The sequence below is a fragment of the Mastacembelus armatus genome, chromosome 8, assembly GCF_900324485.2.
Source record: "Mastacembelus armatus chromosome 8, fMasArm1.2, whole genome shotgun sequence".
NCBI lineage: Eukaryota > Metazoa > Chordata > Actinopteri > Synbranchiformes > Mastacembelidae > Mastacembelus > Mastacembelus armatus.
The window spans coordinates 19,736,069-20,008,216 of record NC_046640.1 but is presented as its reverse complement, the minus strand read 5'-3'; the positions used below and the strand labels follow the sequence as shown (position 1 = coordinate 20,008,216).

Here is a 272,148-nt window from a genome sequence, read left to right as displayed (position 1 = left end):
TGTGGAGATAAGCAGAGGTGTTATCTATCGGACAGTTAATTCAGAACAGTTGACACAGCACAGCCGATACACATCTCGTGTGTCTGTACGTGTGTGCAGGTTCAGGAAGGACAGCGTTTTCTCATCAGTGTTGTGCAGGTGACGCTGCTGTGTGGTGAGGTTTCTGATAAAGATTAGATAGTGTTAATATGATGAAGACCACCAGGTGTTATCTGTGTGTGTAGGGGGGCTGCTATTACTCCTGTTCTGGGGATATAAAACAGACATTCACAGGACTTGACTTCTTTTAGGAGACAAAAAGGAAGCCCCGTAACATAAATCAATAGATGTTACTGTGAAGATTTCTATTAAGGTTATTAAGGTTATTAAGGTTAAGATGAGTCTTTAGAAATAAATGTAAGTCAGTGTAAAAAGACTGTGTATGTGTGAAAGAGCAGGATGTCAGAACAGATCACACAGCTACACATCAACCATTCACACACACACACACACACACACACACACACACTCGAACACAAACTGAACTCACCAAAAGCGCTTTCAAAATGTGACTCTTTATTTTCTAATTATTATGCTGTATATAATTCTTTATTCCTTCTCTCTAGATATAGGTAATCATATTTATATTATGTAAGTAAAAGTGTGCTTTTATTCACAGCATGTGTCTGTGTCAGACTGCTGTTAGTTGGAGGTTTACATTAGAAAGAATACAGTGAAAGTGGCTGGCAGCTGTGTGTTTGTGTGTGTGTGTGTGTGTGTGTGTGTGTGTGTGTGTGTGTGTGTGTGTGTGTGTGTGGACAGTGAGAGTCTTACAGTCAGTGTGCCTGTGTATAGAAAGACAAGTGTGAGTGGCAACATGTTTCTGCATGCATGTGTGTGGGTGTCCGTGTGTTTGTAGAAGACTAAGTATGTCATGACAGGGCTCAGAGGTATGGAGCAGGATAAAAAACTGCCCACTGACACAGAGTTTCAAACCAGCTGATCGTCTTCAGCCTTTAAACATCACTCACCACCTCACGTTCAGGGTTTCCAAATTCACAAAGCTCATTTTGGGGGATTTTCATTAATGCTGATTCATTTTCCAGCTGCACATTTGACTTTAGGCTTTTGTTTTTCACTTTCATCACTGCTGCAAAGTAACACTGATGATCCCCAGGTTCACCCTTTGAGACACATATTAACGGCTGGTTTCTATTTATTCTCCTCATTTCCATCTGAACAGTTTCACCCCAAAGCAAACTGCTACGACGACTGTAAGCTACACCTTACATTTGCTGTTTGCCAGCCCCATCGCTACATGTGTAATAAATAAATACATCATCATATCTCTGGATATTTGACTTTATGTAACCATACTGTGAAGTAAATACTCACTAAATACCATTAACAAATACCTAAAAAATATGTGTATGTGTGTCTTCTCCTGAGTTTGTGCTCTGGCATTTGTTTTGTAACAGTCCTCAGGTCAGGTTGATATAGATAAAGTCAGGTTACAGTCATTTACCACTTGAACTGTCTGTTTAGTATTCCACTTTAAATCAAGAGACTCAGAGTCTACAGTCATGCAAGTGGCTCTGTGAGGCTGTACTTTGGCAAAGTGCTACTTTGAGCTAAATGCTAACAACAACAACAACAACACACACCTGCCGATGTTTAGCAAGTGTTTATCATGTTCACCGGCTTACTTTAGCGTGTTAGCATGTTATCATTTGCTAATTGGCTCTACACAAGAAGTACAGCTGAGGCTGATGGGAATGTATTTCAGGAATTTGGTCATTAACCAAAGTAACGGATAAATTAAAATTTGGACCTGATGATGGTGCTATACAAAAGGTTAATTCTTCTACAGGGAGAAATGAATTTCTGCACCAAATTTCATGGCAGGTTATTAAGCTACTTCAGGCTGGATCTGCCTGGCACTGCCATCCATAGGCCCGTGCTGCTGGCACAGTTAAAAACCCTACAGACTGCTGTGTGTTGGTTCCACTAATCTCTTTGCCTGGTAGCTGACTATTGATTACATTATGGCTCAGTAGAAAGTGATGGGCAGTTTAGTTTCTTTGTGGTTTGACTCACTCTGAATAGCAATCCAATACAAGTTTATCACATGTGCATTGTAGTAATTGCTTTGAAAAACGCTAATGCGTCTCTGTTGAGGATGCTAGTTGAAATGCATCTTAGTATCTTTGTGCAAAAGACCAACTTAAGATTTCACTTGTCTCAAAAGAAGCCTTTAACACTTCCTGTTGTTCCTAAACAACTGATGCAGGAAGGAGCCTGAATTCATCTGATTATCTGAGCAAAACTGTCCAAGCCAATTAAAACATCCTGCAGTTCTGGCCCTTTCATCTTTTGTCAGTCCATTTGTTTGGCATCTAAACAACACTGTCTTGATGTGGGGCAAAATCACTCTGAATTTCATGTCAGATTAATGAAATGCAAAACCCAAGACAGGTATGAAATCGCTCCTCAGCAACACAACAGTTTTCCGAGCATGTCTTGCAGATAGGGCAAATAGGTTTTCAATATTTTGGCTGATTTTGTGAGTCTGCGAACACGAGGAATATCAGGTGGTTCTGATTCATGACCAGCTGTCATTAGAGACCCGATAGAGTTTAGTCTGTCTTGCCAAGCCCCCTCTGCTGATCTTAAATCAGACTCACAGACAAGAAGAAACAAGGTCAGAAAACAAGGTACTAACAGCAGGTGTGTCAAAAATAAAAGCCCAACAGTCCAATCAGGCCTTCAAAATCAAAAAAGGACTCCACCAGAACCCGCTGAATCGAAAACAGTCCTTGTAGCTTGTATGGCTGCGTCTGCTGAGGAATGATCGGGGCAGTTAGCTCTAAAACTGATCCCAGTGCAACCACTGAAGGTTGTGGGAATGCAGAGGAGGTTATACTGGAAGCCCCATGGCTGATTTTGGAGCTGTCTGAAGGCAGGACAGGCAGGCACTGGGTGCATGGGTGAGGAGAGGCTAACTGCACGCACACACAAACACACAAACGTAAATATCAACACACAAACATGCAGGCACATAATACCTCCCTTAAGCCCTCCTCACACAGTAACCTTGTATATGTAAGTGTGTGTGTGTGTGTGTGTGTGTGTGTGTAGAAAGTGTAGAGTGCTCATAGCATGTGTTTGTCTCAGAGCTTTTCCATTAAACTGATTTTTCTCAAACAGTTCTTCTGTGTTTGATTAGCAGGCTTAGTGTTTTTGAAGATCCCACGAGGAGCAACACATCAGCAACAGCAACAGTTTGTGTTTTTTCTCTCACAAAGAAAAACTCAGAATAATTTTTCCAAACATGACACAACATTATTTTTTTTAAAATAACATATGCCTCTTCACACCTCACTGGGCGTTTCTGTTCATGTTTGTTCATGCATGAATGTGTGTGTGTGTGTGTGTGTGTGTGTGTGTGCATGTTTGTGTGAAGTGTTCTTGTGTTTCTATACAAATGAGGACTGACACCATATGATGCATGATGACATTTGGTTTTGCTGAAGTTTTTTTTTTCAGATTTTGGATCATAAAGGTTTGACTGGCCTTTATTTAGAACATTTTATTAATGATTATCATAATTAGGTACATTTTGAGTCAAATATTTGATTAGGAAGGCTTTAACAGTCCTGGATTAGGGATCAGGGGTGGACTGGGGCTTAAAGGCTGCCCAGGAGTACAACCCAGCAGGGACTGATAAATTATAATAAAGAGAAACCAATGATACAACATTGGAGGCTGTCAGACTACAGCTGATTCTCCAAATTCTACAGACAGCTAGTCTGCCCCTGTATCTGTTTGGCAGTGGAAAGGGAAAAAGTGACGCAGTGACATGCCATAACTATTACTGTCATTTGATTTAAAAAAAGTGTTTTTCCTGCCTATTTTTTTTTATTTTTGGTGAAACTGTTGAAAAGGCAGTGGTTCACATTTGAGGCAGTGATTGAATGTAACTGACTTACATAATAACTTTCTTCTAAGAAAATGGATATTTTAAGCTTCGCAACTGTATTGCATCATTTTCTGCACAGGGGCTCTGTACCAGGTCAGTAAGTCCTCAGTAAGTATAGTAACATTAGTATGAATGCATGTATGTGTGTGCATTGCCTTTGCAGTGGAAGTGTCTTCTTGCTGATAAACAACTCCTGACACCAGTGAGGTGAGGTTTAGCGTCCATAGAGATCGTCCGAGCGCTCCACTGTCTCCTCCTGTCAGAGGCTCCAGATATGATCAATACAACACAATCTCACAAACCACATCAAAATAGAAAATGAAACTAGAACAATATAATATTACAAAGACTACGCCCCCTGCTTCCCAACTCTGCTCCCTTCAGTCAAACCCCCAATTTATACATTAATAACTATAATATGTGACAGAGTTTATCATCCTCTGCACAGTGGCACCCTCAGAATAGAATAATTTTCTTACTAATAATACAATTATTTGTTGCTGATATCAGAGTATCAAAGCTGTATGGCGCTAAGAAGTGATAGACAGAGGTCTAGTCTCAAAAAGCACCCTCTGCTCTACTGGAGTAAACATTGTGAACACAGCACAGGCACACGGCCCCACACACGCTTGTTAGGGCGTCTTAAATGTAGCAGTCGAGTATCCCTACAGAGTATAGAGGTTAGGGTGCAATTTGAGACTTGATTAGAGATACAGCAAATGTAAGCACTGGAAGCAGATGGATATGGTATGCATGGTCTGAAAGGTCGATGCTGACATGGCTCATGGATGGCAGTTCTTAACTTTGACCCCTGACAGATGCCAGGAACTGAGGGGCCCTCAATGTGCTGAGCTACATAGCTACTACGGCTGAATCAGTATACTTCTGGAAAATCCTATGCCGAAAAGAGTATTTGTAGCAGCGAACCTATGATCTAAAGCTAACCTGATGATATTCGGGAAATATTTTGACTAATATTTGGCACCAAGTATGATTACAACATTTTGCTAATATATGCTTAATATTTACGCTAACTCAAATACTTAAAATTGTTATCCTACCTCTGCTTAAGGCAATATTCTTCATCTCTAATATTCACTAAGTTATCAGTCTAACCTAAAGTTAGCCAAAGGCAGCAGCTAAAGACTAACTTGTAGCTAACATGGGCTAATGAGTAGGAGAGTACGGTTCATGCTTGTTATCTACCTCTGCTTCACTTTTGCACGAACCACAGTATTAGTATTGAGCTGGTTTAAAAACAGCTGTTCCTGTGCAAATGTACTTTGCCATTCCCTCCTGTTCTCCCACATAACACCCTTAAAACCACGTCTCCACAGCGCTGAGCATAAAAAGCCCTTGTATGCTCCTGTCCTTTAAAAATTAAAAGCCCTTGCTTGGAGAAAAGTGTTTTCCCTTTCATAGCCCATGACAACTGCTGATGTTGTAGTTAACTTGCAAAATTAATATTTACATGCGAAGGACAGCAACAGCAGGTCCGCGGTGATGCATGTTTGTCCCTTTCAGCTCCATCTATGGCATAAAAGACAGGAGATAAAACAGCAGCTTCATAAATTAAAGAATGTGACTGAGGTTTAAAACATCTTTTATTGTCAGGGTAGTAACTGTCAAATCGTGGTGTGACAGTATCAGCTTGATGTTGTTTCATGTTTAGTGCAGTGGTGACTTAGGAAGGTGTAGAGGGAAATAAAAATGCTTTTTTTTTCTTCCTCTTTTCTCTTTCACACTCACAGTCCCAGAATCGGTTTGAGAAAAATGCTGTGAACATTTAGATTCCTACAGTCTCTGTTTCTGCTGTATTTCTGTTTCATGGCCACTTTGCCTCCTTCTCACTCAGTCACAAACCCTCTAACTGTGTGTGCATTGCATGTTGATGTGTGCATGGCTAGTCATTTGGTGATTAATCCAATCTCCTGAACTCAAATAACACTACATATGGTTCCTGTGTTAATTCCTTTGCCAAAAGCTATATTGAACAGAGGTAGCAGTAGTGTACTGACTGCAGAGTGTACTGTGTGCAAATAATAGCTACATATCCAACATATACTAGACCGTACAGGTATCAGGTTAGTGATACTGCAAAATATTCAGATAATGTGCAGAAAGATTACTGAAATCATGATATAGTATATGTCACTAGGGACACGATTAGCTCCCAGTAAAAACAGCACACATTATTTATCATGTCTATTAATTTAGATTTTGTCCTCTGAAAGAGAGTCATCACACAGTAACACGTTACCTACACCTACAATACACTTCAGATCACTTCAGTTCCACCAGTCAACGATTTGGGCCTGGAGGTCTGCTGCAGTTTGAGCGTGAGATTGAGCACTTTGTGTTTCTCCTTGTACGTCTCGCTTCCATCTTAAATAGCTCTCACTGCATGGATGGAAGCCCTGTATTGGTCTTCCCAGTCATAAACCAGCCCCCTTTTCACTCAACACTTCTCCTGCCAGAGTAAAGACTAGTATTGAGGCAGTAATAAATCATGTGCATCACATATTTATGTATGTCAGTCTGATTCAGCTGAACTTAAATCACTTAGCACACCAGCTAGATTTACTCTCAACTAAATCTAAAGTCACAGCTGCCCAGTGTCAGTAGTTGGATGTTTATTGTTTCCTTAGCGATCCACGCAGTATCTTACGTCTGAGAGAGAGAGCAACAGAGAAAGATAAATGGAAAAGTATAGTTGGGTGTGACAGTAAAAACTGTTACAGGTATTAGAAATATGACTGTCTGTGCATGTCACAGCAGGGAGATGTGCAAGATGTGTTTAGGTTTGTGGGTGTGTGTCTGTGCAGAACGCATATGGGGGCATGTAAGGAAAAGAGATAAAGGGAGAGGCCGTGAGGGACAGTTGGATGAATGGAGCACAAATCCTCTGAATAATGTAATTCCATCTATCCATCTATGTGCCTGTGAATTGTGCATCAAATACAAATTAGTTTCTGCACTGGAGAAGACAGGTGTGTACTTTAGAATGAAGTGAGCAGTTTCTCAGCGTTTATATATCTACAGCTGAAATGTTGGCAATTGTTCTGGCAAGTAAAGATAACTTTATATTAAAAAAAGATCCAAAAGATATTCACCAAGAGGTAGTGGGCATTCAGAAAGTCCATCTCATGTTTGTTTAATGTCTTTTTGACTCTGCCTTAAAGTATATTCACAGCTCGGCGGTCTCCTCCTCCTCCACAGAACCCTGAACCAACAACCTCCTGAAAACCTAACTAGTCTACGAGCGACACCAGCGGAAGACAGGGCCTAAATCTAGTCGAGTGTCCCTCAGAGGAGAGGAAAGAGACAGTGAGAGGAGGTGTGCAGAAAGTGGCAGTGAGGTGAATTATGGGGCTACACAGGAAAACATGGGAGTGAAGACAGACAGACAAATATTTGATCATCTCTTTAGGTGGAAAAATAAATAAAGCGAAGACTTGTATGGCTGACAGGAATAAAGGGAAGCACCAACCATCTAATTGAGATTCATTAGTTTTGGTGAGTCACACCTTTCCCCCAATAACAGCTGATCAAATGTCAATGTATTAATTTCATTTCATCACAAACCACCTCAGGCTTAACAACTGACCTGGGATTAATGTTAGTAGGAGCGAAATTAATCCAGTTTCAGTTCAGTCAGTTATGAAGTCAGATTTTTCATCATGAAAGAAGATCAATCCCTATGAAAGGTGTATATATACAATATGTATAAAAAATAATAATTAGTGCCACAAATGTGCTGCCATAAATGGACAAACTGCATCTTCAATTAATGTTTTGATTTTAGCCGAACTGAAAATGAATCAATCCCTATCCTGAGCTGTTAACGTCCTCACTCTTAAACAGCATCGGAATCAGAGAGACGGTTTGAAGCTCTAAGGCTGGTCCCACCTTGCTGTGATCCACAAGGTCCAGAGGACAGAGGTCAAAAGGTCACACCTCTCACCTCTTTTCCTTTGGTTCACATTATTTTCATTTTAATGAGGAGAAGTTGTCCCAAACAGCAAAGCACTTAGAATCTGCTTTTGAACTTTTTAAGGTTAATGCTATTACCACAAAGCCAGATAGTCAATTTAAGAACATGAAAGATCACAAATTGAATGTGCTTTTCTATGTAAGGGTTATGGGTATAACTACAATGATGTGTAGTAAAGTGGAGTTGGGAACAACTTCTCCATCAAAACCTGCTACACACAGAGAATCTCTCACAGGGCTCAGGATTCACAGTTCGAAGGCTAAAAGTTCACAGTTCACAGTCGAAGTTTATCAAACCCCTGTCCCACCCCATAACCCTGTGTGTCCCCTGATTTAACTCTCATTCCCCCTGTATTTCTCATCATCATCCTCTTTGATACTCTGACTGGGCAGCCAGCGCCTCTCAGACAGGCGTGGTCCTGCGGTTGGGGTCCTTGCTGTAGTCTTTAGTGAGCGTGCTGCTCTGGAGGAACTCTCTCTCTGAGTTGAGCAGCCCACCTATGCCGCCGCCAGATTTGGTGCCGGTGTTACCTGCCTCCCGTGGGTTCAGGGTGTACATGGGCATCTCGGAGGCGGCAGGCCCCGTGTAGCCTCCTTTCCCCAGGGGTGAGGCATCACGGCTGGGGGCCTCGGATGAACGCACACTGGAGCGGCGCCGAAAGCGATAGCGATAGGAAGGGATGCGGCTGAAGGCGGATTTCTTGATGAGCTCGGTGCGAGACTTGGCTCGTAGCTTGCGGTGCTTCTCGATGAACATGTGCACAGCCAGCACACCCACCATCTCTGCCATGATGAAGGAGAGGGCACCAAAGTAGAAGGACCAGCCGTAGGAGTAAGACTTCTTGCTGTCACTCTGGCCTGGGTCACCCGAATTAGCTGAGATATAGACAATAATTCCAATGATGTTACTGAGGCCTGGAAGGAGAAAAGAAAGACAAATATATCAGTAGGCAAATGCTAACACGTTGATGTTCAGCAAATATAATGTTAACCACTTTCACCACCATAGTGTGTACTATTAACACGTCAACATTTGCAAATCAGCACTTCAGTCAGGGCCAAACTGGTGGATTAATGAGCATCTGCAATCATGTACAGAACAATCACAAATTAGAAATGACAAAGGGAGAGAAGCTGAGGCAGATAAATGGGAGCAAAAATGAATAAAAGCCTGAGCTTAAAAAAGAAAAAAGAAATTGAAAAGAGGGGGTTGGAGAAGAGCATTTAAGGGGAGGCAGCCAAACAAAATATTAACGTTAAAGAGAGGGAGTGGAGATTGATAGAAACAGTGGAGAGAGTCACAGCACACAGCTGGGCTCTCTTATTCTATATCATTAGTCCAGAATACAGTGTTGTGGAACGCACAGAATGGGGACAATTAGCCATCTGTAATTAACCAGAATCAGCCCCACACTCTGTGGTAAATAATTACCAATTTGGCTTTATAAATTTACTACAAATCAAATTGGACCGTACATATCAGCAATTACAGCCCTCTGTGTCAGGGGTTAGAGCACAAGTGTGTGTGTGTGTGGTAATTGTCAGCATCAGTGTGGTAGATTATGTGTGTTTACATTCTCACACCCTCACAGCATCACGGTGGCATCATGATATTCTTGCTGATTGATTAATCTGCTGCTGTGTTCATGCAGCTACCCTCTGTGTGCTGTAGATGCCTAACGGGCTCCTTCAACAAATATTTGAGTGCTGCACACCCTCTGTTTAAAGTGGCTTCACAGTAACAGAACTGTAGTCCACACACTCACACACATACAACACACACACATGCTGCAGCCCCCTGTTGCTCTCTCTCTCATACCACTGCCATCTTTGTATTTCTATGTACTCAGGGAGATTAGATTTTATTACTGTAATTACAAAACAAACTAAATTATAAAAATACCTTTATTCAGAATAACATTGATTTTGTTTTTATAACTTTGAAGGACTCTGATGTGCAGCGTCACCATGTCATCAAGGAAAGTATATTGTGAGCACAAAAACCGGCTGCAAGAAACACCATAACCTTTAAATACATTGGAGCATAAAATCATTTCAGTGAAGAGCTGTGACGAAAAATAACCAACAACAAAACCACCATGTTAAGTTTCCTCCTTCCTGTGGGGAAACCAAAAAACCTACTGCTGTCTTGACAAATCCTTGATTCAAGCTGAACAGATTTACAGCACTGTCAGTGTGGTATAATCTGTAAAATGTATATGCAAAACCGACATTGTGTACATGAAACAGTGCACAGATAACTGCTGACCTCTGTGCATTTGCTCTAGAGCAGGTGGAAGACACTAACTCACGCACAGACGCACACACTGACCTGCGGAGACGAAGAAGATTCCTGCACTGAGGATGACGTTGTGTCGGCTCCGGTAAAACTCACTGGCGGCCACACAGAGCCCCCCCAGGAACAGAAGACCCACACTCATGATGGGGAAGATACTGGAGGCACGTACTGCACCTGGAAGAGGAAACACAAAGATACAAACATTTTTTGGTGTGTAAAGGCTTCACAGTGCTGTGGAATAAAACAGAGGAACAGAGATGATTTGATTCCTCAGTACCTTTGAGCCATAATTTATGTTTATTTTGGGCCTGATCTGAAATAGCAAATATGTTAAAATGTGCAGGTTCAGCACAGGCAATGATGTCTTCTCATGTGATTAGAGACAAATCACATTTTCAGTATTTGTTGAAAAAAAAGAAGAGAGACAACAACTGGTTAGTGATCACAGTAAAGCCGATTGGACAGCCGCACGTTATTGAGAGAACAGTGTAGTTATTGTGGCCCACTGGTCCCATATTCTAGAGGACAAATGCATATAAACTGTGGGTGAGACTGTGTTCCTACACACTCCCTGAAGCAAATGTAAAAACCCTCAAATGCAATTTAAATCTGAAAGTCAGTGCTTTCATTCATTTTAAATTCAGTGCGCTGAAGGACTGAGCTAAAACAATGGAAAATGTGTCAATCACAAACACCTGGGCCATGCAGCGCGTGCTGCTACACGCTTGACTGAGTGTGAATCCACAAGATGTTAAAGCATTCAGAGGCCTTGTGAGAGAGTGAGACACGTGGAGAGAGGAGCTGGACGAACACCAAGGCAGATGAAGAGTCACACAGTCGCAGTAAGAGTGAAATATCTGTCAGAACACCGTATGCGTGCACGGTTTGATAACGAGTTTTACAAACAGCTTCTCGCACATAAACAGGGCTGTGAGTTATTTTAGCTGTGTTTAAAAACTGATATATAGATTCTGTCTACAGCTGGAAAATGTTTGGAAATGCACATCTGTTTTCTTTATACCTTCGTCTTATTAGGTTCCACAACACATCAGCATGACTGACAGCTGCAGTGACCAGTGGCGTTGCATGGTTGAGCGTACAGGCCTCGCCCCTGTGGCCCACACCCCTGGGCTATATGAAATGCCGGTCACTAGGTCCCCTCTCCCCATTGGCTGGCCAACTCTGAGGCCTGTGATCTAATTGGCTGCCTCTGGGGATGTTACTCCGTGTTCAGCAGAGCAATAAAAAGCAGCAGAGGCTGAATCCATTTTTTTTTTTTGCCTTTGCTGTTTTTTCGCTCCATCCACTTTCTGTTTACTGTGAGAGAAAACACAGAAACAGCCCCCTCCTGTTTTCCACTGAACTGTCCTTCCTTTGCCTTTGTGGCTGCATCCTTTTTACTTCTGTCCCATTACTCTTTTGATGTATGTTCGAAAAACAAGATGCTTCCTTGTTTTTGTTTTTTTTCCTCATGTATCGGCACAGAAATGTCATGTTAAAATGTGAAAATTAGGTAAAAGACCAGCAGGAATCATGCAACATATATACGCAGCAAACCCATGCTAAATGATGCCGCGGACTGCAGAAATGTTTAGGTTGTATCATATCATGTGTTATTTTAAACTTCAAATATCTGCATCCTTTCCCCTCCTATGTTTCCTCTCCTCATTGTCTCTGTTACTGATTGCAGAAAAACTTTTAAAGCTGGGGCTAGCTGTGAATACTACCTTGTGTCAGTTTGCATGTGTTGGTGTGTTCATGTGAAACTTACGGAGGAGGTATTCAGCAGCATCTGCTTCATAATCAGCGTCCTCTGGAAAGTGATCAATCTTCTTACAAACTCCTCTGAATGTTCCTGCAGAGGAGAAACAGGCCAGATGAGACGGATTCAGGTCTTAGTATGCAAACTACTATTTGATTTACTCATACACGCATTGGATTCACACTGATTATGCTAATTTGAATATGAGAAACCACATGAACGTACACATTCTGTACACAGGCAGGGACATACAGGAAAGCAGGAAAAAACAACACAGAGAGGAAGAGATGACAGATGATACTGGACAGAGCTGTAGCCTTTGGGCTATGAGAGGGAAACACTAATGACAAGCTTCATCACACCCTCTGCGCACACACGCACACACACACACACACACACACACACACAGTGATCACTGTACACACACACACAAACTAAACTCACTAACTTGACTTATGAACTCTATCAATCATGTATGTAAGTAAAAAGCTTCTGTATCTAGACTGTCTATGTCTGTGTATGTCAGTTAGTGTGTGTTTGTGTTGTATTGACTGGGATGCAGTCTCCTACAAGTGTGCTGTGTGTCAGGCACAGTGACTCATCCTCCTTTCTACAAGTCCTCCTTAAACACACACACATACACACACACCTTAGCATCCTATATGCACGTACATGTCGACGTGCGTTTCTACGTGTGAGGATGAACCTGCTGTATGTGTGGGGTTGTGCATGTTTGTGTAGCTTCATTCCCACCCACCATTCAGTTGCATTCACACATGGTCAACACCACAGGAGGGATGAGGGAGTGCGTTGGGTGGAGGGATGAGGAGGGATAAAGGGGAAGAGGAAAGAAAACGAGATGAAGGAGGAAGGAGGATGAAAAGAGGAAACGCTGGCTGAAAGAGGTAAAACGGCACTGGAGAATTAGAGTCAAACGAGACTGTAGAGGCTGGCGATGAACAAATGAACGACTCAACCTAATTGCTTATTTGCATATGAAGAGTTCCTTCTAGTACCCACACTCAGAAAATCACTCATCAATTGATTCATCCAGCTCAAGTACTCAAGGACAGTAACTAACCTCTGACTGAGCCGGATAACTAAAAAGTCATTTGCATAGTCTTTGATATCTCAGGTTAATAAAGTAATACTCTGTAAAATTTTCATACAAATCAGTCTCTTCCACTGAAAGATGTACAGTACTACTCATTCAGCAAATACACACAAGAGAGTAGATCATCCTTGCACGTCCAATTAAGAGACTGAGTGTGAATTTTCTACATTGGAAAGTCTATAAAAACAACAAAAAAATCCAAAACGCCAATGAATTTCAACAAAAACCGTAAAACTGAATGATAAAGTTCAACCAATTTTCAGATGAGGATCAATATGCATTGGTTTCCTGGTGTGGGTGTTCCCAGCAGCAGAATGACATATGAGAAATTCAATTAAATAAACTACAGTCCCCATGTTCGCCGTAAGGAAGGAACATGTCACTCTACCCAGTGGAGCTGAACCACAGTGGAGGAGTAAACTAATTTAGGCTCTAGCTACACAGACGATGCTTAGTGGGGTCAGTTTGTTTTGGCTGTTTTATGGGATTTGTTGACAATAAGAAGAGTATTGAATCAGCTTGTCCTTACCCTGTAATGTGACCCGGTTTAATTGGATGATAAAAGAAGGTAATCGTAGCTTTGGCTGTTCCTGTTGGACGCATCAAGCTGGAAAGCATCATCAATCACAGCTGTACCTCGTGTCTGTCTGCAGGTAAATTCATTACACCTCCTGCCTTTTAAATGGATGGATTTTATTGAACTGTTCTGATGTATAGTCCACTAAACAACCTGATGCAACCAAATAGAGGTGATGTGCACACAGACACCGCGAACATAGACGACGGGGAGGAGGGAACACAGAGATCTGTGGCTGCTTTTATTCCTCTCCCTGAGACCAACAATCTAAATCGCAACGGAATAAACACAGCACACACACACACACACACACAAACCCCTAAGTACACGCACGGGGGTACGCCCACATTAACGCACATTGATATCACAATATTATTCTCTAAGAAATAAAGATGGCGTACTGAAAATACACACACACACACACACACACACACACACACACAGACATAAGACTGGAAGACTCATTTAGACTGGTGTGTTAACACTCCAGGTCAGAATATTGATCATGATGATTGATATGTGAATAACAAACAGTGCACAGGGATTCTTTAAAACTATTAGGCACCAAAACACATGAGAACACACACACTTTATGTATTTTCAACTATGGAAGGGAAGTTAATTCCCCCTCTGCAAACTGCAGACCAGCTGAATCTCAGTTCGCCAGCCATCATCACCTGTTCCTTTATCTGACCTAATCTGATCCCAGTCGTGAAGCGTTAGAAACATAGATTTTTGGAAGCAGCAACCAGCAGCTATTAGAGGAACTGCTTCTTCAGGGGTGGTGGTTGCTGCTTGGGTCAAACTTTCCTTGAAGCTCTGATGTCTGCTGATATCGACCTGTTTTTAAAGATTTTCCTCTTCAAGAGGAACAAATGGACATTGAGCTGAATCTGTCAGAAAATAGAGTCGACTCAAAATGACAAAATATGTCTTTATCATAAAGTTTTATTAGTGTCCCTTTAAGAGTAGGTTATGTCTCTGGGCCTATTTGTTAGTCTGTCCATTTGACAAACCCTATCATTATTTCAGTTTGGTAGGAAGTTTGGTTTTAGTGCTAACTTAGTGATTTTTAAAAAAAATAATTCTTTACATGAATAGACCAACTAAGGTTTGTATCAAATGCCCTGTCTTTGATTGTCCCGTGCTGCTGTTGTTGTTTGGGTGAGTTATGTATTTGCAGTCACTTTTAACATTAAACTTTGTATTACACATGTTGATTTTATACTTGGTTTTACTGTTCACAGGTGAACTGAAATGTATCCTGCGCTGGTTAAGTTATAAGAAGACAAACGTGAATGAATAAAAATAAATTTGATGGTACAGGTACAGTCAGGACCAGCTCTGGATCAGCAGAACAGACAAAAGTACGACTATCAGATTTCAACTGAACTGTCACGACACTGTTTCTTACACGCTGTTTCAGTGTGTGTGTGTGTGTGTGTGTGTGTGTCTGCACATAGGTGAATGTATGTGTGTCACATGTTTCTCAGCCCTCACTGAGGTTATCAGTGGGTGAGTCAGTAGCTGTCACACATGCTTATATCAAATGCAACAACCAGCCTATGATCTCATCATGGAGAAACCAGTGCATCAAACCCTACACACCCAGACTCCAGGTACTTCACACTGTCTCTGTCCCTGTTTGTCCTCTCATGTTGTCCATTTTACACAGAAGCTCCTACCACAAAACTGCACATTACAGGCTACAACAATAATTAAATGGCAACGAAGCATCCCTGTTCAATAAAAAGCAAAAACACGTATCAAATGTACATCACAACACACTGAAGAGAAAACTGGTGTACATGCATTGGGAGCATATGGCACTGACAATGCAAGCCACTTAAGTGGTGAGTAAAAATAACGAGCCTTCAACATATAAAGGCTAATCACAGTTTAAGATATTACATAATTAAAATCATTGCCCACATTTCCTCTGAAAGGAAATCTGTAGTCCCATTTGAGAAATAAACATATCACTAACAAGACTATTAAAGCAAACACCCATAGGTTTGTCTCTTTAAGGACAGAAAAGCACAGGATTGTTCTCATTTCATCGCTTTAAGACTTTTTTCAGTTCTTAGCCTAAACCCGTACTGTCAGAAAATCTCCATGATTGCTCACTGATAAGAGTCCTCTAATTAAATTCATTATCAAGGTAAGACAAGCTGTCTGCTGTAGCAGAGGTTACTGCAGTAATTAAGGCTCTCTCACTAAAACTTCATGAAGCAGGCATCTCACTCATACTGAGGAACAAAGATCAATTACAGTGCACTTCCTAATGGCCACTTTCATTATTAAATGTGCACAGATGGATATAGTCCCAGAATTATCTTAACTGATCTGATAAAGTTTATAACATATAGGACTACTTGTTCAGTTTGATTGAAAGACTCATATTTTGACCCATGAACATACAGTACTTTACAGTTTGACAAGGTCAAAGGTCAAATTAGATGAGGCTGCTTGTTCTTATGATTATTATTCGCCTTTGTGTCTGAGCCCCTAGAAGAAATACTGAGCTGTGGTACAGAAACAACATATAAAACAACATTTGTTTGACGATATTCCTCATTGTATTTAAGAATCTACATTATTAATGTTACATATCTTTTTCTAATTACTGCTGGGTTCCTATAAGAAAAGATATTAGACAGAACTATTCAATCATCTCCCTAACATACAAATAACTGTATGAATAAGTATGAATAACTGTGCTCTAAGTATTTCAATATTACAAATCTCCATCCACATTACACTAATTGTTTGTTGTGTATACACACACACACACACACACACACACACACACACACACACACACACACACACACACTGGGAGCATCTATCAGGGGACATTTGCCTCACAAAGGTCAACGTGGCCCAAGGGCAGCTGCAACCACAGCCACAGAAAAACATTATGGGACACAGCAAATGGGAATGGGAGACTTGTGTGTCCATGACTGTCTGCCTCTGTATATTTGATCTCATATGTCATGTGGTCAAGTTTCTTCCACTGGGGGTTCGATGCACATTCATATACACACAAGTGCATAATGTACCGTGTCCAATAAAAACCATTTAAACTGCTGATCTCATGGTTAAAAACAATCATAAAAGCACATTATAATAACATATAACACATTATACATAAAATGTTATTACTACAACACGTGACACCAGCGATGTACCATGTCTGAAGAGGCTCTGAAGACAGAAGCAAGGATGCACACACACAAACACACAATTATCATTAATTATTATAACATTATGTAAAAAAACAGCAGTACAGCAGCTCCAGTGGCTAAAAGACGAGACATAGAGGGCAAACACTTTCCATTTCACTGAGGCCTGAGTAACTCTTGGCTGTAGAGCTACAAACACACTTTTATTATTTAGCTTCCTCCAACATGTCACTTCCTTTTTTTGCCCTGGTGCTTTTCCTCCATATCTGCCTTTAATTATTTCATTGAGCTTAACTGAGCTACATTTATTTCCACCCCTTACTCTTATTTATGAGTAGTCTTTCCTCATCTGCTGAAACTGTGTTTAACAAACTCCAAGACAGCTACAGTATTACAATACAATGAATACTTACATGTGCTGCCTGTCATCAAATTGTCACATTAGAAAAACCATTCAGGATGAACCCTTTCTATATAGGACTACTGTTTGTACAGTTACGTGATAAAGCGTCACCATCACATTAAAACTGGACAGTTCTGACCAGTTTTTAAATAAAACCTAAATCTGAATCAGTCTGCTCATAAAAGAAGACACGCAGGACGTGCATGCTAAACAGCGAAACCAAAAAAGACTAAAAAACAGTGGCCTGAAACAAGGTTAAAAAGGAGACAAACACAAACAACTCTGTGTGTCCTGGTGCCCCCATGACTGTGACAAGCTGGTCATGAGATGCCAGCAGTTTGTCCTTGACCCAACTCTCCCCTTTACTGCACACATGGTGTCTGTAGAGCAGAAAAACGTAACTGAAGTACAGTAACAAAAATCAAACTAGACTGCTGCAAGAAAAGGCTCAGGTTAGCAGAATTCATTCAGAGATCAAAGTATAGTAAAAGAGACTGTTAGTGGAATTACTGGGGGAAAATGCCAAATAAATGAAACTGAATAGGTTCGTTTTGTTACTAATTTCAATATTGTTCACCAGCTGCCACATTTCTTTTCAGCTTCCAAAGGGGGCACATGAGGAAACAGTTGAAAATGACTACATTAACATTTTCTCAACTGTACCAGAAACAAAACAAACCATAACAACTATGTCAAGCTCAAGTTAATCCCACGAAAGTGACGAAAGGATTTTATTTTTGTGAGAATGCACCTGCAGTTGAAGCACAGCAGGGCCACCAAATGTGTTCCCTGTAATAGGACATCCATACTAAATGGTAAACAGGCTGTGTTCAACATGTTCAGTAGCTTATTTCAACATGTTAGCATGCTAATGTTTTTATACAAGTACCAAAATAGGAAGTGCATTAGTTTGCAAGGACTTTGGCCATAAAACAAAGTCCTGGACAAATTAAAGGTTTTGCAGTGCATCATGTTACATCAGTCATTTCTTTTGAGCTACTAATCACAACTGGCACAGCCACAAGGCCATATTATGGTCACACATGTCGATTCTGTGGTGAAGCCATATGAGTTTCCATGCAAGCTGTCCTCCTCTGGCCTGCCTCAAACATAGAACATGCACACACAAAAACATGGCTCAGAATATAAAGGATTTTGTCAACTAGGAAGTGAAGGGAGTGAACAAGGGAGAGGAAAGGAAGTTGAAAAGCAGAGCAAATTGGACTGGTTGTTTCCTCAGAGTGGCTCTGACAGCTCAGTGTGGGTGATTGTGCCTCTTCCTCTCTCTCTCTCCCACTGACGCTACCTCTCTCGCTCTCTGATTACCTCTTTCCGGGCCGAAAGAGAGAGAAAATGGGAGAGAGGTAAGTATGAGAGAGAGGAAGAGGCTAGTTTCCACGGTGATGGCTGATGAAAGAGAACAAGACAGGTTCTGCTTGGTTGCACACCTCTCCTCTTTCTCTCTCTTTTCCCAGTCTCTTCTTCCTCAAATCCGACCCATGTCCACTTTTACTAATTCTCCAAAACATCTCTGTTCCTGTTTCAAATCGTCACGTCAACCCTCCTCTGCTCTACCTAATTTCCACTACTCTCATTTCCAAAACTTCCATGCATCCTGTTCCAGTCTCTCCTCAATCTGCTCTCAACTCTTCTCACTTTTTGGTCGCTTGTTTCCAGCATCCTTCTACAATAAAATGCTAAAAGCATGAATGAATGAGGAACATTTCATCCCAACCATGGACACTAACATGCTGCCGCATCAGCATTCGCTCTCCTGCAAAGGTTTTACACATGAAACTGGCCGGTTGGCAGGGATTCTGCCATCAGGTCAAGGATGTGATGGTGGATGATGAGACCTGGCTGAAAGGTGCTTGATGAGACTAGTCCCATACGAAAACCCCATAGATTGTTGGTGCAAGGAGCTTATTATGACCCGCATTTATTTTACTGGTAAGTGACATCTAGTGGTTACATGACACAATATTGGTCTTTCCAGCAAATGCCCCAAACAACATGAATGGCAGCAGTAATTATGACAGGAGGATGGAGACAGGTCCCGTTATTGTACAACAACTGTATATATGGACACATCCAATGTGCATGAGGGGCATTTTGACTGAAATACTAAAAGACAGCCCTCTAAAGGATGGATGAATAAGAGACAAAAGACAAGATTAAAGACAATAAACATTAAATAAATGTTACAATATGTTCTATGTTACACAGCAACTGCTTAGTTGTGCCTATACACAGTCACCACACGTACTTCCATTCTCCCCTATCCTGTCACCTCTCCCTTCTTTCTTCTCTTTCTCCTAATCCATCTCACTCCATTCTTCCTCTTTTCTTTTTTATTCTTAGATGATAATTTAGGCAAGCTGTCTTTTCTCTATGTATTACCTATCCTCTCTCTAATCTATCCTTTTACCCCCTCCTATCTTTATCTCAGTCCCTCTGTCAGCAGATCGTTTTTATCCCAGACACGGTCAACCACCTCACATCTTTAATTAATGCCTATCTCCCTATGCAGTGACCTCCTTTTTCACTCTGTCCTTCATTTCATCTGCCCACCTTCCTCCCACAACCACCTGGATGATAATTTTGTCCCCATCTCTGTTAAAAACTCTCTTCTTTCTCTCTATTACCAGGTGATACTTTGATCCCTGGTGGGGTCAAACACTCCCCAGAGGTTCACTTGAAACCGGGGCCATGCACAGCTCATCCATCACATTCCACCCACCCTCCGTCTCCACCTCTGTCCCCTGCTTCATTCATACACATTCTGGTCTCTCTTCATTCATGCTCTGTCTCCATCCAGTAGCTCCCTGCTCCACGTTTCTCTCTTCATTTTCTGGATTTCTCATGTTCATTTATCACAGGGAAGGTGTAACACCTCAGTACACCTGCAGACACCCTCACTGCTCTCACTCAACCCTAACTTAACCTGACCACACGCAAATCAGATCACAATGATAAAGAATTAAGGATGATGCAGATTTTTTAACAGATCTTTATTTAAGATTAACAGTTTTATTAAAAACACAACATAAAGATTTTTGATAAGGAGCCCTTACATTTAGTTGTTGAATACAAGATTTATTAAAGCAAGCAGCAATTAGTTTGAAATTGTCAATAAAACCGGTCTACTGATGTTTCACCTGAGCTCAAACACAAACGTCAGTGGGTGGAGGAACCACACGAAACACACCAGTCAATAAAGCCCACTACACCTGACAGACCCTGGTATTAACATTTAATCTGGATTTTTTATTTTGATAGTTATTACATCTGACCACATACCTGTAAATATTCTTGTGCCCATAGTGGAGCCTTTTATTTTGAAGGGAACACTGTTTTTTAATGTTGCTAGATTCACTTCCCCTTTTCATCCTGGTCTTTTCCCTGGGAAGGCATTGAGACCAATTAAGCAGTGAGATTTATCTCTCTGTAATTTCAGGGACGTTGTGCTGGGGAATTGCAATAAATAACTTAAAGACTGTCTTCCACCTTCACACACAAATTAGGAAAAAAACGCGATTCATCCCAGATAAAGATAAACGATGGGGGTGTATGAGCAGCAGCCGACTCATTTTTCCTACAGTGAGAAAATGCCCATCAGTAGATTGGGGAGTGTGGGTGAGGTGAAGGAGGGTGACCCTTCAATAGGGTCAATTGTGCTCTAACTGCATTCACACCTGGCTGACAGCTGTTCAGAGACAAAGTCCAATAACATGAAATTACACTAAACTGAGAACAAACTAAACTTCAGTAACCTTTAGCTCAGCTGAAACAAAAAAAAAAAACAACTTTATGTTTTCATTGATGAAACTGGACAATCATAATCCTGTTATCCGCTCTCCCCCGTATTGTTTTCTAAATAATGTCTAACTGCCACCGTAAAATGACCTGTGTGATATATGCAGCACGGTATGCATCTTCACATTTACTGTAAGAACTCTGTATACATGATGTTTCTCTACCTCTCTCTCTTGCTTCATCTCTCATCAGGCAAAGTACTAACCACATGTAAGCAAGTAACATAGTGAAAAAAGATACTGTAAGGGAACTCATTTGTGTTAGTTGTGTGTGTATGTACTGCTCCCCATAGATAAGCTTACTCAGGGGTTTAGGAGTATACTAGATTTTGTCTATTTATTCATTTAATAACACGCTTGTGTGTTAGCGTGTATGTAAATGAGAGTGTGTGTTCAATAAAGCTTTATACCTGCACCATCTGGCCCTGTAATAGCCTCCTGCGTCCCCCAGAATGAAATGGTTACGTCTGACTGCATCAGGCGCACACACACACATCAACGCACATGCCCTTCCTAGAGGCCTCCTTCCATCTTTTTTTAATGATAACGGAAAGTTTAGTTGTATCTATATGGAAACTTTTCAGAGGATCAAGTCAGATCATTATACTAGAAATTATGTCACAACGAAGCAGCGGCAGGTGACTCATCATCAGTCAATTGGAACTTATCGCTATTTTTGAAACAATGCTGGTTTTCTGTCTTAACAGAAGCTCGATGAGAGGGCAAACGACCAGTTTGATTGTAGTCTCTTCAGTCTGGCTTAGAGAAAAAGAGAAGCAGCAGAGGAAAAACTGCTAGCCAGAGGTACAGTACATCTTCAAATGGCTCCAAAATGGTCTCATTAAAGGTTTTATCTTGTTGGTTTGCATGTAAGCCAGAAATGCACACAGGAATTGCCTTTGTATTGTTCTCAGCTTTGACTCCCTGCAAAGCAACAGGTGTTGCATGTGTTCACTAGGTCGAGCTGCTGTTTTTAACATCGAAGCTGTGAGGGTTTAGTGATGGTTGGTCAGTCCAGCACCAACAGCTGCTTGATGACTTGCCATGAAACGCTCTCAGACTACGTATTTTAATGACTCTGGTGATGCCTTGATTTTAGCATGCTAACACTGTGACACAGTAAACAGGAAATCTCATAGCAGATAAACATCAGCATTTCAGTGATTCTCTGGAGAATCAGTTTCCCCATTATTTTCAAAACAAATCCAATCATGGTTTGAATTTTTTGCGTTGCAGTGTCAGCAGCTGCTAATACTGAACGCTTCATCAAATCTGTCCTTTTATTTTGCAGACACACAAGCAGGTGCAGTGAAGAGGTTTATGAAATGGCGCAGACTTAAAGGCAGGCAGGAGCAAAAACAGTGCAGGGAACAAACATGGAGGCAAGAAGGTGAATCTAAAGCACAACAAGCAGGTCATGTGACTGGAAATGGAGAGAAAGTTCAAGGGCGTCTGCCGGCTGGATGGATTATGGCAAGGAACAGAGGCCAAATGACCAAAATTAAATGGGCCTCGGCAATAATCGTGACAATTACACAACTGACTTCAACAGAGAAATGATATAAATTCTTCTGTCTGGAGGCAGTAAGTACAAAGTTGGCACTAGTGACACAGTCTTACATCAGTGCTGCATTTCTGACAAGTGGAGCTGACTGGTTTTGAGGTTTAAGTAAAGTACAAATGCACTGATGCAGCAGCAACAAGCAACAACCAGCACACCTGTGTGAAAACTATGGAAGCACCTGGTGATACAGCACAGTATCCTCATTACTCTCACTGGCTACTGTGCAAATTAGTGGCACAAATTCAGTTGGCTATGATGAGCATAATGAGCTTAATCCGGGTGTGAATTGGGAGTGTTTGCATAAATCGACAGGTCCCTCTCAGGCTCCCAAAACACTGATCCCTGCACCACCCAACATCTTTTGGCTCCGCAACAAAAACACAACTACATCACTGTAAAAGAACAAATTCCTAACAACACGCTGTGCAAGAGTCCCAGCAACAGTGTGCAGATCCAGGTACTTGTTAGTGCTGCAGCTGACTGGCTCATAACACTGCCAGCTGTCACTGTTTGTGCCTGTTAGTGCTTTATTTGTACCTTCAGCTATGCAGCGTGATAACAACCAAACAAGAGCAGAACACTGTTCAGGCTGTGGCAGAGGAAGGGAAGGGAGAGCAGGGGCTTCTTAAGGACTGATTTACTGGGATTATGGGATGCTGTCACACTCACACAGGCAAATACACAAACACACACACGCTCACACACACGCTCAGCACATCAGTGCTCCTGTGGTGTTAGACAGACACAGGCAGGCAGCTCAGGAGAGGCAGTGTGTCGTGTGCGGAGAGAAGCGCAGAGAAAGACGAGCACACACATGGAGACACGCATGTTGACGCACACGGACACAGGCAGAGACACAGGCGCTCAGACTGATCACGTACCTTCCAGACAGCAGGTTCGCCAGAGGCCGGAGTGCGTCATCACCTCCTCGTTCTTGCGGCTCGTGTCGTTGTCGCCGCTGCTCTTCACGCGGCAGACCCCGCGCGAGTACAGCCAGTAGTCGGTACCGACGGCAATGGTCATGAGGCTGAAGGCGGCGAACGCGCCCACCGTTGTCACGAGCATCTGGACGCCTCGGTCACACATCAGCATCTTCATAAAGGCGGCCCCTGTGCGTCTTAGTCTTTTCTCCCCGCTCTTTGTTTCTATCCGGCGTCACTTGGGTTCATCCAAATGAATAGACAGATAATGGAAAACAAAGGGGTGGCGGGTTTCTAAGTATCGAGCTGTACTCGTTGAGTTGACAAGGAGCTCGTGGGAGGGCGGCACGGCACTTTCTCGCGCATCAAAAACCGGTTTTCACCACCAAGCTCACACACACACACACACACACACACCGCCGGTTGAACGACCACCGGTTGTCCCCGAGTACCCGACACTACCCTCACTCAGAGCGCAGCGTAACGGCGATACCACATTCCGCCTCCCCGGGATTAGAGAGAGGGGGCTGCGTTAGAGCCGCGTTATCCAGCTGTTACCGGAGAGCTTTTCTTCTTCGCTCCGTTTTCCCTCTATTTCTCCTTTCTCTTCACCTTCCCTCCTTCCTCCTTCCCCTCTTCTCAACTTCTGCTGCTGCTTTTCCAAACACCTCCCTTATTAGTGTGTTAACCATTAATAGCCAGGGTCTGCGTGGGGGGACTCCATCTTTAAAACAGCAACAAGAAGGAGGGTTAGTTTGTTTTCTTGACCGGTGTAAACATTCAGCAATGTCAAGACAGACGAATTTAAATGTGTCTCTACTGAAGCATTATTGTTGAGGCGGCTCGCCCCTAACTCACCGCTGGATTCCTGGACCGGTGAAGGGTCTCCGCCTTCGATAAATCCCCTCACAGCAGCGCCAAAATATGAGGGTGTTTAGTGGATTTATGTTGGTTTTGTCCGCTTTCCTGCGGAACTGCTGAATGAATGGATGAATGAATAAAGCCCATGCGTCAGCTATGAAGAAAGAGTGGACGGTGACCGAGATCCGTCGTGTGTTTTCCTCTCCAGCTGTTGACTCACTGACATGTTTTTTTCTTACCCCCCGGGGTCCAGAGTACAGGCTCCAGAAACTCGCCCAAACACGCAGTCGCTAATAAAAAGCAGTTGTATCAAGCATTTTCTGCAGTGTGGAGACACGCAACATGGGCATTTAGGTTAAACGGGCTCTAAAGAGGCACAGGGAATTAGAGTCACACGGGATTCATCAATTCTCTCCGTCAAAATAACAGCGAAAAGACATAAAACGGCGATCAGACGCCTGCTGATGGAGCCTGTGGGACAGTTACACCCGTTTCCTCCGAGAAACGTGCCCGTTGGACCAAATGAAAAAAAAAATGACAGTCTTCGTCTCCTCCTCCTCCTTCTCGTCCTCCTCCTCTTCGTCTTCCTCCTCCTCCTCCTCTCGGTCCAACCAACACAAACTAAAACTAACCGCGCGTCTCCTCAAACTCCGCCCGAGGCAACGGCGCCTCGCACGGATTGGGCTCTCGGGTGACAGCGCCCTTCAGGAGCTAATCCTGTACCGTGACTGCTGCGTGTCCCGCCTCCCGCCGCAGCTCCGTGACTATAAGCTATGAAGGCTCCTGCTTGGAGGAAGAGGAATGAGAATTATTCTTATACTTCTTATAGGAATATTATCAGACACACGATTTTCTTTAAGGAGGTTGGAAAGTATCAACACAGTTGTTTTTGCACTGAGCAGCAGGAGGAGACAACAAGTGGTCAAAGCCGTTGTAATTAGATATCAGGCTGCAGCTGCAGAAAGGTGTTAAAACAGCGACGTCGTTCACAAATCACACGCTTAATGTCTTAAAAACAGCTTTCAGGCAGTGCGGTGCTGCGCCGCGCCGCTTGCCGCTGTTGCGCCCAGAGGCTTTGTCGCGTCTGGAGAGCTGTCCATGGTGCTGACTGCACGACGGACGCACCGGGGCGCTGGCCTTGGTGCTGATGCGGTATTCTCCGTTCTTCCCTCCTCCTGCGCGGCGCCGAGGGGTCTCTGCAACGCACTGATTAGTTGAGAGAGAAAGAGAGAAAGAAAGAGAGAGAGAGAGAGAGAGAGACAGGGGGAGAGAGAGAGAGAAGATCGCAAGCGATGCATGAAGAATCGCGCCCGGGAGAGAAGCAGATACGCTGCTTAAAGAGCCACGGACCGTTTTTAGTGATTCCACTCCACACAAGGCGGTCTGAGCTTCACAGTTCACTTAACACACTGAAGGAGGTGCGTGTGCACGAGTGTGTGTTTATGCACTGACGTACTGTAGCGACTCCAATACGTGCAAGTGAACACGTAATTCATATGTACATACAGGTGCGTTTAAGTACATCTCTTTGGGAGGTGAGTGTGTGTGCGCGACTAACCAGATCTGACTGTTTTAAAGCTCATTGCATTGCCGCTTTAACCAGCAGTGGAAGTCTGACTTACTCACTGGAGACCAATACACATGACAGGATGACAGGCCTACAGGGATGAATAAATGCAGTTACACCCCCCCCCCCCCCCCAATAATTGCTGTTTGTTAATCTCGTTCTTTTTACTTTCTTCTTCTGTGAGCATGCAGACACATTTTCCTTCACCAGTGATCTATTAGTGGGTTTTGCTACATGGGTGTTTGTGTAGATGAATGAACACGTAAACATCTTTACTCACATCTGGGAAACAAGATGTGTCTCCTTTTTTTTTTTTTGCTTATGACCATCCCTGTTAAGGTGACAAAAAACAAACAAATGGACAATGATGCTTAGTTAAGTGGTTAAGTATGAATAGAGTGTTCAAGTGTCACATTCACAACACAAAATAACATGAAGTGAAAGAGGGACTGGCTGGTTTGGTTTTTGTTCTAACACAGAGAGAAGCAAAAGAATTAAAGAGTGAAAGGACAAATGCACGAACAGATCAACAAAAAGACAGTGAGAGGTTGCATCATCCTTCTTACTTGCTGTGCCTGTACGTGTGTGTGTGTGTGTGTGTCCGAGACCCTTGCTACCTGCATTATCTCACAAGAAGACTCATTAACATAGAAATGACTTCAGGAAGAGAAGTTCAGCGTTTCACCTCTGAGAGACAGGAGGGAGTAGGAGTGACAGCACAGGAAAACTGGAGGAACGGAAAAGAGGGGAAGAAAGAGGAGAGAAAGACTGAGGCAGGAAGACGAGAAGACGGGTGCAGAGATAAGGGATAAAAGGATGAGTTTGTATGAGCAACATTTGAAAAAAGGACAGATAGAAAAAGACAGAGTGAAGATGACAGGAGGAGCTGCTGGAGAGTTAGAAGAGAGAAGAGAAGAAAAGTTGGAGTAGAGGAAAAGGAAGAGAAGGAGTGGGAGACAGTAAAAGCAGATCGGTGACAAATACGTGTCCAAAAAAAAAAACAAAAAACACATGTACATATTATAATCACTACCTGGATTATGTTCTGTGGCAGCGTCTTTCCTGTAAAGGAAGTACAACGTCTTGTGCATTAGTGTTTATCTTTTTAATAACTTACCATCAGCAGTTATGTACAGTGATGCATTGAGTTAAATGTGTAATTTTCTGTCCACCGTGACTTTAAAAAAGAAAACACTGCTGCTGTAGCACTCATTGCCTGCAGGTGGCAGAATTAAAAATGCTGCAGCTATTACTTTTCTTGCCTGTAGATGTGTCTATAGACAAAAAACTGCTGCTGCTGTTAGATTTCTTACCAGTATGTAGTGTGAGTTTGGCTGAGTGTGCAGGCCCACTGGTCTCTTTATTGCTTTCTGACAAGAGGTACACTGTATAATATTGACAGCAGCCTTTCAGAAAGCTGCAGTATTTATGTCTGTCAAAACTCTGATTACCACTTGGCGTACATACCTGGTGTCACTGAAGGGTAGAGAGGTGTCAAAGACAGACACAGAAGAAAAGCATCATGAGAAATAAAGTTTAAATTAGTACAGTGCCTGTGTTTGCCCATTCTCTGTTTTCTCCCCGTTATTGACAGTACAACAAGAGCAGGAGGAGGAGAGCTGCAGGGCCTCTACTCAGTGAGCTGGAACCTCCTCATGCCTATGGCCAGTGCTCAGAGGCTGAGAGGAGGAGGGGATGCAAGACAAGTGGAAGAAGTTAAAAGAAACCACCGAGAAATTATAGAATGAGAGAGAAGCTGTTCAGAGGAAGAGAGGTGAGGAGAAATTGCAAGATGACAGGACAAACATACTGCAAAGACAGTAGGCTGGAGACTGACACGTCTTTCCACATAACAGAGGGGTGTGTTATGTTATGTGATGCTACACAGTTCTAGCATGATGCTAATATGTCTAACATAAACATAGACACAACCAAATATGAAGTTATCTCTGTTCATAGATACTCAGCTTTTTACTCTGTTCATTTCAAACCAACTGTTCTGCTTAGAAAAGCAGACGGATGGAGAACTGGCCTGATCTGTGCAGGTCAAGCGAAAGAGTAGTAGTGAAGTAATGTGCATTTGCAGGGAGGAAATGGTTAATAGAGGACACTGTGAGAGAAGTAGCAGCTTTACTGATATGTTTGTAAAATGAAAAGGTGTGTGACAGTGTTTGTGTGTATCAGAAATTGAGAGGGAATGAAGAGGAGACAAAGAGAGAGAGAGTGGTATGTTAACTGTGAAGGCACATGCCTGATAGTGTGAAAGTGTGTCTAATATGGCTGCTAATGAAAATGTGCGTAGAGCTGCATGAAAGAGTGAGTAAAAGCAAGAGGAAGTGAACGGGACAGAGAATGTGAGTGTGAAATAAATCCAATAAGCTCCTCCGTCATGCTCCCCTCTTCAGTGTTTGAATTAAATAAATAAGAGATTCTTTTGCTTTTGTCACTTTTCCTTCTGCATCTCTATCTGCAGCACCCTGCTGTCGTTCACGTCATCCACCCTCTTCCCATCATGCTTTCCTCCCATCTGCAACAGCAGCTAGCTCCTTATTAGCTAGTTAACCACAGAGTCAATCCAGAGCCCCTACTGATAACACATCTACTGTAACTAACAGTTTGCTAAACCCAGGCCCTGAACAATGATTACCCACTTACAGCTTAGTAAGTGTAACTTGGCAGAGTCAGGCCTGTAAAACTTTGAAAGTCTCAACATGAAGCGATTTTCATGGGGCCACAAAGTGAACCCCAGAACAAAAACAAAAAATTAAATTGTGTTTCTCTCTTCCAACTTTAAATGTTAAAGCAGGTGATTTTCTGTGTCTTTTGTGTGAGCAGTGTTGTGTAGGAACAGCTGAGATCAATTGATGCTTCCTAACATCAGAGTGCGCAGCACAGCTTTGCATCAGAGCAAACGTTCAACACAAGGACGAACAACATCCGTGTTTGAAAAGAATTTCTGACCGGAGACAAGGCAACACGTGATCTTTCAATGTGATTTATTATTCTACAAACAAAAACATCACAAGACACATTCTCTTATCAGTACACTACCTCACAAAACACATTTTTACTCTTCATTTGCAGTATCTTCACTATCTCCATGTAGACCAGAAATTATCTTCAGTCTATTGTTTAACTATTTAAGCCAGCTAAAATCAAAGCAGAAATAAATTCTAGAGGCAGCCATTGAAAGTTTAATTGTACTACAATAACAGCTCATCAGATTTCAAGTTTAATGTCAAGTAGGTTTTTAAAACAAAAGGAAGCAAGTGAAGTAAAAATAAGTTGGGGGCAAACTGATCTTTTAATAAAAAGCAACAAAACAATGAGAAAAGTAAACAAGATGGAGAGAGTTGAAGGGTGAAGAAATGGGTGAACCAAAACATGCCTACAGAGAGGGGAAAAGGTCAACAGGAAAGAAGAAAAAGACAAAGAGGAAGCTGAGAGGTAGACAACGAGAGGACGAAGGAGAGGGAAAGGTCAGAAGAAAAAATAAAATGACAGGCGTGATCAGAGAAAAGGTCAGAAAGGAAGACGGGAGGGAAGGATGGAGGACGCTGTTTAAGACAAACACTTTTAGGCCAATATGTTCCACTCTGCACAACCTACAAACCTGAATGAGGGGTGAAAGGTTAATCAGCTATTGTTTTGATGCACAATGTGATTTTGTCTTAAATCATCACAAATATCTTCTGCTCCATTTGAATATTTTCTATTGCAACTCCTAAGTTTACACGCATCAGATTTTCTGTGTAAATACAACTAACGGAAACGGAAGACTCTTACCCCTATAGATGTCAAAAATATTTATATATGTACAAAGAAAGCAGAACATGGCCCTTATATAATATTTCATAAATGAGACGAGATATACTGCTATCATAAACCCTAGAAATCTCTATTAAAGTTTGAAATTATCACACACCAGTCCACCAATCAACACTTATAGGATAAAGCCATATTCTATGGAACGAGATATGAAAGAGAAATAGCAAGATCATCACATGCATGCATAGTATAATTCCTTATAGACCAGATGTGGACACCAAACATAAGCATAAACTGGCTGATGATTATGACACTGGTTAAAAACACTGACAATGTAGTTTCTCATTGAAAAAACAAAAACAACCTTTTGTGTGTCAGTTTTCATTTCATGTCAGCTTTGTCAAACCAGTACAGCTAAGAATAGGTGCGATTATCATTAGGAGAAATTTACACCCCTGAACCTGAGCAACATACAGCTCTACACAACCCTGCCCAACAAAGGACAGCACAAATTACACTTTATAACATACAACAGCCAAACAAACAATATGGATAACAGGACTGTTTGTGCTGATAAAAGAATGATAAAAGCTGGGCCTGTGTAATGGACCTACAGTGTCTATGTCTTGTGTGCCTCCAGGAGCGAACGTTTCACAGTCATTGTCTGCCTTGTTACGCTTCACCTAATAATTCCAACCCTCAGTAATGGATTGGACTGTATGGTAGTGTGCATGTGCGTGTGTGTGTATGTGTGTGTGCAGAATGCAGTTGGCATTATAACAAACTGTGATGGGGTTTGAAGCCAGATGGCAGATTTGCTGAATTTGAAATAATTGGCTTTATACAATGGAGACTTATAAACCAACCACACACAAACACATATAGACATTTGTCAATACATGCACACAGGCACTCACACACACAAACTCCAATGGATTAATAAACTAAATGTAAAATAATAGAGAAAAGCAACATTGCGGTTATTATTGCTCACTTGGGGGTTGTCAGAGCAGCTCTTTATTCACCGTGCACACATCTGCATTTGTGTCTGTACATACTCCACTGGTGACTGCTGCATTGCCAATGCTGTGACACCACATCATACTGGGCTCCCAGTGAGGCCTTGTCACAACTACGTATTAGAGCCACTAACAAAGAAAAGGGAGAGGAAGAGACAAAGGAGCAGGCAAGAGCCAGAGGAAGAAAAGGACGGAAAAGGTTTGACAGGCTGTGAAGTTTGCTCATTAGGCGTTTTCCTCTGTGATGTCCCAGTGTGAGACGTTCAGTCAGCACTTCCACAGTGCAACTCATGACAGTGTACAGGCTGGTTGAAACAGGCAACAATGGTTAAGACACACAAATTTAACTTGTAGGCAGAGCTCATGTTAAGATGGCTACCAGTGAAAGAAACGCCTGCACAGTCAGGCCTGTTTCCAGCACAGAGATCTCAGCATTATAGTTTACTACAGATGTGGAAGCAGCTTGTCAGCGTCAGCTCATTATATGTAATGTGACATGCTGACAAAATATAGACTAGCATACCTTGCATGGTATGCAGATTACTTAAAAATCCAATGTGCTTTTCTCTACTTTTTGTATGTTTTGGTCCCATCATCACACGTCCATCTGCTAAAGTATAATACAATTATGAAAACACATGTATGGACAGCAGACAAGACTCAAAATTAAAAAGATCATTAAGAAAAAGGCTCCACATATTCAAGACAATAACCTTTTCAAGATAACTCCTCAATGGCATTTTTAACTGAACAGACTATTCATCCGGGTTTGTTCAACATTGCTTTCATTAACACAGTCCACTGTTTCTATACTTTTCATAGGTGGGAACTTACATGGTTTGATTTGAACTGTCACAAAGATGCAGAGCAACAATAGAAAACATATCACAAAACTTCATTTAGGATACGGAAAATGGTGAAATGCTTGTTGTAGGATTTAAGCAGGCCAGTGCCATAGCATAGCATTAGCCAGAGCAGCTAACAGAATAAATGGCAAGAGAACAGAGCTTAAGGAGTTACCGTGAATCTATCTTACACACAAGCATATGCCCTGAATAAAAAAATCGAGTTCACTGTCAATCGAGGACGTTTTCGATACAATACTTCAAAATCTTTGGTATCTGGTGTTTTGTGCAAGTTCAGTGAAGTGATACCTTTCTTGTGCTGAAGTATTGGACAAACCCTGGTGTGGCCTAAAACGAATGCAGACATTTACTGAACACACACACACATACACACACACAATAACCGTAAGTCTTGTGCTAGTTTGCTTTGCTCTCTGCTCTGAAAGCTCCCTGTCTACCAGTCCATCAGTGCGATCCAGAGTGTTAATTTGCAGGAGCCAAATATTCAGGGTTAGTGTAGGAGAAGCCAAGGAACTCGTCCTGGTCCAGGTTCATGATGACCAGTTTGTCTGTCGGTGTCAAGTCCACCGGCATCTTGGTGAACTCCTTGTCAAAGTTGCAGGTGTCCCGACGGTTCCTCTGCAAGTGGAGTGTAGACATCATGAAGGAGAGATGTGGTGTGAAGGGAGGGAGAATTAAAGAGGGGAAGGAAAGATAAAAATGATTCAGGAAGAATGAGATGGTTTGGAAAGGAAGGAAGAGAAAACATTACTGTTAGATACATCACACTATCCTGTGAAATGCATAAGAATCCAAGTGTTTGTAATTTGGACTGTCCCTTTGTCCATGTTAGTTACACAGTCTGGTTGCATTTGCACACAAAGACTTTTGGTCTGATGATGTTACCACCATTAGAGGATGAGTTTAATATTTTGAGGAGATAGACATTATTGCCAAAGGTAAATTGAGACCATAGAGATCAATACAAAGCTAGTTCCTTTAGTTTCTGGTATTTGTGGTAAGTGAAGCTAATCACATTTATTGTACAGAGGTAACTTCTCATCTAACTCTCTAACAACAAAGTCAAAGAACTGCTTTATGAAGAGTTGACATTAATTTGGGGTTTACTTGGATTATCCTCTGCTGGTTAAAGTTTTTTTTTTGGTTTACTTCAGTTTGTATTTTTCACCTAAACATCCAGTGTCCAGCCTTGTCAGCCAAAGTCGTTTTTAACATTATCTTCATAACGCCAGAACTGTGAGTTTCAGGAATCTGGACTATTATAGTACAGAAATGAGCCTCTATACTTGTCCATAGTGACAGCGACAGAAGACAAACTATGCCCTGACAAAAGAAGATGTTGGCGTAGTCGCCTGGGCCTGCTGTGTCTAAAAAATGCTGCTTTTGTGTTCTCTCAAAATTGAAAAATAGGACAGTGCCGTATTCTGTCTGCCTGCTTTGCTGTTGCTGGTATGTGGGTTTACACAGAAAATAATGCGAACAAACATGGCACTGTTTTTGTCCTGCCTTCCCTGCAAAAGCCTCTTCAGTTTATACTTCTATAGGTTTCAAACTTCATGTTAAAGATTTGTTAACATGCAACAAGGGACACCTGCAAAAATAATAGCAAATTACAAGAAGAGAAATGTGGCTATAAAAAAGATACATGGGTGTACACAGAAACAGAAAGAGAGACAGTCCAAAATCTTTTGTTCCCAGAGTAGGAATAAAGTACCCAGCAGCCTCAGGCAAGTCATGCACGAAGATCTTAAATCAGTGGGCAAAAAAGAAATATTAGATATATTCAAGGATACAGAGGGAGAGAACTAGGAGAAGCACAGAAGAGAGTCAATGCTGAGACAGAGGGATGAGAGAAAGAAGTAACAATCAATCAAGAGAAGAAAGAGACAGACTTGAGAGACTCGAGTACGAGCAGCAGTTGAGACTGTGTGGGAGGTGAGGGGAATCTGAGTGTGTGTGTGGTAGTTGAGACAGACACACAGTCATATCACTGCATGCCATGTCTGGCCTGGAGGACGTTTCCAAAGAATGAGAGTGAGTAGAGGCAACGACTGTGTCATGTGACTTTGCTAAACTTGTAGCATGCACGTGCACACGCACACTTACACATATTTTTACCACTCATAGACATAATGCATCCCCTAGACCCTTACGCTAACCATCACCTCTAAATGCCTTAACCCAACCCTACCCCTCACCTCAACCTAATACTAACCCTAATCCTGAAGCCAAGTCCTAATACTCAAACAAGAGTCTGCAAAAGTTCGGATCAGCTAAATGTCCTAACTTTGCCAATATGTCCTCATTCATATGCAGTTTTGCTCAAAATGGTCCTGACACACACACACACACACGCACGCACGCACGCACACACACACACACACACACACACACACACACATACACTTTCCAGAGTGCAGTGACCTGTAGGACTAGCATGGACCACTATTTCTAGTCATTTGGAAACAAACAAATGAACTTTTATTTAAATTCACAATATAAGCACTAAGTCACTTTTTAAATTTTCTTTCAAAGTTAAAAGAGGATTATACCCCTGGCAACATGTTCCTGTCAAAGAGAGGACATTCATGGCCTGCACTGGGAATGAACGCATATGAAAATGTCTGGATGTCCTTCATTTAAAGCTTTGACAAATATTCTGAAACTATTCAGGTTTTTAGTAGGATTGATTTTGGTGCTTCAGGACCCAGACACTGCAGCTCATGTTCACACACAACTTTTCAGATATGAACTCAAAATGCAAATGGATAAACAGAAGGAAATTGAGAAATTAGGAACTGGCCACACAAATATCACACACACATCAATAACAGTCACAGAGAAAATCCCACAGGGGGAAATCTCTGAAAATCCACACCCATAAATAATGTATGTAAATAGACAGCAAGGTGAGCTCAAGCTTTATCAAACACATCGAAAAATTTAAGGGTGTAAAACACAAATAGATGAAGCCACAGCACAAGGAAGAGGAAGGAAAAGGTCACGAGAGGATGCAGAACAATTAAGAAGAGAAGAATCTAACTAAGTTGGAATCAATTACAATATTGTCCAATACTTCTGAAGATAGAAATTCACTACAAGCAATTCCTGTTTTTGCCATCTAACAAGAGCAGAGGGACAGCAAGAGAAAGTTCACAGAAATGACAAAGCAATGTCACATCTCCTACCTTCTGCCAACTCCCCCATGGCCTGAGAGGAGCTCCCTCCGTCCACAGGGAGACACCTGCCACAGCTGGCCCACATCCACCTCACGTTCCTGGGCATGATATCCACCAGAGTGCTCCCTCTCAAGAGAGATCTGCACTACTGGCTTGGTACAACATGTGATTCCCGTTTTTCATAACATTTAGTATCATGATGTTGTCTGATCAACTTTTAACCTCTTCCACCCACAGTCAGTACAAACTCCTGCTTTGAAGCCAAGCGTGATTAAACTCTGGAGAACCTGATTTCAGCTGGAGGGTGGTGTCTTTGTCTTTCCTTTTATTAAAATATAAATGTAACATATCTATCTAATATAAACTGCTCGTTTGCATATCGGGCCAGTTTCAGGCTAATGTTAGTGGTCCTGCCCTGCTCCTTTGGATTTGGGCAAGTTTACACTCCAGCAGCCTCAGCCAAAAGTGTAAATGTTCTCATCCTAAAACCCTTCTCCTGTGTAACGTTAACAGTGAAGTGTACTGATGGCTACTGAGCCAAAATGGCTGTATAAGAATTAAACAGTGGTCTGATATTAATATTCTTTATTTACCTGAGGGGGGGGAGGGGCTTAGCAAATCATTAAGCTCACCTGTGAAGGTTTGTCATAAGTGCATAGACCCTTTAAACATATTTTATTCTAGGTAGTATCAATGTGGGAGCTGATTGTGTCCCAGCATACACTTTCATAATATTCTAAAGGAGGGTTCAAATATTTTTGCTGTTGAACAAAATGTTATTGAATTTATCAGAAAGTAAAGAGTCTTACAGTTAAGACGTTTGATCAGACTTTGGAAATCAACCATGCACACTGCCCAAGGCTGTGCATCATGCAATTATTTACCAAACATGCACATATGAACTCTGAGTCTCTCTCACACTCACACACACACACACACACACACACACACACACACACACACACACACACACACACACACACACACACACACACACACACACACACACAGCTGCCAGCCATGTAGGCCAGCTCATAATGTGTCCCATCTCAGCACGCTTCAATAGCAGTTAATGCTGTGAGGCAGAGAGACAAAGATATGGAGAAAAAAAATTCAGAAAGAGATGCAGAAGAAGACAAGGAGTAAGATCTATATCAGTGGCCTTTGGTACAGATGTATAGATAGAAAAGAGCAGTAGCATCGGGGCAAACATACAATTAATCCTGAGTTCTAGAGGCAGTGGTTTTAATAGAGAAACATGGCTGAGTCTTTAATGTAGTCTTTGCTCTTTACTCCTCCCTTCCTGCCACTCTCTCCCTCGCTCTTCCTCTCTCACCCCATCTCTTTTCAGTAAGGAGAGGATTAGCGGGAGACGAGCCCATGTCAGCTGAGGATGTGGGGAGAGTGGGAGGCACAGAGGAGAGGGGAGGTGAAGAGGAGAGGAGGGTGAATAAAAGGCGGTATCGAACGCTGACCTGTTTTGGGCTGATAAGCTCAGGCTGCTTTGTGTTGAAGCCACTGGCTTTAATTTGGAGGCCGCAACATTTGGAATTAATTATCACACACACTCCAGCACTGCTGCAGCTTACTGTGTACACTGGCTATTACAACCCCTCTAATACAAACTTTATACAGCTTATGTGCTGGAACTTACTGTTACAGGAGTCTGAATTGCTGTTAAACTACATTTGCATAAAATACAGCTGCACCACAATGTCAGTATACAGTTAGCATAGAGGGAAGTGCTGCCATTTATTCCAACACTAAAATAGCATGTACTATTTAATCGCTACAAGCTGAAGTTAAAAGTACCACGCAGTACATCTCGAGTACGAACGCAGTACATTTCCAGTTACCATGGAAACCAAACATCTGTCATCTGACTGTCCTGTCTATCTACCCTGGATGTTCTTTTAATTTGTCTGCTAATCACCTGGCTATTTAGGCTAATGCTTTCCGTAAATTGCAAAAATGCATCAACCCTGTCAGTTAACAGGAACAATTAATTATCTCCATAATAAAATGAAAATGAGATTAAAAGCAACAGTGTGAAACTACTGTTTTCCCATTTACATTTACATAAAAAAGTTCAGCATCTTCATTAAAGCACATTATTGTAGTTAATGTGTAGATGCCACTGAACATAATAAAACATACATGCGGTTATAATGATGAATATACAGTGTGATGTAACTACAGTACATATCAGAAGATGGGTTTGCTCTGTAGTTTTACAGCTGCATGTTGTAAATGATTTGCTGCTTAATTTAACACAGGATTTCAATGCAAAGTAACAGCAGCAACACAGCAACACAGCAACCTGCACATCAACAACCAACCCCTCAACTGTTTCAGGAGGCTGTTTCTAAAGTGCACGTTCATTTTTTTCCATTCTGGCTCATTGTATAATTACAGTCTAATCAGGCCTGGCTTAAAAATCAACAGGGTTGATTGGGTGGGAGTTTCTGTCATTGTAAACTGATAAGAGAGCATCAGTGTTAACTGTGGATAATCACTGCACAGCATCCTAACAACACTGAAGCCACCAGTCAGACATTTTGTTACAACAAACACTGGAATCTGATCAGAAACCATCTGAGTCAGGTGTTACAGTGGCATCTTACTCTTAGGATATTTGGCAGCTCACATATGTGTTAAGATTTCACCCAAACTTAAAAAAACCAAAAAGGTCACCAGTGTCATTAAAGTTTAACCTTAATGCCATATTTTTAATCTTCATATTCATGGATTTGAAACCTTAACCAGTTCCATGATCAGAGAATTCACATTCCCTGTGGGTAATCGTCGTACGCGTCGTGCTTCAGGTCGACTGCACCCAGTTTGTGTCCATACTTGTAAACCTTGTATTGCACTAGGAGTAGTAACCTCTGTTAGAAGTAAATACGCAGCGAGTCAGAGCAGCAGTGCCTCGACCTCAGTCGACTGCGAGCAGCTTTCGAGGCGGCGTGAAGTGGCTGAGTGGCTCAGTAGGGCTGTGCGTATGTAGGCCGTGTTCTGCATGTTATTTCCTTTAAGTCATCAGACCTGCGCTCCCCCATCAGGGAAAGGCTCTTATGATAAGTGGCAGCCATGAAATATGCACAGCCTGTCGTAGCTGCCTGCCTCGCTTCACAGAGACTCGTATTTCCCCTCCTCTCCCTTCGTCTTCATCACCACCCCTTCTCACTACCTCTTTCTCCTCCTCGACTGCATCCATTGTTGTATCCCTTCATCTCTCACATTTGCTCAGGATCCTCCTGTCTGCTCTCTGGCCTCACCTCCTCTATCCCTTCCTTATTATTCTCTTTTAGCATCACAATCTGTTTGTAGTTCATGGACAGCAACAGTGTGTGTGTGAATGGAATGAATTAAGAGAGTAAAGGAGGGGCTACAATAAAGAAATACAGATGAATAGGAGAAAACACATTTCCTAAGCACATCAAAACATGAACTGTACAGTGGACATCACTGAAAACAAACTCCAAACATCCTCTAATACATCTTTTAACTCCTTTATTTTGGGTATGCCTCTTTTTTTCTGGAAAACCAAAAAGTTTGGCACATGGAGAGCATTGTGAAAAGCATCTGTTTCTATTTTCTCTTCATATGTACTTGATTATTTTCACACAACAGTAGCTCAGATTACACGTTTGAAGCACTGGTGACACAGAAAACATGAATCACCCCAAGATGTTAAATGTATAGAAATCCTAACTAATAAAAAGATAAAACAAAAGCATTTTTCATGCAGAGTTAATTTTGCTTCTCCTTCAACAGGAAGGAATCATTCAAACAAAAACACAAATTCTGGATCAAGTTCTCTCCCTCTTGTCCTTTATAATACTGACCACATGTATTACATATTAAAATCTGACATGGATATATGTTTATGTATAAGTATATATAGAGATATTATTTATTGTGATAATACAAACAGGGAGAGACACTGGTTTTAACAAAGGTACGAGACTGATAATGGACATTGTCAAGTCATAAAAACACAACAGTTGCATGAACTTTTACACTCATTGTGGACTGGACTGCGAAAGCACTAAAGTTGCTCTTCGCTGCTGAGCTTATCTGTAAGTTCAGGGCAGGAACAAGCATATCCAGATGTTAGGTGAGATGTTGGAGTGCATTGCAAGGCCTGTGTCTGTGTGTGGTTCTGTAATAAAACTGTAAAAAATCTAAAAAAAAAAAAAAACTCTTCAAAACTCAAAAAACTGTTTCACATTAATCATTATTTACCCATCATTCACCACTGATACAAATACTTCCGAAGAACATTTTAAGATATCAGTTATTACCTTGATTATTATGTTCTATTAATAGTGATTCCAGTACAGACCACAGAGACTCCCACGTCTGTCACCAGAACAAATTATTGTGTTTCATGGGTTCAAAATGACAGACTTCATCTTCAACACATCCACTGCAAATCCACCTAAACTTCAGAAATGTATTTTAAAAAAGCGTGATGTAAACCAAAGGGGGACTCGATCAATGTAAGACGCTCTCAAAGGTCCACAGGATGATTAGACCTGATCCAAAACCAGACCTGAACAGAGAGAGAACACCAACACAGGCAGCAGCATAATGTGATCTCAATTATCAAGACGCTGCAGTTGAAAAGAGCAGCAAAATAACAGTGTCCTAAGAAAGAAGTTCATAGAAATTTAAAAAAATTCCCATACTCATTTACAGAAATAGCTGCCATGTGTTGCAACAAAACATTTTCCTAACCAATCTAACATCGGTTCAAAGAAGAAATGGTCATTCGTTAGTATCAATCTTTCAGAAAGGCTACACAATCTGACATAATTTCTCCATCTCCATTCTGTCCAGCTAATTGCACACTGGGATCCGTACTGACACAGAGGCCTGTGGAAGCCAAACAAACCCTATTCCTTCTGACTGAACTGAGCACGACGACAGAAGCCAGGTCAGGTTTGATCCTAAGAAACAAATGGAGCCCGATGACCTCCAATTCCAGAATAATGAACACCACTGACTCTGCTGCAGATACACAGCACATGTAGAAAACCTTTACTGAAAAATGCCACTGAACTGTAATGTTGTCATGTTAATGTGTGTGCTTTGCAGAAAACAACACCCTGAATGTCCGCCTGTGACGAAGAGCAGTGATATGTGAGGAAGCTCTTCAGTGTTAGCTGCACTCGAATAAAGTACAGCCAGTTTCCTCTCTGGCTGAGATGTATACGCCTACCAGTAAGCTTCATAACCTCATGGCTTTTTGCATGTATGAGTTTAGATTTAGTACCAATTCTGCCATCCTGTCAGGAAGATTATTGCTAACAAGGGAAAACAAAAGACAGAACGCACACAGATTTTCGTGCTGCAGAACGCTGACCTTTAACCCATGTCCACACTTACTGCTGCTGTAGTTAGGATGAAAATTCCCATTGTGCGGGCAGAACACCATTTAAAAAAAAACACCAGTCATAGTGACATGAGTTTAAAAAAACCACACCAAAAACTAGATCAGAAAAGTAGGACTGCATGATATATTTGTCAACCTATTTGTTCCAGCTAGTGGCTTCTTCTCTACCACAGAAACTTCCTCCACGCTAAGAAAATTTTTTCAGCATTTTGCCCAAGATTTTGTACTGACTGTTGATAGGAAAATACTTTAGACGTTTACATTTACCGAAAGGAACATTTCCTAATTGTTTAAACTCCAGGAAACTACAGGAGAACACCTTCTTTCCTCTTTTCCGAGATTTGTGGAGCAGCTGGTTGGAAGTAAAGGGTAATGCTGACATTCTCCACACAAACAAATGCAAACACAAGGCCAGGCACACATACAGAAATGCAAATGTGTGTTTCCATACACAGGGTTCATTCACACATATATAAAACATACATGTGCCCACATACTGTAAACAAGTGCCCAGGCACTGGACTCATGCTTCTGTAATACACAAAGAAACTTGCTGCTAGTTTCTTTCACTGCTTAAATATGAGCTGAAATAAGAATATAAGAAGTAGTCATTTCTATCTGTTAAACTGCCTCAAAGCCTTAAGGATGACTACATTTCCCAACAGCATTTTGATATCATGATCCCAGTTGGGGAACAGCAAATAAACTGACAGAAAAAAAATCACACTGTTGTGGCACCAGTCTTATGATTAATCCATTTGGTTAAATAATACTGCAAATGTTTTAACACCTTTCAGACTGTGACTATAAAGTTGAGATAAGATGCAAAATGCAGTTGGGAGACAACATCTCTGGCTATTATTGATATAGAAACTCATGCAAAAGCTTGTCAGGCATTCCAGTTTTAGCTAAGATAAGGATGCACACACAGACACCATCATCATTATTATTATTATACACTGAATAGTAAGCACACCAGAATTGCAGGCCTAACTCAAAATGCTGTGGAACAACTGGGGAATGAAAAAAAAAAAAAAGAAAGGTTCAGTCACAATTTCCACCCAAGTAAAAGTCATTACATGGAATGTAGCTATTGTTACATGTGAAATTATGCAGTTGTCTATTTGTGTGAGCTGGGGAGGAGTGAGGGGCAGTGATCAAGTGTTAATGTTCTGCAATTAGCCTGTAAATTTGTGTCAGTTTAATTACTATTCAAAGATTGAAAAAAACAAAACATTGCTCTAATATTCCAAACATTTTGTGTTCCTTACTGTAGATTTGACAACTAATGAACATTGAAGGGCCACTATTAATTTCTATTAATTGTCTGGGGAAATACACAGAAAAACACACTGTTCACACTGTGCACAACATGACTTGCACAAGCTTGTGGTGGATCTACAGTGGATCTACAGTAATCATGCTTTTTGTTTCCCTACAAATCTTATTTAGCCTCATGCACAACATTATACTACACTGACTTTTAGCTGCAACCTTCTCAGAAATGATGCTGGGAGAAAGTAAAAAGGCATATTTTTCTTATTTATAGGGTGAAACCTGGAAAAATACACAATTCGTCCAGGTTTCTAAAAAGAACAGCTCAGTGTTGTTTGCTTTGCTTTAGACATGATACCACTCATGTTGGTTCTAAGGTAATACAATCTGGCCACCAGCAATGAACAGGTGCATCATGGTTATTAATGGGCTGCACATGGGCCCTTATGGAGACCAATGCATCATCCAGGTTGCATCAGTGTGAACAACGTGTGTGTTTAAAGCCAAACTCATATGTTTGTGTCTCTGTTTAAGTTATGGTGTCTTAAGGGCTGTGACAGCACAACAATTTCCAGGATAGTTAAACGAAACTGATTTGCTTGTGTGTGTGTGTGTGTGTGTATTCCAAGGTGCAGAAATGATTATATGTTTGTGTATTCATGTGGCCATGCAGGAGCTGAAATCAAGCCTGCTCGGTGGCAGTGGTGGTAGCAGCAGTTCCTGGGAACTCCGCGTTGATAAAGGAAAACCCCTGGAACTCGTCCTGGTCCAGGTTCTGAATCACTTCCTCATCAGGAGGGGTCAGCACCGGCGGGTGGCGTGTGAAAAAACGATCAAAGTTCTCGGCTTCCCGTCCGCACTGTTGAGGAGGGCAGGGAGGGATGGCGTACGCAGGGGAGGGGTGGATTGGGACGGGTAGAGTGGGGATGGAGAGGAATGAACAGATTGGGGTGGGGTGGGGGAGGAGGAGAGGAAAACAAAAAAGGGGAGTGGTGGGTTGAACCAGGGTGTGAGATGATATTACTTGAACATAGTTTCAAATATCAGAACAAGTGCCAGTAATTGAGGTGTGCTTGATTCAACTCTCCATTTGTCATGATTAAAAGATTGTTATTACCTTCAAAGTGATAAAAAAAAATACCACACTCAGGAGACGAGAAATTAAGCACGCCTCAGGTTTATGCTCTTCTTTTTCAAATATTTGAAACATATTCCAATTTCACACAGAAAAAGGTCACTGAAGTCTCAAACCTCCTGTGGCAGTGCACTACAGTGGACTGGTGGCCGTGCGAACTGTGATGGTATTACCGTTTGATAATGGCCATTTCACTTAAAAGCCTCCTACATGCTTATAAGTAAACAGCCGAAAACAATTTTCCTCGGCATTTCATCTTGATTTTGTGGTTGTAAAGCTCGGATTTAATTGGAATTTCTAGAAAATGTCTCAAAGCCACGAGCTGATTATGGTGTAATTGTGGGATGATTATATGCTGCAGCTGCAGCAGCCTGCTGAGATATGATAAACCAAATCAAACAACCAGCTCGTATGCAAGAGAGCAAACCCAAAAAGCCCTTCAGTTCTTCAGTCTGACAAAACATTTCATGGACTGTGAAGATGTTCTGTATAGGAGGATTCAATTAGAAAACATCAACTGATTAAAAACACACATCTATCCTTGTTATAAGTGTCAAAAGAAATGACAGATGACACTGAAATTTCACATCACTGCAGGTACAATTAGTTTACAATTAGAAGTAATTGGGAAAAAGGGGCAATTCTTCTTTTCGGCCCACTTCATTTCCTCTTTCTGAGCATTAGAAACACAAAAAGAGAGTACATACCCAAGAGACGTGTGTCCCTCTAACTGCATAAAACAAGTTATTAACTTGAAAACTATATTTTCCAGACAGTATGCCTCATGGGGACTGTAGGCCAAGATACTCCTTTTTCTCCATCTCCATCACTGTTCTTAGCTTTAATTAACACAACAAGGATTCAGTGTCCTCTGAAAACATCACCCAGAGGAAAACTACAAACTCATTAAATCCTTGTAACTCGGAAAACCAAATGAAATTAAGCCAGACTGTTTATAGACTTTGGGGAAATATGTAAAATGAGAAATACACCAGGGTCAAATAGCATTTCCAGTTAATTACTTGCATTTGTTTTAACCTGTTTGGGGAACCAGATGGGAAGAATTTACCACATCAGGAAATGTGAACAGAATTTTAGCCAAAAGTGTGTCAGCTGGTATGGTGAGCATCTCCCATCTCGTCATCAAAACTGAGATTAAATGCATTTTTCATATCAGCCATGTAGTTTTGCTTTGGTGCATTGCTCTTCTAGTAGAAATGAATCACTTTTGGAGCCAAACGTGTGATCTGTGAGCGACGATGATCGCAGGACAAAAAAAAAAGGTGATATCTTTTCGGTAAATTTGGTTTTAATTAAAATGCCACCTTTCTATGAGGTTTGTGCCAAATGTAGGGCACTTCAGGACAGGATGCAGTTGAGACTGAGCTCTAGAGCATGCAAATAAACAGAAACAAACATGAGAAAACTGTGAACATAGAGAGGACAAATAAAAATGTGTGAATGGGAGGACAGATGGGTTGATGCATGGCAACAGTGAACAGATGGATGGATCGGTGGAAGGATGGACGGATGGAGTCTGTCTAGGAGGACAGATGGATGAAAACAGTTGCACAGTAATGCATTTAAATGAAAGTCTAAGGTGATGATATGAGCACTTTTTAAACTGTCAGACGAAGGAAGAACCCTGTCAGTCAGTCACACACACATTCAACAGCTCATCTTCATCACCATCATCACCGTCAGACCATTCAAATGAATTCACAGCATAGAAAACCACAAACAGACATATTTATAAACAGGCGACTACCCTCTGACCAAAGTATGGCTGCCACTTCAACCAGCATCACACACTGCAAGCGTTTTGCACCAAAAAAAGATCAAAGAACCACCTTCAGATGCCAAACTGAACCCTAAACCTCCATGCAGCATAAACACAATGGTTCTTCAAAGAGATATGAATCTTGATTAGTCCTTCTCAGCTGCAGCAAAGACAGGAAGAGGGAAATAGCAAGTGACAGTGCAGAGGTGAAAGAGAAAAGATGTCAGAACGACGAGATCAAACACAAAGACTAGACAGATACAGAAGAAAAGAGGTAGGAGGAAAGATCAGACAACGTATGTTAGTAGTCACATCAGAGGACTCCGCGGAAACACACCTCGCTGTTAAAAAGAGCCAGGTCCTGATAGTGACCTCTAACACACACATGCAAAAACATAGATCAGGTAGAAAAAAACTAAAATGTTGAAGCAGCGCACACACACACACACACGCGCGCACACACACACACACACACACACACACACACACACACACGCACACACGCACACACGCACACACAGGCAGCTGCATAAAACATCCCAGCTCAGAAAAAGTCTTTAGCAGCAGTGTGGCCTAAGGCTGTGCGAGTGTGTGCATATTACACACATTATAATGTGTGTGTGTGTGTGTGAATTGTGGGGGGTGCTTAGTTTGAGATGACGACATCCTGACTGTAGTTATGATCAAACTAATTTTGCCACAGGAAAAAAAAACAAAACACACACACACACACACACACACAAACACACAAACACACAAACACAGTTGTTTTGGGTCACGTTTGCTGTTTGGATGTACAATTATTCCCTGGGGGTTTACGCTAAACTCAGTCGAACTCCAGTGAAACGTCAACGTTCGCTCAAAATGAGACTCCACAGCTTGTGTTTTAGCTTTACAGCCAGACCCAGCCTCATCATTTTCATCAGTATTGTTCTCATTAAAACCCACATTCATCACCGAGCCTTCCTCCTCATCATCCTCATCGCTGCCATCATTATCATCACCACACATTCATCGCCCTCCTCATCATTTTCTGACTTACCTGAGGGCATTGTCCAACACAGAGGAGGGGACAGAGACAGAAACATCCCACTGAAATTCAATAATCAGGTGAAGAAAATAAAGACAGAGGAGAGAGAGGTGTGGAAGGACACATGTTCTTTACCAGGACTTTAACCACCAACAGGGTCCCGGTCTCTGTTGCAGTAGGAGAACAGTTTACCTGGACAGTACATCCCTTTTTTTGGGTCAGATTCTCTGTGGTCAGACTTACAGCTCTGGGTTTGAATGGTGGCTGCACCTCCTTGCTCTCCAGTTTCTCCCAGTCCATGTAGCGGAAGAAGCTGTGCTCCCTGATGTCCCTCTCCCCCTCTGGACCACAACCCAGTCGCTTCGCTGGATGCTTCGTCATCAGCTGGACAAGCAGAGAGGAGAGAGTCAATCACTTCCTTTCTTCATTTCATCCCTAAACCCAAACACCTGCTGCAAACAGCTAGTTTTTCATTTCATAATGTTTGCCATGTTCACCCTTAGTTTAGCACATTCACTTGAAAAATTCTTCTAATTAGCAATAAACATGAAGTACGGTGAAGCCCAGAATTTTTTCAGATGAGGAGTTTTGCAGGTATTTGGTCATAAACCACAGCACTGGGCAAAACAAAACTTCACCAATATGATTAAGGTTCAATCTCAGAGGATCATTAGTGTCTGTACCAAACTGAACGTCAATCCAGCCAAATAGTTGGTGAGCTGGACCAGCTGACACAGTAAAACAAAAAGAAGTAAAATGAGATTAGTTTAATTCTCTCTTCTTCACTGAAGGATCATGGGAGAATTCTCTCAGTGGATATTTGTCTGACCACAGACAAACTTAAACTCAGCAACAAAAACAAAGCTGAGTGATTTATTTGCAGGAATCTTTCAGGACAATAATTTCTTGCTCACTGGCTAAATGCCTTTAAGTATAACATTTTAATGATGTGTGGTGTCTTGACTTGTAACATTAACACAAGCTGTAGGCATAACCCTAAACTACAAGACAGGTCTGTATCTAATCAGCACTGAATAATGTGTCACTGTAATGCCCCAACATTTCCCCTCTGGAATCATTGACGTTTCATCTCATTTATTCCTGTCGCTCTGTTTGTAAAAACATATATATCGTTACTATTATTGTTATTTCTTCACCTCTGTTTTAACCACCCATCCTTTCTACTATCTGTCATCTTCAACTGACTAGAGAGCAAATATAAGCCACCAAGCCACTGGCCTGCAGACAGATGAATAACTGTTATTTTTCCTCTTTTACCACAGCGGTTCGTCCGCGGGCATAATTAAGGACAGTTTATGATGTCTGTTCACACAAAACCTTAAGAACAGCATCAAGGCTGGTGACGTCAGTGTGTGTGTAGGTGGGGTGTTCCTCCCTCAGGAGCAGCAGTCATAACTCATTACATTAGAACTAAAACAACATTTTTCACGGGTCAGTCAACCTAACACTGTGCACACACACACACACACAAAGATGAGTGCGTAGACACACACTTGCTCACTTTTGCACACACATGCACACACACACACACACACACACACACACCTACATTAACAGAAATAAAAGAAGCCAATGGTTAGGAATCATTTCTCTTCAGATGCAGTGGAAATGTCGCTCCCTCTCCTCACTTCACATTTCTCTCGGCCACTTGGTCAAACCCGTCTTCTCTCTATATTAAAGTCTATTGCTCTTTTCGCTTGGCCTGTGGAGAGTGAATGTTTGACTGATTATGGTAAAATATGCATGTAGTCTTTCTAGATGTGGCAGCTTTTAAGACTCCTTTAGCAACACTATTTGACAAATCCATGTAGCAACAACCAGGCAGACATTACGGCAGCTACTCTCCTTTGAATTTACAGCCCTGCTGACTGTGCCTTGAGAGCGAGCCGCACATTCAGTCGCCCACAAAGCAGCCGGACTGAAATGGCTCACTGATTGTAGGGCATTCATGGGACAGGTGAAGATGGCATGACTTACTTGTTGTGGTCACTCTGGCTGCACTCACCATGCAACAAAACAAGACTTACACCCTGTCCCAAGAACCTCAAGGTATTTCTCATGCTTGATTTCCACAAAGGATCAATACTGGTGTTAGATCAAACACAATATTATCACCATTTCAATGATGGATAATTTCATCATTTTCAAAATGACCAAACGGGACATAAAGGACACAAAATGGACTTGTGCCTATTCAGTAATCTCAAGGATCTCTCTTCACCACAGTGAAGCTGAGTCTTTGTATTTATGCAGATCAATTCTCGATCAATTTGGTTTCACATTTTTTTGCAATTATGTTTCTAACCTTTGGCGCAAAGGGCATTTTGCAAGGCAGAGTCTTTAAAAATGAGCCCACATCATTTTTCCCACAGCATCACCTTCACGAAGGAGGATTTATTTATAGCAGTAATCAGCTCAAGCACACAGACATAAACACACATCACAGCAGGGAAGTACCAGGACATCATTTGACACAGGCTGTTCTATTCTAAAGAGGAGTTTCCACAGCCAACCGAGCACACTGCACAGGCTTAGACTCTCAGAGAAGTGCAGTGTGTGTGTGTGTGTGTGTGTGTGTGTGAGCAGTAGAGAGGATGTGCAATGAAAAAAGAGAAACAGCAGCTTAACAATGAATGGTGCAGAGAGAGAAGGATGAGAGAGAAGAGTGTAATGACAGAGAGAGGGAAGAGACAGGGAGATGGAAGCAGGACAGATAGCAAGAGCGAACAGTCTTGTTTCACTCCAAATAAATGTTCTCTCACAATGGGTTTAATTATGCAGATAATTTTGATGTCCTGCTCTGCCTCCTTGTCTTGCTCCTTCCTCTGCTCTCCTCCGCCTCCTTTTTCTTGTTCCTGCTTCCTTCCTCAGGTTTAACACTCTCCCAATTCTCTCTCATGTGTGTGAAAGACAGGAAGCTTTTAGAGAAGACAGCGAGCAAGACAGAAAGATTTTGTGAGGAGGGATCAAGGTTGAGCTTGCGAGACAGACTTGTGGCGCATGTGTGTGTCCCCGTGGGTCTGTGTGTGCATGTGTGTGTATGCTCACCCCTTTACAGATAGCGACAGCCTCCTTGGACAGTGATTTGGGATACGAGACATGATGTTCCATGATGGACTGAAATAACTCATCCTCATCTTCACCATCAAACGGAGGCTGGAGAGAAGCGGCGAGGGCAGCACAAGACAAGCAGGATATTTACACTGAATCATTAGAAGTTTTAAAAGTTTCTGAATCAAAGCAGCACAGGCCTGTAAAAGCTCACAAACTCACAGGATCCACCCCCTAATGAGATATCCAGGATTTCAAAATGTCGCATCTACTCTTAACAATGATTAATGGCATGAGAGAAAAACTCATTAAGGGATATAATTTAATAGTTAACCTTTCATTACACAAAGTCAATTTTAAATGCTACAATCAGGAGTGTTTGTGTTCTCCATGGTCAGTTATGAATACAAATGCTGCTGAGAGAAGAGCCTGACTGTTTAATTTATGTTTTTAAAATCAGGTTATATACGGTAGCAGAGTGAGCCCACATCCACTCACACAGTGAAACAGACACACACAGACCAACCTGTCCAGCAAGCATCTCGTACAGCAACACTCCAAAGGCCCACCAGTCCACAGATTTCCCATAAGGCTGGTAGGCTATGATCTGAAACATAAGACAGAAAGGTTGTGTTAAAATCACAGAGGCATGGCAGTGTATAATAACGTCCAACCAATAGCCCCAACCTCAACATTATTTCACATAAATTACAATTAGAATCACATTTTCAAAGCAAAAACCACAAACTTTCAGGCATTTTGAAATGAACAGTGACTCAAAGATGATAAAAAAAGTTTTAGTTTTAGTTGTAACTGTATAATTCAGTTGACCCAACCAACAACTTTACCTCAGGGGCGATGTAGTCTGGTGTTCCACAGAAGGTCTTGGTGGTAATTCCATCATTCATATTTTCTTTGCACATGCCAAAGTCTGCTATCTTAATGTGGCCCTCACAGTCCAGCATCACATTGTCCAGCTTCAGGTCTCTACAGGTCAGATAACAACAGACAGTGGTTTAGTTACTTATGAAACTATGTCACAAAACAGCAACTGCTTATATTAGATCATTTAATAAAATGAGGATCCTCCACAATAAATCAATAAATCCCTTATTATAGATGTGTGTCACACTGATGGGCTCAACCTCGGCCATGTGCTGTATGCACTGAAGTAAGTCCAGTCTTAGCTGTGCATGTTGTGGTATGGGGGATTACCTGTAGATGATGCCCTTTTGATGTAGGAAGAACAGACCAATGGCAATCTCTGCAGCATAAAACCTACACACGCACAAACAACAGTAATTAGAAAGCGGCTGAGGGAAAGGACAGGAGGAAACCAGAGGGGTAATTTGTGTGTGTACGTGTGCGTCTGTGTGCGTCAGTATAAAGGTCAGTGCTGTCTCTTCAAGGCCAGATAGCAGCTGATAAGATCAACAGGAGTCTGGACACACTGACCACGCAGTCAACTATGTTTACGAGGGCGTGCACAATCAGTGCTTGTTTGTAAAGTGCACGTAGAGGATGTCAAGCAGCATTCTGAGGTCGTGGAGAGACGTGGAGACTGTTTAGTGCTTGTTGGATATTTTATCTGTGATCTCAATGTTGACTGGTGGTGGTGGTGGGGGGGGGGGGGGGGGGGGGCATCGCTGCAGCAGGAAGGTGATGCAGCATTAGATGCAAGACATAAATACAGAAGTACAAAATACAAAAGTTCAAGGCATCACCATCGCACTCCTCCAGTCTATTGTCTGATAAATAAATTACAAGTGTAGAACTCAGTGGCCTTAGATATTGAGAGTTCCTCATCCTGTTTGACTTGCCCTTCAGCACTTTATTCCTTCTGCCAAAGGGAAGAAACTAATTCCATACAAGGCAGAGAAAGGGTAAATTCCTCCACGGCTCTCGCTCTCCCGACAGCACGCTTGTCAAATATGTCAGCCCACTGTTTTGGCCTGACACCAGTGATCTCACCAGCCACTTTAATTATATTCTTCAGGTTTTTGGAGGTATTCCACACACTGAAAAGTCTCAGGAGCTGCTGGATTACTTTCATTTCTTTGAAGTTCTTCAGAGCAGCAATGTGCATCAGGGCGTACAACATATTTCACCCCCAGGCTGTGCCAGGATTGTTCATCCATCACCTGAGCCAGTCAAACTGCTGAAAGCTTATTCACTATGATTAAAAAAATGTGTTGCTAAACTGTGAGTCGCCTATAAGCAGGAGATTAAGATTTTGTGTTATGACGGAATAAAAAAAAAACAGCCTCAGCTTTGTGTCTACAGATGTTGCTTCGGGTGTGTGTGTGTGTGTGTGTCTACTCACACTGCATGGGGCTCTTTGAACTTGCCAACCTGCTGAATCTGATACATGAGATCTCCACCATTTATGTACTCCATGACAAAATACAAACGGTCCTATGGAGAGACAAAAGGTCAGAGAGAGAGAGAGATGAAGAGGTCAAAAAGTGCATGTTCATAAAAGCAGGCGAGAGGCCACAGATAAATGTGATGACAGTGATGGTAAATAAAAGAAAGCAATATACTGCAGAGACAGAGGGATTACTCAAAGGTACATACAGTCACGGGTCAAAAGAGAGAAGATTTAGGAGAGATACAGAGAAAATGACACAAGAAGTAAAAATGGAGGGATAACAGATGGAGAAAGAGGACCGTGAGAAAGAAGTTCTCATCTGTGCTTTCAATCAGTCTTCAGCTGAGGGAACACAGCAACATCCGTTTAAGAGCCAATTCTTGTCCATTATGTACAGAAATTGCCAATAAGGCACAGTATGTGTGTGTGTGTGTGTGTCAGTATATGTGAGGAGCTTGTCTGCAGCGCGTCATAAATTTTGTGAGCATTTGTTTGTGTGCAATATGTGCTCTGTATGTGTCTACAGTGTATGTGAATAAAAACATCTACAGAACGCATGTGTCTATACTTGCCTACAGTAATTGACTGTGTATAACTGGCTGCTAAGTTCCAAAAACAAACTCACTTCTGGTTTATTTGTGTGTGTGTTGTTGTGTGTGATGCCTTTAACCACAACCTCACAAGGATTCACAACACATTACTTTCAATAATCGAGGAAAACATGTACAAATGAGTGCGTTTACATAATGTGAACATAAATGACATGCAGTCAGTGTTAAGTGTGAAGCCAGCGAGCTATATTTACTTGTCTGTTGACTCATCTTTAGTGCAATATGGATTATACGTCAGAAGATGAGCATGAATCAAATACGAATCCAGCCTGTGTATTCCAGCTGTGAGCTGGTGTCAGCAGGAAGGGAGGCTGCTGTTACGTACACTGTGCTCACCAGCAGCGACACTGTGTCCTTCAGCAGGACACTGCACTGTGACTTACTTCTGATCAAAAATAATACGAATGTGTGGGCGCCTATGCAGGGAGTCAGTTCAGACTGCAGGAAGACAAGATATAGTTTGCTAAAATTAAACCTCACGGTTTATGTGTATGTCTGCAACCATTCCAGCAAACAGAACTGACGTCTGTAGCTGCTGCATGCAGGGTTTAAAGTCTATATTAGTAGTAAAATATACGATGTATGACCTTTGTGCATGTTCGGTTCGAGGTTGCTGTTGCAGCCAGAGGAAGCAGAAAAGCTTGTACACACTAAGTAAATAAGATACTCAAGAGTTCCTACCCTAAATAACTCACAGTGCTTTGTACACTATGTATGTGCATGTGTTGTACTAGTGCTTGTGTGCTTGAAAAGACACCATCCTCCCTTTGGAGGCATTTTGAGCAGGAAACAAAGAACTTGTATCCATGAGACATTTGATGTCTACATTAGTGCTTAGAAAAATGACATACTCCCTCAGAATGATTCACTTTTTCCTTGTTTTATAGTAAATCAAAATATGATAACAAGCCAATAAGATATTCTGCTATGTCAAACAAAGCTTTATATTTAAATAACTAATAATCAATATAACTAATAAAGAAATACCTACACCCTAACAAAGATACCAAGGTACTGCATAGGTACAGTGGAAATAATAAAGCTATTTAAAAAAAACATACATAAACATAAACATAATATTTAACATGTCACATGACTGCTGTGAGAATACCCAGGCCACCCACCATAGTCTGGAAGGTGGAGTGCAGCTGTGTTAGGAATGGGGGCTTTCCAGACAAAGCCAACACTCTCTTCTCCACCATGGTGCACTCTACGTCATCATCCTGGATCACAACGTCCTTCTTCAGGATCTTTATAGCGTACAGCTCCTCTGTCCCTTTACGCTCCGCCAGCATCACCTACACACACAAAAGAGGGAGAGGACAGATGGGAAATACAAAGAAGATAAATTCATCAATATTCAAACTATGGTGCACAGCTCCTCTAATGCCTTTATGCCAAGTGGGTGCAGGGAAGAAGAGAAAGAAGGAGGGAGAGAGGGTGCGGAGAGAGAAGTGTAAGGCAGGGAAAGCAGGGGAGACAGGGAACGTGCTGTAAAGGTCAGGACTGGAGCGATAAAGAAAAGCTTCCCTGACTTTAGGACAAGAGAGAAGATCAGAAAAAAAACTGAATCATCAGTTTACAAGATGCCATCTGAGGAGAGGGAAGCTAGCCAATAAAAGAAACCAGGGCAGGGGGAAAATGAGGTGATTAAAGGCTCTTTCACATAGTGTGATAAAAGCTATCACACAATTCTATTGCAGAGTAAACTCAATTTAGGTGCATGACTTATAATGTGTTAAAGCCCTAATACTTCATTATTCAAAGAGATGCAAATGCAGGATGGTAAGAGCCTAAAGGGCAGAAACCTGGGAGACAGAGAAAAGAACATGCAGAGGGAGGCTGGAACGCTACAGCTGGGATGGCACATTACAGTTAGGTAACTGGGACATTGGGCTGGGGTTAAATTAGTGCAAAGGCTAGTAGAGGCTGACTGAATGACTGTGACACTAACAATGACCTGACCTCTGTTGTATCTGGGGCTCTAGTAACTAGGTTTTTTCCCCGACTTTGGAAAAGCACCTCCACAAACAAAGAAAATGTTATAGAGTTGGCAGGCTTAGCTGTGCTCCTGGGAATGATGGGTAAACTAAACTCCATGTGCAAAACAGGTGGATAAAAACCTTATTCTAGAAGGCAGCTTACAATGCTGCCTTAGCCAGTCTGTAGAGTCATATCATACATTGGTATGTGTGGGTTGTACCAGCAGCCACAGTGTGACAATTCATCTTTGGTGACAAAAGCTAAAACAAAAGATTTTAGCCCCACACAGGAAAAGATTGTACAGCAGATATGGGTCTTAATTAATCTTTCTCTTTGCATTTTTCCTTCACTAGAGAGGAAGAAGAAAGGAGAAAGAGAGGACTGCAGGGGATCATATAAAGGCAGTCGGTGCAGAGAAACAGAGTAAAAAATTTTTAGTGCTCCAGTAAGATTTTTATAATGTTCAGCCTCTAGAAAGATGGAGCAAAAAGGGTTTATATCATGTTTCTACTCCAGGATGCTTATGGCACACAGTTTGAAGGAGAAAGTTAAAGGATACAGCTCGTCTGGCTTTGTCTAAAGGCAACAAAATCTGCCTGTAATTCACTAATTAAGATGTTAAAGAAAGACAAAGGAAGTCACAGTTCCTGGCCAAAAACTGCTAAACATACAGCAGCTCCCTTGAGCCTCAGCGCCTCAGAAAGAACAAACAAACTAATGGAATAACTTATGTGAACGAAGCAGATGTACAGAATTTTTTTCCCCACTACTCTTCTGAAAGCCTCTGTCTTCCCATCACTCTAAAAATGATAGAGGTACCTAATATTTTATCTTAAAACAAGCAAGAAGAATGTGGAAGAAAATTGACTGAGCCTTTCATTACACATGGTGTGTTTGTAGTTCCCACAAGGCTAATTGAGTTTTGGGACCTCGACTGAAGGATATTTCATCCTACTATATTTCATATTATATATATTTTTGTATTATGCTAAGTCGTAGATGAAACTCGTGATTGGGAAAATGTGAAGCTACTTAAAGTGCTGAAGTTAGACAACTGTGTAACTACAACACCACAGGCCTACCCTCCACAGTCACATAGCAGATTGTATGTCAGCACGCAGTAACATGTGCAGTCAAGTGTCCATGAACAGTGAGCAGATGAGTTGCTCTATATAATTGAAAGCTTAATAACAGAAAAGGAAAACATGCAACAGCCATTATTCTTTCCCAACCCATCAAAAAAAAGAGCAAAAAGACTGACCCTGGGTCCACCTTATACTTTTTTCCCCTATGAGCTCAGGAACAGCTTTGCTGATTATGTCTTATGCATATGCAGGTATGTTAATATAGAGGGGGTATTAGGTTTGGGATTCTACAGGGAGGACGGGAAAAAGACACATGGCATCTATGTGTTTGTGTGATGGTGTAAATATGTTTTCACAGAGAGCAGCCATAGGTCAAGATTTTTAATTGTAATATTCAGCATTAAAGTTTTTATATCTATTGAATTTGGATGTGTGATTCATTAGACAAAAGTAAGTTAAAGTTCATCAGAGAGCATGTATGTATGTGTGCGTGAATGCATGGGCTCATCCCATATGGTGGCAGTGTGACTGTATGTAAATACAAACTCTTTAAAGTTAAAGCGCAGAGGAAGGACACCATCTGGCCTGAAGCTCATTTTATGCAACCATGAGAAACAAGGACAGCACAGCATCAACACAGGAGACAGAAAACATAAAACCACCGGGTTTCATTAAAAATCAAAAGGCCTCTGCAGATTGCATATGCACAGGACACAAAGCAACAACAGCAGCTTTTTGGAAACCTCACACACACATGGTGGCAAATTTAAGAAGTCAAACATATGTTGTTCTTGTTTTATGTAATTTTAGGCAGTGAGCTACAGACTCATATTTTATAATCTCACTGACGTTCAGCGTGTTACTCAAAGTCAATTGTTCACGGTGTCATTCATAAACTGGCTACTCCAGTACATTATGAATTGTGGTGTGTGTTACTGTGGGCTACAGCCTTTTATCCAAGAAAGTTGTTCAGGGTCATTTGACAGAAAAGACATCCTGAGGATATTAACTGTCATGTGTCGTAAATGATGCCTGTGTTTTCTATGCCGACCTTGCAGACTGAATTAACTCAGGGAAAATAAATGAAACCACAGTCCGCTGCCCTGTGTTGTCTTGCACTGGGATGTGTGATATTATTCTAAACTATCATATATCATACAGTCTATGTCGCCCGTATGGTCCCACAAAGACTATCATTGTAGAGTAGGTTCACATGTTACCACCATAAGACGATCACCCTCTAGTGGCTGGCTGCAATATACAGTGGGTATGGAAAGTATTCAGACCCCTTTAAATTTTTCACTCTTTGTGTCATTGCAGCCATTTGCCAAAATCAAAAAAGTTCATTTTATTTCTCATTAATGTACACTCAGAACCCCATCTTGACAGAAAAAAACAGAAATGTAGAAATTTTTGCAAATTTATTAAAAAAGAAAAACTGAAATATCACATGGTCATAAGTATTCAGACCCGTTGCAGTGACACTCATATTTAACTCACATGCTGTCCCTTTCTTCTGATCCTCCTTGAGATGGTTCTGCTCCTTCATTGGAGTCCAGCTGTGTTTAATTAAACTGATTGGACTTGATTAGGAAAGGCACACACCTGTCTATATAAGACCTTACAGCTCACAGTGCATGTCAGAGCAAATGAGAATCATGAGGTCGAAGGAACTGCCCAAGGAGCTCAGAGACAGAATTGTGGCAAGGCACAGATCTGGCCAAGGTTACAAAAGAATTTCTGCAGCACTCAAGGTTCCTAAGAGCACAGTGGCCTCCATAATCCTCAAATGGAAAAAGTCTGGGACGACCAGAACTCTTCCTAGACCTGGCCGTCCAGCCAAACTGAGCAATCGTGGGAGAAGAGCCTTGGTGAGAGAGGTGAAGAAGAACCCAAAGATCACTGTGGCTGAGCTCCAGAGATGCAGTAGGGAGATGGGAGAAAGTTCCACAAAGTCAACTATCACTGCAGCCCTCCACCAGTCGGGGCTTTATGGCAGAGGGGCCCGACAGAAGCCTCTCCTCAGTGCAAGACACATGAAAGCCTGCACAGAGTTTGCCAAAAAACACATGAAGGACTCCCAGACTATGAGAAATAAGATTCTCTGGTCTGATGAGACCAAGATTGAACTTTTTGGCGTTAATTCTAAGCGGTATGTGGGGAGAAAACCAGGCACTGCTCATCACCTGCCCAATACAATCCCTACAGTGAAACATGGTTGTGGGAGCATCATGTTGTGGGGGGGTTTTTCAGCTGCAGGGACAGGACGACTGGTTGCAATTGAAGGAAAGATGAATGCGGCCAAATACAGAGATATCCTGGAAGAAAACCTCTTCCAGAGTGCTCAGGACCTCAGACTGGGCCGAAGGTTCACCTTTCAACAGGACAATGACCCTAAGCACACAGCTAAAATAACAAAGGAGTGGCTTCGGAACAACTCTGTGACCGTTCTTGACTGGCCCAGCCAGAGCCCTGACCTAAACCCAATTGAGCATCTCTGGAGAGACCTGAAAATGGCTGTCCACCAACGTTCACCATCCAACCTGACAGAACTGGAGAGGATCTGCAAGGAAGAATGGCAGAGGATCCCCAAATCCAGGTGTGAAAAACTTGTTGCATCATTCCCAAGAAGACTCATGGCTGTACTAGCTCAAAAGGGTGCTTCTACTCAATACTGAGCACAGGGTCTGAATACTTATGACCATGTGATATTTCAGTTTTTCTTTTTTAATAAATTTGCAAAAATTTCTACATTTCTGTTTTTTTCTGTCAAGATGGGGTGCTGAGTGTACATTAATGAGAAATAAAATGAACTTTTTTGATTTTGGCAAATGGCTGCAATGACACAAAGAGTGAAAAGTTTAAAGGGGTCTGAATACTTTCCGTACCCACTGTAGGTCATTAACCCAACCCAGTCCATGTTAGTGGATGGGACAAACTAAAAATTCGGTACAAATCGAATATGTTTTGATGATTTCTGTTGTTTTAGGGTGATATTATGATGCTGACTTTTCTACAAATAGCCATTTGGCCTTACTTTTGCACAGTGGCAGGAAGTGGTGACGCATCGTCCACCTTTATACACAGTCCACTCTGGCTTTTTACACACAAAGCAAAATCTGTGAAGATGAAGCCATGTGAACTGACAGGATGGACAGTTTTCCTGATGTCATACTGCATCATCAGCACCACATGGGCCCACATCACCTTCTGGTGACTGACTGCATGTCACGCAGCACATTACTGCACCTTTACTGTGCTAGTTTATTTTCTCTGGGATATGAGCACTATTGGACCATCAGTATTTCTGCATCTCAGCCTTTGTCAGTAATAACAACCAACAAAATGATGATGGAGATTCATAGAGGGGAAGATAGTTTGTGTGGTTTTTGTATGTACGTTCTTCTACTATCAAAGTACATGGGGCAGGAACACAAGGGGAAAAAAATGTCACCATGGTTATCAAGTAATTTGCCTAAATATCCTGTGTTTAGACAGATCGCTGAAATATGACTGTTTCCTTGACAGTTCATTTAATAGCAGTTGAGTTTCTTGAAATCTTTCCCAAGCCTCAGTAACATATGGTCAAATCTGGAGCTGAGGATTTCACTGGTGCTGGCCATGGTGCTAAGACCAAACTACCCAAACTCTGCTACACATGAACATATGACACATCTTAACAGCAGAAACACTGCCCATCTTTTCTCCACCAATATGTATTTATTCACATGACACATTTGAAAAAGTGTGATGGGTGTGCAGACACATGAGGAATAAAGTGTGTGCGCCCAGATACCAGTGTGTGTGTGTGTGTGTGTGTGTGTGTGTCTGTGAATGTCCACAGACAGACAGCAGCATTATGATGCAGGTGTCCTCAGACACTGAAGCTTTGAAGGTACCAGCCTCCTACACAATCTCAAGAACCATTAAAATGACACTCACATCACATGAACACAAACCTCTTCATGTGCATCTCTGAATCAAACATACTCAGACACCTACAACATATAAATAATGTAACTAATGCATGTATATACTGCTTGCGTGTTATATCTCAAACTGGTGTGTATTGACAGACAACAGATAGGTGTGTGTGCACAACGTACACAAAGTGTGAACATGTACAGTATGTGTTTGTTCACTGTGGGTTTGCTGCAGGTGTGTCTACCTTTTTTTAGCTTCTTCAGATGGTGTGACGTGTATCTGTGCATGTCTCAGGAACCTGTGTGATTGTGTGTGTCAGGTATACCAATAATGATCCAGACTTGACTCATTCGCTCCACATTGATGCCTCAGTGTATCTTTAAATGCACGTTACCATGGAAACAAGCATCCGGCACACAGGTCTGGTACACAGACAATGGTCTCTTCTCTCTCCTTCTCTGTCGTTCTCTAGCGTGTTCTCTCTCTCTCTCTCTCTCCACCATGCTGCTCTATCCAGCGTTTACCCAATTTTCTCCCTTGCTGCCCCTCTTTTCTCTCTCCCCACATCCTTTTTGTTTCTTGATTTTCATTCATTAATATCAGTTTCCGTTCACAGAGGTTCCCCCCTTCTTTTCTCACCCTCGGCTTTTCATTCAGTCCGACATTTTTACCTCTGTCTCAGTTCATTCATGCCAACCTTGCCGCCATCCTCTCACATCTCTGTCTCTCCTTTCATCATTCTCTCCACTTGTCACATCATCCTCCGCGCCCCTTTCCCTTCATCCATCTCTGTCTACCTGCGCTTCATCACCTCTAATTCTCTCTATCTTGATCTGGGACTTTCTGCCCATCTTTTCTTCCCTCTAAGTCTTGTGTACGAATCCCTTTGCGTTAAATGAGGGAGCTCACAAAAACAAATTCTCAGAGGTATTTATCACCGCACACAGTTGGAGTATAAATACACTTGCTTAAACTGTGTGTTTGCATATATGCATGCACATATCCTGCATTCTTTCTATTCAGAATTAATGAAGCCGATAAAGGATGTGGTGGGTGGAGGGGAGGATGGCGTTGCATGTTTCCCCTGGATGCTATGGTTTAAATGGGAGTCCACAGAAATGCAGGTTAGGTTAATTGGTAAATCTGAGCATGAATGATTGGTTGTCTGTCTCTGTGACTGATGACCTGTCCCGGGTGTACCCTGCATCTCTCCCAGTGTCAGCTGGGATACAAGAGAGATCGGGGGGGGGGGGGGGGGGGGGTTGCTGCTACATGACCCTTTAACCTTGAAAAAATAAACAACACACTGCTTCATTAAGGCACTGGTTCATTATCTGTTACAAAACAACATGACAGACGCACACATCAACACAATGCTCTCACCTTGCCAAAGCTGCCCTTTCCCAACACCATCAAGAAGTTAAAGTCAGACAGCTTCATGCGATCTTGGTTGCCATTGGAGTCGAACCGGGATGCAGCGTTGGCCGACTTGCCGTCCGTGTTCTTGCCTGGACCAATCTTAGCCCTCTAGATGAAGGAAGAACAGGAACAACAACTATGTTACACAACGCTTAAACACTCAAAGACACTACAGCCTCTAAGTAAACTAATAGTGGTTTGAGTCAACATATAGATCTAAGCCTACTAGCTGGTAACAAATATCGTGATGGTGAAGGTGGTGATGCAGAACAATAGTATTTACTGAAGAAAGACCTTTCCTCACTCACTTTCCTCATTAACATCTTTTATGGATCTGGGATTTGGAGGTTCTGTTTCTACCATTTTAATATCAATAAACACATTTGCATATCGGCAGGTGTGAGGTACAGACCTTGAAGGTGTTAAAGAGGTAGAAGTGACATGATAAATATGTTTACAGGGGAAAATTAACAATTTTTTTTTTTGTTGTTTTTCATTTCATTTTTGCTGTGCAGACATTTTACACCCCAGTTCACACTTTGCATAACATGTTTTCCCTGCGAGTCTGCCGATCTATTCTATCCTGACTATCACCTCTTCTCATTTGTGTCCTTCGCTCGCTCACTCTGTGCACTACATCTAAACAAATTTGGCCTGTTTTATACATTCATTCATGTCTATCACCACTTCCCTGTCTCTTTCTCCTCTTCACCCTGTATTTTAATTCTAACTCACTGAGTCCATTTGTCGCCCTTTAGCCGAGGTAAGAAACTTCTATTATAATCTTACTCTCTGCTGTGTTAAGTTGTGCTTCAATTTAAAAAACAATCTGAACATTAACATGCCTGCACACAGACGTGCAGGACAATTACAGCTTGTCTTATCTCATCTAAACCGCTGCTCCACACACTGCACTTCTCTCCTGTGCAGCTGCAGCCATTTCTTCACTGTCTTCTCTGGAAAACAGGCAGAGTGAAGCATCCAACTACTCTGCTGCTGTGTGTATGAGTGTGCAATACAACCCATATGGTTCTCGACTCATCAATGGATAAAAGGCTCCATCTAACTCCATCTGTTACGACACACACACACACATGCACACGCAGAAGTCGAGGTATTTGTGAGCAGCAGAGCATATTGAGGGCAAAGCTGTCAAAGCCGTCAGAGATTAATGCTGCTCTTTCTATCTGCCTCTGCCTACAGTCACGCCTCCAACTACTTTTGTGCACATTACAAAGTCTTACCATATAAAAGAATGACTGGTTAGTGTTAAAACCTTTGGGGTCTTAACACTGGCTTGATGAGGCTTTGGCATTTGTGGCTAAATCAGGTGACCAGTAAAGTGCTGTCCAATAAATTATAACATGAGCAAACCTAACAGCCACTGCTGCACACCTGATTCTGATATGGCTACAGAGTCACACATACTGCATCATATTTTCTTTGCTCCAACCTACAGAAAGTTAACTAACATTTTCCTTTAAAAAAAAAACAAACTTCTCTCTGTGTCTGTGCATCTGTCTTGATCTCTCATCTCTCTATGGAGGAGTGACAGGGACAAAAGACTGAGAGACACAGATACATTCATTTTATCTATTAATAAATATACTCTTCTCTACTGAACTGAACTCAACTGAACTCAAGAAAGAGAAGAAGAAGAGCTTCTTAGTCCAGCGGTGGATAAAATGTGCAGATTCTTTACTTAAGTCAAAGTAGCAGCACAGAACAAATAGTCTAAAAGTTAGGCTACTTAGGTAAAGGTGTGTGTTACTTTTCAAATGTACTTTAAGCGTCACAGATGGAAGTACTTAATACAAAAATACATGTCTGTGAGTGCAGCAAGTAGTGGCAATGTTTTTTAACTTGAGAAAGTAATGACTGTAATTCAAATGTCTTTTATTAGTTTTTTAAAGTGTCATTTGGCTAAATACAATTGTAAAGTACACTGATCGGTGGGTCCTCTGCTCAACCTGCTCCGAGCAGGAGCAGGAAGAGAAAATGACCACAAATAAAGGCATAAACAGGAGTAAATAAGGAAGTCAGAGCGAACCTCCACAGCCTGTGTGGGAACACCGAAACAAAATATTAAAATTGTTTTTATCATGGCATTAATTCGTTCTTCAACGCGTATGTAGCATTTAACTGTGTCTTTGTCTCTGTCTATTTTACATACAGCTGGGTTGTTAGATCAGTGCATCAGATTTTAATTTGCAAAGTAACTAGAACATATAGCTGTCAGCTAGATGTAGTGGAAAATCAGAAGAACCAGTTAAATGACATTAGCTTTCTGCTATTTAACATCCCCTGAGCAGCATTTTGAGTGTGACTGTCACAGTGTGTGTGTGTGTGTGTGTGTGTGCATACCCATAACATGCATTATTTATTATTGTGAGTATGTGTGTGTGTGTGTGTGTGTGTGTGTGTATCCACGTGTATGTGAGATTCAGGATATGGTGAAACGAGTATGCAGGTCACATTACCAAAGTGAAATCTCTTTGTTTTTCTTCTCTGCCATCTCTCTGAAAGCTTCAACCTAGAGGATGTCTACAAACTTGAGTGTGAGTGTGTGTGTGTGTCCATATATGTGATAGGCAGCCCCCCGAGAATGTTTCTCAGTGGGCGTCTGAGGATCATGACCTTGAGGAAATGGTGGGGGAAGAAAAACAGATAAAAAAGTGAAACACACAGGGGGGCATTGAAGGTGACAGAGGTCAGAAGAGAAAATTGAAGGAGAAGTCGGGGAAGTAAGATGAAGAGAGTGAAGAGGAACAGAGGAGTCGCTGCAGACAGAAAGCTACAGAACCTCTGCATGAGGCCAACTAAACTAAACACACTATTAGCAATGAAAATCATGTTGTTAATAATCTTATTTCTCACCATCCAAAACCTCATTTGTTCACAATGAGAAGAATTAGAAATCATCACATGAAAGTCACATCTTGCAGTAGGGAAGTTTTAGAGAAGTGAAAAATGGACCTGCAGCAGATGAAACAGAACCATCCTCTTTAACTGAGACATGACAGCCAACCAAATGTCATGCTACAGTAGCAGAGGGAAGGTACTTGATCAAAACAGACGACACATGTTAAAGGTACAGCTCTGCATTTTGGCCACATGCTTCCTTTCTGAGAGTTTAATACAAACTCTAACACTCCTGTACCTGCATGGTAAATGGGAGGGTAGGAAACCAGGAGAAATATCAAGCCTGGCTCTGCAAAGAAAACAGATCCTTCAACCAGCACCTCAAAAACCTTGTTCAGTCCTCAAAAGAAAAGAACTGTCATATTGCACCAAATGGCATAATAATAACAGTTATGCCCAGAGCCTCTCAAACATATATTTTTAACATGTATTTCTTAAGCTGGTTTTCTGCTTGGTGAGTTTTTGAGGTGCTGGAAGGCAGCTCAAGACCAGACCAGCTCAGACCAAGCTAAGCTGAATGTGTCTGTGTTTCCAGTCTTTATGCTAAGTTAAGGTTGTAGCTTCAGATTTACTGTACAGACCTGAGTAATATTCATCTTCTCATCTATCTTTGATCATTTGTCTGATAAGTAGCAGAACCTGTTTAGGTTTCATTGTTTTAAAACGGAACATTTCAGAATGAGTCTGATGTTTTGTGGCTCAGTATCAGCAAGACAGAAGCTGAAGAAGGAAAGGGAAAAAAAAGGAAAGGCACAGAGTGGGGTCATCCTCTTTTCTGCCAAATGTGTTAATGAGTGGGCCTACTGGTCAACCACACACACACACGCGCACACACACACACACACACACACACACACACACACACACACACACGTCTGGACCTGCAGTGTGCCAGACCGGATGGTACTATAAGTGTGCCTGCCAACTGCTAACAGCTCTCCCAGAGAGGTCCTCACTCAGACACACAGAGATGAATAGTGTACACACACACACACACACACACACACACACACACACACACACACACACACACACACACACACACACACACACACACACACACATCAACAAAAAGTGCAAATGCACACACCTCAAATTTCTGCCGTAGCTCCTCGTTGCCCTCCTCTCCCTCGGGAGGAACAGGAACGTTAAAGTACTCGCCTTCTTCCTGGGAGAGCAGCTTAAACCTAAAGACAGAGAATATTTCCAGTCAAATCAATTCCCAATTACTTTATACAATTTAAGCCTGTAACTGCTGCCATTAGCTGACGCTGCTGACAGTTACTGCCCCGATTTAAAGTCTGCAAGAATCATCAGCTGATTCTTTAGGAATTCACTCCCGTTCACGGCCAAAGCCTGATAGAGACAGACCCAAATCACAGATGACTTTCTTATCATTTCACACAGTCAATGGAATATAATTTAACATATTACAAATGATGCCACAACCATAACCTGCATGCATATAGGCTCTTAATGCTGTTGATGCCTCTCAGCTTATTACTTTACACAGATGACCTGGTGTGATTTTCCTTTTTTCAGATCTTATCTTCTCAGATGGATGTAGTAGTAGTATCTGAAGTATTTTCATCTGTAAGATCGCTGATTACATTTTCGCTGCTGTCAACAAACAAACAGCGTGAAATACACAGCATACACCACACTCCTGGAGTAAGACTTTGTGCTGTGTTTTAGTCTGTCACTACTTTCTGGTGACAGAGTGAAAGGCCAACCACAATTTTTTAAGCCTTTTGTAAGTTTTAATACAAATCAGCAAAGTGAGACAACGCTACAGGCTCAGGTATTTTCAACCTCATTTTAGATGCAATAATAATAAACATGAGGTTTTCTGCTTACTGTGTCCCTCCCCTTGGCTGGTGGAGCCTGCAGGTGTGATGTTTTGGAGATGCACATAGAGAGTGCAGCAGAAAACACACACTTGCACAGGTGCTCTTTGCTTTGAGTATCAAAATTTTAATGGCATCCCTCCACCTTCACCATTCCACCTCAAACGCTGGCATCTCATTAAAATCCCTGACAGGGCAGCATCAGCAAAAACAGGAAGATGCAGAGATACAGAGACTGAGCTAGAGAGCAACAGAGAGGGAGGCTGGTGGAGAGATAAGGAAGCAGAGATAAAGGGTAGAGATGCTTTGGCAGTGAGCATCACCAGGATTAAAAGAAGTGAACTCAAGTATTTCTCCCCAAGTGCAGTAATGAACAAGGTCACCTTAACTTCACTTCACTCCCCCCCTTATCAGTGCTGTTTGTCTGCCTCACATCTCTCCTTGCATCTCACCATCCATCCACTCCTTGTTTCTGAAGCTCCGAGATGCCAAAGGACAGTGATCCCATGAAATCATTGCGGCTGGTCAGGTCCCAGTCCCACACCTCCACAGACAGGCGGCGATCCTTATCGTACTCCTTCAGGTGGCTGGGAGAGAAACATGGACAATCAACAATTCTATAATAATGGCCAAAGGTACTTTAGTATAATATTTCATCCTTCTCCTGTTAAAAGCAGATTGTGAGAGCAAGATTTATTCATTTCCATTATGTTTTTCCAACTAATATTATTCATCTGGTGATCAGATTCTTTTAATTTCCCAAAATACAGGAAGTATATACCAGCTGTACGTGTGTATCTACCATGTGCTTTACATTCATTTAGAGCAGTTTATTATCAAAATAATAAACTCTGTAGGTACTTTCTAAACTGAAAATCTGCACCAAGAAACTGTGATGTGGCTTATGAAGAATGTAATTGGAGCCAACTGCAGTAAGAAACCCCGAGAAGCAAGGTCTTATGAACATAAGGAGCCAGATGTTTTTATCTGTGTGCCAGCGGTTACACATGCCTGGAAAGACGAGCATAATGTGATCTCCTGAGTGAGCGAGAGAGATGAAAGAGAAGAGATAAAACGTAGACTGAAGGAAGGAGAAGGGAGGAAAAGGGAAAGACAGATGAAAGATAAACATGAAACCACCAAACATGGTGTAATAATTCCTTACAATTTAAAGGTCTCATTCCAGACGGGGTTGAGGCAGCACTTTATGGTCTTGGTCTTCTGTTTACTCTCACTGCGGGGATCTGGGATCAGCTTAAGCTTCACATAGGGGTCTGACAGACCATTGGGGTCCATGGGAACCAAGTTCCGGCCCTCTTGGACTTGAGGGGAAGAAAAAAATAATGGGGAAGGAGGTTGGAAACAAAGGAAGAATGAGTGATGGAGCAAAGTGAGTAATTATGAAAGATTTTAATTCAGAACCTGCAAATCGCATTAGTTGACATTACTATAATTTTAATCAATATTTAGCAGCTTGACAATTTTTCAAGTTTTGTGTGTATGTGTGTGACTTGAATTTGAAGATTAGTCCTGGTCAGTAATCAATTTAACAGCACAGTTCTCCCCTGAATCCACCTTATTTAATTAGGCAAACAACAAAACACGTATCAGAACCCCAAGAGATATACTGGGGGTTACAGTCTCAGGTTTCCAGATCTGTCTGTAATGACCATGTAGACAGATGAAGGTTGCCAGTTCCAACACTAATCCTCCTTTTGTGGCAGTGTGTTATTGGGCTGTAATTGTATTCCAGTAGTGTAAAATCCCCTATGATTGAGTTTGGAGTGTATGTGAATGCATGTGTGTGTGCAGTTATTGTCCCTGGTTAAGTTGTGAGGTCACATCTAATTAGCAGAAGCAGGACTGGAGCTGTGGTGTTTTCATGCAACTCACTAGGGCCACACTCAAGGACACACACAAACACACATGCACCATTCCCACCGTGAACACTATTTATGTAGCTAGGCACTAAGCTAATGTACAGGTATTTAGTGTAAATACAATATTTACTATGTCATCTACAAGTCTAGAAGCATGGCAGCTGATTAGGTAAAGGCAAAGATGTGAACTGATGCTCTGACGTCTCTGTTTGGTCAAAAGCCAATTGAATGAATCTTATCTATATATATATTGTCCTGTTCATTTTGGTCCTCAGCCCCGGTTGGATTTCTTATTTTGTTGAAAATTACCTAGTTAAAGTTGAGTTCAGGTAGTTTCCATGGGTTCATTTTGGATCAGCTATCACCCTGCATCATCACAGACACAGGGGGAAGGTGATGGAATTAAAGTAATTATGGTTGTTGACAGCTGAGCATAGTGTTCTTACATGTTTCTTCTCTGGTAAAGACTAAATGAAGAAACAATGGGATTTAGTTTCATGAGGCTGCAACTAGATTTTATTTCACAGATAATAAAGGCTGCTAGAAATAGAGGAGAAGGGAGGAGACAATGTTCTGACATGTTCTGTACAACAAAATTACAGGTTTCATGAGCAGGAGACAAATGATGTAGACTAAAATGTGTAACATAATACTAAAGCTGGTCCTTCTTGTATTGTCACCACTGTGCACCTGAGTTCACCTGAAGCAGGACAGAAAAATTCAGCTTGTCTCTACTAAACACAACAACACTGAGCAACTCCTAAAAGAAACTGATGCCCACTTCTTTTACCATAAGACAAACTATTTTCTTGAATTTAAGAGCTGAGATACAAAGCTCTCAGTGCTGTGTGGAACACGCACGATCCTTTGAAACCAGGACTGAAAGGGGAGCTTCCCAGTGTGCAGTGCAGTGTGGGAAAACCTTACGATGTCAGAGAAATGAGGTTTTCACACTGTTAAAGAGCTATGGCACTCTAAACTCCGAGAGGTTAACCACAGCACAGACTCCACGGCCAGCATTAAATCCTCAGCAGAGCAAGTCAATAAATATTAGATGATGTCTGTTAAAGTGACCATCAAATGCTGGTTGAGCAGAGCTATGAAGAGGGTAGCATGCCAAATAGTCTCTGAGGACACTTACAGTAAACAGAGGAGGGTGTGTGTGTGTGTGTGTGTGTGTGTGTGTGTGTGTGTAGGTGAGGGCATGGATCCACTTGTACATAAGAGAGTGGATACATTGTGTGTTTGTGTATAGATGTCTGTGTGTGTATCAGAGAGAGATAATGTGTATTTGAGTCTATGGAGAGGGTGAGTTGAGAGGTGAGTGCAGTAACAGCAGAATAGTGTATATGCACAGCAGCATGGGTGCTGCCAGGGCACGTTCTCCCATGTGAAACCTCATCACTCTAAGTAGGATTCTTACGTTCTTCTAGGTGCCAAAAAGAAAATGCTGCAAACCTAGTGGAGTCTTTCTGACATTATTTCCCTTTGGGCAGTGAAACGTGAACAGTTCTAAGTTTAGTCAGGCTTATCAGGGCAGGTACGAACGACGCAAAGTCTAGTTGTGTTAAAAAAAAAGCACCAAGACACTTAATGGAAACACTCCAGCCCTCCCCTGTAATATCACCATCTGATCTGAATCCTGAAATTCTTTACTTTAGGGCCTGGAGTGGGACTTGTATTTGTTTTAACTTTGTTTGCATTTGAACAGTCAAAAAAATCAAAGAAAAATGAAAATCCCAAACATGATCAAAGGCTTTCTCACCACTACTTGGTTAAACACGTTTCTTGAGCCTGGAATTAGATAGAAATAAAAAATGTATGAATCCACAGCTCTAACATACCCTGCTCACTTTGCATCAAAGTCGTCTTTCCTGAGCTCTAGTGTGAGTACAGTGTCCTTCAAACTCAGAAGTGTCTGTGTGTAGATGATATTAGAAACTTAGTATAGGAAAGAGTCTGCAGAGCTGATAAGAATGCCAGTAAGTGCTCAAATTCCCAGTGGAGCCATATGGAATAAATCAAGACTCAAACCAAGGACTCCAGGATTCTGTGCTCTTGTGTGCAGTAATTGGCTGAACATGACAAATTTTCTATATGTAGCGTTTTGGCTGTACATAAAATTAATGCAACTGTTACCACACCAGAGTCATCATTAGTGACTGAGCACAGCAGCAAAAGGAATGGGGCACTTTTTAAAACCCCAGTCCCATGTCCCACTGCATTCTGCCTGCTGGACTGTCCTTGAGCTGTGGATGCTGCTCCTCCATATCCATATCCATGGGTGCTGTTCTGGCCCTGACCCTGAGCTCTGATCTCCTCAAGAAGGGGAACAGGGGTTACATGAAAGCCCATGAGAAGTCTTTTGATTAAATCCACAACTGAAGTCCATCGTCATAAACACATTTCTCAGTGCAGCAGCCACTTCCACCAGCTTCTACGAGGTTAAGCAGTAGAATATTTCCTAGTGGTTCAACAACTCATTCTCTGATCTGCGTTTTTTCTCTTTCTCTGCAATAAAGGAGCAAGCTACTGATGGCTGCACACTGACCCCTGTGGACATAAATGAGTATTGCACCTCTAGTGCTTCTCACTGATGCAAACTATAAGGAGACTGCAATCTCGACACAGTATATCGAGTATTTTCATTTCTTTGCAGATTTCTTCCTTGTGCAAATGTTGAAAATACAATTCTTGCTGCTTGTGACAATAAGACTAACTAACAATCAAGATTAATGTGTATAAAATAAAATTACTGTTTGCCAATTTTCCTTAACAGCTCCTATACAATTTAGCTCTTTTGTGTTATATTTTATTTGGTTCCAGTGTGCAGGATTAACCGCTGTTCTAGCAGTCTGGCTCTAATAAGTCTTCCCTTTAATCATTTCCCCACAGTAAATCCCTGCTAATGATCAGTCTACAAGTGTGGGAACCAGGAAGAGAAAGAGCGAGTAAAGGGTGAAACTCAATGACAGACTACCTTACTATATACAGAACTGCAAAGCTTTGTTTCAAAAAGCAAGAAACGTTTTGTATCTTTCCAGATCCCGACAAAGTTGTAGCATAGAAGATATTAAATTTTACTTGACATCATTATTATTATTTTTAAAGTGCTGGTGGTACAAAAGGTGTATAATGATACACTCAAATGATTTCCATCAAACAGCATAGTTAGGCTATACCATGTCTCCCAGGTCTGTTTGCACCCATAGCATGTGAATGGAAGGAAATAAGGGTGGGGAGAGGATCAGCATTTATCTTAAAAATAAAGTGTGGCACAGCCAAAGCTGGAGCAGCTTTATGTAGGCTGAAACTGACTAACGCCACCAGCAACAGTGAAATGTGTTCAGACTTTGGATATAAGCTTAACTCTCTATGCACATCAGGTGTCAAATGTCAAAGTCAATGTAATTGTGTCAGTGCAACAAGAGGACAAATACATTTTCCTCCACTTGATGTAGGATTACAATGAAGTCTGTCTTTGCCAAAAGTGTTGAATTTATAATATAAAAATGATTTTTTCAGTTTGATGCATTTAAAACCAACGGCAGTAAATTTATTGTAAATGTAATCATCTGCTGCCACCTGGAGGTAACACAGTGCACTGCAGCAGTACAACAATCCTTCAAAATACACTAATGACGATGATAATGCAAAACATGCCTCTTCACCTATTGACCCCTAACGACGTGATGAAAAGCTCAAAGAGTTAAAGTTCACCAGATAATGTGAAGATGACATTGCTGAAGCTACTTCCTCTTAATATAAAATTAAAACGTAATGTTTTTGCTAGTACAAAGTTTATGTTTTGCTAGAAAATACCACAATCTTTCTAACATGAGCTGTGGACCTATGTGCTTCTAGTGAGCTTTGGTCTGCCAGACTCTCTGAGCAGCACCCAGATTTATAAAGTCACATCACTGAACTTCAGGAGCTCGTAGAAGTTGCCAGATACAACCACAGCAATCCTGAAAGTTAGGGAGCAGGTAGAAAGCTGTGAAAAACCATAAAAGGTTTTAACAGACACATATTTTAACATATGAACAGTCAATGTTAGGCCACATAAAAAAAATTTAAAAAAAATCCTACTGTAGAAGAAACAGACATTACTAATGCACACCCACAGTATTCTCAGTAAACCAGATAAGAAAGTACAAGACTTTCCTGTTCTAACTACATCATCAGAATCCATTTTGCTGTCAATTTGAATATACAACCCACAGACCAACAGATGTCCACGGCCTCAGGCTGAAATAAACAGGTGCAATCGCAACTTGGTTGGAGGCGACTGAAAGTCATTCTGAGAAATGGGGAAGTTAATCTGGTATGGCCCGAAAGCAAAATGCTGGAAATCACTACCTGAAGTAGAAAAACATGAAGCTAAAGTAGATCTAAGAAACACTTTGTGCATGTGGGGAAAACCTAAAAACACACAGAGAGTAAAAGACAAACTAAATAGAAGAAACCCCTGTACTGTGAACCAAAGCTGTCCCCTACTTATACTGAAAGTGTTAGTCATACTGTAATTAGTGCGTTAGTGACAATGATCCTAATGGCTGTTTGTTTTTCTCAGATGCCTCTCCTCAGTCATCAGCCCAACAGCCAAATATAAACACTTCAGTGTGTGTGACACAGTGTGGAAATGAACCTGACTCCTCTTTTTCTCTTGCTGGTTGGACACAGTCATGTAACAGTCAGTCAGAGGAACCATGGAAATGATCAGATAAAAAAATATACCCTACACTGCTTGTTTGTATCTTTTCTAAGTCCAGATAAGTCAATAAGAGAACAGTCAGTGAGACAACACAATAAGGAACCATCAGCTGGTATGTAACATATTACTGTGACAGGTTTTTGCAGGCTGGGGCCTGTTTTGTGTGGAGCATCACTCAGGCATGTGCTATACTTGACCCTACATGTGGGAACATGTAAATATACCTGGGGAAAACATAATTTTCATGAAAATGCTTTTTAAAACAACAATGAAAAACAATTTAGCCCTATCATATAACTTTTGATTTGATAAAGTACAATCTGGTGATTCTTGAATTTCTTCATTGTGCTCAGCCTGAGGTTTCTGATGCAGCATACTCCACTGGAGAGTTTACAGATTCATGCACCTCTGTACCTTTACTGTAGCAGGTAGGCCAGCAGTACAAGAGAACAATGATGTATTAACAAACTTAATGATTTCTTCATCTCATGTCATATTTAAGCTCTAGTGTGTCACCTTTGCAGGTCTGCCAGCAGAGGGAGACAGACGCTGCTGTTCCACAGTAATATCTGGGCAGCAGTGTGATGATTGTATAAAGGTGTGTGTGTGTGTGTGTGTGTGTGTGTGTTGGAGGTACACTTACTGGTAACAGTGAGTACATTAGTCTTGACCTCAGCAGTGATCTGGATGCGACCTCTCCTCTCAGTGTGGTCTGTCCCACACAGGCTCGGCACGTTTGCCACACAGCGTTTATGGATGTTCATCATACAGTCTGGAACACACACACACACACACACACACACACACACACACACACACACACACACACACACACACACCATATCTAAACATGGAGAACTTCTTTATAATGGGTGTTTCCAAGGGTGTTATGTGTGTGTTAAGGAGAACATGATCACTGCAAAAGACTGAGTGTGCAGAGTACATACGGTCACATCTCATGCCCTGGTGTATGAGGCCGTAAAGCAGGGAGCCACAGTGGTCACAGAAAGTCGGGCTGGAGTAGGTGTGGATCTTAAACTTATGCTTGGCCCTCGGGTCCTGACGAGAGAACGAAAGAAATAAAGAAAACAGGTTATTGTAGATCAGATGTGCATCATTCATTCAAGATATTTAAACAACAGGTTCATTTCATGTTTATTAAAGTCATGTCAGTTTCCCCTCCTGGCTTTTCTCGTTCACATTCATCCTTCATCACCCAACATCCATTTCAGTCCCTCTCTAACTTTCCACCTGCTGTGACGGAGCATCTGCAGATCAGCCCGACTGCACGCCTTAAATCACACGTACGCTACTCATGGAAGGTTTAGAACAGCAAACGTCATGTATGACTCTTGTGCATGTGTGTGCACAACAGTGAGAGCGAGCTCTGTTTGGAGTCAGAAGCTAGTCAAAGCCCTCTGAATTTGGACATGAATATGAGCAAATGTTTTCTAGATGTTGGCTCATTTACAGTAGCTACTTTATTTTCACATGTACACACACCACAATTGGGTGATGTGGCCTAGTTGACTGTTCCCTAAACTCAGGGTCACAAGTTCATTTTTTTTTTCCATCTCTGAGTCATTTATAAAGAAATTATAGTTTCATAACTGTATTAAGTGTCATAATTTTTGAGGAAAGTACATTATTTAAGAAACACAGAAGGAAACTCACTTCCTCTTTCACTAACATCTGTACCTATTTCTGTCTGGTACGCGTGTGTGTGTTCGTGGCACCTGCAGCTGTGGTTTCAGTCGCTGACATACCAACACACACGATTTACCTCTTGACATATAACCGATGGCCACTGAGCGACTGCTTATGCACACACAAACACATACTGCAACACAAACGCACGGGGGGTTCGATACACTACTTGAGAGGGATCCAGGTTGTGTGGGGAAGCAGGGATACTTCACTGTAGGAGTTAATATGTTTCTGCCAAGGGGCTCCATCACAGTTATCAAACATGCAGCTATTTACTGCAAAATCAATTTCTGAAGGATCTCCTCATGACTGAAGAGCATCGATGGCATCAGATACATGTGTGCAGTGCCAGAGAAAACATTTCTGGAAAACAAACCTCAAGTACAAGTATGTGTACACAGTATACTTAATGTGAGTGTTCATGTCACTCCACCACATGAGCCAGAAAAATGAGCTGATTGATATCTTCCAATCTGCTCCACCTGTCCTGGAAAATAATGTTTAATTTAGGCTGCCACTGCCTGAATTATACCCAGCTTCCCCAAGGTGTCTTCAGTGTGTGTCAGTGTGTGTGCTTGTTAAGTCTGAATGATTATGCGGGTGCCTGTGAATGCCTCTACGTAGGTGTGTGGTCTTCTTTGCATAACTGTGTATGTGTTTGCATTTGTGCAAGTGCGCGTCTGTGCACGTGTGTTTGTTTCTCTGCTGGTTCTCGTCTTTCTCAAGGACAAGACCACCTCCTGCTTGTTTTTGTTCCTCTGAAAAACAAAGGAACATTGTGCCGCTGCAGCTCCAGCGATATGAGGGGCCGATGAAAGAGGGTGCCAGCTTCTTTTTAAACTGTTATGATTAAATGCATCCGACCCGAACACTCAACGATCAATCAGAAACAAAAAAAAAGCGGCAAAAAGGAGAGAAATTAGTGAATAAAAGCAAAAACTTTTCCTGCTTCCTCTTGTTTTAAAGAAAACCTGATTTGTTGATGAGTAATCTGTCAAATCAGAAGACTCAGAATCTGTCAACCAATTTTACCATAATGCACAAAAGTGGAAAGTCCTGCATCAGGCCTTATTTTGGAAAGGAGAGAATGGTCACTGCGCCAGAGCAAGATGACTTTTGGTGTATTTGTTTTACTGTCTGACCAGACAGATGAACACATACTGGGGACTCTTGGGGGGATGTCATGAGCTCCAGAGCAGCATTAGTGATACATTTTCTTTTCTATTTCACCCAAGCAAACTTTTTTTTTTAATATTTTGAGGGTTTGTGCTTTTGGTTTTTTATTTTCCTCTCAGGAAACAAGTGGATGCACTTAGGAGCTTAAAGCCATGCAAATACCAATGCTAATACAAAAACAATGCTAATATGCCACAACCAAAGCAACCAAAGGTGCAAAGTCCAGCTGAGGCTGATGGGAATTTTTTTATTATTGAACATTAAACTGTAACTCAGTGGGTGGTTTAGCAGATGCAGGGTAAATAATAACTTGAGGGGATGCCTGCTCCTGAAAGGTGCTACATAAATAGACTTTTCTTCTTTACAGTGTTGTTTTTATTATTTCACACTGATCTGTGTACACTTAACATTGTTTAATGGTGGTGAGTTGCCAACTTTCACAACAGATCGGCCTTACTTCATTCACTGAGACCCCACTTAGTAAAATCAGATGGTACGGTGTGGTGCTCCTGGACAAATGAGAATCTTGCATGGCATATGTTGTGTTAGGGTGCATCTAAACAACATCAGCACACGATGCCAGAACAATGACTGTTAGTCACTGCTAAGACACACACTGTTTTGACTGTTCTCTTGTCATTGTGCTTTCTCGCCCTCGCTGATTTTCTGGCTTAACTTCCTACTGTCTATTATTCCCACTGCCAACATCTGTCAAGCCCCCACCGATGCACACACACATATCATGTCATGTCATCCATGATGCTGTGTGACAGGCAGACAGACAGGCAGGATCCTGACTCACAGTCGCGGACATAATGTACAGATTCTGTCTTCAGTCGACTCACTGTTCTTGTGCTCAGTGACTTTCTGACATTTCTGCAGCAAACAGACAGTATCCCACTCCGTTCAGGCACAGATCACCTGGAAGGCCGTTTACGTCCTGCGATGACAAAATCTACAGTATCTATACTAAAAAGCACATCAACAAACAGACAATGATGGAGGCTCAAAGGTTAAAACGAGCCACGTGCCTCACATTAAAGTCAAATTTATCCAGAAGTCAGTGTATTTCCTCCAAAGAGAGTAGACGCCAAAGTGAACCAGAGCACAACTTTACTTTTTCACATTGAAGTCTTTCCAGCTCATTCAATAACAGACACACACACTTTTCTACAAAAACCAAGTTAAAAAGAAATAGCTGCTCCTTCTGTCCTGATCAATAAAACAAACAGCACTATAGTGTTTATCCCCCCGCAGGCTTATAATCCATCCTCTGGGAATGTTTGTGTGTGAGAGACTATTTAAAGGATTCATTGTTGACTGGGAGGAATCTGCAATGCGAGCTTTCCTAGAAAAGGGGGACTCATGGCGTCACAAGAGCAGCGAAGAATCAATGTGACAGTGCAGCTTTTAACCATCTGGTCAGACGTACTGTTAAACGTACAGTAGGATCTTTTCTGGATGTATAACTTTTAATTATATTGATGCTTAATGTGAGATCTTATTTTTCAGGATGCTTTGGTCGTGTTCCCAATAGGTTTTAAGCCTCGATCCATATGAAATCAGAAAAATTAATGACAGTTCTGACTTAGGTAAAACTTAAGTAAAATGAAATACGTGTTGTTTCTGTCGTGTTTCTGTGATCTGCCGTCATATTTGACAAGATTTCTCACTGACTCTCCTCGGCTGACACAGAGATCTCTTCACCTTTCTGTCTACAAAACATACATTCCATGTCATTCCAGGAATGTGAGGGCTGCTGATATATAAATAAATTCTTAATTATATCAGTCTATCAAGTTCAGAGCAGTGCTGTCACACATAATGTACGCACAAATAGAAACAGCCAGTACACACAAACTGAGTTCTATACCATTAGCAGGTTGTGGGCCTCAAATGTAGGTTTCATTAGAGGATCTCATCCCTCGACCTCTTCCACAGGGAGCCCATTCTATTAACCCAGATCTATAATTGACTTCTTCTTTTAAACATGGAGAGAGATGAGAGAGAAGGAAGGACTGGTAGCAAAGTGATGGCTGCTGCAGACACTGAAACAATACTACTGATTATATAAAGCAAATCTTATTTTTACCTTATTAGCTGCACACAAATATAAACAAAGAAACATTTCCATAATCTTGAGAGAAAAAAAAAGAGATCACAGTAAGAAGAAACACATCTTTTCTTGTTAAACAAGTCCGCATCACCATGACACCTGAAAATGCTGCATGATCCAGTTGGAAATATCTGAACTAATTGCTGATAACTGTTGAAAATGCACTGCTCCCAGGGTTTTAAGTTCAGAAATCCATTTGTGTGCAGGTGTGCGTGGGTGAAAAGCTGCACCGAGCTGCACAAATCTGATAGTGCTATTAGAAAATCTTCATACAGTACAGCTGTTCCATAAAGTGAGCAAATAAGGACATTTCTTCTCATCCTCTTTGGTGACTTTTCAAAGAGGCAAATACAGCTGTGCTCAAAAACGTACATACCTCTGGAGACAATTTGAGTAATACTGGGCATTTCCAAAAAAAAATCCACACAGAAAACCTTTCTTTACGAGCAAAGTGTTCAGATAGTATCTTTGACTGCCATTATGATTTTAAAAAAGCAGACATGTGACCAGGGGTTAAAAATCTTCTCCTATATTTAAATCAGCTGCTGGTTTGGAGCAGAGCTACCCTGCACGTGCAGGCGCCGAGGTTATAAGGCCAAGACCTCATTAAGGAAATGACACAGTGAGGTGGTGAGGCCCCGTAATTAAGAGCAGGGACCCCCTGGGTGGAGTGGCATTTTAATAGAGGGTGTACAGAACAGAGGTATGGAGGGAGGGGTGATGTAGAGACAATGTGAGAGACAGAGAGAAGTGGGAAGGAGATAGTTAAGATTAAAAGAGATCTATAGTGACTGACAATTTCATCTGAGTAATGAAGAAACAGGTTTCAAAAAGTCAAAAAAAAAAAAAAAAAAAATCCTTTTGAAGCAGCTTCAAAGAATGGAAAGGAATGATGTAAGCCCCCAAAGTAAGTGCAAACTTGGTTTTGGAAAAACTCTACCAAGAATCTGGGTACCAAGCTTTGGCCATTTATGGCTCGAACTAAAAGAAAAACCTGTGAAGAAGAAGCTATTTGTGAGAAAGTCGGGTGAATGAAGAAAACTGCTGAGACCTCGCAGTTATACAGAACACACCACAGGAAGCCGAGCAGCGAACACCAGCGTTCACTCTGGAGGCGGATCTCTAAGTGTTCTTGTCAGACTGAAAGGGCACTTCAGAGGGAGGTAAGTACATGGCAAAGGAACTTGAAGACCCCTGGGTTTTTCAGGGAATGAATATCCCGGGAGAACAGAGAACGCATCTAAAGTTGTCCTCTTGAAAGGGCAGATTTGAGAATAGTTTAGTATTTTAAGAATAGCAAACAGAAAAGACACTACACTCCTGAGCTCCTTGAGAAGGTGGAGAAATTATACTGAAAGTGCCACTTAAAGGCAAGTCCTGTTTTACAGCAAACAAGAAGGTCAAGAGAACATTTATAGAAAATTAATGAAATAGGGTGAAACAGGATTTTCAGCCTCCAACAAGATGTTTAACTGATATTGTGACACAGAGCCTACATGTCTGTAATGTTCCTGTACAGTGCAGATCTTTTTATACCTTCAAACAGACTTTTCTATGGGGGACATTAAAAGATCAGGTCCTTTAGGGGATCAAATCTCATAGAGAACAAATAAGAACAATAAGGGTAAATTTAGACTATTAGCTGTTAAGTTAATATAATGAATTTGTAAGCAAAAATCTTATATCGACTCTCTCACACAGAAACAGGTGTGCGGTAGAGCAGGAAGACTGAAGACAGGAAAAGGAAAACGAGAAGAGAGAAAATTCAGAGGCTGCTCAGCCGTAACTACTGTGTCCAAGAGACAATGGCTCAGCAGCTGAAAGAGAAGCCTCTGTTGTTCTATTTGTGTTTCACTATTCACACTCACTCTCGTACGCAGGTTACAGTACAGGACTTAAAATGGTACTCACATCTGACGCAGGTCCTTTATCAGCTCCTGGACAGGAGAAAGTGACGAACTCATGGCAGCGTTTGTGAACCACGAAACAACACACTGCAGAGAGAAAGAGAAAGAATTTACCACCATTTTCCTGATTAAAGTCTTGACATGTGCATATGAAACGCTCTTCAGTAAACTCTCCAGTACTTTCCTTCAATTTGCCCACATGTATTCTGTATGTAGTTTGGACATTTCTGCCTTATTTTTTAAATGATCACAGGCCTGAATCCCTGATCACACCACGGTCATGATGATGATGACACGCTTGTATCTGACCACTGGTCTGAAAGTGACACTGGGCCCAGGTCAGACCGAGTGCTGCACACCCACATCTGGCAGCGGCGTTCGGTCCACAGTCATCACATTTGGCCCTCCAGTACCAAAACACAGCCAAGTGCCCTGATGTTCATGGGCAGTCGGCCCAGCTCAGCCGCTAACACACACACGTGTGTACTGTCTATGTCGTGTCACGTTGAGTCGCACAGAGTATGAGGAGAAAGCAGATTGTGTAACAGCTGGACCGTGTGGAAGTGTACTAACCATACATACAGCCGGTATGGCACTGGACTCTCAGCTGCCTTACACACTTAGCTTTAAAAGGTCAACTTCAAATTGACAATGTATAAAATTAAGTTCAAGCAAAATTACAGACCTTGCTGTCGCCAAGCTGTTTAATTGAAGTGGAACTTATTTAACCTATGAAAAGCTTTAGCGCTGGCACATGTGCAGAGGAATGCTTTGCTTCTGTCTTAACACCCACACTCCTATTGTCAGTCCCGCACCACTGACTCATTATCAGCCGCTCTGGATACCAGGCACCTTCTAAATGTCTTCAACGTAATGTAAAATCTAACCTGATATTTATGATACAGTACGTAACCAAAATGCCTTCTTATCGACAGAATTTCCTGTTTCCAAAGTTTGCTGTCAACGGAATCAATTATATCTGCATTTACGACATATTCAAAGTTGAGAGCTTCTCTCCCTAGGCAGAGATTTGTTGAAAATAACAAGTAAACACATCAACACGCATGAAAGATCAAAGGAAGTCTGTATAATGAGAATCTAAATGAGATAAAAAGCGTAACATGGCTCCACATCTCAGGTTGTTAACAAGCAGCAGTGCAGAAACATGTGAAAGCTCAGATACACAGTGAAGCCTGTCATCTCCACCCTGATCAGTGTCAGCTCCACTGACAGGCAAGACGAACAGAGGAGGCTAAAAATATCACACACACACGCACGCACGCACACACACACACACACACGCACGCACGCACGCACACACACACACACACACACACGCAGTTCTTATGTGTGCACCATGAGTACAGTTACATAGTGTATATATGAGAGTTAGAGATGTAGAGATATTGATGATAGTAGCAGCCAAAACTGGTTATAGAGCAGCTGCTAAAATAGAAAATCATGTTTGAAACATAAATCTCTACTGTAAAGTAAAAAAAAACAAAAAGCTTATGAAACCCTGTTTGTCTATAGTGTCCCCCTATTAAAGAAGAGTAAAGCTAAAATGATCAATTAGTAAATCAATTTGATGGTTGACAGTTTTTTTTAGTGATTATTCAATAAAAGTCGTCAAATTAAAACTGTTATGAGCAAACAGTTAACTGATCAATCCTGAAAATGATCAATATAATAATCAATAATGAAAATAACCTGGACTAACAAGGAGCGATACCGTTCTTTATTCTTAACATTGAAAAAACATTTCAGCTCAGGTGGAAAATAAACACGTTCACTGCACTGCTGTCATTTTACAGCCTTTCATTGATGCTACTTTACTGAGAACTTCTTGCAGCAGTAGCTCAGTTCTTTACACGGATCCTTGGCGTTTGTATCTAACTCGGTAATGGACGGTAACTAATTAACAAAGCTTTCTGTGCTGTACGTGTTTGTCACACTTGAAAGAGCATTTGTACAAAAGACTATGGCTGTTTATTTTTGCTGAGCGTCCACACCTTTACCAGGAGACAGCAACTGCTGCCATAAACATATTTGCCAACTATTCTTTGCACCGTGTCCTTATATTCTTGAGTTTAACTCACAATTAGTCACAAATGAGTGTTAGCTTCAGTGCTGGTCGAACGGAAGACAGAAAAAAAATCTATTCATCAGGTCCAAAAACTGTTAACATGGTATTTTAGTAGTCTTCTTCATGGGCTTATTTACATATTCAGAGCTCAGCTATTCTGTTGTCAAACCTGCAGTGATCAGAGGGGTTACACACACACACACACACACACACCCTCACACACACACACACACACACACACACACATCCATCCATCATGTGCACCTCAATGTTACTGCACTCCCACACAATATCTTCTCTTTGGTCACACCACCCACTCACTGATGATACACACCACACACACACACACACACACACACACTCCAAGACCACCCACTCTTTCCAATGATATCGCTGATTGAATACACAGCATGAGGGTGGAGGGACAGGGGTAGAGACAGAATTGGTGAGAGCTCTGTGCACATAGTGCTTGAAGGAAACTGCTCTTTTGGATTATTGCTACTGCCAAATCCACACACGCAACCACAGACACACACACATGAAATAGAACTGTACACTCTGCAACAATATGACCTTGTCTAACCAAATAATATGTCTTTGCAAAAACCTACTGTGCCAGAAATTACCTGTTCCCTGTACCCAGAATTTAAACTCATCACTCACTCTGGACCCATCCATCCCAAAAGTTACTACACACAGTGTTTACACATCCAAACACACAAGCGACACAATCTAAACTCGGCTAGATCAACTCGTCAATTTAGCCCTGGAGTTGTGGAGCAGGAGCACAAGTCAAAAAAGCCGTCCAGCCATGCAGGACTGTCTTGTTTTCTTTGTTCCCCACCCTCCTTATCTATTTAACCCCTGTGGAAAAAGTGGCAGGAGGCTGCAGTGCTTTCCGGCAGCCTTTCTCCACACCACAGCCCTCACATCCTGTTTATCTGCTCCCCTCTGAGTCACTAACATATGTTATTGGATATCTGTAACTCCATACACATCTGAGTTCCCGGAGAAATCTAGATAAAAGCACCAGTTCTTCATGAATCACCACCGAACCAGTGGCCTTCCAGTTAGGAGTGTTTCCCTGCCTGCATCCCTCTGCACCCTCTGCCCTGGCACTGCCCTCTGAACACTGACTCTGGTGCAGCTTACACTCTATTCATGCACCTTCATTATTTATTGTTGACATTAAATATCCATGGAAAACACAGAGTTAAATGTACAGTACTTGCAACACAAAAACAGCTCCAGTGTTTCTACATTTCCCTCCTGATTTCTTTCTCTCTCCACCTGCCTTGTTTCTTTTTTTCTTGCCTCTATGCTCCTTCTCTCATCACTCTGTTCCATCACTGCATGTGACCTTGGATTAGGTTACGTTAGAGGTAACCAGCCAGGTAGTGCACCTGTAGAGTGCACCTGTGACACTGTCCGAGCATTAAGTTACATTATAGGCAGCAGTTAGCACCTTGTGAATCTTGAGACCTGTGTTACTGTGAAGATTCAGCATGGTTTCATATCTCCAAAGCAAAATAAATAAATAAATCAAATCACAATTTAATCAACAAGAACTAATAACTTTTCATTTCGTAAGTAAAAAAAAATGTGTTTCAATAATAAACTAAATATTTTTATTTTAATGAGCATTTGTTTCTGACATTCACTTTGCAAAAAAAACTCTTTAAGGAAATAATCAGCAAATTGATATAGAACTAAAAATCAATTGCAGCACTACATTACCCAATCATTAGTGACACACACACTCACACAACAGGGGTACTGTGTCCTCTGTTGCCCCAGTCCCTCCCCAACAGTCACATGACATCATTATGTAATGACTGGTTGTCAATCAATATCATTGATCTCTCTCAGTATATGGTTATACTCTAATATGTAGAGGGGGAGCACCTACCTCTTACACTACAGTCACAGTGCATGTCCTACACTAAAGTCATGTTAAATTTCATCAGTTCAAAGTTATTGCTTTGTTTTTCACCCTGGTAAAGCCAAAGAAAGAAAACAGATCACTAAATTAACAAACATTACCTCCTGCACAAACAGAAACCATAGCATTTTAGATTAGAAAACATATTTTAGAAGGCATTTTATAAAATCCTTAGGTTGTTTTCACACCCATTTTCTCCCTCCCCACTCCGCTTTCTTCCAGTATGTTCTGTTTATGACATGTTGGCAGAACACTGATGTTGTGCTCAGTCTTTTCCTCTAATGAGTTGCCAATGTGTGTGTGCTTGTGTGTGTGTGTGTGTGAGATGCGGTGACACGCTGTACAATGATGTCCCAGATTTAGACACTGTGAGATTCAGGTTCAACGCTGCAGCATGCAGACTGATGGAGCTTCTAGTTAGTCATAGTTATGAACCTACAGCTCTGTAGTACTACATCACCTGTAGTTTATCTCACACACACACACACATACACACATCCACACAGTGCTTCCTGGCTGAATACCTGCTACAACCGACTGCGAGTGATCGCCTGCAATAATAATAATTAAAAAAAACAAAACAGACTGACGTTCTGACTGATTTGAATTATGAGTCAGTGGTCTGGACTAAAAAATATTTTGCAAAACAAATAAATTAAAAATAAAACCAGGTAAAGCCAGTTACACTTTACTCTTATCAGCAACTTTTGACCAGATGTATCAGATCTGAATGCACTTGAGTAAACTGTCCCCTGCTTTCTCCAATTGTCACAAACAATTATAATAATAATCATTTCAGACACGCAACAAACATTTGCAGCAATAAACACAGGCTGCCAAAACTTGGAGAGAATTTCTAGGAAACTGGCAAAATAAAACACAGATACATGGATCTCTATTCACTGGTGCTGGCATTAGGAGCTGGGCACACCAAGATAAATAGCTAGTGGTGCTAATCCTGCAGTAGCCTACCACTGCACTAATGAATAGGAAGAAGGCAGAATGACACGATGTAATTAAAGTCAAATGGTAGAAAACATGATGGAAATATGTGGATAAATATAATATTACATTTTGATTATTATATAAATAGAAATATGTCATGCATTAATTAGATCTGATTAGATCTGATGCTCCAGTTTGCCATTTTAAAAAAAATTAAAGTCATATGCTTCCTACACTGATTTTTACACCGACTTAACTAGCAAACATCACCATCAGACATTCCCCTGCCTCGGCCTGGCACAGTGAGGAAACAGAGTGGAGAGAGGTCTGGGTGAGCCAGACGACTGCTCATGTTGCTGTTTCTTGCTCGTCCTACTGTCTCAGTGAAGAGGAAACATCCTGATGAGTGGGGTGGAAGCCAAGAAGAAGAAGAAGAGCAGGATTATAAAGACAAAGCAAGAAGAAGAAAGTCAATAATCTGAACAAAACATACCATTCACCTTGGGCACCTCCCCTCGTGTGTGTGTGTGTGCGTGCGTGTAAGAGCTTATATAAGGGGGCTGACCAACCTACGCCAATGTATAAATACCCATGATGCTACTGGTGAAGCAGGGAGTAGGGTCAGAGTGAGTCAGCACACCCATATCACTCCTCCTCTTTCTCTCTTCCTTCCATCAATCCATCCTCTCTTCTTCTCTGTTCTCCTCCTCCAGCTCTACATCTATCATGGTTCTTGTTGTTACTGTGCATCTTTTTATGGGGAAAACACAGAGGATTTCACTTGGCAAGCTAACGGTGACCTCCAGTTGGTGAAGATCATAAGAAAGCAAAAAACAGTGTAAACAAAACCAAACAATCACTTACACTTTAACAAAAGCGTCCTGTTAAGATGTGCTTCTTTGATGCCAAGGTCTTCCAAAGATCTCTCATGCTGACTTATTATGAACTCTATTAACAGTTCTTTTTTTTATTTTTGTGGCTAAGAAGAGAGTCCATCTGTTCTTCATGTACCCTTGCTGTGTTTTTAATTTGAGAATCGCCCAGGGCGCAGCGCAGAGTCTTTTCTTTCACTGTGAAAATGTTTGTTGCACTGACGCTGACGACTCACGTGCAACATGTTCACTGCTGATTTGTAGCTGTGTGAACAGACTGGACGGTAACTGTCTTCTCTTCTTTATTTTAATTCATTACAGCTTGTTATATTCCTAGTTTCACTTAAGAAATGTGGTCTTTGACAGTTTGCAATCAAATATGTATTTACCATTTACCATCATAAACCTTCCCATATTTTCTGTTCCAATAGAAACTCACAGGAAGCTTTTAACAATAATCCCAATTTCACTTTTTATTTTTTTATTTACACAGTTTCACAGGTATATTGCAGTACAGCTAGCTAGCTAATGGCTAACCACGATTAATTACTTATCCATGTGTCCTTTAGAAAAACTGCAGTGAGTAATGGGGTTGGACTTGGGGCGTGGAAATGACCCAGACTTTCACTAAAGCAACAGGTGACTGCAAATTAGATTTATGTGTAAAATGCAGGACACCAACGTGCAATGATCACAGCCAGAATGAAATACCTTCTTACTCTATCAAAATATTCAAACCTGGTGTGTAATTGAAATAAGTGGGAGTGTAGGTGAACGAGGATCAGAAGCGATCTATGAAAAACACAGATTGGTGATTTAGCTGAGCAGACATTTAAAATAGCAGCCACGTGGTAAGAAGATGCTTTAATGGTGTTAGATCATGTCCATCCCCTTCAAATCTCAGCTCTGCAGTAGTTTTCCCTTTCAGCAGTGTAACATCTTCTAATCAATTAGGAAAAACAGAGTGACAAAAACAATAAAATCTGGCCTTTTCAGGAGACACTACAGTCTGGCTGGCTTCATGCTCCGTTCGATTTCAGTTTCAGCTCCGTGCCAGCGCTATGAAAATATTCTGGCACAAGATGATTTTACGTGGTCCAGCTAACACCTCCACCCTTCTCCACTCGCTCATTCACTCCATCTCTCTTTCTCATTCACTGCATCCCGCTCACTGTTGTTCATTCACTTGTCTCCTTCTCTCGATGTCAGTCAGATCCCTTCTGTCTACCTTCCACCCCACTCTCTGTCGGATTCATTCATCTGTCGCTTTTCTGTCACTTTCAATTCTACCTTGTGTTTCTCTTAAACGCTTGCTGTCTGCATCATACTCTCTCTTTCTGCCTCTCATGAATGTTTCCGTGGCATACACACTTATTCTCAGCAACACTTTAATTCACACTCTTACAGCTACAAACTTTCAGACCTCAGAGCTGTCAATTACACGCCTGCGTCTGAGCTTTTCTACTATATTGGGTGTTAGACACCTTGTTTTTTTTTTTGCATAGCTGTGTGTGTTTCTTCCTGCAAACATGACACGCAGGGTTTGATCATCGTCATATTAATCCATATATGAATTACCTAAATTTCAGTGTCACACTTTAATAAGTGTGATAAAAACCATATCTTAGTTACCGATACTGTTTCATGATATTTAACAGTAAAAGCCAAGACTAACAGCAGCACCTGCAGAGTAAATAGTCTAAATTATGACCCTGTGAATGTGATGAGATAGCTGACGATGCTATTATTGTTCTTTTCATTATTCATTTAATGGGAATTAGCTTGTGAATTAAATGGACACAGAATTTAAAGCCATTTAGTAGCTCTGAGCTGTATTTAAGCACAGGCTGATACATTGAGACAGACAAACATTCACACCTACAGGTAATTTAGTCACCAATTAACCAAACCTGCATGACTTTGGACTGTGGGCAGAAGCTGGAGTACCAGGAGAAAACCTACACTGGCTTCGGGAGAATATGCAAACAACCCCTGGGTCGAGCAAGATTCAATCCCAGATCCTTCTAGCTGTGAAACAAACGTCAACCCCTGTCCCACTGTGCCGATTAATGTATATAGTATTATGGCAAACCACTCAACAGCTTGTGAAATATTTTATTTTGGACCAAAGTGGTGGACAGTCTGGAGTCGCCATCCACAGAGCTGTGATTCAAATATGGCCAGAAAAAACTCAAAATCTACTAAAGTGCAAAGACTCTGGATGTCAATCAGGCCAATCAACCAATTATTATTCTCATTATCATTTTCACATTAATCAATCAAATCTCAGAAAGACATGAACCTGTGATAGATGCTATTCTCAGTACCACATAGCTCAAGCTGGAAACTCAAAAATGTATTGTTTTGTACAACTAAGTAAAGCAGCTACACACACTGACAGCCTCTTCTGTGTGTGTGTGTGTGTGTGTGTGTGTGTGTGTGTAAATGGAGGGCTCTTAGTTTCCTCTCCTGGCAGAAGTACATCTACCCCCACAAGATGACCTGAACAGGGAGCAGCTGAACATGTCCAGCAAACCAACACACATCCATAACCCTGTAATCTCCTGCACAGCCTGCTCCTCTCTCTTGCCCTCCTCCCTTCACTGCCACTTTCTCTCTGTCTCTCTCTTAACTCCCCCGCAAACAATACCTGCTGTTTTGGGCCAGACAGCAAGAAAATAACCGAGTAGAAAAGTATAAATTCAAGAAATACCGAGCTACATAATGTGCATGGGAATGTCCGCTGTATTTCTTTTGCTGAAGAATATGAGCATCATCCTCAACATGCAGTTTTACCTAATCCACTGATTTACTCATTATGTTGGAGAGAGAGAGAAAGGTGGTATGAAGAGGATGAGGGAGAGAGAGTGGGAGAGAGAGGACAGGGGGTGAGAGTGAAGAGCTGCAGATATTAACAGGAGAGCTGTTGAGACTAACAGGTTTGAATACCAAATAATGAACTAAATACAAGTTGTAAAAATGCAAGCACCCATTAAGTGATGAAAAATCATGTCTGACTTGATAATGTGGCTTAAAAAAAAAACCTTAGAATAGACACAAATTTAAAAAAAAAAAAAAAAGTACAATCAAATGCAACCCAGTACAAAAACCCTGCAATAAATATTGTAATTAGACTTCAGCTGTGTGACAAAGGTGCAAGGTGCGTTAAGACTGGGGTCATTTCTGAGGCCTAAACCAGCTCTGACTGGATGCTTTTAATAAAAAAATATGAAGGGCTTACTGCCAACTCAAACATCAGTCTTCATTAGTCTGCATTTCTGCTTAAATTAGGATCAGTATTATTTTAATGAACAAAGATATAGAGTTAAAGTCTGTGTGTGTACAATATGTGTGTGTGCGCTCTGTGGTTCTGAAACTGAGATTGTGTTATGCAAAGACGACAATTAAAATGTGTTTGCATGCGTATATGTGTGTAGGTGTGTGTGTGTGTTAGAGGGCATGGCAGGGCAAAAATCTACAATTCGCTCAATGCTCGGCTCAAACTGTTCCTGCCTGCTGCCTGTTATCCTCTTTACATGTGCAGAAACACAAACTACCAGTCAAACATATGGACACACTTTCTCATTTGATGAGAAAGAAACAAAACAGCAGTAACGTTAAACATTGTTAACATTCACCTGCAAAGAAGAAATAATGACGTCAAAGTAAAAATACTGCACAGGTGACTGATACTGCTCACTTTAGTGATGGGGAACATATTCACTCACTAATTAAGATAGGCAGGAAGCAATAAAAATGAAACTAATGGGGGAGTGAGCGTGGGAGAGAGGCTGCCAGAGATACAGTGGACAGATGAACAGATAACAGAAGAAAAACTAAAGAAAGACCCAGAAAAGGAGAAAGATGGAAGGAGAGAAGAAAAAAGAAGTCTGGGACCACTGCATGTCTGTCGGCTCGTGTCCGTGTTGCTAGGTTACCACCCATAGACGAATGGGTTAAAGGATCTCAGGAGCAACGCTGACACAGTTAGCTGGTCCCCAGCAGAGAGAGAGAGAGAGACACACACACACACACACACACACACACACACACACACACACACCCACACACACACACACACACACACACACACACACACACACACACACACACACAATCCTGGAGAAACACACAGAAATGGAGCAACTCTGAAAACTGTTTTACCACCATTTAGATTAAGCCATTGATAGAAGTGTATGTGCATGCAAACAAACCCACACAACACAAACACATCATTATCAGGAGGTCTGCCAAACATACATGTTCAGAAATGAAAGGATTGAAAGTTAAAGAGATCTTTAAGTCACTGAAGAACCTGATAAGTCTTCATAAATCTGCTAACGTTAAATACCTACAGCTCCAGGTTTAGACTGTCCAACATTTGGACACATACTGTGAGCAATAGAACAAACCCTGTCCTGACACACAGACACAGGCAAACATGTACATTCAACTCCACAACCTTCTTGCTGCTAACCACTGCAAATACAAATCATTAACTACATTAATGTTTTATGTAGCTTGTTGTAAAATAAGCAGATTCCCTAAATGTCTGTTTAAAAGAGGAACATCATCACACTTCTGTGTGAGAAGTTGACCACACGCTGTGACTTTACATCCATTTAGAGAAAAGGTGGTTTCCAATTACATCGCTATCACAAAAAAAAAATCCAGTCTCTGAAACATTTTCTATCCAGAAACTTAATTACCTTCTGTCCTTAAAATTACATCACAGATTTGTACCCATTTTGGAACGAAAGCATCATACAATTGATGTCTTTCAAACCCACAACAGCAGCACTGCAGCATCTCTGCCCCAGCACTTAGTAATCCAGGTGGGCCCTCCCACCTACACACCATGATTCACATTTTAGACATTTAGCTCATCTCATCATCGACACCAATTCACCCCGAGTGCAACGGATTGATTTAAATTCATAAGTCACCTTCACTACAAACCAAAACAGAGCAGTGCAAAAGTGCAGTGATCATATAGACGAGGAGGACTGCACCATCTCCATATTCAGACGCCCATGGGACCTTATTTCACAACTCTTCTGCACTTACATCGCTAAACCACAATCATCAGTAACAGGAACGTGACACATCATGTGACGAGCTGTACACAGGAACAGAAGACTGGCAGAAAAACAAATTGAACACGGTTGATGCGGTGAAGGAAAGGCTCTGTTAGCTCTAATACAATGAGCCAGGCTGGAGAAGAGCCTTCCAAGTGAAGGTGGGGAAGATGGAACAAATGTTTCCAACCCCATTATGAACAAGAACAATGTTGAACAGATCATGCAATTACATCTGATATAATGCAAAAAAAAAAAAAAAATGCAGTGCAAAAAATATAAAGACCATTTCATTGGTCAAAAGAAGAATCATTATTCATATTTTACCCAGAATTGTGAAGCCCTAGAGTCCAATGCAGGGAAAGTGAATAATTAAAGAGTTACCAAAGCTGGGCTGGTTTACTGCAGGATGTTTTCTCTTTATTTGCAGTTACACTGAAAGCGCATCACAAAACTAAAGCCAAGATACAAGGTGATGGTGCAGCTTCAGTCCCACATAACCACAAGCTGTTACTTAAATGACTTAGAGCAAACTCATCTATACGATGCAGCAATGTCCTCACAGCCTTCACTGACCACAAGAAATAATTTACTTAGCTTAACCCTGCTGTCACTAAAGATAAACATCTGCAAACTATAATAATTATTACATTGAATACACTGAGCTCAGGAAACAACACTTTTCTAGTTAAGACAGTTTTGACCTAATTTTGCACATTAGCGGGTTCACTAATAACTTTCCAAACGTTCAGCACCTACTGTACTGATATATTACATACTGTACACAGGCACAGACACACGCTGTACACAGTCAAATCAATCTTAAGGCAAAGCTGTGCTATTTCCCGTGCAGTATGTGCATGTCAGTGGTTTGACTTGAGCTCCGGACATGTCTAACAGGTCCCCCCCCCCTCTGTTTCCTGTCTGCCTCTCCTCTCCTCTGATACTGAGAAATCAAGGGAAAAAGCCCCAAAATGCCCAAAGGACTGTGCTAATTGTCAGTAAAGTTATTTTGTCACAATATGAATGTGAATATTTCCCAGTGACGAACAAATGTGTTAATGTGTGTTTATAAAAACTAGAACTGGAGCTACGATGCTACCACCACCACCAACAAGGTCACCAGCACCTTTAGCATCTGTGCTCATAGGAGCCAACAGTGCTGCCTGCGATACCTGCCACAGGGGCTGCTAATAGCCACCAACCTACCAGCCACACACTCAACTGATGCCCATCTGTGCTGCAGGGAAGCAGCTATTGACAGCGTTAAGTATAGCTGATGGTGCTCTCTGGGACTGACACAGATTTACAATGAGCTAGCACCTATTTTACAAGTATGCAACAAGATACTGGCCTAATGAGCTTTGCAGTACAAGAGTTTGTACTTTCTGACAAACAAAGGTACATTTTAAAGCAGAAGAGAATCGCTTCCAGTCAGTCAGCTGTAGGGTGCCTACCTAAATGACTAAATGGGTCTCATGTAAGTTATTTTTGGAATGACCTATATGACTGATTCCAAAAATGACAGCATTTCTTATCTACAGCCCCTCTGATTAGATTGTACTTACGGTAAGTAGTTTTGGACACTAAACCTACTTGCTTAAAGTCAGACAGGACCCAGAAGGTTAAAAGAGACATCTGTTAGTTGTATAAGCCATAGACAGTCTCCTGTGCTGGAGTCACACACTACCTCCACCCTAACAACCCTGGACTGCTAGAGGCTGAGTCTGTGAGGGAACAGAGAAAGAACTGAGTATGTTCTTATTCCTGTTTTCCTCCTAATCATCCTGCAGCAGCTTCAAGGAATATGCAACACTTGGTCGTGCCACAGAATTAGGGCTTCGCTTTCTAGATCCTCAGTACCAGACTGGCTGTTGTTCCACTGCAATTCATGACTGAATTAAAAATCAGCCCATAGTTTGTCAAACAGCTCCAAAACTGCATCACTGGACAGGCGATATAACTATAGTATTTTATTAATATTATATTTTACACCAAATATATTTACACAAATTGTAAACACATCTTCTCAACGCCTTTTTCATTGCTCATATGTCCCTTCCTCGTCTGAATAACAGCAGCCGTCTGTGTGTACGCAATACAATAAACACTCAAAGTCAAAAGTGCAAAATCCAGTGTGTGGCACTTTGCACTTAGTAGATCCGTTTATTTTTTTTTTTTGTGTGGGTGATATCAAGATATCAAGCTTGCAGGTTTTTGCACATGCAAACCTTGAGTAAATCAGAACCTGTATTACTAGATGCTAGTGTCCAGTCTTTGTTTGTGTGTGTGCAGGCAGTGATGTCAAACAAGTCTGACCCACATTGGCTGTCTGATCCATCCTGATATGTCTCTAAGGTGGCACCACGGCAATGGGTGTACTATTGCCACAAATGTCAGCAGCAAGGACAACCAAGCCCTGAAGGAGACTGTCTGTCTTTCCATAACAGAAGAGGAGTACAAGAGAGCACACACACACACACAAGCAAGCAAACAAACACACTCTTAGCAATTTCTATTTAGTTGTGTGAAAGGCGATCAGAGCAAAATGAGCTGGCCTTCACTGAGAAGTAAAATTAGACTATGCCACACACACACACACACACACACACCTGCAGAACAACAAATACACACGAGATGCATCAGATATCTACTGCTGACTTCTGAGCAGAAACACTGAACTCATGTTTTAAGGTCGACTCCATTACTTTCTCACTCGTTTCCCTGTGTGTATGTACAAAGTCTCACATTAGACACACACACACACACAAATATGTTCACACACTGACAGATACACACACATGACAGCTCTTTAGCACCCTCCACATTAAACTGAGAAAAGGAAACAGTTATGGGAGGAAACACACTGGGTGTTACTTAAGAATGAAAAAAAAAAAAACTATAAGTATAAACAAAGTCGTAACAGTTTACATGCAGGTCTACTGCAAACTGAATGTCTGATAAAAACCTGTTTGGTCCTGAGTTCATATTCGTTGGTAATTGTGTATCACCTCCCTCCCTATTGAAATTAGGAATTAGTATTTTGTCTTGCATTTTCAACTGCAATTATTTTGGCTGTACAGCTCAACTTACCTCTGTAGGAATGAATTAAACTTGGGCTGTGCCACAAATGTTGCATCTCATTTACATTTCTGCTGCAGAATGAGCTGGTGCTCAAATCTGTATTTCTAAATGAAGAAATGAACAAAACTCGAAACCCATTTATATAAAACCTACAAAGCAGTGTTACCTCCCACTATGTATAATCTGAGCCAGCCTTCCCACCTAAAACATATGATTAATATTACGCTGTCGAGTACAAGTTGTTTAGGATGCAAGTTTGTTGTGTCTGAAAAGCACCAGGGGAATGAGGGAAAAATCGATACACTATAATGCTGTGATATTTTAGGCCCCATCAATAAGCCAGACTCACTGTCAGAGTTAGCTTTATGCTCTACAGTAGCATGGTGTTATATAACATCAACTCTTGACAATACTGAAAATAAAATCCTTGACAAACTGTATAGATGAGGTCACTCACTTCACTGGTGCTAATGAGGAGACTGACTTAAAGACCCCAGACAGACAAACCTTGGTGATAAACTGGCATTTTATCTTGTGACACTGTGGGGTTGACATTTTGATAAAACCTTAATAAACTGCCACGAAATCTGTGAGGATGAAGTGTAATCACACAGTCCATCCAGAGACCTTCACACTTGGGTCAAATACCTGGAACATCAATGACATTTCCATTTGCCTCAGCCTCAGTTTGGTGCTAATTAACACGTAACATACTGCAGTAAGACAGTGAAACAATACACCTGCTAAGCATCAGCATCACTGAGCAGCTGACATGGCTGCAGACCCGTTCAACGCCACTGACACTGAAAACACAACACGCATTTGCTGTTTCTGGCCAGAACTGTTCTAATGTTGAAGAGGCCTCAGAAACAGTGACATAAAAAAGTTCTGCTAATGAAGTCACAGCACAGAAAACAATGCTTGCCTTAGTCCAACATGATGCGTGAACATGAACCACTTGATGAAAAAGATATGTGACGCACAGCTCGCTCGTTCACTCGCAGGAAATGCAAATATTTCTGTAAACACGTATCAAATAACCCTCATAACAGAATTAGACGATCTAAGGACAAGTTTTCACTACAGCTGCAGAAATACATCATTGTTTTCACATCGTTAAGCTTATGGTTTGGACCCTGAGCAGCCAGATGTCTGATACAAATCACAGAATATGAGACTATGAACATTTTTACCATCACTGTGGTCATCACTGCAGACACTGACGTGCAGGTGACAGCTACCTAAATCCACAGTAACTGCTTAAAGATGACTTAGTTCTCTCCTTACACTCTGGTCTGAGGCAGCATTTATTTGACATCAGACAGGGAAGCGAAGTACTTTTAAAGTATTTAAACAACGTATTTCAACCTTCTGCTTCTTGAACAGACAAATGTTTCAGAAAGCTGCAGGACTGAAAAGCCCAGTTTCACATTTTTATTGTCCAAACGGCTCTTTCTGTTATCTCAGTAATCACCTCTGTCTGTCTCAACCACTTTGTAATCCTTGCTTTTTTTCTAGCACTTTCCAGAGTTCTCCCTTCACACCTACACACTCAGCCCTCTTACATCCCCCTCTCCACTCCCCCATCCATCTATCCATCCATCCCATTTGGTGGTACTCTCAGTGGAACACTTAGGCTATTTATAAAAGCATCAAAGCCCACAGCTTCCAACACACAGCCACTAGAGAGAAAGAGGGGGAGACAGACAGATACATGTAGGGAGAAGTGGGAAGCTATAGCAATGACTGAAAGAGGAGAGATGGAGGACTAACAAGGAGGGAGGAATGGGGGGGAAGAGAACAGGAAGATAGATAACAGAACAAAGTAGTGGACTGATATTGGGAAAAGGAAGCTGGGGAGGAAGGGGAAAGGAACAGAACATGTAGGGGAGAAGGTGAGGAAAAGAGGAAGATACAAAAAGGGTGTGATAGAAAGGAGAGAAGGTCAAAAGAAATCAGGAAGAGAGCACAGAGGAGATGGAAAAAAAAATATTGGGTGATGTTTTTAACCATTTCCCTTTGTTTCGGAACTTGATGATACACCTCAGCTCTTTGAGAGCGTGTAATATGTGTGTGCGCATGCATGTGTATGGTACGTGCGTGTGTGTGTTTGTGTGTGTGTAGGAGGCAGGTTTTGGATCTGGAGACCTACCACCCACGCAGGTTGGAGTTGCAGAAGCACCTGAGCAGCGCTCGGCACTGGCAACAGACACCAGTGTTTGCAAATGCTCACTAACTCATTTGAACCTGAATACACTCATGAAAAGGCAGAAAATGTATCATGTGAAATCAGAGGAGCCGCGGGCACCGTGCCCAACGGCAGCTTGATCGTTGCTGGTAAAAACAAGAAACACCCGATTAAGCCCGGACACAAAAGACGGCATCAGTCAAGCTTGAATATGGCTCTTTTTTTTATAAATACATACATTTTCCTTTTGAAGAGTGTGAAAACCTACAGCAAATAACACCTTTATGGACTTGTTTTAGGTGCAATCTACACTCTGTGCCCACACAGTTTTATCTCTCTTTTCCTCTATCGCTTCTGCTGCCTCTTTTCTACCTCTTCTTCCCTGTCCATTATCTCCTCTGCCTGGCAGAAACATCTCACCCACCAGCTCTCTGCTGAAGTGACATTGCAGCATACCTTTCTCGCTCCTTTTCAACCATCTGCCTCGTCTGATTTATTCTTTTTAAGAATAGAAGACGTAATTGAGCTGACGGCTCTTTTTGTGCTATCCTCTTGATCCAGAACAAATTCTTTTATATCATACAGAATGCAAAGAAACACATTTTCTTCTCAATGACAGCAACAGAACAGCATGTTAGAGTATGAGACGACCACAGATTCAACCATAATACCGAATATTTCTTCTTTCTCAAACTTAATCGCTGTTTACAAGCATGGTCTCCTTCACGTCCCTGTATTCTCTAACTACTTTATGTACGGTATGTTATCCATATGTTCCATATTACATTACAACACAGTAGATAGACGGTATGCCTTTGTTACTGCTCCCCGAGGATGCGTATGATATCGTAGCTTTCTGATTTCTCTGCACTTGCTGTGAGCGACTTTCATTGGAGAAATCTGGAGGAAATCACATGTAATCCCTCTCTTCCTTCCCACTCACTTTCTCCCCCTGGTCTCTTTCCCTCTATGAATTCAGCCTCTATCCGTCCATCCCTCTTCTCATCATCCTGCTTTTCGATCGTATCTACATCTCATTCTCCCTCCGTTATTTCCCTCTGTGCAATAATTCTCACACTTCCTGCCACTCTGTCCCTCCAGCATCCCTCTCAAACTCTCTAAAGGAACAATTTGTCCATTAGGTCTGTGAGGAGACAATGGAGGACTCTCTACAGCCTGTTACACACTGAAACCCAAATCATTATTATCACACTCATTTAGAGGCGCATGCATAAACACACACACACACACACACACACACACACAAAACCAATCCAGTGGAAGCATTAGAGCACACACTGTTCTGCATCAGCAGCCATTAAGGAAATAAGTACACACCAGCTCATTAAATGGAACAGGATCGCAAGCACACACACACACACACACACACACTTCTAAGAAACACATTACATAACAGAAGCTGCTACTGCCCTTTGAGTCCTACACTGCTCCTGCTGTATGGAAAACTAAACAGCAGAATCCCATTGAGGCAGTTGTTTACAGAACAACAACACTGAGGCAGTGAGCTGCTCTGACCAGCACATACAGTACACAGAGCTGCACCTTATGCAAAACCCAGCTCACCTCAAGGCATTTGCACAAACCACTGTTCAAACAGCTGTGTTCACCTTCCTTTCTTACTCTTTACATTATCATCTCCCCATCAACAAGGAAACACTGATGAAAATCAGGGTGAGGACTGGATGAGCAGCTAAGTGGCTGCAAGTTATTTTCATTGTCTTTTACTAATTAATAGTTTCTATTTTTAGTATCTAAAAGTGTCAGGGGTGGCTGTTTAAAGTCTCGTCTTTAATAAAGAATTACGGCTGTGATCAGTTTGACTTGATGTATAGAGTTTACAGATGGACAGTATTGAGGGATACTGCATGAGTATGAAGGGAACAGCATGTTCTCTTCACAGCCGATACTGTTTGGTGTGTTATGGAACATAAAAAGGGTAATCCAATGTTTATGATGAGGCAGGAAATGTACAGTAAGTTACATGCATCACTTCGGCCGATTGTCAATAAATATTAACATGATCTGTTTGAAACACTGGCAACCCAACAGTCCACACCACATCCTTCTCTGCAGAAACACTACAACAAGCTGCTGCTTCTGAAACCCACTGCAGGCTGCTGGTCAAGGTGTTAGGTTCTCCCTCCAAATCCTTCCTTCTGCTCCAAGCAGCAAAATTAAAATATTTTTAAAATTTCTCTTCACTCTTGTTTGCAAAAACCAAAGACAAATGCAGCATATTTTATTTTTAGCAGAGCCAAATCTCACTTCCCTTCTTTCACTGACTACAGGGCAGAGTGAAGACCAAGAAGAGCCATTGTCAAGATGTCAAATGCAACAACCCGACTAATGAAGTGTGATTTCACTGGACATATCTACAGCCATTCAGGCCAACAGCAGCAATAAACAAGAAGATATTATTCATGTTTGCATTTGCAAATGCCAGTGCAAGGAATAAAGTCACTGGTGTGTGATCAGTAAAGCCAGATCTGAGTGTAGCATCAATCTATAAACAGCATGTTAAGACAGACACTGCAGAAGAGATGTATCACACACAACCTTTGACCTGTATGCTGGAAAAAGGTAGGTCATGCTTCTCTCACCTCCTGTCTTTCTTCATTAAACTCTCTCTACCACACATGAAATCAAACAGCAGAGAGGATCATGATACAGATACGCAAACACCACCCATTTAATTCTATGTGACTGACAAACACAACCATATAAAGCTAAGTTGCAAAGCACGAGCAAACACGCACTCCAACTATGCGTGTGACCTTGCAGAGGAATTCCCTTTCTCTCTGAGCTCTAGGGAAGTGAAACCCTGCACCAGACAGACAAACGAGCCAAAGAGCTGCTCAGGCCACACAAACGCACACACACGCACGCACACCTGATGGAAGAAGACAAGCGCAAACTGTTGCAAAGTGCCAAGTCATTTACTCACATGCACACAAGCACACAAGTTATTTTGGTTAATTTGGAGTGAGATCTGAAATTTTAGTTGTGAAATACTTTTTTTTTGTCCCTTTCCTCTTTTCTTTATCTGCCAGTGCCATCTTCCACACATGGTATCCACGATTGCAGGTGTCTCCCAGCACCTATAACACACCCGTTCCTCTACGATGCAGCTGATGCTTCCTCTAAATGACACCTCTGACACGTATCGTACACACACACACACACACGCTGATTACCAGCTAAACTGTGCTGAAGCTGCACTGAACAACCCCTCCTTCATCCTTCAGCCTATAGACAGTTGTTTCCCTGTTGCTAGGCGACGTTCAAGTCCTTGAAGACATGCCGTTGGCTGCTAATACAAGTGGAAAAACATAGACTTGAAGCAAATTGAAAAATAAATAAATAAATAACACAAAAGCCCAAAGAGCTTCCATATGTTCATCAGCTTTATATGTTTGTCTAATAGTTTACGTCATTTCCTGTGGAGACGTGGATGCTGAGTCTGTCTCTACTGAGCAGTACAGAGATGATGGAGAAAAAATACAGTAGAGTGAGGGAGAAAAGAGCAAAGAAAAACAAAGTGGTTATACTTTGTATAATTGTGTTATGTGGTGGGTTACAAACATCTTACATTGTTTCTGAGAGAGGAAATTCGATTAGTAAGTACAGCATGTCTAAATGCCGCAGTGCTTGTGAGCTTCATCAGTTTTTCTGTGATAAGACCGAGAGCCACAGAAATCAGATGCCTCACCACACTTGATCACTGCAGGAAGTGAACACTGTATTGCTGCTGATGTGATGATCAAAAAATGAACAACTAACTATCTTCCACTGTGGGTTCAGGCAGCTGACATTTAAGCTTGGGGAAAGAATGTTTCTTGTACCCTTATTATTTAAACATAGTTATGTATGCAACTGGCATTTTTCACAGAATACAGTTTGACATGTCACAGCAGGAGAAAACATAGATGTTAACATTTACATCAATGGCTGATTTCCATTGAGCTGTATCAGTTTAACAATTAATTTAACAGTCACGTTCCTGTTCCTTCACGATTCTGACGAGTCAAAATGGCTGCTGGGAAAAAAGCATCCTATTGTTGGCTTTGTGTTAAAAATAAATACGGTTTGATGACAAAGCTGGGAAGACATAGTGTAGGCATGATGAATTGCAGATATTGTATTTCCTGAGCCTCAGTCATCTTCCTACTATTCCAAAGGAAATCTACACCTACGTTATGCTTCACTCTATGAATCAAGTACAAAAGTCCTGGCTCCACTTTGACACGTCGTGCTATAACGCTTCTCACCGATCTTTAAATAAAGATGAAAAACACTAAATCGTTAAATCCGCTGTGGCATTTACCCGACAGCTTCGACACACTATTATCCTCAACACAGATGCAGAGTATTTTTATAGCATTACACAGTCAGCAATCATTGTCCATACTTCAGAAGTGTTGGTCAAAGAGCTTCATGATGTTATTCTTTATTCCCAACAAACCCCAAAGAGTTTCAAGACTCTTCTAAACTGCTGTGCAGTGAACAAGTCTCACACTGGGGAGGTCCACTGGCCTGTCCAGCTACTGATGTTGTGAGTCTCTTGAAATTGAAAACTCACTAAAATAGTAACAGACTGAACAATGATGTGACCTCATTTTAAAAACAGTAGCAGTTACTTTCATAACAAATGAAATTTACTGCACATGAGATTGTTCTGTCTCGCAATGTGACTCTCAAAAAATGGAAAGTGAGGAAATGAGAGCACAAAAGTAGAAAAAGAAGTAATCAGAGTGGAAATAATCAATTTAGCACTGGAGCACCATCTAACAGTGTACACACGTGTGTGTGTGTGTGTGTGTGTTTCATCCACCTACCTTGACACTGGAATCCCTGTTTGCCAAACCCCCTGTGGAGAGAACATAGACAGAAAACAGGGTGAACATTATACAGGCACAGACAAGTGTATGCACATAGAGAACACACACACACACACACACACACATACAAACATACGCATACGCACACACACACAGACTGAAAAAGGAATTCTGAAACCTTCTCTCTTCCCCTCAAGACATTTATGTAAAGAAAAATGTCAAATGCTGTCTGCAGGCTGGAGCTTTCCATCTAAATTAGCAACACACACACACACACACACACACACACACACACACACACACACACTGAAGTATAGAAGCAGCCAGGACATTCGATTATTGTATGAACGGTACAGTACAGCATGTACAGAGGTCCACCAACATACTGTACTCACTCACACACCCACACGTTGCCCAGGGTACTCAGGTCAATCATGCCTAAAAATGGTATGGAGATTGCTGAGATGTCTGCAGGTACACACACACACACACACACACACACACACACACACACACACACACACACACACCACACACACACACACACACACACCTAGTCCTGCTCATTTTCATATTGTGCTACAAATAGATCATCTCTCAGAGTGAAATAACTTGATGCTCTCATTGTTCCATTTCATTATGCTTATTGACCCAGATAGATAGATTGATAGATAGATAGATTCAATAATCTAAACAGGTCACGTAATTACACAGGGTGCATGTTCCTCCATCTGAGGGTATTAACAAACAATGAGACCATCTCATTACAATCGCATTCACACACACACACACACACACACAGTCTTCTAGGTCAAATTATTTATCCATTCACAAATTAAAAAGCCGGTCACAGGATTTAAATAATGGTGGTGTTGGGGATAGTGCACAGCACAGATAATAATAAAATGGACAAATTAGGCCAACCTACAGCCGGAAACTCATTTAATAACCCGAGTGCTGGGCTGTATCACCGTCTAGTAAACCCCAGTGGGCTGCATGGTGACATGTCTCATGGAGGCTGAAGCTGTGCCAGCAGCTGTGTCAGAGTGTGACCCAGGCACAAGACTTTTTGTTTCCACTCAGGTTACTCCTTTCCTCTGCCTACCCAACACCATCAAACAATGGTCTGCAGCTCTTCCTTTTTTACCACTTCAGCCCACATCTCTCCACGTCTTCCCTTCTGCCCTACCTAGCACGCAGAGCAAGTACAAGAATAAATCGATGTTTATTCTGAGACAACTGTGCAACCAGTGCAACCCTCCCACTTTCTTTATTTCTGCTGTAACTTAATGATGCAATACTATCAAACACTGGAGTCTGAAGCCATGTCATCCCTTTCACACCAACAGGCCTCATCTCTCTCACTCTCCTCCTTCCACTTAGGCAGCTCAGTCACTTTTAAATTGGACAACATTGTTAAACTGAAACTCGTCCTGGTCCACCCACTAATGTCTAACCCATAATTCTTTAAACTCTATGTCCCAGGTATGTGTCTTTGTTCAGCCTCAGAGCAGCAGTAAACGCAGTGCATGTTAGAGAGCGCCCCCTCACCAGATGAAGTCGGTGCAGTGGCTGCAGAAGGTGGGCTGCTTGAAGAAGCGCGCTATGAATTTGTGGTCCTTCACCTCGTGGACGTTCTTCTGGCGCAGGGCCCCCTGGCGCGCAAAGCCCCGCATGGGCTGGCGGGGTCCGTCCTCCCCGTCGCTGTTGGCCGCCGCCGAGTCTGCCATTCTCCGGGTATCTGACTGGCTTTAATCGGACTTTAACCAACACAAGTTGCCGGTGGCCAAAACGCGTTTGTGGGGCGGAAAAAGTCGTTTCCAGTGCGCTGGTCCGAGCAGAGGAGTTTTAAAGAGCTGCTGCTCAGTTCGGGGGGACTTGGTTTGGGTTTTGGTTTGTTGTCTGGTCCTTCAGCTGAGGAGAAAAGCTGCGCTGAGCTGCGCTTCCTCTTTTTCTTCTCTGCGCGCTGAGAGAGAGAGAGAGAGAGAGAGAGAGAGAGAGAAGAAAGGGGGAGATAGGGGCGAGAGAGAGCGGAAAGAGCGAGAGGAAGGGGAGAAGAGAGTAAAGAAAGAGAGGAGCTGTAATTCACTCTTCCTTGATATTAAACCCAGTTAGCTCTGACTCTTCAACTCGTTTCTCTAATGTGTCTGAATAGGAGTTTGAACCCGTAACCAGGATCCGCATCTTCACAGGTGTCACCGTACTAAAGGCAATGAAGTCACTCTATGTTGCCTTCAAACACCAGACGGAATTCACAGCCATGTTTGTTGATTCAAAGCTTAGTAAATAAAACAAACTTTATTGGATAAAAAAAAAAAAAAATACAGATTTGAGATCATCCTAAAAATGAATTAACTGCAGCTTAGACACAAGGAATCACAGCAACCAAAATCAATTTCAGTCTATGGAAATGTCTTTACCACATCCTTCACAACTCAATTCTAGGAGCCAGGGCAGCACATTGATAATGAATGATATAAAAATCCATAGTGCCATAAAGACGTCCTTCCTGTTGATTTCTATCATCCACAATGATCTAATGCACTCAGAGCTATAAAAGCACAGACAGGCCTACATTAGGGCAGTTTCACTGACAGCTGGGTCATTTCTATTCTCATGATATTTACCATCTTGTGAGTCCATGTTTTCTGCACTGGAATTAGACAAACAGTTGCATGGTAAATAAAGCCTCACTGAATAAACTGTCTCAGAGCTGCACCACAGAACTCCATCTGCTGACTCTGTCAGAAACTTCAGCCTGAAAACTTCATATGTGTCTGCGACAGCCCTTATATTCTCTGCATCTATGCAGCATATATATGTACCATGTTCCACTCAGCTACTGTATGTGGAAACAGCAGAATAAACGTCATTTTCTACATCATCAATATTATATACAGCCAACAGTAAACAAAACACGAGTCTCAATATTTGAAATTGAAGTGTTGATTTCCAGAAAGAAATATCAACATTTGCAGATAAAAAAACAAAAACCCACAGACTCTTCATTTACAGTCTGACGCTGAAAGCAAGCACAGTTGCTGCGTTCTGACTCATCTTAAGACTTTTGCTTTCAAAGGGATTTTGGAGGGTAATCATCTGCGATTGCTGGATGAATTTCATGTCACAGAGTTCTCCAAGATGCATTTAAGGTATTTTTGGAATGAAACCCATCAATTATATAACTTCTGAGTCATTTCATCAGTGAATGTCATGCTCCAAGAGCCAAAAAAACCATTTAACCACCTGCATCTCTCCGTTTAGCGAATGTAGAGTCGGAACAGGACATCAGTGCTGACAACATACAAACAATCTCAGGGTAACAGCAACTTGTACAAATCTTTAACAAAAGGTGCACTTGTATGTTCTGGATGCAGCCCTACATGCTGTTCAAGTGCAGGAAGGAAAATCTCAAATGAGCAGACTCATCTTAAGGTACATTACTTGTGGCACAAAATGAGGCAGCTGCTCACGTTACCTCTATTTTAATAGGTGAATGTGTGTGCACATCCTGCGGCTGCCAGGGGTCCCCCTTGGATCACCAGTCCACTGTTGGTGAGACAACACACACACACACACACACACACACACACACATCGGGGCAGCAGAGAATGACCTAGATGAGATTGATTTAACTACAGGGCAGCAGCAGCAGTATATGCAGTTCATCCTGGTCTCATCAATACAAGTTTTAATGTAGACTGAACTCTAATCCATGCTTTTTTTTCCTTCTACTTTTTGTTCTGCATAAGCATTTATTCATATAACCTCTAACATTAAAGCCACTATACCTGCATGGTTATGTAATCTGTCTCAAAAGCCTGCAGGACCGTAAAATGAAGCGAACACCTTAATTTGCAATGGTACCAGGCGTCAAGAGACACTGGCAGTGATGTAAAAATCCCTTGTGTGTTACCTGAATGGGCCTGTGTGTGTGTGTGTGTGTGCATGTATAGACTGTGAAACAGTGACTCATCTCTTTACACATAAGCTGCTTGCTTTCATCAATACACAGGCTCTAAAGTTAGCAGGACTGTTGATCCCCAGCATTACTGAAGATGTGGAAGAGAGCACTGGTTTATAATCAGTCATATCTAATAGCTCCTAGAACAAAGTCTTCATCTATTGAAGTCACTCACAAACTGACACAACCTGCTACTAGTGATAGAATATGAATGATATAATCAGCACCAAAGTCAAATCCAATCACTCTTAGAAATTCTTCTTTTTAACAAGACTGACTGAAGACTAGGAAGCTGTATGAGCCCACACCTTATCTTTGAGCTAAACCCTAATTCAACACATGTATCTGTTTTTCATCCTTCTTCAGTGCTCCAGTCCAATTCTCCAAAACATCACCTCTGTCCTGTTTTTCCCATCTCCTCATCTTCTGTCCCAGTGCTCCATCTTCCTCCGCTCGGTGCGCCTCTTCCCTCTCCGATCCCATCCTCCTTTTTCTCATCCTTTCCTTGCACAAGGGAGGGAGTTGTTACATAAACCTGTTGTTGCCTTTGTTCTCCATTCACTACAGCACAGCACACACTCTGACACTAAGACAGTAACACAAACGCATTCATTCATATGCTAACTGCACAGGTTTAGACGTGTTGCTGTGTTGAATTTTGATTTTCATCCCTGCATTATGTGGTTAAACACATAGCACAGGCTACACAGACACACACGTGAGCACAGGATTTTGAAGCTATAATCCTTACAGTTGGCCTGTGGAGGGATCAATTCTGCTGGACTGGGTCTTAATGTGACCTCTACGATTGTGAAAGTTGGCACCAGCTTGACTTTTTACTTTGAGGTTGCTCTACTGTCAGAATAGATTGTGCTTCTCCTTTTTCACAGAAATCAAGTGATGCAGACGAGAGCAGACAGACTACAAACCTTAGACGAGGTAAAGAAATTCAAGACTACTAATGTGGATATTCTTCCTCTCCTTTAAAATGTGAGCTATTAAATATTTATTCAGTTGAATTAAAGTTACTGTACCATCACAATTAGAGTTCCCTGCAGGTGGCAGCCTGCACGCAGACTCTTTCTGGATGAATACGAGTCTCTAGTTTATGATAATTCAGAGTTCAGAACAGCGAGTTCTGACAAGCCCATCTGCAGTCTAGACATTTCCTGGGTTTGACACTTCATTTGTGGCTGCATATATGCACACAAACACACACACACAAGTACATTGTGTGAAAAATATGCATGCAAATGCACATTAACAGGTATAATTACATCACATATGTAACTTCAGTTTGACTCTAATGACTTAATAGGTTCTGGTATTCCTTTGTCTCACTGTCTCCTTCGCTTTGCCTCCCTCTCCTTGCACCCCTCACCCTCTCTTTCCTGTTTTAAGAGCTGTTAAAATATGGTTCAACCATCATTGATGTGAAACCACAGACAGGCCATTCTTCTGCTTTCGCATTTCATTTGCATATTTGCACGTATCTCTCTCACTCTCTTTGGCCGAGTGCACAAGTTTGTGTCTGTGTTGTTGCATGAATGTGATTACTGCATATAACTGTGCCCATGTTTGAAGACGTATGATTGTTTGTGCATTGCATTTGTAGGAGTAGATGATCTCTTTTCCTGTAAAAATAGGAGTTTTTGGCCAAATTACATGAATGTTACATCCTTACAAAATACTGTATTTTCATTATACACTACAGCTTCAATTTCTCAAATTCTTGGTTTCAAACTCACTGTATTAGTGTCATAAATTATGGTTAGCAAAACTGGCTGCTGTGGTTTCTTAGATTACTTAGTAAAGCATCACAGCTTCACTAACGAGGTCAAACAAACTGTTTGTTTACTTTGTCTGAGCATCACTAACATGAACTGTACACGCAACTGAAATCTCTGTTTCCTGCAAATCCATGTGCAACATGAGGGCTAGTCTCACACACATCTCACACCTGCTACAACACACAAACAATGACATTAGTGATCCACAAAGGTGCATTTCAGTTAATCACTGAAAGAGTTAAAGCACATCACTTCAGTTCATGTGCCCATTTACCACAAACATCAAGAAACACGACACAGAGATTTAATGTTAACAGTACGTCTATAAACAAGTGTCTCAATACCCAGGCTCAGAGGACAATCTACTAATAAGGGCTCTATAATACTGGAGTCTGGGCCTGTGTTTATTCAGCCAAATAAAAACCACTTGCAGTAACAGTTTTGTTCCTGTGCTCCATACCACACAATATAAGTTAGCAAAAAGGGGTAGAATCCATCTGTTTTCAATCTAGGTGTACTATTTAGTGTTGAAAATGAAAGCTTCAAAAGTTACTGCTAAAGAACATGTACACAGGACAGAGGAAATAGAGAGTATAATATTACAAACCAGCTCACCAAACATTACCACATTTCCAGCAACAATTATTCACTGTCAAACTGGCAACAGCTAAAGGCAGAAGCACACAAAGCTGTTTTGATAGAGGACATCTCACATTTATTATTGTATTTTTCTGCACCTTTTCCTGTTTTCTCCCACACACAACTGACACTTTCCCCTCACACTGCAGTTCTTCTTGCTGCTTTCTCCCAATGTTGGGCTGGGAAGGATGTGAATAACATTTGACGTCTGATGCACATGGTATATAACTTCAACCAACCTGTAGCAGAAGAACATCTTCCCTCACTACCTCCACTCATGCTAAGATCTCTGAACAGCTACTACTGTTGTTTTTAGCAACTCAGAGGACGTGTTTCACTGCACAGGTAAGCTACATGTGAGCTGCTTGTTATTTAGGAGTATACAGTATTTGAAAGAACACTTTTATTCAGAAATATACACTAAGAATAATCACAGGATTGACCTCTGAACATCAAATGAAAGGAGAAACCAGGATGAACAGATTCACTACACTGTATACAGTACTGCTATTTATATAAGGACCTCATGGGAGGCAGAAAAGAGGAGAGAGAGAGGTAGATGGAAGGAAATAAAGTGAGAGAGAGGGGGAGAAAAAAGTGAAGAGACTTTATCTCCAGGCTGGTGGTGATCTCTGTCTCTCTTCTAGGAAAACACACCCCCACAGTGCCTTATTTTGACCGCTCTCTTGCCGTCTTCCTTTCAGACTTCGTCTCTGTCTCATCTACAGTTCATCTCTGCACAGAAATTGATCTGAAATGATACAGTGGTGCCCTCTTGTGGCTACAACTGGTACCTGCGTTCCCCTGTCAACGTCTCATATAATGTTGCTCTTGTACTTTTTAACTTCTTCTCTACTGTGTATTTGTACTGTTCCGGTACCTAACATCTCACATCTCAGATGATGAAGGCCCTGGAGAGGATGATTCTCCGTCAAACACACAACAGATCCCCTGCACTTTGCTTACAGAGAACACACTGGTGTGGATGATGCTGTCCTCTACATGATTCACCATGTTCTGTCCCATCTGGAACAACCTGTCAAGTTATCTCAGGATTATGTTCTTTGTGTTTTCAAGTGCATTCAATACCATCCAACCCTTCATTCTCAGAGACAAGCTCAAAGGGTTTGGGTGGACCCCTCTTTTGTTTCCTGGATCACTCACCTCACTGAGCTGCAGGACTGAACGATACAGGAGATCCTTCATGCCCACTGCCATCAGGCTCTACAACATCTTAGACAATGACTGATTTACTAATTAACAAGACTCCCTGAATGTCCCCTCAGTGATAAATAAAGTTTCTCTCATTTATCTTATCTGTTTTTATCTTTTTGCATTTGCTCCAAAATATCTTGTCAGGAAAAGAGAATAAACAGTTTGATTAAAGTACAGATGAAATCTACCAACCACATCAGAAATTATGCAGTTTTCATGCAGTGATGTATTTGTCAATTGAGCTGTTCAAAAACCTCCCCCTCCCATAGCTGAGGACCAATATTTTCATTGATTTGCTCTAAAAAAGTCAGTGTACAAAAGATTTGAGTTCCAGTGTTTATGCATATCAACCACTAGAGGGAGATAGAGTTACATATTTCTTAAGATGCCTTCTGCTGTTCATGAGCACACGTCCACATCCCAGGCTCTGCTACACAGAGATGCATTTGTCAGCCTTGAGGCTTGAACTGCACATGGAGTTACTTCATGGGCAGGCAGGATCACAGGGTGTCTGTTATACTCACACATTTACTGTAATATGGTCCTGATACTCCATAGTAAAAGTCACAGGCACAGAGAAACCTTAATATATAACACACCAAATAAATTACTGCTACTACTGAAACGCTCCAATTTAATTCCAATCACAATCATTAGTTCTTGTGCAAGTATGCAAGAAAGATATTTCATCACTTCCAGTATTTTCTAGTTAAAACATGATTATGGTATCATACTTAAAAACATTCAGAACTGTTTAATGTTTGAATGGCGGTGGGCCTGTCGACACACTATGTCTGGCAGCAAAGCTGGTTGCTCAGCAGCACCAGCAAAACCAGTCTGCTTCTTATTACAGCTCCACCCATGCTGGTGGGGATTGGGAGCCTATTTGATATGAACGTGCCCAGGATAATGCAGTTATTAGTAAGGCTTACTTCTTTCTTCCACCCAGTCTCCACTCCCACTGGACACGTTTGCTTTAAGGAGACACCCAGACTCTAATATGTGTTAAATAGCCTGTAATTATTAGTTACATTAGGACGTATTTATCATCATCTTCTCAAATGGTTTGTCTCTATTTGACTTTGTCACTACCCATATTCTCCGCCAGTGTCATAGCTCAATGTACACCTCAGTATTTTTTGGAAATCTTATTCCCATTTGACAAACAGTTGACAGACACGTGCTATGGAGGCCTCTATAAACACTGTTAAATAATCCCTTACAAAATGCATCAAACCAAAGGTAGAGCTTTCACCACATGTGGGCCACATTGGAGAAGCGGTAATTGTAAGCTGTGGTGTCCTTCCAGTCAGGGGGCGGAGCAACTTTGTTCCTGCTCACAAACAAAAATGTTAAAAATGCTCAAACCATTTTAATGCCAGATAGCAGGTTGTCAAATAAGTGGAAACAGCATGTTTCACTGATTAAATCATGAATATGACATAATGCTTCATAAAATGTAAACAGACACTCATGTCACAGTGACAAGCCTAGTCCTGTGCTGCCAAACACTTGCAATTATTCCCCGTCTTGCTGACAGATGACAAATTAATACCATTCTCACACATAAACAGCAAATACAGAGCAACAGCCAGTTAGCTTAGCTTAGCACAATAACGGAAACTGAGGGGAAGCTACTAAATTACACATTGTGCCTTATGTTAAATTAAACATATGGGCTATAACACAGATGGTATTTGACAAACCATATATACCAGTTACACAAAACATGTCCCCAATAGACACGACATACAATTGTGCTCATAAGTTTAGATACCTCTGGGACAATTTCAGAAAGATTGTCCATTTTTTTTAGAAATAACTAAACAGAAGTTTCAAATCACAACAAAAACTGCAATTACCAAAGATACTGACCACTTTCCTTACAAAGAGAAGTTTTCTGTGTGATCATTTTTTATCTTTGAAAAATGGTGAGTATTTCTGAAACGGTGCCAGGACTATGTACATTTATGAGCACATCACTATTTATTGTCTAAATCACCTATGTACCATGTGAGAAGATACTCTCAGCAGGTCTGAGCATGAGCAGCTATACTCACGAGTCAGTTTACACAGTTCATTCAATTTACAACCTGTAACAAGGTGAAGGGATCTAACCCAGCACACAGTTCACAGCTGTCCAGAGCACCAAAACATGGACATGTGACAGGCCCAGTCCTGTCCTGTATAACACTTCCTGTCCTGTTTTTGGAAATGTGAAAAAGCAGCACTCTTTATTGTTAGCATTTTTGTTATTCTAGTCCTTCCACATCATCGTTCCTCTGTGTTGAGTAATATGCCACTGTAGTGTATTAGTCAATCCAGACTCTAATCACATGCAGACATGACTTTCCTGTCATCACTTTGTCTCTGCTCTTAAACGAACTGACAAAACACAAAGAGAAACCTCAGAAGATGATTTGAAACAGTTTGATATTAAAGCAAAGTTTGGGATGTTTGTATCTGTGTGCTCTTACTGTAAATGGTTTACATAGATCCTCTTCTTCTGCAATACTAAAAATGTTAAAGAGAAGTGCCATTTCCTTCTTTTTCGGGCTTTACACAGGCAAAGTCAAACATACACTATGGACAAAGGCAGCGAATATTTGACCATGAATAAGAGTCACTGTTTTAGTCACAGAAACAACTTATTCCCTTTTTTGTTAAACGATCAGCAAAGTGATGGTGACGTTGCTTTCATTTCATCAGTTGGTTTCTTTGAAAGTGAGAGGTGTAATTCCAGGAGCACCAAACAGAGGTTTCTGTGCAGTCACTTAGCACATGAGGTCAACTAGGTAACATGATCATCTCTTATGTGGGTGTCAGGTTATTATTAAAATGGATCCACCCCACACGAACACAAAGGATAAGTGCAAAAGCTAAAGAATTCAAGTGTGTATATGCGTACGCACACACACACACTTACATGTACTTTACCACTGGGAGGGAACTCAGTGACATGCATTTCATAGATCACGGGGCAAACTCTGCTCCTTGAGGGCCACTGTCCTGCTTGTTTTCCAACTGTCCCAGCCCTACCCACCTCTGACTGCCTGAACAAGGTGTGTTCAACTAATCCACAGCTGGAAAGGCAGGAGTAGTTGGAAAACAAGCAGGACTGAATGCTTAACCTGAATCCTAACACGAACCCTGAAACCCTGAAAGTCATATAGACATGTACACACGCACACGCACGCGCGCGCGCGCGCGCGCACACACACACACACACACACACACGCGCGCGCACACGCACGCACGCACACACACACACAAAGGGTAAAAAGCACCAAGCAGCAAATACAGGACACAGGAGATACATGACCTCATAAAACCCAGTCAATGCGAAAGAGATACAACCACAGGCCTGTGTGCGTTGGCATATGTGCATGTATGTGAGTGTGTGCGTAGGTGTATTTGTGTTTGTATTCCTGTCACTGGTTTCAAGAGACACAAGCAGAGCTATGAGATATACTGCAACATACATCTGTGACTTACAAAAATAACCAACATTATTACATACAAACACACAGAGAAACTGAAGTGGAGGATTAGTATTGGTGCTGTGATTATACCAGCAGTTTGCTAGTATGACAGTAATGAGCACCAATGATAGTAACAAGAAGAATAATATCAAAGCAGTGTCTGATGTAGTACAATATTTGTAATAATGGGTCAAAGCAGAAACGACAAGCTCTCGTCATCCTGTGCAGTTAGTTACAATGGAAACACTGATCACTAGGTGTGATTGACAGTTACCGTGGAAACGTATAAAGGTGGACGGTGCTTCATGAACACGCGGGACCAACACTGTCCACCTGCATACAAATCAACTCAATAATGTTGATAATGGAAGAAAACATTTGAATTTATTTATCTGAAAAAGGCAAATTCAGGATTTTGATTTGTACTTTGCCAACAGCCACTAAGGGACGACTGACTTATAACAACAAATTCAAAACCCTTGACCAGGCAGCCTAACAAGAACAACTATCAAAATGTTTTGACTCTTATCTTCTGAAGTTTCTGTTTGTGTCTTGGCAGCTGAGTTAATAATCACTGCCAGCAGTGAACGGCAAGTACAACAGGGTGACACGAAAGTCATGTATCATTAAACATTACTGCTGCTGCTTGCCAGTCCTAACCTGCTAAGGCTTCACAGTCTTACTCAAGGCAAATAAGCGTCTATGTAATACCACTCTGCCCCTGCAAATACAGTCTGTGTCCTATTTGCATCCACAGCTTTTTCTTTTTTTTTTTTTTTTTGAATATGAGAATGTAATATGAGTCAGGGAAATATCCCAAAAGAAAAGCTGTACTCAGACTGATGTTAGTACCTGATATCCAGCAGAAATGTTGGACACCATATGTGCCACAATGCCCTGAAAATATAAAAAGTAAAGTATTTCATAGGAACTGCAGTAAACTTTAGTTTGACAGTAAATTAGTTCCACATGCAAAATCTATTTAGTTTTTGTTTACATGAGGGAACCTGAATGAACTAACAAAAAAAGTATTTAACTAAGGTTTGGAGTAGAAAGGACAAACTGAGCGTGACCACTCCCTTAGACAAAAGAAGTACATCTCTTACATGCACAGTTTGTACATGGCCTCATTGCACTGAACAGTCAGTGGAGGAGCTCCAGATGTAATCCTCAGGGTGGGGGAGTCCCTGAAAACAGGGCAGCCTCTGTGCTTTTGTGTGAGTGTGTAAACTATCCAGTAACTCTATCATTCTATCCCTCAGACAATGCAATGTAGAACAGGAAAGGGTGAAAATAATCAAAATAGACATAAATCTGCGTGCAGAAAAATGTTTTATTTTTAAAAAGGGTGAGCAAACTCAGGCACAGATCATACAGCCAAGATGTTGTCGAACTGATTGCGATCTGTATGTTTGAGTTATCTGTCCCTAATTTTGCTTTCTCTTTCTTAGCAGGTATTGCTTAATAGTGATATATTAAAAGTTTCAAAACAAGTTGTGTGCGTGTTATGGAGCTTGAGTTGAAATTGCAGCTGACTGGCATTAGACAGACTGCTGACCTAAAAATGTGTTCCAGTCTCATTTTACATATAACAGAAAAACAACTCTGTCAAAGTCTGAAACAGTGGGTCTTATTACAGACACTGAGTGACAATATTTGTGCTCAGAAACAAAATGGAATAGTGAACATTTTCACACAGTGGAGAAAGTGCAGAGCTAATAATGATGACGTACATGTAAATAACCTGCCTTTTGTTTTTTTGAGTTGCGATTATAACAAACTCTTATCAATTAATCAGATAACCATCTTCACAGATCTGCCTTCTTGTAAGTGTTTCTGCTGAATTATGGTTTCAAGAAAATGTTTCCTACGCTGGCCTTTGACCTTTCACTTTGCATAGATACGACACATAAGACAAATACCTCCAAGTATCTGCTCACTGCTCTAGAGAAGACAGACAAACAGTCACTCTGCCAAAGAAAGCAGCCCCAAAATATCTCTTCGAGTAATGTCTTCATTTTCCAGTGTAAGTAAGTGATTCCAAAGAGATTTCAAGGATTAAATAAACAATGCTGTAGTGCAATTGACTAGGCTGACATCAGTGTTTCGTTAGAAATGTATTAGTAGGGAGGTCGTTTCTGAGTGTATTCAAGAGAAAGACTATAATAGATCAATATACAAAATAATCTAACTTTGATTCCATGCAAAAACAACCTGACAACTAAAACTTTAGACCAAAAAACAGACAAAAAAAAAAAAAGTATTTCATGAGCCAATCAGAAATTTTTGAAGACATGTTGCATCATGTGTTGCTATGTAGGTTGGGGATAAAAATGAAGCTGAGAGCAGGCGCAGAAGTGCAATAGTTTCACTTTCATATTCCGAGAAAATGGAGCGTTTCTTGCACATTACAGCTGCTATTCTGGACACAGACCACAACTTAAATACACCAACATACTATAAATATTATGTCTGCACACACACACTTTCATCCAGAAACACAAACCCCAACTACACACATAAAGAACAGAAGTCATACATTCTTTTAAGAAAAGAACAAAGATCATCTGTGTGTTTGCAGTTTGCAGATACTGTTTTTATCACCATGATTCAATTTGCCATTTAACAGTCAAATATGCATTAGGGTGTTCACACTGACTGAAAGTAAGATTGCATTAGACCAGATGTTCCCTATACTCCTCTGATCATTGTTTCAGTTCTTCCTGCGCTGGACTGTATTTCTTTCCCAGAAAAGTGGACAGATGTCAGGAAAATGCAACTCACTAGATTTCAGTTGCATTCTTACAACTTACTCTTCTTTTACATAACACCCTGGATACAACCACTGCATCTAAATGATCATGTGGTGTCTTTCTGCAAATGGAAGTATTAAGATATATTCAAAAAGTTAAACCAAAGAAACAAGAGGCATGTAAAGTCTTCAGATCTGAATAGATATCATCTCAGCAGACAACGTGACGCTACATGGAGTAACAACAAAAAGTAGCGTGTGGTACAGCAGGATGCTCATGTATGTTTGTAGACCTTGGTATTTTAAATTTGCACATTTTCATTGTCTCATTTATAGGAACAAGTCAGAGTCTAAACAAACACTGCAGTGTTGGCAGCTGTCCTGCCTGAAAAACCAGCACAGAGCTGTGGTATCTGCACAGTAATCATCACGCCTATTCCGGTTGTTTCTGTAATGCCAGTGTCATTTGCAGTATGACTAGAATAGTTAAGATTATAGGTCTAAATCAGACATTAGTTGATGAATCACTTCTGCATTGTTTGCCCAAAGCAGCTGAATGAGGATTAACTTGTTCAGCTGCTCAATGTGGATGGACTTTACCACAAACACTGGCTGAGATATGATTAAGACTGGATTTGTTTCTTCTTCTCCTTCTCCCTTCAGGGGTCGCCACAGTGAATCCTCTGCCTCCATTTAACCCTATCCTCTGTATCCTCCTCACCCACACCAACTATCCTCATGTCCTCCTTCACTACATCCAAGAACCTCCTCTTTGGTCTTCCTCTAGGCCTCCTTCCTGGCAGCTCTAACCTCAGCATCCTTTTACCAATGTATTCACTGTCTCTCCTCTGAACATGTCCAAACCATCTCAATCTGGCTTCCCTGGCTTTTTCTCCAAAACATCTAACATGAGCTGTCCCTCTGATGTCCTCATTCCTGATCCTATCCATCCTCGTCCCTCCCAGAGAGAACCTCAACATCTTCAGCCCCTCTACCTCCAGCTCTGCCTCCTGTCTTTGTCTCAGTGCCACTGTCTCTAAACCAGACAACATTGCTGCTCTCACCACTGTCTTGTCCACCTTTCCTTTCATTCTTGCTGACACTCTTTTGTCACACATCACACCTGACACTTTCCTCCACCTGCTCCAACCTGCTTGCACACGTCTCTTCACTTCTTCTCCACACTCTCTGTTGCTCGGGACTGTTGACTGTTACTTAAAATCCTCCACCGTTTTACTTGAGTCCGTCTCATTTACACACATGTACTCTGTTTTACTGCGACTCAGCTTCATTCCTCTCCTTTCCAGAGCAAACCTCCACCATCTGTCAGCCTGTCCATCACCACAGCAAACAAGAAGGGGCTCAAAGCCGATCCTTGGTGCAGTCCCACCTCCACCTTGAACTCCTCTGTCACCCCTACAGCACACCTCACCACTGTCTTACAGCTCTCATACATGTCCTGTACCACTCGAACATACTTCTCTGCCACTCCAGACTTCCTCATACAAAACCACAGCTCCTCTCTCAGTACCCTGTCATAGGCTTTTTCCAAATCTACCAAGACAATGCAGCTCCTTCTTGCCTTCTCTGTATGGTTTCATGCATCTGTGGCATGAAACCATACTGCTGCTCACAAATGCTCACTTCTGACCTCAGCCTAGCCTCCTCTACTCTTTCCCATAACTTCATTGTGTGACTCATTAGCTTTAATCCTCTGTAGTTTCCACAACTCTGCACGTCTCCCTTGTTCTTAAAGATGGGCACCAGCACACTTCTCCTCCATTCCTCAGGCATCCTCTCACTCTCCAAGATTTTGTTAAGTAGCCCAGTCAAAAACTCTACTGCCACCTCTCCTAAACACTTCCATACCTCCACAGGTATGTCATCCGGACCAACTGCCATTCCACTCTTCATCCTCTTCAACGCCTTCCTCGCTTCATCCTTACTGATCTTTGCTACTTCCTGCTCCACAACAGTCACCTCTTCTACTCTGTGCTCTCTGACATTTTCCTCATTCATCAACTCGTCGAAGTATTCCTTCCATCTTTCCATCACACTTGTGGCACACACCTTAGCTGTGGCTTGTGGCTTTGTTTGGCCTTTGCCACCTCTACCTTCACCTTACGCTGCATCTCCCTGTACTCCTGTCTGTTCTCTTCTGTCCTCTCAGTGTCCCACTTCTTCTTAGCTAACCTTTTCCTCTTAACACACTCCTGAACTTCCTCATTCCACCACCAAGCCTCCTTATCTGTTTTCCTCTTTCCAGATGACACACCAAGTACCCTCCTACCTGTCTCCCTGATGACTTTAACTGTAGCTGTCCAGTCATCTGGAAGAACCTCCTGACCTCCCAGAGCCTGTTTCAGCTCCTCCCTGAAAGCCACACAACACTCTTCCTTTTTCGACTTCCACCACTTGGTCCTCTGCTCTGCCCTTGTCTTCTTCATCTTCCTCACCACCGGAGTCATCCTACACACCACCATCCTATGCTGTCTGGCTACACTCTCCCCAGCCACTACTTTGCAGTCACTGATCTCTTTCAGGTTGAAACGTCTGCACAAGACGTAATCAACTTGTGTTCCTGCCTCCACTCTTATATGTCGCCCTATGCTCCTACCTTTTCTGGAAAAATGTGTTCACTACAGCCATTTCCATCCTTTTTGCGAAGTCTACCACCATCTGTCCTTCTGCATTCCTGTCCTGCATACCAAACTTACCCATCACTTCCTCATCACCTCTGTTTCCCTCACCAACATGTCCGTTGAAGTCTGCCCCAATCACCACTAGGGATACCCTGAATCACCTCCCTCCAGAATTTCTCCTTCTCTTCTAACTCACATCCTACCTGTGGGGCATAACCACTGACAACATTCAACATCACACCATCAACTTCCAGCTTCAGACTCATCACCCTATGTGACACTCTTTGCACCTCCAGAACATTCCTAGCAAAATCCTCCTTCAGGATAACTGCTACTCCATTCCTCTTTCCATCCACACCATGATAAAACAGCTTGAACCCTGCTCCTAATCTATAGGCCTTGCTGCCTTTCCACCTGGTCTCCTGAACACACAAGATATGATACATGAACAAACCATCACCAAGCACCTCAATGTTTTCTGCAGGTTTTTTCAGCCTGACTGACTAATATCTGAGATTCAATCTGTTTACAGTCCACCTGCTCCCCCTTCCTTCCCTAAGGAAGTCTGTGTGGGATGATGGAAAGCTCCGGACCACTACTAATGGCCCTTATGGTAAGATGTTGCTGTACTAGTGCATTATATTTATGCAAAATAAATGTTAAATAAATCTTAATTCATGAATTCAAAAATAAACAGTTTAGGCCAAAGCATGTAGTCTGTTGCTATGGCAACCGATCAGATGCAGGCCCCCTATGTCCCTTCTATAATGGTGTGACGTCACACTATTTTTTACCTTGCTAAAGGTAATGACGTCAACTGCAGGTCTTTGGTGTCTTAGGATGCTGTGACGTCACGCTCATTTTAGTTTAAATACCCAGGACAAACACACCGAGCAGTATTTGCAGGAAACTGGATTTGTGTGATTGCGCGTGTTGTAACCGACCACAGCTGTTTAAAGCTCGCAAAATGAGTCGTACTGAGGAATCTGATTATTCTTCTGCTGGACCCAGTAAACAAACGTCCATTGATGAAACCATAGACTACATTAACCAACACCTTCGTGCCGCCAATAGTGGCATTGAGAAGCTCCAGGAACAGCTTCAGAGTTCCAAAAAACTGGAGAAACTATTTTCAGAACTTCAGGAAAAAGAGGCGGCTGCAAGAGCAGAACATCGCGCTCTTAAAAACACGTTAGATTCCCTTAATGAGGAAATCAAAGATTATAAGGCTTTCGATGAAAAGTTACAAGCTAAGAAAAAATCTAGCGACAAACTTCAAACGATGAATCGATTGATTAGGGACGAGATTGAAGACCTGACAGACAAAATGACAACCACGTGTGAGCTGGAATCCAAAGAAGCAGCCATGGCGGAGGAAAATAGGGAACTCCAACAGCAACTTGACCTCCTGTTGGAAAAAGTCCCCGATGATTTGGGGGAAAAGTACAGTATGGTGATCAGGGAAGCAGAGAGGATATGTAGAGAGAACTCTGTCAAGACGGCGCAGGTCAATATGCTCAGGGACAGGTATAGGCAGAATGCAGCTTTGTGTGAAGCCTACAATGACCTGAAAACAGAAAAGCAGCTACTGGGTCAGGAGAACGACCGACTGAGGCAGGAAATCCAGGGAATTTCCAGAAAAATGTTGCACCAAAATACCTTTTTAAAGATGACTGACGCACTTAAAGCGACACATCAGGCCGTTAGTTGTGAAAATACTGCCCTGCGGAAGGAACTCGAGCGTCGTAACAGCGAGTACGAAAATGCTAAAGAGTTCAGTGAGTCGTATAATGAAAGCTTGGAAGATCTGAAAAAAGAAAACGATGATTTGCGTAAACAAATCCATGAAGTTGACAGACAGCTCCAGAGCACAGTGTTTTTAAAAGACACGTGTAAAAAACTGGAGGCTGAGAAAAAAACTACCATGGCCCAAAACAAAGTCCTAACAAAAGCCTACTCCGAGAAACGTAAGAAGCTCGCAAAGGAAGAGGCCTGGACAGATAAATGTGACAAGCTGAAGGAGCAAGTGGAGGCACTGAAGCAAAGAAACGGTGAAATTGTGGAAGATATTCGCGGTTGTAATGCAAACCTTGAATATCTGAGTAATATTAAGGTGCAACATGAATTATTGAAAACACAGAAAAAGAAGCTCGTCGACCAACAGAGCACGCTGCACAAAAATCTCCGTGAGCTGGAGAAACACTTTTCAAAGCAGCGTGCTCAGATGGAGAAAAATGAAGGGCTCATCCAAAAAATAAAGAATCTGACCACAGATAACTCTGCACTGTGGGACAAAGTGGAGACACTTTCAAAAAGTCTCCAAGATGAAGACGTTCTGGGCATGACATTTAATTCCCTGATGGTGGAGAAAAATGCCATGAAACAGCAGAATAAGGAACTGCACAAAGAAGTCCAGAATCTTACCAAAAGACTGGGCAAGGAGAAACGTTTGGAGGAACAGTGTGTGGCAGTAAAGATAATAAAAGAAGAAATCAGCAGGGAAAACCAAGCTTTAGAAACAGCGTTAGAAGATGAAATGTGATGTGCTGGCATCACATTTCACCTATTAACCCTCCTGTTATGTTTGTTTCTCAGGAACAGCAATGATGTTCCTGGGTCAACATAATTGTCTATTGGTTACATTGTTCTTTGGGGGTTGGGAGGCCACAAATATGTGAAATTAATCATTTTTATTTTATATGTTGATTACACTTATTAAGCCAAGCAGATGTTTCATACTGAAAAAATACTTTTAACTATTTTTTTAACTTTAAAATGGGTCAATTTCAGTTTCCTCTTGTAGTCTAAAAAAATGTATATATATTTATCTATTTATATATTTTAATAAATCAATTAAATTTACCCGAATTGACTGGACTCATAACTTTATGAGAAATGTAGGCCTGTTATGATTGGCATGGTTGGTGTGTTTAAACACAAACAGAAATATCTCAGGTAAGTGCAATATCTTTTGAGTAAATGCAGATATATGTACATGTATATATATTTATTTATATATATAAATAAGAAAGCCGTAGTGGTAGATGTAGCGATCCCAAGTGACAGCAACATCAGAAAGAAGGAACATGAGAAGCTGGAGAAATACCAAGGGCTTAAAGAAGAGCTAGAAAAGATGTGGAAGGTGAAGGCAACAGTGGTCCCCGTGGTAATCGGCACCCTCGGGGCTGTGACCCCCAAACTGGGAGAGTGGCTCCAGCAGATCCCAGGAACAACATCAGAGATCTCAGTCCAGAAGAGCGCAGTGCTAGGAACAGCTAAGATACTGCGAAGAACCCTCAAACTCCCAGGCCTCTGGTAGAGGACCCGAGACTGAGGAAGACACACACACACCACCCATAGGGGGTGAGAAGGGAAATTTATATATATAATCATCTCACAGCCTCAGAGAATCAAAAGGCCTTTATGCAAATTGATTACTTGGACTTTTTATACAAGAAGTCGATTTTGCAGATAAAACTTCTGTACTTTTACAGTTGAAAGCAGGGCTTTACATAGAGTATTTTTACAGTGTGGCATCTGTACTTTTATAGAAGTACAGACCTGAACATATAAAAATGACCTATTCATTGGGTCCCACACAATTAGTAGAACTGTCAATCGGTGCAGTTCTAAAAATTGCAAAATGCCACAATTTTCCATGTGATTTCCTGAGGTGCTGAGGTTGGTCATGTGAACAAAGATCACTCGTTTTGGCTCAGAGTTTATCGCCTGGTTTCACACAGCAGCATTAACTTTTCTTTGCTTTGCTGATTTTAATCAGTGTGTGTACCACATTAAGAGACGGACGTCTTCCTCAGAGGACAGACAGCAGCTGAGCAGTTCATCAGAAGACATTTCCTCACACTGGGAAAGCTCCTACTGGACGTTTTTAATCACAGTTGTCAGACTGGTTCCTCAGAGCCACTCTGGTTCTTCAAGTGAACCTACTGCTTTGAATGTGTTACTGCAAATGGATTTGTTTATCTTTACAAAAGGGCCAAACCCAGAAATGTAATTTACTTTTACAAATGCTTGAATTAATTACTGCGATGACAGACAACCAGCAGAATTAACAAATGAGAGTACAGCTAGAGTTGCTCTCATGTAATACAGTCGTAAATGTTTATTTTAGGGAGTCTAAAATAAGTTAGCAAAGTAACTACATCTAATATGTAGTCTAGAGGAGCCTGTGCAGTAATCTCTGTGGAAGACTGATGTGATAATTAAAGTAGATCTTCAAGAGTATATATGGTTTGAGCAGAGATTTTCCTGTTTACATTTAAAATGCATGTTTTGCACTGACTACATGATTGTGAGTGGATGTCAGGCAGCAGTGGAGACTATTGAGGCCTGAGGGATTTTATCAGAAGCTTTTTAAAAACGGCTGAAGTGCTTCCCATAAGCACTGGGAATTCATGGAAGGCAATTTTACTTTCATATTTACCTTCAGTGCATAGTTCACTTATTATTTCTGCATATCACCATGATTGCGAAACAGACCGGGTGAGTCTATCTGACTGTGTTTCCAATAAGAAAGTAATGCATGTCCCTGTGAATTTCTAAGTGTTCTTACAATAAGCAGTTCAAATTCACTGAAATACATTTCTCACATAAAAGCACCAACTTCCACTTTCATTCCAAATCAATGTTGCTTTGACAGTAATACAGGAACTGCTGGATCAGGTTTACTGGGTTGGAACATAATGAAAATTTGAGCCTGTTGGTTCTTGCCTTCGCTGAACCGCAGAACAGGAGACAAAAGAAACTATCACAGCTGAACCATCTGGCTGGGTTTGCTATTTAGGGCTTTGGCTGCCAGTCAGGAAATATGTTAGAGGATGAGAAATGCCAAAAGTAAATAATTAAGTTCCTTTTGAGGTATATACTGCATTGTTGGTTATGTCCAAGAACATGTATACTCAATGCTGACAACCAACAGGAACAAAGGCAGAGCCTTTACCTGACTTTCCTGATTTTTACAGTAAGATCTGAGTAAAATAACATATCACTGACAGAAAAGCTTCCTATAAAATTTTCATGTCTTACTTTCACCAAACTTTCCCTATTTTTTTTTCTTCTATATCTCTAATTGTCATAACCTGCTGATTTGCTACGCAACACAAAGTCAAACTGTGGAACACACACACACACACACACACACACACGCACACACACACACACAGGCCTGAAGAATAAAAGGCATACATCTCTTTTTAAGATTATTCAGTTGTTGGTTTGCCACGCCAGGACACACTGCCATAACAAATATAGCAAAGTTCATAGTAGCAAAAAGTACTCAATCATGTTTACTCAGAAATAACTGGAAATTATTGCGGCTGCCATGTGACTCTTACCACACAGTAAATATGAGCAGTTGTCATGTAAGACACATTTCATGAAAATGAAAGTGCATGTACTTAAGAAGACAATGCACAATAAAGCAATTTTATGCACATTTTTGTTGTTTTCAGCTCGCCATCATACGGAAAGTGCATGGAGCAAGGCCTGATGACCATATGTGGACTTAAGTTGGACAGGGTTAATGTTTCTCATCCTGTATTAGCAGTGACTGTTTTGAAAAAGCACAGGAGACGATAAAAGAAAATGCAAACTATCTTAGAGAAGCAGCAAAAAGAGAAAGCTAGTCTTAACATAAAGGTCATCAAACCAAAGAAATACAGATTTACTGCAGTGAAGAAAACTGGTTCTGCTTTTCAGACAGTGGAGACATAAGAGACACGAGTGAAATCTGAGATGCAAAGGTTTCAATTTACATGAAACAAAGCCTCACACAACCACGCCCAAATAGACCCCATTTGCCCATCATATTCCCTGGGCAGGTAGAACTGTATGAAACCTACTGCACACTGACTGTACATGCATTGAAAATTTAATAGACATCTGTATCTGTGCAGTTTCCAGAAGTTAAAAGCGAAAAACAGCAGCATCAGAGCATCAGAGCATCGGCGCTGTGGATGTTTTCTGATAATCAGCAGCCACGTTGCAGGATGTTCCACAGTCCGAAACATACAACCATAAAACAGTGTGTTATTGTTTCCTACAAAGGGCTTCTGGAACAGCAGGGGCACAAAAGGAATTTCCTTGCTTTGCACGTTCCATGTCATCAGTGAACGCTGCTACACTGCACACACCTATGAAGAGCAAAGAGAAAAGCGATAAGAAAGTAGAAGTATCCAGTACCTTTAGATAAATAAAACCTATCCCAGATAACTGCATTTTATGTTAATGCATGTGTTTAATTAACATATTTTCTTCCTTTGACACGCGAACCACAGAATCCACATGTATTCACCCGCTGTCAATGGTCTGCAAGGACCTGCAATTACACACAACAGGCTGTTTGTTGAGCTGCATGTGTTTCAGTCTTGTTTCTGTCCCTGTTCCACAGAAATGAAACTCGAGTACACACGAGTAAATAAACAGGTGCAAAACATAAACAAACACGCAAGACCTCTGTGCACACAGCCACATTGCAACACTAGCACTGCACCACAACAAGACACAACAGTGAATTGGACTATACCTCATATAGGCAGTGCAAGACAGACATGTAACATAAGAGGCAGACGCAATCCTTTAACTCCCTACTCACCCACCAACACAATGCAGAGCCAACCAGAGAGCAGTAAAGCAGGTCCTCCCTCTGCTGACGGACTCCACATGTTAAACGTTAGAAAGTTGTTGCACACACACACACACACACACACACACACACAGATATGAGACCAGCTCCCTAAATCTGGGGCCTGGCACGTCCACCGGAAAGTTTTGGGAAGCGGTTTTACGCAGAAAAGTTTTCTACAGTACATGTGACATGTTGTTCTGAAACTAAGGTGAACAATCTGCAGAGCTCAGCTACAGGACTGTGGTAAATGACGAGAGCAACACACAGCAAAATGATAATCACAGCAGCTGTAGCAGGTGCCAAACCAACAATAACACACCAGCACATTCTGCGTAAAATACTCACCAGAGCACAACTCATCCAGGCCCTACAGTCACAGCTACAGCAGGATGAACCAGGCGGTCTTGTGGATGAACCAGGCGGTCTATGGATGAGCCAGGCGGTCTGTGGGTCTGTGGATGAACCAGGCGGTCTGTGGATGAACCAGGTGGTCTGTGGATGAGCCAGGCGGTCTGTGGATGAACCAGGCGGTCTGTGGATGAACCAGGCGGTCTGTGGGTCTGTGGATGAACCAGGCGGTCTGTGGGTCTGTGGATGAACCAGGCGGTCTGTGGGTCTGTGGATGAACCAGGCGGTCTGTGGGTCTGTGGATGAGCCAGGCGGACTGTGGATGAACCAGGCGGTCTGTGGATGAGCCAGGCGGTCTGTGGATGAACCAGGCGGTCTGTGGATGAACCAGGCGGTCTGTGGATGAGCCAGGCGGTCTGTGGATGTAACTGGTGGGCGACAATAACCGAAAGCAGCAACAACGTGACTTCCGGCTGCTGCTACTACCACACTTGGTGCGTTTTCTCTTTCATGTGTGTGGCCTCGGCCAAGACTATTGGGAACTTGTTCACCTGCTCACCTGCCATGGCTACGTCTGGAGCCCGTTGACGTATCAAGTGACACCTGTGTGTTTCTTCTCTGATTGGTCAGAAGAATGAGCCCCACTTTAAAGCCTTTACCAGGGCACATCTGTGCACATCTGTGCGCTGCTGCCAGGCTGCTCACCAGCTCTACATAAAAGAAAAAGCTCAAACAACAAAGACCAAAACAGATCTTTAGACATTAACAGACACGTGTGTTAAAGCCTATATCTTTATTTTTTACATTTAACATGTACCAGAACCTCACATGTGCAGCACCACGCACAGGTCTGACTCCTGTCGTCAGTACAATCTCAGGCAACGGTGAATGTAAGTCTGAACAGTGGCAGTTTGTGCTAATCAAATCCAGAGGCAAAATAATGTGTGAGCTTGTTTGTGCAAACAGACAGTGTCTAAAACGATTAGGGCTGTCAGACACACATCATGGAAGCAGCAGACTCACTTTAATATGGGCTGAATCAGTGACAAAATGAAACTGACACGTTGCATGACCTCAGTTTTTTTTTTGTTTGTTTTTTGGCTATTACCTGCCTGCCTGTCTGCCCTTGCCCCTTTAAGCAGCACCAGCTGACTGCACGTCTTTCCTTAACTTTCTATTTTGTCAGACTTGCTCTTTTATAACCGTCACAGCACCATCACCAGGAGCTCGGCCCACCTGCGTCTGTACAAACAACGTTTACATTGACCTGAGCTGTCACTTCCCAGTGTAACTCTCAGGTCTGTCTGTTTCATAATTCTGCACATGACAAGACTACAATGGGTTAATGGGGAGGCTCAGACATATTTAGGACATGACTACATGCTGGGTGCATGCCAAACACCAGTCATCTGGTCTCATTAAGACATTTTCAAGTCAAAGTAGACCTACACCGCCAACCCTGATACTGCATAAGAATAAACTTCACTGTCAGATTCTTCTGAAATGTCAAAAAGACGTGACAGCAAAGGGTTTATGGCTTCACCTTTAAACAGCTGACACTCCCTCGGTTGTGAAAATGTTCCTGCTACACTACAAACAGGAGTCACAGCACAAATGGCTCAAAGTTAAGAAATAACTGTTTGGATGTCACAATACCAAGATTTCATAGATGACCAAAAAAAAAAAAAAGAAAGACGTGGAGCAGCTACACCTGGTTTCATTCCTTTCTAATCCGCTCACTACCTCTTAATGTTCACAGTGAATGTTCTGTCTTTAGGTTGGATGATACGCATGAAAACGTCCTGACACCAGTTACATCTGTGAGGGAACAGATCATTATCTGGGTGGGATTTACCTGACTGAGCAAAGTCTAAGGGAATTTTATCGACATGCAAAATCTGCTCGACCTGTCATATTTATCTTCCTTTGTCATTTCATATAAATGGAGTTAGACAAGGTCATCCCACACGTCAGCTCTCTCCTCACGTTTCAACATCAAACCGTGAATACAGGGGGTGATGTTGAAATAACGAGAGCCTTAAAACTGAATAAAACACTCAGATCATGAATATTTAATAAACGCCGTCATTACTCGAATCTGTCATTCGCCTTTCTGTAAACGTCCTACTGTCATGTGGCTTTGTGGTTTTCTTGAAATTCTCCAAATAATGAGCCAGTTCAAACGAAGTGAAAAAGATAAGGGGCAGCTCTAACTCAGTTTCACTTTCGGTTCTGTTTCAGGGAAAAAGAGCGTCTGCCGCTAAAAGCCAGCGGTATCTTACTGGCTGCAGGAGGCGGAGTCAAACTGCTCTTATAAAAGCAGCACCAAGCAGCCTTCAAAACACTTATGAAGATGATTTGACGGGTGGAAATCACATCCAGCGGGTTCACTAAGTGCCTCCGACTTGCCCAACGCGACCAATGCCGTGCGGCACGGATTACCTGCAGGGTACTGACTGTTCTCATCGCAGCGTTTGCGCTTTGGGATTACACACAAACGGATCTTTAACCCGCCGCTGTTCTTAGGACAAAACGGTAAGATCTTTTTCAGACTGGACTGATCCGGTACTGTTCTGGGGTGTTTGGGGTAAAAAATAAACAAAACAAAAAACGGTTGCACCGGTCATGGCTGCACATTCCTGGTGCAGTGGAAAAACACCGGATTAAACTGTGAACTGCAGCGCGAGCTCAGCTTTCTCTCTGGGCACAGACTTTTGGGACGAAAAGGCAGGAGAGGGCGGGTTGCCAGATCCACAAGGTGGATCCGCGTTTGTTTGATTTTGTCCAGCTGACTGTAACATCTATGGACGTGATCAGACACCACAGTGTCTTTGTCGAGCTGATTTATTAGAAATAGAATTAGTCATCACTGTGCCTGGAATTTAAAGCAACACGAATTCAGTTTGAGCCAAACGCAAAAGGTGAATTTTGCAGGTGAAACATCAGCTCAGCATTGGAAACGTTTCTGTCGCTTCCAGCTTATTTCTGTTTGTCACTAGTTGAGAAACTTTGGTTTCTAGCTGATGTCATTGAGACAATAAGGACAAATTGACTCTGTTAACATGAACAACTGTGGGCGTGTCTGCAGACTGTACAGTAATTTGGCTAAACCGCAGATTCCAGTCATATCAAGTGAAGCACCGAACAATGGAAAGTTGAATGAATTTCTAACCCACGCTCAGCCATTCGCTGAATTACGCACACGCACATGTACGCGCGGCCACGGAGGAGTGTCAGAGCCGCAGCGCCGTGCAGTCTGAGACTTTTAACTGTGTCGCTGATAAAACAAATGATGGTTGTAACCGCTGGTTTCTTCTTTGCCCTCAGGATGACAGTGTGGTGGTCAGAGATGGGAGAGGGTTTGGGGCCTCTCTCCCCTGTAGGATGGTAGCCGACAGCACAGTGGAAGGCCATGACAAGACTCACTTGTCAAGCTCATCATCAGCTTCATCTTCCTCCTCTTCCTCCTCCTCCTCGTCATTATCATCCTTCTCCTCATCCTCATCTTTTTCTTCATCATCGTCCTTGTCCTCCTCCTCCTCCTCCTCCTCATCACTCCGCCCAGAGCCAGAACAGCTTCAGCATCAGGCCGCTCCAGCTCCAAACCCACGTTCAACTGTACCCTCTGTGTACCGGACCCACTTCCCCACATTCTCCTGCAAGGAGGACTGTGAGGTCATCATAGACACAACAATCAAACTCGAGCGCAGCGGCTTCTACTGGGGCGCTCTGCGGGTGGAGGACGCCCACCGCATGCTGCGGGACGCACCGCCGGGCAGCTTCCTCATCCGCGACAGCCAGCAGAAAAACACCTTCTTCACGCTGTCCTACCACGCCAAGGACGGGCCGGTCAGCGTGCGCATCGTGTACAAGGAACAAAAGTTCTCATTGTCAGGCAACCAGCGCTGCTTCCCGACGCTCTTTGACCTGTTGGAGTATTACATCAGCTCCCCTAAGAAGAGCCTCAGCTCCCCGTACAGGAAATGTGCACCAACACTGCAGGAGATGTGCAGGAGGCGCATCATGGAGATGTGCGGTGGAGCGAGCGGGGTCTCAGAGCTGCCCCTCACACATGTTGTCCAAGGCTTCCTGCTGGAATTTCCTTACAAACTGTGACCAGCTTGTCCTGTAAACTTCTGACAGTATTACTTTTCATTTCAAGTGACAGTAAACTGGAGGGCTTGGCGAGGCCTGCACATCATGGGATGGGGGTTAAGACTGCGTTGCCATGGTCACAGGTCAGTTCAGCTCCCTGTTTTGAGCAGAAGAGATGCCGAATGTTTCTCAAGAGACATTGTAACCACAGTCAAGCAGAGGGAGTCTCCAGTGGGATGGTGTCCACACAGAACATTTCAACATACATTACCTCTAGAGACACATGGACAAGGCACCGTTTGGCCTCGAGGGAGCAACAGAAGTTGGGTGATGCTGCATTAAGAGAAAACTACAGGCACAACAGAGCTATTACAGCAATAAGAGAGCTGGCGCTGGAAACTGCAAGGTCTGTTGTTGTGCTTCTGTGGCCACCAGAGGCCCAGAAATATTTAAAAGTGGATTGTGGAAGGACTTTAAGAGGTTTCAAGGCTTGGCGGAGGGTCAGATTGAAACCATCACAAGCAGTGGCACCAGGCAGATTTAATTTTGTAGCATATTTTTAATACTCTAATGTTGTTGAATGTTTACATCACACATAAATGTTTGCTGCACTGATGGCCCAGATACCACCTGATGTCCTTTTTAAAATCTGAGTGCTGTGACGGTGGTTCCACAGAAAATGGTCTGGGCTTAAGTTGTACTGTAAGTAGAGGCCTCACACCTCTTTTCAACTCTCTCTGCCAAGCAGAGTTGCCATTTATTTAGTCAAATATATCTATTTTGTTTTAATATTTTCCAATGTTGGATCCAACTATTATGTTTCTAATAAAATATATTTAAATTGATCTTTCTGGATTTGTTCAGTTCCTTCAGTTTTGTGGTACGTCTGGTCCCCAAATCATGTTATGTTTGCAAGAGTTAAACACACACAGGAAGTGTGTGAAGGTAGCATACAGTATAGTCACTACAGTGATTCATCTCTGGAGAATAAAGTGACAGGTGGGTGGGGTTACATTGGTAGTAAATGGACTGTTACGCTTAGACACACACACACACTTACCAGAAACAGGGGCAGAGGTGACACATACTGTAATAGAATTTGTGTGTGATTGTGTACCTGTGTGAATCTGTATGTGTGTGTGTGTGTGTGTGTGTGTAGCACGCTAATGAGCACAGATTAAAATTTCCTCAAAAGGAAGTGGGAAATTTTTGGGTTAGTGGTTAGACAGAGACATGTTAGATCAAGGTCAGAGTTAGAGCTACAGTTTACATTAAATCTAGAGTTATAAATAAACATTATGTACGAAGCACAAAACAGATAAAAGGAACCAAGATTTTTTTTTTTTTTTTTTTTTTTACAGCACACAGAAAGCCATCATAGAAGTGTAAAAAGTGAGTTTGCTTTGTAATCAAAGGACTGCTATTGTTCATTGTACACAAACTGAAATGTCACCTTATTGTAATGGGTGCGGCAACACCGACACAAGTAGATATACCTGGTTGGAGTGCGTGACTCATACCTGTGTTCGGCAAACAGGCCATATGCAGTAAACACTATTGCACTTTGTCCCAGTGGACAAACACACAGCTGAAAGCTGCTGTGAACACTCAAAACAAAGCCATGCTGACACACGATCTAACAGAGAGCTGCTGCAGTAATTTAGGAAATTTCCTCTTGGCCTCGACCACAGTTAAAGAATGATAGTTTTGCCTCAGGCATCCAGACTCAGCTAGTTTGGCCCTCATAACTCTGATTTGGCTGCTGGTCTCTTCACATGGTGTGTACTGTCTCATGTCCAGGTATTATCCAAAAGCAATGACAATACCTGCTGGTATTACCTTAGCTTAGCATAAACAAGCAGCCTTGCTCTGTACAAAGATACAACTAGTCTACTTTCTCCCCTTAAGAATTGATTTAATCCTTAAAAAAAACCACAGCTTAAAGACGGCTTACACAAGAAACATGTGGCTAAGTCACCAGCTACTCTTAGTTCAAAGTAGCACGTATTAAAGAATGTTTATACTGATTGAGGCAGATATGAGCTATGACTTCAAATGGTATGCATTATCTTTAGAAAGCATGCTTTGGTGTAATTTTGCAGTTTCATGACATTTGTGAGAGTATGTGTCACTCTTTCATACAATGCACGTCATTTCTAATCCGAGTCTGTAACTTGAACTAACCTCCAACCCCGTCCTCAAACCTAACCAGAACTTCAACACTCCAACCCAACCTTAGCATCGGGCACTTTGATCTGTGTGGGGATTTTTTTTATTCTCTTGGGTCTAGACAAATGTAGCCACACTCACAATGTTGAGTCATACTGAACATAATAGTCACAGCTTGATTCAAGGAAGGCTTGGCTAGTTGGAAGATATAATTATCACAGCTTAAGGAAGAGGCTGAACAGGGGGTGGAACAAACACACACACACACACCACAGTGGAACATGTGGTCAGAGATTAGAGTAAACACTGCGACTTTAATATCTTAATAATCTAAAGCTTTTTTATCAGTCCTCACTTTTTAGGAACCTTTTAACTAGAAACTGAGATCAGAGATTTAAGTAAGGATGCATGCATTTCTGGGCATTCCCACCTATTTTGAGAAGTGAAAGGTGAGGTGAGGTGTTTTGTGACTGTGCATGCTCCTCAGCTGATTTCAGTGGAATCCTCCACTGGGAGTTTTCTGTCAAACCCTTGAGTAAAAAACAATTACATGACACCTCAAGAGAAAAGTGCACACGAAGAGGCCCAGGGACCCGTTCATATCTGTTTTGTTATCAACAAGACTTGACTTCATTCTGTGATCAAACAGCAATTCCCAACTTTCTTGTAAAACAGCTCATTCAGGTGGTGCAGAAATGCAGTTTCCTGAATTCTATTAGTCATTATTTTTCTTTGTTGCCTCAAGCTTCCACACGACTTATGCTCCCAACCCTACTTGGCACAGAATTGTACATCATGGTGATAACCAACTTGCAGGAAGCATTGTGGGAATGTTGGTCGTCAGAGAAAGAAGAAAGAAAAAAAAAACAAGAAGAGTTTTGAAATTGACTTCCCAAAAGTGTCTGGTTCTTCAACAAGACACACACAACTTCCAAAGCCTCAACACAGTCAGTGTGGCTGTGTAACATAACAGTTCCAACAGGGGATCAATAAGGCCTGCAGCTTCTACATTCAACAGTTCTACAACAGTATCTCTCTCTCTCTCTCACACACACACACACACACACACACACACACACACACACACACACACACACACACAGCTGTGTGACATTTTTGTCTGAACATGGATGTAAACTACACAGGTTCCATAAAATCTGCATTTCTAAGGAAACCATGGACTGTACCTGTTGCTAATCAACAATCATATGAAGAAGTCGTATATGTAGATGAGTGCCGTCAAGGCTGAAAGTCAGCAGTGATGACAATAGAGGTGGAAACCTGAACTGCACACTAACAGAGAGAAAATCATCAAATCTCCCGAAAATCTCTCCAGTGAAACCTTAAATTTAATGCTATGACTGAGGTTAGCACAGACACTACACTATTTCAGTATCGTTGCAGTACCAGGAACCCATTCACATGTTTACGCACACATAACCAGACTTCCCTGAAGAGAGGAACCGCGATAAAAGCAACATGCACCGACCACAAGATGACTGAGGGCTCCTCCGGCAGCCACAGGAGCACTGCGCAAAAGGTGTAAAGGCAACGTCATGGTCCTGGTATTTGGCCATCTGACACACAAATATGAATTTGGCTGAGACGCAGATACAGACGTCACTTGTACATTTAAAAATGGTTTCAAACTCAAGCTTAGACCGGATCGCTGAGATGAAATGTAGGACGTTTCCTTTGCAGAAAAGTTTTACACTGCAGCTTGAAGGTCACTGTGTGGGTGTTTGCATCCTCAGTGTAGTTTTACAGGTTTTCCTGACCCTTGACTCCTTTTCAGTTTCAGACTTTTAGGACATTCCAAGCAAATGACATCAAATAATTACAAATCTTCTCTGAACCTTTGTGCACATGAAAACACAGCCAGCAGAAGCCTGCACACACTCAGCTCCTGGTGTGGCAGTGCTTTTCTAATACTTCCTGTGGTTTTCTTGCTCAAACACTGAGGAGAACCTCTTCTGCTGTGATTCTCTGAAGAAGGAAAAAACATGACAGACGAGAAAGCACGAGCCCCAGTGATAAAATAAATAAATACAAAACATAAAAAAACAAACAAAAAAGCAACTGTTCTCTCTGCGAACACAATAACAAGGCTCATCCTGTACGCTAAGTTGTTAAGTAGAATAATTTATTGCAGTTCTTTATTTATTCCTCTGTTTCTGTTCATTAACAATAATTACAGGTTTAAAAGCCAAAAGCATTTACAGAACATACAAACGTATTACACACACAGACTCACACACTACAATCACAGACTCAATAATGGAAGCTTGTTATGGCAAGCTTTGGTGGAGGCTGCCAGTAGTTGGAGGGAACATGCCGCCATGTTGTCTTGCAACATGGCGGCATGTTCCCTGCAAATCACCAGCGTCGGCTCTACAAACAGTGCCAAGCCTCTTCAGCATGTCAGCGATCATCACTATCATTCTTCTGCTATTTACAGCAGCATGGTGGAAGTGACAGACTCAAAAAAAAAAAAGAGTATTGCTCTGAATTTCTCCTTTATAAACCTGTTGATGACTGTACAGAGTAAAATCAGAAGAGTGATCGAGCATTAAGACTTCAGCTGTGTGAAAATGGCACAGAAATGAAGAGAGTGAGCCGAAAAGCAAAGGCAGAAGAGAAAAGGAAAGAGAAAATGGCGAGAAGACAGGGAAATATCTAGAAAATGAGTCAGAGCAACTGGACTTCCAGTTTTCTAGAAGTCCAGTTGCCCTGCCTCAGCTTCTAGATGACTCAACTTCTAGATAACTTCACCTGAATGACTGAGTCTTCACAGACACGAGTGGAGACAGGGAAGTAGGTTCTAAACAATCAGTGTGCTTTCTTAAAAGTTGAAGTCAGACCATAAACTGAGGTCAAAATACACCAATCCTATTCACACTGATGAAATAACAATGTGGCTGGGAGCTCCAAGTTGTCCGTTACATTCATCTCACCCCTCACTGGTTAGCTCTTCTGATTATTGCAGTTATAAAGCTTAATTCAGCGCCTTCTCCAAAAGGCTCGGACAGCTTCGTTGTCTCAAGGATCACTACAGGAAATCCTTCCTGCCTCATGCCATAACTCTGTACAACACATCTTCTCTGTGTTCTGTGTTTTTTAAATAATCTCTTCTGTTGTTTTCTTTTCATGTGAGATTTACGTTTATGTTCAGTGCCCGTGATTTGTTGCTGCAACAGTGGAATTTCCCAGTTTGGGAAAGAATAAAGTATCTGTCTGTCTGTCTGTCTTAAAGGAAGAGGGCAGGGTTAGGGTTTGGTTCCTAGACATTGACCTCAGTATCTAGTTTTCTAAAACTGAAAGCAAATGTGATGGTGATCGAGTGTCTTTGTGTTTCTTAGGGTAGTTTTTTTCAGCGATTCCAGGATTTAAACAAAACACTTTCTTTGGCGCAATGAATCACATTATACTTCGACTTCCTTTCCAAGAAAAACATTTTATGCTTTGTCAGAAGGAGGAAAAAAAATTTGTTATTTTACCCAAAAATTCTTCTTTCAGTCTTTCTTTGAGAGTTTCCCAAAAGCCACTAGTGTTTAAAGCATTTACCTATTTAAACACATTTCCAAAATAAAACACAGTAAAAGCTCAGGTCAGCACCTGAGGGGCAAACAGCAGATACATTCAACCCAGTGTGCAGACCTGAAGGCAAATGGTTTCATGACACACCTAAGATCACTGATCACAGCAGCACTTTATGAAGCTGTCAGGGTTTTATAAACCAAACCGTTTCACTGTTTATTAGATTATACAAATTACTTAATTTGTTCCTTGTAATAGACACCAATGAGACAATGGTAAACGAATGGATCGTTACTTTACATGTGGAAAAATAAGAACTAAACCAAATGAAGAGCACGCACACCTACCCAGTGACAAACAGGTGTGACATGCAGTGGTTAAAAGGCGAGTGTGGCGGACTCTGTGTGCACTGTATGCACCGTGTGTGTGTGTGTGGGTGTGTGTGTGTGTGTTAGCATTGTAGTGACCACCACCACAAAAAAAAAAAAAAAAAAAAAAGTAGGGGTGAGCTGTTACGCCAACATAAGACACAAAAATAGAACAGGTCTTTGAAAACTTCGCAGGTGGATGAACAGCTCACAGGAGCAGCACGCCGTATGTGTGTGTCTTTCAGGTGACAATCGAGTAAAAAAACGTTGCTGGTTGCGCTTGTACGCACGCGTGCTAAAAACCTTTGCATCCTCACACCAGAACACACTCGCGTGCACAGAAATTCAAATGTGCTTTGAGCCTTCCTTGAGCCCAACCAGTGTTTGTCTCGTCTTCAGTAAAGAGTCTTTCTTCATGTGCAAACACAAATGTTGAGATGCCTCCAAAAGCCTCTGGACTACTCACTACCTACAGGCTGCAACATGAAAATATACTGCAGCCACGCTGAGTAGTTCAACTATCACACGTTGCTGTCCTCAGTGTGTGTTAGAGATGAGTTTAAGTGCATGAACATCAATGTGTCTGTTGCTTAATCCAGTTCAAGAGAGTCCGGTGTTCCAATGTGTGCTTCTGCATCTTCTGTCTTCTCTGCAGACTCTACAGCTGTTGAGTCGCTGCTTTCTTGCAGCTCTGCAGCACAGAGGTGTCTATCCACCTCTAAAGGAATGTCTTCACCCTCAGCGTCTTCTCCTCCCTCTGCTGTCTCGTCAGTGGGTGTGACCAACTCTGTTGCCGTGGTTTCATCTCTTACTGTTGCATCCGTTTTCGTCTCATCCATCGGCGACCCCTCCTCCTCCTCCTCCTGCAGCTCCTCTTCTTTTTGCTCTCCTATCCTATCCCCCTCCTTCTCGTCCTCCTCCTCCTCTGCGATGGAAGCGTCTGGTCTCAGGAGGGAGTGCGTCGTAGAAATGTGGCTGGTGCATGGGTGCAGGTGCGGCGAGTCGGCAGGGGGCAGCAAGGTGAGCGACTCGACGCTGAGGGTGTCAGCACTGTTGTCAGTGAGCAGGGAGATGGTGGGCTGGGAGGCAGGAGTGAGGCTCGGGGCCAGGGCCGGTGCCGGGACTGGGGTCGAGGGAGTAGAGGAGACTAGTGTTACTTCCCCACCTCCTCCTTCACCTTCTCCACTGGAGGAGGAAGGCGGGGTGTGCTCCAAAAATGTACTATCATCTAGAGCAGAGAAAAGTGGGAGATAGGTGAACTCAGAGTAAAACAGATTTTTAAGTATTCCCCCTGTGGCCCTGCAGGGAAATTATATGACTTTTCCTTGATAAAGCTCCTACTTTACTAATATTGTATCTGTAAAAGCAGAATAAACATGCATGATATAAAAAAAACAGTGTGAAGCAAGTAAGAAAAACAAATTCTTCAGTACTCTAATGCAGTGAAACTGAACAATATGCTCTAAATTCACATGCCACATACTTTTCATCATTTACAATGTAAAGAATAAGCAGTTATGTTCTAACAAGGCTGAGCTTGTTTCAGATCAGCCCATACTTCCTGCCTCCAACACATCAACTTCAAAAAGTGTTTATTTGCCGCCTAATATATCCCACATTGACAGATGCCACAGTTTTGAGATGATCGTTATTCACTTCAGCTGCCATGGTTTTCATTTCGTGGGTGATGAGTGTATAACAGATTTGACTTTTATAATAATCAATGACATGCTGCAACGAAAGTGTGGTGACCTGGGTCACCTATAGCAGATTCTACTGGGTTAAGGTGCACGTCTGTAACAGCTGCTCTGACTGGCAAAATGTAATGATTTACAGACGCCTGTATGACTCACAGATCTATATGCCCTATGCTTCTATACTAACGGCTCAACGAACACCAACACAACCTCTTATGGTTTTTGTGGCATGTGTACATATGCAGAGCATAGTCACACCCATTATTCAAGGTATACAATGGTATGTGGGTGTGTGTGCTATAGTGTGAATCTACTACTAGCTTACTACAACTGTTTCTGTTAGAAATTACTCTCTATTGGTGTATCTGAATGTTACTTGTGGCATTTTATTTTTTGCAATTTATGTATTTACTTCATAGCCCAGATCCTGTTCATAATAATGTACCGTCTGTGCTCCTCTGTGCTAGTGCTCGTGTACAGGGACTGTGTACTTTGTGTGTACTTTGTGTGCGTGTGTGCTACCTGTAGGGCTCTGAGCTGATATTGTGCTTGCAGTAACAGAGTCACATCTTCCTGTGCTCCCACTCCCACTGGAGGGAGGTGAGGGGGAGGAGAGGGGTGAGGGGCTGTGCTGAGACACACAATGAGCCACCGCAAAACCTGGGGATGGCGCACACGAACACAAACACACAGATACACACACACTCATGTGTTACCACTGCTGGGGGATTCTCTCGTCTGAGCATATCTCAGACCGGTGAAAATTGTGTAGGGCATAGAATACACACTCATATACAATGAGACGTGTGTGTCTGTCAGGCCCACAGTGCATGTATGTGTATGTATGTGTGTGTTTAGACTCGAGCAATTCTGAGCCTTCATCTCAAAACCAAATTAAATCCCCCTCATCAAACTGTTTTAAAACCTTATATAAGTGAAACTTCCCTAAAGACGTTCACTTTTTTTTAGTGGCTAATAACACATTTCCATAAACACAGTCTCCAGTAACAGCTTGACGTCCTATTATTTTGACATGGGAGAAACCTGGACCTTTGGAGAGGGGAGCAGGTTTCGTTGGTGAGATAAACAAAGACATATTCAGAAACTGCAGCAGGTAATGTAAACCAGTGGAAAAGATTTAACCATGACCACAGATCTGAACATAATGTAAAACTTTAGAAAATGGTATTTGGAAATACACACATTTTAAAAAATGAATGGGGAGTCAGGGGAAGTTCCCTATGAAGTATGGAGCACTTCATTCCAGTTGTTCTGCAATTAATTTGGTGTCGTCTATATTTAGATTTAAAGTCAGCAAGAAGCAGTTTCTGGATTTGTCTGGAGTAGTTTACAGGCTGCAGCAATCAATCAATGTGCAAGCAATCAACCCTGGTTATCTGTCTGGTACCTGGTACTTTGTCGACGGAGGCAAAGACTGATCTGTTCGCTGTGGGGTCGTTGGGTGCACGTCTTGACTGCTCGTAGAATCGGAAAGGCAGGCCACTGGGTGAAGCGTTTGCTGTCTGGCTGAAACCCAAAATCTCTGTTGCACTGGGCTGCACTGGCAAGTCCAACAGAGCTGCACGCAGAGAGGCAAAGGAATATAAATAAAACTTCTGCAGAGAGTCATGTCTGCCTCAGTCACAGTAATGGGCCAGTTTCAAACTTTGTTGGGATATGTCTGAGAAAAAAAGGTGCTCATGTATTTGTTATTATTACAAGTGGGTCACGGTGCCTGTGAGAATTTGAAATGTTTTTGTGACTGTATTGGCAGGATTCACATCCCCCCTGACTTTGTTGTGTTCACAGGATTTCATATATCACATTTTAATGTGAATAAGTAATTGATGTATGTGATTCTAACGAATCAGACTGTTGAGAGAGAAAGCACAGTCACTGGTGAGCAACTCCATCTTCTTCTTCTTCTCCTTTGGACTGCTCCCCTCAGGGGTCGCCACAGTGAATCCTCTGCCTCCATTTAACCCTATCCTCTGTATCCTCCTCACCCACACCAACTATCCTCATGTCCTCCTTCACTACATCCAAGAACCTCCTCTTTGGTCTTCCTCTAGGCCTCCTTCCTGGCAGCTCTAACCTCAGCATCCTTTTACCAATGTATTCACTGTCCCTCCTCTGAACATGTCCAAACCATCTCAATCTGGCTTCCCTGGCTTTTTCTCCAAAACATCTAACATGAGCTGTCCCTCTGATGTCCTCATTCCTGATCCTATCCATCCTCGTCACTCCCAGAGAGAACCTCAACATCTTCAGCTCTGCTACCTCCAGCTCTGCCTCCTGTCTTTGTCTCAGTGCCACTGTCTCTAAACCAGACAACATTGCTGGTCTCACCACTGTCTTGTCCACCTTTCCTTTCATTCTTGCTGACACTCTTTTGTCACACATCACACCTGACACTTTCCTCCACCCGTTCCAACCTGCTTGCACACGTCTCTTCACTTCTTTTCCACACTCTCCATTGCTCTGGACTGTTGACCCTAGGTCCTTAAAATCCTCCACCTTCTCCACCTCTACTCCCTGTAACCTCACCGTTCTACTTGAGTCCCTCTCATTTACACATGTACTCTGTTTTGCTGTGGCTAACCTTCATTCCTCTCCTTTCCAGAGCAAACCTCAAACATCTGTATCTACACTAAAAAAGGATTCTCTTGGATGATGAAATGTGTTAATACAAAAAGCAAAGTTTAGACTTTTGGCTGAAGTTTTTTAAAGCACCACATAAAGAGTAAAGAACAGTAAACAACAGAATTAAGAGATATAACTTTCAGCATTAACTTGTTAAAAAGATCTAAACTGTTACGCTCTGACAGCATTTCTGTGAATTTACAAAACAGAGGGGCAAGTAAAATAAAGAGAAAGAAAATAGAGGAAGTCATTTTAAATCAGAAAGACTTGGGGAAGATTTTGGGGAAATAACTGTAGTAGTTTAATTCATTTAGTAAAGTGAGTTCCAATGAACTAAAATAGTTAGTAGTTTGATTTTGTGGTTTGGTAATATATTTTATTGAAGACATTTCAGTTTTGCTACATATTCTGAAATACTTCCTGATTCAAGAGCAGCTATTCTGGCTTCCTGTGCAAAGCAACAGGTCATTTTAACCATGTGAGTGAGGACAAAAGGATTAACAGGCTTCTTTTTTTTATCCAACCTGCGATCCTCTGCATCTTCATGCGTCGGGCCTGGATGCGACCTTTCGCCAGCCTCTGCTTGGCAATGATGCAGCGGATGTGGTCAGCAAAGATGAAGTTGGCCTGCAGGATGGGGAGCGGCTTGGCGTGGGGGTTGGAGCTGGGCTTATGGATGACTATGTTCAACGCTCTGCTGTCGTCCTCAACGCCAGACACCTGCATGTCCTGTTGAAGGACAAAAGGGAGGGAACAATGAAAGATTAAAAGGTTTAGATTAGACAAAGGGAGTTTAAGGACAAAGAAATAAAAAAAAAAAAGGTAAAAAACCTGAGAAAACAAAAAACAGGAATGAAAACGCCAAACAAAATTGTGGGAGAACAAAAACGAGAATAAACAAATGCAAAAAGAAAGTGAAAAATAATTTTAAGATAATTAAGAAAGATATAAATGAGGTCAAACCAAAAACCACAGTCATTATATTTATTAAGCATGAAGAAGGAAGGAAATATATTATACACAGTAGGTTCAGAACGCATAGGAAAGATTGAACACTATCACCAATATCAGTTCCACAAGAGCAGATTGAATATATTCTGCAGTTCATTTATTTTAAAAATTCTTTAGAAAAACCTATGTCAGTATCACTTCATCCTATCAGAGAATATATAGACATTATAGAAAACACTGTAAGCGGAACACAGTATGACTACACATACTGATCATTGTCAAAATACCCAGAAATGACAGGAAGAAGTTACAGTATGCTCCTTCATGATATACAGGATATCTAACATTTCTTGTCTGAAATGATATAACAAACAGATCAACACCTGAAGGATGCAGTGAAGAAGAAACAGAGAAAAACAAAAATCCAAATTACTGGCAGTGAACTGAGGGGTCAAGAAACATGAGAGCACAGAAAAAGGAAGAGCTGAACAAAGAATTTTTTGCACAACAAACACCACACACACACACACACACACACACACACACACACACACACACACACACACACACACACACACCACTTTTCTCTTACTTGCAAGAGGCCAGCAAACTTGACAACACCCCATCCAAGGCGCTTGGTCTCTGGTTCTACCAGACTCATCTGGTAGACGTCTACAGCGAGGAACCTCTGGGCCTGGACACCATCTTTACTAACCACCATGCAGGCTATTAGGTCACTGTTATCTAAAAAAGGTGACAGACATTAAGGTAAATGTGCTGCTGTGTTATTCAGGTCGAGGTATGTCTCAATGCCTCCTCTGGGCCTTGACACAGGTGAGAAATGATTTCAGTTCATCACTTGAGTTACTTTTCAGGTAAAAAGAGCAGGTGAGAGGATTCCCTGCTTGCCTTTGTCAATATTTACCCTAGTTCACAACATCTTAATTAGTTGATCACATTAGATAAAAAAAAAAAAAAAGATGAGTCATTAATGACAGTTTAACTTCTTCTTTACTAACAGTAGCATCTACTCATCTTTTTTGTGTGTCTGTGTGTGACACACGCAATTAATGACAGCTCACTGGGACAGGCTTGACCACTAATTCAATGCCACATAAAATAAGAACACAGTAGCTTTAACAGCCTACTTCTGTTTTATGTTACACATGAAAAAAATCACACAATGATTCATCTTACTCAGAAAAGCTTTGGAGCAAAGAGAAAGTCAAATATGGACATGGAAATAAAATATTTATTATTACTATTATTATTTATGAGTATTTATTTTAAAATATATATTTTTACAAGACATCTTGGAGCCACCACCTCAGCATCTTCCTCTCTTTACTCCAGCCTTCACACAATTTACCACAGTTACCTAATACAAAGCAAACATGATATTTGGGACTGATGACAACCTAAATTGACCTAAAACACTAGTTTTGGTGTAAGTATCACCTACCCTGACTGGCTCTAAATATAGTAGTAATGGTATAGTAGTAGTATAGTAATAAAGTGGTAATACCACACTGAGGTACAACACCCGATCAATTTCTGTGTCTCTTGCTGAATCATTTCCTCTACGTAACTTCATGGTCTTGGTTTCTTGGTTTCTATTCTCGACTCCTGACCAGTGCATCTTTCGGCTGGTGGGTCGGATATGGTCAGGTTTTGAATACGCAGCATATTTGCTCCGCTGAACAATAAAAGTGTACAAAACTTTTGTTTTCTTTTCTCGGTGTCAGAGAGCTGTTGATGCACACATCATGGCTCGTAGATGACTGTCTCTCTAAACAATATTACAGGATGAGTGGGAGTTACCAGGATCTTGACTTTACACATTCAAACACCAGAAAGCACCACCAAGTGAAGGAGGAGTCCCCAAAATAGTATGATAGTAAAGGCACGCTAATAGCTAAATGGTCAGAGAAACTTAGGGAAGTTTGATAGACTGAATCCCCAGGCCAGCTGGGAAAGCCCTCTCACTGCCACATTGACTTAATTTAACTTAATTTGACCCAGTGGGGGTTGCGTCAAAAGGGCTTCCAAGATGATGTGGTCCAGCTGCTTCTTTGGAAACAGTGACAGCTTCAGTCACTGAACTTGTTTCCAAACAAAACATCCAAACAAAAAAGGCAAGGAAAACACCATCATCATCTTTGAAAGATTTGGTTTCACATGGTTCCTCATTTTAGTCAAGAGAATTTTTATATTCCCTCCCATCCCAGACATACGAGTTAAGCAAGTTCGAGTTCTTTAGAAATTTTTTTTTCTTTTTTTTTTTCCCTGACTTGCTCACAACTTAATGTAAAACACAGTTTTTCCACTGCTCTACAACCAAACCAGATACAGATAGACTGAAGTTTCTCAGTAAAAAGAACTACACATACTTAAAAGTCTATGCTGTATTGGGTAGTAGTGTAGCACTAAAGCTATCAAGTGTCTATAACCAACCTACACAAACATTACTGATGGTAGACAAAGCAGTGAGCTTTCAATGCCAAGTGTCATATTTCTCATCCAAACCAGAAAACACAAACTGAGTATCAGGTTCTTCCAATTTGATTTTGTGACACGATAAATTATGTACAAGGGCTGAGAACAACTCAAACAGAAAGAATATCAGCCGATGCATTTATATGAGTTCTACTATCAATACTAAATTCCACTAATGTACTCCACAGCAAAGTGCAGAACGTCTGGTCAATAAGTATCATTCTGAATTGGTGTCTGTGCCTTCTCCTTTGAGTCACATGTGCATTGCTCAAGCATCGTTTACAATCGCAAAGCTCCTGCTGATGGGAATGACGCATGACCTCACAGTTTTAAGGCCATCTACAAAACCTCGACTCAACTGCTCCACACTGACATGGTACACAAGTACAGCAACTAGCAAAGGTCTTTGATGCCACATCTACGATGGAGGATGTGGTAAAATGTGACAGCCTAAGGGTCAGATAAAGATGTTTGTGGGTGGAAGGTTTAAATCCCCCAACTCATGAGGAAAAACCCCTCCCTCTCCCCACAATTACTCTGTAACAGCGTGTTCTTAGTCAGCCATCTTACTTAAATGAAAGTAACAGTAAAAAATATACAAAGACTGTTTAAAATGATCTTGTCATGTGAGTGAAAATTATTGGAAGTTATGTCACACCTTGTGAGACTGCTCTTAAAGCCTATCATAGCCTAAATCTGCCACAGTCTCTCGACTGCCATTTGGAATCACAAAAACAGTCACAGTTTCAACCACCAAATTCGATTTGAAAGTAAACCTGCAGGGAGACATTTAGTTTCAATGGGTCTGTTTCTGCCTATTTGTAAAGTTATTTTTGGGATACTCCCACCCCCTCACCAGAGACAGACGTCAGAATTTTGAGACAAATAAAATAGGATTCTTTCACGGATTAGAACTTTAGTTATTCACACCAGCTAATTAAGGGTGTTTTATGTCGTCTAAACAGAGAAATGTGTTCATAGCATCTGAAGGCCCATGCTGCTGTGCCAAGGGTTTGATCCACTCATCGGACCACTTTAATAACCAGGAGAATATACTTATTCTTCAGCGATGTGCTTCTAAAAACTGCGTGCCAAAACTGCAACTCAATTATCTTCGATGACATGATAACTTTGAAAGGCTATGACTATCTAAATTTGCCACAAATGGCACAGCCATCAGTGCTTAGCAGATAACCCACTGCTATTTGCAAAGAACTCTTTTCTTCATGTGTGATTCTAAGAACTGATCATCATGGTATACTACTGCTTTTCAAACACCTGAATTCATAAATAAGATACATGATATATTATTATATAATAATAAAATAGATGCAAAACGGTTTGTATATTCTTCCAAGTGAAATGGATATTTGAAAATGTTTACATTTTTCATAATATTTGAGCTACAATCAGTTTATTAAAACACAGACGAGAGATGGTGCAAGATACAATGCATCATAAGGAGAGCAAAAATGTGAAAGAGGAAAAGAAAACAGATGGAGCAAAAGAGACTTTCCTTATTTGCATCATTACATACACCTAATATAGATACTGAATTACACTTTCTGCAATGGGGAATTTGTGGTGAACCTTACTTTCCTTCTGAGGTAATGCTGATTCAAATAAACATAACATAAAGCTGAGGGAATAGACTTGTTTCAAATAAGAGAAGGCGGGGTTCCTGTCTACTCCCCAACACTCTCAGAGTGAAAGTAAACGTATTTCAACAGTAAAATAAAAATATCAACACATCAGCTACCCGCAGGGGGCTGAAGCTGGAGCTGACACTGGGAGTGAGATGGGCTGCAGGTGGGTGACAGGTTGCCAGGGTGACACACATATACAGTATACAACAAAAAATGACTACACGCCTGGTCGATATCACTAAAATCCATCTATCCATCCATTATCTATACCCGCTTATTCCTATTTTAGGGTGACAGGGAGTAACGGGAGCCTATCCCAACTCTCTTTGGGCGCAAGGCAGGGGTACACCCTGTACAGATTACCAGTCCATCGCAGGGCCACATAGAGACAACCACATAGGCTGACACTCACTTCGATTTAGAATTGACAATCAACCTGTATATCAATCAACACACATGTTTTTGGACTGTGTGTGGAAGCCAGAGTACCCAGACAACACCCACGTGACCACAGCGAGAACATGCAAACTCCACACACAAAGGCCAGGAACCTTCTTGCTGTGAGGCAACAGTGCTAACCACCAAGCCACCATGTTGCCCATCACTAAAATCAAAAAGCAAATTCTATCAGACATTTGTGACTAAACCCTAAATTAGAAGGCCAACATCAGTGCATAACCCTTTATCAGTAAGATTCTATTCTTTTAATTTGAAAGAATATTTTATTTATCCACCTTTAATTTTGATGACAGATGAGCATGGTTGCCAGGAATAAATCTGTTGACAGCTGCTTTGCCACTTTTCACAGATGATTCTCGTCATCCGCTCTTTGCTGAAGGAAGTTTAGGTTTATAAGAATGAAAGAATATGCAGCCGTCTTTTCATCTCTGGTAGCAACATCTAAACTTGCAGTTTTGTGCAGTTTTCAAAAAAGGCCAGTGTTATTATTAGTAGTCATCAGTAGCACAGCTCTTCCTATAACTCTTAACCGCTGCTGCAGCCTCTTTTCAACTTTTGTTGAGCAGCCCTCTTTAATCTTTATCAGGTCTCACAATCTAGTTTCTTACTTGTTCTGGCAATTACTTCACATGTCGAGTCATGAAGAATTTGACATCTTCTGGGCCAGAATTAAGACAGTTGTGGGGGTTCATGAGTCTGTTTAGAACTCTATTCATGCACTTGACTGGAAGTTACAGGTGCTGTGAACTTTTGCAGTGATGCTGCGTTAATGTTGTACTTTAGGTTTGATTTTCTGTTATCTTTCTAATGTGCTGGCTTTTAATTAATTTAATGTGAAATTCAAATACTCTACACTTCAACTTAAAAACAATATATTTCAATTTAGAATTCAGTTCATCAAATCGAGGCTTGAGATTTGCTAATAATTATAAAAACTTGAATCCAGAGATTCAACAGAACAAATTGTAGCTGCCTAATTTATTGTTCTTGTCGACTCGACAGTATCACTCTGAGTCACACTACAAATAGCTGAGCATGTTATGGCAGCTGTACATAAAGTGTATGTTGTATGTCTTTCCTCTGTTCCAAGAAGAATATTATCTCTACATATGGTGACTATTTTGAGAGAGCTCCAGCAGCATAACCTTCCAGGAAACAAATCAAAGAGTAGATGTATGTAATACGATTACCATTTCTCAAAACCAGCAGATATATTGTCACAAAAAAAAAAAAAAAAAAAAAAAATCCAGAAAATCTAAAGATAAATCAAAAGATTAAAGATAAAAGATTAAAACAAACTTATTCATAACATTAGTTTTGAAAGCATCCTCTCTCTACTGTTAGGGCCTGAAAACTTAGGTACAAGATATTATAATGTATCATTTATTATAATTTAGCTCAAATGAAATCAGCCTTATTTTCTGTATCATATACTGTGGCAAGCTGTCCTAGTATAACCTAAGCATCGATTCTAAAACCCAGACAATTTTTAAACCACACACACTTAGAACATTTCTGTTCACCTCCAGTTATTTTTGGTGGATAGTCTACCAGCTTGGCTTAACTGAGAAATGGTGTGCTGTGAGGGTGTGATGGTATTTACACCTGCATCGTCAATTGTAGTAACATCTTCAGTAAATTGCATCGAGGAGCCAAACGCAGACGTACACGTCAACAACAACAACAAAAAACGTGTTCACATTTGCAAGTTTGTGCACTCAGTGTCTGAAACATTACTCTGCAGTTGCACTTGTGATATCCTGTACAGCAGCACTAACCACGTGCAAGTTTCCATAACATCTAGACACCTGTGTACATTAAGACTGTTCGTGTTCTCTTGTGTGGGAAAGCTGTGTGCATACATGCCTGTAAGTGTGTCCGTATGTTGATGTCTCGCTCTCGTGGTTGTCAGTGTTTGCATGTGCATGTGCCTTGTTAAAGACTGTTTCCTCGCGAAGAGCGAGAATGTGCATGACATATTCCTAATGTGAGTCAGAAATCTCTGCTCTAATTGCAGATTGATGGAAGTTCTTTTTGGAGAACAGTAAATGTGATTGTTATTGTTCTCTCCTGCTCTTGTAGTTAGGAAGACATGTCCAACTTCCCTCCATTGACTGTCTTAGGTTACACTTAATATTGTCTGTTTTACTTTTCTTACCTAATCTGAAATTTTATTTAAGCACATCAACTCTTGGGTTCTGAGAGTGTACAGTACACCTCCGCTTCTGTGTGTATGTCTTACTGAGGTCTAAGACATCATCTGTCTTGATAAGGTCTTCAGGTCTGGTCAGAGGCAGCTGTGTCTCAGGTTCCCCCTGAAGCTGAAGTGAAAGCGACCGCAACATGAAGAAGACACGGATCGCCTGTGCAGAGTGGAGAGGTCCATACAATCACATATGCACCAACACACCCGGAGAAATGTCAAGATAAATCTAATTTCCTGTCTGAAACTCACAGTTACAATAATGTACAGCAACCCAATGAAAAGAATAATTCTAAATCATCATCGTCATCCAAACTGTCATTGTCAGAAACAAAACAATACATTCTACCTTTTATCTGAGCCTTGGAGTCCTGCCAATAGTTAAGGCCAATTTGTGCACACACTGATCCAATGCCAGAGGCTATACAAGAGCTATGCAGCGACGTAGCTATTTATACTTGTATGCTGGTGTGTCACCATTGTTTGCAGTTGCAACGAGTCGCGACTGCAAACAATGGTGACTAAAAAAAGAGTGGATTGTGTTAAGAGTTGGAGCTAAGAGATGTTGAAGAGCAGTTAACGTTTTTGCTGAAATTATTGTAGCACAGAAAAGAGAAGACGACAAAGGACATGGTCTGAGCAGCCACTGAAGCGACAATCACAGCTGCTGCAATGTGAAGCTACACTTCTGAGGAGGTGCTAGTCAGGCTACGATATCGGCTACAGAGCGCGGTACATGGCTATGGCATAGATCTAACACAAAATCATACACTGCATTTTAGTTTAATTACTTGAGTTTAGGTACTTGAAAATGCCAGCTATTACTTAAATAAGTACACTTTTCATGTGTCCCCAAAGCCTCACGAGCTGATTTCCTAGGACTCTAAAAAGCAGCTGTTTTGAGAGCCAATGTCATGAAATGTGGACTCACTCTGCGTGTCTTCTCAACGTCTCCACAGGGTAATCTCTTGACAAAGTCGATGCCAGTCAGAGGGGTGCCGGTGGGTGGCAGCAGGACTGAGGCATCCATCATTAAATACTCCACATTCAGTGGTTTACTCTGCAGCATACACACATGAGCATGAGTACAGCATCCATACACATCCACACATTAACAACAGGAATATATTTGTATGCTCAAGTTGATTATTTTTACTTTTTGTTGGTATGAAAAGGGATATACTAACTGTCATGCTCCTGTATTCATCTTCAAACATGTCAAGAAAGATTTCCTCGCCCTGTGATGACATAACATAAAAATTAACAACAAGCCATTCTAGGTTTTCTTTAGAATCATTCACATATCCGTCGTGAGACAGGTTAGTTTTACCCTACTGATGATGTGTTGTTGCAATAGTAATCCTGCTCTTAAAAGGCATGGGCTTGATTCCAGTGGACACATCTCTTTATCCAAAACACTGATGACGCTAAACAAGGTGCTACTTTGTCCTGAAACAATTACTTTCCTCTTTATCACTTATCTATTCCATGTTTACATCATACACTCAGGTGACGCGCCTTAACAGAATACACAGTGTACGGACACTGTGTGAACACAACACTTGGGTTTCATTCTCTATGGTGGCATTGATGTGCAGTCTCTATTGTTTGTGTTCATAGTCACACTTTGCTCCAGGGAAGAGACCCAACGTGACCACATAGACAAGAGATTTAGTAAACAAAGACTGCCTTTTTTCTGGAAATACAAAACTTTTTTTGACTACTCTTCTGCTAAACCTCAGACTATCAGCGCTCTGCCAATCTCCTGTGCTTAGCAATCAGAGAGAAATTCTTAAATGACGTCCCTTTGACAAAATTATGTTATGAACCAAAACAGGAAACACTGGAAAGATAAGGCAAGTTGTTTGGATGCGCATAGTTGAGCATCTATACAGAGATTTTATGTTTAGTTCATCTAGCTACTCTGATGCATTTCAGTTATATGACAAGAGTCATCACAGTTAAAAGGTAACTAGAATCAATATCAATTAAACAATAAAATGCCACCAAATTAAATGTTTATTGATCAAGGTAAAATCAAACCGCAACAATGAATTAATTAGCAAATCAAATGCTTCATATCTTAAATTGATTTTTTAAATGATTTATTTACTTCTTTTACCAATTAACATTCATTGATTGATTGACACTTAAATTATTGAAATGAACTAATGGACATGATGCTAAGTTGATCTGCAATCATATAACTGATAGAAAAGTCTAATTCACATTTGATTAGAGATCAGAATTATTCCCAAAATGAAGCACTTTATTAATTCCCAAATTTAATATAAAGATATACTGTAACCAAATAAACATGTTTAATAAGACAAGATTTATCCTAAAGAGACGTGCTATGGTTCACTGTGATCATAGGTAACAGGTTTTTACATGTTTGTTTTCTGGGATTTAACAGAAACTAGTTTCAACAAAAATACAAAAAAAAGGAAAATATATGTGGATTTATAACCAACTAGCTCCTTTGTCTATGGCCATGTTTGATCAAATATATTTTGCTGAACGCTGACCTATGTGGTAGAAAGGTCATGAGGCCAGGTAATCAGAATTCCTTTGACTGATTCCAAAACTGATAATCCAGAAACATTCAAAAAGAAACTGAAAGCACTTTGCCTGTGTATAAACATGACAAACAGCATATATGGGAAACACATTCAGTTAGACCTTCAAGGAAATGTTTCAGTTGTAAATCAGTGTCTGACACACATGCATGCACGCACATGACAATATAATCGTGTCTACTGGAAGTTTGGCGTTCACTTAAAAGACAAAGCATGTTTAACGGTTAGTTGTGGGTTACTATGACACAGTACATAAGAAGAACTGGTTGTAACATCACGATGTTACCTGTCCGGTTCTGTTTTATTTCTACTTTCATTTCATTCGCGTACCTAAATTATTGTCCCATACTCGCCCCAGCAGCTGTCTGCATTTCTCAGATCACTCAGAGAGACATGCAGATTCTTGCTGTCTGAGCAGCTAGAATAGTGACTATCAGATGAAATCCTTTTGTGTTACAGCAGTCAGGAATAGTACAACGCAAAATATTTATATCAATAACCTTAACCTTTTTGCCAGAATGTGTTTTTAGATGGCAGTTGTCATTTAACTTGTCCTTTCTCATACCTTGTACACATATGTGTGGGTAGCTGCGAGTACTGTTTTCTGTAGATTAGTGATGCATGGGTGTGTGTTAGGTAAGATAAGCATGTACTTGTGTCAAAGATTGTGCTTTACTGTGTGTCACTGTGCGCACTCACCTTGTAGAATCTCCGCAATAAATGCAGACTTTCTTCTCTTGCACCCTGCAAACACAAACATGAAACATACGCAGAATGAAGAAATGGAAAATACATTCATCATGTGGCAAACACTGAAACAAACACATTCAAATCTTTACTAAATGTGTATTTTCAACTGACAGGTAAGAGACATTACCAATAATTTAGTGATATAAAGTTCTATGATCAGGCTAAAAATTTAACCTTTTGACATGCAGTTATTACAGCGACGGTTTACGTGTTAATGTGTCATATTTCCTTTGTTCAATCCACATGACAACCAAGGTTTGCTGTTTTACACAGGGGTTATGCGCTCGACTATTTCTTGCCTGTTTTCCTCTCAGTGAGGAACTGATCAGCTATTTCCCCATGACAGACACTGACACCAATGGTAAAGACCTCAACAGACAGATTGGTTTACAAAATAATAAGGCAAGGTTTCACTTTTAAATGCTGAATTTGTTGAAATACTGGAAACAGATATTTAAAAACAAAAAAAAGCACACAAGCAATAACACAAGTACTTCTTGTAACTCTGAAGAAAGAAAGCAGGAATAATGAGAAACAGGGTGGACTGGGCAAGGATAAGCCTGAAGTGACAAAAGAGGAAATACAAAATTTCCTATAAGGCTGAGAAATTAAAAATATGCTGTGCAAGTGTGGGCAGTTTTTAGGAGAGAGGGAGAAGAGATGCCAAAGTATTTCCTAGGTCATAGCCAGAAAAGAACTCTTAAGAAATTCCTGCAGCTTTGGATTGTGAGGAAGTGATAAAAGTTATATGGAAAGTAGCTGTGTCACTGTACTGGAAGAGAAACATCTATGGATGGCTCAACATCAAACTTTCCACCTGCATGAAAATCTTTTGTGGTTTTCAGTCTGAGTCTGTATGACATCGTGACAGTATAAGAAACAGGATGTCTTTCTATGGTCATGAGGACACATTCTACTCCGATGCCAATTTTGTATGGACATTAGTTTTGATGGTTAGGGGTAGGGTCTAATAAATTAATTATGTGTATGAGTGTCACAACCTTAGTAAGACATGACTGTGTGTGTGTGCGTGCGTGTGTGTTGTACCTCCAGACAGGCGAGATGAACGTCTTTAATTATACAGTGGTTTCCAGATAGCACAGACTGTTTTAATAAAAGGCAGCTTAGTTCCAGTGTTGCTAGGCGGACTTTACCATCTACACACACATAAGAGAATAACACGAATGAGTAATGAGGGTGACTTATAGCAGTACTCCTACAGTTCCACAGTGACCTAAAGTAAAATTAACAAGGGATAATTTCTAATATTTCATTTATAGGTCAAAATATGTTCATAACATGAAATGTTCATATGGTTCTTGAGCTCCACATTTAACTACATTTATATGCACTAATACAGCAGCCAGCTGAAATGGAAGGCAAAAAATTCAGACCATCTTATGGGTCTATTCAGGTTTGTTTAGCAGCAATAACAAATCAAACTGGAATCCTGAAATAAGACAGGGATTGTTACCTGGCTGCGCTGCCTGGCTCATAACTCGGATGAGTCTCTCCACCAGCACCAAGCTGTAGGATTTCCTCTCCTGGTCAGGGACTGGCAGCTGCAGCCGCTCCAGAAGATCACTGTTTATACCTACAAAGATGGAAAGCAGAACAGATGAGGAAAATGTACAAAAAAATAATAACCAGACTCTGCACTTTCATGGCACCACCCCAAGCCCAGGCTGCCTGTCTATAAAACACTGCTCATGGTACTGTTGCGTTAATTTAAATGTGTAGCAGTTATCTTCAGTCACCAACTTTCTTGGATGAGTTACTGTAACCAACAAAGTGAATGTGCATGAAAAGAGAGGCCAACAGACAAACCTTTGCTGTGTGAGACAGCGTAAAGCAGGCAGAGGACAAACAGGGCGTGGTAGTCGTCATTAGTGCAGTCAAGGGCACTGTACACCATGTCTAAGAATGGCCTGCAGAGAGAGAGAGGGAAAGATATCACATGTTCAATCTTTATTTCTATTCATTCTCTCCACTTTCTCCATCACTCTCTACACAAATCTAACAGTTCAGAGTGTTCTGATACATGTACCTGCTCCTGTGTGCGTGTGTGCGGGTGGCTGCAGCGGTCTTCTCCTCATCAGTGATGTTTTGCTCTGTCAGCTCTGACACCTTACACTTCTCCATCACCACCATCTCAATCTCTGTGTGCATATGCAAGTTTTTATTTTTATTTTAAATACACACCATTTCCATCACATCACACACACACACACAGTAAAAACACACCACAGTCATGAAGGAAAAATGGTCTCTTGTCACCAGTGAGTCTGTATGTACAGTCTGAAGTGTTTCCTTCTCACCCTTCACTCAAAAAGTGAAATGTACTGAAGCAGCAAAGATGTTAAAATTCAATATTTAATAGCATTAACATGTAGAGGAACCACGGACGTTTGGTAATCTTTCAAGAAACACAATGTTATCTTGTCAAATTAGGAGTTATCCTCACCCCTTCAAAAAGTTTATCACTTTTCTTATCAATCGGTTAAAAGGGGTAGGTGTCATTTTTCCACCACAAATGGTACAAGTCTCATTTTGAAACTATCTGTTCCTCTGCAGCCCACGATGGCATATGTAGTGTCAAAAACTATTTTGTGCCTTTAGATCATCAATTTGACAAAGTTGAGCAGCCCTGCCAACTCCCTTCTCAGCATCTATCTATTAGACAGTCACAGTCTATTGGTCTAGTTAGACTATAGAAGGAATCATTTCAAATTATATCTGAAGTCACATTTTTACTGTACACACAGTATAACTACAAATACACACACATGCACACAGAGCCAAAGTGACAGACAGGCGGAGAGGTGAGGAGCACAGGATGGATGGTGCGTCTGTGGAAATGGACAGTTGGCTTCCATGAAGATTGTGTTGAACACATGGTAATCATGGTAGCCATGGGGAAAGTAAAAGGTGCCACACAGCAAAAAGAGGAGGCCTCATCTCAAAACTAGTCAAAGAGGAATTTTAAACTATTTTCTTTCTGTTTTCACTGTTTTTCTTCCACATTTTCTTTTAGCCTCAACTTCAACACACTTTCACTTTTTTTTTTAAAATACTCTTCGTTTTTCAGTCATCGTGCATCCTCACCTTGCCTTACTATTGACAAGCAGACTGCACAGTCTAATATGAATCTGTCATGTCTGTGGAGATTCTCAGTCATCCAGGTGAAGTTATCTAGAGGTTGTTTCATCAGTGGACTGATGAAGCTACTTGGATGAGTAGTGAAACATTTCGACCTAAAAACTAGAAGTCCAACTGCCATGACTCAACCTCTAGATGAATCTGTCATTAAACAATAAATGCAGGGAGATGCAAACAACAATCATGAACACACTCTTTTTACTGTTTGGAGACGAGGACTGCTGTCGTAGTGGCTGTTGGCTAACCAAGGTGCATCATGGGAGACTGTGTCTGACTGATGGAAGAAACAATCACAAACACAGTCCTGTACTGCTGTGTCCAATGAGACACACACTCACCTTCCGCCGTCTCCCCACTTGCTCTGCTTCCCTTAGAACTCCCACCTCCTCCTCCTACTCCCTCTGTACCTTTTCCTTTCTCCCTCTCTCGGCCTCCCTCCCTTTCTCCTCCTCTGCTGTCATCGTCCCAGCCCTCCTCTAGTCCTCCTCCTCCGCTGCTTCCTCCCCCTCCCCCTCCCCCTGCCCTTTCATCATCCTCCTCCTCGCCCAGGTTCTTGTAGTTTGGCCTTTTCTGGGTTCTCTTGCGGCCACGGTGACGGGACAGTTCCAGGGAACGCTCCAGAGACTCAGGGGGCTTTGCGAACCGGCGCACACCTCCTGCACTGCTCTGGGGGGTTAAAAGGACAGAGAGGAAGAGGCTTGAGTGTGAAAAACATCACATTCATGGAAGTGAGAATCATAGTGTAAAAACTCTATACTGCATTGGAACTCTGTCTGGCAACCATGAAATAAAGATTTTGTTCTAATGAGCTTTCAAAGATGTTTTTGATTAATATAAAACAGTGGTTGTTCTATGATGCCGTGATTTTTCGTGTCTACAGTGGTATCACAGCAGTAACCCATCACCATATGTGCTGAAGACAAAAGGCAGATATGGGTTCAAACAAGTGAAAGAGAAAATTGGAGGTGCACTTATGTCAGGGACATTATAGAGTAAACAGTTAGAGACCTTAGAAGAGACAAAATTTCTGTTTCCTTGTTCTGCAAGACATGCATGGAAAATTAGACACACATGAACATGCATTCACAAAAATACACATCTACACGGTAACTGATGTGTGAGAAGCACAGTGCCTTACAGTAAATCCTTCTGATCAACGTCTGTTTAAACACAAAGCCACTCCCCTCATTTTTAATCAGAAGAAAATGAGCACCACACACACTACACACACTACACACACACACAGGAAACAGCTGGTTAATGATAAGATGCTGAGCAGAGATATCTAATCTCTGACTTATGGTAAAACAGGGTAACTTTGGTAACTTTGGAAAAACTATGAATTTGGGTCTCTAGCAGTTGTACCACATATCTGGAGACTTCGATCTTAAACACACTGTAGTGAACATCAAATAAATTCTGTTCCATACTGTCATTTTCATATGGCACTGTTGTACTCAGTATATGGGTATAAGCACCAGCAAAATAATGCACCTTTTGATTTGTTTAATTAAAATTAATTACAATTTCCTTATTTACAGTAGATCAAATTGCTTTAGTTTGCAAGAAAGTTGTCTGGGGATGAATAAGTATATAATAATGCTGTAAAAACTCCAGTGGTTCTGTAAAATAAGAAGCTGAATAATCCACTTAGTTTTGTATCACTTGAATAATAAAGTGTCAACTTTGTTGAAGAAGGAAAAGAGAAAGAATTAGGCATCTTACACTGAAACTAAGTGGCCTTATTTCACTTCTTACACTTCCACGTACCCACTAAAAGCACACATGCACGTGCATATACACATGCACATTTTTCATGTAAGGAATTGGAAGCTGTAGGCCTATGCTTATTTAAATGTGTGCCAAGAACAGCCTCAGCTGCAGTTTCTTAGCATCCAGACGTGCTGGAAGGAAATGCGTGCCACATGAATCAAAACTAAAAGTAAGATCTTATGTTTAAGTAGAGCATTGAGGATTTTACTTTTTCCTTCTTCCTCCAGATGCTCTTATCTTACCTTCAGGCTTTTCTACATGTTCTGATGGTCAGGTCAGGCATAAGCATTAAAAAACTCAGACACATGGACTGAAGCAAATAAAATACAGAAAGTGGTTGTTAAACATTAAATTGTAAGTTTTGCAAGTTTAATAGTTTGTGGTTCAGATTAAGTCAGTCCTAGTTTTAAACTATTACCCTGAAATATAATAAAGTCAAAAGTTTTAGCTTTCCTGCAGCTAAGTACACTTTAAAAACACTGATACCTGTATTATGTTTCTGTAGTAGGATGGTACTGTAGCTGTTGCTAAAAACATAGTGTGTATGCTGTCAGACAAACCACAGACCAGTATCAGTGTGTGTGTGTGTTGCACCTGTTAGCTGACTATGTTCTGGTAAACCACTCACACTCTGAGCCAATGCTGAGAAATTAATGGAGGTCAGGGAGCGTGTAAGAAACCTACACATACACTCACACGCTCAGGCAAAAACCCTGCACAAACACACCTAGTAGCACATCCAAATAGGGCGCCATTTGCAGGTCAAAGACACTTAGAAATGCAAAGAGCTAAGACAGTTGCATATGCTTTAGGGAAAAAAGACACTGCTATGCTCATGCAAATATTGACATCTTGTAACTGGTGCAGTTGCAGATTACCATGTGTATAACGGAGAGAGGGAGAGAAAGAGAGAGAAAACTTCTTCCAGGAAAGAGATTGGCGTAAAGTGAGCCACCTCTGTCACTGTTCCATCATGTGACCTAATTTCCTGCCACATCATAGGCAAACAGGAAGTACCATTTGACCACCTGTGCAGAAACAGAACCCATTCCTCATCTATTTCATCTACAATAAATCTAACAATAACAGAAAATTACTTCTATCTGATGTGGTGGAACCGATTAATATCCATATCCCAGAATGCATGTACAAAAAAAAAAAAGTATACGTCTGTTCATCTTCTTATTCTATCACCAGATGTTCCCAAAGAGATGTGATTTTCTACAGGACACTGTAGAAATTAATTCCAATCAAATCCATCCCTGCTAAACAGCACATGCGAGTAAACACTGATTTAGGCACATGCAAACAATGAACAAAAACATTTGCTCATTGCATGCATGTGCTTATAGCATGAAAATAACCCCATCTGAGTTAATAACAGGTTTTCCCTTCACAACAACAAAACCTCATCTGACTTCACGATGGAGAAAATAAATCAGTCAGGTTTGAGAAAGAACAGCCACCAAAGTTACTGTGCAACATGTTCAACAGCAAAAGCAAACAGAACAACTAAGGTAAAAACAAATACAGGAACAGACAATAAACAAGGTGAAGTGTCAAAAAAAACCCAGCTCAATTGTGCTTATTAAAGTTTAAAAACAATTTCAATGACTTCTAATCTTCTGAAGGTTGCTACAGTATTGGTCACAAGAACAACACAAAACAACATCCACAAAATGTAGAAGCAGAGAAAGTGCTATAGCTGGTAGGCTCTAGTCTGGGCCTGGCTGCCTCCTGTTGTGGTAGACCAACACTTGTTGAGACATCACGCCTAAATTCACATTCACTGAAACAAGAGGCTGCTTCTTACAACAGCCACAGGTCTAGGAAACACACACACACACACACACACACACACACGCACGCACGCACGCACACACACACACGCGCACACGCACGCACACACGCACGCACACACACACACACACACACACACACACACACACAATACAAAGAATAACCACAAGGGTTCTCAGAAATGCTCACTATCTTTGCACACCCACCTGGTTTACAAACAGGTGGTCAGAACATTAAGAAGCAGGGGTGGAAGATGAGGGAAGAGAAACTAATTCACAGGAGCAGAAAAAGTGAGAGACTTAGAAAATGAGAGGTGAGGGGAGTCAGATGGGGAATATAAGGGGGAGAGAGAAAAATACCAAGAGTAGAGGGAAATAACATGATGGTACAGATGTAAATAAAAAGATGTTCAGACAGGAGTTCAGAGAAAACTGAATGTTTCAAAGCAAGTACACAGAAATGGAGTTGGAAATGAGCAAGAGATTTTTGTTAAAAAAGGGAAGGCAAAAATGTAGGTACAATTCCTACTACTGCTTCGATGTGGGTGTAGAAAAACCATGAATCTATGATCTTGTGGGGATACTTCGAACTACATTTTAGCCAGTACTCAGAACCTGAAAGGGCTTGTGGCTAAAAGTTTGGTTTTAAGTTTAAAGTTGGTCATAGGGTAAGAGTTGGGGTTAGGCATTTAATTGTGATGGTTAAAAGGAGACTTTTCAACCAGACTCCTAGCTTTCAAGAGTGGGCGGTTCATAACAGTGAAACTTTCCTCTGTATTACCTATATGAAGAGCTCTTTGTAAACACTTCCAGAAACTGAAGATTGAAAAAAGAAGAAATCCCAGTGGAACTCCAACCTGGACACTAAGATCATTTTAACAGCAGCTATAACAAAGAAAATCCAATGCTCATCCATTACAGCTCATCTCTCATCAAGTGGAGGCTGTTGTTAAATGTAACTACAACAGACATTACATTGGGATGCATCAAGCACAGTGCATCCTGGGTGTTGTTGGGTTTTTTAACCTTTGAACTTTTAGGAATAAGATGTAATTTCTCACTATTTTCCACAGTCACAGCATATTAATTAATTGTTTTTTCTTTTGCTGTGACCACATAAAGGACGTAACTGTATTAAGGGATCATCTGTGTAGCAGTGAATTATTCCTTTAAGGTTAGGGCAAGGTTCTAGTAAATGCTTTATGTAAAGTACCCACACAGCTAAAGAAAGACACATCTATGTCTATGTCTATGTCTGTGTGTGTGTGTGTGTGTGTGTGCATGTATCAATGCACTTCCCTGCATTTTGCAATGCAAAGTCTGCTCTGTGTGTGTGTGTGTGTGTGTGTGTGTGTGTGTGTGTGTGTGTGTGTGTGTGTGCGTGTGTGTGTACACATTAGTGGTTTTAATCATGTGTTCTGAGTGCTGTTTATGTGAAATATTGTGTTTCTAATTTGTATGTTTGTCTGTAAAATTTAGGTATGAAGCAAGTTTGACTGTTAAAAGTGTTTTTCTGAGTGTCAACATGTTTGCCTGGGTTTGTGTTATTACCATGTTCTTGTGTGTGCTGTGTATGTCTGTCTGCGTGGTGAAGACAGACAAGTCTCCATTAAGAATAACATTGGCCAGGGCATTGACCAGTGGCTGATAGTGGATGATCAGAAACACCTGTAAACACACAGACATACACAATTATAAAAAGTACTGAGAGTAAAAACAAGTATTGAGAAAATAAAATAGAGTACATAGAGAAAGATTTGTGAACAGTGTGGAAGATATGGCCTTAAGGCTGAAAAACACAAGCAATAGCTGAAGGCAGCTGCAGTGAAGACCTGAGAGCATCAACAGGGAAGAGGAAGTCTGTGTCAAAGACTTCAGGCAAACATTAAATATGTTGCTTCAGTTTATTTTCATGTGTATCTGTTCATTTCCTTCCATATAATTCTCTCTTTAATCCACTTTCTGAGTAATTAATGGGAGATTGTGTTCTATTTGTTTTTCTTACTTGAGACAGCAGGTAGAGGGACACCTGGGGGTTGATCTTTCTCTCTTCAGACTAAAAAACAGAAACATAAGGACCAGTCAAAGTCATGCAAGTAGCAGTTCCTTAGTTAGTACCTATAAAGAATCTTAAGGAAGAGTAAAGTGCACAATCAGTGTAATGAACTTGGAGAGGAAACACTAAAAATTGAGCTGGAAAAAAAAACCCTGCAGTTTGATTAATACATAACAGTTTAAAGTGAAGTAATTAGTGGTTTGTCTGTTCAAGCCAAATACCTGCCATCCCTTTGTGTTATAATCATTTTGAAAGCATGCAGCCACATTTAGGCTTTTGTCATAATTGATAATGGCATTTGAAACTCATACCAATTATTTCTCCTCTTCTAAAGCAACCCCCGACTCACATAATGGGACTTTTTCACAGATTTCTGACATTTAACAAACAACACAACTCACAAGGGTGTGTATATATATATACTTATATAGATACACACAATTTCTCTGACGTGCTCTTTATCACATTTGGCCCATGGAACAAACACATAAGTGTTATAACACGTTATGTTCTATCAATTTGGTGTTAACATTGTTAAGAGGATGCTTTTACACAAACTTTCCACTTTGAACCAATTCACAGCAGTGTAACCAAATTCATTCAAACATGCACATGAGGGTGACGTACCGTTTCAGGGCTAACCAAAGAGTAGACATAGAGGGGCAGAAACAGACGGTTAAGGAGGTGATCGGTCAAAACGTCATTCAGGAATTCACAGTTGATGATGAGGATATCATTCAGGTAGTGGAGGTGGTCAAGGTGCTCTGCTACCAGGTCACTTAACTTCCCTCTGTTCTTATGTCTGTGACACAACAAAGAAAAGCCCACACTGGGATATTATCAAGATAGTGGCAATGGTCAAGGTGCTTACAAACCAAAGACAGTCCTGACCCCTAGAGGCCACAGTGAGAATTACACGGCAAAACCCACAGGGAGATGGCACTTACTCTTCGTCTGTCTGCACACATTTGTCCAGCTCGATGACGTGGCTGCCAATAAACCACACCAAGTTGCTGAAATATGGGACTGCTGTCTTATCTCTGATGTAGTGCAGCATGTGTTGGTTATCCACTAGAGAGAGCAGGGTCAAAAGCAGGAGTCGTTACCAAGACCACTCACATCACACACACATACGACAGATAGATGTGATTAGAAAACACAAAACAGAGACAAAATACAAAAAATAAATAAATAAATAAAATAATTACCAACCATCTGAAAGTCAAAATAAGAATGTCAGTTGGTCTAGATAAGCGTTTGTTAATACAAAATATATACAAAATAAAAAGAAAATACTGCTGGGGTGCAATTAAAGAAGACCTATTTAGTTTCAGACTGAAACAATAGTGTGAACAGTGTGAAAGACGCTTCTCACGCTGCATTTCAAGAAAAAAAAAAAAAAAGAGCTTTTCCAACAAATGTCTGTCTGTTCAATCCATGCTTGTGATCTGAGCCTGTACACAAGAGTTGTCTTTGAACAAGATCTCAGCCAGATTTAGTCCAACCTTAGCAATATTGGCAATAACTTTACTGTTAGTAATACAATTCACATGATTAGTAACAGGAGAATGTGCAAATATGTCACACATGTATAAATCTACAGTATAAAAACCTGTAATATCAAGTTTGTCAGCCTAAACCTGTTCTTAAAAAGAGGTGGACGTTAACAATCCCTTGTGTCCTTCCTGCAAAATAAACTACAGAGCAGAAAAATCTGAGACATACATCTCTCAATCCATTTCAGTGACTTAGATAAAAATCTGAACAATCACAGGAAACATCAGAGAAAGTTTAACATGTGTTTTACATGATTCTGTTCTGTGACTGACAGCTCCACTGGTATGAAATATGGACAGTCCTGATGTGGTAAGACTTTCTCATGTTGTAGTTCAAATGCAAAGAAAGGCTGACTGTACTTTCACACAGGTCAAACTAAGACAAATGAGCAGCCAAATCAAACTACACAACAGCTGAAAACAACTAGATAAATCACAAGCTGCCAAAACTGTTGCTCCTGCTAAACCAAAAAAAAAAAAAAAAAATGCAGAGGGAGATACTGGCTGAATAACCACAGTGACCAAAACTGTCCAACCCATCAGTGAAATAACAAGCTATATGTGGGGATCAGGTGAAATTAAGGCTGTGAACAATTAACCCAAGAAAAACCAAATTAAAAAGGCATGCAGGTTTTTCTGCATGTATATAGTTGAGAGATACAGAATGTTTACAAGAACAAGGATTGCAAGGATATTCACACCAGTACATTTATAACAAATATACCATTTGGAACAAATAGGGCTGGGTATCATCTTTCACTGATATCTGATGCATAATAATTTAACTCTTTTTTGTCAATTCAGCTTTTATAATAATTTTATATTTGATGTATTAAAACCAATCCATTATTGAAACAACTTCAATACCTTTTTCTAAGCATTTTATCTGCATCACTGTACTATATCAGGAAAACAATAGGTTTCCAGGATGCCCAGCCCTAAAAAAAAAAAAAAAAAAAAAGACTGAATGAATGGAACCAACTTACATGAAACTGGCGTTAGGCAGATGGGGCGCGCAGAGGGAGGAGGGAGAGGAGGAGAGAGACAAGGAGAGGAAGAGCAGGAGGAGGAGTGGTTGTTGAGGAGGAGGGAGGGGGGGAAACAGACACAGGGTTAACGTGAGTAAAGGGGCGGCTGTGGAGAGGTGGAGGTTGGGAAGGACCCCGCAGGTATTTTAATATAGTAAACTGCAAACAATGGCATACCTAGAAAAGGAATATATACACTTTGTACTTATTTTTTTTTTAGCTTTTTACTTAGTTAAGATGAAAGATAAAAAAGGTAATGGTGATAAACACCTTAACGCATGAATTCCCTGGTTAATTACTTTACAGAAAGTGTCACTAGAAGACAATGTTATCAAAGAAAGGTTATTGTAATAATTTGACAAAAATCTTGATATGGGGTTAAAAAGTCTTGATGCTAAACAAAATTCTTTTCCTGGATGTCTTTTGTTGCAGTGCATGTCCCAAAGGAGTCAGTAGGAAGCATCACACAGAGACATGTTCAACCTAATGGTGCTTAAAACAAACCAGTGTTGTGATACTGAAATGATTTAAATCATTAGTTACATTCAATATTTTGTACTCAATATTTTAAATTAGATTGGCAAAGGCTCTGTAGTGGTTTTCATCGTTACACAGCGTTTGCCTAAATGCTGTTGTCATTGCTCTAAGTTGATGCTTCCCTCTTTGACACATTCCTTACAACAGTTTAGCCCATGAGCAGCCAAGCACTGATGCAATACACTCCCCACACTTCTAAGTTACTTTATTAATGACTTGTATTATAATATCGTATAATAATAATAATAATAATAATATGGTTAATGTCATTTGTGCCAGCTGTAATGACATAACATTCACATGTAACAGATCTGAGACCTGACGTTAACATGCAGGACAAGACACATAGGAGGCAGACAGGAAGCCATAGTTGATACATTGCAGTAACTGTATATTATTATGTATAGTGAAGAGAGAAAACACAACCCGCCAGAAGCAACACCAGCATCCCCTGCGGTGACAGGGGCCAGTACCGAGGCCTGAGGAGCCCAGAAAGAAGAAGCAGCAGAAGCCGACGCAGCACAGTGCAGAAAGCAACTCAGCCACAGGAAAGTACTGTTGCTTACAGACTGACAGCAACACTGCTGGACTGCTGCTGCACTCTGTTACACACTCAACATTTATTTTGAAAAACCTGCAGTGCAAAGCACAACAGGTTCATGGGGATTTTAATGATGCCTTTGATGATGCTGGCTGAATATCTTTATATCACATTTGATGGAGTTTATCAACAAATGTTTTAATTAACAGCAGGTGTAACTGAGATAATGCCACAAACAGAATAATAAGAATATATACTTTGAATTAGTATTTGGAATTATTGAATTAAACCCTTCATTTGTCCTCAAAACAGCCCAAAGAGGCTGCTAAACAACACACAACACCCACAGATCTTCTGGATTACTGCAGCTGGTAGAGTCAAATGAACAGTAAATATTTTCTGTAATATGAGTGTCAAAGGTCAACTGTGTTCATCTGTCAAGACTGAGCACATATGTTAAGAATTTCTAGTCTGTTCTGTAGACTTGCTGTCTGAGACGTCACTTGAACAGTACAAACAGAAGATGCTGAAATCAGGTATAGCTGCCCCTACGCTTATGTCCAAATATGTGAAATTCTTTAACTCTTAAAAAAAAAAAAAAAAAGTCTGCTACTTCAGTTGCAAAAAAACCTAAAAAACACAAAGGACGGTGCTAAAAACAGCTGAAAGATATTCAGACCAAATCACACTTCTAGAAAGCCACTGTTATTAGAATATTATATTCCTACAAGAAGAAAGCAACAATTCAGCAGTTTATGCACGTGTTCACCATAGCATTACCTGTTAGTCATGCTCATGCACCCAAAGCAGCAAAGAGTGAATGAGTAGAAGAGAGGCGGTAGGCAGTCCCAGCATCCCATGTGTTTGTGTGTGTATGTCAGCATGCCTGCTCCTGGCACTCACCTTTGTAGACGTTGAGTGTGATGGTACGGACTGCGATGCGGACCATGCTTTCAGGGTGGTTGAAAAACTTAATGGCCTCGGTGTACAGGGCAAAGTCATTAGTGTGCTGTGTATGGGAGACAAACAGGGCGCACCGGTGAGCAATGCATGGCACTGCACCGCTGTGCTTAGGCCTCAAACGACCACAGAGAGAGAGAAAGAACAGCTGGTGCAGACAGCAATGCTGGCAGTTTCATATTTTGATAAGAAAGGACTTATACAGAAATGCAGGTTGGGAAAAGACAGAACTCTTTCAATGTGTCAAAGAATTTGTGTAAAATATGATGATACCAGAGAAGATTTTAGATTTGGGTCTTCTTGACCCAATCCTGAAGAAAAATCACAGAAACAGTAAACAAAAAAAAAAAAAAACAATTTAACATTACCTTTGGATGGTCACCATGTATGTAAAAACTTAAACTTATTAAATAATAACTTAAAAAAATTAATACAACACGCTGCACTTAGTAAATTTGTGGATGTCAAACTGGCAGCTCTGGATCTTACAGTGAGTCATCTCTCTCTGTGCCAGTGCCTGCTCCTCTACCCAACCATTCCTCAGTCACTGTGACCTCCAGCCAGTCACAGCTGAGGGTCAGAGAGCAAACACTCACCCAGGGGTCACAGCAAATGAAGAAATCTGACCCTGACACCAAACCCAAACCGAGGGTCTGTATTCCAGTTTTAAACGTGTAGATCTGACAGGAACAGCAGGTGGGAAATTTAGCACTTATACAATGGTGCCCTCTAGAGGTGGATAAACTATAAATCACTAAATTATATATGAACTCAGAAGTGAACTATAAGCATGAACTTTAATTGCTGCTATAACACAGACAATGTAATGCACAAAATTTGTGAAAAAAGGGTGATTTGATGAATATATTTGCATTTTAAGTCAATCTTTTTTTTTCTGAATTAAAAACAAATAAATGATTTAAAATAGAAGAAGTTTGTAATTGGTTATTTAGCTACACATGCTCGCAGGTCTACACATTGGGTCTGACTTTGGCTTCAGGGGTACAGCTACCATCGACAGTACACCAATAACTTTCCCCAGCACACACAGGCCAGTGAAAGAACAACAGACGCTGCTGAAACATGAAGGGCAACAACATCAGAGAATATACAGGCTGCTCACAATGATGGTACTGACCTCATTTGTCCACAACACACATACAAAGTCTTACAGCTAATATCACATAAGTATTTTTAAATATGCAGTTTGGAAACTATTTCAGAGAATAAAGATCAAGGTCAAACAAAGTGGGCACTCTGTAGCACTACATACAAAACTCCCTCAAATGAAGTTAACAACAATCATGGGTTTGTATCACCTAGTGAAGAGAAAGATCAGCTACACAGGAAGCTGGTGTTTTGAAAGTGTGCAGCAGAAGATTGCCAGAGTCACAGCCTGATAAATACAAACAGAGCTCAACTTGCATAAAATGCAAGTGACAAATGAGCTTTGAGATTCTTTGAAAACAAGCTGGCTGTGGAAAATCTTTTGACACATCAATTATGTACATAAAGTAAAATGCACTACCACCCTCGTGAGTATGAAACTCTGTTTCTCTCCTTGCTGGTTTTATTAAGCAGATCCAACACCAACTCTCTTTATTCTCAGCCTTTCATCTTTCATTTCTTCCTTCCTTGTTGTCTGTCATGGAAAGTGCATAAAAAGAGCTACTGGCACCGAATGAAAAAATCCTCTGTTTCACCATTATTTCTTCCTTCTCATATCCCCATTGCCCAGTGGTAATCTCACCTCATTGTAGAAGAAGTGCACGGTGTGGTTGTTGAGTTTGAGTGACAGGGTCTTGAGAAAGGAAATGTAATAGGCCATGATCTCCTCATCTGAGAAGTCAAACTTGTGGACAATTATGGAGTTTACATGGTTGTTCGACAAGAGGTAATCTGAGAAGAGAAGAGAAGAGAAGAGAAGAGAAGAGAAGAGAAGAGAAGAGAAGAGAAGAGAAGAGAAGAGAAACAACTTTTAGGCTTGCTCACACAGAACATGCTTCAGCACATGAAAATGTCTGTAGAACAGCTAACTGAGCGTTCAAAGCTGATACTGGAGAGCTTCACTGCATTTGTTTCATTTTTGCTCTACAGTTTTTAGATAAACAGTGAGGACATTTGCAGTGACTCGAAAATGACATATATGCAAACTTTGCTTACTTTATATAAGATATCAGCCCACTGTATGAATGACAGTAAATAATGTGCTGAGTTGTCAGCAACAGTAAAAATTCATCAAGAAGCTAAGCATTGAGATTTCAACACTGAAAGGCAGTGTAACATGCCTTGCATTGTTTAGCCCACAAATTGCATCAAAAACACAAACACGTCTACACACTGTACCTTTGTACATACTTCAATGTAATATCGCCACATAGTACAAATGAAAAAAAAAAACTGATGTTTTGCCATTTTAAGTAGGTCTGCTGCAACACATTACACCATCCAGTCAGTGTAAAACCAAATACTTACATAAGGATGTCTCATGGCTTATGTTCTCAAAGAGTATGTTAAGGGTCTGGAGGAGCTGGACGCACACATAGCGTCCAGACTTCTGCCGCAGGATGTTCAGGAAAAAGGCAAACATGTTCTTCTCCAGGAAGAAGCTGAACACATAAACACAGGATGCTTCATTACTTATTCCTAAATACAATCACCAAAATGAAAAGTGTTTCTCTTTCACAACTCTAAAAAGCCCATGCATACTGCAGCTATTATAGAGTAAATGCAAAATTTTGAGAAGCAAAAACACTCCAGTACTTTGCAACATGTAATGTAATATTATTTTAATCTGAAGGTCCTTATCATAATGAATGTATCAGTATAAAAAAAAACCAGCCAACTCAAACATTTATCAGCCAAGAAAATTAGCAGTGACCATTCAGACAAATAACAGACAATACTCTTTCAACATCATATGTGGCTTTTGTGATCTTCAAACCCATTTCCTGTTTCATATTATAAAACCTGAAGTGGCAAAGTGCTTACATAGAGGTGTTGAAATGCAACAATATTTGCAGAGCTACCTCTCACTGAAAAAACACTATGGTTTCTTGTGTTTGAGTCCTCGGAAATTAACGAAATACTTTGTGGTCTAAGTTGAAAAGATGTGTTAAAAAACGAGCGTACACAGCCACCACTGCAGGAAACAACAACCTCAATATTGATAGTACAAAGACACAATTTGGCTTCCTTCTGGAGGGTTTGCAGTCAGACAGAAGGGCAGTGTGGTGGCTTAGCTCTTAGTAATGTTGCTCTATAGAAAGATGATGGGGGTCAAAGTTTTAAGTTGCCTTTGACTGTAAACTGGTGTATTTGTATCGATCTCTGATAGTTATAATGTTGAAAAGAAAAGGCTTTTCCCCACATGGTGTCTGATTATTCAAAAACCTGCACAGCAAACGCTGTACTTACTCAAACACAGAGCTGTCGTTCTGATCCCCCCAGATAAGGATCTCTGTGATGGAGCGGATGGTCTCCACCAGTAGGTTTCGGTTGTGATCTGTCACTGTAGTGTTTTTGGTCAAGACATGGTACATATACCTGATGGAGACACATGAGCAAAGAGGCAATGTGTGGGTGAAAGTGGTAAACACACAGCTCAGTTATAAATAGTAAAAATATATGCAAAACTGTCTTTAAACCTAACAGCAGATTACAGTGATCTGGAGACATATCTGAAAAGCTGCACCACAGAAGAGAATAATAAATAAACGTAGACACAAAAAGTAAAATGTATTAGCAAAAGCTGCTTTAAACTACTGTTTTGCTATTCTCCCCAAACCTGGGCAGAAATCACCAGAAAACGCAGATGCTTGGAGTTTTATCTTATATGGACAGTTAATGGATGTTAGATATCGACTTCAATGTCCAATGTTATCAGAACAGCACACTGTCAATTGAGTTTTAGAGAGGGTTCACTTTAAAGCTAACAATTACAAGCTAGCTCACATGTCTAGCGTTATCTGCTTTAGCAAACATAACAAAAAGGAGACAACAACCACAGAAGGCACTATTAATTAGCCCACTTAGTTAGTTACCTACTGGTATTTTAGCTGCTAACAGCTGGGCTAATGTTACTTAACACTAACAGTCGTTCGCAACCGGTTATCGTAAGCTAACGCTAGCTTCTTTAATGCTAGCTACTCACTTCAAATGGTCCAAGGAGTGGATGTTTTTTGTTTTCCCTTGCCCCCCAACCCAGCTCCGTGATCGGCCAAACATGGTTGCGGTTTTATGGGAGCTGATGACAATCCAAGTGTGTTATTCCACTACGGTTTGTGTCCGCATCTATCCATTACACCCAGATATCTACTTAGCAAACAGAAGGTGATAGGAGGCGACAGCAGCGCGGTGGGGTCGTTACGTAACAGCTTTAGTCTATGAGTTGTTTGGGAGTTGTTGTTCTTTCTCTACGATAGACAATTGATGCGGCATACAAGTGGGAGGGGCCAAAAACTACAGCCTTCACTTCCTATGTAAACGGTGTCGATTAAAGCACGCGACACGTACGGCGAACGTCCCAAGGTTGTTGATTGACATCAACCAAAGCCAATCACAGCAGAGCCTGCCAAGCGGTGAGCCAATCGCATGACGGGGCTTCAACTGTCGCTTTGTGGATAGGACTGTTTTGATGCAGTTGGGAAAATGTTAAGAAGAGACATTTCTCCGTAAAAACATCGTTAGAGGCATGTATTCGTGAATGTTTCGTGTTTTCCGGTACGGGTGTATATAAAAGAAGACTCCAACTACTTTGTAAAAATGTTTGTTTATGCTAGTAAAGCATGCTACTGTTTTTAGCTCTGGCTAGATGGCATGGCGTGAATTCCGCAAACCATAGAGACCAATGTCAAGAATGCGTAGACCTAGCTAGTTAACAAGAAAACCTGATATTGGACATTGTTTATTCTTAACCCTTAAGTCTACTTGTTTTACTTCCGTCTTGTTCTGAACCTTACAGATAAAAACAACCTAATAGCTGATTCTCCAACACTGTTTACAGGTCGGGACGAGCCGACATGGACGCCCCAGCCCCATCGCCCCAGACAGATTTCTAGGGGTGACACCGACACATAGCGTTACTGCACAGTCACCACAATCCAAACTGTTATTTCTTTCTATGACACAACCACTTTATGTCCAGCTAGATTCGGTTGAATCGCTCTTGGACGAACTCCCATATATGTTTTATCTGGGCCTGTTTTTTGTGAACGTTCTCATCCTCTACTATGCCTTTCTGATGGAGTACATCGTCCTGAATGTGGGGATAGTATTTCTTCCTGAGGACATGGACCAGGCGCTGGTGGACCTCGGGGTGCTGTCCGACCCAGCCTCTGTCCCATACGACACGGACACGGAGCTGGATGTGTTTGAGGGGTATATGGAGTGACTAGGCTTTGGTGGAGCAACAAGAGGGAACTTTGGGAGGTGGGGGTGAGGATGCAGAGGACCAGGGCAGGTTGGGCCAACAGCGCACACATCCCCTGGTTAATGAAAAAAAAGTGAGCAGACAACACAAGGAGTTAGTTGTTTTTTTTGTACTTGTATTTCCATCTGCAGAGCTTTACCAAATATTACGCCCATATAAGTTTGTTTATCTGTAACATTTGTGTCTCACATGTCTCCAGATTCTCAAGGCTCAACAGAAGGTAGCCTGAAGAAGAGATCCAGGAAGCCAGGCTCTATAATCACTGACCCTCTGACTGATGGAGCACTCTGCACTGGATCAGCTGTCAGTTAGTGTGTCGGCAATAGCAATTGACTCTACCCAGGGGGTTAGTAGTGGCATCTGTGTCCCACCCTATGGGAACAATGAAAGATAAGCAGAAAGCACAATGCACTGCTTGTGGAGAGAGACAGCTGTTCCTTGTGGAAGAAAAATGAATGTTATCAGAGATGTGGAGTATGTTTCATGTCATCTACATCACAACCAGTTCACATACAGCAACCTGGCATTACATTGAACAGTTATCCAGATTGTGCAAGATCTGGTAACTGCAGAAGGAAATGAACAGAAACCTCAACCGCAATCTCATATCTGACATATTGAGACATCTCAGAAGAATAGAATGTAGGTCTATTGCATACTTAATTGCTTGCAAAACAACTTGTTTTAGCCATTTGTCCTTTTAAGTTTTACGAATACTTAATGCATTTCTGTTTTGTCAGCTCACTAATCCTTGAGGCTTAATTTGAAAATGTGTTTTCACTTTTGAGGTCATCCACACTGTGTCTGCTTCAGGGATGTTCACACTCTCAGGAGCACAGCTAGGAACACTGGACACAGACTGTAAAACTATAGGTTGTAAGAGAGCACTAAAGTCTTGAAGCGCTCTTATAAATCAGGGGCTGTTAACCATACTTAACCACCTCTTCACTGTAATGTAGAAAGTATTATCCATGTGGAAAGTATCCAGGAGATATTTCTTCACTGCAGTATGTCTTCTCTCTGTAGTATGCAATTTTCTTTTCCACTAAGACATTGACCGTAATGGATTAATAATGACAGCTGTGGTAACAGCTCACCAAGTGATATCAGAATGAGTGGTGTCAAAGTATTTGACACATTGAACCTCTGAGTTTATAATGTTACAAATATGTTTTAAGACACAGACTGAACACACCGTAGTAGTTGTTTTGGTAGTAAAATTCTCTTTATTATACTTTTTATGTTTACTCATGAATTAAAATTCAGTCCATAAGATGTACATTTTTGGCAGCAATAATAAACTGAACTAAAGCAATGAGGCAATTAAAAAAAACATGAGATCACAAAATTAGTTAATTATTTCACCCATTTGCGAGGTTTGAAAACTCCATGTTGGTGACATTTGAAAAAGCATAGTTCACTTGATTTTACTAGATATTTGTAAAGCTGAAAGCACTGTACATACTGGAGGTCTGTGAGAAGCCCTAACAGTCCAGCTGAGTAACAGATTTTTGATTTCAGTCCGGAAGAATTTATGCTATTTCATTGCAGACTCTTATCCGTGCACCAGAATAAGCATACTATATATAACAATCATCATAGTGTGTTCATTGTCCACCAAATATAAGAAGTCATAGAGCTGGAAACAATGACAAAAGATTTGTACTTGCTTTTGAACACACACTGCCAGTCAACTTTTCACCAGGAACTACCGTACTAAGTTCAGACTATTCAAAAGCCATTTCAGACAACATTTTGCCGACTGAGCATAAAAAGACACACTCAACTTTGCATTCTGAATTCTCTGCTACCATGCTGGAACCGAAGAACAGGGGTATTAAATGTGAACGATGGTGCAGTTCAGTTGTGCAGTGCAGATTTTCTCCATCAAAAATTCTGTTTTTTCAAAATGTTGTATTTCGTCTAATATAAATGCCAAATGATTTCTTCTTTTTGTATTAAGACTGTGTTTAAGCAATATTTTATGATGGCTGAGTTCATCAGTATGTCCACAAGTAAGAATTCTGTTTATGGCAAGATATACAGCAAATTCCTCTAAAACAGCATCTAGACGACAGGACACTAAAGCTCAGGATATAACAGTATAGTAATAGCTATTAAATATTTAAACCATATTTGTATGGAATCTGATAGAAAATCCACAGAATGAATACCAAGTAAGGGCTTCCCATTGCTGAGCAGTGGAGAGTTAATAAATGTTCAGTAGCTAATGATACTGCATTGTGACATAAACAGGCCAATATTTATTTTTTTTAACTGAACGTCAATAGCCGTGTAAGGAGTTCAGTAAAATCTAAAAGCTGCACCCTATATGAAGAAACCCGTAGCAGGTGAAGTTGTTAGGGTGGATTTGTTTTGTATGAAAACACTAATGTTACAGGTTAAAGGCTGCCATTTTTTGGCATGATGTTAAATTATGTAGGCCAAATGCAGGTGAACACTGCTTGAGTCATCCTTCAACATCTGCTTCTTTGCAGACATGTACATGCTAATAAGCTATGGATCATAACAGAGTTTTATTTTCCAATGCATATTTAATAAACTTTAAGTGAATGCCAGTTTTGTGCCTCTGTCATTTAGATGTGTGTGAATCTCGACAGCAGTCATATGTTGTTGTCATGTTGCAGTTTGTCCTCAAGAGAGCGTCACAGCACCGCAGAACAACAGCAGCGTATTAGAATACTTTCATACTGCCTGAGCTTTAAAAGCAATCCTTCAATAGACCACACAAGGTCTAATTGTCTCAACAGCAGCCATATGTTCATATCCCAGAAAGAGGTATGAGAGAACAAAAATACCCAAAAGAAACAAGACCACAAAGAAGAAGCTCAAAACAAATACAAAGACTCAAAATGACCAGAAAGAGACAAAAGCACCACTGAGAGACAATACATCCAGACACACGACCACAAACACACAAAAATGCCCATGGAACAAAACAATCACAGAGATGCAAAATGACCACAGACATGTCAATGGCAAAAAGACAAAAGACAAAGTAAAAATATAAATAAAACCTGTGTCTGGACCTCCAGTCTGGATGTGCTGCTTCTGTGTAAGGTGGCAGATTTGGTCAAATCAAAATCTTTATTCTTGAATTAAGCAGCAACATTGAGAAAAAAAAACCTTGATAGAGTCTCATATTCATGATGTACTTGGCAAATGTAAAAAATCTACCTGGGATTCTCTGATGTTTGAGCTGATAAGTGATATATTTATTTTGTTTAATCGTACTGTGAAATGATCTTTAGTGATTTAGTTTTGCATTTTCATAGATTTACAACAAAAATCCAAGCATCAGAGGCTCAGGTACCTAGACTTTTTAAGAATGTGCAAAGTCCCTAAAACACTAGATCCTACATTCACCGTAATTCATGTCAACAGCCTCCCTGTTAGATCAATGTGTCTTATAAATCCGCCACTTTGAAACTGGTTTTGTGCTGAAAATTGTGGTCGTCAGGTGTAAATATTTATTTTTCAGACCCTCAGTGACACATTATAGAACTGTAAACATGGTGAATAGGACTGTGCGTCATGAGAAAACTAAACCTAGAGCAATGTGTAAAATTCACATTTAAGGGTAATTTAAATCATAAGACACACCAGTAAGATGTAGAGTCCCCTCCTACTTTGCTATAGGAAAAATCTACTCTTATTCTGTACCATCTATAACAAGTAATACAGTCAAATTCAGGGAACTGCAGACAACACATGACCGCCAAAGGTCAGATGGCATCAAAATAGAGAACCAAAACCTGGTGGGAAGGAAGTGAAAAGCAGCTTTTAATAAACTGATGAATTCAGTAAACATGTGAAATACATCAGAACAGAACATTTAACCAGTGCCAGATGAATTTTAAGCAATAAATATTTTACAGCTACAAAAATAAAAAAACAAAAATACAAAAATACAAAAACACAAATGCAAAAAATACAGCAAAGTATACAATTAACACAACATCAGACAGAAAACATGTTCATAACTGGCCCAGTGGAACATAAAAAACAAATAATATCATAGTGCAAACATGCGAAGCACCACCAGACACTCATACACACACAGAGTATTGTGTATATACTGTCTACTACTGAAGGATTATTCTAGACAAAGCAGCAAATTGTTTTTCATGTCCACTTTCTTTTAGTGCATTCTTTCTCCCATTTTCAATGGTCCTGATGGAACCTCCTGTTACATGATTTAGACAATGCATTGTGTAGTGTAAACATCTATACACGAGAAGCATGATAAGTAGTAGCCTGTAGAAAAGAGGTTTTGTTCTAGTTACAAAGGATGCGGCTATCCTGATGCTGGAGTCTCTCAAGTGCTCCATATGGTATACACTGATTCCACATCCTGAGATCAGACGAAAGAAGGAATGAGGTGGAGAGCACAGACATTTGGGTAAAGGTATAAAATGAATGAAGTAATATGACATCAGAGGAAATTAAATTAGGTTTTGGATGTGGAGCAATTACACACCTGCTTTAAAAGAGACAAAGAAACCCAACTATAATCACACACTCACACAGATGCAAATTTTCTCACCTCAGAGTTTTAATTTTTTGACAGTTTCGGAGACTGGCTCCGAGGCTCTTTGCACCAACATCTGTCAGCTTGTTATATGCCACACTGTTAAACAGAATAGAACAAGTTTAGAGATGAACTTTCCCTTCTGAAATTTCTACAGATCTCTCCACACATCACTGAAACCACTTGCATATGATGATGTTTCATTGGTTATTCTTCAGTATTTAAATTCCTAGTGCCCTGAATGTTTAATGAACAGTTTTATGAATTACTTTTTTCTGTATTTCATGGAATGCAAATGCACTCAGATATGAGTTGTGACGGCACGCAAACACATATGACATGCATGATTACACACAGCTGTCGTTATTAGTGTCATCATCTAACGGAACATGTGAGATAGTTTGACTTACTCCAGATCAGTGAGAGAAGCCATGTGTGGGAGAACAGCTGCTAGACTCTCTGCCCCTTCGTCAGAAATAACATTGCTATAGAGACTGGAAAAAACAAAGGGAACGATAGGGAAGTGAAACTCTGTGGGTTTACATAATATGCCATTGTGGTTATTATAGTATGAGTGTGTGTGTGTGTGTAAATTTTCTACCTTAAACAGTGCAATTTGGGAAGATCTGTTAACGCCTTTGTGAGTTTCTTCACCCCAACATCTCCGATACTATTCTGGGACAGACTGCAAAGCAGAGGGAGGATGCTTAAACTTAGTTTAACATACATACTAAAGATCTTACTATGTTGTAGTATTGTACTCACTTGAGTATCTCCAGAGAACCAAGTGAGGCTAAAGCACTGGACAGTTTCTCTGCTCCTTTGTCCCCTATCTTACTGTTCTCTAGACTAAAGGATGAGAAAGCAGCTGTTAGACACTGAAAACACATCAATTATCTTCCACTTATCCAGGGGGGCGATGGAGCCGATGCCACCCAACATTGGACAAGAGGTGGTGTACATCCGGGGACAGATTGCCGGGGTGAACCACAGGGCCGACACATAGAGACAGACAAACATTCACACACACGTATTCAAACCCAGTCTTTGGACTGTGGGAGAGTACCCAAAGAAAACCCATGCAGACACGGGGAGAACATGCAAGCTCCACACCAAAAGACACCGAGGTCAAATGGGATTCAAACCCTGAATTTTGCTGTGAGGGCAACCACTGAACCACAGTGCCACCCTCAGGAAACACAGACATAAACAGAGAGGAAGATGCATTTAGAGAGAACTAGAAGTGGAGTGTACACATACTCTAAGTGCTGTAGATTCTGTAGACCTGACAGCAGCTCCCACAGCTTGGGAAGACCGAGAGGTCCTTTCTCTGGACCAAGCCTAGAGAGAGAGACATCATCATCATCATCATCATCATCCTCGTCGTCGTCATCATCATTCTGCCAAATGTCAGCATTACTCACGCAAACTCCAGCTTATGTAGCTGTTTGACAGCCGGTACTCCCTCTGCCAGGATGGTGTCTGATCGACTGGAACTTCAGGTAAACACAGACAGAGGAAGGTTGCACACTGGGAAGTATATTTGAGTGTATCAGTCTGTCTGTGTATGGGGGTTGTGTGGTGTCATACCTATCTGACAGTTTCCTGTGCACATGTATGTTCACCAGCTTTGCCAGGTGCTCTATGTGACACACCTGTGTCGCTTTTAGAGGGTGAATCTTGAATTTGGACACTGCCCCTTCTAGTTGACCTTCCTCATCACTCTGCTCTAGCTGCTCCCACAGGGCGATAACATCAGCAATGCACGCCCTAGGGAGACACCCAGAGGTTCAATTTGAGAGAATCAGAGCACTTGATATGAAATACGGGATGTTTGTTAACGTCCTCCCCCTTAACAGTTACAGCTACAACTATCAATCTTTTCTTTCTTGCAGGCACTTTGCTTTGCAAATTTTACACAGATTTTTAAAATGATTTGCACTTCATTTCAGACAGAAGTAGCTCAAAACAGTATTATCTTCAGTTGTAGCTACATGTAACTACTGTAATTATGATAATATTAGCTCCATAAAGTGAGTCTCCATCTGACGTTTTACACCTTTCCTACTTTTTTACACCAATAACCAAGCTTAGCATGCCTGCTTTGTCAGGATTGTTAGGCTATGATTGGAAAATTGTAGTTTTGGGAGGTTAGCAATCTCCAAGCAGCTGTTTGAGATCTGGACTGTAATCAGTACCTGTATGTGTTGATATTGCTGAGCCCCACCAGAGCTCTAAGTCCAGAAACACGAATCCCAGAATCCTCCAGATCCAAACAGAAACTTCTCCCTTTTGCTGCACCTGTTCTGAGAACGTTCTGCACAGTGAATACATCCGGTGGGTTGAGTGGAACTCCATGAAATGTCAGCACTTCTGGAAGATGCACTGCCAGGTGCGTAACTAGATGTGTGCTGCCACTGTCTCTGCTGCCGTCGGCATGAGTCAAACTTGCCTCATAAACATAGTGACACGCCTCAAGGATTTGGGCAGCTGTTAGGTCACTGTGGGAAAGACCTTCAAGGTGTTTTTTTACTAACGTCTGCTTGCTGATCAGCATATCTCTGAAAGCTGTATCTGGGTGTGAGTGAAGCCTGTGCAGCTCCGTTCTCTTGTGGAACAGCAGGCCGACGGCAAATCTCTGCGTTAGCTCGAGCTCCTCTCTTTGAGGTCGTCGGCGTCCCTTTGGACCTGACTGGAAAGGCAGGGTCTGGAGAAAGTTACGGTCTGATACAGTCCTAGGGAACCAGAAAGTGAGAGTGATTCAGTGAATTCAGACAGGGTAGGGCATTGAAAGTAAAAGAGAAAAGAGTCTTGGAGTGGAATAGGATATACTCTTTCATTTTACTCAAACAAAAGACATTGGAGATTCAATGCCAGCTTAAAAGTGATATTCACTTTGACATCAAACTCTCCTATTAATGTTAGTGGTCAACTAATAATTTATTTTGTATCCATTCTGCTATTCTAATATAAACACTGAAGCAAATTATTTTTGCCTGATAAACTCCAAATCTTTACCTTGACAAGGACAGATGGGCTCCTGCCAAGTAACTCTGCAGGAAAGGGTTCGCCCACAACATGATGCGATGATGGCAGATGATGAGATCATCACTGCTATCAGTTCTTTTCACTCTCTGACGTTCCTCTGTTTCCACTCCTTTCTCCTCCACTCCTCCCATTTCTTCTCTGTCCTGCCTTCCTCTTTCCTCTTTCATATCTGGCTTTGTCCCCAGGGGGTGAGAAAGGAAAAGTCCTTTCCTGAGACCAAATGCTTTGAGTTTGGCAGATGTGGCTGTAGGAACGATTGAGGAGTTGGCTTTGACACCTTCCCAGGCCAAAGCACTCAGCTGTAACAGCAACTCTCTGTCTTCTGTTCTAGCAAAGTCGCTGTCAACACTCTTTATCTCCTCTTCATCCATTTCGTATACCTCCTCTTCCCGCTCTTTTGACCTCCTCGCTCTTTGGGTGTGAGAGCGAGCGTGACGCTGTGCTCTGGATTTGGTCTGGGTATTTCTGTGACACTTCTTGAGCTGAGTACTTTTTGAAATTTGCGTCTCGGTTTCTACAGATTTCAGGGATATTTGTGTTTGAACTTCAGCCTGTGAGTGTGTGCTCTTACAGTCCTTTTTCATTTTTATGCAAAGCACTTGATGACAGAGCCCAGTTAAAGTTCTTGGTAAATCCACTGAACCTTTGGACTGTTCTAAAACCAAACACACCAGCCGACATAGTCCGGGGTTCCAGCAGAGGAGGTTTAGATAGCTGCAATTTTTTAAGCAGTCCAAAGCAGACGCCTTGACATCAGGATCAGTGAAGTACTGGGACAAGTATGTCTCTACATCTGTGGGGGTAAAGCCACACAGCTCCAGAAAGCTGTCCACCCTCCGCAGTAGTTGGCTGGCGGTGCCTCTCGGCCGTGTAGAGAGCAGGAGAGTGCAGCCTGGAAGGAGAACCCTCTGAAGGATGGCAGAGTACAAGCGTTTCACTGTGTAGTTTTGAGCCTTACTGTTTTTCTGCAATGATGCAGTCAAGTCCTTTTCTTGAGTCTGGAGCAAAATTTCATAGTCCCGCAACTCATCAAACCCATCAAAGATGATGAGCACACGCTTAGGGTCCGCAAGGATTTGAGCGTACACTGCCTCAGGGTCCGTGCAGGAGGGGGCAAAGGAGGAGAGGTTTAATAGGAGGGTCTGAAGGTTGTAGGTCGCCTCTGTTAAGCTAAGTGCTTTGCCATCTAATAGGAAGACAAAGTCAAACTGTGGGACACAGTCTCTGGACCAATCAAAACACAGCTTCCTGATCAGGGTGGTTTTCCCCATGCCTGCATTTCCAAGTAGCAAAATGTAGCGTTTGGGTTTGTCTCCATTTGAGTCTTCAAAGATCTGAGAGAAAGATAATGTAATAGTTGAGTTGCAGCCAGTGATTCCAGCAATGTTTACTAAATGTAAGTCACATAAACAGTTAAAAGACTTAGCTTAATACAATAGTTTTTAATTTGACTGTGTTCAGAAAGCATATCAGTAATTTAAAAGTGATACTCATACCTGACTCTGCCCCAACAAGCTTTTTTTCTGATCTGTATCTCCCATGTTGACTAGCTCTTTGTCCAGGCATTTAGTTGCGCTTTTTCCTGAGCGGAAAATCTCCCTCTGACTCACTTGCATATCCACATAATTGGCGGTCAGGTTAAGGCCCTCTTCTAGAACTTGACAGGCTTGACTCATGTGGGCTTTAGCTTCCTGAATATAGTCTTTTACAGCCTCTGAAAAAAATACTCAATATGAAGCTGGATCTCCACAAAAGATGATTTGTACATAAAAGAAATATTAGACTAAGGCAGAGGAGAGTAGTATATATATATATATATATATACACCATGTGGTAACTCACGTGGAATATCAATGACAGTGGGAGACTGAGGAAGAGGTAAATCTTTAGATGACAGCTCTGAAATACAACAAGACATGATATTTGTAACATGGCAGCACCTCTACAGAGTCATTTGCAGCACAAGGAGGAAGAAATGAGACAGATATTGATACACACCATTACTCGGGGAGAGTGGTGCGGTACAAGGGGGAGACATGGCTTTGTTAGCAGTGTCTGACAGAGATCCTGATGGGGATGAACTCATTTGGACTGGTGCCACCGCTCCATCCGCTACAAGAACAATAGGAGAAAGAACACAGATATTGGTGGAGAACGGTTTCTATGTTGTTCCTTAAAAGCCAGAAGTAAAACTGTTGATTATGAAAAAAAAAAATGTAGAAGCATACCCAACATACCCAAGACCTTGACATACATGGTCATAAAGTAGAGACATGCACAGACTTAGACATATATCTCACCTGGAGACAGTGGTGGCACTTGCTGTGTGCAGGGTGGTGAGGGAGCAGGGACTATATAGAAATAATCGTTAGAGCACATACTGTTGATACAGTATATATATATAAAATATACATGGACACATACGTACAAGGCAGGTTTATAGTATGGCAGTGAGATTACAAAGCCAGTAGTTTGTGAATGTATTCAAATCAGACATTTTCAAATCCTTTTTGTGTAAGGACTGGCAGAATTACAGACAGCTGTTTTCACATATTTTACATTCAAACAAACTATTTAATTATGGGTGTGTTTGTCACACAACAAACTTGATGATCCAGTTTTCGGGGAATTGAAAACTGTACATGAGTTTTGATTTTCTGTACACACTCACACTTTACTTACCAAAAATGTATGTAGGTGTAGCAGCTGTACTGGGCAGTGGAAGTCTAATAAGCGGAGGGGAGAGCCTTACAACCTGAACTCCTGGAGTGCCTGGGAAAGTGATAAATGGAAAGTTGTGTGGAACAAAACGCAGGATTCTTGGTGGCGTGGTGGAGAGGCTAAACCTCTCTTCAGGACTCAGATCTGAACCTGTGTCAGTGCCTGAAAAAGACCAGAGACAACACGGTTATTCTCCACCAACATGTTAACCTTGAGCATATCAAACAAGGAACCTGAACAAGGAAACAAGCCTATCAAAAAATATATTTTCTAGGCTTCAGAGAATTTGTGTGTTTGCATTTGCAGAGAGTTTTAGATCATAAATTTAACTTATGTTTAATAGACATTCAGAGTGTGTCATTTGTTTTTGTGCTGGGGCCTCGTTATGCTAAGCATTAAAATTTTAATTAATGACAGACAACTGATTAAGCTAGGTTTACTGCATGAGTACCTATCCATGCCTTATATGAAAAAGCCTTTGTCAACTATTAAATCCAATATTTAAAAACCAACAAATTAATCTGGAGGAAGCAAGTTTACATAAAAGTTCTTCTTTTGTGTTAGACCTCCCATTTAACAACTTCAGAACTTTACTTCCTGTTTCTCGAGTTGCATTCCAGTGCCATGAAGGAACAGGGTTAAGCAAGGCCAGCCAACATCCCTTTCACTGATGAGTCTAATATTACCACTTCAGTATGACGTATGCTTTGCCTCGTTGCTCTCAGATGTAATGTGTAATACAGTACACAGCACATTAGTAATGTGACATTTTATTGTGCACTGTAGTAACCATTCAGTTGAGAAACATATGAATTACTATAACAATTTGGCCACTATTGATACATCATTCTTTTCTCTCAGTCCCTTTAATGTCGGGAATTTGAATTAACTCCTGTGGCAAATGAATCTTTCTTGTTGCCCCTTTAAAAATATTAAAAATTGTCTTACTGTCTGGAGCAGTGGACACTTACTCTGAGTAACAGCTGGTTCTGCCTGTGTCTCTTTGGGTTTTGGTTGACCTGCAAGACGTGAAGAACCACCAACTTAAGATTATTCTCCAAACCAAACGGTAATAATTGGTCCTTTTCAATAGCCATAAGCTTCTTATTGTGTTTCTCATTGGAAAGAACTGTATGACCACACCACTGTCTTAGCATGATGCTAGAATTGTAGCATTGTTGCTGACCATCTAGTTTCACGACGTATAGTTTCAGATTTTTACATTTTATTTACATACTGTTTCAGGCAGCCATTAGCTTCTCTTCCTTTAAATACGTCTCTATGATCAACTACAAACTACAAACCGTACTGAGATAGATAGAAAGGGGTAAGTGACAAAAAAGAACAATAAGGAAACATTTCCTATGAGATGGGCTGGTGGGAAAGAGGACACCGTACAGTTTATATATTTAACAGAGTCCCATCTTCACAATCGAAGTGCCATAAACAGTTAACAAACATACATCCAGACAAACAGTCTGGGGAGATCACCTGTTGTTCTCTGCCTTTTTGGCCGGGATGGTGTGGTCTCATCATTGGACTGTTGTGACCGTGGAACTGGTGAGGGAAAAATATACATAGAACATATAAACCTTCTACATAAACAAGTCAACCTGAAGTATTATTTCAGACTTGCAAATGTTGTGACTGAATTCCTAAACACTCTATACGGGAAAGATGTGATCTGGACAGTTTACACACAACTGATCAGACACTGAGCTGCGGCTGGAAGGTTCGAGTTAGCAGCTGGATATCTACCCCTCTGTCTTTTCCTCCTGTTACTGGTTGTGCCTTTCAGCTTTTCCTTCTCTGTCTGCTGGTGGCTGTCTATATTGGGCAGCTCTATCGGCATGCCCATGTCACCTGAGTGCAGAAAAAAGGAAGTAAAACAGTCCATGAAAAGCAGTAAGCAGAAAGACATGTTGTTCTCTTTAATTTCAGTACTCATCTGAAAGTCAAGACAGTGAATCAAGTTTCCCCTAAATGTGTTGAAGAGTTAGAAAAGGAAGTGGTGTTCGGATTAAAATGTAGAGCAGCTGTGACTTGAAAATAATATTTAACACGTTTTTTAGTACTATCTTTATTTACTCATCTGTTTAAGAGTCTCACTGATACATATTTTTGTTTTCTTTTGACCTTTTCTAAACCGAGTGTGTAGAAAAGAGCTGAAGCGGAAATCTGTCTCTGTGCCACAAGCTGAGATTGGATGTTTTCAAGATAACCGTACCCTTGAATCAGAGATGCGATGTTCTTAAGTGCAGTTTCAATATTTTACATAGCTTGGCAGTGTGACATCACCTACAACCACACTGCATGCCTCATTAGAAAAGGTGGACTTCATCAACAGTTTTCAATGTGTGTATCTATTATTCATTATGGATCCTGCTTCTGTAAACATGTTTGGACCTGTCAGTAGTTGTAAAATAAAAAGATCCTCACCGAAGTTGATGGGTTCCTCATAATTCAACAAGGAATCTAGGTCTAGGTCAGAAAATTAATAAAGGGGATTAGACAATAGAACACCTTTGTGTTCATATAAAAGACCATTATTAAATGTGTTTTTTCCACTTTCTGCATAGTATATGAGCGTATCCAAATGTACATGCAGGTAGGTTTGTTTGTAACTTACCCATTTGGAAATCATCATTCAGGAATTCAGATAGATCTTCTAAAACAGAAAAAATGAGGATTAGTAGAAAACACATCCTTTAACAGTTACTTTTCCCATCACTTATTCTCTCTGCCACTAGTGAACCACCAAAATGTTAGAAATGATTGGACCTGCACGTCATTTTCTGGTGTTGCTGTCAAATAATGCAACTTTTTCTTAAATACAATGTTTCTTAATGGGCTCAACCAATTAGCAAGGAGATTTTTTCAGTTAGCACCAAAAAGTTCAAGTAGTTTTATTCAGCAAACTGCAGTGACTTTCCACCTAATCAGTATGTTGATTCATGGAGAACCATTCTGCAGAGCTCCTTTCCAGTCAGGAGGGGTTAGTGATACTAACCTGGTAGATCTCCGAATTCACAGAAAAATGGATCCTGATTCACGTCCTGCATCTTTGCACCTGATAGCAGACACACACAGACACAAATACATTAAGGAACATAAACATTAACTGATTTATATTTTATAGTGGCTCAAATACCAATTTGATGGTCACTTCACAACTTGAGTGTATTGATCAGCTCAAATGTGTCACCAATGAGATAGCATCAGACAAATATGTGGCTGTGTCATTGCCACTATGACAATTTTCTGTTATCAAGCTTTGCACATGCTCCCATGTAAAATAAGAGAATTTCCTCATTGGTTGTTTGTCTAAAGTAAACCCATGAGCTAAATGCAATCCTCTGAAAGACATCTCATTGTACATTGTGGAGCTTTTCACTGTCGTTGTGTGTGGTATGTTTCGGTATTGGTATGTTTTGTATTTCTTGTTTGCTTTGCTTTCTTTATTATTGTTGCATTTTATTGCATTTGCTGTTACTTGTTGCAGTAGATTTGAACGTAAAAACATTGAGTTTATGTGTTTTCTAATGTGCTATTCAAATAAATTGACTTCCTCTGTTTTCACTTTGTCTTAAAGTGCCAAGGTCAATTCTAATGTGAACACATAGACTCAAAAGACATCACAATATAGAACTCTATTCTACTTTCATTAGTATGAAATATTAAATATCCCCCATTATAGTATATTAGACACTGCCTTAAATGAAAACAAAAAGAATTCAGACTGAATCCCTGTGAAAAATAACATATAAAAACAAAAACACAATATTATTGAAAAATGTACACAAGAAGATGCACAGTAAAAAAAAAAAAAGCCAACAAAAGACCCCTAAGAAATGGAAGAAGACTAAAACTTTTCATACTACAACAGAGGAACATCTTCATGCCTGTTCTAAATCATGCATATCAAACTTTCCACCAAAACAAATACCATTAATACAGTTCCTTTTTTCTTTGCAAGTAGGAGTACCTTACAGCTGTCACTTATGAAACTTCACTGTGACGTTAAGACCCCGGATTATAATATTCGATACTTGTTTGTTGGTTGACCTCTCTGTGGTGAAGTGATTACCTACAGTACAGTTATTGTTATCTAGCTGACAACACAGGACAAAAGTCAACCTTGAGATAGAGGCTAGAAAGATAAAGTAAAAAGGAAGGGAAAGAACTCGTATACATTCTGATCATACTTCACTTGCTAACTCTTGTTAGGGTGCCAACAACAACACTAGGAACTGCATAGTTTGAGGGCAACTTGGACTGCCTGACTGCAAAGCTTTCTAACGAAGGGATAAAATGCCAATAACACAGTCCGAAGACATGCAGTTTGGGCTTAGGTGGATTGGTGACTCTAAATTATGTGTAGGTGTGAATGTGAGTGTTTGTCTGTCTTTATGTGTCAGTCCCTGACGCCCAATGTCAGCTGCTGAAGAAATGAATGAAGGAAAGAAAAGTGTAAACAAAGTGACAGCCAATGTTGCGCCATATTCTACAACAACTATTTTTGATATAATTTATTTTTAATTTATAACGCACTCCCTGTGCTTGCGTGGGTTTACTCCGGGTACTCCGGTTTCCTCCCACAGTCCAAAAACATGCATGTTAGGTTGATTGGTGAATCTAAATTGCCCGTAGGAGTGAGTGTGAGTGTGAGAGGTTGTCTGTCTTTGTGTGTCTCTATGTGGCCCTGTGATGGACTGGTGACCTGTCCAGGGTGTACCCCTGCCTTTCACCCAAAGAGAGCTGGGATAGGCTCCAGCAGATCCCCGTGACCCTGGCTTTCAGGAAAAAGCGGGTACAGAGGATGGATGGATGGATGGATGGATTTATAATGCATGCATATGTGTGTGACAACACTGGTATGTTATGAAAGCCACACAAAAAGACTGCACATGATGAACTGCATTTGAACTGAAGCTACATTTGCTATGCAAAAGCAGCTTGGAACCAGAAAACTGGAAAGAAACTTTGCTCATCACAGTTCCACTGCTGCTAACAGTATACGCCACACACGTAAAACACTTCACAGCACTCAGTACATGGCACACAACACAGATCAGCTTCATTCATCAGTGTGAATCTGCCTGTTTGGGGTAAGCACTGAGGCCAAGCTAACATGATTGAAAAGTCTTCTGTTCTAAACATTAAAACACATCGGACAAGAATGTGCAGGGTTTTGTTTTTCACCCAGTGCATGCTGGGAAAAGCCTGGTCTCTATAATTGCATGTCCACCCGACCTTTTTTGAAGACAGACCATTTGACAGCCAGCCACTCCTCAAACAAACACAAATCTTCCCATGTGATGCATTCTTTAAGTCACACCCATGTGTTTGTATCATTGGAATAAAGCTCTTCAGAATGAGTTCTCACAGCCTGTATTGACATCTAATTTTTCCGGCTGATGACTCCTTGGCTTATAACAAAACACTAAACTGCCTGATGACCCAGTTTAGCAGAGGTGTGAAAACAGGCAGCCCAAGGTGTAGACGTTGTGACATAGTGCTGTAGCTCAGCAGGATGAATGAACTACAGCAGAACAGCAAAGGAGTGCACTTTATGTCTGTTAGCTTCATGGTTGGCATGTGACTATCTAGTGAGCTGCCTCTCCATCCTTTGCCAAGACCATAAAACTCAGAATGATTTAGGGGCTCCATTTGATAAATATGTGCAAAATCTGAAAGTATCTGGCCTGAGGTTCGAGCTACGTCTGGGATGCAGAGGGCAGCAGAATATTTCCTATACTTCCTTAATCAATTGGCAGGCATATCAATGTCTTCTCAGGTTACACCATGGCAGCAGGTTGTGGTTATTCATTTATTGCCTGGTTAATCTGAAATCATGACCCTTGAATGTGCAACAAGGACAAACTCCCCACACACCCAGTCTAAATAAAACTCACCAGTAAACCTGGACAGAACCACTGTGGACTTTCAACCAAGCCGTCGTCTTAAAAACGACTAATGCATAAACCAACAAGGCTTTAGTATAAACCAGTTCGTTAAGCAAGTTATCAAAATGCTGTAGTGACAGTGGGCTATCATCTGACAGCCTGAAAAGCAAAATGGCCACAGCTATGAGGAAGACCTTTGTGTTCTAACTTTCTAACTTTCTTCTGGTTCTAACGTCATTTATAGTGGCCTTAATCCTCTTCTGTAATGAGGAACTTGACATCTGGCCTGACACTATGATGACACATGCCTATTAAAAACTTCAATAAGAGAATCAATTGAGTTTTGACGAGACAACTGCCACAAAACAAAGAAAATCTTACATATGGCTAAACCTGATCATGAACCTGTGTCTGCATCATTTGCTACATACACACAAAACTGTACAGGCCAATTGTTGCATTAATTACTTGGCAAAAAATATAACTCATGAAATCACTTGCTCTTTGGGTCCCTGGAAGTCCCCCCAGAAACCCATGCTTTCACTATCTCCACTGTCAACAGTCGTTCATACTCGTGCGCTGTTGCATTTCACACGGGGGGGGATGCGTTGCTGGGTAAAGCGCGTGTAGCCATGTTGCACACGCGCAATAGACTTTCAGTATAATATCTGATCATTTAGGGTTTGATTTTCTACAAAACGCCACAGTTAAACCATACAAGTAAAATGCCAGTTAATATAATCTGCGCATATTTTTGGAGTAGTCGAAGTAATTAAGGGCAGAAAAATATCAGTCAGTCAAAAACATTTATACAAACATTTAAATGTAAACCAGATGATGACGCAGGGGCAAATCTTTAACCAGTGTCAACAAAACTAATCAAGGCTATATGAGTTACACATTACTAAATCAGTCTATACATTACAAACTCTACCGAGATTTTTCCTTTGTGTTCCTGCGCACTTTGATAAACGCGCCCATCCTGTCCCACCAGAGCCCGGATAAGAATTACCTGCAGCCTCCGTGGATGATTCTCAGGTCCAAAGAGGTCCCGATCGATATTGCCAGAACGATAAACTCCCAGATACTATAAGTTGCATCAACAGATGCATGTATCCTTAGATGACCTGACTCTCCTCTGTGCGTAACCTGCCTGGTCCAACAACAAACTTCTTTTACTTTCACTTTGCCTGATTGCGCCTGTACAGACGCCAAACAAAGGCAGATGCCAGAGAGAAGGCGACACGATAGAGGACCAAACATCAGTGCTGGTTTTACTAAACACAGTTCATACATCACACTTTAGGTGATACACATATTTAGTGAAAAAGGGAAGTCAAAGCTAAAATATAAATAGGTTACTGTACCGTACCAATATAACCATATCCTGTAAATACATAGTAAAGAGTGTGAATGTGTGTGCAGACTACTGAACTATACAGCAGTGCCAAAGTCTATGAAACAAGTTGCTTTAAATCACAGGAATCTGCAGCCAGAGTTGAAACTAAAGCAAAGAAAAATGCTGCTCTGGTCCTTAAACTGCTTGTTTATTTCATTTTCCCTTAATTGTAGCCGAATCCTGCTGTAATCTCTTGGAGACCCAAGGGGGACACGAAACCAAAAGTGTAGGCAGACACACACATCTGAATGCAACCAGCACCTGTTTCTACCTGATGTTTATATGCCTGGTTTTTATAAACCAGGACAGTTTTGGTCAGTGGAAAGTACCTGATCGACCTGTTTATCAGTGCCAATCAGGAAATCCACCTGCTTTGTATCGTGCTGTCACACATACTGTATCAAATGATCATACCATGAAGACCTGTTTTTCAACCTGGTTATAAAACACACTGGCTTTAAACAACAGGTGTGTATGTACAAATAAAAACACACAGAGGTCCATTCCTAATAAGTCAACTCAGCCTGTCATCTTTTTTCCTTTGTAACATCAACAATATAACACACACCCTGTGCTGATTAAGCTGTTTAAGCTGTAACAACATTTACATAAGTGTGATTAAATGATTAGGTAAATGTCACACAAATATGCAGGAAAGGGAAACTCCAGCTTTGTGATTCAGTACAGTAAACTCTAAAGATTCTTGCTGTCTACCATGACAAAGTCAGTTCTGGCTCTGTACTGCAGTGTACAGTTTTCCACCAACACAACATGCACAACCAGTAGAGCAGTGGTATCCTGTGTATTTTTTTTCAGCCAGTAAGACAAATCAAAATGAAACTAAAAGTTAGGCACACCCTGGCTACAAACCAGTTTGTGTATGGGATCGACTTGCAGTGAATGAAAAACCTGGCACAGACAATAGAGCAGACTTTCATTACAAAACGAAAAAACAGAAAATGGAAAGCACCTGAATTCTTGAAAAGAAAAGATGTTTCCTCCATAAAATGAAGGCTGTGACCGTATTACTCTATCCTCAAATTCATGTCAAGAAAATGTGGAACAGAAAACAGAACAGAATATGCATTTGATATGCATTTGATTTAATTATTATTAAAGTGCAAACTTACCCCAGGGTGAATCCACTCTCTCAGCATCTTTGTTCTCATAGAAATCTGTTAAGCCATCACTGCTGCATGTTGCTGGATCATAGGTGGACCTGGAAACATTTTCTCTAAAACCTAATGTCATGTCATGGTGTAACAAGTTATTTTGTGCAACAGTACACATGTCTGCTGGTGTGCAAGGAGAAAGTAAATCTGCAACATCTGTAAGTCCAGCACTGGTGCCACATTGTGCTTTTTCAGTCAGACTAAACAGGTCATCTGGTGTGCGTGTTGTCCCGTCAGCTACCCAGCAGCCACCGAGTTGGCCTTCTAGCATGTCTGTAAAGTTAATGTCTGTGTCTGCTGCTGCAGAGACTTCAACAGGTGAGGGGCATCCTGCTGCTTCTGAGAAATTAAAATGATGTGTGTTCAATCCAGCCGTCACCATACTGTCAAGTGTAGAGAGATGGAGGCCTTCTGGTGTGTCAGTGGCTCCTTCTGCATCCAGTGTGAAACCTGTTCCTGTAAACTCTAACTCCTTAAAATCAACTGTGCACAAATCCAGTGTTCTGCAGGCAATTGCAAGCTCTGTCTCGTTTTCCATATTCAAAACAGGGCATGGTGCTTCACTGTCCGTCACTATGTTTTCACTTGTTGTACAGCCAGCTGTCATAAAAGGAACCAGAGGCAGTAACATCCTCCGTCCTCTGTCCCAGTGCTGCCATAGAGGGACAGCTATTCTTCTAGCCACCTCCTCTAACCACTCCTTCTCATCCTCTGAATTCCCCTCATCAATTCTTTCATTATCACTTACTAGCTTCTGCATTGATTCTGCACAGCTCAGCAATTCTATCATTTCAACATCACAGATCATCGGTGAACACACAATCTTCTGGGTGAGGTAGCGTCTGTCTATTGCAGGTTCCCTCCTCAATGCCTGAATATCTTTAGGGTTATTTCCGTGAATAATTTGGTGATCATACAGTGAATGCATTTTTAGCAGGGAACTCGTATTGTTGTGTTCACACACCAATAATAAAGACTCCACACTTGCCTGGCTGTGTTCAGTGATTTTAGATCCTGTAGAATCCCTCACCTCGCTGAGTTGACTTTGGTGAGTGGTGGATCCTTGAGGATGGAGCTCATCGGTCCCTGGTTTATGTGCTGGTCCGCTGTGAACAGAGCCAGGTGTGATCCCCTCAGTAAGTCTATGCAGACCCAAGCTCTTGCTGTATGCCTCTGAGATGATCTGCTCCTCCACCAAACCCTCCAGCAGCAACTGGATCTCAGCAGGAGAAGCCCAGATGAGAGCCAGCCGCACATCATCCAAAACCTCCTTGAACTGAGCCATGGTGACAACATATACTCCCCCGAAGTGTCCAGCAAAAGAGACAGCTATGAACAAGGATGATTTTTTTTTTTTGTTTGTTTGTAAGGGAAACAATCATTTTGAGCAGGAGGCGTTCACATCAATCGAGGGAGGTGGTTGTGTCATTTAAAGGGAAGTCTTTCTTATGGGAATGTGCTTCAGTAAGGCTCTTGTCACCTAAAGGCAGTCCTGTCATTGTCACTGACTTATTAAGAATTACACACAAACATGGGAGCTGGTCTTTCAAATATACACAAAAACAATGCAGGTGCTTATGCAACACTTTTAATCAGTCTTTTTGTTTAATGGTTCCTTTTTTCTGTTGTATAGAAAAAAATCTATTTTCATGAGAAGATTATAGCACAAACAAAGAAAACCACCATATTCAAGTTACATGTCACATACAGCCACAGAAAATTGTTAAATTGCTCCCAATTATGGTAACTGACTCACTTTTTAGAGCAACTTCTACACAAAATTTCACTTGTAAGACTTTCTGATAAGCTCTGGTTTGGTGAGACATTGATTCACTGATTTAGGGACTTTTTTTCTTGTGTAACAAAATATAAAAATTAAGGAAATACATTTGCTCATTTCCCTAAATAAATCCAGTACTTCATTTTGTGTCACTCAGGACTTCATATCACAAACTTCTAAAAGTGTTACAGTATGTTTTGCCCTTCAGTATCTGTGTGAATGCAAATGTGCAAACCTGTGTCACTATAAAACAATGAATGCCTGTTATCTTCTTTCGGCTTCAGAACTGGTTTAGCCAAACAATCCATGCCTCACTGCCAAACCCAAACCCAGTTTACGCCACAAAAATACCTGAAGAGGCATTGCCTCTCCAAAATCAAAACCTACATTCAAAGACTTCATCTGGTTTAGATCCATGTTTCCTATTTGTTGAACAAACAGACACTGTAACATTTTGTCGTTCTTTAGATGTGAAGTCATATTGTTGTAATACAATGGACTCCAGCCAACACCATCATAAAAAGTGCAGAATGACATGGACCCTCCTAGTGTGTGTGAAAAACTGCGTGTGGTTACGACTGCAGTTGTTTTGTCTGTTAGCAGGATGTAAATGCAGTTTCACATGTGTTTTTTAGGGAACCTTAAAGGAACTACAACTCAGTAAGTTCACAAGAACACAGAACCAGTTGGCATACAATAATTGTGACAACCTTGACTGGCAAAACCTATAGAACCTTATAGAACCCTAAACTTAATTCTATCCTTAACTCTAAAACCAAGTGTAAACCCTCAAACACCTCAATGAAGCTGTAACTGGCCAGAATGAACACATGACACACACACACACACACAGAGTTGTGTTTCCTCCCTTGAGAAACCAAAACAAAGCTAACCCTGAAGGCCAATTCACAGAGGAAGCATTTTTAGATACATTTAGTTGCTCACCTGTCTCACCAAACTGGTATAATTCCACTCTATCAAATGTGTTGCTCCACACACGCGTCATCTGTGGACACACATTTTTACACTTCTTTCCTTCCCCTTTAATGTGTATTCCCAGGGACCGTAAACCAAGTCTGAATATACAACTTTGATGATTTCCATTACTGTTTCCTAAAGAAAGTTACCACAATGTGATTGTGCAAACATTAATTTCCCCTTGAGCGAAACAAGTCCACACAAAGAATTGTGTTCATCAGCAGCAAGCTCTAGGAACTACAGCCAGACCCCCCAGGCCTGTTTGATGGCCAAGTCTGGCCCATGTATTTGAAACACAAGAGCAGTCTTCATGTTTGGTAATTTATTTGATACATTAGTTACAACATTTCACAAAATATGTATTCAAAACAAATCACGATTCAAATAATAGAAAATAGTCCCTCAAACCAAGGAGTTCACCTTTACATGTTCTGTTGTTGCTGGTATATTTCCTGTAAAGAGCAGAGTCACTCAAGGTGACGTCTTTATGTTGATTCACTTTAACCAGGGCCAGAGCTCCAGCATGTCCACAAACACAGTTCAGGCCAGTTAAGTGTCCATGTAGGAAATGGGCAGATATCACCAGTGCTTGATTTAACACATTATAACTTCTCCAAAGAAGATCTATTACTTAGGGAAGAATATTCATCTCTTTTCATCTTGTAAAGGAACTGACGGTGTATGTGTGTGACCGTAACCCACCTCATGTAATTAGGATAAGGACTGATTTGGTGATGATCTCTTTCTTGTTTTATCTGATTTAAAACCAACATTGACTTGTTCGTACTAACAAATATCGCCTGGTTGATAGACACTGTTCTGTTGCTGTACATATTAACTTATATAAAGCTCAAAATCTGTATTGATCCGCAGTAAGTAAAAACTACAGTGCCTAGCTGTTTAACAATAGAATAGAATAGAAAATGTTGGAAACACCAACAACCAACAAACACTAATTTGGCCTGATCACCACATTAGTGTGATGACGTTATGATAAGACTGAGTAGTTGAGATAAAAACTAAAATATTGCTTACATTTCTGTGTGTGTGTGTGTGTTCTAGTTTGTTATTTACACCACACATTGTGTGCTCTGTCGCAGTGTCTGGTCCAACGTGGCCATCAGTGTGGTCAAGTGTTGCTCTGCTGCTCAGTCACGTGGTTGGAACAATAGTCCTGGATACCTGGAGGAGGAGAGAATAAGGCGATGATGATGAAAATAGTAATTCTGATGAACACTGTTATGAAAGATCTCCATGTGGGTGTACATTTACTTTTTATTCACTGCCTGCAAAAGCCAAGGGAATCATTTACTTGACGCACGTTTGATTCCTCAATTGTGTGCTGTAGGCACAGGGTTTAAATGACAGTAAAACCCTTGGAACCTTGAATCTCTTGCTGCAGGTAGATGCCGAAATTGGATAAAACCATTCTTCTTCCGCTTTATTCATTTGCTTCCATTTGTAAAGTAATCACTTCTTCTTTCATGACATTTAATCGGGAACTGGGCCATCAAGCAAATCCTATAGTCATCAAAAACAATGACCAATTTTCGATGGAAGCCAAAACGTCTGTGTGTGCATATAACTTCCTCACCCAGGAATCTTATAAAACCTACAATCTAATGCAAGAGGTGGCGACATTGACGTTGGAGGTGGTTGCTTATATCTGTGTGAGGGTGCGTGTGTTGTTGTGGCAAAAACTGTTAGATGAGCAATAAGAAAAGTGCAGACAGATCGTCTTTCTTGAAAGAAAGGAGCAAACCAGAATAGCTCAGAGTCTTCCCCAGTTGTTCCCCAGTTGCTCAGCTCCTATTACGCTGAGGCCGCTACTTATACAGACATGCAAAGTAAATGCAAATAATCATTCACATAGTACTTCCGTATTGTTCTACAAAGTGATTCCCTAAAAAGGCTATATTCCAAAACTCTATATTCTCATTCAACAGTTAACCCTCCATCCTGGGCGAGCTCTGTTATACTTGTCCCTGATGTTCCTGATCTGGTGTCCTAAGGAACCTTTCTCCCAGATACTCCTCACCAACATCCTTGAGAACCCTGTGCCACTTAGTGTATACTAGGTGAAGAAGAACATACACATCAGATATAATCATAAAAAACACATGAGCTCCTTGGTGAACTCGCAGTCGTGGCCTGATGGATAGGGAGTCGGACTTGTAACCCAAAAGTTGCGGGTTTGAGTCTCAGGAATTGTCGTAGGAGCGGAGTGAATAGCCAGCGCTCTGTCCGCCTTCAATACCACGATTGAGGTGAGACCCTTGAGCAAGGCACCGAACCCCCAGCAATGGCTGCCCACTGCTCTAGGTGTGTGTGCACTTTGGGATGGGTTAAATGCAGAGCACAAATTCTGAGTATCACCGTACTTGACTACACAAGTCACTTTCAGTTTTCAATAAAAACCTGTGAATCCTGAAAAACCAAGAATACAGTAAGAAACAATCATAATCAGTAACAATAATTTTTCATTGGAACTAATTTTTCCATTACATTTGTGTATAGATTCCTTAACACTTACTCTGCACAATTCTCTGGTAGACCTCAGCAGCAGGAGAGTCGGGTATTTCGTTCAGGAAAGATTTGCCCTCATCGCAGCTTCTTGCTATCCTCGGATCTAGAGGTACCTTTCCTAAAAGAGGTAGATTAAGATCTGTACACATCTGCTCAGCACCCCCACTGGTGGGAGGGAAGATCAGTGACGTGTTCTACAAGGGAGATGAAAAAGAAAAACAGGCATTTTCAGTTTTTAAAAGAACCTTAATTACATAAGATCAGAGCTACTCTATACATGTTGACTTTAGGAAAACTCTTAAATGTGTCAAAAGACAACATGCTGTTTTTCTACCATGAACTTTGCCAGTAATCACATAATCACAGTGTCTGAGCTCTGTGAAGCCACAAAATTGTTATAGATTTATGCCTCCAGATGAAGAGAATTTGAAATTTCTTTTGTAGAGTTGGTATTTTAATTTCTGTCAAACTGTTTTCTCTTCAAACTAAGTTTCATTAGTGTCAGCTTGAAATACCAGAAGCAAATAAAATTATAATGAATATTTGTTTTCCCTGTGAAAACAGTAACATTACTGTTAGTAAGATAGTCAGCTAGTCACATTACAATGGCTTTAAATTTAATAATACTTTTCCAATGTGAATCACCAGCATATAATAATATAAAGTTTTCCATTGGAAGGAGGGGGATGCAGAGGCCCACCAATAAGACTAGCAATTCAGGGGGAAAAAATACTGAGAGGAAGAAACACACATTTGGCTGCATGTGGGTGAAAGACTGCAAGAGAAACACTTGCTTAGCAAACAGTCTGAGCAAAGATTCTAACTTGTTTTGTTGTGACAGATGAAGTGATAGATTTGTGCCATGTAGGTTTTTCCAAACATGAAACCACGTCACATTTTGAAACTATTCCATCTGTCTGATGTGTCTTCTGCCTTTTACCAAAGCTGACCAGACATACAGTGGGTACGGAAAGTATTCAGACCCCTTTAAATTTTTCACTCTTTGTGTCATTGCAGCCATTTGCCAAAATCAAAAAAGTTCATTTTATTTCTCATTAATGTACACTCAGCACCCCATCTTGACAGAAAAAAACAGAAATGTAGAAATTTTTGCAAATTTATTAAAAAAGAAAAACTGAAATATCACATGGTCATAAGTATTCAGACCCTTTGCAGTGACACTCATATTTAACTCACATGCTGTCCATTTCTTCTGATCCTCCTTGAGATGGTTCTGCTCCTTCATTGGAGTCCAGCTGTGTTTAATTAAACTGATTGGACTTGATTAGGAAAGGCACACACCTGTCTATATAAGACCTTACAGCTCACAGTGCATGTCAGAGCAAATGAGAATCATGAGGTCGAAGGAACTGCCCAAGGAGCTCAGAGACAGAATTGTGGCAAGGCACAGATCTGGCCAAGGTTACAAAAGAATTTCTGCAGCACTCAAGGTTCCTAAGAGCACAGTGGCCTCCATAATCCTCAAATGGAAAAAGTTTGGGACGACCAGAACTCTTCCTAGACCTGGCCGTCCAGCCAAACTGAGCAATCGTGGGAGAAGAGCCTTGGTGAGAGAGGTAGAGAAGAACCCAAAGATCACTGTGGCTGAGCTCCAGAGATGCAGTAGGGAGATGGGAGAAAGTTCCACAAAGTCAACTATCACTGCAGCCCTCCACCAGTCGGGGCTTTATGGCAGAGTGGCCCGACGGAAGCCTCTCCACAGTGCAAGACATGAAAGCCTGCATAGAGTTTGCCAAAAGACACATGAAGGACTCCCAGACTATGAGAAATAAGATTCTCTGGTCTGATGAGACCAAGATTGAACTTTTTGGCTTTAATTCTAAGCGGTATGTGTGGAGAAAACCAGGCACTGCTCATCACCTGCCCAATACAATCCCTACAGTGAAACATGGTGGTGGGAGCATCATGTTGTGGGGGGGTTTTTCAGCTGCAGGGACAGGACGACTGGTTGCAACTGAAGGAAAGATGAATGTGGCCAAGTACAGAGATATCCTGGAAGAAAACCTCTTCCAGAGTGCTCAGGACCTCAGACTGGGCCGAAGGTTCACCTTTCAACAGGACAATGACCCTAAGCACACAGCTAAAATAACAAAGGAGGGGCTTCGGAACAACTCTGTGACCGTTCTTGACTGGCCCAGCCAGAGCCCTGACCTAAACCCAATTGAGCTTCTCTGCAGAGACCTGAAAATGGCTGTCCACCAACGTTCACCACCCAACCTGACAGAACTGGAGAGGATCTACAAGGAAGAATGGCAGAGGATCCCCAAATCCAGGTGTGAAAAACTTGATGCATCATTCTCAAGAAGACTCATGGCTGTACTAGCTCAAAAAGGTGCTTCTACTCAATACTGAGCACAGGGTCTGAATACTTATGACCATGTGATATTTCAGTTTTTCTTTTTTAATAAATTTGCAAAAATTTCTACATTTCTGTTTTTTTCTGTCAAGATGGGGTGCTGAGTGTACATTAATGAGAAATAAAATGAACTTTTTTGATTTTGGCAAATGGCTGCAATGACACAAAGAGTGAAAAATTTAAAGGGGTCTGAATACTTTCCGTACCCACTGTATAGCATGACTGTATGATTTACCCCAACAGAAGATAGGTGCAGCTGATTTTTACTCTGTAGACAGCTAATTTATTTAGCTTTAAAAAGACATGATCCAAGTCAAACCTGTATCCCAGTTTATGTATTTTTATATGTTTATGGTGTTTGGTTGTATTTGTTTATGTGTGTCTGATTTGTTTGCATCACAACTTATGAACATCTGTCAGTAACCTTGCACTTCGGACAGACGAAGCCACTCATATTCTCCACTACTCCGATGATCGGTAGCGTGACCTTCTGACAAAATCTGATCTCTTTCCGCACATCCTGCAACGACACCTCCTATAGAGAGAAACACAAAGACACAAGGAAAAAGGCAAAGTAAGATAAAACGGGCAGAAAAAGGGTAAGCAAGAAACCAGAGGAGATGAAGCGGCAACAAAGACACAACTGAAAAGAGCAAAAGAGAAAGAATTAGCTGAAACTGCTTATCCTTCCTTCCTGGACACTTTCGGTGTTTCCTTGTTGAACTGATGAAACGAACAGATTATATGAGTGTGAAAAGCATCTCTTCATTTCGATAAAGAACTCTCGTGATAGCAAACAGACCTTGCTTCAATAATTCCCACCACAGCGGCGGTTACTTATGGTTAAGTGAGAGCTGAAGAAATGAGGAAGTAACTTTCCTGCTGTCTGACCTCACATGTCTCAGCTTTGTTTCAGTATCAGGGGCCATTTAGAATCAAGACCAACAATTAATCGAGATAAAAAAAACTTAAAAAGAATTAAAAAATAAATAAAAATCCACAATTGATTATATTGTGCCTGTGTTGGTATATTTTTCAGTCTGTTGCTGTGGTTGACACACTCTCAACCAGTGCTTAAGGTGTGTGTTCTTGTCATACAAATAAACTAGATGAGTAAAACAGGGTTGAAAGAATGTGCAGTCAAAAACTGAAGCCTGACTGTACTATGTTTGTGTTTATATACTATGTATTTCTGACAAATCAATACTTGTTGTAGTCACACTGTAGTTACTGAAGCATAGGGTTTCTGATAAAATAGCATCCTCTGTTGGCTGCCAAAATGTAATTAAATTAGCTGACACTGTCAACAGTGATAGTCCATGGTAGCTATTACAGCCATTATTAAACATATAGATGCTACCATGACATGCCTGGGTAAAGCCCTGCTTGCCTGGTAACTGTTTGGGGTTTGGGGACTGAGGGGTTTTCCAGTTGCGATAAAACAGATCCCTCCACTGATTTAAAACAATACTTAAAGGCATAATGGTCTTCTAAGATTATTCATCTCTTCTTCTCTTGTGGTTTCCTTTGTCTTTCATTGCTGAATTTTTTCTGGTGCAAATTCTAGACATGAACTCTTTCTATGGAATATCACAGACATTACACCATAACCACCTAATTTTACTTAACTGCAACTGTGTTTTAGCTATAAAGAGAAATATCTCATATATTGTTACAATATATAATAATACTGTTGTGTCACAGTAATGCAGATATACCCATCTACCACGTGGAGTAGCACATACATTACTGCTTGTGAGGCAAATGTACATCCAGTGGGACCATAACATTGTAGCGTTTTGAGTAGAGAGCCATCTGTCATTCTGCTGCCTGTTAAGGACATGGTTTTTAGCGTCAGTATCATTATTACTCTCAAGAGTTACATAAAAATAACCCAAGCTAAACAGACAACCACAGGTGGTTGAAAGTCATTCTGGGAAATGTAGGAAATCACCAAGCGAAGTAGTCAAAGCAGGCTGAATGAAAAGGGTGAAATTTCCCACCATGATTACCGTACACACTATTAGTATTACTGCAATAACGGCCACAGTTGATTTTTTTCAGTGTGTGTGTGTGTGTGTGAGTACCTGTGGTGTGGTGATGATGACAGCTCCATCAACGTGGGTGGAGCTTAGATACTGAACAACTGACAAGTGCTCATCAGAGGTGCCAGGGGGCGTGTCTATGATGAGGTAATCAAGCTCCCCCCAGTCAACATCCCTCAAAAACTGCTTAATCATCCCTGATTAGACACAAACACCAGGTTATAGTCGTATGACATTTGGAGAAAGTAAAACACACTTTACACACACATACCATTCTTCTTGGGTCCCCTCCAGATCACAGCATCATCAGGGCTGCTAAGCAGGAAGCCAACAGACATGACTGCCAGGTTGTCTTCAACATACTGCAACATACATGCACAGACACTTAAACATTTCTGATCATTTTTAAAGAATAAACATTAAAACTAAAGCATTCTTTCTGAATCGACTCACCACAGGAGACCAGCCTGAGCCACTCTGATGAACCTGCACACAAGACAAACTTCTTACACTGCTGTGAATTTAACACAGAAATGTCTGTTCTTTTTTTTTTTTTTTGTGACGATAAACAAGATATGCACAAAAAGGATCAATAGTGCATTTGGTGTAAAATATCTGTGGACTACTAAAATGGAAATAGTGATATTGGCTTATTATTATATGTGTCGCATCAAATTATAAACAATTATTCTTATTTACAATTTATCTTAGTCCATATTTGTGCATTGCTATTAACATAAAGCCTACTGCTCACCTGTTCTCCCTCCAAGCCCATGATCCTAGGAATGGATGGGCCACAGATATCCACATCCAAAAGAGCAACCTAAAGGCAGAGAGGAAAAGAGGGCAAAACTAGCCAATTATGTCTTCAGTGCTGTGAGTCTGAACTGATCCTAAACGTTCACTCACTTTTGTAATCGTGTATAAATGCCTGTAACAAACATTAAAGGTAAAGAAGGTGACCTCTTGACATTTCTTAAAAGCTACACATTGGACACTAAAAAGAGGAGGAGTCAGGAGCAGCAAGGTCTATGGTTTACAGTAAACTGGTTTCCACTGCGTTAAAAACAACAGGAACCACAGCTGAACAGCACCTAAGTACGCAGTATGATGATCATGAAGATCAATCTTGCTTACTTGACTCAAAGGAATGTAACACAACAACACTGCACATTAGCTTGGAAAAGGGGTAATTAAGAAAATGGTTTGAGTTTAGCAATTTTCCAAAGGAAATAACTCGATGTTAAACAAAGCATTCAGAAATACCAATGGACCAATACAGCCTGCCGCCTATAGTCTATAGTCTAGTTACATATTTTTCTTATCATTAAGCAGATGTGGCATCTTCTATATGTAAACATACATTAGTTAGAGACACCGTAGTGTTTTACCTTCATAAGCTAATAAACTTTAAATTACATAATGTCATTTGAGTTATACACATTAGCCCTTAAGGTTATAAAATGAACCTCAGTTAAACTAGATCTACAGCGACCTCTTGTGGAAATGAGATGATTTCTTTGTTTAGACTAAAAAACACAGCAGATCACATGATCGCAGAAGGACAAATGCATCATTAGTCTTGCTCTGTTTGTTGAACCACCGGTTTGTGCCTTTGGTGATATGCGTGGTCATAACTGAAATCATCACCTCCTTCGAGCTGTCACTTGCCAGGGCGTGGGCCAGGTGAGCGCTGAAGGTGCTCTTCCCTACTCCTCCTTTCCCAGAAAGCACGAGGATCTTGTGTTTGACTGTTGACAGTTTCTGTCCGATCTCTGCGATAGCTGAGATTAGAAACAGAAGAAGACAAGGAGGTGGGTTGATGTTTGAAGCAGCAGCATAAGAACCAATGTGACAAAGCATCAAAACTGTCCTGTCCTAATGTGGACATATCAGACAATTCACGAGAACAGTCTCACCAGGGTCAGGGGCCTTGGTGGCTCCAGAAGCGCAGAGTTTCTGGTTGGGGCAGCCCTGACATGATGCAGACTTCCCTGCTTGCTCACTTGTTGTACCTGGACAGTCTGCAAAGACCAAACATTCATCAGTGTGTTGACATGTTCTGGGCTTGGTCCTGGTCCTGGGGGCTTAAGACAAACTCAAGTGACCGACTGCCCCCACATGACTTTTTTTTTGGGGGGGGGGTGTATAAATGCAGACACCTTGAATATTTGTACCTGGAATAAAAACATTAACACGTCACTCTGTGCAGACATCCTGCTGCTTTAGTGTAGAGATAAACGTGTTAACTAAAGGAGAAATCATTATGTTTGATGAAGAATAGAACCACTAATATTTTCTGAGGGTTTTTTAATGCAGAATAACGCGATTAAAGTTAAATGCGGCGCGTTATAAACAAATAACAGCAGAAATGTGTCACGATGACTCAGCAAAATATCAGGCGGCCGATCAGAGATAATTTTACTAAACGTCAAATTCACAACCAACTATTTTGTTTTGGAAATAACCAAAAAACCAAAATGACAAGATAAAGTTTCAAAACTCACGCTCGGGTGCATTAACAGGTACGTCCGCCATCTTTCAGAGTCCTTCCGTTAAAACCTTCCTCCTTCGAAGGTTCCGGTATTGCTCCTAAAAGTGGTCGTCAGACAGAAATTACATTAAGACTTTATCCTGCTCTGTATCGGACTATAATAGTCTACACACCGGTACATCTATCTAGTTTGAATGCCTAGAAACAGCCAATATGGGCAGTGAAATTTTCATTTCACTGGTTTGAGGGAAATTAGTTTTCTTATTGGTAAAAAAAAAAAAATCAGATTAACTTCACACAGTAGCGTGTAAACCCACAGTACTGCACATTTGTAAAGACTAAAAAACACATGAGTGAGTTCAGCCTGTAGAGTTTTATAAGAATCGATCAATTCATACCTTTTTTTTCCCTAAGAGCCCTCATAGTCGCAGTGACAGTTTTTAGCTTTAACTCAACATTCAATACTCCCCAGTAATGTGACTAACACAATTATCATGACTGACCTTACATGCTATTAAACTGATTTAGCAGCAGTAAAATTCACTTCTAATGCTAAATGACTGAATGTGCCCACTAGGAAGTGCTGTTGCTCAGTTATGTCAGTTATGTTATGGACGCTATAAATAAAGGAATGAGACAAGGAATGAGAGAGGAGATGGGGTGTATTATACGTCTATATAACTTTAAATAAAAACTGCTGACTTGATTCTTTAAAACTTTCTCACTGTGGGGGCTGAACTGAATCCAGCAGGTGTGTTGCATGTATTTTTGTGTCTTTGTGTGACCAAACACATTTAAACTTTGTGAACAAGCTGTTTTACTGGCTCACTGTTACTACAGGATAAGGTGATTGGCTGATAGAGGATCATTTGTCAGACTTTGCGATGAGAGCACAAAGAGATGTGGAAGGCGTGCATGTATGTGCATGTGTGAGATCTGTTTGGCCACATTACGTACATCATGCGTGTGAGTTTAACATCACTTAATCCACAAACAATGCCGTTCTGTGTACATTTCTACACAAACATAGCTCAGTGTATTACATTGCCTTTGTGATGTGTAGGTTATGCGTGTTTCTTTGAGCATGTGCCTTGCCCTCCCCCAACAGTTTGTCCTTTTGAAAGTGTGTAATGTGATATTTGCTTTGTGTTGGTCCATCCGTCACTAACTAGCAAAACACACCATTAACAACCTTTATTCACTGCTCATTATTGTTTTCACCAACACAGTTAACCAACTATTGGCCAGGTCACAATAAACCAGACTGTTATCTTGGCACCAATTTATGTGTGAAACACAGATAATAAACTACAGCAGTAAACTTCCATAACATGTGTCTGGGCTATGATGGGCCTGATCAAACTGTTATAAATGGACACTGAGCAGATGTCATTGATGCAGAAAATGAAAGTGAGACAGCTCGGAGAACGTTTCACTAGACAAATAAACCTGGACACCAAGAGAGAGAGAGAGGAGCAGTCACAAACATAGAGCAAGCAAGTGGTGCAGCACAGAGAGACAGCAAATAAAGGGAGTCATTAGGTGTGTAATTCATCCCGGGAGGACGCATGAAAGTGTGTGCAGGGAAAAACAACAGTACAACTGAGTCTCCAGTGTCATTTGTGAAATGGCTATAAGACCCTTCCTCTTTCGTCTTTGCTCTTCCTCCCCTGCGTCTCCACATCCTTTAATAGTGCTAAAAAGGTTGAATTGGCTCTTTGAACAGAGACAGAGAGAAGACACTCAAAGCTGACATTATCCAGTGCACAATGTTCAGCTAATCCTCTAGACAGACAGAAAACACACTGTATATCACCTATTGGACACTTTCACTCAGCCATTTATGGAATGTACTTCAACTCCTATGGTTCCTGCTGGTGTATAAGTACAAATATATGTATATTATTTGTAGAATATAGGAAAAAATGGAGCAGCTAACTTTTTGTTTAGAACAAGCGTTTGTCTGAAATGTGCTAAACCTGATTAGTGTAAACAGGAAAATCCTACAGTTTGCAGATCAGTTTTGACAGAACACACACAAAAGGGAAATATCCTGACTTGCTTTATGGCATAAAGTTAAATGAGAAACTTGGTTGCAGACTACTATAGCATATACTGAAATATTTTACTACACAAGACTTAAAATAGTTATGTTAGTGAAGATTTATTCAGGTGTGGTGGTAGTTGGAGCTAAATGCTAATGCTATGACATTGCTATCATAAAGATGTTAAGCAGGTATAATATTGCCAAGTTCATTATCTTAGGTTAGTGTGTTAGGGTGCTCTGATTAGCTAATTTAAAAGTACAGCTGAGGCTTTTAGGAATAAAGTGTCAAACATGTTCTCCATAAGAAAATAGCAGCTTATGTTCATATTTCATGATTCAACTGTAATTAGTTGATGGTATGACAAGCTGATGATTACATTTTTTGTGAATTTGATGAGTTCAACAGGTGGTATATATATATTATATATATATATATATATATATATATATATATATATATATATATATATATACACACACATATATATATATATATATATATATATATATATATATATATATATATATATATATATATACACACACACACACATATATATATATATATATATATATAGAGGTCAGATTTAGGTCAGTTACTCAGCACAAACGTTAATCCTTGGCAGCACAGGTCTAACACACACAGCTTTAACACAACTCACATTTTTTGTATAAGGATTAACAGAGGCAGTTTTGTGTGTGACTGTTGACTAAAAACACAGCAGGGCAGAGATGTCACATAACTGAAGAGGGAAGAGGAAGTGAGTAGTTTATGGAAAAATGATGGGTGTGATCTGGACATGCTGGTCACATGCTAACATGCTTCATGCGAAAAAAAATCTCAAGTACAGTTGGATAAAGTGGATTTTGCAGAACTGAGCCTGAAGAAGCTACATCTGAAAGACCGCTGCTTACATTTTCATGATGCTTACAGTAAATACATCAAGAAGATCTAGATCTGGTTATTTGCTGGTTTTACATTTCAATATATTATATCCTGCTCTGGCTTGGCACCCTGCTGAATGGGGGAGCAAGGGTAGGGTAACTATTTGTCAATATTTGTATATTTAATCTGATTTTCTAAACATGTATTCACCTTTACCTTTCACTGCTTTGAAATCATGGATACACTACAAACTGCTCCTAAACCTTTGGTGGGAAATATTAACAGAACAAACCTGATGCTATTACATTGCAGAGATCCACTGAAGCAAAAAACACCATTTCCTTTATGTTAGAATTTCACACTGTGTCTCTGTTCTCCAGGTACAGACTTGGTCTTGTCTAAGGCAGAATTCTGACATTAACAATGTATTTTAGATTTGACTTGAGGTGCTCAGACTGATCTCCCTGTGGCAGAAACTTGTGCTGCACACTTGCACAGTGCAGTGGTCTTATTGAAATGAATGCGAGTCAAAGACTTGGTTAAAGACAGCACAACCAAAACAGAATGACCGAATCCACTTCTTTAAAAAACCACATCCCTGTGGTTTTGGTTCCTCCTCCATTGTACTTCTTGTCAGATACTCCCCGTCTATTCCTCCTCTCTCTCTCCTGAAATTCTCAGCTGCTACAATCATGTGTGGTCATCTTCTCTGAGACTATTTTAACTTTTTACTGCACCTTTCAGGCCTACTCCCTGGTGTCCAGAAACAGGAATGGTTGTTATTCTTTCCACACCTAACGAACATGCAAAGCAGTACACACCTACACATTAAACAGGGACTATGCAAAATCATTGTTCACTATCATAAGTAACACATTGTGTGCATGTACATACATGCCTTTTTTTCTTGCTTTTGTGCATGGACTCTCCCTGATTGATAATACATGCATGTTATGTATTGTTAAGTCACCCAACTCCATCTGTAATTTTGTTCTATTTTGTACTTGTGTTTCAGAGCAAAAGCCAAGAGAAATAGACTGATGTTCTCAGACAAAGAAGTGTCTGAAAAGTTTCAGACATGAGTAGTATTCTCACCAAACTCTCAGCAGGAATGTGAATAAACATAATAACCAAAATGTCAACAAAGGTCCCACCCAAACAGCCAGAAGTCATTTGTGCAGTGACATAGACATTATCCCTCACCAGCTTCCCATACACACACAAACACTGCTGAGAGACCCACCTTAGTCTGCCTACAATTGCAGCCTCTGCTTTACAACCTGCAGTACAAAAAGCAAGGAAAAGTTTTCTTCTTTTTTTTGGCCAAAATGATTAAAATTCATGTTAAAATACAAAAGGCAGCATACAAGAGTTTTACATCTTCCTATTATTCTAGCTGCAGCCAAAGGAAAATGAATCCCTGACATTAGCTCTTTCCTCATGCTTCTATCTCCCAGCATCCACCTTGTTTTAATGCAGATGACAGTGTAATGTTTGCATGTGTGAGGTGGTGTTGTGCCTCTGGAGTAGGGATAGTACCAAAACCTCTGCACTTCAAACAGCCTCCCTCACATGCATGTGTACATGTGAACAAACACACAATGTGATGAGGTCAGGGGGTCAGTAGAGAAGAGGGTTCACATCTTAACTGATGGGAGGCTCCTTCTCAGCTGCCCAACTGTGCCTGAACAGAAGAACCCCAGAATAACCACTGTTTTCACGTACGTGTGTGTGAACTCTGTAGTTGGGGGGGCAATTGTGATAATAAAAATATCTCGCTTCCCAGGAAGGAAAGCCAGTTGTGTGTGTGTCTTTGTGCGTGTGTGTTCACGTGTCGGAGCATGTGTGTAAAGGAATCAGCCTATTTCTGGTCCCACTGTGTTAGATAGAGATGTTTTCCTCTGCATTTGTGCACACGCACACTTGTGTGTGCATCCACACACTGCATTCTCTACAATAGAAATGACAAGTGAAAGAAATCAGAAGCTGAACCTCGCAGCAGAGTCAGACTGGTTATCCTTTGTTTTTTCATTCAGTTGTTTATGTGGATATTTTACAGATGTGACTCATCACAGCAAAGAGCTGCTTCTCTCTATGGGGACATCTATGTCTGAGTCAGCAAATGAAATGCATTAGGGGCTGTGGGACTACGCTCAGTGTATAAAAACTAGTTCATTTTTCCCACTGACTGGCCATTAACAGTTAGTATCATACCCACAAGACAGGAGCAAACCAGTGGGTGACAGAACCAGAATCTTTATGGGAGAGATGCTGTTATTTAATTAAGCACTTATATTAACCCAAACCATGATATTTCTTTAAACCTATCAAAGTAAATTTTGTGTAAAATCCTAAACATAGCATGCTGTAAGTTATTATTGTAACCATGACAACATTATCACACAAAGTTGAATAGGAGGTGGAGCTTGGTCCTACTGACCCACATCTATTCTCCTGATTAAAACTAATAATGGACATTCACTGGAGAGGTGACGTTCCAAGCAGGTGAGAGCAACAGTGTTGAAACTTGGGTAAAGGAATAGTTCAACATTTTATTATTTTTTTCATGCAGGGCTGTTTATTGGCTGGTTGCACAGGGTTCCTGAAAGAAACAAATAGTCCTAACCCTTGTTTCATTTGAAGAAAATATTGATTTTTAATATCTATTGATGATCCATTGTAGCTTATATTTATCCTACACAAGAGTAGTTCTATAGATGTGAAAATATTAATAATATGAATATATATTAATATTAATTAATTAAATTAATAATTAGGTACACTATCAAAACCCCCAAAAATAAATAATTACTTTATTACTTTTATTACTTTTCTACATACAAGTTAATTACTTTATTAATTTATATAATTTAAGTAATAGTAATAACTTTAAATGAGAATAACTGCTGTAACAACTGAATTTCCACTTGGGGATTAATAAAGTACTTCTTCTTCTATTACTACAAATTAATTGTTACATATTAAAAGCGCAGATTAAAATAACCACACACACCAATTTAACTTTTTCATCAAATATTTGGTTTATGATAATTTGATTAAACTGTATGTGTCTATGGTGCACACGCCTGAAACTGAGGGTGTGTGTTTTTGTGGGTGCGTCTGTGTTCATCATCTGAGAGAGAAAGGCTTATATTCCATGATGACTGTAAATTGCAGCTCTTTAATGGCAGCCTCCTTATCAGTGTGGTACTTGCAACACTGCTCATTTCCTTGTTGACTTGTGGGGCTTGGGCAGGTCTGCCCTTTTTGTTAGTGTGAGTTTACGAGGGACAAACCCTGACCTAAATCTTCCAGTCTCTTCCAGTATTCTTTCTATCTTCTTTTTCAATTTTCAGGTTTTATTCCAGTGTGGTTCTGTCAGCTCTTACTACGTGCAACGTTGCCTCCTGTAGCCAGGTGCTTAAGCAAATGAATGAAAATCTGGGGATGCAAATGCAATGGAAAGTAGGATGTGTTTGTGTCGTATGTCTGGGATCTTTACCAGGCTGACATGCACAAACACACACACATGCATGTGACCATAGTTGGGGGAGGATAAAGCAAAAAAAAAAAGGAAAAGCTGGAAGCAGAAGTGATGAAAGATAAGTGGTTGCAGAATTAGCTACGTCTTTCTGTTTGCTTGTGAATTAGTGTGCCTCAGGCTATAGGTGCAAACAAAGATGTGTTCCCACTCAATTTAGTTACTTAGGTAAATAAGACAAGTATCTTCTCAGCTACTTTTCTTTTTGTTTCTGTGTTCATCTTAATACACATCAGCATGTGTTTTATGGGCCAACAGGCCACACCTAGACTGGTAGTATCAGATCACCAAAACTGGATTGTCAAAGTGCACGGATACCAGCATTAACTGACAATTTCATTAGACTAAAAATTGATAAAGAAGATATTTAACAGTTAACATTGTTTTGTACCCGCAGTGAGAATGGAAAAGTTTTAAAAAGTGTCCCAGCACATCCACATGGATCTGCATCAGTGTGAACGCTTCCCATTTATCAGAGAAGAAAAAATAGGGAGGAGAAAAGCGTTGAAAACATTTCGACTGCCAGCATTGTTCCACAATCACATCTTTCTAACTTGGTCACTATCTCTGTTTCTCTCTGTATAATTTTCTGTGTATATTTTTTCTCTCTAGTAATAATGCTTCTGTCCTCCACTATCTCATATCTCATGTCTTTGTGTAGTTTTTTCCTGTGCTGCTCAATCTGCCTCCTGCTGATTGCCTGCAGCAGCAGGCCTCGAGCATGGACACACTCTAACAAACACACACGCTGTGAGAAACAGGAACAGGGGAACGGGGGGGGGGGTTGCTTCCTGTCTCTCTGTAGAGCTCTGCGTGTGTTTGTGTCTGGCATGTATCCAGGTGCTAAAGTGCAGGAGAAGAAGAGACAGTTGGGAGGTTTTCATTTTAATGGTCACACAGGATGCGCTACTTTAGATTACAGAAGGAGAAGCAACTGCAGCACACAGCAACCTGCAGCTCCAGCTTGGCCTCTTCCACTCCATCATGTACTCCACAAATGGAAAACCATGTCTAAAATACTGAGGTTCGTCCTGTGGGCCTGTAGGTAGAATTCCCTTTTCGATAAGGAGATATGTTTGAAAGAGACACACACAGGAAAGGAGTCATAATATATATTAGAATATAGCATAATGTATAACTATATTTACGACTGCAGAGAATAAAGTGTGGGTTTATACAGAGATATTGTACTAAAAAAAAACGTATTACAGTGTCATCAGGTAGTCCATATTGTTTCCACCTATAGGTCCTGAACAATAGTAGATAACTGATATGGGTCTGTGTGTGTGTGGGCATTTGTGTCAGTGGGTCTCCAATGCTTGCAGTATGTTTACCTGTGTGGTGGACACCTGACACCTGGCAGAGAGGTTAAACCTGTTCCCATCCCTCCTGTGTGTGTGTGTGTGTGTGTGTGTGTGTGTGTGTGTGTGTGTGTGTGGGCATTTGTGTCAGTGGGTCTCTAATGTTTGCAGTATGTTTTCCTGTGTGGTGGACACCTGACACCTGGCAGAGAGGTTAAACCTGTTCCCATCCCTCCTGTGTGTGTGTGTGTGTGTGTGTGTGGACAGCTGCCTGAGGAGCTCATTTTGATGTGATTGCTTTGTTGTTTAAACAGAGGAGCTCTGGTCCTACATTACATGTGTCTATGTGCTGTTATGTGCAGTGATGCGATGTTGACACGAACAACACACGAGCAGTTGGTTGACACAAAAGTGACAGGCAAAATAAGAGACAAACTAACAATAGTGCAAGAACAGCTAGTTTTATGGTGCTGTTCTGTAAAAGGCCACTCTCAGTCATAAAAACTCAGGAACTGGTTTGAATTTGGGGATATTACACCCGAGGGAGGGTACTCCTGCTGTATGGTGCCATTTGACATTTAACTCTTATTGCTCTTTGGCTATAAGAAACACAGATAAACATAAGAGACAGAAATGCAAGAAAACATTTTGTGTATGTTCAGTGTCTACAAACAATCTAATAGGGAAAAGCTGAGAAAAGGCATATGGCATCATCAGCTTCTGTCATTCCTCTTCTGCCTGCACAAAACATTTTGGTTGCGATCCTAACGGTATGCATAAATTAGGGGAAAGCTCTAGAAGATGACTGAGTGTGGCCAAAAGTGATTGAGTGCAAATGTTCAAAGAGCAATTTGTGGTCCAACGAGGATTTTTGTTCGTGGTAACCTGCTGTTGTCACGCAGCAACAGGAGTGGGCTGACCTGAGACTTTGTAAAAGAATCCTAACAACCTCCCTGCCTGCTATAGAGACATGGACACATGGAAGGATTGTGCAAACATATAAGTGTAACAATGAAAAGCGGAAAACACATACAGGTCAGTAAAATGAAGTGTGCACGTCTATTTAACATAACACCACTAGGCCTCATTTTGCACCTTTACAACACATGAACTTGGCAGTTTAAGACCATCTGACTGGCCTATGTTCAAATGATCTTTAACTTTTAATGTCAACCTATTAACATCTGGCTAAACTATTCCCACTCATGGATGCAGCAGTGGCAGCTCCATGTTGTGTTTTCCAGGAAAAATGCAAAGAATTACATGTTGCATAAACCGTAACAATGGTCTCTTCATTGCCTCGTGCCAGTTGTAACTAACCATCTCCGTATGACCCCAGAGAAGAATCCCATCCGGTCCCAGAGGTGAGCTCAGACCACCAAACACAGACAAACAGCTGAACATCCTAAAGTCTTAATGTAAATGTACTGAGCTAAAGAAGAAACAGGTCACAGCAAACTTTTCCATGTTCCATAATTACTGATGTTACACTTAAGTGTTGATTATTCATTTATCAGTTATTTGCAAATGGTACGTCTTAATGGGAGAGTTGTTTGTTGACTCTGAGTTCAGAGGTGATAAGTGTTCAGGGATAGGTGTGGCACTGTATACACAGGCTTTTTAATACTCACAGTGGCAAATTATTACAAAAACGTATGCAAATCTACGAATTACCCAGTTGGATGAAAATGTTATTAAGGTTAACACACTGAACTGATGGAGCAGAGCACAGGGGTCATGGTGAGATGAGTGAATGTATGTCCATCCAATGTGAAGGTGCAGGCAGCAGCTGCTGCATTAACCCTGGAATAGGACAAACATCCATATAATATAATATAAAAACAGTTACCAGACTTCTCTAGGGATGGTGCAATGACGTCCTGTATTCTTGTCATCGACATGCTGACAGACTAGCCTTTTCCACGTTCCCAGTGTTTATGCAAAGCTCACCCGGCTGCTGCATGTGGCCTCATATTCACCGTCATGAGATTATTATCAATCTGCTGATCTAACTCTCTGCAACACAGCGAATAAACATGATCCCTAAAATGTCAAACTGCTCCTTTTACCTACCTCAGCTGTTGCATAGCAACTCACTGCCAAAATGCAAATCTGTGACATGTCAGAGAGATAGAAGAGTGGGCACAGAAACATGAGCAGTGGGGGCGTCGCAAATGTCTGCAGCATTCAGGCACTCTCTGACCAAAAATGCTCTTGTGTGTAAGAACGACTGGAGAGTGAACAGCTCATGAATGCACTTTGTTCTAGACATGGAAATGAAGCATGTGGCCTCCAAGACCCATGTGTCAACAGTGAATTCAAACTGACGCCTCAGTGCAGCCCATCCTGTTCTGGGAGGAGTGGTCAGAAACACTGCAGCTGTGAAATGACACTATTCCCAGTAGAGTCAGAACACGATCAAATAGAAAAGTCAAAGTTTATCCAAAAAGCGACTATTCAAGCACTTGGAACTGTGATAGTAACAAAAATATTTGAAAAAGTCCACACTCAGTAGGTAAACTATATGTAAAGTAACACTGGGGGAAGGCAAATAATGTGAATGGATTTCAAAATGGTCACAAAAAAGAAGAGAGTATGAAAATACAGAGAAATATCTCTGCTCTTATTTTACTTCATTTCTTTTATCCTCATTTCCTTCCTCACTGTTCTCCTGCCTTTTCAGGATTTGCTCCATCCTTCATGCCTCCTCATCCCTTTTTATCCTTTTAATTTCCTTCTGTCTCCTTCTCTGTCTGATCTTTTCTGTCTCCTTCTCTGTCTGATCTCTTCTTTTCTCCTCTTCAGTCTGTCTCTTCCTTAGAGGAAACAGACTTCAAACTTCTCTGACTGCCAGAATGACTTTTCCCGCCGAGATCTACACACACACACACACACACACACACACACACACACACGCCTCCCAGCATATTAAAATCTCAAACCACACCCAGCGCCAGCCCTGGTGGACCAGTGGACGTGCGCTCTAACTTTGTGCCACTGCTGCTCAGATCTCCAGCTGCTGTTTGCTGCTGTTTTCTTATTCCGATTTATTATCCCACAATTTTCCTCTTCACACACACACACACACACACACATCTGGAACTCCTCACGGCCCAAACCCGGTGAGTTCATTTACTATTTAGACTTTGCATGTTGTTGAATGATGCGCGGAACTTTCTACATGTGATCCATGTCTCGTTCGGATCCACCGCGGTACTGAAATGTCTCTTTATCATAAAGATTCTGTTCTTATAATGACTTTGGTTGGTTTTGGTTTGTTTCTGTGGAGGCTTTTTAGTCTGTCTTTATTTTAGGGAGCCTAAGAGACTAAAACAGCCTCCGTGCGCTGTGTGGATATTTGGATAGTTTGTCTTTTAAGCTTTGGCTTTATTTTGTTTACCGTGTTTGCCCCTGAGGGTATTTTTACTCAGATCATAACTCAGCTTCAGCTTCAGCTTCAGGTTTCTGACACGGAATGAAAGAGGCGTTGTCAGCCACAGCGTGTGTGTGTGTGTGTGTGTGTGTGTGCGTGCGACCGTGCGTGCATGTGTTAGTGACAACCATTTGTCTATGTGCGTTGCGAGGGAAGCTAAATGATAGTGGGGGTTTTTTTAGTGTACACAGGAAAGTGTATCTGCTGGTTTTGAACCTGCCCATATGTCAAGTTATAAAGTCATCAAGTCATTCAAATCCCTTTGGCTTCTGTAGTTTGCACTGACTTTACTCTACGTTACTTTAAAACTTCTAAAGCTTGACGAGGCCTTTGATTAAAGTTGATTACTTACGGTGTCCCGTCATTGGGGGCGCCCCCTGGTGGTCGAGCGCAACGACACCCTAGTCCGCGTTTCCATGGATAGCGAAGATTTTTCATCTTCATCAGTGTTTGCACGGAGTCTGTGGAAAGTCATGGAAAAATGACATGTGATTGCATAGGAGGGTTAGGCTACAAATACACAACTAACTGTTGGAAACTCATTTAATGTGCAGCTATTAACATCCTGCAGAGAACTGGTGCTGAGCACTTCTTGTTTTTGTGACTCCTGAGGTTTAAATCACCTGAGGAGAAGCTGTACATAAACCAGAAATGAGAAACATTCCACCACGTGCCGTTACGCTGCAGACCACCTCTGCTTCTCTTCTCTCAAACATACAAACATATCAGTGAATGAAACCTGCAGCTTGTCCATTCAGACACTGATGTAGCTGTGAAACTAGTTTCAGTGCTGCAGTGAACGACACATTTCACCTTAAGACTGTCACAAAGAAAAACTGGACAGTAAAAGTAGTGTGTTTGAATTTACCCTGACAGTGCTGCATCCTTTTTGCTCTAAGCTTTGTAATCATCTGAAAGTATTTCCAGTCATGCTGAAAGCAGCAGGAGGAGAGAGGTGAGTGACATCTGATAGGAGGAGGATTACTCTGGGGTTGGTGTGTTTTAAAAGGTGCTGACAGATAATAACAATCAGGGAGCAAGTGTGAAGTGACTCAGAACAGAAAAGAAGGAGGCAGAGAATTGGGCGGGATGTGAGTGAAGTACCACAACATGTTTCTGCTGCGTCACACACCTGAAAACCACATCAGTGCCCAACATGAAGGAATTCTTATGTCAGAGGGAGGTCTTTAAACACAGCAGGGAAACACTTGTTTGTGTCTGTGTGTTCATCTGCCCTTTTTAGGCTGAAGGAGGCATGTAGCATACACACACACACACACACACACACACACTGTACGCCTTTGCAAAAGTGCATGCTTCATTGTGCAGAACAATGTCTGCTGGGGTGGATTCTCCGTTCTGTCCTGGTATTCCACTAAGTATAGCGAAAATATTTGCTGTCAAAGCCTCAAGCAGCCAATTTTTTTTAATACTTTAATGAGAATAATGCAGAGGGATTGGTTTTGGGGTTAGGGTAAATGTCATGTTATTAGGCTGCTTGTGTTGTTAATAAAAAAGTCATGACCTTTATGAAAAAATCTGTTCCTAACAACAGTATTGTTGTCAGTTTGGGCTGTGAATACATCATTTGTTTGCAGTCACAGTCAAACGTTCATGTGTGGAATTTCAGCATAACATGGATGGGTAAAAAAATGTGGATCTGGGGTGAATAAGCATTACAGGTTTAGATGGAGTCAGCACGAGCCGCTTCCCCACAGGCGCTGGTCTAACGAGTGTTCACCGAATTCAGTCAAAAGAAGTCTGCTTGTTGTCTGCATTTTTCAGGAGTCCTAGAAATGGGACAGCCATGTTGGCCTGTTCCTACAATGTTTACAACATTTGATCTAGAAATGTGGCCCCTCCTCCAGTGATCCCCCAAGGCCAAACTGTCTAGTGGTAAAAATGTGCAAATAGCAAAGCTGTCTCAGCGTCTTTAGTCCAGTTTTGCTTTTTGCAGCCACTTCATTTCTATAAAATCCAAACGGTAAAGGACTACAACTTTGGCACTGATAGATTGATTGTTTTTATGAGTTTGTTTTTTCCTCCACTGCATCTGAGCTGACTGCTCCTACATGCTAAAAACAAACTCTGTGTGTGCGTGTGTGTGTGTGTGTGTGTGTGTGTGTGTGTGTGCATCGACAAGTTTTCTAAACAAAGCTTTGTTTGGTTACTGGCATTGCTCCAGGGTAGATGTCCTTTTGTTTTCTCTAAAAATAAGTCTTAACTTGGCTCTTGTTGTCATGTACACACACACACGCGCACACACACACACACACACACGCACTCAGTCAATGACATAATGCATTCCTTAGCCCCTTATTCTAACCTGAACCCAAACCTGATCCTAAGGTTAAACCTAAATCTAAGTCTCAGCTCTCAAAAAACCCTTTGAAGTTGTGAGGACCAGCCAAAATGCCCTCACAACTACGGTATTGTACAGAACTTGTCTATGTAAAGACATGCACACACATGCCACAAAATGCTGCAGGGCCGTGTGTGAAGGACGTGCGCACGGGTTCATTCTTAACCTGTCAGGTGTGATTTGAAGGTGCACTCGCTGGTTACAGTGATGGGATCAGTCAGTGGATTATGTATGTTTGGCTTTTATGAATGTGACTTGGTGTCAACACCACAGGACAGAAGGGGGGCAGACTAGATGCTTTTATGAGCTGTAACCACAAATGGAAGATTTTATTGTTCATTTGGTTAAGAACAGTTTTCATCTTTGCTGTGCCATGAATATATAAGAAGTGTCCATGAAAAACAGAATTAAGCCTGAGTATCCCCTTACAGAAGAAGCACTCCACAGTGAACATTTGTATGATGCATTTCATTCTTGACTTTACAACCTCATAAGGGGCCAGAGGGCTCCACTGGAAGCCTTTCTGCCTCTTCCACAATCAGTTTTTCCATGGCCAATGACACAGAGGAGAGACAGAGACAAATACAGAGAAAGAGAGAGTGGGACAGTGGGAGAGATGGGGGAGTGAGATTCAGAGGCCTGGTTAAGTCTGTGGCTTTGTATTTTATGAAAAGAGAAGAAAAAGACATTAAAAGTCAGCATTTTCCACCAGGCGAGGGAATCAGTCAGCACACACACACAGACACACACTCACACACACATTCACACTTGCACTCTTGCACTGAGTCCCCCAGCCTCCTATTACAAGGCCGAGTGGAGAGGAGGAATGGCAGAATTTATGCCTTTGTGTGTGTCTGTGTGTCAAGCGAGGTGGCTGGAATTTGACAGAATTTGTCAGCCTACGTATGTGATTACACAAAACTACAGTATTGTTGTCTCAAAGTCGAACACAAAGGAAAACTGTGACACTGAGCACAAACAAAACACAGCATGATATGCTCACAGTAAAGTAACTTGCCATGTGGTGTTAGTCTGCTGCTGTGGAAAAAAGCAGCGCTACGCTTTTGCTTCATTTCCTTTTATCCCACTGAAGTAGGAACTTTCCTTCATCAACCAACCAGGTTCAATGAACCTAAAGTCCCTGAAACAAGATATAAATCCACGTGTAGCTGTAGAAACATTAGCCTCACAGTGAAATATACTAATTTAGTGATCTGCTCTGTGTGTTGAGCTTCTGTCCTCTGTCTTTTCCTGTGACAGCAGTAGATTTCTCTTTTCTGGTTAGACATTGGTGCAGTATAATCCAGATTATCTAGTTTTATTAATGAGCTGCTGACTGACACATGATCGCTGTGTGTGACTGTGTGTGACTGTGTGTGCGTCTGCAGCTGTTGCCTGGTGTCAGAGGTGAATATCAGAGCTTTCACATGTTACGTTACACACCGAGTTAAATCTTCGCACGACACCGCGGTTCCCAAGGATCCCTGGGGAACACTAGGTTTGTGTATATGTGGGTGTGTGTGTGTGTGTGTGTGTCTGTGTTTGGCAGATGAAAGCATGTGTGTGGCCGTAATGAACAAGATTTGTAATAAAATGTTTTGTTCTCCAAAACAATCAGATGCATTCATCTATTTAAAATATTTGTTCATGCTATTACTACACTATTCATTTATTTTTTCTCAGTTATATCAAATAATGAGAAAAGGAAATGAATCGTTTTGAGTTTAATTTTGTAAACTACAAGTTGGAGAAGATCCTTAATGACAAAAAAATCTGCATTTTGGATAATTCTTTTTCTTTATGATAATTAAGGTAATACATGTTTTTATAGTTGTTATAGTTTTTTATAGAGGGACATGTATAATATCAGCTGTCAGCATCATTTAAATTAACTTTAATCATCCAAACTGTGCCTGAGCCTCTTGGCAGGCTGTATATTTGTGGGGTTCACATGCTTTGTATGTGTTTGTAAATCAAAGTATGTGTGTGTACATTTATGGTCATGTATTTGTTTTTCTTTCTTCCCTCCATTTACTTCAAATAGGGTTCCCTTCTTTGTTTCCCTGCCTCCTCCCTCCTTGTCCTTTACCTCTTTTCTTCATAAGAGGGTGAAGTGTCAAGAAAGCAGCTACAGATGGAATCAGATCCAGCTGTGTGTGTGTGTGTGTGTGTGTGTGTGTGTCTACGTGTCTAGGAGATTATTTGCTGCTCCAAAGAATGTTCCTGCAAGTCAGATTAGGCTCAAACACCAATGAGATGCTTCGTGATGGATGTAAAATGTGGGTCTTTGCCCTGATTTGCCTGATTTTCCAGCCAACTTCTGTTTCATTCTCTCCTCACTCCGCTGTCATCACTCAGTGAGTTAAACCTGAAAAGTGTGACTGGCCACCCAGGAGGCACAGTGATGGGGATATCTTAAAGCTGGCTGAATATGTGTGAGTCTATTGACCTTTAGAGCTGTAAAAGCCGGACATCAAAAGTGATGTTGTTTCTGTCATTTCCACCCAGTCTGACCTGTCACTCAGATATAACCACTAGGTTATATGTCCTCACATCTAAAGAGTCATATATGTTATTTTCTTTGGATATAATTCATGCTCTTTTCTGTTTTTCATGCGGATTTTGTAAAAACCCCTACAGGGATGTTTACATGCTGGTTTAGTAAGCTGTCATACACAAACATATAATATCATTCTATCTTTGGATGGCACTGCAGCACGTTGTTTATGTTAACGTGTTTTTGCCACATCAAATGAATGCAGGCTTACACAAGAACAGTTTTATATCCACTAGTGCCATAGTCATATATTTTGCTCAGGTGCAAATTAAAGTGTGTATTGCCAGGTCATTGTCTACTTTTGTGTCATTCTCAGAGAATTATCATTAGAAAAACAGTTTCTGTCTAGATCCTAAACCCTGTATCTCACAAATCAAAGTGTCCAGCTTCTTTTTACCATTTATCCCCCTTGTTCCCTCTTCCCCCAGCTCAGACAGGGAGGGTCTATCCTCTGGCACACCCCGCCATCACTTGCTCACACACAAAAACTGTGGCCTGCTTCCTGTCGACGGGGAGGGGCTGTTTTTACTGTGACTCCATTTTGGCAGAGAAGGCTAATTCCTGCTGTCTGGCTCTGTGTATGTGTGTGTCCGTGCCTGCTCACATGTGCTTTTTAACATGGCTGTGTCTCTGCCTGCTCAGCCTCTGAAGCTAAATCAAAATCATGTGTGTTTATGTGCATTAGATGCATGAAATGGGATTGGCAGGCTGACTTTGATGCGCTCTGTGATGTGAGAGATGGAGTCTTATCCTTGTAAAACAGCCTTTTTGCTTCTTAACTGGTGATTTATAGCAGTATGAATGGTAAACAGAATAATGCTGACAAAGAATTTTATTTGCTGAGGAGAACTCTTTCCTAAACAAGCATTGGTTTCTGGATACGTTTGCTATTTTTAATGGATTTTTTTCCTTTCAAGACAATTCAGAGTAAAATATGAACAAAAACAAACAAAAAAGCAACACGCACAGAGTGAAGGGGAAATCCCTTCAAAAAGAGGAACAATAATGTCTGAGAAAGAGAAAAACCCTTAAACAGATCCAAGAGATGGATCATTTGAAACAATAACTGATTATAAGTTTTCATACCTATTATGGCTGTTTTCTGAAGCCACATACTTCTGGACATGTTTTTGTCGTAATGCTACAAATTGTGTGTGTTCTGCAAAAAAAAAAAAAGGACTATTGATTATGTAAACCTTATAAAATTGCATTCATGACAATGTTCAAGAAAGCATGATCAAATCTGATATGAATGTCATATTTTTTGGGCAGGGATGCTTAATGTTGGTTCATCCTAAGACTTAATCGAGCACAGATTGCCCATTTGAAGAAGTAAGCAGTCCACTCCTCACTTCTAACAACAATTCATAGTCAGGATTAAGGCCATCATTCTCTTCAGAATAAACATCACACTCCTACAAACTCTAATTGTGCATATACTCGCAGTTTGGCATGCATATAGCCATGACATGCGCACTGGATCTCATCTTGGTAGCATTTTATGTAATTTGAGGGAGGATTTGGATGCCACAAATATTTTTCTTGATTCACCCTGTATTTTTCAGTTGTTTAGGAATGATGTATTTTGTTAATTATTTGCAGATGGACTAGTTGTACCTGGTGGCAAACAAGGGGTTAATCTTTCATGGCCTTGTGTGTGTCATTAAAGTCTTCCATTTATGTTGTTTCTAACAGACTCCTTTCATGTGACAAACCTTGATCCACCCCTGACTATCAGCCTGCAAACCAGCCTGTGTGAGACCCAGCAGCATCGTCGCCCACCAAAATCCTAAACGTACATTCTGCACATTAACAGTCAGCCAGGGAGCGACACAGGTGGCCGCTGAAGCAGCCTGCAAGAAATCTAACCAGCCTGACCAAAGGGCAACAAGCAGCTGACAGGGCAGCCATGTTGATCATCTTAGCCTTCATCATCCTCTTCCATCTGATCGCAACCATCCTGCTCTTTGTTGCGACCATTCACAATGTGAGTATAAACCACGAGTGAGGATGGAAGAGCACAGCAGTACAGGACTGGTTCATTATCATTTCTGCCCCCCTCTCCTCCAATGTAGGCATGGTGGGTGGTGTCACCTGCTGAACAGGATGTGATCTACACTGACCTGTGGTACTCCTGCAATGCCACCTGCTACTCCGTGAAGAACAGTCATACTATTGAAGCTGGTAAGACAGTGTGTGAGTCTGGGTAGCCTATCTGCGTGCTAATGCATCGTGTTTGCTGTATGTCCGTGTGTGCAACATGTCTGTTCTTCTCTCTCCTCAGCCTACCTGCAGGTGGTCCAGGCCACTATGATTCTGGCCACAATTTTATGTTGTGTCAGCTTCTTCGTCTTCATACTTCAGCTCTTCAAGCTCAAACAGGGAGAGAGATTCATTTTCACCGCCATTATTCAGCTACTGGCCTGTGAGTGACAAACACACACAGTTACAATTTTTGTGCAATTTTTTAAGTTTCTTGAAAACTGATTATTACTGACACATTGTTTTGACATGTTCCTGTAATTTAAAACCAGATAAACCACAGATTTAAATGAAGTACATTTAAGTGTAGAAAGTTTCTTGACAGCTGATACTCACCCACTAGACCTAATTATATGGCTGTTCAAAGGAAATCAACCTTGATATTGTTAACATGACATCTGAGCAAATAGGGTTTTACAAAATGTCATATTATTCCCAACTGGACGCCTTCTTCTTCACTCTCCTTCTCCCAGGTCTATGTGTGATGATCGCAGCATCCGTCTACACAGCTCAGAAAGACAGTTTTCATGAAGCCAGTCTTCAAGATGGCTCCTATGGCTCTTCCTATGTCCTGGCCTGGATCAGCTTCCCCATGACTCTCATCAGTGGCCTCATGTACCTGGTACTCAGGAAGCGCAAATAGATATGACGGTCTTGATGCACAGTCATGCAGACAGTCCAATATAGCAATAGGAGTTAAAAAAAAAAAAAAAAAAAAAAAAAAAGCATACAAACATACACTTTCCTCACCAAACATGCCTGCACAGAGTAAATACATCAGAAATGCTAAATCCATTTTAAATTGAAGTCTTTAGGGAAAGACACAGCAGCAAAGCACTGAGCAACACATTTCTGTCCAGCTTACACACCTTCTCCCTCTGCATGGTACAGTGTTCTCACCAACTGCAACAAAGATGCGTTCGGACTCCTTAGAAGCTCACTGTGTTCATCTGACACGCTGCAAGTTGGACAGTCTTTGTTCTTCTGTTTTACTATGTGAAATATGCTGCATATGTGCAGTCAACTGTGAGAATCAGTTTACATTTTATCAGCAACACTTAGGTTGGGAAAGTGTAAACTAATTTTAGCTAGGTACATGGAGCTCAGTAGGTTTACTTGCATAAAGCTGAGGTCAGATCTCCTCCATGCAAATGCACAAGCACGAATGCATCTTGCTTGAGTCATTGCTCACCATATAAAGTAAATAGTACATGTCCAGCTGAGAATCTTTGCTGCGTTTGGTGAGAACAGACCTTAATGCTCATCCTCCCTCTGTCCCCTTCACCCCACAGGACATGAGCTCTATTCCAACACACTCATTTGTCTCATTGTCCACTGGTCCATATTTAAAATATTTGATCACAAACTATAATGGTTGAAGAAAATAAGTGGAGAGATTTGTCTTACCAGGACAGCCCCTGGACTTTCCAAAGGAGTCCCTAATTTTATTGTGAAGTTATGGTCAATGGAATTGATTTTGTACATATTTGCTGTGTATGTATAATTCAGGTAATTGTCAAACATGTATTTCTGAGACTGAAATTCCAAAATTAAAAAGACATAAAAAAGAAGCTCTAGAGAATTATATAGAGAATATTATGTTAACCATAGCATAGAGGAAGTGTAGTGAAGCAGTAGTTAAGGTAAAATGTATGTTGGACTTTAACCTGCAGTTTGTATTCTTATGTTACTGACTTGTATTTTAATGATGTAAAAGGAACCAATGATGTGCTGTGACATTTGGGATTCGCAGACTTGAAAATCGAACGAGCATTTCTTTTCTATTCTGCTTTTTGTTCACAGCTTCACTGAAAAAGACAAAAGCTATTTATTGATTAAAACCACTGTTTAATTTAGCATGTGACTGAGGATGTATTAAGTAATTAGGCCTTGCCGTGCCGTTCCCTCTCTGGCCAGGTTTTAATAAACAGTTATTAGATCCATCACTTAAACATTTCCACCTGTATGGACACATGATCTGGTATTTAATGACAGCACATTTATCACTGTATTTTACCAACCTTCAACTCCTAGAATTACTTCTGACTTCAGCCGTTTTTCTTTTCATCTTTCCTGGTGTTGGTTTCGGGGTGGAACAGTTAAGGGAGTCCAGCTTGGTATTAACTTGGTGGCTGCTAGGTCGAGACATTTCTAAGAAATAGATAATTAAAAGTGTCAGTGGTGCGCTGGGTTGTTTTGTGATAGAAACAAGTTCATGTTGGACAAACTCTGGACCACAGAGCCTTGTTTTATATATATATGCTCACCAATAATGAAGATTTTTGGAAAAGAAATGTAAGTGAAGGTTTTGCACCTCAAATCTAATGATAATACTTGAAAATGATCGAAACAACAAACTGGAGGCCAAGATTACAATGTTTGTTGTTCATACATTTTTATGATTTTGTCTCTTAAAAGTGTTTCATTTCATAATATGCCTCCTGTTTGCATGCAAGTTTTTTATCTTTCAGCACATCCCTTTAACGTATATTAAGGTGAAAAGTAAGTAGCTGCAGTACCATTGGTTGGAAAAGGATATTTTCTCATGAACTTCAACTTGGTTTAGCTTTTATGATTTCAAAACCGATCAAAATTTTGAATAAACAACTCACTTGAACATAGATGCAGATATTTAACCAAAAACACAGTAGTCTGTTTTCAGAGTTGACTTATTAAAGCTACTCTTGATTTGGAATTGAAAATGTTTTTTTTTTTTTTGTGATAATCTTGTAGTGTGTTTCATGTCACTGTAGATGTACTGTAGTATAGTCAGTGATGATATATACATTAACCACAGGGCCAAACTGACTAATAATCATATGAATTGTTCAAGCTAAAACTGTATTTACATGAATTTGTTTTTTTAAACAGTTTTGCAGTAAAATATATTTTTAATGCTTAATGAAGTATTAATTCCACATTTACTGAGAGTCTCATGTTGCCTTATAATGGAGACACACTGAAATGCTCAATAATTTAATTAAGCAACAGTTTCTTCTCTGGTATAAGATTCAACCAAACATTTTTTTTTTTTGTCATGGTCAATGGGAGTGTTTGTGCTTGTTACAGCCTATTTTGCTTTTATTCATCTGGGCAAATTCAAGCAAAGCAAGCTATTTATTTTGACCCCTGCTACAACATCAGTGGCAGCTTCTGTAATTAGTAAGATGTTACTGTGTTTTATTCACTTCATCCAAGTGAAACGTATGTCTTGTAGTGACACCTAGTGGACTGATTGAAAACCACACCATGTGTTGGTGTCAGTTTCAAAGCTTCAGGCTACAGAATACACTGCAAGTTCCTGTCAAGATCTCTGGAAAACAATGAACTTGCTTCTATTGAGTGCATAATGCTGCTCTAATGTCAGAACAACAGACTGGTCAAACTTCATCAAAGACTCAACTCCCCTGCAAGGACTTAAAGGTGCTTGTTTTCCCTCATCCATCACATGTAGAACTCAGTAAATGTATTTTTACAATGAATAAAATATCTCTGTTTGTGCCAAATCTGTGTTGAGTTAAATATTATTATATACTCATTATACAGTGCGAAGTTCCTGCTGATGTCCACTCCCTTAAAGAAAATATTATTGCATTGCAACGTTTCTATTTTTTATTTTTAAAAGCTGAAATAATTTTGCAAGGGAGATCGTACGTCGTAGAAATTAAAGCAATCCATTGTAACTAGTTGTTTTTATTGCAGGTCATCTTTGATAATCGTGTTACTGACAAGATTTTGGCCTGTGAAATAAACTAATAAGAGCTAAGTCAGGACTATGCAATTAAATTTTAAATTACTAATAAAAGTCATTGCGGGGATTGAAAAGGAGTGTTTTTACTTTAAATGTGCCGTTTTATTGCAAAAAACGCTTTAATTAGCTTATTGAAATCAGGCTTTTATTCTGAAGGAACCGGCTCTGCCAGCTAGCGGAAAAGGAAACAGAATTCTACTTCCTTCCAAGATCGTTTGGACTTTCTTGGGATTCTTTGTGGTACGTTTCTTTAATTATAAATTATTCTGTAGCGTCATTATTACCAGCAAACGTAAGCCTTGTATCACAGCCACATGTTCGCCAATTAGCTCGATTTTATTTATCTGATATTACGATAAAGGTTTTGCTAAAAGCTGTAGCTAAAGATTAGCATTGTCCGTGTCTGCAAACTAGCTTAACTAATGGAGCAAAAATAAATCAGCTCACATGAGCTAATGCAGACCACAAAATAACGTCAAGCCTTGTTCATTATTGTATTGTTACTGAAATTAGATTAAAATGGGACTGGTGAAACTGAATTAGCTCATGGTATTCGGTTTTTCTAAGTCCTGTCTGGAAGGATTTAGTTAACTATCAAGTAGGAATGAGAAGATGACAGTGAAAGTTTCTGATATTTCATGTATTGTCTGTGTTTCTCTTCACAAAGGGATTTGAAGGAAGTGAAAGAATTTTTTTTTTTTTTTTTTTTTTTAAATTTTTATTACAGCTGAGGAGAATACCAAGCATCAGAGGTGGGACAAATAACCAACTATCACTGAACACAAACACAACACTGTTAAAGCTCAAAATCCAAAATCCAGGCTCTTCTACTTACATTGAAGCAACACAAACTATTGCATTGAAAACCATTAGGACATAATCATTGTTTCATTTCAGAGCTTATGTTTATCTCTTTAATTTGTATAATAGGGTACTGTCCTATAATATTCATTGCAACACTGTTGCGGCCAACATAATGTAATTGAATATTTTACGAGTCCACATATCATGACTAAAGTGTTTTTATGCAAAGAGATGTATCACTCATGGTTACCACAGTCATAGTAGCAAACATTATGTAACATGTAACAAACATTATCACCTGAACACTTAATGGATCTCCACATTCTGTGTTTGTTTTTGTGCACACATGCATGAAGAATGAAGAGGTTGCCCTCCAGATGTGCTTCCCCTGGAGCCAGTGATAAGAAGATTAATCTCTCCCAGTGTGAAGTAAGAGAAACAGAGAATGTGGGATTATTAAATGTATACTTCTGTGCTTAATGGATGCAGCTGTGCCATGTGATGTGTGTTTTTACATGTGCAGTCACTGATCGAGCAGGAGGTTCAGAGAGCAGTGAAAAAGAGTGAAACCAAACTGAAGAGTTTATTGGATACTATGCAGCTGCTGGATGCTGGAGCTGACTATGAAAATTCCTTTCAAAAACTGGAGGTCAGTGGATGCCATTTTAAAATCATTTTCTTTTCTGACTGGACTCTTTCAAAATCATTAAATTACCCATTTTTTATTCTTTGTTTCTTTTTTCATTTGTATAAATCCACTTAAAGTGTACACAGATGTTTACCATCTCGCCAGTCATCTTTTTCAACATCACCAGAACATCCATGCCTGAATGCATCCTATGATTAAATGTTTGGTGGAAAAATGTTAAATCCAATGAATCTGTTCTTCTTTTCTCAGGCTCGAATTAACACAGTGACCAAGAGAGCAGAAGCAGCTCTAGCGTACATGACACGGACACAGAGAAAGGTTTGATGCAGACAGATAAATACACTAAATGACTATGTTCAGTTTGATATGTAAGCATTACATGTTGTATTCACAGTGTCTTTAATCTCATAATGTTTACCTTTCAGAGTGCACTGCCATCTCTTGCTAACGTGGACATCATCAGGTATGTAGATGTAATGTTCTCTGTGAAATTTTGAGAGGTCTTAATGTAAAATTGTGCTTTTCCTTCATTTTGAATGGAGTCCTGAGACACTTTGATCTTTGCAGGGTAGACCCGGAGGATGAAGCCATGGGAACTATATCAAAGAGTAAGAGCCAAGCCAGCATGTGTGCACTAATGAATTGTTTTACATTCAGTGGTCATCTGAATATTCATTATGATTTTTTTTTTTTTTTGCTGTAGACAAAAAGAGCATGGACAAGCATGGAGAACTCTTTCAAATTATGGTAAACATTTAGCTATTCTGTATTTTTCTCAGCTGTTACGTATTTTCGAATGACTTTTTGATTTAAAATACTATTAAATCAGCTTCTACAAAGTCTTAGAGTAATGGGTTGAATATAAATGTAAAAACTTAATTATTTTCACACAGACATTTTGACATTTAGTCGAGTTTTGTGGTCCAGATTTCTACTGTACATGCCCAAGAATAGATTAACATTAAAATGGCTTATCTGACTATCAAGACTTTTGAATGAACTAAAAAGAGTGTAAACATTGAGCTTTAAGCTGATCTGTCCTTTCTGTCCAGGAAACCACAAAAAAAGCAATAAAGAAGATGCGTGAAGATATTGAAAGTAAGATGATTTCATACAAGCCAACTAATCTGTTTTATGTATGTAGCTCCTGTAATGTTTCTTCACTAGTGTGCTGAAAAGTCTGGTTCAGCCTGTTTAACATCTTTTCTTACTGTCACTGTACGTAATCTGTATTAAACCTTCACGGCTGCCATAGATTTGAGTGAGGACCCAATTCCTCCAGTTCTGACTCCTTATAGCTCTCCTCAGAAAAAGGTATGGTCCTTCATTATTTAATGTCATTTTTGTGATTTTATTAGATGTTGTGCCAAATCTTATGTGTAACTAATGACACGCTACTAAATCACATTAACAAATGATTTAGTTTTGCGTCTTGCCTTCATTTTCTCAGCTTTCTTACATAAACTGATGTCTGATTCAGGAACATGTCAGGACTTTAAAGAAAGAGCCAGAGGATGAGCAGGAAAATGAAAAGACAGCTGAGGATTCCACACAGTTAAAGATGCCAAAGGCTGAGTGTGTGAAGGCAGAATGTCTGTCCCCTGGCAGTAGTAACAGTTCCAAACACGGAGACTCGGAGCAGGTAACGCACACTCACACCATCACACAGTAGTCAGTCACTTGACTTTTTGCTACTCACATTAACGCCACACTCTCCCAATTTTCTATCCTACGGACAAGATCTTGTACCCTCCTCTTCCGCCCATCACCTTGCCCTCCCTCCTGAACATGGAAGCAGCCTCATACAACATCCCCCAGAAGCCAGAGGTACATCTGGCACTCATCAGGAACCCTGCTGGCCTCTCTGTGCTCTGGAAAGTGGAGGAAGAAGACCCTGCTGCACCACCCATGGATAGTTACATGTGAGAAAATGCTCAGGGCAAATGACAGCGTGCTGAAAAGTCTGGTTCATCCTGTTTAACAGTTTTTAATTTATGCTGCATACAGTTGGTTATTATCAATAAATTAACATGAACTACACCAACTGAGATGGAAACATTAGATAATACTCGTCAGCTGACTAATTTTGTACATGTAGGCTTCTACATTCAGTGTAAAAATGTGTCTGTGCTAACAACATCTGGCACGCTGGTGCCATAATTCTACAGCCCATGTTTTAAAACACTCTTTAAAATCTTATGTCCCATCACAAGTCCATTACTAGTTGAATTATTGATGGGAATTAAATCTATATTTTGTCAAGATTGTGCTGCTGCTGTGACAAACAGCTGCTCTCATCCAGGTTGATTACAAGTGTGATGTCTTCTCACACATTTGCCTGAAGAATATTACTGTAATAACTCAACATATGACCACCAGATGGAAGCAGAATTCAGCTATTCTTGCATTTTAGTTGCTCAATTGTTACGCACTTTCTCTCTCTCCCTGTTGCAGTGTCTACATGACAACAGAAAAGGTTAAGGGCAGCGGCATCTTCCCACGTTGGAATAATCTTGGTGCAGTGAAAGCCATCCCTCTGCCCATGTGTGTTATGATAACAAAGTACAAGCCTGGACATAAGGTGTGTGTTGCTGTGGTGGGCAAAGACACGTTTGGCCGGTACGGGCCCTATAGTGAAGTTGTAACCGCAGCCATACCTGAATAGTTGGGAAGAGGACGTTGGATCATGGAGGAGACGATACAAGCAGCAAATTCTTTTAAATTTTTTAATGCGAAAATAAAGTTCTTTGTTTTTTGTTAATAAAGTCAGAATCTCAAACACTGAGCTTCAGAAAAAGTGATGTTTGTTGGTTTGTTTGATTTAATGAAGCTACTAGTTATTTGGCTGCATGTCAGATTAAACTCATGTACAAAACCAACCTGAAAGTTCTCTTGGATGATGCTGATGTCTAAGACTATCAGGAGTGACAGATGCATTCAGCTGGAGGTAGTATTCAGCTTCCTGTAGTATGAGGGTCATCCAGAAACACACGTCAGTACATTCATGGGTAAAACTGCAAACAGGAACTTTTGACAAGAGTTCAGATACCTAATTTTCTAAAATATGAATATAGGTGCACAGACCTTTTTTTTTAAAAAAGCTTTGCATCAGTGCTTTTACAATGACACTAGAGCATTGAGAGCAATCACTTGTTTGGATTCAAGTTTGCCATTAGCCAGTCAGCAGAGCAGGCATTTTTGAAAAAATAAATACTACATACTGCAGCTCATACGTAACTCAGCAGCACATATTGGTATCAAAGGAATAAAATAGCACGTAAGATTGCAAAGGAAGACGCAAAAATGACCATTTGTGAGTCAAATTCAGTATGGCAGAAATGAACGGCATTATGCAGATGCTGAAGGAAACGTGGCAAAAGCAGCAGGAGGAGGAGGAGAGAAAAGGATGCGGTTTAACAAAAACCATGAGATGTACAGGAAGAAGCAGGAGAGATGGGACAATATTAAGATTTACAATATTAAGAATTAAAAAGTGCATTAATGAAAGTAGTGACAGGTGGATGTCACTACTGTTGACAAGAAGAAACACTAGATGGTTATGTTGGAAATACGAAACAGAAAAAGAACAAAATTTGAAACCTTAGAAAAATGAAAAGTAAACTTTGATTCGGCAGATACACTCCTACTAGCAGCTGGGGGTGGAGATACACAAATTAGTTATTTGCCAACCAACAATAAACCTCAAGAAGAAGAACCAGATGAAAATTCAGTTAAAGCAACAGCAACAGCAGTATATTGAACATGGTGTATAAAGGCAACATTTACAGTTAAAGCTATGAATAGTAATGTAATGTAACTACTGGCAAACCTGAAGGTTTTATTTGCATTTTATTTATCCTAGCTCTTTCATGAATGTTATGTCAATTTATAGCTGACTGAATTTACTATTGTGTTTGTGGGTTTTACAGTCAACACTTCCTGAAATCTGAATGAGGTGAACTTACCCAGGACCAGGTTACTTTTGCAATACATAGAGTTTTCTCTCATTTAGTACAGAATATGTGCACAGATTGTCAAATTTGTAACCATTAAGTCTTCTGGCTTTCTGCTTTTTGTGGTTGTGCTGCTGGTCAAGCACAGTTTGATATTATGCTGTGTATGAACGTGTGGGAGTGTAAGTGTATGGGGAGCCATTAGACACACACAGTGTCTGCTCCTGGCATCAGCAATAATCTTTGTGTATGTGTGTGTCTCCCCTCGACCAGCGGGAAACAGCAGGGAAGCACAGCAGAGTGATGGGCCTCCTAAGACCACTTAAAACACCCCACCACTATCAAACACACACACACACACACACACACACACACCCTCACACACACACACACACACACACACACACACACAGTGATCTAATTAGATCTGACAGCTGATAAGTGAGAGCGTATGAAAAGAGGACAAGGAAAAAGAAAGAAAAACAGGGAAGCCAGAGAGAAAAGGAGAGGTGGAGCAGGGAGAGTGATTAAGCAGCAAATGTGTTGTTTAAAGTTTCAAAGTGAAGTGTTGGCACAATGGTGACCTGCTTCTCCAGTCCCTTCCCTCCTGTGAAGTATGCGTGACAACACGGGGCTACTCGTGTTCTACATTTTGTGGGTTTTTATGTTTCCATCCAGTTTGGGTTTGCAGCTCTACATGGAAATGGAACAGCTGCCGGTTAGCAAGAGAGAGAAGCAAGAGAGAGGCTTTTCCTGCTTATGTGTCAGACGACTGTTTACGTGGGTCTGACACTGTGACCACTGATGACTGCACTCATGGAGACCAGATGCCTCTCTGTGTCACACATCTGTACAAAGCTCAACTACCCAAGCACTGCCAAGCACAGTGAACAGGAGCTAATGATTAACTGCTGAGAGTGATGTCAGCCTTCAATGCATGTTTTTATTCACGTGAGCTAAGCAATAGTAGTTTATAACTATAGTTTTCTCTCATTTAGTACAGAATATGTGCACAGATTGTCAAATTTGTAACCATTAAGTCTTCTGGCTTTCTGCTTTTGTGGTTGTGCTGCTGGTCAAGCAGAATAGCAGAATGGTCAAGTAGAATAGTTTCGGTGGTGTTTCTGTGCAGCAACAAGGGAACCTCCTACATTTTCTCTCTTTTTCCCCCTCCCCCAGAAACACACACACACACACAGACTGAACAGGCCCAACCCACCATATTCTTTCTTCCTGTGTGTGATAAACATCTTCTTTCCTAGTATTTTAAGCTGATACAGGGAGAGCCGTTCAAAATGCAACCTGGCCTCATTTACTGCTGCAACTTACCGCAGGATCTCAGAGACAAAGGTAAACAAACATATTTACATGTATTGTGTTTATACAAGACATTTTAGAGTTGTGAAGAATATGGGTGAGACCTAATGGCTAAGAACCAAAGAAATCCAGTTTAAGACATGCGTTATGGTAAGTGTTGTGTCATATCTTGTCAGTGTGGCAGCATAACTAATGAGTCTGTGTGTAGAGTTAAGTACACAGAAAAAGTGTATTTGAGTTGTAGTATTCTTAAATGATTTAAATTAGCTGTGTTGATCTAAGTTATTAACTTAATTTGTCATTGAATGACACCAGTTGACAATATAATTAAGTTGTTCATGGGAAACTGAGTTCATGTGTTTGAGCATGTGTGTACAATGCAGCCCAAACAAATGTTGCCTCTGTTGCTGCACAAAGTTGGTAAATGTGCCTCTAGAAAACATCTTAAAAACCAACATGAGTCTCACAAATCTAATGCTTTACATTTAGAAAAGAAAATGAATCAAATTGTCTAAAACACAAAATGGTGCATATTAAAAGACAGACAGTAAAAGACCCACAGCCCTGTTGTAAAGGCTACATAAAGTGAAGTGAAAGTGACTTTGTATATACCAAGTATACTCAGAATTTGTGCTAACACAGCATCATTGAGCACCCTGAGTATTTGGGAGTTTGGTGCCTTGCTCAAGGGTCTCACCTCAGTCATGGTATTGAAGGTGGCTATTCACGCTGCCCCACCAACAATTCCTACCGCTCCTGAGACTCGAACCCACAACTTTTAGGTTACAAGTCCAACTCTCTATCCATTAGGCCACGACTGCCCTAAACACAGCAGACTGACAGTTCTTCAGCTAGCACAGCAGGACACTCAGTGACTTATGACTTCTTTCCAAATGACAGAATCCCTGAGCTGATGCTGGAGAACAAACAACATGGGGAGCCAATGTTCTGCAGTCAGGAGAGGTAAAATAGATGAAAATGGGTGTTACAAACATAACCAAAAGGAAGAGAGGGTTCCCACCGCAGAGAAACGTGGAGAAGAGGTTCAGCGGGTGGAGTCTGGAACCATAAAAGAGACAGCAGAGGAAACTTTAAGGACTGAAAAAGAAACTTCCTCTGAAAAAACAGGTGGTCGTCAGAACAGCAGCGCTCTGGGACACAAGTATGCAGCCTCTGAAGTTAATAAGCCAAGGTGAAACTAAAACAGTATGTTTATGTGTACATAGCTAAATGAACATATAATGCACATATATGTACTGCGAATATAAACATACACTAATAGTTACAAAAGTGATAACTGTGTTTTGTCATTTGTCAGTCATGTCCTCTCTCAAACACATGATCCTACTGAGGAGGAAGGTGAGTAAAGTTTCTAATCTAAAAAGTAAATATTTCAAACTGGTGATCATAAAATACTGCTTTTGAAATCAGGTGTCCAAAATGCAGTGTTTCTAATGACACGCGTCATTATGTGGTCTTCTTTTTAAAGAAGCTGCCTGGGTGGACAAAAACAGGGCTGATCTTATTCAGACTGTCCCTTTAGTGATGCCCATAGCAGACCAGATGCTCCAAAAGCAGGTACTCCATAAGGAGATGTATGCCAACATCGAAGCAGCTGGGACCAATCAGGAAAAGATGAGGGTGCTCTACAGGGCCCTCACATCTACAAAAGCCAAATCTGTCTTCTTCAGAATCCTGCAGGAAATTAAGGCAGCAGCATGTGAAAGTATGTGAGCTTTATTTGATGAGCTCACCTCTCCTGATATGATAATAATAAATTAGTGATTCATGTAGTAATAAACCAACATGTGCAACAGCCAATCAAACACTGACACATGGCATTTTCAGTCTATTCCAAGGCATAGTTTTGCAATTTCAATGCATTAACACAATGAAATGCACTACACACGTCGGTTACTGTTTGGACGTAATCGTTTTTGTGACTGTCTTTGCAGCAGAAGATGACATCAAAGAAGTCATCAAAAAGCACAAAGCATATCTGAGGGAAAGGTTTACATATGAGTTTGAAGGCACTGATAAAAATCATAGTGATGCAAGATCACTGGATGAAATTTACACAGAGCTTCACATTATTCAGGGGGAGAGTGAACGCGTCAATACAGAACACGAGATCTGGGAGCTTGAAGATAAGTCAAGGAGCCAAACAGCTGAGGGCACAAAAATCAACTGCAATGACATCTTTAAAAGTACATCAGAAGGCAGCGTCTCAGCTGGACAAAGTAGGAATGCGAGGACTGTGATGACAAAGGGAATTGCTGGCATTGGAAAAACTGTCTCTGTGAAGAAGTTCATACTTGACTGGGCAGATGGTCGAGCCAATCAGGACTTGGACTTCATCTTTGTGCTACAGTTCAGGGAGCTGAATCTGGTCCTAGAGGACAAATTTAGCCTTGAGACACTTGTAAAACAATTCCACTCAAAACTTAAAAATGTAGCTGTTGCAAAAATATTTGCCACTCACAGAGTTTTGTTCATTTTTGACGGCCTTGATGAAACCCAACTTCAGCTGGATTTTAAAAAAGCCAAAATATTGACCGATGCCACCAAGGAAGCATCCGTGGACATACTGGTGACCAACCTCATCCGGGAACATCTTCTTCCTTCCGCACTCGTCTGGATAACGTCCAGACCAGGAGCAATTAAACGCATCCCTCGCAAGCATGTATACCAGTGGACTGAGGTCAGGGGATTTAATGACGCCCAGAAAATACAGTACTTCAGAAACAGGGTTGAGGACAAGGCCATTGCTGAAAGAATTATCAAGCACATTTTGATGTCACGCAGCTTATACATAATGTGCCACATACCCATCTTCTGCTGGATTGCAGCAAAGGTTTTTCAGTATTTGCTACGAAAAATGGACACAACTCATGATGAAAACATGACGATTCCTACAACTCTTACTGAGATGTACACACACTTCCTCTTCATTCAAATGCAAATAGCTACTGAGAAGTATGACTTGTCTGACACAGAAGAAATATTCAAGTTAAATGAAGAATTCATTTTCAAATTAGGCAAGATGGCATTTGAACAGCTGAACAAAGGCAGCATCATTTTCACTGGCAATGATCTGAAAATCTACGGCATTGACATAGAGAAAGCTGGAGTTCACTGTGGGCTGTGCACAGAGATATTTAAAGAAGAACATGTGTTCAACACTAAGAAGCTCTACTGCTTTGTGCATCTCACAGTTCAAGAGTATTTTGCTGCTCTCTTTGTGTATCGGTGTTTTGCAAGTAAAAAAATAGATTCTTTAAGCCTCAAGGATTTCCTGCTGAAAGGGTCTGAGGAAGAGCTCAAATCTACCTTGGACAACGATCCAGTTGATTTACCTTTGGATGAGCTAATTGAAATCTCAATAGGTAATTCAACGCTGAGGAAAACAGGAGAACTGGATATGTTCCTCAGATTCCTCACTGGAATGTCTCTCAGATCAACACAAGAACTGCTGCAAGGTCTGATTCAGCAGACAGAGGAACACTCTGCAGTTGTTGAGGAAATAAGGAAAAGTCTTCTAGGTATAGATTTAGGGGACTGCTCACCTGAAAGATGTCTGAACCTTGTACACTGCCTAATCGAGCTGAAGGACAGTTCTCTGCATGATACGGTGCGCCAATATCTGAAACCAGACTCCGGTCCAGAAACAGAGATCTCCCCTGTTCAGTGCTCAGCTCTGGCTGACTCAATCCTGATGTCAAACACACCTCTGGATGAATTTGACCTGAGGAAATACAGACCATCAGCTAAAGGTATTTTCAGGCTTGTCCCAGCAGTGAGGAACTGCAGAAAAGCAAGGTGAGCTGGCTTCATAAACGGTGCTATCTTTGGATTGCAAACCACCACTTTGCTGTCATCCCATGAAAAATAAACAATAATTAAAGCTGTTTTTATATATCCCACTCACAGGTATACAGCACAATTACACCATCATATAACATTTTGTCTCTTGTCTCTTTGTCTCGTTGAATCTTTACAGACTCTCAGGGGTGGATTTTAATAAATGGACTTCTGAAACAGTCGCCTCAGCTCTTCTAATGCCAAACTCTGTGCTAACTGAACTGCACCTGATAAATAGTGGCCTTTATGCTCCAAAGAACTTGATTGATGCATTGACAAACTGTCAGTGTAAACTAGAAGCTCTAAGGTTAGTAAAACTATTAGTATTACTTTGTTTGTTCTGTTGTATGTATTTTCTCAAACCCCAACAACTCAGGGACGGAAATAAACTGAAGTAGTTCTAGTGATATGCAGCCCTCTTTGCAGCAATGGAAGTTTGGTTTGATCCAAGTGTGTTTTTTGCCCTTTGCAGCTTTGCAGGTCTGGGAATAGTAGGCACAGAATGTGAAAAGTTGGCATTAGCGATCAAATCAGTCCTGCCAAACCTCAGAGAGCTGGAGCTGAGTGGCAACGTACTGAAGGCATCATTATGCTCCGTGCTTTCTGTTGGGCTATGCAACTCTAAACTGGAGACACTCAGGTCAGTCTCTACAGTGAAGTGCTCAACATAGACCCCATATGCACATCACTGGACTGATTCTGTCTATTCAGTTCTGTTGTTTTTCAATGAATACTACATTATGATTGTTACCACTTTATTGTTGCAATCAATATTTACTATATTACTGCCATCACTGAATTAGAATACTCACTGCAATGTAAAACTGCAGAGAGCACTGAATACACTTACAGCTAATAATGTGTTGGATCACGAGTCAGTTTGATAGAACTGGACATATCATCATCTATATCTTTCTAACTTAATGTCATTTTTATTGTTTCTGTACCAACAGACTGAACCGAAATGATCGCATTGCAAAAATCTGTGAAGAGTTGGTGACGTCAGCGTTATCCAACCCATGCTACCTGCGAGAGCTGGAAATGACTTACACCTATTTTGGTGATGCAGAAATGCAGACCATCTGTACTTGGCTGATGAGTAAAACCAGTACACTGGAGGTACTAAGGTAAAAGACTCTATTACCTTACAATGCATTTCAAAACAAATCTCAGTGACAGTCGCAGCTTCCTGCCTAGTTGAAGACAGAAGAAATTAAATTATGGTATATTTTTTGCTATCCTCTTTAATCTTAATAAATAAATATATATTCCTTCATTTGTTATTCAGTCTCAGTCACAACAAGCTGAGTGAGAAAGGCTGTGAGACACTGGCCTCAGCACTCAGCTCTGAAACGTGCCGTCTGAGAGAGCTGGACATGAGCTACAACAACCTGGGCGACTCAGGAGTGATGGTGCTCTGTGAAGCCCTGATGAAGCCACACTGTGGTTTGAAAACACTGAGGTAACAAACAGCTCTAGACTACTTTTACTTTACTGATATCACAGTATTACGGTTCTGCACGTCGAAAGGTTTTATAAGGGGTTTTTTTAAACTGTTGCTGCTAGGCGCTAATTAAATGTTGGAGGCTGTGGAGCTGTTGAACTGTCTATTGTTGTATTGTATTTATAGTATTTTCACCATCCTATTGGATATGTGCGTTGACTAGCAGTGCCACATACAACTTTACCTCTAAAAATAAATTCACTGTATCCAAGAAGTTTGCAGATACATATATAAGCTATTGTGACACTGTGGTGTCGTCGTCGTTGCCCTGGAACAACTTCAGCAGGATGACTTCAGGGAATCATTTGATAATAACAAAAATACCAAATGATTCTTATCCTTCAAATGTAAATGTGCTTTTCTTCAGATACTTTGCCTCTGTTGGTCTGTCTGCTCTCAAAATGTCAGCTTGTGAGATGTGTGGTGCTACATGTCAGCAAGTCCAAAGGGATGGGCTGATAAATGACTAATCAAATCGAGCTCATGTCACGTTAACAAGTGAAAATAGCTGTTGATAAGGGCATCCAGCACACACCTATAATGTCAGCTGCTTGTTTACTGTAGGCTTTCATTCTGTAAAGTGGCACAAGATGGATGTGCCTGTCTGGTCTCAGCGCTGAGGTCTGACCACTGCAGCCTCAGGGAACTGGACCTGAGCTTTAATCACCTCCCAGGTCAAGGAGTCGAGCAGCTAACTGAAATGCAAAGAGATTCATGCTACAGTCTGGAGAAACTCAGGTATGCTCAGTTTGGCTAACAGACACACTGTTATTAAGATTCAAAATTTATTTGCAAGATGAACTTTTGGATATGAAGTGCATATATGCCAGTGTTCTTTACTTTCTGCCCCTGTATTTCCCATTAGTGTTGACCATAATGAAGAATGCTGGATTGACCTGAAACTCCTGAGAAAGTGTGAGACTATAATTAGTTATAGTATCTTAACGCTGTGATGTGAAATACAGTAGATCCATGTTCCTATATACTGTGGTGTTGTTATACTGTCCTATACTGCTGTTTACTGAGAAAGTGCTATAGACAACAAGGTGTCTTGATAAGACAAAAATAATGGACAGACAAAGAAACCATTCAGCTTTAGGTCATAGGTTCTATGTCAAAATATTATGACACTCAGGCCTAAAGTACTAAACAACTTTTCTAAGGGAGTTTGTCGTCACTTTAACCTGTGACTAGCTTGGCTCCAGCAGGTGTTTCTGTCTGGTAACAAGACTCATCTGTCAACGAACCAGAGACGAGTGTATTGTAATTTCTGTAACGCTCTCAGAGCTCAGTTCTTCTCACTCATGTGATTCAGCTTCCAAAGAACTGAGTGATCGTACAAGTTGGTCTGCATTCTTTTTGCACTGGAGTGGTTAGAGTTTAATTTTACACCCTGTAAAATTGTTCTTGTGTTTCAAATACATAGGCCAGACGTGGCCAACAAACAGGCCGGGGAGGGTAATAGAACCTAATAAAAGAATAACGAACAAATTGAACAGCAGGTCAAATTAACAGTTGCAATTAATATGTGAAGACTTTATTTTATATTTGATGACTGAAAATTTTGACATTATCGCCATGTCAAATTTTGTAAAAGATCAAAAACCACACTTCCACAGTAGTACTACAACTGATTAATAGTTTGTTCTGTCTTGAATTGCAGATGCTTGTGATCTGACTCTGGACCCCAACACGGCAGGGGTGCATATCGTTGTGACTGAAGATAAAAAAATGGCAACGTATGATAATGAGAAGCAACCCTATCCTGAGCACTCAGACAGATTTCCGACCTCCCAGGTGCTATGTGAAGATGGTCTGACAGGTCGCCATTACTGGGAGGTTGAGTGTGTTTTAGCTGATGTTGGTGTGGCTTACAAAAGTATAAAGAGGGACGGAGACTGTTCATCTGAATATTCTCTGGGAGGAAATGAAAAGTCTTGGTGCTGGGATAATGAAGGCCGCTTTCTTCATAACAGTTTCAAGGAAGAATTCCTTACTTCTACAAAAAGAAGTACCATAGGTGTTTATCTGGACTGGCCTGCAGGTATCCTGTGTTTTTTTGAGGTCTTTACTGATGAACTGACACTCCTGTACTCTGTCCGCACAACTTTCACTGAACCACTCCACCCTGGTTTCTCTCTGGCTCATGGATCAGTTCGCCTTTGTAAAATAAAGTAGCCCCAAAACTTTACAAAACCGTCATCCTGTATGTTCCTGCAAAAAGAGCTAATCCCTGGGCACTACACGTTAAAACAGTGATATGTCCCAGTATTAACACTGGTCTTGCAGTTTAACTAATCCTTTTGGAGAAAGTCCTGCAGGACTAAACTCTCAAAAATATATAGAAACTAAACATTAAAAATAAAGGAAACATAAGAGTATAAAAAGTATAAACAGGAACCAGAGAGCACAGATAATCAAGCAGAGTATATCGGACACTGGTGCAATAAACACTTCCACTGAGGAAGTATGGGGACTGTAAATAACTGAAATATTTGTGTGAAATTCCTGTGAATATTTTTTTAAGAGAAATGGCCAGTTTAACTCGTATTGCTGTAAACATAATGTCTATATTTTGTATTTTGTCATATTTGCTGTATTTTTGTTAAGTGCGGTGCTGTATTTTATTTTTCCTATGTGAAACACTTTATGTTTTTTTGACAGGTGATATCATTTATAGTAATTTTTAAAGTATATTTTATTTGTTTTACTTCATATACTTGTCAGTGGTGGCACTTTATTCTTCCTACATTGTTTGACTTAACTTCTAAAGAAATGAATGAATGCAGTTTGTCCAGGCATCCCTTCTCACAGTCCTGTCTCTGCTTATCTACTTTCATTTTAAAATGACATACCAGAAGCTGTTCTTCTGCATGTTCCTGCTTGAATGTGACTTTTATCATATTTCTAGGGCAGCTAAAAGGTTAAACAACCAGGCAGTACATACAGAACCACAGAGGTCATATTTAAAATCTTTTAAAACCCACTGGTGCTGAGAAAGATGCTCTTCTTCTGTCTCATATTTATCAGTCCACAGCTCAACTGTCTGCTTCCGACAACATTTGTGTTCTAGTGCAGAACATTTATTGCTTATAGATTAGAAGACACTTCACTTTTATTATGATAGAGAGTAACAAAACAAAAGGTAAAGGACTATGACAGGCACAGACACAGGCACTACCACAAATTGTTTCAGTAGAGTTTGATAATTTGGGGAACACAGCCTGGGAAAGCCTGTTGATATTGTTCAAATACTCTATGTGACTGAATGAAAAGATGGGAAAGCAGCTGCCATTATTATTAATACTGCTGTTGAACATAAACACAGTGAATGTAACTGCAAGAAATAAGACGAATGCTTGTGGACAGTGTAGTTTGATCACTTCTTCAGTACATTTCCACTTTCTCCCAGAATGCAAAGAGTCAAAGTAAGAGATAAAATTCCTGGTTTCTGGTTCTTTCTGTGTAGGTGTTACAGCTCAAGTGGGGCAAATGTGCGTGTGTGAGTCTGAACTGTTGCTTTAAAAGTGTGTTTGACATCCTTAAAGCAGTTTGGGCAGTTTCCTGTCAGCACTGTGACACATGGGGATTGTCCCTTCTGCTGTTTGTTTTGTCACCTTCTGTTTCTCCTCCGGTTCCTTACAGTTGTCAGCCTTGTTAATGTAACTTTCTCTGAGGTGTGCGCGCGCACACACACACACACACACACACACACACACACACACACACACACACACAGTCAGAGACAGATGTACATGTCCACACAGATATGAACGTTCCAGGAGAGATAAGCATTGACAGTTACACTGACCTACACAGTTTTGCCACATGAAGATACACACTTCATTGCACACACACACACACACACACACACACACACACTGAAATGTACCAGATGAACACACAGGTAACACAAAGTAATATATTCGGGAAATGTGGCAGCAGCTGGTCAGATAACAGAGCACAGACTAGAAACAGGACTCAACTTCTCAGACAATCGTCTCAACTACCTGCACAAATGCAGAAAAGCATGTTTCCTAGAATTAGAAACTATTCCTTTAAATGCAAGCAGGTTGCACTTACTTAATACCTAAAAGTTTTAGTGATTCCCCTAGCGTTTATGTTACAATGTAACTGGGCTTTCACCGTTCAAAAGCAAAGATAAATATTGACCACAAGACTGCATCCTTATAACTCAGATATTTAATGTTGCATTTTATTGTTAAACTTACACAAACCATTATTTTTTTCATAATACACAAGACGCATAAACACACAGGCATCAACCTGCAGATACATAAAGCTGGAGCTATGTTGATTCTCCTGTTTCATGGACGAACGTACAGACAGGAAGATGCTGGGCTACAGCCTGATCACTGCACCTGCATTCCCACGCGGTAACACTAGAGGGGGGTGGTTGACAGGATATGGCATATCAGGCCAACTCATGGAGCATTTGTGTGCGCTTGTGTGTGTGTGTGTGTGTGTGTGAGTGTGTGTGTGTGTGTATAAACATTTCAAGCCTATCCTCTGCACATACAATATGTGTTGAGCTTATAAGCAAATGTGATGCACTATTTATGTTCTCTTTTGTAATCTTTAGGTTCTTTCTGTGACACCACTGTTTCTGCAGCTTTTTGTAGTTGACTACTCTAAAAGAAATTCAGCTTATCTGAATTTCCCCATCACATTCAGTTCATCTGAACAACAAAATTTGATAAATTATACTGATTATACTTTTTTTTCTAGGAAAACAACAGTACACAGGGACATTGGAACAACTGGGAAGCAGATGGACACACACACACACACGCGCACTGTAAAAATACCGAAGCGATAAATTAAGGTGAACAACCTTTTTAGAAAAGAGATGCCCAGATCCTTCACGGATGAGTCCCCTTCTGTTTGAAATTATTTATGCAGTTTATTTATTCATATTCTCATCTTGACTTACCCATATGTTGTAAAGGTCAGGGCCAATCAACAGTTTTAGGAGTTTGAAAAGTTAGAGGAACACCGAAATGAACTGAGAATGGTGATGTGATTGTCCAGTCATAGTCTTAGCGCCCCTAACATGGCGCAGCATGCATGTCGAGGTTTGGATTTGGTTTTTCTTTTAACAGAATATTGGTGTCACTCAGCAGCAGCCTTCCCTGGTCCTGTCTCAGAGCCAGGTAATGTAATTTGTTTATGGAGCTGAAAAAGTAACTGTTCCTAATAAAGTAGGTTTCTAATAAAATAAATGTTCTTACTAAAAACCCTACATGTTTTATACAGTATCAGGGCTTATATACTATTGTTGACATGCACATGACAGAGTAAAGTGTCTCTTAAATATATATATATATATATATATACATACTGTACATATACATATATGTGTGTGTGTGTGTGTGTGTGTATATACATATATATATATATATATATATATATATATAGCCTGTCATGTCTACATCCTTTTTGAAAAAATAAAATGTCAGGCATGGGGAAAAAAAGAGATAGTGGGCAAAGCAGGCCTGAAAGCTCCCTCCATTAAGAATGTTAATGCAACACTCTTGTTTGACAAGGGTTAGTATTAATATTTCAAAAGGCAAGCAAATTGTTAAATGTAAAAGCCTATTTTATTCAGATTTTTCTGAGCAGCAAGAAACTGGGTGAAGGTAAAACACACACACACACACACACACACACACACCACTTATATATACATAAACCACAGTCACAAAATGATTCTTATGTTTAAGACTAAAAAACCCAGCTATAGGGTAATTACTCTTTCTATTATCACAGTCTGTCTGTGTGCGTGTATACGTCTGTCTGTGCGTGTGCACGTCTGTCTGTGTGTGTGCACATGTCTGTCTATGTGTGTACACTGTAGTGTGGGAAGTAGGCTCATAGAGTTTGATGTTTCCTTTCTATGCTATCATGAATATTTGATTCAGCTCACCATACCCAGAAGCTTCCATCTAAATGAAAACTAAAACAACAGCTCCAAGAAGAACAGCAGCAGCAGCAGCAGCAACTGTTACAGGAACATACAGCCAATCACCTATAGCCTGACATGGATGATGTGTGTGTGTGTGTGTGTGTGTGTGTGTGTGTGTGTGTGTGTGCTGCATAATTCTATTGCTTTCCCCTTCAGCTTGGCTGGAGAAAGAAAATATATATATATAAAGTTGAAAAGCGTGTTACTGTCTAAGTTGTCTTAGCGCATTAATACATTTGTTGAAAGAGGAAGAAAAGGATTGCACGAACACACTACTCCTGAGCCAGAAAAGTATCTTGTCATCATGTAAATGCACAGAAAATGGAGGAAAAGTGAGGTAAGAGAATCAGTGGAGCTCAGGCTGGATAATGACATAAAAGATGAAAGGCACGAGCAAGTCATTAGAAGGCAGGGCTGTATAGTTGTGCATGCGTGTGAGTACACATGCACGTGCACTCTGCCTGTGCATGATAGCTACAGCATGTGCATAGTTGTGTTTGTATGCATAGAAGACACAGTTAATTCAGTATGTGGAGTCATGCTTGAATATTTATGTTCAGCTGCTTGCATTTGTCTGAGTGAACCTGGTGTGTTTCTGTGTGTGTGTGTGTGTGTGTGTGTGTGTGTGTGTGTGTGTGTGTGAGAGAGAGACTTCAGACTTTATAGTTTATTGTACTTGAGGGAAATGGCTGCCAAAACCTCCATGCAGCATGTAGACTGCAGGGATGTGGACAAGAACAAATTCATCAATGTAGAAGAAGAGTTTAGGATGAGTGAGGGAACAGTAGAAAATCAGAAACGCAGAATGAAGGGAGAAAGGTAGAACTTAAGGTAAGGAGGGAAGGAAGGTGTCTGATGCTGGAATTGGAGAAGGGGCCTGAAATCTCGACAGAACAATACACAAGGACTTAATAGGGATCAAGGATTTTCTCAGAATCAGCTTCAAAGAGGACAGCTTAACATGGATGGACAATGTTAGACCTGTGAAGGATATGGACATGAAGACTGAATGATTGGACCCAGGAAACCCATGGTGACAGGGATCTAGATATGGAAATACCATGACTAATAATGTAACATTTTGTTTTCTCTAATCTGTAATGTCTTATGATTGATAAGTGTGGTGACACTTTGTGTCAAAAGGGGGGAATGTGGTTGTTTTATGCAGCGTGAAGGTCTTACTTCTGTTTGGTTTCATTATAACAGGTGGTCAAAGGGTCACTTAAATGTACTGGGCTAAAGAATGCAGGGTATGGAGGGTTTAGTGTTTCAGATGCCTGTAAATAAACTGCCAACATTTGTTTTAGTGCCATTAAATGCCTGAAGTTAGATAACAGCTGTGAAAACCTTTGGGGCTTTTGGAAGCTGAATCCACCCTCAGCTATATATTCCTGAATTTGTAGGGGAGAAGCAGAGAACGCTGTAGACGTCTTCTCTCCATGCTGCATCAATTAAACTGAGACGATTCATCGCACTTGTGTTTGTTCTTGAGAATTAGCAACTCTCACAATCTGAAAGAAATCTCCACGACAAAGGACAGATAGGAAGACAACTTCTGACTGTTTGCCAGTGACCATCAGGTTCTCCTTATAAAATAATAACTGATGTGGATATTATCAACTGCAGAGAACCAAACTAAAACAAAATGTACAAAAGTACCACTGGTTCAGTGCTGTTTGCTTATAATATGGGCTAAATACACCACTTCTAAGTGAAATGACTGATGATTTCTACTCATGAAGTAATAATATAAAAAAAAAAAAATCAGTTGTGTTGGCAAATTTAAGCTTCTGCCTTAAATTCACAAGCCTGTCAAATGTGTGGCTTCACATAGAGCTCTTCACCTTGTTTAGAAAGCAGTCGGTAGAATGGCAGCAAACATCAAACTGCACTTATTTCACATTTAAACTCCATCAAACATGTATTACAATGTGCTTTAGCCATGTTGGTATGATTCTGCTGCGTGTGTTCTCGTGTCTGTGCTAATGTGTGCTTACTGTGGTGTCCTAGTTTTTGCTTCGCAGTCTTTGAGGTCAAATAAGGAGCAAACTTTCCACATTGTGTAAAGAAGAACTTCACCCACAGGCACACACACACACACACGCACACACACAACACACACACAACATACACACACACACACACACACACAATTAATTTTGGTCATGCTGTCAGGATACATTTTCATAGATGCAATTAAAGCAACATCATTGTCCACATAATCAATGACAACTACAAAACAAACAGGCTGCTAGTTTCCACAGGTCCCCTGAGGGTGGGTAACACGGGCACATACACACACACACAGTTTTCAATAATACTTGCACATAAACAAACTGTGTACATTTATGCATTTTTAACCATGCACCATTTAATGCACATGAAACTTCTATCAGTGCTAATGTCACACATGCACACACACACACACACACACACACAGGCAGAGGACAGAAGGGTGTCACATACCATCAGCACAGACAGGTCAGCAGACGATGACACAGCCAAGATGGACACCACAGCCAACAGCCATGTTGTTACCCAACATGTACACACACACACGCATACACACACACGCACAGTCACTCACAAACAATTTATCGCAAACGAAATGCAGACATCATGGGACCTGACATGGGCTGGGGGTTTTTGTCTGATTGGCCGTCACCCGCACTGTGGTTGTCGTGACAACGACTGTCCCTGCAGGACACTGGCAGCCTAAGCTCAGCATGGAGCTGAGCTGTGACACCGATCAGAGAGCTGGAAACTTTTTAATCCTCCACGTGGATTTCACTCCCTGAAATTCATTTGTGAACTGTAGCTGTCGCTGGTTAAAAAAAAAAAAAAAAAATCTCTCCTTATAGAATGTGACCGTATCAGGTTGAATCTGGAAGCTTCAGCAGGGTTAGGGTTATCTCTTGTGCCAAGGAAAAACCTTAAATTGCAGTGATGCTGAAACAGATATTGATAACTTAATCCATTCTTCATTTACATGTAACACCGTGATCTTAGAATGTATGTAAACCCTATGCAACCCTGTTGTTTTTCTGTGTTAGCAAAACTTTTCTGTAGTTGGCTGTGTTCGGTTCGCTGAGAATGTTTTCCTAATTTTATTTTGACTCTTTTCTTATGTTGTACTCAGGTGTCAGTCAAACTGGATAACAAACGCAATCAGAATCAGAAATGAGGGGTTTAGCTAATAATGGCCCAAGAAAATGAATAGCCACAACAGAATCACATTTGATTACTAAAAGTAAGACTTTTGAATAAATATTTTAAAACCATTGACGTTTGCTGCTGTACCTATTCTGCACTGATCATGGAGCTGACCCTGAATTGTGCGGTTTGGCTGACTTGACTTAACATTGTTAGAAGCCACAGCATGTAAAGTGCCTTGATTGCGCTATACAAATAAAATTGAACTGAATTGAATCGAATGTCAGACAGTTCCTTTTAACAACCCAAAACCATATCAATTACAAAAGCGGCCACCAAGGACCACCATGGTTTCAAGTGATTGAAAATGTGCAAATGTCATTCTTTTAATTTACATACTGCATTTACTCACTGAGTGTGATTTCATTTTTGTTAGTTTAATAGAATTAAGAAAGTTAATTAAGAAGTCTTTTTGAAACCTATTGCTTTAAAAAATCCAAAGCGATCCTCCACTGGGCTTCCTGAGACATATTACTGCATCGTTTGGGCACATTCATGTTTAGTGAGTGAATGTGCACAGCCCGCTAGGTGGGTTACCAAAGAACAACTGTTTGAAAAGTTGTCCTGACGCCCCTGTAAAGAATTGGTTTCATTATAGCTTATTGTAAATGTCTTCTTTTAATTGAACGTGTGTGTGTTACCTTATCTCATTCCTTTCAATTTTGCTGAAAATAGTCCCATTAAAAGGCGATTCTGCTCCCTCAGTGTGCGATTCTCCAGCATGGATAATGAAGCCGCAGGAGACACACATTCAGAGGACAGTTAAATCATTTCACAGACGGTCTCTATCTCTCTCATATATATATATATATATATATATATATATAAATATATATACACACACACGTAGGAGACACAAAGACTGCAACTGGAGTTAAATCACTTGACCTCTGACCTCTCTCTGGACCAATGAGAACATCCTTGACACCCGGGTGCAGCCTCTGAGAGCCTATAAATAGCTGGCAATTTAGAACAGGAGAGGAAGGGGCATCTCAAAGATTAATGGCTCCTCTCTACATGCATTTTACTACTTTTTGTTCTATCAGTCTTATCTCCTCTCTTTCCTCCCACCTGCTCGACACACTAGTTCTTTTTGTTCTCGGCCAGCGCTCACTTACTGCCTCGCTCTCCTGTTGTCTTTGCATTTGTTAACTGCCTTGTGTGTGTGTGTGTTGGGGTCTCATGGTGAATGCATTTCCTGCCGTGGCAGTTTTCCCATGATTCAAAACTAATTCTCTATACGGCCTTGCCTTTACCCCCACCTTCCAATAAGGCTGCATTTGTGACTGACTGACTGCTGACGCTGATTGCAAGGACAAATAAGATATTAATCTTCTACCACCTCCCACTACACATTTCCCTGCTGGATTTTGTTATAAAATTTAATTTACTCGGGCAAATTTGCTGAGCATGTAGCCTGTTCCTCACAGTCACAGACAGACACATTCACACCTGGGAGCTGCACCTCACTATTAATAACAAGCAGCTCATCAGGAAAGGTTCAGTAAGTGCTTTACTCCGAGGCACCTAAACAACATAGGGGCAGCAGGGAGGGAGGGCAGAGCACGGCCATTACACACACCGACTTTAAACAAGGCAGAGTATGTTCTATATATTAGATCAGAATCTTCAAAGGCACCACCTTTGACTTTGCACACTCTTGGCACTCTCTCAAAAGCAATGTGTGTACATACGAATGCACCTACATACTGTTCACCTACATATCTGTAGCTAAAATATAGAAATATGTACATTTTAAAGTGTCTAGTGAGTGAAGCTTTGTTATTTTCTGTATCTGAAAGATGCCCAGGCTGTTCTGCAGCTGCACAGGCAGCTTCAAAGGTTAGACATAGTGCTGAACACATCTGCATGCTAACAGAATGCAATTAAAGAGGAGGTGATTGGGGAGCATCACGACTTAGTCTGTAGCTCAAAATCAATTTAAAAGCTCCGTTCAGTATAGAATAAAAAATTCTCAGGGATGGTGGTAGGGAAGTTGATTTCTATTGTAACAGGAACCTTGAACAATGTCCACACAATGTGCATCCACATAATGTACATGCATGTGCAGCTGTACCTGGTGTAAGTGTGTGTTAATGCACGACTGTAAAGCATGTGTCTCTCCACTTGTACACACACTGATCATGTATTGGTGATGCAGGCAGGTGTGCGTGTTTATGTGCGTGTGGCTCTGGCGCCTGCCCTCCAGCCGTGGCTTCATTAAACATTTCATCAACGTCAAACATCATTTGCATCGTCAGATTAAACCGGCCCACACACTAAGACAGAGACCTGCCCACAAGCACACACACACACACACACACACACACACACAACATCAGGAAAAACTGAGGCGGCATGTTGACAAAATTAAAGCTATGCCTTGTACACTACAGTGTCACATGTAGGAAAGACTATATTCAGTTTCAGTAAATGTGTGTATTATTTTCTGTGTATGACTCAGGTCTGTGTGTGAACAAGAGATCAAGAAGAAAGATAAATAGAAAATTAATGGATGTATGGGCCACAGGTTAAGTACACTTCAAGATAGCATCTTCAACATTAGCTGTGATTTATATCCCAACAGAGGAAAAGGGTGGAAAAAGACTGAGCAACAGAGTCAGAAACAGGGTTTCAATTAAGCAGAGAGAGGTTTGAGGTGAGAGAAGCTACAGAGAGGGAGAGAAATTTTAGATGAATATGATTCAAAGTGATCCAAAGTGTTTGGTGGGAATTATTGCAATGAAGCTTGCCCTTGACGCCGCCAATGACTTCCCTTTTGTCTTTGAAGAGCATTAAGGTATTGATCTTTGAGCATGTATCACTTAACACTGGTAACACTCTGTATACACAAAGTTTAATCTTCTGCTATAATCAATATTTTTTAGAATGTCATGACCCATAGAGAATTATCAACCAACTGTTTTGAGTTTCTGGCCAGTAACCCTGCTGTTCTGGCTGGCTCTCTACTCTTGGAGCAAAGCATTTGGCAAACACAAGCAGACGTGTCCGGAAGAAAAACTAAAAACTAAAAAATTGTTAAATAAAAAACAACAGATGTAGTTGGCGTTTAGCTGGTGAAAAAAAAACCAACACAAAAACGGAGTAATAGGAAAGTGATGATTGGATTTAGCTTCCTGTTTCTGCTGTATTTGGCGCTGTAGTAAAATGATATACTGACCTCTTTATCATGTGATTTCCTGGCATCGGTAAAAGGCAAAGGAAACAGTGGCTCTTTGTTTTTAAAGACAAAATACTTGCATGAGATATTCAACGTTTTTTTAATATTTGAAATCATTGCCCATTTTTAGTAAGAGGTCGGATTTGTTGCACTTCTTACCTCACTCAGCAGTGAGGTCACTTTGACATGACTGCAGGACTGAAAAACTGAAACTCAAGTTTAGCAAAGACAAGACTGTTAAATTATAAGTTAGTTAGTTAGAATATCCCAACATTAAGGAAGTTGACCTCAACCTGGATACTCTGACAAACCCTACTTACAATATTTGCTTTTAAAAAGCATCCTGTTAATTATTTAATGGGGACAAAGGCAAAACTCCATTTGAACACCTCTATTCACACTATTTGAAATTTCTACAGCGTAAGTACCAGCAGGTAAAAGGTAGAAAGGCCTGACTAGACCATAAACCATTGCCTGAAGTAACCGTTACACCTTTCTTAGTCACATGATACAAATACAAAACAATACAAAACATTAAATAAAAATAAAGGCATTTTATCATCATGTGATGAGCTACAGGGAGAATCCTAAAATGGCTCAAATGTGCCACACTTCACCTATAAATGACTTCAATCCACAAGCAAGTCATTTAAATTGGCTCTGCTAAAACCAGACAGGATGTATAGTGCTGAAGTGGCAGGAAGCCCTAATGAGGACACTGGTGTCAAGCGTGTCCATGTGAGTGTGAGAGAGACAGAGACCAGAACAATTCTTGCTATGAGGAGCCAATTGTCAGAACTTTCATCACTGAGATGAAGAAGCAAAGTCCTATAAAGATGCAGACTTCAGTATCTAAAGTCTCAAGACATGTCATTTTGCAGAGCTCCTGTTTTTTTTTTTTTACTCTTAAAACTCTCGTGGGGGGGGGGCAGTGACAGAAACACAGTAACAGAACAAGATGTCAGCTAATCAGCAAATATATTGGCTGGCAGTTTTTATTTATGGCACTGCAGGAAGGAAGAGGAAAAAGACTGAGTTTTCGTCACAAGGTTGGGATGTTTGTCCACATAAAGAGAGAGCTTTCACAAAATACATGATTTCTAACTGGGGCTGGTGCTGAAATACATACAAATAAAGGATGTACTGTCTGTGCTTGATGGACCTACATCTGTGCCCCCTCTTTCTCTGTGTCAGGTGGCTATGAAGAGGTTAATTTTCCACTCCAGTAACAAGCTCAGCTGATGACAGACTATCTCCGGGGGATTTTCTCACTCCCTCGGCCCCTCACACCCTCCAGGCTTTATTTAGTATATAGCATTAGAGAAAAGTGCAGTGATTAAAGGGAAGTTGGGTGGATTTGATTAAACTGGACGTGGAGTGGACCTGACTCAAGGATTTATTTTTCTTTTTTTTGCCTATACTGATTAATTGGGATATTTCTCATCCCACTCCTGAGGCTCCAGCAGAATGCAGTGTCAGTTTTTTTTTTTCTGACTTAAAAACCACATCCCACATAAGTGAGTGCTCTGAGCTTAAGGAACACTGAGCAGATGAAAGACAATCAATAGCAGAAAGAAGGAAGCACTCGAAAGGTTCAATTTGTAATATTTAGAGTGATGTAATTGCAGAAATTGAATATAATATCCATAAATATTTTATCATTAGTGTCTAATCACTGGAAAATACCAACCGTTGCGTTGCCATGTTTCTACAGTAGCCCAGCATGGACAAACGCAGACAGGGAATTGTGTTTTATTTTCAAAGTGACGGTCACTTAGATTAGAAAAAAGTCAATAAACTACAAAACCAGTGAATTTAAAGGAAGCTGCCAGTACAAACATCACACACATCTGAGAGCGAGTCCATCCACAATCCTAGAAGTTTTTGCTAAATAAATACATGGATGAAGCAGATAACTAAAGACAATATTGTAAATGTATTGAAACAAGTGTCTAATGTATTGTTATTTCGTTTTCCATCTCTGCACAAATTTATATCAATACTGTGAGACTGGAGTTAAAAGGTCAAGCACAGCACAACAGCAACAGCAGAACCAACGAACAGTCCATTAGAGTCTTAAATATCAGAGGACTATGCTAACATTTAGAGGCACGAGTATGAACGCAATGACATTCAGCAGGTGTAAACAAATCAGTTAGTCAATACCCGCCCCAGAAGACACAATACCTGCCCCACAAGACACAATACCCGCCCGACAAGACACAATACCTGCCCCACAAGACACAACACCTGCCCCACAAGACACAACACCTGCCCCACAAGACACAACACCTGCCCCACAAGACACAATACCTGCCCCACAAGACACAACACCTGCCCCACAAGACACAACACCTGCCCCACAAGACATAATACCTGCCCCACAAGACACAACACCTGCCCCACAAGACATAATACCTGCCCCACAAGACACAACACCTGCCCCACAAGACACAACACCTGCCCCACAAGACACAACACCTGCCCCACAAGACATAATACCTGCCCCACAAGACACAACACCTGCCCCACAAGACACAACACCTGCCCCACAAGACACAACACCTGCCCCACAAGACACAACACCTGCCCCACAAGACACAACACCTGCCCCACAAGACACAATACCTGCCCCACAAGACACAATACCTGCCCCACAAGACACAACACCTGCCCCACAAGACACAATACCTGCCCCACAAGACACAATACCTGCCCCACAAGACACAACACCTGCCCCACAAGACATAATACCCGCCCCACAAGACACAACACCCGCCCCACAAGACACAACACCCGCCCCACAAGACACAACACCCGCCCCACAAGACACAACACCCGCCCCACAAGACACAATACCCGCCCCACAAGACACAATACCCGCCCCAGAAGACACAATACCCACCCGACAAGACACAATACCTGCCCCACAAGACACAACACCTGCCCCACAAGACACAACACCTGCCCCACAAGACACAATACCTGACCCAACAGGACATAATACCCGCCCCACAAGACACAATACCCGCCCCACAAGACACAATACCCGCCCCACAAGACACAATACCCGCCCCACAAGACACAATACCCGCCCCAGAAGACACAATACCCGCCCCACAAGACACAATACCCGCCCCACAAGACACAATACCCGCCCCACAAGACACAATACCCGCCCCACAAGACACAATACCCGCCCCACAAGACACAATACCCGCCCCACAAGACACAATACCCACCCCAGAAGACACAATACCCACCCCAGAAGACACAATACCCGCCCCAGAAGACACAATACCCGCCCCACAAGACACAATACCCGCCCCAGAAGACACAATACCCACGCCAGAATACACAATACCTGCCCCACAAGACACAAAAACCACCCAGTCTTTGAAGAACAGTTGAAAGGAATAAATGACTGTGATGACCTGACTCTGTTAGGGCTTTATATCGATGTTTCCACGACATTTTGATTATTGTTTATGTGTATTGACTGTATGCAGTTCTGTCATCAAGAATTCAGACCTAGTCACAACAGCAACATCATATGACAAGAAAACAAAAAGACTGATTTATTTTACTGTTCTTGGCAATGATGTCACTCTACTGCCAACTCAATGGACTTATAGAAATGTATATGTACACTACGCCTACATAGGTTTCCATTGACTTCACAATGTTAAAGCAATTTATTAAGATAAAATGTATTTATATATATATTAAATTATTTATTAGTGACCACCAATGGTTTAAAACAGCACCAGGTTAACAGGGCAGCTGTTCTCATTGAGTTCAACTACCCACTGGATAAAAAGCCAAATTATAACAGAAGAAAAAAAAAACTGTCTAGACACATACTGGGTGAGTCATGGGCATCAGACACAGTTTAATATTAGAGTCTGCAGGATATGACACGGCACCAAGTAAATAAGCAAAAAATTGAACATTATAAACCAGAGTAAACAGTAGGCTTTCACAGGCAGGCACAGAACCCAAGACGACCAATTACAGGAAAACACTACAGAGGAGGAAAAAGAGTCAGAGAGAGAGAAAAAGTGGCTAAATGTTGAATCTCTAATTGGTCTGAAGTAGGGAGATGTGTGGTTGCATGTGTGTACGCCAGCTTGTATGTGCAACACCAAAGTAATTAGGTCTGAGAGAGACCCTCATTATAAAAGGCTTTTACAGCTGTTGTTAATTAAAATCTGTAGGAAAGTGTCAGGCAACAATAATGTCACCAAATACTGGCACTCACTACACGTCAGGTTCAGACGCAGTCCAATGAGGGCACTGCTCCTCTGATCTTTCAAAGAAGGCCATCTAACATTACTGTCACCAAAGACCACCCACCCACACCCACACTGTACCCCCACCCCTTTAACCCCCAAAGGGGACACACTTTAAATGACAAAAAGAGTTTGCTGACATTTTTGGTGTTAATTGCCCGGGTGTTTCTGCTCCTCCAGGAGATCATTAATCATTCAAACAGTGTGGGCAGTACCGGTGTTGATTTTTCTGAGGAAACAGCAGGTGTAAATAACAAAAGTAATGATGGTCGAATTCCATTTAGCTGCTGCACAGTTTCAGGATTTAGCTCTGTCTTGTGCTTGTCATATCTTTCATTGTAAAATAGTTTAGAGGTGCTGTAACCAATATTTTTACATGAACAACTGTTCAAATGAATTTGTTTAATATGAAGGGAATGTGTGCAGAAAGCTCTCGGAGCTTGTTTCGGCCAAATCTTTAATGTATTATTTTCATCTTACTGCTCAAAACAGCAACATATCCAGCTGCAGCAAATAGGTTTCAATAACCAGCTGTCTGCCTGCCCAGACTAAACCAGAAGTAAAAGAGTAGCAGACATACATATGTCAGGTGGCCACAAACACAACTCTAAGCAGCTTGTTTTCAACACACACTTTATAAAGTGACAGTAATACATCAGTGTTGTGTTTAAAGCTTGTCACAAAACCCCCAAGGGGTCAAAACTCAACAACTTCAGGTTTTAGTTTTATTGATCTTTAAACTCATTTGGTCTATGATTACTCCTCACTCCTCACTGTGCCAACTATTTCATCAATTTTGTGTGTTCATCTTGTGACACACACCACTTCATGCTGTGAGCTAAATACGAAGTGTTAAACCAGTCAGGGAAAGATAACAGATATACATTTATGAATAAGAAAATGTCATGAGCTGGTACTTTCACTAAATTGTATTTTTTTGTTAGATGCTTTGAGTCAAAGCAGCTTGCCAGAATTTAATTTTAACTCCATAGGACCAAGATGCCATCTAAGGCGAACACATCTTGTCAGTACACCCGTCTTCTACGTGAAGAATCTGCCACACTGTATGAGCAGACATATTGACAGCATGTTAAATGTTAATACATAGGGTGATATTTATAGTCTGCTGTCCCCATCCGCGGGACACTAAGTGTTGTTGTTCCTGCACAATGTGTCACTAATGTCACTGTGACTTGTCATTTTTTTTCCTGCAGCAATGTCACCAACACACATTCCTGTGTATTTATTGCACTTGTCAGATAGTGATGTCCTGGTCTCTCAAATTGCTACAGCAGCTTGTCCCATACATGGACATACAGTAAGTTTGGGCTGAATCCCCTGAAGCGATGCAAAATTCACTAAAATCACACTGCTGGTGGAGAGGGGTGGATGCACCATACACTTTTATTGACTGAGATAAGGATGCAGTTTAAGCTTGTTTTATCTTTTTAAAGCACCTACATTAGCTCCATGTATATTTAAGTATTCACAGAAGCAAAAGTTGTGAACATAAATGTTTTAGATTTTAGGTCCCATCCAAAAACATTTGTCTGCTTTGTCACATGTGATTATAGTTTCTACATGAATCTTAACTTTATGAGAATACATAGAATACATGGACACACACTACCACATCATGTACCGCTCCACCTGTGTACAGGGGCAAATACTGAAGGTACGTAAACCTAATGTAGTATGGAAAAGAAACGTGATGCTGCTACTCAAAAAAATAATGTGAGATATTAGGTATTGAGGTTAAACTAAGGCCACATGTAAAAGATTTACCAGCTTTTATGCAATGATGGCTTTTAAGTGAATTTGTGAATACAGAGGAAAGGAAAGAAATGAATTGAGGGTTCAGGGAGAGTGTGGAGGAGGGGAAGGGAAAAATACATCAAGAGAAGTATTGAAAAGGGACTGTGAATGGGCGTGTTAGATATATTGGAAAAGAAAAAAAAATTACACGTAAGAACAGCAGGGAGGAAGGAAAAGAATAAGAAGAAAAAGAAAATCGAGGAAGGGGGACAGAAAGGACTGAGGGATGAGAACGATAAAAGAGCAACTGTAATTACAGCAATATTTTTGGTGTGTGAGCAGTGACACACACAGCAGTCACTGAGCTACAACACATGTTCACTCTTAACCTCTAACAGTCCCTTGTGAACTCACTGATGATACATTACAGAGTGCACTCAGCCCTGTGTGTGTGTGTGTGTGTGTGTGTGAGAATATACAGCATGTTATCCCAAATACAGGCCACTGGAGAGTGGTTAATATAAGATGAGTGGAAGGTTATGCCAACACTCCATCTATTGATTTCTCCTTGGGCTCACTCGCTCTCTAACCTTGCATACTTTCTAGCCTTGTATTCATCTGATCCCTGTCCTCTCCATGTTCGTAAACTAAAAGCGTATAAAACATATAAACCATTACGACAACGCCTTCATGTTCGGAGCTGAGTGAAATCAACAGCTCATTAGTTTATCAGGCTGTAAATGTGCCAAGAATTAAAATGATTGTCAAATTAATACAGAACCCTGTTATCACTCCTCCTTAATTGCACTGATTTGATTATTCAATTAATGGCTATTAGCTATAAACATGTCTGGGAGAGTGTGATTTTACCTGAATAAGATTATGAATGTTAAACAAGGTGTGTGAGGCTATTTGTGCATTTAAATAACTGCAGCGAATTAGCATCATCATACAGGTTGACACTTTTTATAGATGATTACAACGAATCAAGGATGAACACTATTCAGTCATAATTGCAGTGCTATAAAAACAGACAACCACCTCGATCCTCTGGCTTTGCGATAACGTCACCCTACGTCCTCTTTTGTCAGGATGAGAACAATCTCTATCTCACAGCCTTTTTCTGTCTGTGAAACGATCAGGCGTCACCACATGACCGAAACACAGGACCATGACCATATGGTAACAATGTGGTTGCATATGTGGAGATGCCATAGCCTCTGTCTGTTTAAGGATGGTCTCTGATGTTGGATGTACAGTAGATGGTCTTCTGAATGTTTTTCTGTCTGATCTTGTAAAGAATGAGGTTTCAGCTTTGGGCCATTCACAGTAAGTTTGGGTGAATTTGTGGCAAAAGCAGTTGACCCGGCAGACTCAGCTGAACATACAGTATAACTGAGGATACTCTGTCATGTTTTAAGTATCCTGTGGCAAGATTCTGGTTGTCAAAAAACTGTTATTGCCCACATGTGTCACATTACGGCTACAGTGCAAGGTTAAATCTTACTTAAGGAAACGTTGACAGAACAATTAAAATGCCTGGACCAAATCGTTGACCTTTGGATTATCCAAGAGCTTCTCACCTCCACTAAAGGGATCCTCTTTTAAACTGTTCACTCATTTCATGCACTTTATGTAATGTCTATGAAAAACCATGCACAATAAAGGAACTGGGTTTATGTCAGTCATCACCTTTTACACTTTGAGAGATTAGAATAAACCAGAAACCACAATTATAAACAAGTGAGAGCATCAGTGAGACAATAGGGAGCGTCTGGGTTTCTCTGTGCCTCGAATTAGAAAGAGTGGTGTGTTATACCATCCAGGCAGAGCTAATCGTTCACTGAAGCAAACAATGAAACAAACGCACACAGTGCTCTCTGTTCCATGTGGCCAAAGATGTCAGTATTTCTGTTTAAAGAATGATGTATGTATGTATCTGTTGTTATTCACCAAGCCTGCAATCCATCGGGGAGCAGTTCACTTGTATTCTGAACAACCACTTTCATCTCGTGTGTGTGTGTGTGTGTGTGTGTGTGTGTGTGTGTGTGTGTGTGTGCGTGCGTGCGTGCGTGCGTGTGTGTGTGTGTGTGTGTGTGCGTGTGTGCGTGTGTGTGTTAATCTCAAGCTTTCCAAAACTACAGCTCTGAGGTGTGATGAGATGTGGCCCCAGAGGAAAACAGAATAGATGATAATGGATATAACACAGTAGCTCAGATCAGCTCATCAGTGAGTCTTTGGAAGAATTTACATTTTGATGATGCAAATGTCCTCAAACAACAGAAACACAGAAGGGGTCAGGTGTGTCACACCATTGAAGAAGTTACTACTGATGACAAACAGGAAACAAAACAAACAGCATAAAGAGCTTTTGGAAATGATGTGTGGAGAAGGTCCTTGTGTTTAACAGACTGCACTCTGCTGTTTGTGTGTGTGTGACTCCTTTCCTTCCTCCTTTACCTCCTTTTTGTCACCAACTAATCAACCTCATTCACAGCCTCTCCAATTTTTTCCTCTACCTGCTCTTGCCTTACTCTCATCCTCTCTCTCTCTCCCTAAATTCGTATCTTGTACCTCCTTATCTACTTCATTTCCTCCTTAGTGCCAACGCTTCTCCCGCATTTCTTTATCTCTCTCTTCAGAAACAAACATATTAGCAGAGATCAGAGAGGGAATCATGTCATTTTTAAGTCCTTCTTCACCCCCTGCTGTTGCCAAGCAGGATCCTTTACATCCTAATGTTTGTGTGTTTTTGTGTGCCTCTTTTGTGTTGACACATGATTAAGCATGTGCATGTTTATTCATGCCCAAAAATACAGAAGTTAAAATGTAAGTGTGTGTGTGTGTGATATGCATTTGAGTGTGTTTGTGTGCCCTGAGAGGAGGCTGTACAGCACTCTCCCATGCTGCAGGCACTGAACAGAGTGGGAGAATGTGCTTACCACTGCAGTAAATGAGAAAAAAAAGAGAAGAGGGGGAAAAAGAAGTGCTATGAAAGTTGCTGAGGCACACAAAAGAAAGGAGAGAGACAGAAAGTCTCTTATCCTTAATTAGAGTTTCCGCCTCTTCTTCCAGAGAACCAAAGCATGAACCCACATCTTTTCTCTTTTTCTGTCTTTTTGCTCCCATCACATTTTTTATCATTTCTACTCCAATTACACATGAGCACTCTTCTGTTTTGTCATCCTTTATGTTCTCTGTCATCCAATTTTTTTCCTCTCAAAACAACGGCGTAGTAGTTTCCTCTGCATCCGCGTCCACATTAACATTAACTGACATGGCAGTTCCTAAATTTAATCTTAACCGTTATCTGCGTGATCGTTATCGTTATCCTTTTTTCGATTTTTGATCCTCCTCAAGTGTAGAAACACAAGAGAAACACACTCACACAAATGCATCATGAGTCTGACACAGACTCTATGCCCTGGCCCTATTCTGTGGAGCGTGGCCACTGATGGCTCATTACAGCAGAGATATATAGGATCCTAAGCCTTATAGCGATTAACCTTGAAGGAGTCAAAATATATCAAGTCTAATGCTGAAAGTTTCCATACACACACACACACACACACACACACACACAGACACAGACACACACTAAAACACAGAACAAAATTTAACACTTGAGAACCAGAAAAATGGACACATTAAGCTGATTCATGACCACACGTGTCAAAACATCCATAACAACTGTTCATTCATGTAGCTGAGTAATATATACAATATACAAAACACTGTGGTGTCCTCTGTAAAGTCTGTAGAGCTGCTTTATGATCTAGAACTGTGGCACTGACCCCTTATTGTGGCTACTGTCAATGTTCCATTGACAACCTGAGTCTCAGTGTTTACCTGAGATATGGCCAGGATCCTGTTCAGGTCCCTTCTGTCTGCCTTGTTGGTATGTGTGTGTGACAGGTACAGCCTCCTCTAATCACCACTTTTGGACCTCACTGTGGACCTCAGGTTTCTATTAATCATCATAACCATGAGAGACAAGGTGAACCATGGTCAGAGAGAAAGGCAGAGAAGCTGCTCTTTGTTTTCGTCTGTCTGTCCATTTGATTGCCAAGGTCAGGGGTCAGTCAGTCAGTCTGTCTTTGCCCGTCTGTATCTTTTCTCATCCGGATTGTTCAAACATGACATCTATTGCATGTTATTTCATCCTGGAGAGATTCCTCCTCCACTGCTCTTAAACTGTTTTGTTGGGTTGGAGTTTTTATTTCTAATCTAAGGGTCGAAGCACAGAGGGCGTCAGACTGTAAAGCCCCTTGAGGCAAATTTGTGATGTGTGATTCTGGGCTTTATAAATGAAATTTGATTTGAGTCAACTTGTCATCGAATGGCAGGACACTCAACCGGCACTTTATGCATGTTTTTGTAACCTTACAAGTAGCTAGGCTTGTTTAATTGACAGTTTCCAGAGTAATTTACATACAATCCAATGGACTAATGTCTGGTCTGGGGAACAAGAGAGAAATGGCAGGGGAGGTTAAAAAAAAAATTTAAAAAAAGAGGGGGCAGATGCAGACAGATAGACACAGTGAGGCAGTCAGAGAGGAGAAGAGTAGATGTTAATGACATGTCAAGTGTAATACCCCCACTAGTGTTGAAGCCTTTTGTTCAAATCTCGCAGCCTATTTTAGAGACAGCAATTGAATTCGTCCCTACAATTACATTTATCAGAAATGTGTGAATCACTTTCACTTTCTGTGTCTGAGTGCTTTCATTAATTCCCCATTTTCACAGTGCAAAGATATGTCACTATACTGTAGACTGGGTGCTCATGGAGCAGACCTGCCAGGCTCCCTGTTTCCACTCAAATTACTCATAGTGAACAGTTTCTAGACCATTATGCAGAATAAGCTGAGCTGTCGACAGCTACAGTAAACTGATTTCCTTTCAAACGAAACTGTCATTCCTCTATTCTGCCCCAGGCAGAGAGCAACACACAAAACACAAACAGGCACAAACACCGAGATTCAGAACACAAACTCTACATCTGGTTAAAGATGTCGATGCTGGTGTGCAGGACTGAGCTCAGGCAGCACAGACGTTTTCATTCAGACACAACTACAGCTCATTTACCCAAAACAGGAGTGTGTGCATCATAAGAAACATTACATTACATTAGAGAAAGTAATGTGTCATCAGCGGTGACACAAAGTGACGAGAAGTTATAGCGTCCAAATGTTCAGTTTTATGGGAGTCAAGTATGAGAATCGTCACTAGTTTTTCCACCTACAGTCCCAAAAGACTGCGCTGCTGTAAATGCACTGAAGCAGAGTTGCCTAGTAAATAACATGGACGTTTGCAGTTTTCCACTGGAAATGGAAAAATGTTTTGCTGTATGTTACTACCACTGCTGACTGAAGAGGTAAGTGGCGCCATTGCAGCATAATATTCTCCATCTTTCCATTAAGCAGCTACATCTCATTATAAATGAATATCTACACAAGTAGAAAATAATGTGAACATGAGGAAACGCAAGGCAAGAGTTTAAGGTGGGTATTTAAGGTCAGAGTGCTGTGGGGAGACCCATCAACCCCCCCCCCACACACACACACACACACACACGTCTGTCAAATCCCTGTGGTGTCTCCAGGCTTTGGGGTGTAAAGACAGTGACATACTTGCTGACAGCAACAGGATGATAAATTTGTCACAGCAGACTTAACTAATACCCTGCACTGTCACACCACCGCTCTGTGCCACTAAACATGACTCTGGACTTTATGATGTCACACCTACATGGATAGGCAATCCTTCAACTTTTCACATGTCACTGCCCTTCGACTACAACAAACATCTAGTCCCCCACATGTTCAGCCGTCTGTGTTGGTGTCCATGAAGTTCAAATGCACAGAATAATCGAAACCCACTTAAATGAGCGCGCAGAGGGCAGTCAAAGCATCTCTGGTGAGCCTGAAGAAGATTTAACAGATTGTATGTGTCAGACCTAGGAAGTCTTATGTTTACACAGCACTGTGTCACTTTTGCATAGTGGCACAAGTAGTGATGTGTCTTTCATCTTTCTTCTTCATGTCATTGCTTTGCCTACTACTGACCCAAAAAAAAAAAAAAAAAAAAAAAAAAAAAAAAAAAAAAGAACGACACAAAGTAGGTACCTTATTTAACTTAATTTATATGTGGACTCCTCATTTCTGCAGTTCATGAGCTTCTTTTATGTGTTTCACTGCTCTGCATAATGACGTTCCATAACCTGGGGGAAACACTGTTTATATACAGTCTATGATCTTGATGAAACAGCTCTCTGATGGTACTGCATTGAAACACACACTCATTAGCATTTTATTTTCCAGATAAAGGTTAAGGTTAAAACTTGCTCCAATAAAACGTATTTGTCAAAACAGAAAATAACCTTAAAAGGATCAATAAAGAAACAGCAGCTCAAACTTACACAGCTTGTGTTAGACTCAGTCTGTCCAGGGTGAACCCTGCCTCTTACCCAGTGTCAGCTGGGATTGGCTCCCCCCCCTGTGAGGATGTTAGAGGATAAGATGTGGATGATAGATGGATGGATGGTGGTTTGTGGTGACTGTCACTTATCAAGGTTTTAATAAATGATTGATGTTCCTTCCATCAATATTTATTGATCATCAACAGGCTGTGATGAGGCTTCCATGCATAGACTGATAAAAGTTTAATCTTCTAATCAAAAACTGTTCTGAGTCTTATTTTCCCTTTAATTGAAAAAGAAGGGAAGTGTCCCATTATCTGCTACTGAAACATGCATAACCTCCCCCAACACACACACACACACACACACACATGCAGACATTTGTAAAGTATAACATTTGCCAAAAATAGATTGTGTTGCTTAATGGGAAACTACAGACAGATGTTCCATATATTCCTTTAACAGTCAGCTACTGTGTGAAAGTCAGTTCTGATAAATATTAGTCAAAAAATAATATTAAAGTTGTCAGAGTTGAAGGTAAATGTATTATTCCAATTACTGCTCAGATGTGTTTCACGATGTACACGAGGGATCTTAATCATTTCTAAGGCAGGGACTTAAATGAGAAATTCAGCCTCCTGCTCTGGGAACCAAGCCGTGAAAACATTTTACAAATTAAGAGAATTAGGAGGGGGAGCTTTGTGCTGAAGTAAGCTGCGGGTTACATTATGAAGCTATGCACCTTCCAATTTGACTGCTTATGAAGCAGGTAAAGAAGTCAACTGCAAATACAGAGCAAAAGGCAGCACATAATCCACATTTCCTGTGTTATGCTCAACTAATTTACTGCCAACTAAATGACCAGAGATAGACCCCAAATCAAAGTCCGAGACATATTTTTGTCCAAGTAGGACATATTTCACATACCTTCAGAGCTGCACATTACCAGTGCACTTTATGCTTTAGTGTCCTTTTCAACTGAGTTGTTTATGAAAACTTAACAGACTGTAAAATGAAATAGCCCACAAAGTGTTCTAATGCTGATTCATTACCCCCTGACCCAGCATGCACAGTAATGCGCATGATGCTTAACTCAGCCTCTAAGTGAGCTTGACTCTGAATACAGAAATCCAGCACTAACACACAAACACAGGCACACACAACACATCCTGCCACCTACTGAAGTTGCACTTTGGATTCAATTTGCATATGCCCTTGAGATTGCATCTATACTCAGTTAATATTCTCCTTGCTATTAAGAACGTTATTGCATTCACAAAATCTCTATCTCCCTGTGTCCTCTTCCTCTTCCCATCCTTCCCTTCCTCCTTGTTTAAATAAGTGTTCCTGGTAATAACACTCTGCTCTTCATGGACTAGCTGCTTTGGTCCTTGGGGAGTAATCACTTGTGTTCAGGTACACACATTTGTGTGTGTGTGTGTGTGTATTTTGCCTCATTTTATACATATTGTGTACATATGAACATTTATTATTCCCCTCTCTAATTAGTTGTTTCTGCTGTAGTGGTGACATTGTTGGGGATAGTTTCCAATCTGATTAGCTTGACCACGGTCAGCTATAGTTAAACCTCAGGCTGACATCAACTCCCACATTTATTAGTCCATCTGGGTTAAAAAAGTGCCTGACAGATGCAGACAGTAAGCAAGACAGAGACAAAGGACGTAATAACGAGGGTAGGGTAGAGGAGGTGGTCATAATTGATTGCCCCTTTTTTCTCTGAGCGTGGGGTAAAGCTGTGCTGTCTGCTTGCTCCTGCTGCGCCTCTTCACTCCTTAGCCCTTCCCCGAGAACAGCCAAGCCAGCACTTTGAAGATGTGACTATAAAAGGAGGGCACAGGTTTACCTCACAAACAAGCACTCTGTGCTATCCGTCGCTCTCTTTCCCCACTAAGTTTGACCTCTGGGAACAAGCGGAACAAGATCTGAGTCAAGTCCTTACTTAGTGGAAAGTGCACTCCTGCACAAATCTTTAATTGCCTAAACAAAGGTGTAAAGAAATAAAAATGGACAGTATAGGTCCATTCTGAGTCTGAGATTCCTAAAAGTTGCACATTTTTTGACTGATTGGCAAAACAACAATTTTATGGAAAACAACTGCAGTATGCTGCAGGACACGGTCTGAGACGTTTCAGTGGTTATTCATATCTATCTTCACTGTTATTTGAAGCTATGTATTATGGAGCAAGGTACAAATGTAAAGGTTTTGGCAAAGGATGAGGAGCATTCTCCTATTTTCAAAAATATTTTTAAATGTTTTCAGCAGGATGAAAGAACTATACTCTGTGAGAAATTCTGGACAAAACCAAATGTCCTGCTTTTCTGACACAGACACCAAAATACAGTTCACAAAAGCAACACTAAGCAGCAAATCAGATACAATCAAACATACGTGACCACAAACTGCATGTGTCACTTTAATACACACACACACACACACACAAATGGCGTGGCCAAATAGTGATCAAAATCCAGCTAGCCTGGATACTCTTTCTGTACGTGTGTGTGTGTGTTCCTCCATGGTGCATCATCATGCCAGCGGCCCTGAGGCCTACTTTAATATTTTAGTGTGTATTACTTTGTGACTTCAAGCTCATCTCATGTTGGCAGCAGCTCACTTGATGTGTAATTTAATTAAATTTTTTATGGTTTCTCACTCTAAACGCAAACTTTATAAGTACAAATTTGTTAATGATAAAATTGGCTATTTATCGTCAAACCTACAAGATCAATGCGTTGTAGGCTACCGATGATGTGATCCATGAACTTATATGTGACAAAAACAATTACTCATCCTGTTGACTTTCGTCCCCCTCCCCTTTCCAAACTGGCCTACTTGTCGCTCTCTGTTTGACTCAGTCTCTGGCGTCCTCGTCTCTGTCTCAGCCTCAGACTGTGACACTGTGTTGACACTGGATGGGTTGAGGCAGACAGACGAGTGATGAGATGAAAGTCAGATGTGATCAGGGCTGATCGAGCCGACAGCAAACTCATTTACAGACCAATCCTCGGACCGCCTTTTATCAATGTTTCTACAGTGTGACGTTTTACAAAATGCTCAGACTAATACACCGATTGCATCTTAAAGTTCCATAAGGCTGTAAAAAGTGCAGTTTAAATATTTCATGGATTGAAGCTCAACTCACTGGTCAGAAGCATTTTGTTTGAATCCAAGTGTATTTTTATTAAAATGTGTAAAAGCTGAGTCTAATATTCAGTTAATGCAGAACAGAACCATTTTTCATGGTTGATGTATCGTTAACTTTAGCAACAAAAAGAGCAGGGGTTTTTTTTATTATTAATGCTTGACTCAACATCAATTCAAGGTGAAAACTGCTCCACCATCTTCGCAGTGAAGATTGTCCATGAGGCCTTTATGGCTCCTTATTTCCTTATGTGCTTCCTCAGCCTTTTTAGTGTGTGCTGGAGTGTTTCACTGCAGCAAGAAGGAGAAAAAAAGTCTTGTTGTCTAGTTCTGCCAGATGGAAAGACACACACACACACACACACACACACACACACACAAACACACAGTCAGGGTAGGGGTTTCTGCACCAGTGGAGTGGTTTCACTGAGCAGAGACATGATGTGTATGTAACATGTTTGTTCTGTAAAGCAGAAATAAATTATGGACAGTGTTGGAATGTGTGTTATGTGTGTTTATCTCAGACACTGAGGGAGAGAGAGAGAGAGAGTCAGAGATTGACAAAGACATCATGCTAAAAATTTAGCACCCGTTTCTTTTTCAGTCTTCTGGTGTCCACACTTTAATGTCTGCCTCCACTTTTATTTGTTTCCTGTCTTTTTCTGCTGCCTTTATGTCACATTACAGCTCGGGCAAACAGCCAAACTGCTAAAGATTCAGAGATGCACAGTGAGTGAGACATCCTATCAAAAGAGAAGAAATTCTGAGTGAAACGGGCTTTTAAATAATGTGTTAGCACTACTTCAATAACCAATGTATCTTCTGCATAGCTTATGTATAACTAGTGCTGCTTTGTAACACATTATCATTGTAGGAACACATTAGAAAACTGTAGATTTTAGTTCACATTTCTTACTTGTTCTTGCAGTGTCAGTATGTACAATTCTAACTTTTTCATTTGCAATCCTCACTGGATATGAGCCTCTGCAAAAATACCTTAAAGATTAATTTTGAATAAAATTTCTAAAGAAATGAGGAGAGTGAAATTGGAATCTAATTGTTTTCCAGTTCACTTCCCAAATCTGACCTATTTGGGTGTTTTTTCAGTACAGTGTGTTTTCATCCTCCCAGTTTACTTGTGTAAAAGAGAAAAATAAATGCAAACATTCAAACATATGTGTCATGGTTTCAAAGGGTGCGCTGATGTACTGGTTGACAGAACTAACAGCATTTTGGCAATGCAATAACAAGAGACAGAGCCAGCATCACCCACTCTGCACAGCTAGAGTAGCCTCCACAACACTAAGCTCTTTATTCTTACTGCCACCAGCAACACACGTTAAAATTCCACAGCTCAAAACCTCAGGACTGTTGCTTCACTTTTTTGTAGGTAACTGATGTGTCACATCTGTTAAATGGTATAAATTCTGACAGGGCTACACTTTCAGTTGCACTGATCCACCAACAGGCTCATGAACTAGAAGGACAGAAGTGTCTGAAAGAAGAGGGAGCTTGGCAGAACACGGCACTCTTAAACCTCTGAAGTCAACTGAATCACAAACAAAACAGCTGTATCTTTCCTCTTTTGCCACAGGCAGAAATCTCTTCATCAGGCAGCAGGGTGGAACGTTTTCACCCACTGGCCTTTTGGTTCAAGTCAATCCCATGAGAGCAAACATCTGCTGTGCTGAAGTGTCCTTGAGCAAGACACTGCACTCCCACCCACTTCATGGATGGATGCTGTTGTGCAGCTCAGCCGCTCTGACTTATCTGTGCAGAGAGATCAATACATTCATTACTATTCATGAGGGTTCATTAAGGTTCATATCCCTGTGGTCTACGTTCTGTGAGAAAATGAGGAGGATACGCTTTCAGCAGAGGCCGTACACGTTCTAGTGGCCATCAGAAGGATCTGTTCTCTTTAGACGGTGGCTCTTTAGGCATTAAATGATTGTTGCTATTAACTTTTCTTGGGCTACTTTTAGAACCAGGTCTTTCACAGAACAGAACGTGTGCACTGAGCATGTGCTAACATCTTGTGCACTAGTGTGACTGGATAACAACAAGTGTTTGATTTCCCTGTACATTACACTTATGGCACAGTAAGCTTTTTTCAAAAGACCTATCAACTTAATGGTTCAGCGAGTTTCCATCCTGACTTCATTAACAATGAGAATATCGCAGCATGAAGCAGAATGAAAAGCAACAAGCATTAAGCATTTTAAATCAGCTGCAGCATCCCTCCAAAAACGTGAACTGTTTACTGGTCAGATATGAGGTGCGAGGGGGGGTAGAGAAGACAGCGGCGCAGTACTGCAATTCCAGCAGTAGACGGCAGTTGGTGTCACTGTTTCACTAAAGAGAAGGAGGGAAACACTGCAGTGAGGGAAGAACGACACTACGGCACATCGGGGGTGAGGGACAAAAAAAAAAAGCTTTTAATCTCCACTCCCCAGTGAAGCAGCAAGGCTGGTGTGGTCCAAAGCAAAGAGCCTCTTCACGCTTTGCAGTTCGACCAGACTCACTGATACAAAATATTAAAAGAAGTGGTACATATGTAAGTGAGTGACACACGGGCTGCACAAAGGCAAAAAGCTCACATGCAACTAGACTGACAACAGCAGGCCGTACGACTGGACTGGGTGCCGGGTCAACCTGACAGTCAGGTAGACAGGGACAGGGACCAAGCAAAGACAGGCCCAGGCAGACTGCAGCCATTTAGTTTTTCCACATCTCCACAGCTGCAGCAGATGCTCATTCATATAACCTCTCTCAAGTGTCCCAGCACACACTGGCCAAATTAAAGCTGCAATCATCAATTTTTATTTGTGCATTAATTGGATCAAATGAGTGAAAAGGTGTTGCTAGTAGTATCAAAGAATGGATATTAGTATGAATAAACTGTACTTCATATCTAAAATAAGCAGAATGCCCCTTTAAAAGGAGTGATGTGATGGTTGTTTTGGGAAAAATATTCTAAGTAACACTATGTGTCACGTAAACTGAAGTTTTCCCACAGAGCTGAGGCCACATGATGCTCACATGGTGGAAACAAAACCGCAACCTGCATACGTCAGGACTTTGAGTTATAGTGTGTGTGTGTGTGTGTGTGTGTTCTCTCTTCGTTCTTTATAGCCTAGTTTCCACCAACTAGGTCACATCACATACAGTGCCTCACCCATAACCTCCGTCTGTGTGTAAGAAGAGTATTTCTGGTGTGTGCATGGTACAAGCTGCGTTCACTGTGACCGCCTATTTATATTCCCCATCCTGTCCCCAAAAAACACATGATATTGGTTCTATAGCCCTCCCTCTTCCCATCCGTCCTGACTTTCCTTTTCTCTGAGCTGAATAGATGTGTATTTGATGGAGAGTGAGACAAGCATACAAGGAAGGAAGGAAGGACACAGACAAAGAGAAAGCAGGAAACTGGAGGTGAGGGAGAAAAAGTTTGAGATCCACTGAACACGAAATTAAACGTGACCCATCTAGTTTCCCGCAGAGAAAAATCTCTTTCGGCATGAATGTTCTGCTGGGAGCTGCTTGTCTTTTTGTCTGCTTCAGTATCCATTCATCTCTGTCTCTCTGTCAATGCAGCTATCATTCTAACACACACTTTCTCTTTTTCACAGGTTAAAAAAAAAAAAACCCACCATTCTCATTGCTGTCAACCCCCTCAAGCTTACATCCACATTATCTCTAGCATTATCTTCCCTCTGTTTCTCTCAGCTGTTTATGGTAAACCCCTACCCCTTCTTAAACTTTAAACACAGTGAGGTGAGCTGACGCTCTGTCTCATGTGCTAAATGCATCTGTCAGTGCTCCTGCTGGGCTTGGGGATCATCTGCTAGTGGGCCATGTTTAAATAATAGCTGGTGGCTGCTGATCATGCACGTGATTGAATGTACCAAGCCAAACGGTTAGCACACAAAACCGTGAAGGGTTTTGATGAACAGACCTCAGTGTGTTGCTGTGTTTGCAGACTTCCTAACTCCTCCTGGGTCACGGCTGTAACTGAAGCAATAAACAGTTTTATTTAGAATAATATGCACTCGTACATAATAGTGTTATAAAAGCTGAATTTAGACAAATGGATGGTGATCCTGGAACAGCGGCACACAAAATACCCAGGTGGCTGCATTTCAGAAGAAAACTGCTTAAAATGAATCTCCTGGGAAACAACCCAAAATGGTTCCCGGTGGCTCTTTATGCATTCTTTGCTCTGTGTGTGGCAGTAGACCATACTGGGTTGGTAATACTTCTCTCTTTTGTAGCATGCACCTGTTAAATTGACTTTTTTTGCATACAATTTGAAATTATTATCTTTAAAGTTTAAAGCAATCTGTATTGTTTCTGTGCTGGAAAACTCAACCCTGGTCACAGCCGACTGGTTTGACTCCACATTGTTTTATGCTCTGCCTATAACTTTGACTTAAATTCAACATATGGCACCTGGATTCATTTGCAATAATGTACATACCAAAGAAAATGTTAAAAAGCTAAAGAGTATAACGAACGTCAATCAATTTACCTAATATAGCTGTCCTCTAAATCAGTCATTTAAAAAGTACTAATCTTACTTTTATCCTTAAATAAATAGTTGTATATTTTTGGTAATTGGCTATGAAGTCCAAAAAAGTGGAAATGGCAAAGATAAGAGGTTGCACAGTCACTTCACCTATCCAAACATGTCCAAAGTATGAGGGCTAAATTTAGGCAGACAGCTAATTAATCATATAATTAATTTGACAGGGCATAAAATTTGCTATAGATGCTTCTTAAATTGATTAAAGTCCAACGTCCTTTGTTTTGCTGCACACAGGCTTATGAACGGGAAGTGCAGTAAAGCCCTCACTGCAGCGTTAATGCAAGGCAGAAATGATGAGAAAAAAAAAGCTGCTGAACAAACAAAAAGTGCTGATCTAACATCAAACCCACACAAAACAATTATAAACAGGCACAGAGAACAACACAAGGGAGCCCACGTACCCTGGTACATAACAAACAACCTGCAGATCTCACAGGGTAGATGACATCAGAGGTTCAGACACACTGACCAGGGCAGAGCTGTGCTTCACTGCACATACAACATAAAGCTGTGAAATGTTTGCATACTTTGCTATTTGTATAAATTAAATTAACACAGGTGAGCTGGCGACAAACTCAGACTGGGTGCTGTTCAGCACAGAAGGTGCCTGAAAAAGACCATGGTCACTCAGAAAAATGTGGTGCAGTATAACTTTCTGCACACACAGGTCCACTGGAGCTGGAGCACAGCTTTCCTCCAGCCTCAACTGCCCTGAAGACACACTGTCACCACTCATTTTGAGACAATTTTTCTCCCCTGTTGTCGATACCATCTCCCATACTGCAGAATAACTCATCAAAAAGTTCGACCTTGTGCAGGTAAACATGTGGGACTGTTAGAGGCATATGAGTTTAACTCTAGGTTTTACAAGACAGGTCTATTTTACAAATGATGTACCTATTTCTTCAGTATGTGTCTGTGTGTATTGCCTACAGTATGTGTAATTTGCTCATGTGAGTGTGTTTGTTGGTTTACCTGCACTACAGTGTCTAAGGTGAAGTGAGCTAATGTCCGATGGCAGGCGGAGTGATGACAAAACAAATTGCACCTTTCTTTGCTCAGTCCACTCTTGCACCAATGTCCTTCCTTTAACCCATGCACACGAATTCAGTGACAATATAATAATGTGAGCGGCTCGAAGACAGGTTCCCTAACTGAGGAAAACGGAGCCATCAGTCTGCATTACAGTTTCTGTTTTTTAGATCTATCTATCTCCTCTTCTATCTGTCCTTCTCCATCCTCCCCTCTGTCTGTCTGCTAAGACCAGACATGATTTCATGCTCAGCTGTTGGAAAATATTCTCATAGAAATGAAGGCGAACAGATTCTTCTTCTTTCCATCCTGTGTTCCTGCTGCTCACATGCAACGTTACAAATATATACATCACTCTGGTGGTTGAACTAAACCTTTAAAATCAGGTCCTTTAGCCACTCTTTCTTCTTTTACTACTTCCCCTCTACATTTTTATATTTGTCTCCATGTACCATTTCATATCTCACACACACACACACACACACACACACACACACACACACACACACACACACACACACCCTTACTCTGCCTGCCTCGGCAACTTTCACTCACTCATCTTCTGCCTGTCTTCCTCTCATCTCCTCGGCCACTCCATTAACGAGAGGGTCACTTTTCCAGCTGGTTAGCCCAGACCACATTTCCATCAGGTCGCTGACGTACGAGACTGTCCTGCCATCTGTGTGTGTGCAGACAGATAGGTTCATTTGTCAGTTTTACTCCACCGTTGTCCTCCAGTGTGAAGTTGTAATGACCCGAGGCGGGCCAGAGAAAAATGACTTTTAACGCTACAGCCCCATAGAGGCACACATGTATGTGAACAGTTTTAGTTTACACATACACTGCTAACGTATTAACGTGTTGATGACTCCATGATGAATGTTGTGGCAGCTGTCTTTATGATATCATTAAATTATTTAGATATTAAACACAAAAACATTAACAAGAAATGCCTGTGAATTGATTTTGTCTTTCTGATGGATCTTAACTTCTGTTTCTGTGGTAATTATAAAAACGAAGTTTTCAAATCATGAATATAATGAGGGGGTATAATAACTGCAGCAAGTATTGCTTTCTCTGCACTTACTTATTTTCTAATTAGTATCAACTTGCACAGGCCTTTCTCAGAAGCATCTCTGTAATTGACGGCTAAACCTCAGCTATTTTTTAGGAAATATGGGGCCTGTAAAAAAAAAATCAGCTAAATTATGAATGAGCTAAGATGAGTGTATGAGACTTTTACTTGGATTGTTTGGTTTTTCTACAGTAAGTGCATTTAACTACATTTTGGGGAAACCAAATCAATATGCTATAATGTATTCTATTAAGACTTGATTTTGCACGTCCACATTGAGCTGCAGGATCCACACAGCTGAATATTCAGGCTGATGTTTCCACCAGCTGTCAGGTAAATGATCCTGAGGCGTAGAAGGGACATGGGTTTGGTTTTAGTCTTTCTGATCATGTTTGTATTTCAGTGGTTTTTGGTTGATTTGATTCTGTTCCTTTACTTTATCTAATTTGGTTTCATTCAATTAAGCTCATTTAGCTCCTGAAGAGAAGTGGAAAACTAAACACCAGCCCTATTACCAAAACGTCCTCGGTCTCTCACTCACTGTTTCATCTACCTCCCTTTTCTACTGCCTTCCTTTCACTCCATCCATCTTTCCTCACCTTCTTTCATCCAATCTGTTTTAGATGGAAATAAGTTTACCCGCAAGCAGAGCAAGAATCATTATAATTATTAGCAACTGTGTGTGTGTGTGTGTAAGTTCAGACACAAACATAGCAAAAATAAACAGAACCTCCTTGAAATGACTACAAATGCAATGACTGCACCAAGATGTGAAGTGTCCCAGTGCAGCTTTAATATGAAATTTATCAAGTTATTATCTGACTCTGCAAAGCACAAGGTCCGGCAGTGGCTCAGAGGCTCTATAAAGAAAGCAATCTAGTGAGCATGTTATCTCACAGCAGCTGGGAGACCGTGGGTGTGGACGGTGCAGTAAACAGCCCTTTAGGTCAAGTCCACCATCGTCTCCCAGGCGTCAATGTGTGTAAGTGATGGAGGCCACTGGTGGAGAACAAAATAAATATGCATCCTCGTAAGATGTAAACTTCAACATAAAATATAGAGCTACTGTTTGGTGTCTTTGGCTACTGGGTGTGAACTTCACACATTTAGAGAAATTTGATAAAACACACTGAAGCCCATACTGGATTTTAACTGAACTAACGTGGTGACTTCAGATTCTTTTAACAACTATACCACAAAGAGACAGAGGGAGAGGGGAAACTGGGCTTAATAAATATTGTTCCAGGAGTGAAGTCATCTGACATTTAAGAAGCAGCCATCCATGGCCAGCCACAGAGATGTGTGTGTGTATGTGTATGTGTGTGTGTGTGTGTGTGCGTGTGTGTGTGTGTGTGTGCGTGTGTGTGTTTGTGTGTGTTTGTGTGTGGGCAGACAGGAGCGCCCAGAGGGCACGCAGCTCAGACAGAGTCATTATTTAGTGACACACAGACGATGGCGTGGCCTTAACAGGGACTGCAAATATATACAAGCATGTACACACACACACACACACACAGAAAAACATGTACACCCATACAATCATTACATCTATAAGGCCTGAGGTGTCAGGATTTTAACAAGAAAATCAGTAACATAAAAGCATCTGTTTCTACTCCCTGCCTTTCCTACTCTTTGCTGATGAAAGAACAGTTAATTTAAAGGTTCTCATTAAAGGCAGCCTGTTTCCCTCAAACACAATACTGAAAATATACCTGCAGCAATTAAATCACAATAAGTTACTGATATGTCTCTACATCAACATATTTCCAATATGTTGTGCTTAGTCAATATATGAAGAAATATCACTTATGATTTAGTCATTGACAGTGTAAACAGATACATGAACTGTACAGCCTCGCAGAAGGTTTAGTCTCCATTAATGAGAGAACATCAAAAACAATGAAGCTCCTCTGTAACATCTGTCTCTTTATTGCAAAGCCTCAGTCTGAAAAACATCAACAAAACACTAATACCTCATTAGACGACCACAGCCTCAGATGGCTTCTCAGATTGCAAGATTATCTTTTCTATCCATATAAGCTTTAATGTTGTTTTATGTTAATATGTTGATGCTGAGAATATCGCTAAAATATTTAGTAAAACATAGTTTTTTCCCCAGCAGAATATCTTGCAGTACAGTTTCCACTCGTAGTGCCTACAGCAGCAATAAACCTTTTGATGGTTATGTTTCGGTAATGGCTGCATTTGGTTAAAGTCCAGGAACAACTGGTTCCTAAATTTTGCTCTCTCTCCCTAATTTTAATCAAAGTGCTTTTGTTTGACTAACCCCAACCACAGACAGGAGTCAGGATGTGAACCCCTGGAAAAACACTGCCTCCGACCCAGCTAGAGATTATTTTGCCCATTGAAACCTTATTGGGAAACTTATTTAGCATAAATGCAAGGTGTAGAAGACAGAGTTGACAAAACATGTGCTGTGAAAAAAGGTGATAAAGACAAACATGTCCCGAGAGTGCAGCCGTTTAAAGCGGGATGTGGATGTGTTGTGTAGCAGCACACTGGTGCAGGATTCAGGTCTGTGTGTGTTGTGGAGAGATTTTAGAATGTATTAGTGAAGGAGTCTTATCCTTAGTATGACTCTGTGACCTAACCCTGGGAGAAACTGCATGGTGAAATGGCAAACACACACCACACGCACAAACAAACAAACAGATACTGCTGCAGGCACTGGCTGATGTACACCACTCTGTGATCATAGGCCAAAGGAGGGAGAAAGAGGAACAGAGAGAAGCCCAGAGAGTCAGCACAGCTAAAATTACAGCCCTGTCACAGCAAATCAGTGTGATGACTGCGTGTGTGTGTGTGTGTGTCTGTGTGTGTGTGTATGCACGCACTTGTATGCAAGTGAGAGAGAGAGCATTGTGTTGGCTCTCCCAAAAGACAATGAAGGAAAGTAAACAAAACATGCATTTACATGTAGATATTCATACATGAATACAGTGCACCCACACTTGTATGCACATGTGTGTTTGATGATGCTCAGCAGTCAGTAGAGATTCTATGGGGACATTCTCTAGACAGGTACGCTAACCTTAACCGTCACAACTAAACTGAGCCCAGCCCTAACCCTCACCCCGACCTAAACCTAATTCTAACCTTAACCCACAAACAATATGTGGCGCTGCCATATGCTGGAACAAGTGGTTACTCTCACAGATCTTCACTTCTCAGTTAGCATCAAAGATAGACTCTAAGTCAGTCTAAGTGGGAACCACTGGTGTCATCATTCAACAGACCCCTCGAACCAAATGCCGTCTCTAGATGAATGCAGTCAAACAATGGTCTGAGTTTTATACAGTTGTGCCTACACTTTAAATGCTGAGGAAAAAATAAAAGATGCTTTTTCTGCTCCCATTGATAAAGTGTCAGTGTTTGACCAACAGAAGATTCTCTAACTGCCGCACTGTTTTTCATCCATCAACCTACTCTAGAGCTTCAATAATCTACAATAAGTTTCCTCTAATAACTATGTCAATACAAAATTACCATAACCTCTCTAAAAGATTGTTAGAAAGTACAACTCTTCATAAAGTATAGTATATTTTTCAACCCATTTCTCTGTGTATGTGTGTTTATTATTAACATATTTAGATATTTTTTATTGTAGCCACATTGGAGTTTGCAGAAATACACCAAAAATATGTGAAATGAAATTACATATCAATTGCAAAATAGGGAGCAATAAACAGTAAACAATACCTTGACTAGCTGTACACTTACAAATAATCCATAACAGTTATGTTGTGCAGTGGCTCATTTCCCCTTGTCTTCCTGTGTTCATCTGTAAAAATGAACAACATATTGCCGTGTGTCTTTAAATGATGCCTGTCATCTCATTTGTAATGTGATTAAGAGCAGCCGGGTTGAAAAAAATCTTCACGTCAGCCTCCTAGTTTTGAAGCTCTAATAGTGATATCTCACACTTCCCACAAAAAAAAACTACAAGAAGTGTCAATAACAGCTGTAAAAACCTGACACTGGCACTTTCATCAAAAGCCCATGCTTTGTTTGTTGGTTTCATTCATTAAGCCACTCTTTAATATGTAAAAGCAAGGTTTTGACTTTTAAAACAGTGTGGCTAGAAAAGGACTAACCATCTTGAAATAATGTGAGATTACTCGCAGGAGTTTCCCCCCCCCCGTTCCTTCTGCAGACACAGTGTGAATGCAGAATTATGCTTAGATGTAATGTGGCGCGCTGCCAACAGCATTCTGGGAAATATAGTGTTTAATATAATCTAACTGAACATCTGGTCTTGCTGCACCATGAATCCACTGATTATAAGTTGGTACAAAGTGGCTTATTTATATTACAAGCAGATGTGTTTAACAGAGAAGTGTAGATTTTTATATGTATGCGTGTTGAGAGTGTGTGCTGACATTGATGAATGAGCCCTACATCAGAGCAATCTGCTGCCCTGCCTCTATAAAACAACAAATTCACTTCAGGAAACATGTTTTTGAAGAGGGTCTCCAGTGTCAGACGCTGCCTTGTGGGAGTGAATCTGTGCAAAAATCAGTAAGGGTGTGTTTGTGTTTGTGTGTGTACAACTAAAATATGTCTGCATGCATCCTTGCCTGGTTTCCAATATCCCCACTCTGAATCCAGTGTATGTGAAAGAAGTGACAGATCAGCCTCTCCAGACAATGGGCTCCAAGCACCAACAATTTCTATTTATCTCTGCTGAAAGCGTTCACCTTAGGGAACCTCCTCCCATTGAGCTAAACAACGAGATAATTCTTGTCCACTGTGTAAAACTATAGCACTTACATTATCACAGTGTGCAACAAATGGGAACTCAAAAATCAGTCTCTGAACCCTAATCCTTGTGACAGAGGAAATCAAAATGTAAATTTGCACCTGAACATGTGTTTGTGCGTGTAGGGAGTTTAAACTGCACAAATACACTGAGATGATTTGTGAAGGGATTTTTGGGACTAAAAAAAAAAATCTTACAGTAAATGTCTATAACAGTTTCTGTTCTGGTAATTATTGGATGTCATGATTATACTCAGTGCTTTCAGGCAG

General features: G+C 40.9%; 10 protein-coding genes across 22 annotated transcripts; 5 read left to right on the top strand and 5 right to left on the bottom strand.

Annotated features, from left to right (window-relative positions):
* Window positions 1-8,303: 8,303 nt before the first annotated feature.
* cacng3b (calcium channel, voltage-dependent, gamma subunit 3b) lies at window positions 8,304-23,762 on the bottom strand. The gene is made up of 4 exons (XM_026325189.1): window positions 23,552-23,762; window positions 12,022-12,105; window positions 10,284-10,424; window positions 8,304-8,866 (listed from the first exon to the last, which is right to left on the bottom strand). The coding sequence occupies exons 1-4, from the start codon at window positions 23,760-23,762 to the stop codon at window positions 8,355-8,357; spliced, it is 948 nt and encodes a 315-aa protein (XP_026180974.1). The 3' UTR covers window positions 8,304-8,354.
* Window positions 23,763-28,997: 5,235 nt separating this feature from the next.
* prkcbb (protein kinase C, beta b) lies at window positions 28,998-122,785 on the bottom strand. 4 transcript variants are annotated; one of them, XM_026325696.2, is made up of 17 exons: window positions 100,811-101,201; window positions 99,257-99,288; window positions 78,210-78,292; window positions 72,247-72,358; window positions 71,943-72,071; window positions 65,871-66,027; window positions 65,158-65,292; window positions 63,949-64,045; window positions 59,901-60,044; window positions 52,650-52,823; window positions 50,867-50,958; window positions 49,759-49,821; window positions 49,392-49,530; window positions 49,070-49,150; window positions 48,541-48,648; window positions 45,715-45,855; window positions 28,998-32,289 (listed from the first exon to the last, which is right to left on the bottom strand). In XM_026325696.2, exons 1-17 carry the CDS (start codon window positions 100,987-100,989, stop codon window positions 32,134-32,136), a joined length of 2,022 nt encoding a protein of 673 aa, XP_026181481.1. In that variant the 5' UTR covers window positions 100,990-101,201; the 3' UTR covers window positions 28,998-32,133. The 4 variants fall into 4 exon arrangements, with proteins under 4 accessions (XP_026181481.1, XP_026181479.1, XP_026181478.1 ...); XM_026325694.1 differs by lacking the exons at window positions 28,998-32,289; window positions 100,811-101,201 and adding exons at window positions 41,829-42,385; window positions 122,735-122,785; XM_026325693.1 differs by lacking the exon at window positions 28,998-32,289 and adding an exon at window positions 41,829-42,385.
* A 2,285-nt stretch (window positions 122,786-125,070) lies between these two features.
* On the top strand, window positions 125,071-126,997 carry socs1a (suppressor of cytokine signaling 1a). The gene is made up of 2 exons (XM_026326088.1): window positions 125,071-125,272; window positions 126,065-126,997. Exon 2 carries the CDS (start codon window positions 126,122-126,124, stop codon window positions 126,851-126,853), a length of 732 nt encoding a protein of 243 aa, XP_026181873.1. The 5' UTR covers window positions 125,071-125,272; window positions 126,065-126,121; the 3' UTR covers window positions 126,854-126,997.
* A 4,125-nt stretch (window positions 126,998-131,122) lies between these two features.
* clec16a (C-type lectin domain containing 16A) lies at window positions 131,123-166,117 on the bottom strand. 6 transcript variants are annotated; one of them, XM_026324774.2, is made up of 24 exons: window positions 165,893-166,116; window positions 165,157-165,285; window positions 164,215-164,348; window positions 163,490-163,638; window positions 161,683-161,788; window positions 159,660-159,665; window positions 158,065-158,188; window positions 157,745-157,919; window positions 157,067-157,117; window positions 156,613-156,729; window positions 151,828-152,155; window positions 150,378-150,489; window positions 150,158-150,258; window positions 149,805-149,924; window positions 149,378-149,487; window positions 148,280-148,324; window positions 146,189-146,239; window positions 145,933-146,061; window positions 145,041-145,161; window positions 138,790-138,941; window positions 137,771-137,975; window positions 136,012-136,182; window positions 135,126-135,263; window positions 131,123-134,134 (listed from the first exon to the last, which is right to left on the bottom strand). In XM_026324774.2, exons 1-24 carry the CDS (start codon window positions 165,964-165,966, stop codon window positions 133,497-133,499), a joined length of 3,486 nt encoding a protein of 1,161 aa, XP_026180559.1. In that variant the 5' UTR covers window positions 165,967-166,116; the 3' UTR covers window positions 131,123-133,496. The 6 variants fall into 6 exon arrangements, with proteins under 6 accessions (XP_026180559.1, XP_026180562.1, XP_026180561.1 ...); XM_026324777.2 differs by having other exon boundaries at window positions 131,123-134,029; window positions 151,897-152,155; XM_026324776.2 differs by having other exon boundaries at window positions 151,897-152,155; window positions 165,893-166,115.
* Window positions 166,118-166,310: 193 nt separating this feature from the next.
* On the top strand, window positions 166,311-169,749 carry dexi (Dexi homolog (mouse)). 3 transcript variants are annotated; one of them, XM_026326142.2, is made up of 3 exons: window positions 166,311-166,430; window positions 166,745-167,243; window positions 167,370-169,749. In XM_026326142.2, exon 2 carries the CDS (start codon window positions 166,862-166,864, stop codon window positions 167,129-167,131), a length of 270 nt encoding a protein of 89 aa, XP_026181927.1. In that variant the 5' UTR covers window positions 166,311-166,430; window positions 166,745-166,861; the 3' UTR covers window positions 167,132-167,243; window positions 167,370-169,749. The 3 variants fall into 3 exon arrangements, with proteins under 3 accessions (XP_026181927.1, XP_026181928.1, XP_026181929.1); XM_026326143.2 differs by having other exon boundaries at window positions 166,745-167,263; XM_026326144.2 differs by having other exon boundaries at window positions 166,350-166,461.
* A 1,201-nt stretch (window positions 169,750-170,950) lies between these two features.
* Window positions 170,951-187,306, bottom strand: ciita (class II, major histocompatibility complex, transactivator). Of its 2 annotated transcripts, none has more exons than XM_026325214.1 (22): window positions 185,927-187,306; window positions 180,502-180,561; window positions 180,121-180,159; window positions 179,931-179,972; window positions 179,250-179,354; window positions 178,983-179,048; window positions 178,463-178,510; window positions 177,453-177,653; window positions 177,071-177,121; window positions 176,769-176,882; window positions 176,613-176,669; window positions 176,267-176,484; window positions 174,741-176,104; window positions 173,921-174,457; window positions 173,313-173,492; window positions 173,147-173,218; window positions 172,983-173,063; window positions 172,488-172,571; window positions 172,324-172,407; window positions 172,133-172,216; window positions 171,738-171,821; window positions 170,951-171,545 (listed from the first exon to the last, which is right to left on the bottom strand). In XM_026325214.1, the coding sequence occupies exons 1-22, from the start codon at window positions 187,251-187,253 to the stop codon at window positions 171,470-171,472; spliced, it is 4,974 nt and encodes a 1,657-aa protein (XP_026180999.1). In that variant the 5' UTR covers window positions 187,254-187,306; the 3' UTR covers window positions 170,951-171,469. The 2 variants fall into 2 exon arrangements, with proteins under 2 accessions (XP_026180999.1, XP_026181000.1); XM_026325215.2 differs by lacking the exon at window positions 185,927-187,306 and adding an exon at window positions 184,410-184,651.
* A 1,727-nt stretch (window positions 187,307-189,033) lies between these two features.
* Window positions 189,034-198,268, bottom strand: nubp1 (nucleotide binding protein 1 (MinD homolog, E. coli)). Its single transcript, XM_026326034.1, has 10 exons — window positions 198,182-198,268; window positions 197,594-197,698; window positions 197,325-197,458; window positions 196,429-196,497; window positions 196,128-196,160; window positions 195,946-196,036; window positions 195,717-195,871; window positions 194,054-194,164; window positions 191,260-191,446; window positions 189,034-189,908 (listed from the first exon to the last, which is right to left on the bottom strand). The coding sequence occupies exons 1-10, from the start codon at window positions 198,210-198,212 to the stop codon at window positions 189,856-189,858; spliced, it is 969 nt and encodes a 322-aa protein (XP_026181819.1). The 5' UTR covers window positions 198,213-198,268; the 3' UTR covers window positions 189,034-189,855.
* Window positions 198,269-208,890: 10,622 nt separating this feature from the next.
* Window positions 208,891-219,459, top strand: emp2 (epithelial membrane protein 2). Its single transcript, XM_026325380.2, has 5 exons — window positions 208,891-209,065; window positions 215,991-216,282; window positions 216,371-216,479; window positions 216,580-216,720; window positions 217,031-219,459. The coding sequence occupies exons 2-5, from the start codon at window positions 216,205-216,207 to the stop codon at window positions 217,198-217,200; spliced, it is 498 nt and encodes a 165-aa protein (XP_026181165.1). The 5' UTR covers window positions 208,891-209,065; window positions 215,991-216,204; the 3' UTR covers window positions 217,201-219,459.
* Window positions 219,460-220,502: 1,043 nt separating this feature from the next.
* atf7ip2 (activating transcription factor 7 interacting protein 2) lies at window positions 220,503-224,560 on the top strand. Its single transcript, XM_026325319.2, has 13 exons — window positions 220,503-220,548; window positions 221,036-221,060; window positions 221,469-221,541; window positions 221,636-221,761; window positions 222,011-222,079; window positions 222,187-222,224; window positions 222,329-222,369; window positions 222,465-222,508; window positions 222,814-222,859; window positions 223,017-223,075; window positions 223,242-223,403; window positions 223,502-223,683; window positions 224,216-224,560. The coding sequence occupies exons 3-13, from the start codon at window positions 221,470-221,472 to the stop codon at window positions 224,424-224,426; spliced, it is 1,050 nt and encodes a 349-aa protein (XP_026181104.1). The 5' UTR covers window positions 220,503-220,548; window positions 221,036-221,060; window position 221,469; the 3' UTR covers window positions 224,427-224,560.
* A 2,360-nt stretch (window positions 224,561-226,920) lies between these two features.
* Window positions 226,921-235,189, top strand: LOC113141338 (protein NLRC3-like). 2 transcript variants are annotated; one of them, XM_026325690.1, is made up of 12 exons: window positions 226,921-227,064; window positions 227,932-228,223; window positions 228,350-228,390; window positions 228,521-228,757; window positions 228,990-230,850; window positions 231,032-231,199; window positions 231,365-231,532; window positions 231,846-232,019; window positions 232,181-232,354; window positions 232,961-233,134; window positions 233,262-233,311; window positions 234,060-235,189. In XM_026325690.1, exons 2-12 carry the CDS (start codon window positions 227,964-227,966, stop codon window positions 234,572-234,574), a joined length of 3,822 nt encoding a protein of 1,273 aa, XP_026181475.1. In that variant the 5' UTR covers window positions 226,921-227,064; window positions 227,932-227,963; the 3' UTR covers window positions 234,575-235,189. The 2 variants fall into 2 exon arrangements, with proteins under 2 accessions (XP_026181475.1, XP_026181474.1); XM_026325689.1 differs by having other exon boundaries at window positions 228,987-230,850.
* Window positions 235,190-272,148: the final 36,959 nt, after the last annotated feature.

Coding starts and splice junctions, on each gene's coding strand:
- cacng3b (XM_026325189.1), bottom strand. CDS start 23,762: ATGCTGATGTGTGACCGAGGCGTCCAGATGCTCGTGACAACGGTGGGC. Junction 12,106..23,551: donor GCGAACCTGCTGTCTGGAAG/GTACGTGATCAG, acceptor TCTCCTCTGCAG/GAACATTCAGAGGAGTTTGT. Junction 10,425..12,021: donor TGCTGCTGAATACCTCCTCC/GTAAGTTTCACA, acceptor TTCCTCTTCCAG/GTGCAGTACGTGCCTCCAGT.
- prkcbb (XM_026325693.1), bottom strand. CDS start 100,989: ATGGCAGACTCGGCGGCGGCCAACAGCGACGGGGAGGACGGACCCCGC. Junction 52,824..59,900: donor GAAAGGGCAGCTTTGGCAAG/GTGAGAGCATTG, acceptor TTGTGTGTGTAG/GTGATGCTGGCGGAGCGTAA. Junction 45,856..48,540: donor CTGTCGCTATCTGTAAAGGG/GTGAGCATACAC, acceptor CTGCTTGTCCAG/CTGATGACGAAGCATCCAGC.
- socs1a (XM_026326088.1), top strand. CDS start 126,122: ATGGTAGCCGACAGCACAGTGGAAGGCCATGACAAGACTCACTTGTCA.
- clec16a (XM_026324774.2), bottom strand. CDS start 165,966: ATGTTTGGCCGATCACGGAGCTGGGTTGGGGGGCAAGGGAAAACAAAA. Junction 164,349..165,156: donor AACGACAGCTCTGTGTTTGA/GTAAGTACAGCG, acceptor TTATGTGTTCAG/CTTCTTCCTGGAGAAGAACA. Junction 163,639..164,214: donor AAGCCATGAGACATCCTTAT/GTAAGTATTTGG, acceptor TTCTCTTCTCAG/ATTACCTCTTGTCGAACAAC.
- dexi (XM_026326142.2), top strand. CDS start 166,862: ATGACACAACCACTTTATGTCCAGCTAGATTCGGTTGAATCGCTCTTG.
- ciita (XM_026325214.1), bottom strand. CDS start 187,253: ATGGCTCAGTTCAAGGAGGTTTTGGATGATGTGCGGCTGGCTCTCATC. Junction 176,670..176,768: donor ACCACTCTCCCCGAGTAATG/GTGTGTATCAAT, acceptor GTTGTATTTCAG/AGCTGTCATCTAAAGATTTA. Junction 173,064..173,146: donor CTACATAAGCTGGAGTTTGC/GTGAGTAATGCT, acceptor CTCTCTCTCTAG/GCTTGGTCCAGAGAAAGGAC.
- nubp1 (XM_026326034.1), bottom strand. CDS start 198,212: ATGGCGGACGTACCTGTTAATGCACCCGAGC. Junction 196,037..196,127: donor GCTCAGGCTGGTCTCCTGTG/GTGAGTCGATTC, acceptor TGTATGTTGCAG/TATGTTGAAGACAACCTGGC. Junction 195,872..195,945: donor GAGGGGACCCAAGAAGAATG/GTATGTGTGTGT, acceptor GTGTCTAATCAG/GGATGATTAAGCAGTTTTTG.
- emp2 (XM_026325380.2), top strand. CDS start 216,205: ATGTTGATCATCTTAGCCTTCATCATCCTCTTCCATCTGATCGCAACC. Junction 216,283..216,370: donor TTGTTGCGACCATTCACAAT/GTGAGTATAAAC, acceptor CCTCCAATGTAG/GCATGGTGGGTGGTGTCACC. Junction 216,480..216,579: donor CAGTCATACTATTGAAGCTG/GTAAGACAGTGT, acceptor CTCTCTCCTCAG/CCTACCTGCAGGTGGTCCAG.
- atf7ip2 (XM_026325319.2), top strand. CDS start 221,470: ATGAAGAGGTTGCCCTCCAGATGTGCTTCCCCTGGAGCCAGTGATAAG. Junction 222,860..223,016: donor GATGCGTGAAGATATTGAAA/GTAAGATGATTT, acceptor CGGCTGCCATAG/ATTTGAGTGAGGACCCAATT. Junction 223,404..223,501: donor AACACGGAGACTCGGAGCAG/GTAACGCACACT, acceptor CCTACGGACAAG/ATCTTGTACCCTCCTCTTCC.
- LOC113141338 (XM_026325689.1), top strand. CDS start 227,964: ATGGGGAGCCAATGTTCTGCAGTCAGGAGAGGTAAAATAGATGAAAAT. Junction 231,200..231,364: donor TGTAAACTAGAAGCTCTAAG/GTTAGTAAAACT, acceptor TGCCCTTTGCAG/CTTTGCAGGTCTGGGAATAG. Junction 232,355..232,960: donor TGTGGTTTGAAAACACTGAG/GTAACAAACAGC, acceptor TGTTTACTGTAG/GCTTTCATTCTGTAAAGTGG.